This window comes from Drosophila bipectinata, chromosome 2R (assembly GCF_030179905.1).
Source record: "Drosophila bipectinata strain 14024-0381.07 chromosome 2R, DbipHiC1v2, whole genome shotgun sequence".
Taxonomy (NCBI): Eukaryota; Metazoa; Arthropoda; class Insecta; order Diptera; family Drosophilidae; genus Drosophila; species Drosophila bipectinata.
In genome coordinates, this window is record NC_091737.1 from 23719552 (window position 1) to 23964755 (window position 245204).

General features: G+C 44.8%; 63 protein-coding genes, 4 long non-coding RNA genes and 4 other non-coding genes across 101 annotated transcripts; 26 read left to right on the forward strand and 45 right to left on the reverse strand.

The window, feature by feature from the left end:
* Nucleotides 1-1915: 1915 nt before the first annotated feature.
* Nucleotides 1916-3350, reverse strand: galla-1 (cytosolic iron-sulfur assembly component galla-1). Its single transcript, XM_017237882.3, has 4 exons — nt 2800-3350; nt 2625-2737; nt 2223-2373; nt 1916-2160 (listed from the first exon to the last, which is right to left on the reverse strand). Exons 1-4 carry the CDS (start codon nt 3056-3058, stop codon nt 2063-2065), a joined length of 621 nt encoding a protein of 206 aa, XP_017093371.1. The 5' UTR covers nt 3059-3350; the 3' UTR covers nt 1916-2062.
* A 714-nt stretch (nt 3351-4064) lies between these two features.
* Nucleotides 4065-7772, forward strand: exu (maternal protein exuperantia). Of its 2 annotated transcripts, none has more exons than XM_017238251.3 (5): nt 4065-4239; nt 4530-4706; nt 4777-4929; nt 5111-6366; nt 6663-7772. In XM_017238251.3, the coding sequence occupies exons 2-4, from the start codon at nt 4557-4559 to the stop codon at nt 6341-6343; spliced, it is 1536 nt and encodes a 511-aa protein (XP_017093740.2). In that variant the 5' UTR covers nt 4065-4239; nt 4530-4556; the 3' UTR covers nt 6344-6366; nt 6663-7772. The 2 variants fall into 2 exon arrangements, with proteins under 2 accessions (XP_017093740.2, XP_017093738.2); XM_017238249.3 differs by lacking the exon at nt 4065-4239 and adding an exon at nt 4317-4462.
* Nucleotides 7773-8063: 291 nt separating this feature from the next.
* On the forward strand, nt 8064-12800 carry Fem-1 (protein fem-1 homolog B). 2 transcript variants are annotated; one of them, XM_017238248.3, is made up of 7 exons: nt 9363-9606; nt 9664-9763; nt 10314-10596; nt 10653-11395; nt 11455-11870; nt 11925-12151; nt 12204-12800. In XM_017238248.3, the coding sequence occupies exons 1-7, from the start codon at nt 9587-9589 to the stop codon at nt 12365-12367; spliced, it is 1953 nt and encodes a 650-aa protein (XP_017093737.2). In that variant the 5' UTR covers nt 9363-9586; the 3' UTR covers nt 12368-12800. The 2 variants fall into 2 exon arrangements, with proteins under 2 accessions (XP_017093736.2, XP_017093737.2); XM_017238247.2 differs by lacking the exons at nt 9363-9606; nt 9664-9763 and adding an exon at nt 8064-8406.
* A 44-nt stretch (nt 12801-12844) lies between these two features.
* Nucleotides 12845-13846, reverse strand: LOC108123187 (uncharacterized). The gene is made up of 3 exons (XM_017238252.3): nt 13459-13846; nt 13017-13235; nt 12845-12959 (listed from the first exon to the last, which is right to left on the reverse strand). Exons 1-3 carry the CDS (start codon nt 13586-13588, stop codon nt 12865-12867), a joined length of 444 nt encoding a protein of 147 aa, XP_017093741.1. The 5' UTR covers nt 13589-13846; the 3' UTR covers nt 12845-12864.
* An 802-nt stretch (nt 13847-14648) lies between these two features.
* Nucleotides 14649-29972, reverse strand: Lrt (Leucine-rich tendon-specific protein). Of its 2 annotated transcripts, none has more exons than XM_070277919.1 (6): nt 29150-29972; nt 17222-17636; nt 15909-17096; nt 15703-15849; nt 15559-15644; nt 14649-15499 (listed from the first exon to the last, which is right to left on the reverse strand). In XM_070277919.1, exons 1-6 carry the CDS (start codon nt 29269-29271, stop codon nt 14893-14895), a joined length of 2565 nt encoding a protein of 854 aa, XP_070134020.1. In that variant the 5' UTR covers nt 29272-29972; the 3' UTR covers nt 14649-14892. The 2 variants fall into 2 exon arrangements, with proteins under 2 accessions (XP_070134020.1, XP_017093693.2); XM_017238204.3 differs by having other exon boundaries at nt 17222-17639; nt 29150-29961.
* LOC108123162 (lysozyme) lies at nt 18077-19063 on the forward strand. Its single transcript, XM_017238209.3, has 4 exons — nt 18077-18499; nt 18578-18666; nt 18730-18793; nt 18856-19063. Exons 1-4 carry the CDS (start codon nt 18346-18348, stop codon nt 18987-18989), a joined length of 441 nt encoding a protein of 146 aa, XP_017093698.1. The 5' UTR covers nt 18077-18345; the 3' UTR covers nt 18990-19063.
* Nucleotides 19706-23183, forward strand: LOC108123161 (lysozyme). Its single transcript, XM_017238208.3, has 4 exons — nt 19706-19824; nt 20788-20943; nt 20997-21149; nt 22870-23183. Exons 2-4 carry the CDS (start codon nt 20799-20801, stop codon nt 23061-23063), a joined length of 492 nt encoding a protein of 163 aa, XP_017093697.1. The 5' UTR covers nt 19706-19824; nt 20788-20798; the 3' UTR covers nt 23064-23183.
* Nucleotides 29973-30430: 458 nt separating the features above from the next.
* DMAP1 (DNA methyltransferase 1 associated protein 1) lies at nt 30431-32226 on the reverse strand. Its single transcript, XM_017238207.3, has 5 exons — nt 32022-32226; nt 31573-31962; nt 30932-31518; nt 30720-30874; nt 30431-30649 (listed from the first exon to the last, which is right to left on the reverse strand). Exons 1-5 carry the CDS (start codon nt 32120-32122, stop codon nt 30584-30586), a joined length of 1299 nt encoding a protein of 432 aa, XP_017093696.2. The 5' UTR covers nt 32123-32226; the 3' UTR covers nt 30431-30583.
* A 67-nt stretch (nt 32227-32293) lies between these two features.
* On the forward strand, nt 32294-32769 carry Polr3K (RNA polymerase III subunit K). Its single transcript, XM_017238452.3, has 2 exons — nt 32294-32511; nt 32584-32769. The coding sequence occupies exons 1-2, from the start codon at nt 32371-32373 to the stop codon at nt 32767-32769; spliced, it is 327 nt and encodes a 108-aa protein (XP_017093941.1). The 5' UTR covers nt 32294-32370.
* Tcs1 (Threonyl-carbamoyl synthesis 1) lies at nt 32769-33565 on the forward strand. The gene has a single exon (XM_017238448.2). The coding sequence runs from the start codon at nt 32769-32771 to the stop codon at nt 33522-33524; it is 756 nt and encodes a 251-aa protein (XP_017093937.2). The 3' UTR covers nt 33525-33565.
* An 88-nt stretch (nt 33566-33653) lies between these two features.
* LOC108123308 (mitochondrial inner membrane protease subunit 2) lies at nt 33654-34508 on the reverse strand. The gene is made up of 2 exons (XM_017238450.3): nt 34276-34508; nt 33654-34224 (listed from the first exon to the last, which is right to left on the reverse strand). Exons 1-2 carry the CDS (start codon nt 34367-34369, stop codon nt 33803-33805), a joined length of 516 nt encoding a protein of 171 aa, XP_017093939.1. The 5' UTR covers nt 34370-34508; the 3' UTR covers nt 33654-33802.
* A 152-nt stretch (nt 34509-34660) lies between these two features.
* On the reverse strand, nt 34661-35333 carry maf-S (MAF bZIP transcription factor K). The gene is made up of 2 exons (XM_017238451.3): nt 35177-35333; nt 34661-35114 (listed from the first exon to the last, which is right to left on the reverse strand). Exons 1-2 carry the CDS (start codon nt 35207-35209, stop codon nt 34749-34751), a joined length of 399 nt encoding a protein of 132 aa, XP_017093940.1. The 5' UTR covers nt 35210-35333; the 3' UTR covers nt 34661-34748.
* Nucleotides 35334-35587: 254 nt separating this feature from the next.
* Nucleotides 35588-42052, forward strand: rig (rigor mortis). The gene is made up of 9 exons (XM_017238376.2): nt 35588-37101; nt 37162-37474; nt 37530-37692; nt 37757-37910; nt 39936-40822; nt 40882-41047; nt 41102-41252; nt 41312-41569; nt 41626-42052. The coding sequence occupies exons 1-9, from the start codon at nt 35685-35687 to the stop codon at nt 41807-41809; spliced, it is 3693 nt and encodes a 1230-aa protein (XP_017093865.2). The 5' UTR covers nt 35588-35684; the 3' UTR covers nt 41810-42052.
* On the reverse strand, nt 37910-39845 carry LOC108123261 (cilia- and flagella-associated protein 206). The gene is made up of 3 exons (XM_017238378.3): nt 39125-39845; nt 38719-39068; nt 37910-38664 (listed from the first exon to the last, which is right to left on the reverse strand). The coding sequence occupies exons 1-3, from the start codon at nt 39759-39761 to the stop codon at nt 37921-37923; spliced, it is 1731 nt and encodes a 576-aa protein (XP_017093867.2). The 5' UTR covers nt 39762-39845; the 3' UTR covers nt 37910-37920.
* Nucleotides 42053-42509: 457 nt separating the features above from the next.
* Nucleotides 42510-51763, forward strand: Rcd6 (Reduction in Cnn dots 6). 3 transcript variants are annotated; one of them, XM_017238365.3, is made up of 4 exons: nt 42510-42701; nt 48775-49254; nt 49704-49943; nt 50001-51763. In XM_017238365.3, the coding sequence occupies exons 2-4, from the start codon at nt 49090-49092 to the stop codon at nt 51120-51122; spliced, it is 1527 nt and encodes a 508-aa protein (XP_017093854.2). In that variant the 5' UTR covers nt 42510-42701; nt 48775-49089; the 3' UTR covers nt 51123-51763. The 3 variants fall into 3 exon arrangements, with proteins under 3 accessions (XP_017093854.2, XP_017093853.2, XP_017093856.2); XM_017238364.3 differs by lacking the exon at nt 42510-42701 and adding an exon at nt 42815-42928; XM_017238367.3 differs by lacking the exon at nt 42510-42701 and adding an exon at nt 43097-43259.
* Nucleotides 51764-51775: 12 nt separating this feature from the next.
* FAM21 (Family with sequence similarity 21) lies at nt 51776-56747 on the reverse strand. The gene is made up of 4 exons (XM_070278000.1): nt 56481-56747; nt 56226-56417; nt 56026-56165; nt 51776-55973 (listed from the first exon to the last, which is right to left on the reverse strand). Exons 1-4 carry the CDS (start codon nt 56580-56582, stop codon nt 51776-51778), a joined length of 4632 nt encoding a protein of 1543 aa, XP_070134101.1. The 5' UTR covers nt 56583-56747.
* Nucleotides 56748-56764: 17 nt separating this feature from the next.
* On the forward strand, nt 56765-58959 carry LOC108123287 (PIN2/TERF1-interacting telomerase inhibitor 1). Of its 2 annotated transcripts, XM_070278001.1 has the most exons (3): nt 56766-56945; nt 57007-58439; nt 58570-58734. In XM_070278001.1, exons 1-3 carry the CDS (start codon nt 56873-56875, stop codon nt 58591-58593), a joined length of 1530 nt encoding a protein of 509 aa, XP_070134102.1. In that variant the 5' UTR covers nt 56766-56872; the 3' UTR covers nt 58594-58734. The 2 variants fall into 2 exon arrangements, with proteins under 2 accessions (XP_017093913.2, XP_070134102.1); XM_017238424.3 differs by having other exon boundaries at nt 56765-56945; nt 57007-58959.
* LOC108123288 (DDB1- and CUL4-associated factor 11) lies at nt 58813-61077 on the reverse strand. Its single transcript, XM_017238427.3, has 7 exons — nt 60810-61077; nt 60475-60742; nt 60269-60415; nt 59673-60215; nt 59462-59617; nt 59295-59401; nt 58813-59241 (listed from the first exon to the last, which is right to left on the reverse strand). Exons 1-7 carry the CDS (start codon nt 60996-60998, stop codon nt 59119-59121), a joined length of 1533 nt encoding a protein of 510 aa, XP_017093916.1. The 5' UTR covers nt 60999-61077; the 3' UTR covers nt 58813-59118.
* A 593-nt stretch (nt 61078-61670) lies between these two features.
* Hil (peptidase hillarin) lies at nt 61671-72854 on the forward strand. Of its 3 annotated transcripts, none has more exons than XM_017238162.3 (9): nt 61671-61770; nt 64921-65446; nt 66220-66361; nt 66440-66639; nt 70103-71097; nt 71158-71644; nt 71774-71887; nt 71951-72114; nt 72194-72854. In XM_017238162.3, the coding sequence occupies exons 2-9, from the start codon at nt 65258-65260 to the stop codon at nt 72363-72365; spliced, it is 2463 nt and encodes an 820-aa protein (XP_017093651.1). In that variant the 5' UTR covers nt 61671-61770; nt 64921-65257; the 3' UTR covers nt 72366-72854. The 3 variants fall into 3 exon arrangements, with proteins under 3 accessions (XP_017093651.1, XP_017093652.1, XP_017093653.1); XM_017238163.3 differs by having other exon boundaries at nt 61720-61800; XM_017238164.3 differs by having other exon boundaries at nt 61756-61774.
* A 14-nt stretch (nt 72855-72868) lies between these two features.
* Nucleotides 72869-94828, reverse strand: HnRNP-K (Heterogeneous nuclear ribonucleoprotein K). 4 transcript variants are annotated; one of them, XM_017238165.3, is made up of 9 exons: nt 94687-94828; nt 82737-82845; nt 82606-82662; nt 80957-81000; nt 80166-80238; nt 80010-80105; nt 74025-74981; nt 73754-73955; nt 72869-73240 (listed from the first exon to the last, which is right to left on the reverse strand). In XM_017238165.3, exons 1-8 carry the CDS (start codon nt 94794-94796, stop codon nt 73764-73766), a joined length of 1638 nt encoding a protein of 545 aa, XP_017093654.2. In that variant the 5' UTR covers nt 94797-94828; the 3' UTR covers nt 72869-73240; nt 73754-73763. The 4 variants fall into 4 exon arrangements, with proteins under 4 accessions (XP_017093654.2, XP_070134299.1, XP_017093655.1 ...); XM_070278198.1 differs by having other exon boundaries at nt 73786-73955; nt 94687-94827; XM_017238166.3 differs by lacking the exon at nt 94687-94828 and adding an exon at nt 89581-89772 and having other exon boundaries at nt 73786-73955.
* Nucleotides 90091-91054, forward strand: Nnf1a. The gene is made up of 5 exons (XM_017238168.3): nt 90091-90300; nt 90355-90499; nt 90558-90625; nt 90685-90799; nt 90866-91054. The coding sequence occupies exons 1-5, from the start codon at nt 90176-90178 to the stop codon at nt 91037-91039; spliced, it is 627 nt and encodes a 208-aa protein (XP_017093657.3). The 5' UTR covers nt 90091-90175; the 3' UTR covers nt 91040-91054.
* A 3786-nt stretch (nt 94829-98614) lies between the features above and the next one.
* On the forward strand, nt 98615-117718 carry qsm (Zona pelucida superfamily protein qsm). Of its 2 annotated transcripts, none has more exons than XM_017238417.3 (8): nt 98615-98755; nt 99204-99295; nt 115313-115536; nt 115616-115809; nt 116332-116440; nt 116510-116631; nt 116688-116968; nt 117030-117718. In XM_017238417.3, exons 2-8 carry the CDS (start codon nt 99223-99225, stop codon nt 117278-117280), a joined length of 1254 nt encoding a protein of 417 aa, XP_017093906.2. In that variant the 5' UTR covers nt 98615-98755; nt 99204-99222; the 3' UTR covers nt 117281-117718. The 2 variants fall into 2 exon arrangements, with proteins under 2 accessions (XP_017093906.2, XP_017093907.2); XM_017238418.3 differs by having other exon boundaries at nt 98694-98818.
* Nucleotides 116795-117922, reverse strand: LOC138926007 (uncharacterized). Of its 2 annotated transcripts, none has more exons than XR_011442290.1 (3): nt 117785-117922; nt 117193-117271; nt 116795-116934 (listed from the first exon to the last, which is right to left on the reverse strand). It is a non-coding gene; the product is annotated as an uncharacterized lncRNA (long non-coding RNA). The 2 variants fall into 2 exon arrangements; XR_011442291.1 differs by having other exon boundaries at nt 116857-116995.
* On the forward strand, nt 117765-118421 carry LOC108122958 (uncharacterized). The gene is made up of 2 exons (XM_017237816.3): nt 117765-118049; nt 118101-118421. The coding sequence occupies exons 1-2, from the start codon at nt 117767-117769 to the stop codon at nt 118376-118378; spliced, it is 561 nt and encodes a 186-aa protein (XP_017093305.3). The 5' UTR covers nt 117765-117766; the 3' UTR covers nt 118379-118421.
* A 181-nt stretch (nt 118422-118602) lies between these two features.
* Nucleotides 118603-121536, forward strand: Mgat1 (alpha-1,3-mannosyl-glycoprotein 2-beta-N-acetylglucosaminyltransferase). The gene is made up of 7 exons (XM_017238434.3): nt 118603-119512; nt 119570-120000; nt 120061-120165; nt 120233-120323; nt 120382-120464; nt 120518-120605; nt 120668-121536. Exons 1-7 carry the CDS (start codon nt 119054-119056, stop codon nt 120779-120781), a joined length of 1371 nt encoding a protein of 456 aa, XP_017093923.2. The 5' UTR covers nt 118603-119053; the 3' UTR covers nt 120782-121536.
* lms (lateral muscles scarcer) lies at nt 121536-124176 on the reverse strand. The gene is made up of 3 exons (XM_017238435.3): nt 123909-124176; nt 122400-122548; nt 121536-122307 (listed from the first exon to the last, which is right to left on the reverse strand). Exons 1-3 carry the CDS (start codon nt 124159-124161, stop codon nt 121555-121557), a joined length of 1155 nt encoding a protein of 384 aa, XP_017093924.2. The 5' UTR covers nt 124162-124176; the 3' UTR covers nt 121536-121554.
* A 5140-nt stretch (nt 124177-129316) lies between these two features.
* Nucleotides 129317-144604, forward strand: mrj (DnaJ heat shock protein family (Hsp40) member B6 mrj). 4 transcript variants are annotated; one of them, XM_017238349.3, is made up of 7 exons: nt 129317-129465; nt 130037-130090; nt 142121-142298; nt 142359-142468; nt 143025-143231; nt 143290-143608; nt 143670-144604. In XM_017238349.3, the coding sequence occupies exons 3-7, from the start codon at nt 142234-142236 to the stop codon at nt 143773-143775; spliced, it is 807 nt and encodes a 268-aa protein (XP_017093838.2). In that variant the 5' UTR covers nt 129317-129465; nt 130037-130090; nt 142121-142233; the 3' UTR covers nt 143776-144604. The 4 variants fall into 4 exon arrangements, with proteins under 4 accessions (XP_017093838.2, XP_043066600.1, XP_043066602.1 ...); XM_043210665.2 differs by lacking the exons at nt 129317-129465; nt 130037-130090 and adding an exon at nt 139209-139378; XM_043210667.2 differs by lacking the exons at nt 129317-129465; nt 130037-130090 and adding an exon at nt 141862-141971.
* Nucleotides 131318-131389, reverse strand: TRNAE-UUC (transfer RNA glutamic acid (anticodon UUC)). Its single transcript has one exon. It is a non-coding gene; the product is annotated as a tRNA-Glu (tRNA).
* On the reverse strand, nt 131581-131652 carry TRNAE-CUC (transfer RNA glutamic acid (anticodon CUC)). The gene has a single exon. It is a non-coding gene; the product is annotated as a tRNA-Glu (tRNA).
* TRNAE-UUC (transfer RNA glutamic acid (anticodon UUC)) lies at nt 131835-131906 on the forward strand. The gene has a single exon. It is a non-coding gene; the product is annotated as a tRNA-Glu (tRNA).
* Nucleotides 141051-141122, forward strand: TRNAQ-CUG (transfer RNA glutamine (anticodon CUG)). Its single transcript has one exon. It is a non-coding gene; the product is annotated as a tRNA-Gln (tRNA).
* A 959-nt stretch (nt 144605-145563) lies between the features above and the next one.
* LOC108118773 (PR domain zinc finger protein 15-like) lies at nt 145564-147298 on the reverse strand. The gene has a single exon (XM_017231569.3). The coding sequence runs from the start codon at nt 147222-147224 to the stop codon at nt 146070-146072; it is 1155 nt and encodes a 384-aa protein (XP_017087058.2). The 5' UTR covers nt 147225-147298; the 3' UTR covers nt 145564-146069.
* Nucleotides 147299-147340: 42 nt separating this feature from the next.
* Nucleotides 147341-150802, forward strand: Shark (SH2 ankyrin repeat kinase). The gene is made up of 5 exons (XM_017231694.3): nt 147341-147510; nt 147610-148106; nt 148161-148682; nt 148741-149971; nt 150032-150802. Exons 1-5 carry the CDS (start codon nt 147432-147434, stop codon nt 150523-150525), a joined length of 2823 nt encoding a protein of 940 aa, XP_017087183.2. The 5' UTR covers nt 147341-147431; the 3' UTR covers nt 150526-150802.
* On the reverse strand, nt 150774-152464 carry Lipt1 (Lipoyltransferase 1). The gene is made up of 3 exons (XM_017231696.3): nt 151835-152464; nt 151235-151696; nt 150774-151176 (listed from the first exon to the last, which is right to left on the reverse strand). Exons 1-3 carry the CDS (start codon nt 152399-152401, stop codon nt 151006-151008), a joined length of 1200 nt encoding a protein of 399 aa, XP_017087185.2. The 5' UTR covers nt 152402-152464; the 3' UTR covers nt 150774-151005.
* A 142-nt stretch (nt 152465-152606) lies between these two features.
* On the reverse strand, nt 152607-153233 carry LOC108118826 (uncharacterized). Its single transcript, XM_017231699.3, has one exon. It carries the CDS (start codon nt 152877-152879, stop codon nt 152706-152708), a length of 174 nt encoding a protein of 57 aa, XP_017087188.1. The 5' UTR covers nt 152880-153233; the 3' UTR covers nt 152607-152705.
* A 145-nt stretch (nt 153234-153378) lies between these two features.
* Nucleotides 153379-154114, reverse strand: LOC108118825 (uncharacterized). Of its 2 annotated transcripts, XM_017231697.3 has the most exons (3): nt 154067-154114; nt 153725-153890; nt 153379-153651 (listed from the first exon to the last, which is right to left on the reverse strand). In XM_017231697.3, the coding sequence occupies exons 2-3, from the start codon at nt 153851-153853 to the stop codon at nt 153541-153543; spliced, it is 240 nt and encodes a 79-aa protein (XP_017087186.2). In that variant the 5' UTR covers nt 153854-153890; nt 154067-154114; the 3' UTR covers nt 153379-153540. The 2 variants fall into 2 exon arrangements, with proteins under 2 accessions (XP_017087186.2, XP_017087187.1); XM_017231698.3 differs by lacking the exon at nt 154067-154114 and having other exon boundaries at nt 153755-153884.
* Nucleotides 153889-156077, forward strand: caly (ubiquitin carboxyl-terminal hydrolase calypso). Its single transcript, XM_017231695.3, has 3 exons — nt 153889-154095; nt 154260-154547; nt 154605-156077. Exons 2-3 carry the CDS (start codon nt 154361-154363, stop codon nt 155828-155830), a joined length of 1413 nt encoding a protein of 470 aa, XP_017087184.1. The 5' UTR covers nt 153889-154095; nt 154260-154360; the 3' UTR covers nt 155831-156077.
* clu (clustered mitochondria protein homolog) lies at nt 155997-163406 on the reverse strand. Of its 3 annotated transcripts, none has more exons than XM_017231692.3 (7): nt 162745-163404; nt 160460-161561; nt 157812-160074; nt 157625-157750; nt 157351-157566; nt 157077-157288; nt 155997-157020 (listed from the first exon to the last, which is right to left on the reverse strand). In XM_017231692.3, exons 1-7 carry the CDS (start codon nt 162947-162949, stop codon nt 156792-156794), a joined length of 4353 nt encoding a protein of 1450 aa, XP_017087181.2. In that variant the 5' UTR covers nt 162950-163404; the 3' UTR covers nt 155997-156791. The 3 variants fall into 3 exon arrangements, with proteins under 3 accessions (XP_017087181.2, XP_017087182.2, XP_070134492.1); XM_017231693.3 differs by lacking the exon at nt 162745-163404 and adding an exon at nt 160305-160399 and having other exon boundaries at nt 160460-160599; XM_070278391.1 differs by lacking the exons at nt 155997-157020; nt 157077-157288 and having other exon boundaries at nt 157479-157564; nt 162745-163406.
* Nucleotides 163407-163723: 317 nt separating this feature from the next.
* Ttd14 (TRPL translocation defect 14) lies at nt 163724-173897 on the forward strand. 3 transcript variants are annotated; one of them, XM_017231787.3, is made up of 11 exons: nt 163724-164459; nt 165789-165856; nt 166057-166094; nt 166423-166460; nt 167255-167386; nt 171271-171399; nt 171472-171608; nt 172104-172317; nt 172380-172710; nt 172776-172960; nt 173257-173897. In XM_017231787.3, the coding sequence occupies exons 1-11, from the start codon at nt 164228-164230 to the stop codon at nt 173319-173321; spliced, it is 1569 nt and encodes a 522-aa protein (XP_017087276.1). In that variant the 5' UTR covers nt 163724-164227; the 3' UTR covers nt 173322-173897. The 3 variants fall into 3 exon arrangements, with proteins under 3 accessions (XP_017087276.1, XP_017087274.1, XP_017087275.1); XM_017231786.3 differs by lacking the exon at nt 167255-167386 and having other exon boundaries at nt 163727-164459; XM_017231785.3 differs by lacking the exon at nt 167255-167386 and having other exon boundaries at nt 163725-164459; nt 172776-173897.
* Nucleotides 173898-173902: 5 nt separating this feature from the next.
* Nucleotides 173903-177779, reverse strand: PIG-O (phosphatidylinositol glycan anchor biosynthesis class O). Its single transcript, XM_017231784.3, has 6 exons — nt 177366-177779; nt 176659-177302; nt 176410-176593; nt 174731-176339; nt 174212-174669; nt 173903-174157 (listed from the first exon to the last, which is right to left on the reverse strand). The coding sequence occupies exons 1-6, from the start codon at nt 177510-177512 to the stop codon at nt 173957-173959; spliced, it is 3243 nt and encodes a 1080-aa protein (XP_017087273.2). The 5' UTR covers nt 177513-177779; the 3' UTR covers nt 173903-173956.
* Nucleotides 177780-177938: 159 nt separating this feature from the next.
* Nucleotides 177939-182746, reverse strand: LOC108118814 (tumor protein D52). Of its 10 annotated transcripts, none has more exons than XM_017231684.3 (6): nt 182586-182746; nt 179962-180086; nt 179744-179904; nt 179552-179611; nt 179182-179344; nt 177939-178191 (listed from the first exon to the last, which is right to left on the reverse strand). In XM_017231684.3, the coding sequence occupies exons 1-6, from the start codon at nt 182593-182595 to the stop codon at nt 178150-178152; spliced, it is 561 nt and encodes a 186-aa protein (XP_017087173.1). In that variant the 5' UTR covers nt 182596-182746; the 3' UTR covers nt 177939-178149. The 10 variants fall into 10 exon arrangements, with proteins under 10 accessions (XP_017087173.1, XP_017087165.2, XP_017087174.1 ...); XM_017231676.3 differs by lacking the exon at nt 182586-182746 and adding an exon at nt 180479-181074; XM_017231682.3 differs by lacking the exon at nt 177939-178191 and adding an exon at nt 178509-178875.
* Nucleotides 182747-183220: 474 nt separating this feature from the next.
* Nucleotides 183221-191707, reverse strand: Dp1 (satellite-binding protein 1 Dp1). The gene is made up of 7 exons (XM_017231670.3): nt 191683-191707; nt 190656-190732; nt 188733-188817; nt 188419-188669; nt 186508-188361; nt 185066-186442; nt 183221-185001 (listed from the first exon to the last, which is right to left on the reverse strand). Exons 3-7 carry the CDS (start codon nt 188764-188766, stop codon nt 184612-184614), a joined length of 3906 nt encoding a protein of 1301 aa, XP_017087159.2. The 5' UTR covers nt 188767-188817; nt 190656-190732; nt 191683-191707; the 3' UTR covers nt 183221-184611.
* LOC138926003 (uncharacterized) lies at nt 189067-190662 on the forward strand. Its single transcript, XR_011442288.1, has 3 exons — nt 189067-189711; nt 189809-190130; nt 190336-190662. It is a non-coding gene; the product is annotated as an uncharacterized lncRNA (long non-coding RNA).
* Nucleotides 191708-192007: 300 nt separating the features above from the next.
* Nucleotides 192008-193341, forward strand: imd (immune deficiency). The gene is made up of 2 exons (XM_017231686.3): nt 192008-192755; nt 192815-193341. The coding sequence occupies exons 1-2, from the start codon at nt 192108-192110 to the stop codon at nt 192974-192976; spliced, it is 810 nt and encodes a 269-aa protein (XP_017087175.1). The 5' UTR covers nt 192008-192107; the 3' UTR covers nt 192977-193341.
* On the reverse strand, nt 193151-194086 carry GstE9 (Glutathione S transferase E9). The gene has a single exon (XM_017231687.3). The coding sequence runs from the start codon at nt 194044-194046 to the stop codon at nt 193381-193383; it is 666 nt and encodes a 221-aa protein (XP_017087176.1). The 5' UTR covers nt 194047-194086; the 3' UTR covers nt 193151-193380.
* Nucleotides 194087-194399: 313 nt separating this feature from the next.
* On the reverse strand, nt 194400-195115 carry LOC108118818 (glutathione S-transferase 1-like). Its single transcript, XM_017231688.3, has one exon. The coding sequence runs from the start codon at nt 195098-195100 to the stop codon at nt 194435-194437; it is 666 nt and encodes a 221-aa protein (XP_017087177.2). The 5' UTR covers nt 195101-195115; the 3' UTR covers nt 194400-194434.
* A 137-nt stretch (nt 195116-195252) lies between these two features.
* Nucleotides 195253-196104, reverse strand: LOC108118766 (glutathione S-transferase 1-like). Its single transcript, XM_017231562.3, has one exon. It carries the CDS (start codon nt 195959-195961, stop codon nt 195296-195298), a length of 666 nt encoding a protein of 221 aa, XP_017087051.2. The 5' UTR covers nt 195962-196104; the 3' UTR covers nt 195253-195295.
* A 272-nt stretch (nt 196105-196376) lies between these two features.
* On the reverse strand, nt 196377-197282 carry LOC108118726 (glutathione S-transferase 1-like). The gene has a single exon (XM_017231517.3). It carries the CDS (start codon nt 197248-197250, stop codon nt 196582-196584), a length of 669 nt encoding a protein of 222 aa, XP_017087006.2. The 5' UTR covers nt 197251-197282; the 3' UTR covers nt 196377-196581.
* Nucleotides 197283-197375: 93 nt separating this feature from the next.
* LOC108118725 (glutathione S-transferase 1-like) lies at nt 197376-198255 on the reverse strand. The gene has a single exon (XM_017231516.3). The coding sequence runs from the start codon at nt 198182-198184 to the stop codon at nt 197516-197518; it is 669 nt and encodes a 222-aa protein (XP_017087005.2). The 5' UTR covers nt 198185-198255; the 3' UTR covers nt 197376-197515.
* Nucleotides 198256-198546: 291 nt separating this feature from the next.
* LOC108118748 (glutathione S-transferase 1-like) lies at nt 198547-199279 on the reverse strand. Its single transcript, XM_017231541.3, has one exon. The coding sequence runs from the start codon at nt 199259-199261 to the stop codon at nt 198593-198595; it is 669 nt and encodes a 222-aa protein (XP_017087030.2). The 5' UTR covers nt 199262-199279; the 3' UTR covers nt 198547-198592.
* Nucleotides 199280-202663: 3384 nt separating this feature from the next.
* GstE4 (Glutathione S transferase E4) lies at nt 202664-203573 on the reverse strand. The gene has a single exon (XM_017231557.3). The coding sequence runs from the start codon at nt 203334-203336 to the stop codon at nt 202671-202673; it is 666 nt and encodes a 221-aa protein (XP_017087046.1). The 5' UTR covers nt 203337-203573; the 3' UTR covers nt 202664-202670.
* A 139-nt stretch (nt 203574-203712) lies between these two features.
* On the reverse strand, nt 203713-204496 carry LOC108118770 (glutathione S-transferase 1-like). The gene has a single exon (XM_017231565.3). The coding sequence runs from the start codon at nt 204446-204448 to the stop codon at nt 203789-203791; it is 660 nt and encodes a 219-aa protein (XP_017087054.1). The 5' UTR covers nt 204449-204496; the 3' UTR covers nt 203713-203788.
* An 840-nt stretch (nt 204497-205336) lies between these two features.
* On the reverse strand, nt 205337-206060 carry LOC108118767 (glutathione S-transferase 1-1-like). The gene has a single exon (XM_017231563.3). It carries the CDS (start codon nt 206040-206042, stop codon nt 205383-205385), a length of 660 nt encoding a protein of 219 aa, XP_017087052.2. The 5' UTR covers nt 206043-206060; the 3' UTR covers nt 205337-205382.
* Nucleotides 206061-206448: 388 nt separating this feature from the next.
* LOC108118765 (glutathione S-transferase 1-like) lies at nt 206449-207168 on the reverse strand. The gene has a single exon (XM_017231561.3). The coding sequence runs from the start codon at nt 207140-207142 to the stop codon at nt 206480-206482; it is 663 nt and encodes a 220-aa protein (XP_017087050.2). The 5' UTR covers nt 207143-207168; the 3' UTR covers nt 206449-206479.
* Nucleotides 207169-207487: 319 nt separating this feature from the next.
* On the reverse strand, nt 207488-208313 carry LOC108118911 (glutathione S-transferase 1-like). Its single transcript, XM_043210790.2, has one exon. The coding sequence runs from the start codon at nt 208289-208291 to the stop codon at nt 207629-207631; it is 663 nt and encodes a 220-aa protein (XP_043066725.1). The 5' UTR covers nt 208292-208313; the 3' UTR covers nt 207488-207628.
* A 245-nt stretch (nt 208314-208558) lies between these two features.
* Nucleotides 208559-209442, reverse strand: LOC108118910 (glutathione S-transferase 1-like). Its single transcript, XM_017231849.3, has one exon. The coding sequence runs from the start codon at nt 209417-209419 to the stop codon at nt 208757-208759; it is 663 nt and encodes a 220-aa protein (XP_017087338.2). The 5' UTR covers nt 209420-209442; the 3' UTR covers nt 208559-208756.
* Nucleotides 209443-210134: 692 nt separating this feature from the next.
* On the reverse strand, nt 210135-210841 carry LOC122321243 (glutathione S-transferase 1-1-like). The gene has a single exon (XM_043210856.2). The coding sequence runs from the start codon at nt 210822-210824 to the stop codon at nt 210162-210164; it is 663 nt and encodes a 220-aa protein (XP_043066791.1). The 5' UTR covers nt 210825-210841; the 3' UTR covers nt 210135-210161.
* Nucleotides 210842-211695: 854 nt separating this feature from the next.
* LOC108118754 (glutathione S-transferase 1) lies at nt 211696-212463 on the reverse strand. The gene has a single exon (XM_017231547.3). The coding sequence runs from the start codon at nt 212418-212420 to the stop codon at nt 211758-211760; it is 663 nt and encodes a 220-aa protein (XP_017087036.2). The 5' UTR covers nt 212421-212463; the 3' UTR covers nt 211696-211757.
* Nucleotides 212464-213088: 625 nt separating this feature from the next.
* LOC108118731 (Glutathione S transferase E2) lies at nt 213089-213822 on the reverse strand. Its single transcript, XM_017231522.3, has one exon. It carries the CDS (start codon nt 213779-213781, stop codon nt 213128-213130), a length of 654 nt encoding a protein of 217 aa, XP_017087011.2. The 5' UTR covers nt 213782-213822; the 3' UTR covers nt 213089-213127.
* A 153-nt stretch (nt 213823-213975) lies between these two features.
* On the reverse strand, nt 213976-214815 carry GstE1 (Glutathione S transferase E1). The gene has a single exon (XM_017231521.3). The coding sequence runs from the start codon at nt 214782-214784 to the stop codon at nt 214113-214115; it is 672 nt and encodes a 223-aa protein (XP_017087010.2). The 5' UTR covers nt 214785-214815; the 3' UTR covers nt 213976-214112.
* Nucleotides 214816-215706: 891 nt separating this feature from the next.
* On the reverse strand, nt 215707-216465 carry LOC108118758 (Glutathione S transferase E1). The gene has a single exon (XM_017231552.3). It carries the CDS (start codon nt 216419-216421, stop codon nt 215750-215752), a length of 672 nt encoding a protein of 223 aa, XP_017087041.2. The 5' UTR covers nt 216422-216465; the 3' UTR covers nt 215707-215749.
* A 795-nt stretch (nt 216466-217260) lies between these two features.
* Nucleotides 217261-218122, forward strand: GstE10 (Glutathione S transferase E10). Its single transcript, XM_017231566.3, has one exon. The coding sequence runs from the start codon at nt 217264-217266 to the stop codon at nt 218050-218052; it is 789 nt and encodes a 262-aa protein (XP_017087055.3). The 5' UTR covers nt 217261-217263; the 3' UTR covers nt 218053-218122.
* Nucleotides 218123-218699: 577 nt separating this feature from the next.
* Nucleotides 218700-219942, reverse strand: LOC122321249 (uncharacterized). The gene is made up of 5 exons (XR_006246034.2): nt 219514-219942; nt 219336-219446; nt 219110-219281; nt 218967-219049; nt 218700-218857 (listed from the first exon to the last, which is right to left on the reverse strand). It is a non-coding gene; the product is annotated as an uncharacterized lncRNA (long non-coding RNA).
* A 2010-nt stretch (nt 219943-221952) lies between these two features.
* Idgf5 (Imaginal disc growth factor 5) lies at nt 221953-223501 on the reverse strand. The gene is made up of 3 exons (XM_017231839.3): nt 223335-223501; nt 222700-223260; nt 221953-222646 (listed from the first exon to the last, which is right to left on the reverse strand). Exons 1-3 carry the CDS (start codon nt 223459-223461, stop codon nt 222003-222005), a joined length of 1332 nt encoding a protein of 443 aa, XP_017087328.2. The 5' UTR covers nt 223462-223501; the 3' UTR covers nt 221953-222002.
* Nucleotides 223502-227412: 3911 nt separating this feature from the next.
* On the forward strand, nt 227413-227806 carry LOC108118903 (bomanin Short 6). Its single transcript, XM_017231843.3, has 2 exons — nt 227413-227540; nt 227610-227806. Exons 1-2 carry the CDS (start codon nt 227489-227491, stop codon nt 227678-227680), a joined length of 123 nt encoding a protein of 40 aa, XP_017087332.2. The 5' UTR covers nt 227413-227488; the 3' UTR covers nt 227681-227806.
* A 116-nt stretch (nt 227807-227922) lies between these two features.
* LOC138926049 (bomanin Short 5-like) lies at nt 227923-228236 on the reverse strand. Its single transcript, XM_070278420.1, has 2 exons — nt 228162-228236; nt 227923-228086 (listed from the first exon to the last, which is right to left on the reverse strand). The coding sequence occupies exons 1-2, from the start codon at nt 228214-228216 to the stop codon at nt 228016-228018; spliced, it is 126 nt and encodes a 41-aa protein (XP_070134521.1). The 5' UTR covers nt 228217-228236; the 3' UTR covers nt 227923-228015.
* Nucleotides 228237-228708: 472 nt separating this feature from the next.
* Nucleotides 228709-229102, reverse strand: BomT2 (Bomanin Tailed 2). Its single transcript, XM_017231840.3, has 2 exons — nt 228964-229102; nt 228709-228904 (listed from the first exon to the last, which is right to left on the reverse strand). The coding sequence occupies exons 1-2, from the start codon at nt 229025-229027 to the stop codon at nt 228732-228734; spliced, it is 237 nt and encodes a 78-aa protein (XP_017087329.2). The 5' UTR covers nt 229028-229102; the 3' UTR covers nt 228709-228731.
* Nucleotides 229103-229666: 564 nt separating this feature from the next.
* LOC122321206 (uncharacterized) lies at nt 229667-230210 on the reverse strand. Its single transcript, XR_011442353.1, has 2 exons — nt 229942-230210; nt 229667-229879 (listed from the first exon to the last, which is right to left on the reverse strand). It is a non-coding gene; the product is annotated as an uncharacterized lncRNA (long non-coding RNA).
* A 2437-nt stretch (nt 230211-232647) lies between these two features.
* Nucleotides 232648-233106, reverse strand: BomS2 (Bomanin Short 2). The gene is made up of 2 exons (XM_017231527.3): nt 232950-233106; nt 232648-232876 (listed from the first exon to the last, which is right to left on the reverse strand). Exons 1-2 carry the CDS (start codon nt 233005-233007, stop codon nt 232797-232799), a joined length of 138 nt encoding a protein of 45 aa, XP_017087016.1. The 5' UTR covers nt 233008-233106; the 3' UTR covers nt 232648-232796.
* A 660-nt stretch (nt 233107-233766) lies between these two features.
* BomBc2 (Bomanin Bicipital 2) lies at nt 233767-234425 on the forward strand. The gene is made up of 2 exons (XM_017231525.3): nt 233767-233913; nt 233969-234425. Exons 1-2 carry the CDS (start codon nt 233856-233858, stop codon nt 234331-234333), a joined length of 423 nt encoding a protein of 140 aa, XP_017087014.2. The 5' UTR covers nt 233767-233855; the 3' UTR covers nt 234334-234425.
* Nucleotides 234426-234471: 46 nt separating this feature from the next.
* Nucleotides 234472-235104, forward strand: BomBc1 (Bomanin Bicipital 1). The gene is made up of 2 exons (XM_017231526.3): nt 234472-234642; nt 234710-235104. Exons 1-2 carry the CDS (start codon nt 234582-234584, stop codon nt 235024-235026), a joined length of 378 nt encoding a protein of 125 aa, XP_017087015.2. The 5' UTR covers nt 234472-234581; the 3' UTR covers nt 235027-235104.
* The last annotated feature ends 10100 nt before the right edge of the window (nt 235105-245204 follow it).

The following is a 245204-nucleotide window of genomic DNA, read 5'->3' on the forward strand; positions in this document are numbered from 1 at the left end:
AGGATAGCACTGTTCTCATAAAAGCATTACTCATACGCCATGTTGCCTTACCCATAAAAATATTCTTAAAATCTTTGTAATTGGTTATCCCCCCCGAGGCCTTTTAAGAACAAATACCCTTGCTTTTGGCTCACAAATTGAATGGAGGATGAGGAAGGCTCATAATGAAATACATGGCATATGCGAAGACCCGGAGAACAATGTGTGAATGCAACTCCGCAGTTGGTCTTGGCTCCGGCATCCTGTTCATTTCATCCGTGCTTCCCAGCTCCCAGCTCCCCGTCACGACGGCAATCATAATAATGGCACGCAATTTAACAGCATTGCATATCGGAAGGAAATCTCGGTTGCCGCAATCTGTGCCTCTCGTCTTCAGGCGTTACCGACTTGGGCCCCAGACTCGTTGCATTTGCCTACTTATGTACTCGAGTCGGAAGGCCGGAGTCGGCGGAAAGGGCGGGCCATCGGGCCACTGCAGGCCGGTTAAATGGGTCACTTTGACCGCTGCACAAATGACAATTGCCGGTCAGCAAATCCTGGGGAATTGCTGCAGTTGTTGGTCCGGCTTAAATGCATATGCATTAACCAAATAAATTATGCATTTTTCGCACATAAAATTCTGTCGCAGTCCTGTTTCCCACGGGCCTCTCATGGAGCATCCCCACGGAGTAGGAACTGAGTCATGGTGACATGGCTTCAAGATTGAATCGGTCCCCCGTCCTACTTAGGCTGGCTACCTATAACTATATTCTACTTGGAATATGGACTTTCTATAATTCTTCTGTCGCTAAACACTGATATTATGTACATTTTTATGAAAAATTAAGCTTTATAAATGGGAAAAGTATTAAAGACGTCTTAAGTCTTGGGTAAGCATCAAATAAATTAAAGGGAGCCATTATTCGCACAGGTGTATCCGCCGTTTCACGTCGCTACTCAACTCACCTCAACGATTGAAGGAAGGCCGAGACGTAATCCCGAAGCTGGGTCTTAGACAGTCCAGAGTCACGGCTGCTGGGTCCGACAAAGGACCTAGGACCACCCCCTAGGACCCAGAATGAGACCGAGACTGCCAACGTGTCCAGGTCGTGGTCCACTTTGATTGCAGTCGCCAATTAGCGTAATATTCGCAATATGCCTTTGTCTGCATATTCATTTTTATTATTTTGCTCCTTCCCTCTTCGAGACAGCAGTACGCCTAAAACGGCAGTTGCCTGGCCGGCATCCCAGGGATCCCCATTTATTTCCCTTGCATATTGGCCCGCAAGTGTCGTGGCAAAAAGTTTCCAACGGCAGATGGTTTTAATTGCTCCCCGGGATGTTTTTTTCCCAAGTCTTTGAAAATTAGTTTAAGGCATTTGAGCGCGAGGGCAAGCAACTAATTGATATTGCTAAATATTTATGGATGGGCCGGAGGGGGGGCGGGTTGCCCAAAGGGCAGAACAAAGCCATGCATTGCAGTGCAATTTAACAAATGGAATACCCCGGAAATGCAAATTGGAGCAGAAACAACGGCAACCATGGCAACAAAGTGCTCACTGAAACTGGAGAGTTAGTCGGCAAAGAAATTAGTCGAGCTAAATATGTGTCATGCACTCGACTTGGCTACCCGACAGGTTAGTGCCCTGCTCCGCCCCAAACATTCGGGCTGCTCCATAGCTGATAAATCCACGCACACGTCACACCCGTCCAAAATGGCCGGCCTTTGATTGCCACCCCCTTCAATCCGGCCCGATTTGATTTGGTGAGCTTCGGTTTCATTCACCCGCCATGACAGCGCTCTGCACACGGTTTTCTTCGGCCGAGTGTCCAACGTGCGATATCGTTCCGGCTGAATGTAAACAATGGGCGTTGGGCCCTCTGGCTTATCAGTAAACAAACGGGGGGAAATAGATAGGAGGTTAAGCAATCGATATTCAGGTGGAATCACGCCGCCGACCCAGCGATTAACAGATTTGAAGGGCTTTAATGCTATGCACACAGTCCATGGAGTAACTTAATGGTAGACTTAACCCTAGACCTTAAAAATCTTCTATGTACACGAAACGAGAGCGTCTATCGGTTACTCCTCATCCTTTATGCAGTTCTCGACCAGTTCCCGCAGATTGGGATTTTCCATAGCCGCTGCTATGCGCTCCTTGTCATTGATTTGCTTGTTGACTGTAATTGGTAAGATGTGGTTATCAACGCGGTTATTAACAGCTGATGCCAAACAAACTCACTCTCTTCTTCCGTTTGATGGGCACCTTTCTTGATGTAGATGTCCAGCTTAATATTGTGGGGCAGACCACGTTCTACTTTGACTCGTATGCAAAGTCCTATCAGTGTGGCCAGGGAGCAATGGGGCACTGTGGGGTTAAATTCGATGCGCACCTAGCGAAAGGGAAAGAAAATTAGATAATTTATGTATATCTGGTGAGCTCACTAGTAGCGTACAACTGAAATTTCCTATTTGTTTACACAGTTTATGAACTTTTTCTTTATCTCCACAAAGAGCCTAATACCCACATATCACTTTCATTCCGAATGTAGACCTTAGCTCCCCATTCAGTTAAAAATTTTATCTTTGTGGGGTATCGTGAACTGTGAGAGTTCATTTCAATAATGAGACAAGGGAAACATACCACGGAGACATTTGAGCGTGTGGGCTGCATCACAAATATTCCCTCTTCGTAGATCACGTTAAGATCCTCCAGGGTGCAGGGCTTTTCCGGATCCCGTATGCCGCGCAACAAGTCTGTTGGACCAAGAATGCACAGTTACATAACTTTCTAGAAAATAATTATAATGTATGCAAACCATAGATGGTCTCTTGAAGGTCTGTGGCGTTCCTGTAGCCCAGCTCGTGGAGCAGTGCGTCCTCCCCCACGGCAATCGCCTCATCGTCCATCGACATCTGGCTCGTTTTGCGCACTAACTCGTCTGTCGTGCTGCCGGTATTCCCGCTGCCATCGCTGCTGCTGATGCCTCCGCCGCACGACGACGTCACGGTTGCGCCAGAACTGCCGCCGCCGCCACCGTCCGATTCAGAGAGCTTGCGTTTGATGTAAGACAGCATATTTGGCACGAAGAACTCCTTATCTCACGCGGTTTTATCACACACTATCTCTCTCTTTGTCAGGTGTTGGTATGTTTGTTGGCTCTTGTTGCTCTTGCTCCGAAATCAATGCAGCATAATTAGGTGTTAAACCTGGTTCCTTTTCAGTTCTATTGAGCTGGGTTCATAAATTGCACCAGCAAAGCATTACATTTGATGATATGCGGAAAATAAAACAAAACGAAACTATTTGTTTTTGTTTTGAAGTGAACTACAACCTATCGATAATCCAGGGATGGAAAGGACTAGTTCAAGGAACTGAGCTAGTTCAATTACTGAGTCTTGGGATTCACCTTCCTCAATCTTGGAAAACTTTTAAATTTTCATGAATTCATCCAAATACTTAATGTAATTCTACCAATTTATATTTTCTGCTAAATTTATTTCGTCGAACCCTACATACATATTTATATTTGTCAAACCCATAAATGTATTACATGTTATCTTTTATTGCAACTATATATGTATATCTTTGTACAAGGGATATCCACGAAAATATTTAGCAAAGACAAAGTCTTTAGCAATATATGACTTTTTCTTTTTCTCTGCTCTGTTAATGAAAAATAGCTCATTTTTATAAAAAGAACTGGCAATGCTGGAAAACTTTTTCTCGCCAAAAACTGGCATCATTGGGGAGGGCTGGCAGCGCGGTCATTTAAAAATGGGCAACTCTGACTTCTTATCAGTTTTGTCCACTGCGCTTTCGGATTAGCAAAACAACGCTGTTGTTAAATGGTTTTTGTGGAGGAAATATGTAACATATATTTTAATAAAATAATTTAAAACAAATACCCATTTTTTCGTATAAAAATCAGCCTTTTAAAGGTAAATCAATAGTTGAGCTGCACAGTGGAATTTGAATATATTTTGTCGAAATTAACAGCTACAGCGCCCATCGTACTTAATGACATATCCTCAACTAGTAGGCTGTGAAATTCGAGAAAATTTGTCAAATTTTGAGACCCTGAGGTGAAGCAGAAAATATTTCATTTCGTTTTAGTTAGTCGTACGATTTGTTTCTTATTTGTGAAAGCTCGTCGAACGGAAGCAAATCTCGCTTTACCCTTTTGAAAAATAAAGGAAAAAGTTCGTAAAAAGCGAAAGAGCCATCGAAATTAACACGAAAAGGAGTTCAAATAAAGGTAAGTACAAAAGAAAATAATAGAATGATAGTGCAAAAAATCAAGTGTATGGAAAAAAAAGTGAAAGTGTGTTAGTGCATTGGAAAATGGCGCATCTGGAAGAATACAGTTAGCTTCCATCGGTTCCTGGCGTTCAATCCCCTCTAACAATTCTTCGGGTTAGTCACTTCGTCTTCGAAACTCTGCGCAAGCGGTTCGCGTTCGTTCTAACAAACATTTTCTGGTAGAAAAGAAAAATTTTCACAAAGAAATTCCCCGTTCGTCAAGCCTAAATAAAATTTTGTTTTCAGATTGCTTCCCTCAGATCTCATACCAAAATGGTTGCCGATTCCATCGACGCAGGAATTTCTATTGCCGTTGCCGACCAATCTTCATCGGCGGCAGTGGGCAAGGATGAGCTTCCCGCTGGCAACTACATCCTGGTAGGTGTGGACATTGACACCACTGGACGTCGTCTAATCGATGAGGTATGTACAATTTTCTTCGGAAAATTCCGGATTCCCCTTCGACCTAACCCCACTTTGGATGCTGCTGCAGATTGTCCAGCTGGCGGCCTATACCCCCACTGATCACTTCGAGCAGTACATCATGCCCTATATGAATCTGAATCCAGCCGCGCGTCAGCGCCATCAAGTTCGTGTTATTTCGATTGGTTTTTATCGTATGCTGAAGTCGATGCAGACCTACAAGGTAAATCTTAATTCTAACAGTACACACATACATGCATATATTTTTTCTTCCTCTTTAACCTTTCTCCCTTTCTCTTTCTATAATTTTCACTTTTTGACAGTTTTCCTTTCCATAATTTTTGCATAGTCATCGTGATTTTCCAATTTAATTCTAACTTTTAAAAATTAACTTTACGCTTCAGATAATCAAATCAAAGTCGGAGATCGCTGCCCTAAAGGACTTTCTCAACTGGTTGGAGCAACTGAATGCCAAGACTGCCGGTTCGGATGGCATTGTCCTTCTCTACCATGAGGAGCGCAAGTTTATTCCGTACATGATTCTGGAGTCACTCAAGAAGTACGGACTTCTGGAGCGCTTTACCAAGTCGGTGAAGTCATTTGCCAACAGCCTGAACCTGGCAAAGGCCTCGATGGGCGACACCAACATTAAGCACTACAGCCTGCGCAAGCTGTCAAAGATGTTGACCAAGGCCAAGGAGGATGGATCCACCGGATCCGGTTCGGCTAGCGAGAGCAATGTCGCTGACAGCAGCAATAGCAGCAGTAGCAACATTAACGACAAGCGATCTCCCAAGAATGGCATCCAGTTCGAGCGGGACCAGTTCGATGGAAACGCCAGCGTACGTGCCAAGCTGGCCTTCAATGTGGCCCTCCAGCTTAGCAACTCTGACCGCAAGGCCGAGCCAGAGTCATCGGAGGCATTGACCAATCTCTTCAATGCTCTGAAGCCTTTCGCCAAGTTGGTTGGGTCCGACGTCCAGGAGCTGGACACCCAAAACGAGAATCTGGAGCGCCAGAACTCCTTCCGTCCGGTCTTCCTGAACTACTTCAAGACCACTTTGTATCACCGGGTGCGGGCCGTCAAGTTCCGCATTGTGCTGGCGGAGAACGGCTTTGATCTGAACTCCCTCAACGCCATCTGGGCGGATCAACGTACCGAAGGCTTGGACATGGCCCTGCAGTCAATCGGGACGCTTAAGAACGAGGACAAGACTGAGCTTCTGGAGCTGTTGGACAGCTTCTTCGATCCCAGCAAGACCACCATTAAGCCGGTTGTCAAATCGAACAACAACCGTCGCCGCAATCGTCGTGCACCAGGCACGCCGAGCAAGAATGGGGCGGCCAGTTCCCGTTCGGCTAGCGCCGAGTTTGGTGCCGGAGGTGACAAATCGCAAAGCGTGTCCTCCGTACCAGATTCAACCACTAAGTCGCCGTCACCGAATAAGACGGCTGGGTCCGGCGGTCGTCCGCAGCGCAAGCGCAACTCTCGCCACAGCATGAGTGGCGCCAACGGCTTGAAGGTGGCGGAAACCTCATCCTCGAAGGGTGATCTCAACAATACGGCTCCAGCTGCCGTAACCTCAAATGTTGCAGCACCTTCGGCCGCTCCGGTGGCCATTGCGGCCTCCAACTAAAGCATCGTTTCGTGTCTCCGCAAGTAATTGACTTATTTCTTCAGAGATGCATATATTAGTTGCTTTTACTATAACGCTTAGTAGTTTTTAAGGGTTTTCCCTTGCCTTAGATTGTTGATTAATTTTATGAATTGCTTAAGCTTGCTTGTATTATTGAATTTTTATAAAAAACATTGAAAAACCACAACTTGTTTTACACTATTTATGACTGAAACATACAACATATACAGAACTATACAGAACAAGCCTCCAATGGCAATTGCTTGGTAGATATTTGGAGGTATTTTATTATTTCTAAAGATATTTTTAACCCTTTCAGCTAATGAAAATTCGATAAACACATAGGACGAGTAGAACACACAATCACATCGAAGAAAGAAACAAATGAAGAACGGGAGACAATTAACAACATTAAGCGAACTTTTTTCCTTATTTGAAAAACTAACACAGATTAGAAACAATATCAAAATTTAAGCGTTAAAGCAGAAATTCCAAGTACACGCCACAGACGTACACGCAATCTGTAAACTCACACGAGCGAGTTGGTTGAGTTGGATATGTGAGTGAACCCGTAAACTATGACCGGTGACCGGTGAAGAGTGTCACGGCTTCAAATTGCTGTTTAGAAACAAGTGAACTGTTGATCGAGACGTTGATGACCACTGTGGATTCGATGTGCAGTCCCGGCGAGTAGCATAGGAGGATGCTGCGTAAACACACGATACCAAAGAGATCGACACTTTGGAGCAAATGCAAACAACTATATTTTAAGAAAACGTACCGACCGTACGATGATATTGTAGTGGAGAAAAATCAAGTAACCACTCAACAAACTATAACAATTATATAGAGTTAAGTAACCGCAGCGTTTTGGCATAGTTTTCCAAGAGGACCGATGCTCGATATCGTACCAGAATGGATGGGCGATTGGAAAAATATGATCCTGAAAAACGCCTCGATGAAATTTTTGCATTGGACAGGCCTCGTCTCACTTTGGTGCTCGGATTCGAAAATAGGATAAGGAATCCGAGTCTCCAGCCCCCCACAAGCAACATATATAAGAAGAATATATAAACAATGACAATGAATTATGAACCAGGCCTGGACCAATGATCAAAACTTTCACTTTGATGCTTAAGCACACAGAACGATGTTACCTATAAGCCGCACACGCACGCCTACGAGAATACATTCTTTACACTCGCCACGGATAACGCACACACTTCGCACAAATAAATCCTAGAATGCTGATGTATGATGGAGGAGAAACTAAAAGCTGATTCACGGTACATTTCAACATTTAAGTATTTCAAGCTGTATTTCATAAGTGTTTCATGGTAGCATAACGTTTCACGAATTCCAAATGAAACTTCCCAATGTAAATCTCAAGAGCGTGAATAAACGGCTATAATCTAAAAATGTACAATAACTATTTTAAAATCATTTATCTAAGAGTTTTGTTGGGGAACTGGGGCCTATAAACTAAATCCACTAAAATTGGATGCTGTTAAAAGATATAAATTAAAAAGAAAAGGCTGATAAAAGCTAGAAAAAAAATGTAAAAGACATTTTTTTTTTAATAAAAATAAAGTTCCTTTTAAGAATTTCCATTTTTAAAACTTTCAACAATCCAATTTGAAAATGCGTTAAATAGTGTGACCAGATTTTATACAGCAAGGCGGGCTGCTATGGTCGTGCGAGGGAAATTCCACCCCCACTATGTGGGCACATTGATCGTCGATCGCACCCAAAGAAGAGCACCCCCATCTCGGCCAGAACGGAATATGGAGGTCGATCCGGCGGAAGAACCTCGCGACGAGGGCGAGGAGCACACGTCCATTTACGACGACTTTCAACTGGACTTTGAAGGCTTCAGCATGGCCCACGGAATGCTGGTGGAGATCTGCGAGGAGGTGCGCGACAAGTTCCCCCTGGAGGAGCGCCTACGCTTCTCCCAGCTGAACAACCTCTATCTGGCGGCGCGCAGTGGACAGATGATGAGGTTCGTCGAGATTCTGAACGCCGTGAGCAGCAGGGCGATGCAGACGCACCTTGTGAATACAGTGAGTACCCTACGGCGTGGCAGGTGCGGCGCCAGCTTAGATGCTGGAAAATGTGTGTGGATTGGTTTTTTGCGTAATTGCCTTAATTTACTTACTGCGTCATTAATGAAAATGGGCACCGCACGTATACCTATTTGGTTATATGTAAAGCCGCATAGAGCGCATTTTATACGCTCCATTGCTGGTTTTTGGTATTTACTTGGTTTGTCATTGTTTATGAGAGAGAACGAGAAAGAGGGAGAGAGTGGATGGGGCCCATATGCTATTCCCATAGTACAGTGAGCACTCGCTAATCATCTATTCATGGGTTGGGATAAAAATATAAATATATTTTTTGAAGATCGAAGAAGTTTAAGCCAAGATTCAATTCCCATTCCAATAAATCTTACTAGAATTCTTATTCAAATATATGGGTGATTTAATAATATAATCACTGTGGATGTTTTTATTGTAGTCTTGTAACTTTACTGCCTGCCAAAAAACAAGCAAATCGCGGGCAACCGGCAGTAATTGCTGCAAATTTTTCAAAACGATTCCCCATGTGATACACCTCCAAACCCTATTTAAGGTCCACAGAGTCACTGTCACATTCGATTGACTATCAAGTGGATGGCCGCCACTGGTGGGCCATCTTTAACCAATTACTCATGAGTGGCGTGTCTCTCTGGACACGGAATTGGCCTGATGCCAGGCCGAATGCTTAGCTGTTTCCTGAAATATTAAATGTGCGTTTATTAATTTGTTTATAAGCGAATATATTCGACACCTCAGGCGCTGCCTTGTAATCTAATCGAACTCCGTTGCGGAGAATCAAGGTTCCCATAAATAATGCAACCGGAGCTCTTGTTCATGTTAATGGGGGCGGCAGTCGTCGATGAATTTCGGTGGAAGATTAACAGGAATGCGGTTGACTCCCGCTTCAAATTCCACCCTTTGATGTCCTCTCAGTGCAGCGATGGCTTTCAGGAATTCGGGCCAACAGCTGCGGGCGGTAAACAAACCCTCAAGGACCTCTCCGTAAACAGCTGTTCGTGGCTGCGCAGGCTCTGACTCTCCTTGCGTTCCAATTCAACCCCCAAAATGCAAAACTTAGGGTTGGGAATCGAGGTCCTGGCGAAGTTTTATCGAGTTTTTCAGAGCTCGTCCTGCCAGCTGCCAGTTAATATTCAGGATTCAGACTATGCACGCGGAGCTGTATCGGTAATAGATAGATTAGTTTCTCCCAGTACCTGGTTCACATTTTCCCCCAAATTACAGCACTCGCAAACGCTGGTATGAATCCGCCTGGCCAGGAGCTGGATTCTGGCGTGGAGCCAATGATACTCTGCCTGTTACCAGCTACATCACGTATCCGGCGGTGAGTGGGCAGTGAAAAGTTAAAAGAATGATGTGTAATTAGTATTAATAATGAATGGCATCTAATTGGGCGACAGAAACGTGAAACCTTTTTCTTTAAAACTGTATACGCTTTCAGAGGATACAGAAAAATATGTCACCACCCAAAGGACATGCATCTTTGAAGTGCATCCGCTCTACTTAAATGCGTTTATCCTAAAACAATAGAACCATTTTCATAAATCTTGCATTCGTTGCATTTCTTTGCCAATTAGTACTCTTCGCATCCCAGCAGTTTCTTGACCCAGATGTTGTTTCCGAGGCCACAACGCAATTGCCACTTTTATAGACTTTGGCCAGCCTGGATGCTGTTTTCGCCGATATTCCCCTTGTAAATCGAACAAAGAAATCGGTCCGCCTGTGCACGTTTTTCCCCCAAGATTTATACCTTACATTTCATTTAGCGCGACGCACTATTTTCGTCCAACCTTGACTGTGAAACGGCTGCGCACGCACATCATAAGTTTTGATTTCTAATGCTCGATGTTTTTCGTATTTTGTATTTCCCCCAGAATTTCGATCAGCCGGATTCGCAGTCGCTCACCCCACTGACAATGGCGGCAATGAGTGGCAATGTGAAATTCGTCAAGACCCTGCTTTCTCACTACGACGTGGACCTAGAGCGGGAGTGTAATGTCATCTTCGATGGCATGATTGTCTACGGAGCCACCGCTCTCTGGGTTGCTGCTGGAATGGGGCATCTCCAGATCGTCAAGCTGTTGGTCCAGGCTGGGGCTTCAATAAATCATAACACAAAGGCGCAGTCGTCGCCACTAAGAGCAGCCTGCTATGAAGGTAAGATTCTAAGGACATTTTCTGATTTTTTTGTAATGAAATACCACCCTTTTTAGGACGCCTGGACATAGTCGAGTTCCTGATCGAGCACGGTGCTGATGTGAATGCCACGAACCTGTTCAACAACAACACCCTAATGATCGCAGCCTACAAGGGTCACCACTTGGTGGTCAACACCCTGCTGCAGAACGGATCCCGACCCAACGACCAGGCCCTGTGTGGAGCCACTGCCTTGCATTATGCAGCCGAAAGCGGGCACCTAGATGTAGTTGTGTCGCTAATGGACCACGGTGCTACACTTAAAAAGAACGAGTTGGGTATAACCCCCGCCTTGCAAGCTGCCGAGCGGCTGCACGAGGAAGTTCTCGAGGCTTTCATTCAGCGACCTGGCCTGATGAGTCCCGAGGAGCAGATCGCAGCACTGGAATTGCTGGGAGCCACATACGCCAATGACAAAACCAAGTACGACATCAACAAAGCGTACGCCTACCTTCTAAGAGCCATGCAAATGCGGTACAGTGATCCCCGTGGCGTGATCCGTAAGAAAGTGCAACCTCCCGTGCCTGCGTACGACAATTGGTTTGAGACTGAAAACCTTCCTGAACTGAATGCCATTAAGCTTAATCACCACTCCATCCACATGGAGTCTCTGGCCATCAGAGAGCGTATCCTCGGGCGTAACAATCCAGAGCTACCGCAGGCCATCGTCTACCGAGGAGCTGTGATGGCCGACCAAGGCCGTTTTAGCCAGTGCCAAGTGCTGTGGAACTACGCCATCGATCTGCGAATGCGGAACAACGTAAATAGAACCGAAAAATTCAATTTATGCTGAAAACTAATTTTACAACGCGTTTCTAGGTTTCTGTGGATCGGGATCTCCTGCGATTCGCCCAGCTGTTCGCACAAATTCTTCGCGTGGAGAACCACACCCTCACTCTGGATCACGTCCTGCCCGTTCTGGCCAAATGCCAACAAGAGATTCAGAACAACAAATTCAACATCTCTGAAGCCAAGCCGGTCAAGTGCGCTAGCATCTACCAAGATCAAAACAATCAAAACTGCATCACAGCCCTCTATCTGATCAAAATCGTCACGCACCTGGCGCGTCGCAAGACGGACCAGGACATTAACGAGGAGCAGATCCAGGAACTCTTCCTGGTTGTGCGCAAGTTCATACAGAACGACACTAGACTGCAGGACGGTCAGACACTGCTCCACCTGGCAGTCAACGGAGTAATGCCCGTAGACGAGTTCTACACGAACGAAATGTGCAGGTAAGGTGCTTGTTTGGAAACAAAAAAGGACACTTTGTGATGAACTCTTTGTAGATTTCCCTGCTATGCGACTGCTGTGGTTCTAGTGCACTGTGGGGCCTCGGTTGTTGCCGTAGACTCCGCCCGCAATACTCCTCTTCATATATTGGTGACCAAGGTAAACACCATCCAGGATCGCCAGGCAGAGATGGCGCGCATTCTGCAACTATTCGTTCAGGCAGGAGCCCATCTGGATGCCGTGAATGCAGCGGGTCAGACGGCGGCCACGGCCTGCAAGCAACGTAAGTGGATGGAAATTATCTTTCGACCCTAATTGACATATATCGATTTTAGCTGCCCTGGCTAACCTGCTGCATGGATACCAGAATGCACACACCAGCCTTAAGTGTCTGTCGGCCCGCACCATCGCCACCAACCGGCTGGACTTTAAGGGTCTTATTCCCACACAATTGGAGGCCTTCATCCAGATGCACAGCGTTCATAAGGTGCTCCCATAGATAGCCAAAGGCAAGAGCCAAAACTGAAGTCATTAGAACTGTGAATACACTGAGCCACGTTGGAACACATTTATTTAACAATTTGTACAAACAATCGTGTTTGTATGAACGAGTATATCGAATTTAGTGACTTAATTTAGCCAAAAGATAGAGGGAGTTGTTTTACTTTTGTACACATTTTTTTTTAGTATTCATTTTACTTTATTTACAATTACAATCTGTAACAATTGCACACGTGGACTGACTGTTTGTTTGTAATCATTAATCATAACTATTAATCATACTTATGTAAATCATTTTGTACATTTTTTATGTAAACTACCATTATTCGCTGTGCAAGACGGCGATGGCCGCCTAAGTTCAATCAATCGAATTGATTATGTTATGTTAGGTGCAAGTGAAATAAAAAGGAAACCAAAAATGTATCTGTAAATCACAGCTGAACAAGACAAACTATATCTCTATATACAGTTCGATGACCTTTCCAACCTTCGGGGCTAAATATTGGCGTCGCTGGCTTTGTGGTTGTTGTGCCTCACCTGGGGATAGACTTGGGGCTGTCGCATCACCTCTTCGTACGACGGTGGTGGAGCTTTGGAAAGTATACACGATTATATGGCTTTGATTAAATCCATCAAGTCAAACTCACCATTTATTATGTAGTCCTCGTCATGCATGTAGGCTGGATTGATAACCGCATCCGTGGGATAGGTACGCTCGATGGTGCGCTCCTCGAGGGTGGAGCGTTGGGAACGGTGCGAGTAGCGTTGGAGGTTCTCAGTGTTCCGGTGAAAGTTGTCCAAGTAGTGATCTTCCCGCTCCACATCATCATGCTGCAGTTGAATGACATGCACCGAAGGACGACGATCTGTGGAAGGGATGAGGTGTTACTTGAATATGAAAGGTCAAAGATATATATCCCAATATGCTTTCATTAACCTTTTAAATAGATAAATATCACTGAAAATTAAAAAGCAATTTATTATAATTGCATGGAGCAAATAACCCCAACTATCCTAAGTGGATGTGATTAAAATCTCTTTTGAAAATTAAAAAAATGACTCTATTTTGAATTAAAATGCTGGCTGTACCTGCGATGGCATCGGTGTAGTTCTCGCCAAACCGAAACGGAGCTGCCAAGGACTTTTTGCACTTGAGAAACAGGACGATCAGTATCCAGCCCAGGATAAGAACCAGATACACAAAACCCAGCATACTCATGGGAACGGCGTGTGTCCGACCCAGTGGGTCTGTAGTCTGCGGGCAGGAGCTTTTTTCCTCGACAACACCTAGCGCTCCGCTGGGGGTGCCAAAAATCGATAAATGCTGTCACGTTGTCGGCGTCGAGTGGACATTGTAGTCGACCGACGGCCTGGCACAAAACAACTGACCCAGCTAGCCAGCCAGCCTGAGTGTGGCGACCGTTCGGCCGGTCGACGAGTTCCGTCGCCATATCAGCGGATGGCCACAACAGACCCGGAGCTGAAACAAGTGGGAGGCGGCACCCTTGAAGGCGAAGGCGTGGATGCATTGCAAATGGTCATAGAATGGAAATAGGGGGTGGCTAAAGGGCTCCAAGTCTGGTATGGTGTTTGCCAACATTGATTTCTGGATAGGCATTAAAAATTCCCATTAAGTCGATAAGTACCGCAAAGGATTGATAAGCCCCACAACGGGTTACCCTGTATAGGACAGGACTACCCATGCCAGGGCTGGCATGTGTGGAGTTATAATCCCCGAAGAGCTACATGAATGTGAGCTCATTTCCTTGGCAAATTAACTAATTTAGTTGAATGCTATCGTGATGTCCGTGGCGTGACGTCACCGTTGGGGGGTTAATAGCCCACTTAGCATTATGCGGCTGTTTCGTAATTCTCCGACTCTAAAAATAGAGTCGAAAAATTGCCCAATTGACCTTAGGACCGGCCACCTCCTGCCCAAAATGCAACAGACCTCTACTTTTTCACATTTTATTTTTACTTGTGGTTATGTTTCTCTTTTGTAGTGTGTGCTTGGAATTGGTTAATAAATTATTTAAGCCTTACGTACTAACGGTTCATGACTTACAAATTCCGTATCTAATAAAAAGTAGGCGTAGACTTAAGAAAAGTTCTGGATGAGACCCGAAAGGGTCTACCAGATGAGGGAACTCATACGATTGTGGTCAGAATAATACTTCCACGGTCAAAAAAAGGATACTATTTTCAAGAGAAATCGAATAAATAGACTATATACTTCTTGTTTTATTGAAATCTATTTAAAAAATATTTATAATTTAATCATTTAATTCTATTATTCTGACCACAAATTCGTATAGTTCATTTATATTTATGGGAATCTTACGTATCGATTAACTTATGGCACAAATGGGTTAGTGTGGGCCAACTATTTGGATTAGTGCATTGGAGCTTAGAACTAGCTTCTATGGTCTATAACTACGCAAGTCGGTACAGTTGCCACTGTACTATCACATGGTTCATTGAGTGGGCAGGTGCAACATTCCCCCGCTGTTGCATGTTGCTGCTTCACAGGCTCGTGGTGGCCTGCAGCTTGAGGTACCGTGATCCGTTCTCTGCGTCCGCCAGACGGGCTATATGATCCGAGGCAGCGTAGCAGGTGGTGGCCGTTGGAGTGCCCGGTCTGCTGTTGTTGTTGTTGTTGTGCATGCCACTGCTGTTGCTGCCGACACTGTCGTTGCCCCTGCCGCTGCCCCCGCCATTGGCGCTATTGTTCTGGCGGATGCGGGTGGCTCCCCAGATGAGTACCAACACCGAGGTGACCAGCACACCCAGGCCCAGACCCGGCAGGAAACTCTTGTTCAGCGAATCGATCACTGTGTAACTGTGCAACATCGTGGACTGCGGATGCGGATGGGGATGTGGATGCGTCTGCTGCTGTTGACTGCCCACCATGGAGTTGAAGCGCCGCTGATTCAGCTCGTAATCCTCACCTGCGTCATGTCCCAGTTCCGGCCTCAGTTCATTAGAAGTGTAATAGGGAGGTCTTTGATACTGACGCGACACCGGAACAGATCCCGGACTGCTTAGTTGCAACTGGGTGATGTTGGAGCAACCGATGTTCAACTCCGCCTTGGGATTCTGCTCCTGCACCATAACCAGGCAAAACCGATAGCTAAAGTATAATGAGCAGATTAGTAAAAATTTTAACTTGATTCCAAATATCGGACTGACCTTTCTCCAATTTCCAGGGATGAGCTGTCCGGCACAATGACACTGACCGTGTTCTGTCCATCGACTATTTTGCTTTCACAATGAATCTGAAGGATACAAAATTGTTAGACTCCAAATACTTAAAACTTATAAGGGTTCTCTTACCGGAGAGTTGTCTATAAGCAGCTCGTTAATTTTCTGTTCCTTGTAGACGAAGATGGCATCACACATATAGTCCTTTTTGCTGAGGTTCAAGAGCCAAGTCAGGATCAGACCATAGTCCGCCGAATAGTGCAACTCGTGTAGAATAATCTACAAGATATAAATGGGTTAAACTGACGTTTAGATGACTAGAATCCTCATAAACCTACCTCTTCAGATAAATAATTGACAGGCGATGATTGATTCGGCTTGGCCAATGTTTCCAGGTGCTGCATTATGTTGGCATTGTCCTTCTCCACGTTGTCCATGTCGCAGCTTAAGGTTTCAACGGGAACTTGCAGGAGAGGAGCTCCCTCGAGTCGAGGGGGCGTGACGCAGGATGCCGAGAGGGCAGAGTGCAACTGGGACTCCTGGAGCCACTCGGCGAATGGTCGGATGCTGCAGTCGCATGAAAGAGGATTCTCCTGCATCTGAAGGCTCTGCAGCTCCCGGGCTCCGTCCATGGCGTTGCGTGCCACAATGGATATGTCGTTTCCCGCCAATCGTAGTTCTCTCAGTGATGGTAGTGGGGCAATCAGATCCGAAGTCAGAGCCCGAAGGAAATTGTGGGTCAGGTCCAGGACTGTGAGACGCGTCAAATGCTGCAGGGAGGCACTGGAAATGGCCACGATTCCATTGTAGCTGAGGTCCAGGGAGTCCAGGGCACCCAGCCCATAGAAGGCATGGTCCTGCAGGACATCTATCTGGTTGTGACGAAGGGAAAGGTTTATCAGGCGCGAAAAGTTCGCCAAAGCCTTGTTCTGGATGCTTTTTATCAAGTTCCGATTGAGATTCAGGCTCTCCAGGTTTCTCATTCCGGGAAGCGTTTGGTCGCTCAGCGGAGCATTCAGATTATTGGCCGTCAGATCCAACTGCCTTAGGCTCAGGCACTGACTCAGTGACCTCAAGCTCTGAGGATAGTCGCCGAGGCGATTCCCACCCAGCTTCAGTACCTCCAGCTTCCGCAGGTTGACAAACGTTCTCTGGGAAATGCTGGATATCTGGTTGTTGCTCAGTTCAAGGTAAACCAGGTTGCCCAGACCCACAAAGTCGGCTGTGCCCAAGGCCTTGATCTTATTATTGGCTAGATCCAGTCGTTCCAGGGAGCCCAAAGTGGACAGAGCATTCCAAGGCACACTCATCAGGGCGTTTCCGGGAAGACCCAGTGCCTGCAGAGGGCCGTGTATTCCCAGGAAGGCGGACTTGTGAACCCGCTTGATTTCGCCGGAGGAGATAACCAGTCCATGCAGCGAAACGCCATCAAAGATTTTGGCGTCGCTCAGGAAGGAAACATTCCGCAAAGAGCAGTCCAGCAAGGAAATGGAGTACGGGGATGTGCGCAGTCGCTCTGCCAGGATCTGAAAAGTATAAATAAATTACAATTTTTATAAAGAATTCTTAACAACACCTTCCAGAGGTAAGAATACACTCGCTAGCCCTCAAAGATCTTAAGGAAATCAAATATCCATATGAAAAAGCTTACCAGCAATCCATGCAGATCAATGTTACACCTCAGCGTGTGTGGCAGGTCGCATCCGCACTCGATTTCCGCATTCCGGGTGCCGGTGATGTTGGGGCACTTCCACTCGGTGAGCCCATCGTCCACGGGAAGTGGAAGCGACGACACCTGCTCCGCCTTGCGCTTCCTGGGCGAGCTCTTGTTGACGTACTTCCCCGAGGAGCCCTTCAACTTGGCCTTCCCAGTAGCCGAGGGGGCAGGCACAGCAACCGCAGCTGCAGATACTACATAGGCGGCGGGAGATGTGGGTGTGATGGAGGTTGGTGGTGTGGGAGAGCTGCTACTGCTGCTGGTGGTGGGGGATGTGCTGTCCTCTAGCAGATCCTTGAGTTCATTGGCCGCTGTCAGGCCAGACAGCAACAGGAGGATGATCAGCGGGCTGCTGGAAGTGGAAAAATTTTCATGGAAATTAGTTGAATGGGAATTGAAAGCGAAAACACTCGGACACCGAGAGGGATCCACTCCTCGCACCTCGCACATCACCAGATCGTGCGTTTTTAGGTCAAGCCGCAGTTGTCACTGACACTGTGACACACAAAAGCCCACACAGACGCGACTGCATCCACAGTATCCAGTGGATGCGTTTCGGGCTAAAGATTCCCATTGTTATCTCTATCTCTGCAAGACAATTTGCCAATTTAGAGCTTAACGCAATCAAAGCGATTTATTGAATACACTGAGAGACAAAAGGAGAGGGGTTTTCCGTGAATTATTATCAGGAAAAACTTTCAAACACATTACTACTTTACAGTGCCCCCTTGATAACATCTTATGTTTTTGTAATTAATCCATATTCTAAGTTAATACATGTCTGGGAAACCACAACTCGTAGAATGCCCTCTACATATTTTTCATGTCACCAGGTCGATCCCGAGTGTCGCCTCCCACACCCATAGGAAAAAAAACTGCGTACGAGGCTTTAAAAACCCAGAATTCGGGAGCTACGCATCTAGTTTCATTCAAATAATTCCGCAGCAAAGTGCCTAGACGTTGCAGTTGCCGTGGAGGAAGCGCTCTAAGACCTCAAACCCATACAGGATTAGCAGTGGTCCTTTTGCAGTCCATCCCTTCATCGCCAGCATCCCATTATGGCTAGCCATTTGCCCAAGGGAGTAGCCCTCATCCTGGTGCTGAATCTCCTCCTGCTTTCGCAATGGGAGACGGAATCCAAGTTACTGACTCGATGCCAATTGGCAAAGGAGCTGCTGCGCCATGATTTTCCCCGGAGTTACCTTTCCAACTGTGAGTATTTTATCGATTCTACCTGAAGGATTTCTAATCCTTAGGATACATTTTATATTCATGATATTTTTTTGACAGGGGTGTGTCTGGTGGAGTCGGAAAGCGGACGCAGTACCTCCAAATCCATGCAGTTGCCCAACCAGAGCGTCAGCTATGGGCTTTTTCAGGTGGGTTAACCCAAACCTTCCAACTTTTTTTTGAAACCATTAAAATAAACCGCCAACCTACAGATAAACAGCAAAAACTGGTGTCGCAAAGGTCGTCGCGGTGGCATCTGCAACATCAAATGCGAAGGTGAGTCACAACTCCCGATTCGCCCACGAAAATTGCAGATATAAAAATGTTTTTATTTTCAGAGTTCCTGAACGACGAGATCTCGGATGACTCGCGCTGCGCCATGCAGATCTTCAACCGTCATGGATTCCAGGCCTGGCCCGGGTGGATGAGCAAATGTCGTGGGCGTACGCTGCCCGACGTATCGCGCTGCTAGGACTTCTCCCGACTGGCTCTTAGCCTTAATTAACTCTATGCATAGAAACTAAATCCAATAAAATTTAAGTTATTATACCCCACAGTATATTGTTTTTATTTGTTTATAAATAATATAAATATTTTCGGAGAAATCGCTGATATCAATTCTGAAAAAAAGACAAGGCTTTGGTTTGTTTCCCAGGTCTGACATCGGGTGATTCTTTAGAACTTTAAAGAAAACGATTGCTTTGGGATTTATGATATTTTATTAATAAAAAATATATTATTTTTCATTTTAATTCCGAAAGCATATACATATTATATTATGTATATTCTTAATCTTCTTTCATTATGCATGTTTTTACATTACTAAAAGGTTTATTTATTTAAAAAATTTCATATTAAACACCTCGTAATATGAACTTTTAATGAGGTTATTGAACTTGATCAGTTAATGACTAAAGTACTTTTTTATCAGAAGCGTTATGCAATTGCTGGAAGCTAATAATTCTACCCTTACCTGCATGGGAAATACCCCACAAAAAGATCTAGACTGGACCGAAATCATCATATATTTCTATATTAGAGAGTTCAGCCAACAAGTCAACCGTGACAGCGTGCCGATGATGCCTTATCAACTTTATCAGCCGTCGTCGTGCTCACCGTTTTGGAGCGTTTTGGGAGAGAATTTCCTCGATTGAGCCGCGAATAGAGGCGCAATTGTATCTGAGAAATACCTAGGCAGTCAGTACTTAAACTCGGGTCAACTGCGTCGCACCGGCGAGCTAGCGATCGGCTGGGCAAATGATAATTTAAAGCACGCCATCAACGCAGAACGAGACCCACGAAACGCGGTAGGTAAGAAGATACAGATACTCTGTATCTCAGTTCCCGCAATTTGTAGGCCCAGATACTTCTGCTCCTCTCCACAAACCCGTTTCCTGCTGCCAGAGACGCTGTTGTTTCACGATAATCAAGCAAACAAAGTAAACAAACAGTTTGCTCAAGTAAAAGTGTTCTGTCGGAGGAAGTAACTCAATCCCATTATTACATATTATTTTTCATGCAAATCAAACTAAAAGTGAAACGTGTACTCGAATATATTAGTATATTTTAATGATCAATCGCCGATTCTTGGGTTGCTTACTTTTTGGCAACCTTGAAAAGCCTTGATAGTGTGGTGGAAACACATTTGAATATGTTATTGTTTTTGATGTACTGCCAGTAAAAGTTATATTACCAGTTCGGCGGAACCAATTACACATATTAACTAACTGAAATCGCTTAAACACAATTGCCATATCGAATGTATGGTAATTATTTAGCTTGAAAATATTATCATACTAAAACGAGACTATAAAAAGCCTACCACATTATATTGTAGGAACACTGAGAAGTCATAAAGGGAAATTTTATCTAGACATAATATAATTGATAAAGCTGTATGTTTACTAACAAGCAACTGGATACAAAATTTCGCCAAGGCCACAGAATCTTGTGGGAGTAAACAAAGCCATAATTTATGGCTATTTGTTTGTGTGATCATCATTAGCCACTATTGATGGGTTCTTGTTTGGTGCTAAAAAAAAAGAGGTCCATGAATTCCATGGGAATCTGTGAAAATCCATGAAACTGTGAAAGTATACACAGTGGGTATTCAGGTTCTTAACCCATCAAGTAGGAAATTGCATTTAAAAGAACCAACAAATTATTCAAAAGTTTAGCTTTTCGCGGGACGGGTCGAGCCTGTCCATATGTGATGAGGAAATTTGCATAAAAAACACTTCAATCTAAATAAACAAAGTTCTCGCTTTCAGTTGTGCTGAAAATGAATGCTCTATGGCTGTGGTTGTTTCCAGTGTCCATCCTATTTCTGGGATTGGAGCAAGTGGAAACAAAGAAATATCAGCGCTGTGAACTCACTCGGGTGCTGGTGGAGAACTATAACTTTGACAAGACTTTTCTTTCAAACTGTGAGTATATTTTAAAACGAAACAAAGTTTAAAAGTAAAAGACCTCCCTAAAGGGATATGCTTGGTGGAGCATGAAAGTTATCTGGACACCAGCAAGATCAGCACAAAGGAAAACAATAGCAAAAACTACGGTCTGTTCCAAATAAATAGCAGGGATTATTGCTCTGAAGGACGAAAAGGAGGACAATGCAATAAAAAGTGCGAAGGTGGGTTTCTAAAGTTAAATATTTTATTTCCTAATTTATCCATATTTCCTCCTCACGAAGTGCATAGCTCTGCCAATTTATATCCGATTTAAATATGAAGTACCATTTTGTGATCTGCGCCTCCAGAACTGTGTTTTCTCATTTAAAGTATGTCTTTAATATTGTTTTAAAATTTTTCGAATTTTTGCACCCCTATGAAAATGTGGATTTTCTGAAATACCCCATTTTTCCTCCTTCCGATCTGCATAGCTCTGCCAATTTATATCCGATCTCTTTATAAAGTACCATTTTGTGATCTGCGCCTCCAGTACCATGTTTTCCCATTTAAAATATGTCTTTAATATCGTTTTAAAATTTTTCGAATTTTTTCAAGGGGTACCCTATGAAAATGTTGATTTTCTGAAATACCCCATTTTTCCTCCTTCCAATCTGCATAGCTCTGCCAATTTATATCCGATCTGAATAAAAAGTACCATTTTGTGATCTGCGCCTCCAGTACTGTGTTTTCTCATTTAAAATATGTCTTAATAATCGTTTTAAAATTTTTCGAATTTTTTCAAGGGGTACCCCTATGAAAATTTTGATTTTCTGAATTACCCCATTTTTCCTCCTTCCGATCTGCATAGCTCTGCCAATTTATATCCGATCTCTTTATAAAGTACCATTTTGTGATCTGCGCCTCTAGTACTGTGTTTCCTTATTTAAAATATGTCTTAATAATCGTTTTAAAATTTTTCGATTTTTTTCAAGGGGTACCCCTATGAAAATGTTGATTTTCTGAAATACCCCATTTTTCCTCCTTCCGATCTGCATAGCTCTGCCAATTTCTATCCGATCTGAATATAAAGTACCATTTTGTGATCTGCGCCTCCAGTACTGTGTTTTCTCATTTAAAATATGTCTTTAATATCGTTTTAAAATTTTTCGAATTTTTGCAGGGGTACCCGTATGAAAATGTTGATTTTCTGAATTACCCCATTTTTCCTCCTTCCGATCTGCATAGCTCTGCCAATTTATATCCGATCTGAATATAAAGTACCACTTTGTGATCTGCGCCTCCAGTACTGTGTTTTCTCATTTAAAATATGTCTTTAATATCGTTTTAAAATTTTTCGAATTTTTGCAGGGGTACCCGTATGAAAATGTTGATTTTCTGAATTACCCCATTTTTCCTCCTTCCGATCTGCATAGCTCTGCCAATTTATATCCGATCTGAATATAAAGTATCATTTTGTGATCTGCGCCTCCAGTACTGTGTTTCCTCATTTAAAATATGTCTTTAATATCGTTTTAAAATTTTTCGAATTTTTTCAAGGGGTACCCCTATGAAAATGTTGATTTTCTGAATTACCCCATTTTTCTCCTTCCGATCTGCATAGCTCTGCCAATTTATATCCGATCTGAATATAAAGTACCATTTTGTGATCTGCGCCTCCAGTACTGTGTTTCCTCATTTAAAATATGTCTTTAATATCGTTTTAAAATTTTTCGAATTTTTTCAAGGGGTACCCCTATGAAAATGTTGATTTTCTGAATTACCCCATTTTTCCTCCTTCCGATCTGCATAGCTCTGCCAATTTATATCCGATCTGAATATAAAGTATCATTTTGTGATCTGCGCCTCCAGTATTGTGTTTACTCATTTAAAATATGCTTAAAAATATCCTTTCAAATTTTTTCCACTATTTCATTTTTCTTATTTTATTTTATTATTTTCAAGACTTTTCAAATGATGACATTGGAGACGACATCGCCTGTGCCAAGATGATCCAGGAACGAGAGGGCTTCAAATACTGGAAGGGCTGGGACCGCTTCTGTCGCAATCCCCAGAATCTACCCAATCTACGTGTGGCATGCAACCTTCGAAGCCTGTCACCCCTTCGGACGCCTCGCGGTTTCCTCGGACTGGGCTAGATACCCACTCTATACCCATAGTTGTCTAACCTTCGAGATGTATATACATATGTGAATACTTTGCATAATTGCTTGCTGGGCTCCAGACTCAAATGCACAAGCTGAGGGCTTTCAAGTGGGCGATCTGACTTTTTGTTTGGGCGTTGGGGATCTTGATGGCACTTTCCACTGACACGGCGACTGGGACTGGGGGTAATTGATAGCGGCAATGCAACACGTTGCAATCCGACACCCATTCAAAGGCAATGGCAATCATATGTTGGACTGCTGGATGGAAGGTTCTTGCCGCTGAACAATATCATTTTGCATTTCCGCTCAACAAAAGGCGGCGTTTCCGTTTCGGGGCAACAATGGTTATTGCGATCAACGCACCGCAGGGCATCAGGGAAGCGTTACCAGCAAAGCCCGAATGCAAACAATAACACTAACAGGTGGAGGCTCAAAAATCAGAGCGTAACTGCTAACTGAAAACTACAATGGCCGAAACATGGGCAGAGGAAGCATTGGCTTGCCGGTTCCATTAGAATGCGTTTTGCATATGTACGTGGTCAAAATAAATCAGTTTATTCTGCACAGAGAGAAATATAATCCATTTGGAATCTTATACAGCCTTCCCTCTTCCGAAATCCTCTATCTTTTTTGTCTGTGTAGCACTTTACCGACATGAAGTGTTGTGTTGCGTTGACCATTGCCCAGACACCGGCCACATCCTGAACAATAAAAATATATTTTAAAATGCAGCTCAGCCACTGTCGTCCCTCTCAACTCCGCCCCCTGTCACGCTAACTGGTCACCGATTCGAAACGTTTGAGTGCCTTTGATTTCCGCTCCGCACTCCCTCACTGCGTCACTTCTTTTGGCTTTTTCCCATCCTCTGTGTGGCTAATTATGCATTAAATGCCACGCCTCACTCCCCCATCCTGGTCCGGATCCCGACGCTGACCTGTCGCCACCGCGGTGACTCAGCAGGGCGATGAAACACACAAGACATCAATCGGTTTTGGCCAACTAGCTGCCTGCTCAGCGCCTGTTTGGCCACAACTTAGCACGGAATCGCTAATCAAGATACCTGGCCTAAACCAGGTGCAGGAGAGGAGGAACAGAGGGACACGGAAGGCCTCTGAATCGGAAAGAAAACCAAAGGCAGCCGTCGCCATCACCTTTCTGTGTGCAGACTTGAGACGCCAGTTTCGAGTTGATTATTTATCTGGCCAGCTCCCACACAACGCAAGACGCAGGAAACGAATTTAAATTACTCTTTTTTTAATGAGCTATATCGTACTAAAGTTTAAATATTTGATTTAGCAGCAGTTGACTTTTAGGTTCTTGGAACTCATCTTATCTTTTAAAGAATTTTTATCAAGAAAGTTTGGCAATAAAATTTCACGCAAGAAACGGTCTTAGATTAATTTTTCTTGATTTCTATTTAATTCTAAAAATCCAAGTCAAAGTCCAAGTAATCCCTCTTGTTTCGAAATAGTAACCCCCCCTTCTCTAAGATTACAAAACCTGCAATGTGTACTGTGTAGGCGCTCGGTTTATAGCGCCATCGCAGACACACAACCAGGAGATGGAGAAAAGTGGCAAGAGCCAGTCCCAAACCGACTGAAATTAAGGCACGTCAACGGAAATAAACCCTCTGGTATACAGATGTACGTATGAGATGGTTTATGGGAGTAAGCCTGGCCAAATGGCTGAAAATGGCTTGAGTTGGTAACGGCATTGCAACGTTTTCTTCGGAACGGAACGGAACGACTTTGGCTGCCTGATGATGCTGGGATGAAGATCAAAAGATACAAAGATATGATAATGACGCCGCGCAAATGGGTGTGCGTGAGCGTGTGTGTGTTGCAAGTATCTACACTCTTATAGTATGAGTATCTTGTTGCAACAAAACTAAGAAACTGGCTAAAAATTTCAGTTATTTAGAAAAGAAAAAATAAATCGAATTCTTATATGTTTCGCACATAATTTGTAGCTAACTGGCACACAAGAAAACTTAATATATTATTATTTGCTGTAGGTTTTTTTGATTCCTCTCTACTTCGCTAAGCATTATTACGCTCCCAAAATGGCCAAAACATGCGATAAGCCAGCAAACAATTAAAAACGCGTTTTTGTTAGCTCGCCTTCTTTGGCAACAACTGAAAAATAAATGAAAATAAACCAAAAAACAGCAAGTAATCAAGTTGGTAAGACAGCGAATGCCAGTTACTCTTTTAATTCAAATTTTTTTCCACTGTACAGCAATTTAGAGAGTCAGCTGGGCATTACAGTTGGCTAATTATTTACATATAAACTAAATAACTTATTTTTTTAAGCCAATTTAGCCGCAAATGTCGGACAGAAAAACTGCAACTGGCAGCAAATTAGGCAACATGTTGCTAATCATAATGACAGCAACATGTTGCATAGGCCAAAGGCGAAATTTGTAATTTGCTATTTTTTTGGCCATATTGAATATCAACCTGCTGGGGCATTGTTCGAGTGTTGAAAGCGCATCGAAATGAGGCTCCTATGCGGTGAGTGAGTGTGTGTGTGTGTGGCAAATGAAATTTGTGCCTAGCATGAAAATAGTAAAAGTTGCAGCCAAAGCCAAAGCCAGCCAAAGGTCGAAATGTCACGCAAAGTGGCAACCACAGACGTGCGGCACACAACAGGCAAACCGAAGCAGCTGCTTTCGAAACTGAAGTAGCCACACCACCAGCAGCAGCAGCAACAATTGTGGTCTGCCCCAAAGTATTTAGCATGCCGAGGCACACCAACAAAAAAGGGAATTCTCACAAAGGGGACAGGAAACTCCGGGCAAGGAGTGTCGGAAGACGGACGAAAGGATTTAATTGTGATGGCCCTTCGTCCCTTTTGAGTTGGCTAAGACGGAAACGGATGCTGGTATTCTGACATGGATGGGAAATATAATATTTCTGCAGTCCCTAACTATAATTCAAGCAAATAAATGGAAATATCAGAGTACAGTTCACTTGAGGGATGTCAATAGTTTTAAGATAATTAATTTTTTAGCCATGATAATTGTACTCCAATTAACCTCATTTTAAGCCACTTGAGTGGATTTCCTCTTCATCTGCCAAATACATTTTTTTTAGATAAATTGCTGGTAATATTGTCACAGCGAACTGCAAATCACAGGTCTGACAAACATGTTTTTGGTGTAAACTCACATATAGATCCGAGATCCCAGCAACAAATCCGAGAAATAAAATTAGTGAGTATTATTTTTTCGAGAGTGGGCCGACGACAACAAGTCAACGGAAACGTGTGGGTGGTACGCTGCCGTCTTGGCTTGTTTTCGCCTTTGTTTGGCCCGGTGCTTGTGTTGGGCAAATTACTTTTTAATTGAACTCACACGTGGGCAGCTGATCGGCCAAGTACCGACACTCCGACACTCGAACAATTAACCAAATCGCAGCCAAAGTAACCGATAAGTGACAACAATCGCCGAACTGCAAGACCAACCAGAGTCTGTCTCAGGTTGTATCTTTTGTTGGCATTGTAAGCAGCTAAATTATATTCCGGCAATCCGCAAACAATCGGACCCAGAAACACATGTGCGGACCTGGGAGGAACAGTTGGCTGATCCGATCCGATCCAAGCCGATTCGGATTTCCCTTGGGGCAAGGTAAACAAACCATTGACTGGAATGAACATAAGCCGGGTTTTGTGCGCTGCATTTTTGTTTTATTTTATTTACAAAATCTTGCATTTTATGGGCCTTAGCCTGGGTCCGAACATGAACATCAATGAACTTCGTCCAGGCTGTGTTTAATTTAAATTAAATTGGATTTTTCGTTCGGACCCAAGCCGTATTTTGAAACGGAGTGTGTGTGCGCTTTGGATGCCATTTGCATATGAATATGGCCGACGGCAGCCGCTTCGAACAACTAAAAGCAATTTGAGCTCGAAATTTATGGACACTGTTTCGGTTCTGGTCCGTCCGCTCCTGCAGCTCATTTCACTTGCCTTTGGGTCATTCATTTAAAGCGAATATGTATATTCTGAGTGAATAGAATACAAAAGCTAAAATTGGAATATTTTTTTAACATAATGACTAAGCTGCATTTATTAATTTGATTGGTAATCTCATTGTGACGAAATTGCATCAGTCAGTCAGTCAGTCAGTCAGGATGGATGGATGGATAGATACATGGGCTGCCTCACCCGAAAGTCTGACATTCTTCAATGCTCCCCACTCTCCACGAACACCTCCGCGAGAGCAGAGCCAACAATAAACCTAAAAACCAAGTTCACAGCCCACGCAAACCTCCGAGAGCCAGTTGAGACATGAGGAGCCCGCCAACGCATGTGCATAATGCTAAATCGACTGTTAATTGCGACATTTCGAAAGCCAAGACACGCCGAGCCACAGCGCCCAGACACTCCAAATATCTATAAAATGGAAATCAACGTTGGGGAGCCGAAAAATCAATGAAATTTTGAGGGAAATTATTAAACGAGAGAAAAGCTGATTGGAGTGGCGGCGCGGAAATGGTTTTTGAAAATGAACTAAATTAAACATATTATGCGACATCAGTTGGCATATGCCACACACTACCTATAGACACAAACGCGAGCGTGCCAGAAATCTTGGTCTAGCCCACACCGAGAGCTGATCTGCCCACACACAAATGCAAATGCCACAGCCTGAGTCTGAGTCGGAGACGGAGCCGCAGTCGGAGACACTGCCATCCAAAGTTGTATGGCAAGAAATTGCTCGGATGCTGCGGAGGAGTATGCTAAGTGAATGGCTGTATAAGTTATGCATGCACTGCTAGAAACCGCTACGGATACTGGGCCTAGTCAAAATAAAAACCCTCGAAATGGCTCCCTTCGCTAAGACAATGCTTAGTCATTAGAAGCGCGGCATCATCTTCGGGGAGTTAAGCTTCAACTTCATGGTCTCCGATGACGGCGACACACTTTGGTCACAAAAAAGTAAGTGGGCAGCAAGCTGGTGCTGTTGGTTGCTCTTGCTGTTGGTGTTGCGCTCCCATTGCCAAATTTGGCAACTGGTTGTGGAGCAACAGCTAGCGGCAAGTAAGTAGCACAAATGTTTCATACTTTATCTCTTTTCCCGCTTCGCTTCCCGCATCAAACGGACGCCCACGGCTGGCAGTGCAAACAAAAGACTTAGGCAACGAACCTGCCATCTCAAGTCAAGAAGAACAGCCAGCTAGGAAGGAATCCAAGCTGAGCCGACCCGCGCGGCTAATGAGCCGCATGTAAAGCAGTAAAAAAATTATATAAACATTAATTATGAACAATCTTTTTCTCCGCTTTCATTGTCGTTGTGGGCGTTCGAAAATGAAATGAAAATAAAAAGACTTTTTTCCATTCGTGTTTCATTGTCGCAGTAACTTAAGCCCAACGATCCAGAGCTGCCCGCTGTGAAAATGATGATGGGTTATACGAAATTAGAGGAGGAAGGTGGCTGCAGCGGCGGCAGTGGCAAGAAGGTGGAAGACTGCGAGCGAACGAGAAGGCGAATCAACAACAAAGCGCTAATTGCGCGTAAACTGAGCACGGCGACAGTGGAGCCTCCGTGTGTGGGTTTGTTTTCTTGCCTTCGCGCCGTCTCCCTTTTTCTAGAGTGCGTAGGCTCTAGGCCTGCCCCCTCTTCTCATTCAGAAATTGGGAAAACATTAGCCCGTGAAATTAAATGAAATTTGAGACACACACAACGTCCCCGACACACACGACACACACAACGGAAGTGGCATGATCGTGGCGACTGGGCGGCGTTAAATGACTTCCAGCCCATTGAAATCATTAGGGCTTTGAATCTTAATACGAGTTCATTACAAACCAATCTCAACCGTTCACCTGCCCCCCAGGCACCGACCGAATTAAGTCCGCGATCGATTCCCCAGCTATTATTAGATTAAAGGTGCTAATTTCTGTAAGGCACGCTGGGAGAGAGTGAGCCCGAATAGCAAATGTATCTCGAACGCATTAATGCGAAAGCCAACTTGATTTCTATCGCATAAACCATTGTGGGCGTATCTATTATATAGAGCACACATAAATGTTTATTTGCCATCAAATTATCGCAGAACCTCGACTTAACTCACCTGAGCTTTGGCAGCATTTTGTTGGCCGGGCGAAGTCCACGGATGGTGGTAGTGTTCCTCGAGCGGCTGGTTCGGCTCTTTATCAGCGTGCGAAACTTAAACAGTGCGGGCCCAGCGTTCATAGAACAATAAACTGCATTAACCTGGCCGGGGCCGATGTTTGGTTTCCGTCTACCTGACGACCTGACGACGACCGGGTCTTGCCTTCTGGCCGAGAACGTATTTAAAATGCGATAAAGATCTTTACGGTGCACTGACGCCCCCCGTCAGCGGCAACAATGCGATTGCTGGGCCGTCAGTTGACACCGCTGGAGTTCGAACTGGAACTGGAACTGGACATGCGGCTCAAAAACACACACTGAACAGAGAACACAGCACTCAGGACACAGAGACGCGAACGACGCAGAGACGAATTAAGAATTTCATTCATGAAAAAGTAGGGAACAATCGTCAGAAAGAACCGGAAACGGATGCGAGCCCGACTCTGTTGATGTTTGCGTTTGCCTTGCCCCCCGCCAGGATTCCCAGAGATCGAGGGATGATTGCGATGACAAAGACGGTATGTCAGGTAGGAGAGTAAGCGGGTAATACCACTGGGCACTCGTGTTTGGTCAAATTTGCATTTTCACATTTGCCGCTCAGACGAACTCTGTTTGCGTTTGCGTTGCATGCGCTGAGGTGCAACCAGGTGAGGAGGCAGCAGACACACAGAAGTACACTGGCCAAAGCGATGGAGAACGACCGCAAGCAACTAACCGAACTGGACCCGACAACGTCTGAAACTCGACTGAGCGGCCTACGCTCAGGTAAGTCAGGTCGACCCGCCAACAATGATTTCATGTGCGTTTCCCTTCCCGCCTTCCGCTTCTTTGGCCCTCGACTCGTTTTCGGTTTGCATTCGTATGGGTGTTGTGTTTGCCTTAGCATTCGTTCATTCACAAATACTGGTCCGATGAATGAGCCGCCTCCGCCTCTGCATCCGAATACCCAAACTGTGTGGGCTGGCATCGTGGAATTGAACATATCAACGCAGCCAAGTTGGATTTTTTTTTTTTATTTTTTGGTTCGCCAATGATCCGATCCCGGCATCCCCGATCGAGTGGCCTAGCCTAACCCAAATAGGAGCCACTAACCGAGCATTGCTAGCTGGAAAACACACAGAAATAAATCACCGGCCCGACCGAGGAAAAGTTCTCACACTCGACATGGCATCTGCTGCTGGCCACCGTTGGCCTGCACTGTGGGCTCTTTGCTTTTCACATTGAGTGTGCCGCAAAACAATTTTCTTGTTTATCCATTTATTTCCCAAGCGAACTGGGAGTAGCGCAAATGCTCAAATATGGACAGTGGAAAACGGGTTACAATGATTAGCACGCCGCACACACTTCGGCGTCTGGAGAATCTGACTGACTGGAAACGGGTGAGTTAACTTAATTAATTTGTGCTATTGTCCAGGGCTTCGGTCTTGATGGGCACCAGTGAGGGCGGGATATTCAGCGTCTGCGTTGATTAGGGAAACGGAAATTAGCCACAATTATCCACATGCAATTTCAAAGGGAAGACGACTCACCTTGCCCGGACAGGCAGCCTCGTATTGGTGCTTTAGGCTCTCCATCTCGTAGACACAGGTGGATAGGGCTGTGCGCAGCTCGCATAGCAACACCATGTCGGAACGCAGCTCATTGAAGGATGTGCAAATTTCCTCAGTAGGCGGTGGGGCGGGATCTTTGAAGAACAACCCAATTAGCGTAATTAAACACATAGCTCAGCGCTCCAACTTACCAACTTTAAACTCCTGAATAGCCTGCTCAAGGGCCTTAACCTTACGCTGACCAATATTCGCCGGCAACTTCATCTTTTGTGAACGCAACGAAACCCCAGATCCCCTCAGGTCTGCGAATTTTATGCCGCTGCTACCGATTTCAATGGCATTCACCACAGAGTCCACTTTGGAGGGCCGCGGTTGATGGTGCACCTTCTTTTTATGCAACTTCTTTTCGTACTTGCGCGTGCTAGGTGTGTTGGATGCGTGCTCGTTCTGCTGATCTGCTTGTGAAATGAGCTTTTGCAGATCCTGCGTCTTCCGCTCGCGCTCCTTCTTCCTAGCCTCGATTTTTTTCATCTCGTTAATGAGCATCTGCTCTTCCTCCACCTGCTGGGTGGTGCGCTTGAACAGCTTCTCCAGCTGCTCCTTGCGCCTCCGCTCGTGCTCGGCATCGTAAACAAATACTTTCTTTTCGCTAGCTTGATTTTTCGCCTTCGCTAATAAGGCCACCACCTCGTAGTAACGCTCCTTCAATTCCTCCACTGTCTTGGCGCCGTGTTGCCGGTTCCAGCGATCCGCCATCACGATAAACCGAAGGTCAAAGCTATAAACAGAGTTCATTAGATGGATTTCGGAATAATTCGCAGTAATGACTTACCGTCTGGCCAAGTCAAACAGATGATCTGTCTGGACCTTGCTCCAGTTGCTTATATTGTTTCTCAAGTGCGCATTGTACTCCGTCATGGTGTAGGAAGGGATCTCTAGCTGTTTGTTGAATTTTGCAAAGGGGTAGTCTGCGGAATCGTCGCTGACCCGTTTCCAGTGATGGAAGACGGCTGCATCGTTTCGGGCCGGATTGGAGAATGGCGCCCACTCCCACTTGCGCACCTTCTTCATGCCAAGGCGGGCCTTGGTCTGCTTATAGCCGGCTCCAATGCCCAGGGCCGTGTCCGTTGGCAACAAAGGTGGCGCATCCTTCTTGTCTGTGTAGAGCAAGGCAAACACCTCGCGGTGCATGCCCTCGGGACGACGAGAAGCATGTTTTGTCCTGCAAATAACATAAATTGCATGAATATAAAGCTTTTCGTGATAAAAATCACATCTCACCGTTCGAAGTTGCGCTTCTTTGTGGCCAGGAAGGAATCCCTGGTTATTTCGGGGGTGTTGGCCCGCTCCATGTCCAGAATATCACGTACATCCGCCGACATCTTGACTGATTTATGATTTAAGGTTATTTAATTAAGTTTTAGTCAATAGTTTTTTTCTTCAATGTTTATCTTTGCGAACTGCTCCTATTTGGCATCGTACTTAGCAAGTGTTGGAAAGTATTAAAGTTTTTGCACAAATCTATCTGGCAACATCGTCAGTCTTCAGGGCTGGCGCAACAATAGGGGAACCACACTCGGCCACACTGAAAATATTCAACGTGCTCGTGTCGTTGTTTATTATTATTATTATGTTGTTTTTCTGCCCATCGTGCGGAAACATACTTATCATCGAGGAGGACACTAGCTGCCATCGCTTCACCTGCAATACCTGCCCGTACATTTCGAAGATCAAACGAAAAATCTCCGCAAAGACCTTTCCTCGCCTCAAGGTACGTACCCGGGCATTTTCCGATGATGCAATTTTAGTTAAAGATCGCGATATGCTTTATTTCTCCCCACAGGAGGTTGACCACGTCTTGGGCGGCAAGGCGGCGTGGGAGAACGTGGACTCTACAGACGCAGAGTGCCCCCAGTGCAGCCACAAGAGGGCGTACTTCATGCAACTGCAGACCCGATCGGCGGACGAGCCGATGACCACCTTCTACAAGTGCTGCAACCACGAGTGCGGTCACAACTGGCGAGACTAATGCGCCGTTTACAGACTCTGCTTTCCAGAAGCTTTCTGGGGCATCAATCCCACCCAAAGTCTACCGCCATGCAGTCCCAAATGGCGGAAAAGAAAACGACAGTGTGCCCTGTCGGTGATGAGACGGCAATTCCATTAGCCCGTCAATGCCTTCTTAATGGCGAGGTAATAGCCCTGCCCACAGACACAGTTTATGGTCTGGCCTGCGACGCCAACAACGAACAGGCCATCCAACGGCTCTACGAGATTAAGGGCCGTGACGAACACAAGCCTGTTGCTATCTGCGTGCACAATATCGCCGCCCTCCGTCGCTTTGGTCAGGCCGCCCATCTCAGCGACGAGCTGCTAACTCGCTTGCTCCCGGGCCCCCTGACCATCGTGATCGAGCGGACGTCCTATTTGAGCAACAGGTTCCTTAATCCCACCACCTCCAAGATCGGCATTCGCATCCCCGACTTTCAGTTTATGAGCGACTTGTGCGCAGTGTGGAAGGATCAGCCATTGGCCCTAACTAGCGCCAACCGTTCCAGTGCACCCAGCAGTCTTCAGGTCTCCGAGTTTCAGTCGCTGTGGCCCCATTTGGGGGCTGTTTTCGACGCAGGCCGTATCGGTCTAACGGAGGAACGCCGCTTAGCCTCCACAGTGATCGACCTGGCCACTCCGGGATACTACGAGATTGTAAGAGCAGGAGTGGCACTAAAGCCGACTCTGATGCTAATGGAAGAATATGGCATTCAGGCTCGAAAGATTCTATAATCTAAGCCTTACATTCAAATAAATTATAATATTCTTGTTAAGGTTATCTTTTCTTATTCTTCCGATATAATCGTAGACTCCTCTTAATATTTGTCCGCAAGACCCTTTTGGAAAACGAACCAAGGCCGATTTACATTTTAGCATAATTTTTAATTTAGAACATCCTAGCTTTCCGCGTCTACGCGAACACAACAATGGATTATAAAATATATTTTGGTGATCTGTACATATGTACACGTTTGGAACTATCTTAGAAGTAGGGTCTCCATCGGGTCAGTCTAGTTGTAATAGTTGCTAGTGGTCTTGGCCGCCTGGATGGGTCTCCTTCGTCGAGGTAGCTCGTTCTTCAGCACACGCCAGCGCACCGGGGGCCAGACAATGGCAACCGCACGCGCCGACATCAGACCCAGGGCCACAGGTCCGAAGGTGTTACTGTCTAGTGAGTGACCCGTGTGGTCGCCCTCTACCCAACAGTGACCTTCCGGCACACGCACCACCTCGTGTTTGTAGCCCAGAGTAGAGACGACGTCGCCCTGCAAGCCCACAACCCGCTTTATGATCTTCTGGGTGGGATCCTTCGGTGAGATAAGGGAAATTATATCGCCCCGCTCAACGGCGCTGTTGTGCGTGCCCCAACGGAGCAGGAACACGTAGTCCCGCTCATCGGCCACCGGATTCAGTGCAGGCTGCATCGAGATTCCTGTAAAGAACAGGTCAGTGTCGATAGTGGTGCGGCTACCCAATCACTCACCGTCCACCCTGGCCACATAGCCCACGCAATCCAGGAAGGTAATGCCCAACGGCAGACCATAGAGGAGGGATTTACCAAAGAAACGAAATGCCATGTGATAGACGCGGGGTGCGGCGGAGATTTCTGCGAAGGGTGGCCTGTGGTTCGTCTGCGGGACACCTGGTGGCGGCTTCTCTGCTACCCCAGCCTCGAAATACTTCAATAAATACGTCCGCGTAGCGATGCTATCGGGGTAAATGCATAACCATTTCTTCTTCTTGATAGTTGGGACCCGCCACGAAACGCCGACACGTACTTTGTTTATGTTCGCTGCGGGTCAAGGGGGTTTTTTTGGGATTTCGTTTATTGCGACTGTTATTACAGGGGAATTTTCCAGCTATTGTACTTTAGTTACAGGTGTTTTTATTTAGTTTTATTAGAATTTTGACTGGAACAGGAATGTGATCGCCTTCGTCGAATCGAATCAAATTTAATCAGCAACCCTCCAGCTCGCTAGGAATAGGAATATCGTTCTGGACAGCAAATTGCAGCAGTGCCTTGTACTTGTTCTTCCAGTTGGTCACCTCACGCCTAGTTTGCTCGTTGTCCTCATGCATCTGCTCCAGCTCGGTCCATTCGTACGACTTCTTGGTCTCCAGCTCGTCTTTCTGTTCAATCCTCTTGATACGGCAGCTGGCGGCGTATCCGCGATTCTTAAGCGTGCGCCGCCGTTGCTTCATCCGCACGATCTCCTCGCGGTTCAGGCCGCGCATCTTGAGCGTCCGGTTGAGGTCTCGCACCGAAATACTAACCAAATCGTCATCGGTAATATCGGGAATGGGACATGGCGAAAGTGGAGCCTACAAATCAGACTTCTTTAGGAATTTCCATATTTTTTTCGAAGGGTTTTAATCCTACATACCAGAGACGACTTTCTCTCACGTTTTGCGTCCATAGTTTATCGGATTATTAAGCTATACAAGTGTCAAAAAATTTTCTCGACCTTTCTTCACTTTTTACGTTGTTATTGTTCTTCTTCTTTATAGCCATTCACTTGGAATCAATTCAGTATTATAAAATTGCACGAACTGAGTGTTGCCGGATAGTTTTCTTTTAAATAGCGGGAGATTACCAATTTTTAAATTCTTTAGTAAAATAATTGTAATCTGTTAAGTAATTCGTGAAACACCAACTTCACTCTTCTGAAACATATGTGGCAATCCAATTCACAAAGCAAAAATTTTATTTATTTCTTATATTGTGTTAAAAATCGTATACACATTATTATTCTTCACCATAGTGGCATAGCGTCGAATAGTGGCAGCACCACAAAGCTTGACAAGCTTTCTAACACTCATTGGATGAAAAGGAAATATCTTGACGCCGGATGTTAGCGGGAATCCTTCGAGACGAAACTTGATTCCTATGCAATGAATAATTCGGTGATGTTCAACAATGTGCCTACCCCGCCGGGAATGGTTTCCTTGGCGGCGGCCGTTCCTGATGGCAGCCTTCTGTACGCCGGTATTCGGTGCATCAATTTTATATCCGCACCGCCGGCAAATGGCAAGGAAAGGCCCGAGGTGCTAACCATGTCGACGCGCATTAATATATTGGCCCTGGATGTGAGTCCCTTGTGGGGCAAACCAGGTAAGCACTTTGCTATAGTCGGAGATGATCTTAGTGTCCAAGTCTGGGACTGCGACTCCGGAGAGGCGGTCACCGGACATAAGGCGCATCAGCACCAACACGAGGCGCGAGATGTGCGCGGTGCCCACCACACCAGCAGTTCCTTGCTGATGAGCTATTTGGCCAACGGAAATATTCTGTCGGTAGATGCCAGCGACCTGGTCATCTACTGTGTGGCTTCTAACACCTACTGCCGCCGGCCCACATTTTTGGCGCCGCGCAACCATCAGCTCACTATGCTGCGCTGCTCGCCCTACAACGACAATCTGTTCGCCGTAGGAACCGCCGCGGGTAGCGTAATGGTCTGTGACTTGCGAAAAATGAGCATCGTGTACAAGTTCAGTGGCCACAAAGCGGCCATTTGTGGGTTGGCCTGGCGAGAAGTCAACGCTTGCCAAGAGGAAATTGATGAAAAAGCCGAGCCAGAGAAATGGCGCAGCCGCAACGGCACAGAGGATGAAAAGCCCAAGCCAAAGCCTCCTCCGTTAGTCAAGAGCAAGGCGGCAGATTCAGATGATCTGTTCGACATCTATAACTTTGATCATCTCGATGGCGAGTTTGGAGCTCCAGCAGCTGTCCGTCGCAAGTCGTCCGACGTCTGCGGCGAAGAATTTGTGGGCTTGGAGAAGCCATCGGGAGCTGCTGTTTTGGATTATGTAGAAGCATGCGAAAGCATGAAGGCTGAGCTGCTGGCCCATCGCCAGGAGGCCGATGTTCAGCATGTGGAGGTGACGCTGAAGGACTGTGAGCCCACCAAGCCCACAGATCCTCCGAGCGATGACAGCACCATTAGCAACCACCAGGACAATAGCGAGTCCACCGAGGGCAGCCTGGAGGTCATTCAATACAGCTCGTCCAGCGACGATGCCGTGATTGTGGATGGCGAGGCCGCCAAGCCCAAGAGAGAAGTTCTTCATCACATCTATCACCAGGCGGAGGTGCATGCTCCTGAAACGCCCCAGGCCAAGATTGAGCCACCGAATCTGAATCTGAAGTCGATTATGTCAGGGAGCACCGATACCCTGAGTTCTTTGTCGGTGAGCACCCCTCGCCCGGACACTTTACTGGTCTCCATCGATGGGAACGAGGTGATGATGATCTGGAACACTAACACCGGAGGGCACTCTGGAAAGAATTACTCAAAGAGCAAAACTGCAGGTAAACTTTGTTGAAATATGATCATAATTTCCTTTTTTTTAACTTCCTGAATCCTTCCAGGCAAGAACAATGACGTGCATTGGCTGAACGAGCGCACAATTGTGTCTGTGAGCCGCAACCAGTTGTTCTTCTGGACACTCGAGTATGATCGCAAGATGCTGCGCTACAAGATCAACAGGGACAAGACCTGCTGCAGCAACCTGACCGATATAGCTATGATTGCATGCCCACCGAGTCAGCCGGAAATTTGGGTGTGCCGCAACAACCGCCAGATCGGGAGGCTCAACGTAAAGACTGGACAGGTTAGCTCCACATACGGCACTGTGGCGTTTGGAGTGCGGGCAATGACCGAGTGCCCGGATGACATGAACAAGTACGTATAAGATGGACTCATCCTTAAGCCAGTTATTGAGATTTTTTTCGTCTAGAATTGCCTTGGGTTGCTCGGACCGCCGTGTGGCGTTCTTTGACATATCGAAGCTGTCCACCAGCTGCCTGCCGATAGATAGCGTTTATGTGTCAAGCAATGTGTACTCCCTGGCCTGGAGTCCCGACTGTTTGGAGCTGGCCTTTGGCGGCTTTGATGGGACCGTAAGTTTTGTTTGAGAGTTTACTTTATTGGAGACCAATGTAATCTGAAATATTTAACAAATAGGTGGGAATCCTTGATGTGGAACGCATGAAGGTGAAGACCATCCTACGAACTCCCCACAAGAAGGAAATCTATTCCCTGGCGTGGCAGGACGACTTCATCTACTTCGTGGTGAACCGCGTGTTCGGGTTCTTCGACCTTCGAAAATCCAAGGGCGGTAAGTTCCTTCAGTTGTGCTGTCGGGTATTGTAGGTCTGGTTTTGGGCGTTACGCGTACCATAGCTTATTTTGGTCTGCGAATCGTGGGTCTGGTGGTTGCGCATGTTGGCTAGTTTTATGGTTTCCCGGTGGTAATCCCATACATTCCAAGTGACGTTGATCCAATTCGATGGCGAGAGATCGTTGGTGACGACCATTTCGGTTTGGTTGCCGGCATCGATCTGCTTGGGGGGCTCGACAATCAGATCCTGCAGCTCCTGGGCTATGAGCTGGTCATCTATCTTGAACAGAAGAGTCAAGTTGGCGCTGTTGAAGACCACGTTTCTGAAGGCGGCAATGAAAGGCTCGAAGCGGAGCTCGGCAAACCGCGCAAACTGCGGATTCCGAAAGCCGAAGGAAATATCCACGTTGGAGCATAGTTTTCGGACTGCTTTAGCCGGCATCAAGAGGCCGTTGGTCATGGTCATGAACAGGCCGCAGAACTCCTTGATGTCCGCCTGGGCCAGGTTGCAAAAGTTTCCGTCCGTTTTCAGGCCCTTGACTGCGTTCATACGCTCCTCAAAGGTGACGACCTTCGCGGTCTTGATGCGTTTGTGCAACGCCTGCAGCTCCGCAACAGTGGCCTCGGCCAGGGTCACTAGGTCATCAACCACCAGAGCCTCCAACTGCTCCCTGAGCTTGTTTAGCTCGACAATGTGGTGCAGATAGTTGTTCAGATTCCCCCAAACTTGGGCAATGTACACGAAGTGCGGCTGAAAGAAAACTTGGATTAGAAATGATACTTCCATAGGGAATTTGTAACTTACGAAGATCAACTCCGACTCGATGGCGGTGCGCATGGCAAGTGTCTCATTGATCTTGGCCACTACGCAGTTGTATCGCTTGAGCTCCACCTCGATCAAGTAGGCAGTGGTCTGGTAGTTCGAGTTTAAGGTTGTGAGGCATCGGTGCAACATGCAATAGGTCAGGGAGAACTGGTTTAGCCGGTCCATGTGCTCGAGTGGGACTTTGTAGCTGATCATTTCTTCCTTGGAATCGATCGTAACTAATTCCTCCAGAGCCGCCTGGCAGATGTTTCGCACTCCATCAGCCTTTTCCATGCTGGCCGCAAAGGCGGCTTCGGTATTTTTCTGCGCCATTTCCAAATCGTTAATGACTTTAAAGAGATCCCTAAAGGTTAGAATCCTAAAAGAATCTCTTCACTGCACTTACCACTCCTCACATTGTCGCGATCCCCGTCAGGACCGTCGTTGTTGTAGATTACGATGCCACCCACGGTGGCCGCCAGACGCTGCAGATACTCCAGCCGATGGTACTTCTTCTTGAGCACGTAGTTCTGCAGATCACTGCGTCCGATGACGCTATTTAGGGCCTGAGCCGTCAGCTTGAGCAGGACATGGTTCTTGGGGCAGCCCAGGTGGTAGCAGGCCACAATGAAGACCTGCATCTTGGCAAACAGCTGGTCCAACTGCACCTTGCTGCAGGTCTCCGGGTACTGGAGAATGTCCTTTATGAGTATCTCCAGTTCCTGGTGGAACTTCTCTTCGTACTGGTTCTTAACGTACTGCAGGTCAATGGTCAAGCCCTTCTTCATTACCCAGGCCATCTTGGCATTGACCATGGTGCAGTCTGTGGGGCTCACATAGCTGTCCACGACCATGTCCACAAACGAGTTGAGGGCACAGGCCGTGGGCTTGTTGAGGTCGCTCTTCAACAGACCTCGTCGGGAGTCTCGGGCCAGCAAGTGAACCGCATAGATCACAAAGTCCTCCTCCACCTCCAGCTTCAGCAGCTGGAAGCGCTTCATAATGCGCTGGCCAATGTCCACCAAGGTCTTGTGGCGCGGCATGGTAACGAACCGAACTTTAATTTGTTATGTCATTAAATTCTTAGAAAGGAAATGTGTGTAAGCCAACGGATTGGGAATTTTCATCTGTTTGTTATTTTGGGTTGCCCTGGTTACTGAGCTTCTCGTAGAAAGTTTGTTGAAGTTTCTTACAAACTTGGTTGTCTTATTTTGCAGAACCCATTATTGTAACCTCCATTGCTCGACCGAGCTATCTGAGTGTCCGTGGACACTTCCTATTCGTGGGCACTGAGGACGGACTGCTGCAGTTGCACGAGCGCAACTCCGAAACCTACAACACTTGGAGTCCTTTCATACGCCAGTCCGCTTTGCTGGCTCGCTACGTAACCGATATAGCCTGGAGTCCCGTGGACACCAACCAGTTCGCTGTGGTGGGCAACGACAAATTGGTGCTCATCATGGAGTTTAATCCGGAAGATCGTAGTTGGAAGAAGGTGCACACCTTCACGGCCACCGCGGAGAAGGCCTCCGTCACGTCGTTAAAGTGGAGCAACAACCGAAAGAATCAGCTGCTCACCTTCCACATCGAGGGAACGGTGTGCCTGTGGAATACCGATGATCCGGGGAAGCCGCCGCTTGTAGTCACCTATCACTGCCCCATGTGGTGTGGCATTTTCCTGCCCTCCGACGAGAATATCATCATGTGCTCCGGCAAGTCCGTCTCCGTGGAGCTCGTGGACATCAAAAACGCTCTCACCGGCAACCAGAAAACCATCTGCTCCAAGGTGGATGCACTGCTTAATGTGAAGTGGGCCAGCAAGTCCCTTATTCAGCCCTTCGCGCCAGTTCTCACGGCAGCAGAGAAGAAGCGTCAACGGCGCGATAAACGTAAGGCTGCCTCCAAGCCGCAGCCAGAAATTGCCGAAGAAGTAAAGGATGCCGCGATTGAAGCCCCAAAGGAGCAAACGGAGGATAGCGCACCAACAAAGGAAGTCCCTGTGGTGGAGATGGCTGCCCTTAGCCTAGGCTCGAAGCCACAAAAAGATGTCCCTCAGGAGTGTGCCAAATGCAAGTCCAATGAAGCAGCTGAGAGTGCTATTTTCGTAAGTAAAACATGTCTCCCTTTGTAGTTTTATCTTTACTGAATAGCCTTCTCCTACAGCATAGCCGCACTTGTCTTTTCCTTGCCACAAAGGAGCTTAACAAGTCCGCCCTGGAGAAGCTGGCCATTGTCCTAACCGAAGACGCTGTCAAGATAGACAAGTCTGTGCTGTTGTCTAAGCTTTTTGGCACAAAAATGATGGCCAAGGACCTTATTTGTAGAGAGCGTAAGTGAAATCCATAAAAAGGAGAGTAATTCATAGTAAGATCATTTATTTCAGTGACCAATTTAAAGCATTCGGATACTCCGGACATAGCTCCACTGTGCCTGTCCATATCCTCATTCAAGCTGCGTGAAGAACTGCTTCAGCACATGCACAACCATACCCTTACTGAATGGCACCTTTCGTTGGCACCCGCCGTATCTTTCTCGTAAGTTTACCATATTTTCGTGTGATGAGGCTTTTTCTAAGTTTGAAGACCTATTCCAGGTTTTGGAAGGAGTGCTGTCGCTCCTACGCCAGGCAAATGAAAGACAAGGGCTATGTTCTTCATGCCGCTACATATCTTTTCGGCTTGGGAATGCACAAAGAGGCCATAAATATGTTTCTGGAGAACGAGTATTATAAAGAAGCCCTTGCGCACGCACGCGTATCTCTTCCAGCCACTGATCCCTTGATCAAAACGATAATCAACCGTTGGCTGGACCAGTTAGAAACCACTGGCAACTTTGGCGCGGCGGCTCTAATGTGAGTGAGATTTATTGGGAGCTTTAGCCAAATATCTAAATTGGTTTCTTTGACAGATGTGTGTTGGACAACGAGATGCTGCGCGGTTACTTGTTTTTGAGGAAGTACCGTAACCGCACAGCCGAGATAGCCGAGCTTATGGGTCAGATAAGGCGCATCGGACAGCTGGAATCTGTGCTGGATGAACCTGAGGCCGCTGTGCCAGCCCAGAACGGAGAAGCTGCCGATCACGCGGAATAGATTAATGTTGTATTAGGATTAGCCATTAATGAGTCAGGCTGTTTTAGTTTACATTTTCAACGTCACCTTGTTACAATCACTAAGCTATTAGCTAGGCATTTAGAGTATTCTCCAACGAACTTTATAATTTCTTTTATAGATAGTCAGAGACTGAGTGGAATTGAAACTGTTTTTAGTTACCATTTGAATTCCATAACTTAATTTAATTAAACCCGAAGAAAGAGGGAAACTCCAAATGAAAAACATATATCAGCAGCACAATAGCTAGTAAACTACACACAAACACACTCAAATTGAATTTAAAATAAACGAAAAACGAGAAGAGAAGAAACCCCAGCGAGCATTAATTAGAACAAGCTGCCGCCGCAGCGTCCAAGCGGCGACCATTTGTTATCAGGCGTAAAAGCTGGCCCAAACAAAAGTATGACCGTTAGGCCTCATTTTCGTCTGGGCTTTGTTTCTGGACCCCGAAATTATGCTAATGCCACGGCCGGGCTCCAGCCCACCACCAACAGCATCCAATGGCAGTTAGAAATTAAGTTTTAATTGTTGGAACAAGAGTCAAGCGAGTGAACTTGCTGCAGCATTGCCCCAAAACAAACGAAACCAAGAGGAAAAAAAATGTAAATCAACGAAACGACAGCACGGCAGAGCAACAGAGCAGAGCTGGGGTTCGGCTGAAGACTTGGGGCTGGAATGCTTTAACATTTCAGTTGCCAAACAGCCGTCGTAGCGGTAGCGCACGCTTAGATCGCGCGGACAGGCATATCGTTCGGTGGCGAAGTTCGTTTCCTCAGTCTTTTGAATTTCACTTTTAACTGTTGCGAGCGCGCCAAGTTGGAACGTGTACCGTTAGCAGCCCCGGCTCTGTTACGGTTTTTCACGAGTGCGAGTGAGTGACCCGCAGTTTATCTTTTAGCCACACATACTGTGTGTCCGCTGTTCTCACGTCCCGTCGTCGGCCAGTCAGCTAGTCAGCCAGTCAGAGTTGACGACTTGACCTGGTGCCTGTGGCCTAACCGTTGTACAATTAAATAACAATCATACCATAATTGTGGCCGAGCGCATTTCGCTTTTGCGATGATGTTCCAAACGAGTTCTCCGGCTTAATCGGCTTGTGTGAGTAAAAGTGCCAAGAACGCCCCATTAAGGCAAGGCCTGAGCCAGAGCCAGAGTCTCCCACAAAATCGGGCGACGCAATTTGCATGAAAGACAGCTTTTGTACTCGGCATGACTCAACTCTGAACAATTTCGCCGGACGCGTGTGTGAGTGCGTATCTGGGGGAGCGTGTGTGTCGCTGAGAAATCGTTTCTTGCTTCACTGATAATTTCTACGATCCGTGCTTATTTTCCATTTATACGAATACTTTTTGGTATCTTTTCTTCTGCCTGTTGTAACTGCTTGGGATGTCTTGGCTCTGACTCTGGCAATAATAAGGCAAAGTGAAAGGTATTTTTTACATCGCTCCGATACATGCTGTGTTTATATATCATAATAGATGATTGCATTTTGAAACGCACAGCATAACGGTAACGCATTGGGCTTTTCATTTCATTTCATTTCGATTCCATTTCGATTTACATCGGCTTCATAATAACAATTTGCATAACTTAGTTGCTGCATTGTTGTTTATTCATGCATTCACTGGCCTGGAGCTGGAGTTTACTGTGCTGCCATGTCCATTGTTGCACTTATGCTATTGAACTCGTCATGGAGCTGCTGCAAGCCTAGCATTATGGATAACAATAACAAAATTAATTTAATTTGCCGCAGAGCGGACCAAACAATGCAAAATATTTTGAAATGCTGCTCGCATTTTTTCGGTCACACCGGGTTCACAGAAATTATGTTGGATCTGCATAATTTCGTAATCACGAATTCCATGCCCAGTGGCAAGGGGTCGCTCCGCAATGGGTGTGGCACTCAGTCAAGGGCGCTACGAATTCGACTGCCTCCTTTCCATCCCCCTTCCCCTGCCTGCCCGCCAGCCACTCTGCCTTTCAGTGCTAATGGCCGCCGGACCTTCCGCCAAAAACCCGTTTCGATTGCGACGACAGCTCTGCTCCCAAAAAACCGGACAACCCAGCGAGAATGAGTTTGTCCAGCTAATTAGCAATAAAAAGAAGTTGTTAGCTTGCAATTCTTTCCGGCCAGCGAAGAAAGCCAAGCAGGAAAAAGCTCGGCACTTGCTTTGCAACGTTGGCGGAATGTCAATGGGGGGCAAGTAAGCGTCCAACGATTTAAGGTGCGCATATCCGGCGCGTCGCACCATTTTTGGGGTAGCAATCACAGGCGGTGGCACCCAACCCAAGACGAGCTATGCCCACCCATTCCCATCCCAAGTGGAGACGCCTCCGCACACGCACGCGAGGTGGATCGTCGCATCATGTTGCTGGCGCACCTGCGTGCTGACAACATTGCCAGCAAGTTCGTCGCCACTATTTTGATGACGCTTGTCTATTATGGGCAGATTACCGTATCTGACTAAGCCGCTAACTCGGCTCAGAGTGATGTGTTGGCGAGGCGTCTCAATTGCTTACACTCAACAGCATGATTTTGACGGCCATTCCATCAGATAATTGGCTTATAAATGATTTCTTATAAGACTATTCTTTTTTATCAAGTGTGTCTTAATTGTGTTTTTATTATATTTTTTAGATTTTTTGTCCATTTTTCATGATGGGATCCCTTGAAAACGCGGATTTCCCCTCTAGGGTCCACAGTGATGGCTATATCTTCCACAATTCTCATCCGATTCTCAAGCGGAGTACCTTAAACGATTTCTAGATCGATTCGCCACAATTCTGCATCAAAATCCCGATACAAAATATTTTTTAGATTTTTTGTCCATTTTTCATGAGGGGATCCCTTGAAAATGGGGTTTTCCCCTCTAGGGTACACTGGGATGGCTATATCTTTCCCAATTCTCATCCGATTCTCAAGTGGAGTACCTTAAACGATTTCTAGATCGATTCGCCACAATTCTGCATCAAAATCCCGATACAAAATATTTTTTAGATTTTTTGTCCATTTTTCATGAGGGGATCCCTTGAAAATGCGGTTTTCCCCTATAGGGTACACTGGGATGGCTATATCTTTCCCAATTCTCATCCGATTCTCAAGCGGAGTACCTTAAACGATTTATAGATCGATTCGCTACAATTCTGCATCCAAATCCCGAGACAAAATATTTTTTAGATTTTTTGTCCATTTTTCATGATGGGATCCCTTGAAAATGCGGATTTCCCCTCTAGGGTCCACAGTGATGGCTATATCTTCCACAATTCTCATCCGATTCTCAAGCGGAGTACCTTAAACGATTTCTAGATCGATTCGCCACAATTCTGCATCAAAATCCCGAGACAAAATATTTTTTAGATTTTTTGTCCATTTTTCCTGAGGGGATCCCTTGAAAATGCGGTTTTCCCCTATAGGGTACACTGGGATGGCTATATCTTTCCCAATTCTCATCCGATTCTCAAGCGGAGTACCTTAAACGATTTCTAGATCGATTCGCTACAATTCTGTATCCAAATCCCGAGACAAAATATTTTTTAGATTTTTTGTCCATTTTTCATGATGGGATCCCTTGAAAACGCGGATTTCCCCTCTAGGGTCCACAGTGATGGCTATATCTTCCACAATTCTCATCCGATTCTCAAGCGGAGTACCTTAAACGATTTCTAGATCGATTCGCCACAATTCTGCATCAAAATCCCGATACAAAATATTTTTTAGATTTTTTGTCCATTTTTCCTGAGGGGATCCCTTGAAAATGGGGTTTTCCCCTATAGGGTACACTGGGATGGCTATATCTTTCCCAATTCTCATCCGATTCTCAAGCGGAGTACCTTAAACGATTTCTAGATCGATTCGCTACAATTCTGTATCCAAATCCCGAGACAAAATATTTTTTAGATTTTTTGTCCATTTTTCATGATGGGATCCCTTGAAAACGCGGATTTCCCCTCTAGGGTCCACAGTGATGGCTATATCTTCCACAATTCTCATCCGATTCTCAAGCGGAGTACCTCAAACGATTTCTAGATCGATTCGCCACAATTCTGCATCAAAATCCCGATACAAAATATTTTTTAGATTTTTTGTCCATTTTTCCTGAGGGGATCCCTTGAAAATGGGGTTTTCCCCTATAGGGTACACTGGGATGGCTATATCTTTCCCAATTCTCATCCGATTCTCAAGCGGAGTACCTTAAACGATTTCTAGATCGATTTGCTACAATTCTGCATCAAAATCTTGAGACAAAATATTTTTCTAATTTTTTGTCCATTTTTCCTGAGGGGATCCCTTGAAAATGGGGTTTTCCCCTATAGGGTCCACAGGGATGGCTATATCTTTCCCAATTCTCATCCGATTCTCAAGCGGAGTACCTTAAACGATTTCTAGATCGATTCGCTACAATGCTGCATCAAAATCCCGAGACAAAATATTTTTTACATTTTTTGTCCATTTTTCTTGAGGGGATCCCTTGAAAATGGGGTTTTCCCCTCTAGGGTCCACAGTGATGGCTATATCTTCCCCAATTCTCATCCGATTCTCAAGCGGAGTACCTTAAACGATTTCTAGATCGATTCGTTACAATTCTGCATCAAAATCCCGAGACCAAATATTTTTTAGATTTTTTGTCCCTTTTTCCTGAGGGGATCCCTTTAAAACGGGGTTTTCCCCTATAGCCTACACTGGGATGGCTATATCTTTCCCAATTCTCATCCGAATCTCAAGCGGAGTACCTTAAACGATTTCTAGATCGATTCGCTACAATTCTGCAGCAAAATCCCGAGACAAAATATTTTTCCAATTTTTTGTCCATTTTTCGTGATGGGACCCCTTGAAAATGGGGCTTTCCCCTCTAGGGTCCACTGTGATGGCTATATCTTTCCCAATTTCCGTCCGATTCTCAAGCGGAGTACCTTAAACGATTTCTAGATCGATTCGCTACAATGCTGCATCAAAATCCCGAGACAAAATATTTTTTCAATTTTTTGTCCATTTTTCGTGATGGGATCCCTTGAAAATGCGGTTTTTCCCTCTAGGGTCTGTGATGGCTATATCTTCCCCAATTCTCATCCGATTCTCAAGCGGAGTACCTCGAACGATTTCTAGATCGATTCGCCACAATTCTGCATCAAAATCCCGAGACCAAATATTTTTTAGATTTTTTGTCCCTTTTTCCTAAGGGGATCCCTTGAAAATGGGGTTTTCCCCTATAGCGTCTACTGTGATGGCTATATCTTTCCCAATTCTCATCCGAATCTCAAGCGGAGTAGCTTAAACGATTTCTAGATCGATTCGCTACAATTCTGCATCAAAATCCCGAGACAAATTATTTTTTCAATTTTTTGTCCATTTTTCCTGAGGGGATCCCTTGAAAATGGGGTTTTCCCCTATAGGGTACCCTGGGATGGCTATATCTTTCCCAATTCTCATCCGATTCTCAAGCGGAGTAGCTTAAATGATTTCTAGATCGATTCGCCACAATTCTGCATCAAAATCCCGAGACAAAATATTTTTTAGATTTTTTGTCCATTTCTCCTGAGGGGATCCCTTGAAAATGGGGTTTTCCCCTATAGGGTACCCTGGGATGGCTATATCTTTCCCAATTCTCATCCGATTCTCAAGCGGAGTACCTTAAACGATTTCAAGATCGATTTGCTACAATTCTGCATCAAAATCCCGATACAAAATATTTTTCCAATTTTTTGTCCATTTTTCCTGAGGGGATCCCTTGAAAATGGGGTTTTCCCCTCTAGGGTACACTGGGATGGCTATATCTTTCCCAATTCTCATCCGATTCTCAAGCGGAGTACCTTAAACGATTTCTAGATCGATTCGCCACAATTCTGCATCCAAATCCCGAGACAAAATATTTTTCCAATTTTTTGTCCATTTTTCCTGAGGGGATCCCTTGAAAATGGGGTTTTCCCCTATAGGCTACACTGGAATGGCTATATCTATCCCAATTCTCATCCGATTCTCAAGCGGAGTACCTTAAACGATTTCTAGATCGATTCGCTACAATTCTGCATTAAAATCTCGACACGAAATATTTTTTAGATTTTTTGTCCATTTTTCGTGTTGGGATCCCTTGAAAATGCGGTTTTCCCCTCTAGGGTCCACAGTGATGGCTATATCTTCCCCAAATCTCATCCGATTCTCAAGCGGAGTACCTTAAACGATTTCTAGATCGATTCGCCACAATTCTGCATCAAAATCCCGAGACAAAATATTTTTTTAATTTTTTGTCAAATTTTCGTGATGGGGTCCCTTGAAAATGGGGTTTTCCCCTCTAGGGTCCACAGTGATGGCTATATCTTCCCCAATTCTCATCCGATTCTCAAGCGGAGTACCTTAAACGATTTCTAGATCGATTCGCTACAATTCTGCATCAAAATCCCGAGACAAAATATTTTTTAGATATTTTGTCAATTTTTTTCTCGCTAAAAATAGAATCTACAAACAAATTCAGGTATAAAAATGTTCCCTTGTTTTGACTTTGTAGACATGTGTAATTGATTAATTGATTTGGGTTTAGCCAAGCTTGCGAATTCATTTGTCGTGACATAAGGCAACAGGTAACTGGCAGAAACATACATCTGCCAGACACAGCCTGCATTTAAGCAGAAGCTTCTCTTTTCGGTTAGCACACTTTATTATTTGTGTGGGGTTAAATATTTGCCAAAGCAATGCCAAATAGACAACAAAAGACTTGGTCGACGAACTGGCTTTGTAGAAAAGTGAAAATCTTCTAGAGAATATGGCACAGGCCGTTAGTCGACGCTGGACTGTGAGTGCTTGTTTGTGTGCTTGTGCTGGTGTTGGTCTTTTTTTTTTTTGACGGAAATATGTGAAGCATCCAAAACAAGTTCGTTGCCTAAGTCTTTTGTTTGGGTATCGAACTGAACTCATCTGAAGAGCTCGGCACTCATTCGAATTCTCATTTCAGCACCAACCTAGCATGACACGGCTCAATTAGGCCGCTTAACGCTTTCATTCAACCCACAAGCGGTCTGGACTCGAAACCCATTCAAACATAAACCCAGAACTAGAACTCCGCATTACATCGCTTCGCATCGCCTCGCATCGCACCACTGACCTGCTCCCGAAGGGGAGCCAAGGCCACCACCCCCTCCAGCTAGCATCCAGCATAGTTTCTCTGCAAAACCGCAACTCACCTCACACCTGTCTGAACGCATACATATCTCCTCCACCATCTTCGACAACCACAACCGCAATCGCAACCGAAACCGAAACACGAATAATGAATTATCAGAAGGCCAGTGAAAAGCAGTCGCCGTCCTCATTGAAGAAGCGGCCGCCGGGCAACGGCAATAGCATACAAAACTTTTGGAACGAACGCATTATGGAGCGCTTCATAAAGGCGAATCTATTCATTATTTGCTGCGTGGTTGCCGTTCTCTTGCTGGTAAGTGCAAAATCGGGGAGCTATTCCACTTGGGGTGATATATGCCCATCACATCATCATCTTTCCGCCCGCCTCCTCCATGTGTCCGAATGTCTACCTGTCGGTTACCGTTATCAGTGTGAAAAAATGTTTGCTCCATTAAGTGAAAATGAAATGAAATCGTTTTTTGCACATCGTGCCAGATGTAAAAATTTCATCTTTATGCTTTTTGTTGGCATCGAAGTTGACAGTCGAGTCGGAGGCACCAGGAGGAGGAGGAGGAGGAGGCGGTGGGAGCTCATTAATTGATTGATGGATGGTTGCGGAGCAATGTTGTCTCCGGTTTTTGTACACATCCACATCTTCTGTCTGCCATCGCCTGATTTATGTTTTCGCTTTTCTTTGAATACGAATCTCGGCTAATTTCCATTTCTCTACCCGTTTCTGCTTTCCGCGAATTCCCCCCGCAGATCGTCTACCTGGGCGCCTTCTCGTGCGAGGTCTCTTGGATACTGGAGGCCCACGGCGAGCTGCCCTTCGCAGCCTACACTCTCTGTTCGCTCTACTTCGTCATGTTTGTGGCCACCACGATCCTCATCCACGGGCTGGTCAGTGGGCTGTGCTGGCCCCTCTTCGCCTGGTCGGGTATTATCGGTCTGCTCTCCATTCCCGAGTTGGTCTTCGTCATGATCATGACCACCCAGCACTGGGTAAGTGTTACAAACTGAATATTTAACCAGATTACTAATGTCTGTGTGTTTATCTAGGGCCTCCAATCGGTGCACGGGCTGACGGAGCTGACATCCTACCTGATCCGTCTAATCATCAACTGCTTCGCCCTGATCTGCGTTATTCCCACGGGCATTCGGTGGCGCCGGGAGACGCAGGTGCTCAGCCAGCTGCAGGGCTTGGCCACTCGCCTGTCCCTGCAGACGCCAGCGCCCAGTGTCCCGATGAACAAGGCGGACTCCCGCCGCTCCAGCCAGCGTCTGAGTGGCTTTGAGAATGCCGGCTACCAGCTATGCGACGAGACGACGGCCAAGATGCCACTGGGAATGGGAATGAATAACCAGTTGGCCGGTAGCCAGGCTTTTGGATCGCAAAACGAGTTCAACGCCAGCATGTTTGCCCCAGCCTTGGCCCAGCAGTTCAACAATGCCACATTAATGCAGCGGGGTGGCGCTGGAGGAGCACCCGCTGGACATCGGGCCCAATCACTGATGGATCTGCGCTGCACTCTCCCAGGAATGTACAATCCACGTCATGTCTTGGACACTGAGGACAAGAACGCCAAATACTTCAACATCACCATCGACGACTTGAAGAATAATCTCCAGGACTCGCACCGACCCTCACCGCCCTCGTTGATTGGGTCGGCCAGCAATGATCCAATTTACTGTTCCATTGAGCCGAAGCAGGTTACACCTCCGCCTGCCCACCAGCGCGGTAATCGGCCTCGAGGCAGCCACAAACAGCCGCCTCCTGGCAAGCTATCCCGAAACTGCGTCTCCCTGGAGAACCTGGACGGGATCAGTAAGGTGCAGAACGACCTGACTGCCTACGGAAACAATCTCCTCCAAAACTACACCCAGCAGCAGCAGTACTATCTGGCCATGCTGCTCCACCAACAGCAGCAGCAGCAACAGCTCCTCCATCAGCCTGGTGGAATCTACAGAAGGCCCTCCAACTGCAGTTCCACGGGAGGATTTGCAGGAACGGTTCTGGCCCAGCCGCTGCAGCGTCGCGGATCCACTCACAGCCAGCAGCTGCAGTATTACGGGGGATTCGGCTATGCCAACTATGCCAATCCGTACATCACAGCCAACAGTAAACTGTCACTGGGTAATGAGTCCGACGACTACCGGAAGTATCGCGATGTAGCCCTTTGAGGCACTGCCCGTCCAAGTCCCGGATCCACCATAAGTCAGCCCCCTAGGTTACGCTCAGTAGTTTTAAGACCTGCTCAATCTAGAATGAGATTCCTCGGAATAACGACCAAAGAGCCACAAACTAACTCAGTTTCAGTTCGTAGACTAACGTTACACTGGGAGAATCGAATGCTACGTTTAAAAAAAGCAATATTTGCAAAAAAAGTTATCATAAGAGTGTGCTAAAAAAAGCAAATTTTGAAAATAAATTATAGAGAGCATCTAAGTCACAAATTCAAACAGAAGTCTGCTTATCGCACTCTTTCCTAAACAATTTTTAATGTAAATAAAGGAAGCTCTCCTCACTAATTGCGATTAGTTCAAAAGATCAAACAAATATAGTTCCAATATCAGGCATATTTCAAATAATTGATTCTGCAAATAACAAGCTTATAAACGTAGCTATAGAATAACTGGTTAAATCATCGACTAGCTTGTGACCAGATCACAGCGAAACCCCAAGTTACTAGTTTTAAGAATCGACCGCTAATCGAAATGGAAATTCATCGTTTATTTAAGTTACTAGGAATACGGATAACAATACTCCGATCGACAGTCTAACCATCCACAGATCGACAATTGTACATATTTGTAATAAAAGGCAATAATGTTTTTCACTCAAAAAGCAAATCGGCCAGTGGATTATCGCTGGGAGTTTTGGAGCTCGCTCTGGAGGTCTTGCTGGGAGCGGGCTTAGCAGTAGAACGGCTTGCAGGCCTGGTCTGCTTGGAGGTGCTAGCTTTGGAAGTATACCTCCCTCCAAACAGATCATCATCATCGTCATCGTCGCTAAAGAGACTCTTGGTTGTCTTGGCGGGCAGTTTCTTCTTGGGAGGAGCTTTGGCAGGAATCAGTTCGTCATCTTCATCGCTGCTGAAGAAGGAAGCCTTCTGCTTGGCTGACTGTTTGCTTTGCGTAGTTGGCTTGGAGGTGGTCTGTGCGGTGGGCACGGGTGCAGGCAGACTTGCTGTGGCAAACAGGTCATCATCATCATCATCATCGCTGTCGTCGAATAACTTGATTTGCTTTGTAGGAGCTGTTTTCGATTGCATTAAAGGTGGCTCATTTGTCCTTAAGGGGTTCGTGGCAGCCAAGATATTCTTCTCAGGAGCAGTAACCGTTTGGAGCTTTGGAGGAGGCGCCAGGACCGGAAACGGTGATTCATCATCGCTATCCAAAAAGGAACTTCCTGCCTTAGGGGGTACAATATTTTTTGGTAGATCCTTTGAGGTCTCGCTAGCAATAGGTTTGGTCGTAGGAGCACTTATCCTTCCAACCGCTGGCCGAATATTCTCCGTTTTAAACAGAGAATCATCTTCATCCGAGCTGTCCAAAAATGATGCAACCTTTCGGGGATTTGTCACTTTAAGTGGTGCTTGATCCTCCGGGGGCTCGTTTAGAATTGCAGTTGGTGGATTTCCAATTGAAACTGATTTTCCCACGACAGATGACTGTTTCTTTGGAGGATTAGATAGGAAATCATCTTCGTCAGGGCTATCCAAGAAGGATTTAGCTCTCGTGGAAGGAGTAATTTTTTTGGCACCAACAGATGACTGTTTCCTGGGAGGATTTGATAGGAAATCATCTTCATCAGGGCTATCCAAAAAAGATTTAGGAAATGAAGAGGGAGTACTCTTTTTGGTGCCAACAGATGCCTTCTCGGGAGTGGGCTTATCCTCTGGTGGCTCGTCGAAAAGAGCCACTGGAGAAGAAAGTACATTTTCTTGGGGAGCTGTCTTTGACGAAGGGGTTTGAATCGAAATGCTTTCTGAATCATCTTGGCTTTCCAAATTCGATCCTTCCACTTCTTTGTTTATTCTTTCATCATCTAGCAAGCTTTTTTCATAGTTTTCCTGTCTTCCCTTTCGCGTGGATGGACGCCGGCGAGGTGGTCCCCGGACCCGGGTCTTGTTTACGTGCTGCAGTCCACCTTCTGTCGATGGCGGAGTGACAGCTTCCTTTGGACTTGTTACTAAGCTATCAGGATGTGCTGGAACTTGAGAGTCTTCATCCAAATGCGGAGTCTCTGGCTTTTTGAGTACTTTGGGCCGAGCCCCTGAGCCCGGAAGCAGTGCCTGCACGTTGATGTTGATGTTGGGCATTTTAAGTTTCTTTACAGGAGACGCTGGAGCGGGTAATTCAGAGGCTTCCTTAACCTTGCTACGATCAGGCTCGTCAGCTGGAGGAGGCTTCTCCGTGGATACGGAATGTTTTGGAGTGGTGGGCACAGTTCCGGCTCTGGCTGTTTCACTAAAATCATCATAGAAAATCGTGTGGATGCGAGTGGTGGTGGATGAGGTCTCGACTTTTTGGGGTTCGACCTGCTTTTCCGGCACTGGATCTGAACCAAAATCCTCGGGTGGAACATCACTGAACAACCGCATGCCACCATAATCGGATGGGGAAGGTTGTACTTCGCTTGGCGAAACCACGGATGATTTAGTGGCACTTGGAACCTTGGGCAAAGCCGGCTCAAAGAAGTCTTGTTCGTGGTCGAAGATCTTTGAGGCACTTAAACTACTCAGGCCGCTGCTTCCGAGCGTCTGGAAGAACTCGCTGTCATCGGGCGGTTCTTCCGAAAATAAATTTGTGTAGTTCTGCATAATCTGCTGAGCTGCGGCCAGATCCGCTGCACGACGCGGCGTGGGCTCTGTCTTGGGTGACTTGTTGGTTATATCGGCCACCATGCTGATAATGGGATCTTGTTGGTTTTGATGATCATCGGGCGGTGGAGTCTCAGAGATCGGGGAAAACTTGCCTGCTAAACTGTCTTTTTGTTTCTTAACCGGCTCATCATCTATTTTATCCGTCGGAATTTTCTCCGGATCAATCTCTTTTACGAAGTCTTCAGTTGGATCGATGGTTTCCTTTGTAGTAGCAGGGACCTTTGGGATACTCTTCGTCTTGGGTTCATCTTGGACTACTTCTTCATCAAATAACTTATCTGGTTCGCTTTGTGGAATTGGAATGTCTTGCTTTGGAGGCACAAACTTCCTCTCAGCAGGTTTTATCGTTTCTTTTGTTTCTTTAGAGCCCTGAGGCTTTACCTTGGGTTGGGACACTGTCAAAAAGGAATCATCGTCACTAAAATCATCCTTAAACAAATCAGTAGGTTTTGTGGAAACTATTTGAGGCTCATTCTTAGCCTCTTGCTGATGTTCTACAGCCACAGTGGCTTGAGATTTTTGATCATGGATGGGCCTAAAGGTATCATCTGGTACCACTTGTTTAAATTCTTTGTTCTGAATCTCCTCTGTTTTAATCTCTTTGATATCACGGCTCTTTTCTACTTCCCCTTGAGTTTTCTCTGGTGAAATGGGGCTAATCTGCTCTCTACTTGCAAACAAATTCTTAGCCTTTGGTGTTCCAAATAAATCTTCTTCCTCAATGTCATCGAAAAGACTCTTTCTATGTGGAACCAGAGGCTCAACACTCTTTTCAAGCAAAGACTTCGGCGGGGATTCTTCGAGCCTCTTTGTGGTTAGTTTCTTGGAGCCAAATATATCCGTGACATCGTCCTGGTCATCGTCATCAAATAAGCTGGTTTTTCCTGCCACTTTTGTTGACAAATTTGTTGGTTTAGAGGATGATTTGCCAAATATATCATCCACATCCAAATCATCATCATCAAATAGAGATTTGGGCTTTTGTTTTTGTTCCGTTGGCTTCGGCTTTGGGTTGAAGGAACTCAAGAAATCATCGTCCTCCAAATCATCATCAAATAATGATTTTGGCAAGGCTTTTGGTGGATTCTTTGGCGGGAGGTCACTAGTCCGCCTGGTACTTGAGGAAGGAGCATCAAAAGAAAGGGGTTTTGGTGGATTCTGTTGAGGGCCTTTGGGAGGGATCTCACTCGATGTCGAGCTTGTGGCTGGAGTTGGACTCAACGGAGGGCTATCATCAAATAAATTGACCCGCTTCGGTACTGACGGTGTTGGAACAGTTGGATTTATTTTTGTCTGACTTTCCTTTGGAACTTTTTGCTCTACAGGCTGTGTGGTCTTCCGCAAACTCTGGGTAGGACTCACAGTGTCAGATGCTGGAGTTGTATTTAAACTGCTGCCTGCCTTAGCTTGCACCTTCTGCGTGATTTCCGACATAAATGAATTAAATTCATCATCGCTGAAAATATTGACAGGCTTGCGCTTAACTTGGCTTGGTTTGACTTCAGCTGGCTTAGAAGCTTCTGGGAGCTGAGCTTCCCTAGAGGTCTGGGGGGCAATAGCTTCATCAAAAAGTGTTGGAGGCGGTTGATGTGCCGGGCTGTTGCTACTGGAACTAATAGAAGCTGTCGATACTTTTGGCAACCTTCCAGGAACATTTCCAAAGGCTGGTGAAGATGCTGGGGATGAGGAAGTCGACGGCGGATCATCGCTTGGCGGTGATTGCCGGAGCGCCGCAAACATGTCATGCTCATGCGGGTTCCTTTGACTGCTTATAATTGGACGTGGCTGTGAAGACTTTGGAGCAGGCTCCTTGACCGGACCAGCCGGTGGCGTTGGTGTGGGAAATGTAGGAAGAGGATTAGGTGCCTTCGTAGGGGATATAATTTTCGGTTCCTTAGGCAACGAGGCTAAAGAAGAGGAGTCTGACATGTGAGGCTCAACAGGTTTGTTCGCGGCCTTTTTAGATGTTGAAGGCACTGGTTCCCTCTCATCAGATGAGCTTGAGGAGAACTCCTCAGACTTCTCATCTTCACTATTTTCTTTACTGTCATACAACCCGGCGTACTTGTGTTCATTCCACTCTTTAGATCCAATAATATAAGGCAGAGGAATGGCGTCATATGGATTTTTGGCTCGGAACACGGTGCTGTGAAATAAGTTTTAGTATTATATGTGTTACAAAAATAGAAAATACATACGTAGTGGTCACTGGCGCATCCTCATCATCGGAATCTGGCACTTCGATGGTCACCGCTTCGTAGTTTTTGCGGAACATTCGCAAGTTGTTCTCTAAAAATTGTTTAGCCATTTCCTCAGAGCTCATGGGAGGGGTCTCCGGCTGTAATTAGACATAGACCTTTTATACCTAATGACCTAAAATATAACAATAGGTACGCACTTCTTTTTTATCCTGGGGCATGGCCAAATCTTCGTCCTTAATTTCTTCCACCCTATACTCCACAAATTGTTGGCCAAACTGGAGGGAGCGCAGGCTGTTGTTGGCATTGCTGAGGGCTATATCGGCACGTTTAACGCTGACCTCAAACTCTTCAAACCGGCTAGAAGTCTTATCCACCCTCTCATGCAAATTCTTTGGAAAATTCAGATAAGAATTCAGATTTTTTGTTGATAGATAATTTATGTAGCCACTGACCTGGGAAATGCGCTTCATCAACGCCAAGAGAGCGCAGTCACCCTCGATGTTCCAGTTCGGGGCCTTGGCTATGATCTGATCCACATCTGCACTTATATCCATTATCGGGGCAGTGCAGATATCCAATTCGAACAATTAATAAACAATGCAAAAAACACTGGTATTTGATAATAGAGATGGGGTTTTTTCGTGTTGACTCACGGGATTCTTTCAGTGTTGATCAACGAAAAAATTGTGATATCGATTCGATTAGAGATGCCATTTCAAGAGCGCGGAAATATCGGTTGATTTGCCATCTCTATTTATAAGAAAATAACTGCACGTGTTGAAACCCATGCGAATTATATTTATTACTATTTAGTGATTAAACTAGCAACAATTATTTACCCGCAATGGCTATGTTAGCGGAACCACGTCGCCGCAAGCGATACAACTTGTGTCCGCGCGGCAAAGCACTCTATGAAGGTAAAGTTATGGGCTACTTGAGCGTCATGTGTGTGAATCCAACTTTAAACTACATTTTTAGACGACAATCGATTTGGCACCAAGATGCTGGAGAAGATGGGCTGGTCCAAAGGCAAAGGACTAGGCGCCAATGAGGATGGCAATCAAGAGTTTGTTCGCGTAAAGTTTAAGAACGACGCCGACGGATTGGGTTATGAGGCGAGGGACGATCAGTGGACCATTCACGAGGAGGGGTTCAACGGCTTGCTGAAATCCCTGAACGGTGGCTCCAGTGAAAACAATGGAACCAACGGCAAAGAATCCGAGTCTGAGGAGGAGGCGAAACCGATGGGATTTGGCTTCAAAGCGCCAGAGGCAGAGGCGCCAACTACAAAGAAGTTGAAGGAAAACATCAGCGGAATGTCGCTGGAGGAAAGGTCAAAGCAGAGTAGGGCCCGAGTGCATTACAAGAAGTTCACTCGCGGCAAGGACTTGTCGCAGTACAGCGAGAAAGATTTGGCCAATATCTTTGGCAAAAAGGAAACGTCCAATGTAGAGACGCCTGTCCAGGTCGAGGAACCAAAGGAGGAAAAGGCAGTGAATCCCAATTTCGGGGGAGTGCAAACGCTGACCACGGGTGTTTCAGTAACTGATTATTTTAAGCAAAAAATGGAGGCCGTAAAAAAACGACTCAAGAACGGGTCGGCAAATGTTGCAACCGAAGATGCCTCCAATGGTAACCCTGAAGAAACTACCAACGGTGTTGTGCAGGAGGACAACATCGAAGAAAGTGATCAGGTCGAGCCTGTTAAAAAGAAGAAGAAAAAGAAAGACAAGGAACGGAAGGAAGATCTCCCCGAAGAGGAGGAAGTTGTGGAACCGGCTCCCAAACAAAAAAAGAAGAAAAAATCCAAAAGTTCTCCCGAAGAGGAAACAATAGAACAAGAGACTACAATCTTGGAAGATAAACAAGAAAGCCTAGAAGAATCTAATCCACCTAAGCGCAAGAAAAAGAAGAAAAGTGAAAAAACTGAGGAGCCTGAAGAAACCCAGAATGTTGCGGAGGAACCTGTCTCTAAAAAGAAGAAAAAAAGCGAAAAGCACGACGAGGTGGAAGAGTCCCAACCTGTAGAGGAAGAGCCAGTCCCAAAGAAGAAGAAAAAGAGTAAAAGAAAAGAATCAGAAGATTCGGTTAAAGTTGATGATGAACCTAAGCCAAAAAAGTCAGAACCCATAAATGCAATCCCTCAGGATAGCAGCCAATTAGAGTCGAAGGACTCTAGCGAAGAAGTTGGAGAGACCTCAAAGAAGAAGAAATCCAAGAAACGATCGAAAGAAGAGGTCGAGGAAATAGTCGTTACTGAAACAGCCGAAATCACGTCCAAGAAAAAGAAAAAATCCAAAGCATCCTTGGAGTCCGTACCTGAAGATCCCTCGTCCGAAGCTAACCCAATCGTCGGCGAGGAGGCCACAACGAAAAAGCCAAAAGACTCTAAAAGGAAGCGCAAAGACGAAGTAAGTTCTGCCAGTACGAGATCCGATGATAATAGCGAGGAAGAACTCCCAAAAGACCTCTTATCATTGGAGGAAATCCACGAAAGACTAAAATCATTCAATACCTTCACCATCTCTCAATTTTGCGCAGACAAGTTCCAACTATTCGACCTGACTGCCTTTCCGAACTCGTCGCTAGCCGGCCTCGTGGGATATGGATTCAGCGAGAATGTTGACTTGAAGGTGGTGCACAATGATGACGACAAAGAGCGCATCATAAACCTTTGGAAAAACAAATCCGCCCTCACCCGAAAAGAAAAAATAAAGAAATATTCAACAACGGTGAAGCGCGCCACGATTCGATCAGTGAAGAAAAGAATAGCGTTTAAGGGTATATAGTTTTAGCAAACGAAATATAATTCAACGTGATTCTTATAATGATTGTTTTGTACATAAACAACTTAGTGTAGGTAGTTGGTAAGCTTCTTGGTTTACATTTTAATGTGTAACAAATTAATTAAACTGAACAAAAACCTTTAAACTGTTCCATTGTCTTCAGTCTTCTTCATAGAACCAAGATGGAGCCCAACTCGCTCGCCTGCGCAAGTGGTTTCTCAATGAATGTAATGTACTCTGTCCATTCTAACAGGTAATCTTAAGGGGTCTTAGGCGCTAATTACGAAATACGTTAACGTAAACATTAGTCCGGCGATAAATTGCGATTCGCCAAGCGACGTGACCGACGCAGCGGCCTCTTGTCCGGTTTCGCCAGGCGATTCGCGTTGCTGCGACTAAAGTTGTTCAAGTGCACATGTGTGTCCCACTGCAAGAGAAACGTTTAAAACTGGAAGACTATAGATTTGATTCCCTGCTTACCGATCCAGACACGATCTCCGCTCGGTCCGGATGCCAGTCCAGATCTCTTATCACATTCCTATGTCCCTCTATAGCCTCTTTAATCTTACCAGTTAGCACATCGTAAACTAAACAAAATTTTAACCATTAGAATTGGATTAAGTATTTAGTAAGATTTCAAAACTCACTTATAATACGTCCAGTGGCACAGCCTGTGTATATATAGCGTTGACCAGTCTGCTCTAGGGGCGAGAACTTGGCCCGGAGTAACGTTTTGGTAACCCTATGACCGCGATAAGTCATAATACTCGAGTCTCCTTCAAGAGCTTTGTGCGGATTATAAACTGCAACAAAAGATTCCCAATAAACAACATAAGGAGAATATACTGAAGGACCTACATTCTCGTGGAACACGATTCCAGCGATAGTCCCACATGGCGAGGTCTAGCTGCTGCTGCCTGGCACGGCTGCGGTTGCGCAGGTTGCCGGGCTGCCTCATGTCCCAGATCTTAATGCTTTGGTCTTTGGAATTCGATAGCACATGGTAGCCATCGTTACGCGAGTCAATGTAGGTCACGCCATCAAAGTGCCCAATAAAGGATGCGACAGACTTTGAGAGCTCTCGTGACCGAAACGAGGTACGCAAGTCATAAACTTTAATCAGGCCATCGTCGCAGCCTGCGACTATCACATTGGGGTCCTTGTCATGCAGAAAGCTGACACAGTTCACGTCCGTGCCAGGCATACGGTGGGTGCGCAAGATTTGAGTATTTCGTGTGCGAATGTCGGTCACAATGATCATGGCGTTGTTGCTTCCGCCGATGAGCTTGTCACCCGTGGGCGAGTAGCGCAGCGAGAATATGGCCAGGCGATGGTTTGGCAGACCGTTGACGTCGATCCACTGGCAGTCGTCCTCATTTCCATTTACGGGCATTATGAAAACTGAAAGAAATAACGTCTAACCCAGTACCGAAAAGTGCTTTGTTCGACCTTACATGATCGGGACCAGGTGCTATAGGCAAAGTGCTGGCCATTCGGGCTGAAGTCAGCGTCAATGATGCTCCACTCGACATCTCGGGCACGAATGCGATTCAGAAGGTGGTATGTTCCCTTAGCGCCGTCATAGATGCGCACAAAGCCATCTGCAACGGGTTTAAGGTAAGACAAGTGTTTGGAAGCACTATGAAAACCTAAGGCTGACCTTGGCATGCGGTCAGCAGCTTACTGCCAGTGCGATTGAACTTGGTCACAAACACTTTGGAGTCCAGCGACATCAGGCGCTGCGACTTCTTATTTGGTATATACATATTAGAGATGTATCGCTTTTGGTTGTCTGAAAACGAAGAGTTGCGGGGAGCTGCCAGCCCATTCTCTCGCTGCTGAAGGGCACGCACCAGATTCCAGCTTTCGACAGCGTTTGTGCTTACAAGGCCACTAGAGGCCCTTATCTCTTTATATATGTCAGTGTTCTGCGAAATGAAAAGACACTCCGCGTTACTTTCTTTGGTCGCTGGGGGCGGGGTATTTCATAATTACCTGAAATTTCTCCAGATTGGGTTTGTTTCTAATAACTGGCAGGTCGTTTGAGTGATAGCACGGAGATCGCAGCTCCATGTCCATGGCATTCACTGCAAAATTGATCACGTTTAGGCCTAGTTCACTGTCCGAAGTATCAAATGCATCCTCGTCATCGCTGCTAATATAAAACCCAAGTTGATTCCCCATAATATTATTTTGCGTTTTCCTCTTGTTATTGAACACAACTTGTGTTGACAACTTGGCTGTTTTCCCATAAAAGTCAGCTATGTTAGTGTAACCACAATTTTTTAACTTTGGGGTTTTGGGGCTAAATCAGCTGGTCACACTTTCTTTCCCTGACCCGGGAAACTTTTATAAACTCGAATATTTTGAAAACGATAATTATCTTTATAAATGGGAATCAAAACTACTTATATTTTCTTTAAAAATATATTTTTTAAAGAGATGAATTACATTTCAATTAAAAATATGCGCTTTAAAACAATAAAATAAAAAAAATAAAATGTTCTCTGTTTTTATCTAACTGATAATTATTTTTTCATTTTAATTATTATTAATTTTGTTATTTACTAGTTTTTGAGTATCGTGTAAAATATTTATACGTTTTTAATCTTTTGTTTCTTTTTTCAGATGTCCAGGACCTGAGATATGAGAAAATAAAAACCAATACCTTAAAAACTGTTTTTAATTTTAAATAATAACCAACTATAACTACTTAAATAAAGTGAACCCCGTTATTATTAAAAATAATAATCAAGTTTAAATTTTGTAATTTTTTCTTTAAATTTGAAGACCAAACAGGTGGAACTATCGAACTAATATGAACGAACTAGTTCATTTAGAGCTTTTCCAACCAACCAAAGCTAGGCTTAGAGAAAATCAAATTCTCCGAAGAGTCTCAAAACGATCGTAGACTGAGCAACGTCTTGCAGCGGCGGTCCGCGAATTTTGTATCTGTGTGAGTGAGTCGTTAGAGTGTGTGTGTTTGGTAATGAAATTTTGTTACATTCCCAATATTTGAAACCTGCTGCCCAAGACTGATGGAGGCGCTCAAAAATGTTGAAAATGTGAGCAAACAAAGCGCAGAATGGGAATATCAGGCGGAAAGACTTGCAAACTGGGCGCCCTTCCCCGACCGAGACGATGTGTGTGTATATGAGCTTGGATCTCGCTGCGAGTGATTGTGTATGTGGCTGGGTGTGAGTGAGCAGTGTGTGTGAAATTTATCATAAATACTTTTGCACAACGCGCCCCTTCGCGACCAGAAGAAAGTTGCTTAGCATATACGCATAGAAGCATTAGAGGAGCTCGGGGAGCGAGGGGATCCGGAAGACAGCCGGACTGCTACTGCAATAAGTGTGTCAAAAAGGGCCTAGAACTGCAACAACAATACCCCGGGCTGCTATACCGAGAGCTGCTCTCTGCAACATCGCGTGTGTATAATCTAGGCGAAAATAACAAAAAATAATAACGAAGAAAGAGAAATAATTTACAAAAACTGGAACGAGCGCGGCAGACACGAAAAAGTGAAAGATTGCAAGCTGACGTTTGAAGCTGTGGCTGCGACGTCACGGCATAAACACACAACACACCACACCACACCGCACTCACACACATGCCAGCACACCTCTCGGATGATGGCTGGGGTGGCTGGTTAGAAGCCACCACCTGTCATGGGCGGTGGTTGCATGGTTGCCCCTGTCCCAAGCACCCTTTCCGCTCTGCACTCTATTTTTCAATTACTGCCGCCGAATGGCTCATAAATAATTTTCGGTGTTTGTGTTTCTAATTTATTGTGAGGCGAATAGGCGATTTCTAAAAGCAGTTCATTGTTCCTTTCAATTAGAGGCTTTGGCAAATGGCACAGCGTCAAGTACTTGAGAGATCTGCGATTTGCCCAAGTAATTCTCACAGCCCAGTTTCGATTTTTGAGTCGGTAAATAAAAGATTGTTTTTGACAACTCGTTCGAGTGCCGTTTCCCGGATGTTCTCCAAGTTAGAAGAGTTGCTTTAAAGCCAAGTTTTAAATGGTAGTTTCTCACATATCCACATTTTGACATTGTTGCTCTGCACTCACCCAAAGTGACGCAATCATTTGCATTTTATTTTAATTTCTATGATTTTTTTCATCCGATGGGATGGCTGAATAACCAGTTGCCGCGTTGTTTCTGTTCGGCGGTTGTTTCTTTGCATTTATCAAATCTTCGTATCTGGCTTTAATGTGATTAGCTGTGGCAATTATGCCAATTCAAGTTCATTATGATGATGTTGTTGTTGTTGTTGTTGTTGTTACCGTATTTTACTGTTATTATTGGCATTTATTTAATTGTCATTGTTAGCGTTTCGTTAGGCAATAGCAACAAAAAGAGTAAGAGGCGGCTTTGAAACGAAAGACTTAGGCAACAAACTCGTTCGGCCAAATTGAAACTGAAACTGAGGCTCGCCCCATGCAAATGCTTCCGACTGCTTATCAATTTATTTAAATGTTTTGATTGCAACAATTGCCTCTGCCGAGCAACTTTCGATTCTGCCATTGTCATTTGTTTCCATTTATTTCCATTGCATTTCATCCGCATTCGGCTGGAAAGAGCTAACACGAACCAGAAAATATTAGCTGATGGCTTTGGCATGTGTGCGAAATTCTATGCCACTTGAGAATAGCCATCTCGGGTTACCACCACTCTCCATGCTCGTCTTAGTCACACTCAAGTGGCCACGATGGCATGGTGTGTGATGCAAGTTGCCCAGAAGGCGTTTTGTCATCGCCGCCCCCACTAATTTCCCCCTTTCTGGCGAAGAAGGGCCTTCCCAACATATCCATGTCCATTACAATTATCATTACACGCTAATTATGACAGAAGCACGGCATAATTGGACCATTCAATCACACCGATTGTGATCGCATCAAAAGATCAAACTACTATTTTTTGTCGCCATCGTGGGCGTGGGCGTTGCCATTCATGGAATGTGAATTGTTGATTGATTTTCGAACGTGAGCGGGGGCTGAAGACAATGCCGAGCCACTTACTCATCGGCGAGGTGTTGAACGACCCGAGTTAGGGTCGTTTTAGGCAGCCATCTAATCCCCAGTGCCCAGTGCCCCCCCTTTCGGGTTTCACACATCAATTTGTTGCTACACATTCGCTCTGGCCGATCGAGAGCGAGCCACAAAAGCGGAACAAAATTTAATTCACAGCCAATCAAAATAATTTGGTGTTACAAAATCTGTTAGTGGCTGGCCTTCGCCGCATTTGCATTTTCCCGTTTTATTTTCCATTTTTCCATTCGTGTTGCAGCTGCAACGGCCATGCAATGCTCAGATCAGGCCAGCAACCTTCGGCGCTAATCATAAGGCCTTGCCGCCCACCCCCCCAAGCCACCCACCCAACCACCCAACCACCATAGTGGTAACGTTCATTAAACTTGAAAAGAAAGCAAAACGATGACGATGACTTCGGCTTTGGCTTCAGCTTCAGCTTTGGCTTTGTCTGAGAGCCAGCCGCCAGTGAGCCGCATTTATTTTAATTTTGGTCAAAGCAACTGCAATATCCACAACAATGCATTCAATTAAAGTTACATGCACTTGCTCACTAGACTCACAATCTGCTTTTTCCACTTCAATTTAATTGTTGAAACAAAAACAAAAAATAAGTAAAACCGAAAGGAAACCTGCCAGCAACAATCGCGTCAATTAATCAAATAAAAAAATGCAACTATAGCCGGTGCCAGGCGGCAGTTGCTGAGTTGCACGAGCGATGTGCCAGCGGGTTGCAAGTTGCAAGTGGCAGCCGCTCCAAGTTCAATTGTGGCACGTTTGGGCCAAACTCACAGCGAGGTCAATGGCAAGGCAAAGTGGCTTCCAGCTAGGAAACCTTTTTGTCGTCCAACGTTAGTTAATTAAAATTCATTAATAATAGCCCCACAAAAGCGCCAAAATAAACGAAAGTTTTGGCTACGACGACGCCTGCGCAGAAACTAAATTTTGTGTCTTGGTGGGCCCGATTTGGTGGGTCTTGGCCGATGGATCTAATCACGGCCCGAAAAGGAAATCTCTCTCCCACTCAACTCCCAACTAATACATAGTTTTTTGGTCATTTTCATTGTACAGCTTCTGCCAGAATCGGACGGGTGACGGGGATGAGCGGATGATGGCCAATGACGAATGAGCCGTGTCCCCCAGAACCAGCAATCGAAAATCAAAAATCGAAAAATAAAAAATCAAAAAGCGAATCTTTAGCCTCGAAACTCGATAAACTAGCTGCGTGCTGCAGAATACCCGTAAATTCCAGCCAAAGTGAAATTAGAAGTGGAAAAGAAAAGTGACAATCTTAACTGGTTGGTTGCCCCAAAACCAGTCGGAAGCTGCAAACAAAAATACACAAAACAACAACAACAACAGCAACCAGAAAAAAAAGGCACAAAGGTGGAAACTTAGATCCCCAAGCATGTATCGGCCAAATTTCTACGAGTCGACTTGCCTGCGCTGTAGCGAGACTGTCTATCAGGTAGATCGCGTGGGTCCGCTCAAGGATTTCACATTCTTCCATTCCGGTTGCTTCAAATGCGTACACTGTGGCACCAAGCTGACGCTCAAGACATATTTCAATAATCAGCACAAGCAGGATGACAAAGAGGTAAGTGCCGCACCAGACGAAAGACTTAGGCTACGAACTCGACAGACTAAATATTTGCACAGCTGCAAGCTGCAAACTGCAAACTGCGAAATGCAAAATGCAATCCAAACGACGTTTTCGTTTTTTTTAGCCTATGCATAATAATAAATAACTTCGTTACTGCTGTTTGCCGAGGCGACACAAATGTGTGTCAGTGCGGTCTGTCATTCATATGCAATATAGATACACTTACGTATGAGTATATAGGCACAGTGCAGTGCGTTTCGTGGCTATACAGCTGCGGTTAGACAGGCAGTCGTGGGAACTAATAGATGATATAATTAGAGACTTGAATCTATATACCTAATAACACTTTCTTCTCTTTTATTTTTAAATTTTAAAACAAAAAATTATTGAAATATTTCCTAAAACCACAAACCTCACTGTACTGAGGTCCGCGTTTGCAGTTACATGACTCTATTGCCACCTGCTGTGTGTAGGTGAAGCGGTTAAAATGGGCATTTGCAAGCGGGGTCTGACTTTCGGGGTCTGCTCACGCACTCACAGCGAAGCCCAATAAGGCTAATGGGGTATATCCATTTGATCACTGGATATGGACGTGCCGTGATTCAGCAGGAAATATCAAGACATTCCAGGAGAAAAAGGAAAATTTAATTGTAGATGGATATCAATGGCTATTACGAAAGCACAATAGAAAGGCTACATTCCAGAAGTATTTTAAGATTATAATCTTTATAGACGATAAAAGGGTTTTCCACCATCTTCATCCGCAGGTCTATTGCAGTTCACATGTACCAAAGAGCGGACCCGGCCATCTAGACCAGACCTCGGTGGGTATTCGTCAGGCCCTGAATGCGCCGCGTACCAACAAATTCGTGAACGAGCAGATACGGGGAACGCGCAGCGAGATCGATGGTCAGTATCTGTGGTATATGGTGGTGGTGCACTGATTTCCATCAAGGCTAACTGGTATTCTTTGCGGGATTTCTGCAGGTGGCCCTCTGGGGGGCTCTCGCCAGTCCACACCAAATGGCTATGGCGGCCGTGACGTCAGCTCTCCGTCTCAAAACGATTCCGACTACAAATACGGACGGTTCGACGCCAGTGCCCTGCACATCGCCCACGCCCTCAAGCAGACTGAGATCCAGAAGGCCTACAACAAGGCTCGGGAGAAGCCGATCGACTTTTACCTGGTAAGTAATCCTCGATTATGGTCCCGATCCCCGATCCGATTCATCCACCGAGATGCGAAGCTAAGTGGCCGCAAATTAAGAGATTATTCAGTGCAGAACATCTAATGAAATTTTAAGTGGCTAGCGGGGCTAGCTGGTCAAGTGTGTATCTCCCATTCTCTCCAAGCTCCACCGATTGTGCAATGTTCCTGGGCAGCCGGAGAGTCGAGAGCTTAATTAATGCACTGCCCGGTGCCAGAGTAGGTGATTATGTAGGCTAGTGTGCTATTTACACCTGTCTGCGTGCGGTTTCATGGGGAATTGCTCAAGACTCTGGTTCTATGTGCCACCAAAAGTAACATAAAAGAAAATGGTTCTCATTTATGGCGCTGTATAAGCACTCGATAGAAATATATGTGATTGAACTAATTGCATTATCATTGGCAGTTGAGTGCATTTGCCAATTGATCTAGTTAGCGGGGAAATCGGCGAGGCGATTTTCGATTTTCGACCAAGCTGATGGGATGATCTCTAAGCCAGATTATAATTTATTAGCCCGCTTGGCCGCCACAAGCTGCTTACGACTTACGGCTGGTATCAGGTGCTCCCATCTTTATCCATGAGTTGGCACTTGCCACGACTGGAATGGTAATCTTCGCATGATGCTCGGGTGAAAGCATTATAATCGCATTTTACGTAAAAACGAAATTCAAATCGCACACATTTTGCTTTTCTTTGGTTGCTAGTTGCCAGTGCCAGTGCCATTGCAAATGCAAAACAAAAAAAACAAAAACCGAAACAACCAACCGATTTTTCTTTCACTTTCGAGAATGCCACACGCGACTGACCACCGCAATAACAAAAATACAACCACCTCCAGCACCTTCCCAGTCAGAGACAACAGCAAATATTTTTATTGCAACGCTCAATTTAACAAATTTCGAACAGGTGTCTGATGGCACACACCACATAGCCAGCCACAAGACAGCGAACACGAGTGGAAAATATGTGGAAAACTGCATGCATGCGATCATTAAAATTTGTATATGTTTTACAACCGCTACGCAGCACACCTGAAAACCCACCTATGTACTGGTACACCCCCACCCTGGCGCTCACTATTTTGGCAGGTTGCATTGATTTCCATATACAGATATAGTCAAAAGTGTAACACACAAGATGGCAATCTTTAATTGGCTGAAAAGTAGAGTCTTGATTAAAAGGCTCCTTTCCGGCATTTACATTCAAGAGACTAAATATAGTTCGTTTTCAAGAAAATGGCCGTTTTAATAGGTGACAAACTGCATGCCGTTTATAAGGAAGTTCAAACAGTTAAATTTGATTAAATTATTTGAAAATCCTTAAATTAAGTATTGATATAAAATTCAAATTAAACCAGAAACTCAATTAAACGCTTTACAAATTTCTCTGTGCCAAAAAACCGAAATAAAATTAGTCATCCTCTCCATTTTCCAACTGTTTATATGCTAGCGTAGATCATTAATTTAGAAAAAAGCCATTATCCTGATTTTACCGACCCAGTCCTAGCCACTTAACCGCGCCTGTGCGATCGCAAGTGTAGCACAGACCGAGGCAGTGCCACCGGTTGAAGTCGGCGTCACTTGTTTTTCCGGCTGCGCTGCTGCCGTTTGCCAAATCTAATTTATGCGCAGTACAGTGAAAGTAACGCTCCACAGTGCGAGCTTGCTCTCCCCAACTCTCTCTATCTACTCTCTTTCTATGGATGTCTCTCGTTGGGAGCCCTTATGCAATGCACGCGTTTTTAAACGCCATGTAATCGCCGTGTAATTTGGCGTAATAATATAAAAACTCTCACGCAGCCGCAAACGCAGACACTTCCTCATACCTGAAAGCTTTTTGCGCGTTTTCTGATCGACGCCAATTTACAATTTAAGTCACTGTTTTGGTTTTAGTTTTGGTTTCTTTGGCATTTGTTATTATTTTTTTTTTCAATCATTTTTGGCCTGCCTGCCAGCTTGCGCAATAATTAATTTCCACATTTTTGGACTTTCGTTTTCGTTCGACTCTGATTTGATATTTTTTTTTTTGTTAGTATTTCTATTTTGCTCTTTTCGGCCGTGTCACTGTGGGCGTCGCATAACTGTTCGGGTGGCTCTGACTCTGACTTTATGGTCATATTTAAAATCCGCTCAAATCCGCTCACGCAATTCCGGCATCATCGCTCGGATTGCTGCTTCTGACCATTGTCACTGGGCCTTTGAACCGTTTAGAGTTTTCGGTTTTCAGTTTCAGGTGTTTCTGGGCTTTTGTTTTTGTTTTTGCCACTTATTACTTTATTTTTGTTTCTGTTTTATAGTTATTGTTTGAACTTGACATTGGATTTCGGTTTTAATTACACATTGTTGTGCCCCCGCCTCCCCCTCCTCCCTGCCGAATGGCGCTAAATGCTTTTCAAATGATACATATTCCCATGCGGAAGTCGCCATTTCGCAAAAACGAAAAAAAAAACAGTCTGGCAACGTCAAAAATGAAAGGAAGTTAAGTGCAGCTTGCAGATCGGTGATTAAATGTGCTAACATTGAGAATGGGGGAAATATGACTCAAAATAATGACTGGCTTAGGAAAAGAGTTACGCCTACCCTCTATTATTGTGGCTGAAATGTTTAGAGGTAGGCGGCGAGAATAAACGCTTTTGGAATTTTGTATTGCACAAGTACTATTTAATATCATAGGAATTAAAATAAGAAAACACGTAAAAATAGCTTTGTCTTATAGATTATTATATCTTGAAGACCTGTCTGTAGTTTCATCAGGATCAAAGGGCTAAAGAGTTCTCTTGTATCAACATTCTTGAGCTATTGTCGAAACTAAGTGACTTAATCCACTCTAATATTAAAAACATCCTTTTAAAGGCTCATCTATACCTCCGTAATTCATGTCTTTTATGGGTTAAAATACCTGACTACTTCAATATCAGATGCTTTTTAATTTATGGGATGGTTCAGTAATCTTTAAAATACGTATAGTATACTAAGTTAAAGATGTTGTATCTTTTGAAGTAGCTGTTAACATTTCATAAGGTACTTAGCCAAAGCTAATTGATAGATTATGGATATTTGCAAGTGAAAATTGATTCCCAAAGAGTGCATCCTCCAACTCATATTGAGGCTATGTTACTTAATGCTTGAGTAAACTGAAAAAAGATGCAATGTACCTGTAATTATCAATGGACACTGGTCTATTATCAGTGGAGGCACGCAATGCGTAGTGCAGTGAGTGGGCGGATTCAGGGGGAGGGGATGTGCAAGAAGATGCCACTGCATTCGGAATCGGAGGCCTAATGTCAGACATTGAGCCGGGCTTGTGCCAGCTCAAGCATGGCATTATAATTAGCCAAGTTAACAAACCAAGCATTGCAAAAACAACAAACTCTGGAAATGCAATCGAAAAGAAACTGCAGCTTTCTCTGAGACTAAGACTCTTTTCCATTTTCCTATTTCAGGCTCGCGAGGAGCAGGCACGCCTCGAGATGAAACACCGCAAGGAGGAGGATGACCTGTACCGGAAGTTCGCACGCAAGCGTGAGGAGGAGGATCGCAAGATCCAAGACGAGTTCCAGGACGAATGGGAACGCGAGCTGCAGCGGCTCACCCACAAGTTTGAGAAGGAGCTGGCCACCTCACGCCGGAGTCGCGACGAGGCGAATATCCTGACCCTGCGCCATGAGCAGCAGAAGGAGGATCTGGAGAAGAACATGACGCTGCGGCGCAGCAAGAAGAAGGAGAGCATCACCCGGAAGATGCTGGAGCACGAGCGGTACGAGACGGCTGCCCTGGTGGACCGACAGTCCAGCGAAATGCTGGAGCTGATCAGCGCCCGTCGGTCAGAGTACATGCAGAGCGAAAGCATCTTCCTGGACGATGAGTTCAGCGAGGGCGCCGTGCCCATTGAGTATCCTCTGAATGCCCCAGTGCCGGCTCCACCAGCGGTCAGCAAGTTCCAGATCTACACCGATCCCGTTGAGTTCGAGGACGTCGATCGCATCGCCATTTCGGTGGCCCAGGAGGATCAGAAGACCTTTACGGACCTCGTCCGCCAGCTGGTCGGGCGTTGCACCACGGACATCGAGAAGGCCCGCACCATCTTCCGCTGGATTACGGTCAAGAACCTCAACGCCATGCACTTCGACGACGATCTGCGCGGCGACACGCCCATGGGTCTGCTGCGAGGCATCAAGTACGGCACGGAGAGCTACCACGTGCTCTTCAAGCGCCTCTGCAGCTACGCCGGGCTGCACTGTGTGGTCATCAAGGGCTACTCGAAGAGCGCCGGATACCAGCCGGGAGTTAAGTTCCAGGACTCGCGATTCCGCAACTCCTGGAACGCGGTCTACGTTGCTGGCGCCTGGCGCTTCGTCCAGTGCAACTGGGGTGCCCGGCATCTGGTCAACGCCAAGGAGGCGCCCAAACAGGGGCGCGGCAAGAACGATAGTCTACGGTAAGGGAGGTACTTTTAAACTAAAAGGATGTCCTCCATAGTGTCCTCTTTCCTTCACAGCTACGAGTATGATGATCACTACTTCCTCACGGATCCGAGGGAGTTCATATACGAGTTCTATCCCCTGCAGGAGGAGTGGCAACTTCTGAAGCGCCCCATTACGCTGCGGGAATTCGAGAACCTGCCCTTCGTCCGGTCACTCTTCTTCCGTTACGGACTGCACTTTGCGGACGAGGGCTATGGAGCTGTGGTGTTCACCGACGACACTGGAGCGGCCACAGTGCGCATCGCGATGCCCACGGACATGCAGAGCTGCCTGATCTTCCACTACAACCTCAAGTTCTACGACAGTGACGAGGAGCTGTCCTACGACGGAGTATCCCTCAAGAGATTCGTGATGCAGTCGGTGATCGGCAACATTGTGGCCTTCCGAGTCCATGCCCCATGCTCTGGCGCCTTTTTGTTGGACATCTTTGCCAATGCGGTCACTCCGCAAGAGTACCTCACCGGGGAACCCATGAAGTTCAAATCGGTGTGCAAATTCAAGGTAGGCGGTAGACTGTCTCCTTAAGGACAATCCTTTAGGAGCTCCCGACTAAAAGACTTTCTAGAATGGCTATTCCCCAGAACTCGTTACGTTCCTTAGAAGCCCATTAAAACACTCCATTACTTCCAGATTTGCTGCGAGGAGCTGCAGACGGTGATGGTGCCACTGCCGGACTGCGCCAGCGGCGAGTGGGGGCCCACGAAGGCCACCCGCCTATTCGGACTCATCCCCATCACGCATCAGGTAGGTTGATTGGTTATTTGGCTGGGTGATTTGGTTCGAGTGCCGCCGTGTGCTTGCTTGCAGGACCCGCTTATCTTCGCCGGACGCAGCCTGGACCTCCAGTTCCGCATGTCGCGCCCCCTCACAGATTTTATGGCCACGCTCCACAAGAACGGCATCGAGGAGAAGAAGCTGGCCAAGTATGTGACTCACAGCACGCTGGACGACATTGTCACGTTCATCATTAAGTGAGTGCACAGGGAAATGGGAAATTTAATGGCCGCTCATTGCAACCAAACCCCAACCCCTTGTTTCTCCTCCCTCTAGCTTCCCCGAGGAGGGTCAGTACGGCCTGGACATATACACGCGCGAATTGGGCGCCCCCCAGCACCATCATCACCACCACAACAACAATAACAACTCCTCATCCTCCTCCGGCGAGAAGCATTTGTTGACGCACTGTTGTAAATATTTAATCAACTCGTCCAAGCGGAATTGAGAGTCGGTTGAGCGGGATGTCGGGATGCCGGGATGGAAGTTGTCTCCGGGAAGGACAAGCGAGGACGGCGCTGGTCTGGAGGCATTCTAAGCAAACACAAGCACAAACAAATTGCAATATTAATTATAGTCTACGTATATGCGCCCGCCACCACATAACAAAGATCCATTATGCAGGTGCTGAGAGACCACCATTCCGGCCAACCCACCAGGTTGCGCAACAGGCACCCCAACTTGTAAATACTCTAGACTCTAATCATTAGACCTTAAAGACCTTACAGCCCTAAAACCCAGCTCTTAATCTGTACATCTACCGAATACCGAATAATGCTTAATAATTTATTATAGCAACCTTACGCATTCCACTGCATAATATGATAAAGATTATCTTACATGAACATAATTATCGATTAAAAGTTTAATGTTTTTGTTTAAGCGTTCGTACTTGTGAATAAAACCGTACATCTATATACTCTATATAGCCCCCAAAAAGTGAGCTTACAATCCAGTTTATTTATACTTTATTTGTTCATACATCTTATCATACAAAGTTAAGGTTGACTTTCCCCCAAAGTGGCAATCTGTTGCGGGGGATGGAGGATGAGGCGTCGGGCGTCGGGCGTAGTGGGGTTGATGGGGCGGCGATTCTTCTTTAGTTTTCACTTAAAGTTAGTGAAGAAATACATAAATTTCTTTCGTATTTGGAGGATGCTCTTTCTGGGCCGACCAGCTCCTTCTTTTAAATTTAATTTTAAACATGTAGTGCCGCAGTAGCAGTGTTCTTTCGATGGTGTTGCTCCTGTTCCTGTTCCTGCTCCTGCTCCTGTGTTCAAGTTGTTGCCCACTTAAATGTTTCGCCTGCCGTTCTCGTGCACACTGCAATGAAAGGAGTCGGAGGAGGGGATGGGATGGCAGCCAGCCAAAGGAAAACATAATTAATGAACTTTTTAATGAACAGCAGATAGAGTTGAATGGATGTGGAATGAGGATGGGGGAATGGGGCATGGGGGTGTATTGGAATGAGGGCAGGGAACTTGGTATTGACGGTGGAATCCTTTGCGATGGATTCTGATGAATGAGATTGAGCCAGAGTCGGGGGCGAGGATGAACCGTGACACAGTTTAATTGGTTAACCAGCGAATAGAGTGATGAGCCAAGTGCACGCCGTAAGAAGACAAGGGATTTATTGTTATTACCAAACCCAAACAACAAAATCACTAGTCTTCCATACGGAGAGCACTCCCAGGATCGGTTAGTTGGTTACATCCAGATGCAGAGACACCGTTTCCAAAGTTAATACCGCGCCGACACTCCCCAGAGTTACGGATGTTAGTGGGCCAGGGGCGATAGTGTGTTAGGTAATTGAAATGCTAAGGATGGGGTGCGTACTTCGATCTTCTTAGTCTGATTGCGACACCAACCTCTGTTGCAGCAGATACTGGGCCATCTGTATTTGCTTGGGCGTGCCCGAGATGGTGATGATGCGATCGTTCGAGTTGGGCAGCGGCTCATCGATGGTGATGTATGCACTGGATTCGTTTCGGATGCGTCGGATGCGGCCGCCTCCCTTGCCAATAATAGCTCCAGCCAACTGGAAATCACAAAACAAATCCGATTAGTTCATCTATCGGAAACATGACCCCCGAGTGCTTCGACCTACCTCCTTTGGAATGGTGACTTGCGTGCTGTTGTTCGGATCATGGCCCTGCGGTATGTTGGCGGCAGTGTTGGAGCTGCCGTTGGGTCCTCCATTCGTGCCGCCGCCGGCGTTGAAGCTACCAGCGCCGTTAGCACCGCCCAGCGGGGCGACACCCCCGTTGTTAGCACCGCCACCACCGCCCAGGCCGTTGCCTAGTCCACCAGCACCGCCCGGGTTCTGACCGAAGCTGCTCAGGCTCGGCAGGCTGTTGTTGCCGCCCGGGTTCTGGCCGAAGCTGCCCAGGCTCGGCAGGCTGTTGCTGCCCTGGCTCTGGCCAAAGTTTCCAGAATTGGCGCCAAAGTCCCCGGGACCTCCTCCGAAACCGTTGTTGCCGAAGCTGTTGCCTCCTCCGAAGGGACCTCCTGAGCCCCCTCCGAAGCTGTTGCCTGAGAAGCCGCCAGTGCCTCCATTGTTGCCGAAGCCATCAACATCGCCGCCACCGCCGCCTCCGTTGGCCCAGGGATTGATGAACAGGTTATCCCGCTGGCTCATACCAGCACCCGCAGCAGCACCACCGCCAGCTCCGCCGAAGCGATCAGCACCGCCACGTCCTCCGGCGTTCCCGCGGCCACCACCGCCGCCACCACCACCGCCAGCACCGAAACCTCCACCGTTGCCCCCAGTGGCTCCACCGGCAGCGCCTCCAGCGCCTCCGCCGTTGCGGTTATTGCCGCGCTGGCTGGGTCGGGTGCTTCCGCTTCCGGTTCCATAGCCGCCGTACTCATCGGCGTAGACGCGATCAAAGTTCATGGGGTCATAGTTGTGTATGGCGCCCCTGATGGGTGTGTCGCGGGTGAGGGTGATCACCTCGCGCACCGCCTCGATCACCTGGCTCTGCTTGCCCACGGTCTGCACGACGCGATCCGTGCTCTGTGGCGCCACATTGGAGAAGACCTTCAGGAAGCGGCAACCGATGCGCTGAAAGAGAAGATTACAAGGATTAGTATGTCGTGTGATGACCCTTGGACGTTGGTTTTTTAAGAACTACCGATTGCTATCCTTTTCTGGGAACACCATGCTTTGTAATCAGCAGGAGGTCCTAGCCTGGAGTTCCTAGAATCCAGGACAATAGCCAGCTTGCCACACACAGTGAGCATGGCTAATCCTGGTCAAGGTCTGTCTACAATGGAAAGCCGAAACTAAACGCATTAAGCCATGGTGCGGCTCCTGACCCACAAAGATCCCGCTCTCCCTTTGTGTGAGTGTGTGTGAGTCCTGCATCCTGGCGCAGCTCATGCTTATTATCAGCATTGAGCAGCAGATGTCGGACGCAGTTTCTACCTGCGCTGCCTAAACGTTTCGGGGTTTCGGGACAGCAGCTGCCTCAGTGCTGCATGTAAAGTGGCAGGAAGTGCTTGCCCCCCCATCCCCGCTTTCCTCCTTCCGCTCCTCTGGCTTGTCTCTGGCGGAAGTGTAACTGAGTAATTCGATAGCCACTTAAGAGGAGAGGGAAGTACGAAGAGCCCTGTCTCTGGCTCTGGAGGGGATCGAACAGATTTCCGTGTGAGTGTGCTTGAGGTCCCCTTCTTCCCCCCCTCCTCCTGGGTTCTTCCTGCCCCTGCCTGGTCTTGTACATTTTTATTTGTGCCCGCCGCCTAATGATTGCATCATTTCTAAGCCCGTTGCGTGCCGTGTGCGTGTGTGAGTGGGGCGATGGTGTGGCGATGACCAAAGGCTGCGTCATTTTCACCCCCTCTCCCCGGCCCACCCCTCCTCCTCCCTGGCCAACCAGGCGACAACTCGTTGCGTGTGCTCCAGACAACAATGGCGACATCAAAACTCTGAAGTGCCAGGCCACGCCACTGCTCCAACTGGAGCCTTTCAATGGCCGTTGAGTCACTCACACATACATACTCTCTACAAACAAAGGACCCAGTCCCATGTCAGTGGTCGTCGGTCAGAGAATCAAAAATCCGGGCGGTGGAGGCGACCGTGTCTCACAAAAAGTGTAGCATACTTTTGGTCGTCTGTCGAAATGCGAAAAATATGCAAAGCTGGGAAGCGAGGTTTGAATATTTCAATAATGCTCTCCAAGAGGATGAATATTAATGCCCTTCATATTTTTGGCGCCCTGGGGGGTCAACCCAGTTCCAGGTAATGACGCCACAGAGAAGCCTTGTAGACTGGAGTCGAAATTTAAAATTCATCACAATTTTAGTTTTCATCTCGAACTTGGCTTCTATTTTACTAAATATTTAGTTGTGGTTAGTATTTTATTAGTACCATCACTTCGTGGAATACCTTTCAGCACTTTAATTCCGCACATTTTCACTGGAAATACTCGCTCTGGATTTTATTTAATTTTTTCTTTAGTCGGTAGCACGAGTATAGTGGTCGGGATACGGGGATACACGAGGTCCAGGAGCCAGAGAACCGTGCACGACCAGCGCCAATGTCGAACTAATTGGGTTCAACGATTGCTAGTTTCCATGTAAGGAGACGAAGACGCAGGCAGAGAGAAAAATTGGAAGCACACTCACACACTCGCACTCACACTCACTCAGTGAAGCCAGAACTAACACCAACACAACAGGAAGGCAGAAAGGACTATACACAGAAAGGACGAGCCGAGCAGAGGAAGCCGAGGCCGAGCCAGCATAGCAGCAGGCAGGCGGGCAGGCAGGCAGGCAGGGAGGCGGGCAGGCCAAGCATGTGCGTCCGTTTTGCTCCTTTTTCGTCCTGCGGTTACAGTTGTTGTTTTTGTTCTTGTTTTTGTAAGTCGTGGCAGGCCGAAAAGGATACGCAGGCAGGCAGGCTGCTGGGGCAGCTGCTGCTTCCTCTCAGCTCCCGCTGGCAGCAACCAAACGGAACCGGTGTATTTTTCAGCTCGTCTTGTTTCGTCAAAAAAAATAAAAGAAATAAAAAATAAAATAAAATGTTTCCTTTTTTTTGCTCTCCTTGTTTTTTGTTTGAAACGCATGCGCAGGACTACTAACCGGAGATGAGAAAAAAATAAAACGAAAGTAATGTTATGAGCATAATCCAGAGGCACTACATAACCCAGTGGCCATGTATGTGTAGCCCAGTCCCCCAGGATGAGGGGGAAACGAGGCCACCATTGAACAACAAATCGCTCTCGATTGATATTCAAAAAAATAAAATAAAAGGACGAGCCAGGACTATGAAAAATGAGAAAAAACAGGCACCTAATCTATAGATGCAGCATCCAGGCAGGTTCCTGGAAATGCCTCCATTAAAGGATTGCAGCGGAGCTTACTGGTGCTCTCCAAGATCCCCACGCTGGAGGCAATCAAAGTAGTCTTACGACAGCCGGCAATTAAAAAACTTTCACAGAAACAACAAAGGCCATCGCAAACAATCGCCAGGATGTGGATATAATTGGAGCACAGCGCCCAGGAAGAGGAAAACATATCAATTACCCATGAGTCCTCCCCAAAATACTAGTTTCATGACCTCCACTGTAAGGGAGAGAACAGCGAGGATGTGGCAAACAAGGCGGAAGGAAGCATCCGACTAATTTGGTGCTCAGCGCACCAGCGAAAAGTGAACCGGATATTGACGAGACTCCCCTCCGTTTTGGGGGCTCCCCACCCCCCCAACTTATTAATCAAATGATCAAAAGGAGCCAACAGACCCAGCCATGCGACAAGGATGCGAGGGAATTTGTCAGGAAAGCAGATGTCGTGGCAAGGACTCCTCCAGCTGCCGATGGAATGCTTCGAATTCCTATCCATAGGAATGCCTAAGACTAAGATGTCCTTGTAGGTTAGATATCCTTCTATTTTGATAGTTTCTTAGAAAGAACAGTCCTGCGATAAAAAGACAAGCCAGCGGAAACCATCAGCCAGATGCAGGGCAAAGGAGACACCCTCTATGTGGCGAGATGTGTGTGCGTAGCACCTGTTTGGCATTCATTAAGAGGAACAACCAAGCCAGCCAGCAACAATTGTGAGCCGCAGGCAGGCAGGCAGCGGGCAGGAACGACTCCGAATCCCCAAATGCATTTTTGGATTTAAAGACACGAAGCACTCACACACACTTACAAAGGATGACGGCTGCAGGATCAGCGCGATGGAGGCGAGGCCGGAGCAGCTGTCGCTCATTATTACGACCCGGGCAGATGCCTCTTGTGCTGGCTGACTCCTTGGCACAGGACAACATTTTAATGGGCGACAGTTGTCTATGAAGACCAGGGGCTTATAAATAAAGATGTATCTTAAGCAGGGGTTGGAGGGGATGTATTAAAAATAATTCAGATTGGGGGATAGTTTAAAAATATTTTTAGAAAACTATAGATCTCAAGATCTCGAGAAAGGTAGGCTTTGGAGCCTATACCTAACCTAAGAAGTAATCCACCATAAACTTGTTTAAAACTAAATATATATGCCGTTCCCCCCAAAACAGCAGCAATGGGAAGCGGAAAACCGGATCTGCTCTCAGGCCAGAGACGGGGAGTCAGAAGGATGAGACCAGCGGAGAGCTGCCAAATGGCTTGGCCAAGGCAAGGACTGGAAAGGAAACAGCTGCTTGCAGGCCAGTTGTTGGCGCGGCTCATGCTGCTAAGGCTGTTGTTCTTCCAGAGACAAAGACAGGAGGGCAGGGAAGGGCAGGCCGAGGACGACGACTTCCTTTCAGCCAAGAAGACAGACCCGAAGAAGAAGAAAAGGGACCGCAGACCAGAAAAAGGTACAACTGTTAAGACGACAAACACATGCTCTGCGGAGCCAAGGATGCTCCTCCAAGACGGCTTCTGATTCTGATTCTGATTCTCATTTTCGTCTTCATTCTTGTTCTTATGCCCATTCAGAGGCAGAGTCTGATCATCTGCTGTGGCAGCTGCAAGGATGCAGGAGTCGGGTCTAAGAAACTCATAATAACAAAACAGCTACCCAAGCAACGCCAGAAAGGAGGCCACAAGACGCTGGAGGAGCCGGAGGGAGGTAAGCTTTTTGTTTGCCGCCTCGGACTTGTTGACCTCCATAGAAGTAGAACCAGAAGCAGTGGGAAAATATGAATATGCATGAGAGCTATGGAGGGCAGTAACGGGGTGGGAGGGGCTGGCTAATTATGCTCGTCAGTGGGTGGGTGGATGGGTGGCTGGCAGGTGGCGGAGCGGGACATCAGTCCAATTAAAATGCAGTTCCACTCATCGCTAATTAATGAGCCGCGCCGCTGCAGCAGATGGCCTCACCTGGCCAGGACAAGCGCCCCATTTTATTGCTCGAGAAGAGCAAAGGATTCTGCCAATTGATTCACTTGAATGCCCCACCCCACCCCACACATCATCTCTGGTAGGGGGCCACATCCAGTCCACATTCCCGGGCGGGTTGCGCAATTGAAACGCGTTTGGCATGTCCTGGAACCTCCCAGTCCTCCGCCAGCCAGCCAAGTGGATGGCAGAGTGACAAGTGCGTTATGAAAGCATCCGAGCAGACGTCAGCAACAGATTCCCCAACTGCACGAGCGCCCATTCCGAGTCGTGCCTCCATCGATGGAATTGCATTCCACTGTCACCCACTGGCTGGTGAAGGATCTCGGCTGGCTGGCTGGGCTGCCAGCTCGTAACTCGCACAAAGTTTTCGATTTAACCAAGCGCAAAGTTATGTTGACGGGTTTCGGCTTCACGTGACTGCCGCAGCCGTTTGGAATCCTCAAAAACACGTCACAAGTTCCCACTAACCAAGCCGGCTTCCGCACGTCCTGCCGTCCGGCTCCCCTGGCCGAGTAATAAGCCCAATTAAGTTAACCTCCATTCGTCATGGCTGGCTAGCGCTGTCAGTTGACCGCAGGACACTGGCATAATACCGACAGGATGGTCGTGGGAACTCGCATATGGGTTAGGATATGACAGGATATCATTCCAGGTCCCTAGTTTCCAAATGTTGTAATTTTAAGTGTCCTTTGACCCATTCATTATTTAAACATTAATGTTACAATTACCCATTATCGTAGATAGTTCTGGGAAGCTATAGCTAGGGTACTTACGTCTCGAATCTCCTTGATTTTCTGGCCACCTTTGCCGATAACGCACCCGGCCAGGCTCTGATGGATCAGTAGACGTACATCAAAGTCCTCATCGCGCTGTGGGAATAGATACTTAGTTAGATTGGATCCCAAACCCCAAGCCATGTCCCGACTTACCTCCTCAAAGTACTTTAGCATTTCTGTGATTATCTCCAGAGTGGACTCGATATCCGCCGATATTTGGATGGTTCTGTTCCAAGCGATAAACGTGCATATAGATTGGAGATCATTTTATGAAAAAATAGAAGAAAAGAGTAAGGATAGCACATTAGAATCAAACATTAATCCAATCCACATCATGGCTCTTATGTCTACTTCGGGGACTAGAGCACAAACTTGGAAGAAGATTCAGTGAGATAGATAGATAGATAGAGATAGAGTGACAAGTGGGAGAGCAAGTGAGATTCCGTCCCTGATGCCAAGTATCGAACTAAATCACACAAGGAGGAGGCACAAGACGCTTGCTGGGGGGGGATTAGGATTTGGAAAAACGGATAACACTCATGGCTCCCTTTTCGGTTCTTCGGTTAAGCAGCTCAGGCCGTGCAGTTTCGGGATGGGTTAATGCGGATTAGTATGCGATTAGGGATAGGGATTAGCCGGAGAGCGAGTTAGGCCGTGGTTCTGTTCGGTTCTTCCTGGAGGGCAGCACAACTTCTACTTCTGGGCCACCTTCGGATAGGGACACATCACAGTAGTCATGTATATGTATATATAGATGGGTTATGGCTAGCGCATACAGGACATACAGAGAGCTAGAGCTAGAGCTAGAGCTATATTAGGGCTAAGACGAACGACTGCAACTCCGTTCAGTGGCCTGCATCCACGGGATATACGTTGGAGAGATGCTCTTTATAATCTAGTTGGTACGAGTAATTGCTAAAAGGTTAAAGATTGATGTGGTTTACCGTTCGGGGCCTTGGGAATCGTCGACGGACACAGTGGCTTTATACTGTGCCCCAAAACACACACATTATTCGGAGGCACGGCAGGGCGGGCAGGCGGGCGTTCGGTCGATGGGCGGGCGGGCGTTTCAGACAGGCGGGCGGGCGGGCGGTTGGTCGATCGGGCGTTGGGCGGGCGATTGCAATATACATTATATATATATATTTTTTTTTTTCGGTTGATTGATTCGCCGTTTTTTTTTTCATTATATTTTGATTTTTTATGTTTTTTCACACAACATACAGAGATAATGCATGGGGGCGGGGAGAGGTCGATCGGGCACCCACACAGTGTGTCATGGGAATGGGGGCACACGCATATATATATAAATATTAGAATAAATATACATATACATATATATATTGTGATGTGCAGGCAGATATTTTGTAGCATATATAGTGCACGGCAACAGGGGGTGGTGGTGGTGCATCAAGGTTCGAGGTTCGAGGTTCGAAGTTCGAGTTCGAAGCGATTCATCAGGGCCAGTTTTCAGATTCAGATTCAGATTCAGATACGGGATACAGACACAGATCCGAGTTACCCAGTACCCAGGTGGTGGGACATTGATATACATATATGATATAATATAGACCAGAGACCATGGACCAGCGGTGCAGAGTGATGGTGCGGGCGGGCGGGCGTTTGATTGAGGTTTGATATTCGATTTTCAGTTCGGGTTCGATTCGGTTCAGATTCAGATATTTCAGATATTTCAGATTTTCAGATGAGCGGGCGGTTGAAGATTCGATTTGTTGGGCGGGCGGGCGTTCGAACCGTAGACATATGGTTATCATAATTATCGATTAATCGAATGCGACAATCGATTTATTGGTTACATATGGGGTGTACGCAAGAATAGAGAGAGAGAAGAGAGAGAGAGAAAATTGTTCATTTAGTTAAAAGGTTAATTAGCAATGTACATTTATCGTTTTATAGTCATGTTTCTGTTTGGTTATACAAATAACTGCATTTTTGTCAAAGTTTTGTATTAAATTTTATTAAAAGCGCCTGTAGTATATTACACTTAATCCAGACACTAGTCCTTGGATTGCCTAAACTCTTTAGTTCGGGAGTCTCTTTGGTTTTAAGAAAAGAAAACGATAAATAAAGAGAAACAGAGGCTCCAAGACGGTAGCCAAAAGTGGAGACAGTGAGAAAAGAGGGGGGATTAGATGATTAGAAGAGAGTTAGCTGAGTGCAGAAACCCGGTTAGTGAGAAGCATGTTGATATTCGGTTATATTCTTTCTCTCCGATGGAGAGTACGCGGAGCAAGGATGAAAGATAGTCGGGCTTGACAGAGTGAGAGAGACAGAGAGATGGGGAAGGGGCCCAGACCGGCTCACGGGACAGGGTTCTCTTCGAGTTCCGATATCGGGCTATCAGAATTGGACTGCTGCCGAGGCGGGTCAAAGCCAGGAGTTTCGGAGAAAGAGCTGCAAGAGAGGCAGGACCAGAGAGAGAGAGAGTTCGCGACCCGGAGCCTAATCTTCCGGTTCTCTTCGCTTTAATTATAGTTCATGGTGCAACAAATAAAGTATAATTGTAAATAATACTAGACGCTTCAATTGTGAGTTATGCAATATGACTTAGGGCTTAGTCTACTAATAGTACCTGAGTACGCATCTTCTGGATGTGTTGTCCTCCCTTTCCAATAACAGCGCCCGCAATCTGTTGAAAATTCAAATAAAATAAAAGGTCACTTAAAGGAAAACTTTTCTCTTAAAATATCAAATAATACTTACACTGCTGGGGATAAGTATGCGAACAGTCTCCTCGGTGCGGCGGTTGCGCTTCTGGTCCTGTGGTCCCTCCTCTGAATCGATCATTTCGCGCTTCATTCTCAGTGTCTCTCTGCAATCGAATCACAAATAGTAGTGACGTTTAGCAATTGTTTAGCCAACTATGTTGATCTCCACCAGTCGGTTTCGAGCCAACTGACACATTACGCCGAGCACTGCCCCCACTGCCTCCAGTCACAAACTCTCGGCAGCTGCCAAACGATTGTGGGCTGAGTCGCCAGTGATGGCAGTAAGAGTGGATGTTTTTGTTTTAAAAAATATATATATATATTTTTGAAGATAATAATATAACTCTTTTTTAATTTCTATTAACCAAAAATACACAAATTACTACCTGATATGTATCGCTATAGTACATTTCACTTCCTAAAATAGATTCCTATAGCTTCCTCTAAGTAAACCCCTCTAAAACAGCTTGTATCTCTCCTCCATTGGACATCACTGACTCAGACCTGGTCTGAGGTGAGAGGCGGGCTTTGTGATTGTTACCCGCCGCAATTGAATAACAATTTAATTCAGTTTCCATTTCGGATCCAAGCTCTGCCCGATCCGATCTGGTTCGTGCCGCAGCTGCACTTGACGACGATCCATCATCCAAGTGCCCCGCATTAGAGTCGTTTTCGTTTTCTATTTGGGTAGCATCAGTCATCAAGTATACGCCCTGTGCTCCACCACAGCCTCACCAGCCCAGCAGCCCAGCAGCCCGGAAATGCCAGTCAGCCAACGCTTGAACAGAAACCCCTCCATATATGAAAACTTCTGTTCTATGTGGCACGGCACGGCACGATTCAAGCTATGTGGCATAATTGAACGAATCTGCAGCATGTGCAATAATAAAATATAATGAAATATTATAAATTTATAGAAAGAGTGCCAGGGGCGATTGTCATTTTATTTCAGTGATGTGATCTGCCCACAGCAGTAACCTGAAATGGCTCTCAAAGAATGGGGTTTCTCTGATACCCTGAAATCAAGTCTATCAGGTCTTGGGTTGAGTTTGATTTAGGCTTCAAAAGAACACATTTTTCAGAGTAATACTCTATAAGAACATCACTCTATATGACCTACCAGTTCGTATTTTTATGGTAGAGTCTCCACCTAGTCGGTGGCTTAACCCAAGACCTGGTTATTGTTTCATTTTATGAGGTTTCAGATGTCAAAACATCAATTGTCGGAGCTGCTGGGGCTGTTAAGTTGTCAAAAATGTGTCCAGTACAACAATAGCCCAACAGCAGCCCCGTCGGAAGATTAAACAGTGCGGTGGAGGGCTCGAGAGGAGGCTCTGAAAAGAGCAGACTTGAAACAGAAGTGGCAGAGCTCTGGCAGGTGCGTGGGTAGAGCTGAAGGAAAGGGTTTAGAGACCTTCGATTGGGAGCTCTCGAGATATTTTGGGGCTTGAGCTTGAGTTCTTTAATTATATTACCAATTTCAGACATAAACTTTACACCTTGGTCTTTACCTTTTTTTTTGAAGTTTTCAACAATATCACAATCGAGTTTTCGCTAAAAATCTTATAGATTTCGCTTCACAATCACCAACTTTCCTCAGATTTCACTTGAAAGTTACATAATACTTGGTAGGTTGGTAGGCAGGTAGGTATCTGACGATCAGCAGCACAGGGAGCACCTGTCGAAGGTCCTGGACGAAAACTAATGAATACAGTCTGACGAAACTGGGGCTATTTATACCGGAAATCCTGCAGTTATGCGCCCCAATCCTGACCAATCGGAAGCTATAGGATCGGTATATGGACAGCGGAAGTCGCTGGCCAATGGCAGTCGTACAAATCGAGTGACAATACCTGAAACAGGGGAAGTTACCGGATGCTAGGCAACCACGATAATTGTCCCGGACTGACCACAACAGAAGCTATAGAATAGATATGGTAGTTCCTATGTACGGAATGGGGGCACGTATACCCCTCTATACCCAAAAACCCTATATCTAATACCAGCCGGGGAGGAATTGCATTCTTTTGGAACTTTACATGTGTGGAACATATAGATTCCTTATATACTATCATACTATATGATATATGCCTCCCCCACAGACCATTAGATGGATAGTGGGGGTACCTATGTAGGGCTGCGTAATGAATTTGGGATTCGACATTAGACTAATAGCCGGACCTTTTGGTCTTCGAACTGCAGTCTTCCTGCAGCTCTATGAATTTTCGATGGAACTTCACCTGATGTTTTCACATTATGCATATTTCAGAGACCCGCAGCCCACTTAAGGAGTGGCCGGGGAGGAGATCAGGGCCCTAAGACAGCAGGACGTTTAACTATTGATAGAGCAATAGAGAGGAGCCCTCCCAAAAGCTAAATGCCTGTGAAATGCAACAAATTGCGCTGACCTGGACAAATACCATTAAGGGGGAGGGGCTCCCACCAAGTCGGGAGGTTCGATGACGTGGTCTAGGGCTCTGTCATTATCCCAACTATCCCAACAGCAGGTGCAGATCTAACGCACATGCATAATTCAAGCAAATTGCAATAATTTTAAAACTTCTCTCGAGATGAACTTCCCCCGAGGGACATCGACATCGAGTACTCCTTCCACCTCCATTCCCGATGGAACTGTGAGAGTTTGAACAGCCGGAGATCTAATTATAGGGCAATTTGTGGACAGAGCCGGGCCATTGAGAAACTTTCGGTTATCGGGAGCCATTTAGGAGCGGAAGTGGGCACTAGATTGCTTCCCAGTAGCCGGACTAGCCGGGTGAGTGATGGAAGAGCTCTTCCATCAAACACTTGTCCAGCTTCCCGGGCAGGACAACAAGTGCCAGGAGCGGAAACAAAAGGGAGAGAACTGATGGGAGAGAAGGGCGCAGAAGGACAAGGCTGGTCCGCATTCCTGAAAGTGACATAAATGACAGGTAAGCAATTATGTGAAAATCATTTGATTGCTGTCCACATCCTGTTCAAATAGCTTTTGACAGCGCACACGCGTTCCAAACAGCCCACTGTCCAACCACCCAACCACCCGACCACCCTCTACTCTAACCCATAATCCCGCCCAGAAACGACAATAATTTAAGTTGCTCGGGCCAGGCGCTTGAAACTTTTTCCATGCCTGTATTCCGCCCACCCCCAGGCCGGGCTGACCACAAAAACGCAAACACAACAACAACAATAGCCGCTGGAGAGTTTATGTCCAGTGAGACGTGGCCAGCCACATGAAAACGCGGTTCGTGGCTGCCCACAAAGAGCCGAAAGGAACAAAATAAAATACACACATTCGTGTGTCCTTCCTGGTGCTCCTTTTTATTTGCCACCTCTCTGGGCTTCAGGTGAGTGTCGGAGATGAGGGCGTGACTCGGCTAATCATTAGGGGATTTCCATATTCAAAATTAGGAAAAAAAGAGTTAGGGCTGGTGATACTTATAGGTAGTATTATTTCAAGGGAGAACATTATTACTCTAATCTATCTCTAGATATTACTACAAAAATAGCACCCATGTAGTTTATATTATTATACAATTATAATATAGGTCCTTGCCTTTAAAGAAACTGACAAGTTATAGACCAGATAGCTACCCGAAGTAAAGAAATATCCATTTATTATATTACTCGATTAATTTTATTGGAGACTGTTATATTTAAACGATCTAGAACCATTATGAGCTTGAGGTTTGCGGTTTCTGGTTTTGGTTCTTGTGGTTTAGACCCTCAGTGAGATTGTATAACCCTAGCAAGCCAGTAAGATCCAAGCTTTAGAAGCGATTAGAAATACTAGTCACCCTAATGATTCATTTATTTATAAAATATATTATTAAGTACTCTTTAAAATAAATATAATCCCCCTATAATTAAAAATTCGACATATGTCTCGTGTCACGTTTCGTTTCTCACGTGAGCCTGTGCCTGTGGTGGTGTCCTTTGACCGCCTGAGCCACTAACCCCCTCCTGGTCGTGCCTCTCCTGCAGCCTAATTGGGCGTCGGGCATATGCGTTCCAACTCTATAATTTAGCGGAAAAACAGCTAATGGACGTCATGTCTGTCCCGAACATATAAAAATAAAAGGACACCCGCCACTAGAAGAAGGAGCCAGGAGCCGGGCACTGAGCGGAAATGCATACAATTGACAATTCTCATCGCCGGTGCTAGAAAAATAGTTGGTGGCCCGCCCCTGGAACGGTGGGAGCCCTCGCCTTGCGGCCTGTCCACTTCAAAGCTTTTATGGACATGTCAGCGTGCTTAGCAAGCGGGCGAAGCAGGCCCCAATCGCGTGATGGGGGAAGGACACTGGGTGGTGGGCAGTAGTGGGTGGTGGTTGGTGGCTTGCTGGTCCCTGCGCTAATAACTAATGTGCTTATGGCGTGTGGCCGCCTGTAGTTGTAGTTGCTGCTCTGTCCTGAACTATTCTATTCTATTCTGGGTTTTTTTTTCACCAAAGTCCATAGTCTGATACATACAGTTCGACTTGTTCGACTTGTCTTTGGCTGCTACACAGCTAGAAACCAGGCTGGAGAGTCCGAAATGCCTTATTCCCACCTGACTGAAGCTCGACTTGCTTTCTCAGAGTGTAGGAGAGTCCTCCTCCCCAGCCCAGCCACCCCCATAGTTGCTGCATTATTAAAAGGCTTCGATTGAAAAGTACTTTTCTTGTTTCCACCTCGCTACCCCCCAAACCACATCCCCCATTGATTGCCATTGCCTGGCTTTATCTAGTTTTCGTTTGTCAACTGCATCTCCTGACAATCTTGGTCCCAATCGCCGTCCAATCCCAATCGCTGGCTAATTAATTGGAAATATAAGAAGCCCCTCAAATAGCAAATACCCGTCAAGGTTTCAAAATCAATAAAACTTGCTTCGAAACGTGTTTCAAGTGACTTTTTGGCGATTTGCATAAAAATATTTGCTGCTTCTTTGCTTGTCATTCGAGACAATAGCCATTGAAGAGCATCGAGTGGAACATGTTTTCAAAGTCCACCCGTTTAGTACAAATCATCCGTCCAACTGTCAAGCATAATTAACCCGTATAAAAAGGGCTATGAATTTATGAAATGGGCCACAAATGCGGGCAAAGTTAACAGAGATTTCTCTTGTCACTGGATCTCAACCAGAAAATAGAGTCATAAGGGAAATCAGCGACATCAAAGTCCCAACCATCACACATCAGACAAACAAATTACAGTGCAATTGCCATATTAGAGTACTATTTTTTATTTATTTTTCATCATTATGATTCATAAAGAAAGCAAAAAAGAGGTATCAGCTACAAGAACGAATCTTGAAAGCCAAAATATGCAAATTTTATGAAAATAGGCCGCAGATTTTACCTTTTTTTTTAAAGAAAAATAAATATTTATAAAAAAAAAATGTATTTCGAACCTCCTAACAGCCTTATAACGGTTCTTTTTGTTGAAACTTGAATTAGTGATGACACATCCTAAAGCTCTCTGGATGGTCAGTATCGAACTAGTACTTGAGTATCGTATTAAAAATAACAGTAAAACCAAGAAAAGTGTGAATGTACCTTGAGACTGTACCTTGATATTGATAATCATAAACCAAAACAAATATTTTAAAAATAAATCCATCTGATAATGATATAATATTAAGAACATTTCACTGTACATCATAGCGATAACTCCCTGTATCGCATTTGTTCGAGAATTCAGTTCAATGTCAACGAACCGCTCGCAAATAGCTGCAAAATATCTTTGGAATTGCTTCACTCTCGTAGCCAATACTTGGAAACAACAAAATAAAACGGCCAAACAAGGCAAATAAAAGCGAATTTTTGCACAAAAACTTGAAATCTAAACAAAGGCAATGGGAGAATCGCCAGCCAGCTAGTCAGCCAGCTATCCAAAAAGAACAAAAAGCAAAAGTCTGAAATCTCAGTCTGTGGAGGAATGGAGGAACAGTGACAGAAATCCCCCCAAATGCCAAGGGAATAGTGGGCTAGGGGGCTGGTGGGCCGCAAAGAGGCGGTAATGAGCTGCACCCAAGACTGGAGAAGCTCATTGAACGGGTATTTGCCTTGTTCATTAGCTCCTCTGCTCATCTTGGCAGAGCATCAATCGATAGACCCAACAACAAGAACAACACACTGTGGTGGTCTTAACTATGAATAAAATATGGGTTAGGCTCTTGCCTTATTTGTAAGTTGGCGAGCATTGAACCCGACTTGTTGTCACTGCTGCGGAGCGTGGAGCGTGGAGCTGCGGCTGCGGCTGGGGCTGGGGGCGTGGGAGTTGTTTTGGAGCAACGAAACTATTTTGTTTTGATTTTATCTCCGCGGCAAAAAGAAAAGTAAATTATAATGATATTATATGTATGCCGGTTGCCGCTTTTTCCTCAAACCCTCTCCTCAACCGCATGGAGTGGAGAAAGAGGTGGAAGCAAAATACGAAACAAGCGGCAAAGCGGCAAAATGGATGAACCACCAAAAGTAGCAACAACAACAACAACAAGCGACGAGGAGACTCTGTACCTGAAAAGTAAACTTTTCAAGTGAAAGAGAGAAGAGCGGAGAGAGCTGGCGCGGCCAAGAGGCCAAGAATACTTCTATGTGCCCCCGGTGGTTGGAAAATATGTGAAAGGGAAGCGGACGAAGCCAAAGGAACCATTGGAAAGGCGCACTTTGCAGAAAAGTTCATTTCTCCGGAAAGAAACACAAAAATTGGTCAATTGGCAAACAGTTTGAGGAAAAATGTATACGGGAAAACATATTATCGCGCACATACAGTCACAGAGGCACTTGGCTGGATCGTAATTTGCCTTTTTTCGCTGCCCCCCAGCGCAGGAGGGCTGCGCGTCCCCTGCGAAAACTCACCTAGCTTGAATCCTTATTATCCGACTGCTCTTGCACTGCTGCCACAAAACTCGAGTCTCTGGCCGTTGGCACAACCTTCAGTTCTTGTTTTACGCACTTTTTTCCGCCTAAATCTATCTCGTTTAATATTATTTAATATTTTTTAACAGGCACACGAGACGGAGCGGTAGGGGTGGCAACTCTATTGTAAAACAATCGTTTCATCGATGACTCTAAATGTCCCTTTTGTACGGAAAGGTGGCAGCTCTCGGGGGGAGGCGGAAATTAATCGAAAAATGTATAAATTCAAAAGCGATTTATTTCACCGTTGCGTTAGAACACCAAACAATGTTTAGAAAATAAATAATTATATATATTCCATATAAAAAGAGTTAATAATATGCTCTTTACCCTTTCACTTTTTAAAATATCCCTTAAGTATTGGTTCGAGCATTGGCTTAAATCCGTCGTTGTCATACAAATAGCTCAATGCTATGGAACGATGTGACCTTTTTCTGATGGGTATATTTTGGCGCAAGACTCCTAAGACCCCGCAGTCACACTGAATTGTTGTTTTGTTTTTAAAATTGCGTGCAATTTTTATAATTTAATTGAAATGGATGCGAAACCAAGAAAAACCGAAGTAGTTGTCGAGGCTATGTTCGGTCCTCATCAGGAAACAGTTGCCCAAATAAAGCAGTCCTACGAAGACGCCACAAAAACAATGTTCGATAATCTGAGGTAAAAAACACATATTTTGGGAAAACTTTAACTAATAGCTTTGTTTTTAAATAGTGCCGATGACTTGTCAGCTTTTGTTGACATCCAGAAGGAAAACGGCGATGCCTACGCCGACACCGAAGCTCTGGTGCCGAAATTGCGAGAAAAAATGACCGACATCATGATGAAAATGCACTTGAGTTTCTTCGAAGGCAATGATGTAGGATCTCATCTGATCCCTAAAGAAAAACTTTTAATCGTTATTTATTTAATTACAGATTGAAAACAAACTGTTGGCTCTAGAAGTGCTCAAAGAAAAGTTCGCCGGTCAAGAGGGCAAGCAATGGTTAGGCCTCTCAATGAGGGCAACAAGTAGGACCTCACTAAATTGTATCTCATTTGCAGGAATGTCAATGAAATGACCCCCGAGGAGCTAACTCGTCCCCTACGCATACAGCTTATGGACTCCAGCATTCGCTATATGGAGCGAAAGATAGAAACTCAACAAAAGAAGCTCGAGGTGCGAAATAAATCAGTCCCCTGCTCATCTAAAGATTATTAAATATATTTAAATTTTTATTTTCAGATGGCACTGGAAAAGAGCCAAGCGAACCGGGAACGTCTTCAAAATATACAAAACGAACGTGTAAAACTTAACGCCATAATGGAGCAGCAGTTGGCGGAGTTTAAGGAAATAAAACCACAAATATTGGACTTGCAAAAGTCTTTAATTGATTCCATTAGCCAACCAGATTGTTAGTTTTCGTTGAAATATTATTAAAGGAATGTTTCTTATTAAAAAAAACAAAATATTGTTTAAGGAGTAAATTATTTTTTAGATTTTTTGTCAAATTTTCTATGGGTTTCCCTGCAAAAGTTGGAAAATGGATGGGAGGCACAATGTGACCCACGCCGAGGGCCATATATTTGCCAATTCTTATCCGATTCTGAAACGGAGTACCTTTATCGATTTGTGGATCGATTCTCCACCAATCTGCATCAAAATCTAGAGACAAATTATTTTTTAGATTTTTTGTCAAATTTTCTAGGGGACCCCCTGCAAAAGTTGGAAAATGGATGGGAGGCACAATATGGCCCACGCCGAAAAGCATATCTTTGCCAATTCTTGGCCGATCCTTAAACGGAGTACCTTTATCGATTTGTGGATCGATTCTCTACCAATCTGTATCAAAATCTAGAATCAAATTATTTTTTAGATTTTTTGTCAAATTTTTTAGGGGTCCCCCTGCAAAAGTTGGAAAATGGATGGGAGGCACAATATGGCCCACGCCGAAAAGCATATCTTTGCCAATTCTTGGCCGATCCTTAAACGGAGTACCTTTATCGATTTGTGGATCGATTCTCCACCAATCTGCATCAAAATCTAGAATCAAATTATTTTTTAGATTTTTTATCAAATTTTCTAGGGGTCCCCCTGCGAAAGTTTGGAAATGCAAGGGAGGCACAATGAGACCCACGCCGATGGCCATATCTTTGCCAATTCTCATCCGATCCTTAAACGGAGTATCTTTTTCGATTTGTGGATCAATTCTTCATAAATCTACATCAAAATCTAGAAACAAATTATTTTTTAGATTTTTTGTCAAATTTTTTAGGGGTCCCCCTGCAAAAATTGGAAAATGGATGGGAGGCACAATATGGCCCACGCCGAAAAGCATATCTTTGACAATTCTCATCCGATCCTTAAACGGAGTATCTTTTTCGATTTGTGGATCAATTCTTCATAAATCTACATCAAAATCTAGAAACAAATTATTTTTTAGATTTTTTGTCAAATTTTTTAGGGGTCCCCCTGCAAAAATTGGAAAATGGATGGGAGGCACAATATGGCCCACGCCGAAAAGCATATCTTTGACAATTCTCATCCGATCCTTAAACGGAGTATCTTTTTCGATTTGTGGATCAATTCTTCATAAATCTACATCAAAATCTAGAAACAAATTATTTTTTAGATTTTTTGTCAAATTTTCTAGGGGTCCCCCTGCGAAAGTTTGGAAATGCAAGGGAGGCACAATGAGACCCACGCCGATGGCCATATCTTTGCCAATTCTCATCCGATCCTTAAACGGAGTATCTTTTTCGATTTGTGGATCAATTCTTCATAAATCTACATCAAAATCTAGAAACAAATTATTTTTTAGATTTTTTGTCAAATTTTTTAGGGGTCCCCCTGCAAAAATTGGAAAATGGATGGGAGGCACAATATGGCCCACGCCGAAAAGCATATCTTTGACAATTCTCATCCGATCCTTAAACGGAGTATCTTTTTCGATTTGTGGATCAATTCTTCATAAATCTACATCAAAATCTAGAAACAAATTATTTTTTAGATTTTTTGTCAAATTTTCTAGGGGTCCCCCTGCGAAAGTTTGGAAATGCAAGGGAGGCACAATGAGACCCACGCCGATGGCCATATCTTTGCCAATTCTCATCCGATCCTTGAGCGGAGTACCTTTATCGATTTGTGGATCGATTCTCTACCAATCTGCATCAAAATCTAGAAACAAATTATTTTTTAGATTTTTTATCAAATTTTCTAGGGGACCCCCTGCAAAAGTTGGAAAATGGATGGGAGGCACAATATGGCCCACGCCGAAAAGCATATCTTTGACAATTCTCATCCGATCCTTGAGCGGAGTACATTTATCGATTTGTGGATCGATTCTCTACCAATCTGTATCAAAATCTAGAATCAAATTATTTTTTAGATTTTTTATCAAATTTTCTAGGGGACCCCCTGCAAAAGTTGGAAAATGGATGGGAGGCACAATATGGCCCACGCCGAAAAGCATATCTTTGCCAATTCTTGGCCGATCCTTAAACGGAGTACCTTTATCGATTTGTGGATCGATTCTCTACCAATCTGTATCAAAATCTAGAATCAAATTATTTTTTAGATTTTTTATCAAATTTTCTAGGGGACCCCCTGCAAAAGTTGGAAAATGGATGGGAGGCACAATATGGCCCACGCCGAAAAGCATATCTTTGCCAATTCTTGGCCGATCCTTAAACGGAGTACCTTTATCGATTTGTGGATCGATTCTCCACCAATCTGCATCAAAATCTAGAATCAAATTATTTTTCAGATTTTTTGTCAAATTTTTTAGGGGTCCCCCTGCAAAAGTTGGAAAATGGATGGGAGGCACAATATGGCCCACGCCGAAAAGCATATCTTTGCCAATTCTTGGCCGATCCTTAAACGGAGTACCTTTATCGATTTGTGGATCGATTCTCCACCAATCTGCATCAAAATCTAGAATCAAATTATTTTTCAGATTTTTTGTCAAATTTTCTAGGGGTCCCCCTGCAAAAGTTGGAAAATGGATGGGAGGCACAATATGGCCCACGCCGAAAAGCATATCTTTGCCAATTCTTGGCCGATCCTTAAACGGAGTACCTTTATCGATTTGTGGATCGATTCTCTACCAATCTGTATCAAAATCTAGAATCAAATTATTTTTCAGATTTTTTGTCAAATTTTCTAGGGGTCCCCTGCAAAAGTTGGAAAATGGATGGGAGGCACAATATGGCCCACGCCGAAAAGCATATCTTTGGCAATTCTTGGCCGATCCTTAAACGGAGTACCTTTATCGATTTGTGGATCGATTCTCTACCAATCTACATCAAAATCTAAAAACAAATTATTTTTTAGATTTTTTGTCAAATTTTCTAGGGGTCTCCCTGCAAAAATTGGAAAATGGATGAGAGGCACAATTTGACCTACGCCAAGGGCCATATCTTTGCCAATTTTTGTCTGATCCGTGCTTGTACATACATATGTATGTATGTATGTACATATTCATAATACATAAATGGATAAATAAATGTATAAATGGATATATGGATATATACATACATATGTTCTCCTCCCTGATTATATAATGATGAAGTTCCAAGTGTTGCTTAAATATTTTTTTATTCGTCACTTGACCCATGCACCAAAAAATAACTATATTATTGCATTTGCACTTTTAAATATATCATTTTTCCTTTAAAAGTGATTAAAAAGGTTGTAAGATGTACAAGATAATCAAAGATTTAAATCACAAATTTTTTTTATAAAAAGTTTACTAAAGCCGAATAAGTTTGGTTATGTTTGTATACGGACATATGAACGTGTGTGAGTAATTTTTCTCTTTTCGCACAATTTTTGATTGGTATTTGTGGCATGGTTGGCCGGCGATCAAATTTAAAGGCCTTTTGTTTTAAAACTAAAAAACTTTTTAAAACACTGCAGGAGGACGTTTTTCATAGGTTTTGAGATGCAAGTTTAATCAATTAAAGTGGTTTTTGTGGGTTTGATCTTATTAAAGAACACTAGAACCACAAATACATTGTTATTTTTGCAATAGATTTATATGCTCCTACCAGATTATGCGTACTCACATGTATAAATATGAAGTTTCAAGTATTGTTTTAAAAATTAGTTTATTCATCACTGGACATGCACAAAAAAAACATTCATGTGATTGCACTTCCACTTTTGAATATATCATTTTTCCTTTAAAACGGGTTAAAAAAGTTGTAGGATGTACAAGATAATCAAAGATTTAAATCACAAAATTCTTTCTATGACAAGTTTACTAAAGCCAAAGAGGAAAGGTTATGTTGCAATGGTTACCATACGTGATCCATTTTGTTTTTTGCAAAATTTTGCATTGGTATTTGTGCAATGGCGGGCGGGAATAAATATAAAGTGCTTTTTTAACACTAAAAAAAATTGTATAACACTGTACAGGAAGACCCAAAGTTCAGAAAAAATTATCGATTTCCCTGGAATTGTTTTTGAATAACAAAACATGAATGAGAAATAAAAAAATATAGACTAATTAAATTTTTATCATATATTTTAAGGAGCAAATTTGAATAATTTAATATTTTTCGTTGCCTTAAAATCTTTTTTTTTCGTTGCCAATCTCAAAGCAGTTCAAAAGGGCAGTGCCATGGGCCATTGCTAACACTGCCCAACACTGCCAAATTGGAGACAACTTCACTGAAATCAATCCGTTCCGTCTTTTCTGTTTTGGCAGTCGTCGAGGTAAGACCTCTCAAAAATTGAGTTGTGAAAAAATTTCCTGGTATACAAAAACAAAAAAAAAATTCTTAATTTCCTTGAATCAGTATCGCGGCACTTGTATTTTTTTCGCACAGGTACACGTCTCTGCTTTTAAATATTTAGAAAAAGTTCTTGTGAATTAAGTAATTCAATATTTTTTTTTATTAACTTTGAATATCGTGGATTTTTTTTAGGTTCTTTGCGGATTCATGTTTTTAAGATCTTAGCTCTTGATATTCATTTTTATCGAATTAAAGGGCTATGGTCTTAAAAATTTTATTCCGTCAATACATCATAGTAACTTGTGAATTTCATGTTCAATAAAAATGTGAAAGTGTGAAGAAAAGTGAAATAAATAAAGCAAGTGATTCTAAGAATTTACAAAATCCCAATTTTCCAACGTAAAAACAATTTTGTCGCGCGGGAAAAAATTTGGCGCCAAAAAGTATTTCTATAGAAAAGTTCTTTGTTCATAACGCGTGATTAAAAGATAAAAGAGACTTTTTTTCCTAGAAAATGAGATGCACAATATTCCAAGTTTTCACTTGGTTTTCATTTTCCCTCTAAATTTTTCCACGGCGTTGCCGTTTTGTGAAACTTTGCTACAAAACTTCATAGCTACAAATTTGAGTCAGCGACTCCGCTACACAGCGACAAGGCTACACAGCGACCATATCGTGTCGTCTCTTTTCGTACCGAGCTACAAATGTAGTTTTGTTCCTTCTGCGAATGTCGCCAAGAAAAGGAAAGCCCAAATTGTTTTTTTTTTTTTTTGTATAGTGCTTTTGATCTTACTCTGCATTAGAATTTCGGGAGTTGTCGCGAGTGGTCGATGATGGAAAAGTGTTTTTGTGGTCAGCCTTTCCTGGCCTGAGGTTTGGGCACTACAATTTTGATCAGTATTGCACATTCCTCAGCCTGAAAAGGCCTTCGACAATCCTCTTCAATAAAAAAAAAAAATAATAATAATTGCAAGTGTGTGTGTTTGGATTTATGTCTACAATTTTCGGGGTCATCTCCAGTGCAAATCTTGGTTTTTTCAACAAGAATTGCACTCGAGACGGCCAGAATATTGTGGATCTATGCAGCTACTAGCCGAAAGTGTTCAAAAGTTAGCAAGTGATTATAATTTCGATTTTATTTGTAGGTTGTGGAAGGTTGCAAAGCGTATTTTTAATCGTATTGCACTTTCCCCAGCCCATAGATATTATGCGAATAGCAGCGTCCGGTATCTGAGTGAAATATTTGTGGCCAGATACCCTTTAGGTCGGTATTTGTGACAATATGATATTTCAATCATATTGCACTTGTACCGGCCTGATAATATCTGGCATTCGTCATCTGTGAGTCTGTGAAAAGTGCGCGAAATATCAAAACATAAACACTTGCAGGACGGGATGTGTGACAATATTTTGATTATTAAACGAATATTGCACACCTCCTGGCCTTTAAATGTAAATGTTTCTACTGCCGAAGGAAAAACTTCATTTTCGTAGCTCGCATTTTCTTTTCGGAAAATGTGGTGCCGTTAGAATGGCGTCGCGTGCGAGCGAGACGACTGCTGTAACAGTTCGGACAAGCTTTTTGCCAGTTCTTCTTTGCGTCGCGGGGTTGCCAGATCGGTGAGTTGTGCTTTCAGTTGTGAGTGTTAAATGTCGAGGCATCAAAAATACGAATTTAGTAATGCTTAGTTGAATATTCCCTTCTAAATGATGCAACTTAGTAATAACAGGCACTTGGGGCGAAGTAAGCAAATTTAATTAGACCGCTTGGTTGGATGCACTTATTTGCACGTCATTTACCGTTCTCGGAACCCTATGGCCAGCCTTATTTTTCAGCCCGTTTAATGATGGGATGGTCATTGGTTTGGAAAACTAACAAGTACGAACATAATGTATAATGCCCCAGCACGCGCGAATCCAAGAGGTGTGAAATTGGACTCATGGGCGGCCTCCATTTGGACTCTTGGCGGTTCTGCGTCCTACCGGCTGCACCAGATGACCAGCGAGGAACGGTTTAATTTTGCTTTTTTTTTGGCGGAAGTGTATGTAAGTACCGCTAGTGCACCGGTTATCTGCCACATCTGTGTTACATTTAGACGATTTTACACTAATACTTCCCAGCCCAGCAGCAGTGAGAACATGCCGTTCGTGCTGATAGCAAACACAATTACATAAATGTTTGTTTTGACAACAATAGGCAGCGGCAGCAAAAAAAGCAACAAGATTGCATAATTGCTTGTAAAATTTTTGCGCTCCCACAATTTCTCATTTTAGCCAAGAAGAAAGACCAGCCGGCTGATGGTGTCTCCATTAGAAAGAGAGAACGGGAGCGGATGGCGATCCTTTTACTGCAATTTACGGCTGCTTTTGCTCTCACTTCTGTCTCTCATGCGAGCTTTCGCCGGCCAGAGCTGGCACAGTGGAGGCCGCTTAGAAATGCTATGTTTATTTTTCCACAGCTAATCTAAATGTATTCTACAAATATGGCCATAAATTGTAAAATAGCACTTTCGTAATTGTTGGCCTTATTTATGCACTGTGAACAGCCAGGGGCTGGAGAGGCGCTGTCCATAATAAAGACTCTCTTTATGTTAGCTCTTTCCAGTAGTGATGCTCGGTTTGGCTTTAAGCCGAAAAGGCAAAATTTATAAATTTGTTTTAATTAAATATCAGTTTATTTGGATTTTACATAATTTACCTATGCGTTTTAGGTAGTCTAATAAGGCTTTTTTCATATAGTCCAAGTCCTATAACTCACATATGCAACGATTAAATAAATCATAAGATAAATTTTTAAGTTAATCTCTACATATTTACATTTTTTTTTAATTATATTTTTTCTCAGGCTAAACGATTAAATTATGTATTCATAAAAATGCTCTCGATGTTATTTTAGTAAAATATCAATACCTATTTATCGCTCCAACTATATTAGTAAGTTTCAATATTTTGTAAATTATCCTATTAACTAGTAAAGTGTTTTATTATGTTAAATAGTCTTTTATAATCCAGATCTTAAAAGCCTGTAGAACTTATTAAAAATACTTAGTATCTCCCCCATTATAGGCCTACGCAGTGTGATCTATTTACCAGCCCCATCAACTTCCTAGCCCGGATTTAAATGCAATTAAAAGTGTATATTATTTCCAAGGTACATCTATATATTTACTACCTCGAATATTATGAATTTCAAGCTGGGTAAATGAAATGCTTTCTCTCCCGATATAGCCATTTCTGCCACCGATGCAAGGCAACATTACGACCGACCAGGCAGCCGACCGACACCTCGGGCTCTCCCGCTCCGGCAGTGGCTTCGCCGCTGCAGAAGTTCCAGCCGGGAGTCAGTTGCCTGGCGACTAGCGAACCGCTTGGACGTGCTCGTCGGTAGTCTCGATTTGTGAGTTTCCCCTAACATATTGTTAGCCAAGTTAGTCGACAACGACGACGTAGACGACGACAAGTAAGCCCCGCTCCGGGTTGTTCTGTGCGGTGATGTGATGTGTGCTGTTCGCGGCTTGTTTCGTTTTTTATTTGCCCGTTGCCCGTTGTCATTTGGGTTTTGATTTGTTGGGCATTCGCCGTAAGCCAGCTAGCCTGCCACTTGACGGCTCTCCTCAGTCTTGAGTTCTCAGATCTTGGCTCACTGGCAGTCTCTCGGCCTTACTGGCTTCGCTTTGTTTCATAATAATTTGCTGTGTGTGTGCAGTGTGTCTGTGAAAACGACAAAAGGCCAAAAAGAATACAAATGAAATGCTGGCCTGGCCCGCTTGTGGAGCATGTGCCGTTCGGTCAAAATGCTTATAATAATATGCCGTTTGTCTTTCCGTTTTCCCCCGGCCAATTAGATCCGAAATTTTTTGGGAAATGCTGCTTTCAATGCAAATGTGGCGCTCTCTGTGTCTGGCGGCCCTCTTCTGTGGATTAGCCCAGGCCAAAGGTAAGCCCTTACATAGTACTCAAATAATCTTAATAAAACTACAATTTAAGCTTTAAAATGCATGAGTGGAGCTTGGCAAGCTTGGCCCACGAAGCTGCATGATGTCATTCCACGAGCGCAATGAAATACAAAAGTACTCATTCGTTCGTTCAAAATTTTGCTAAACCCGCTAAAGTGACCTCGTTTTCCGTCGTCGTGGAGTACACACACAATTTGTGGCCATTTGGAGTGATGGCCGAATCGTCAGTATAACGATCTTCACTTTGTCGCGGGCGGGGGCGATCGAGCTTTTTATTTTTCACTTTATTTTTTTATTTCGCTTGTTTTGGGCAAAAAAAAATAACGAAAGACTGAGGCAACGAACTCGCGCTCTAATGAAGTTGGGAGCGTCTCAAGTGTGGCCCTGTCATGATTCACTCAGTCGCTCTTCCTGCCTTATATGCATGCCGTTTGCCATATTCTTCCTTCGTAGCTACATATGTTATGGATATATTGTATTCCTCGAAAGCCCTAGCACATTACTCATTAACTTGGCTGCCCCTGCAAGTTGCCATACACAGGCAAGACAACAAACAGCGCGGCGAAAAAACAAAAGACCAAACAAGACACCTACACAAACACAGCAGCACTGCTGGGAAAGGAACATGACACGCCAAAAATAAGACAAAAAAATTAAATAACAACACTACCAAGGCAGCGCGATATTATCGAGGGAAACATATACCAAGCCACCTACCTATCTATATATGAAAATATATATAACCAGAGAGTCATAAAGACCACATCAGAAGAACCCTGGTTAAGTATCGGTCGATCGGTTGGCTGGGTTGGCTTATTAAAAGGCAATCAGAAACAAAATCCCCCTGTTAAATGCCAAGTGCAAAAAAACATTACGCGAGAAAAATGAAGAAATAAAAGCGAAAAATAAAACCTAAACAACGGGCGACATTCGGCTCGTGTAGGCGAACTGGTCTCTCGGTCTCTAGAATTAAGATGCAGCCTAAAAATACACAAAACCGATACGAATACATCTCTCTCTATGGATACACACCAACAAACAAACAAACAAATAAACAAACAAACCAGCAAACCAAGCCACAAATATAAGGAAAAAGCTGCAGACGAGGCTATAATTTACTGCCGAGCCAACCGAGACCGAGAGTCCAAGATCGCTGCTGTGCTGCTGCTCTTCAGCCTGAGTCTCAGCTTTAGCTTCGGTTTTAGCCTGGATCGCTTAGTCAGCAGCTTCTCAGACAAAGCTGAAAGCTAAATTATAACTTGCCCGCCAAATGCCGGGTTGCGGGTGATGGGCAGCTGCTGAGTGGGCGTGGCAGGGATAACTAAAGCGAAACTTGGAGAAAGTAAAAGTCTGTCTGAGACCGAAAGAAATCGTAGAGAATTAGTCACATTGAAAATATTTGATTCACAAAAAGACAGAGATTATGAAATAGATTTCTTTTGTAAACTTGAGGGAAACTGCTATCTGATAGTACGAATTTATTTATAAGGCCTGATCTAGATTTCTTTAAAGAATATGGAATAATAATGTGGGAAATGAAACAGAGTGTCTCTTGAGAAAATATGAATCATATTTTATTTAATTTAAAAAATTCTATTGTTATTTAAAATTAGAGCAGAGTAGACTTTTATTTTCTTGGCTTTGTTTATAAATAGCAAATGAAATCATTTATTCGTATTTTTAATAAAAATTTTAATTTAATTCCATCACCATCATACCAATCTAAAGTTTATGAGGATTTTTTATGACTACCTACTAACTACTAACTACTTTTAATCTAATGATTTCCTCTGTATGGGAATGCCTTACCCTGAATATGATGTCATCCAGTGGTGTAGGGAAAAAACTTCACCCTCGAGTGCCCATAATGATGGGTGGGCTGGCGCTTGACCTTCCCTGGCGATTAGCGAAGCGGCCAGGCTCCAGCTGACAAATCATCGAACTGTGATTAACTCGTTTAATTGCCGACTGGGCGGCACTAAGCAGCAACACGCGACCTTGTGCAGCGTCCTCTCCGGCTAGCAGACGGGCGCATCAACATCAAGATCGTTTAATTTATGGCCAGAACGAACGAATGACTTAAGAAACGAACTGGCCATATAAATATAATAAATCGTCGTTTACCTGGGGAGGCTGTAAATCCTCACTCCCCTGCAACGAGACTGCATTTAAATAACATGCTAGACAAGCCAGCCATCGACCATCTACCATCGAGCATTGTCGCATTAAGACAAAACATTGACATTGCTTTGTGAGAGGGCGAGGAGCACAAAACATGGAACAGCCATGGAACAATAATGATCAGCCAGTCGGCCGGGATCTGTGACAGTCGGCCGAGAGTGGTGGACCGCAACAGGCCTAAAAGGACAACCAAACTGAACGCTCCTCGTAATAATAAAGAAATTGCCAGAGAGTGTCCAGGTTCCAGGTTCTAGGTCCCAGGTCCACATGGATGGCCATGTCCAAGTTGCGCCACATTATGCCAGCGGGTTCAGGCTCAACCTCAGCCTAAGAGCCGGGAATCGGACATGGACTTGGAGTCGGTGCTGGAGTAGGAGACTGACTTAAACTTTGGGATGACCACAATGATGAAGATGATGATGACGATGAAGCTGAGATGCCACACAAGGCAAATAAACCGCTTTGGCTTCGGCCTGGTCTCTTGGCTCAGGCTTTGGCTCTGGCTCTGGCTCTGGCTCTGGCTTTGACTTTGGCCTGGTCTCTTGGCCATCGAATTGACTTCGCTTTACATTTTTGCCTTATGTGTGCGAAAAATGCCAATTTTAGAGCAAGTCCAAGTCCATCGATGCTCCAGTGTGTGTGTGTGAAAAATCGTCTGTCTAGACAGGCGCAACAGGCCGTGCCACCAACAACAGCAACATCAAAAGCAGCAACATCGAGAGGAACAAGAACAATCAAAGCCTTTTGCTAAGCTAATAAAATCAAGCCGCTGCCTCGGTGCAAACTCGTGTCTGCAACATTGATGCTCCTGCTGCTGGATCCCCTCCAGCCACCAGCCTATCTCTTAACCCATTAATGGCACTCGGTGTAGCTCTTGACCCAGAGAAATCTGAGTGCAGATGGAGTGACAGGATACACGGTGCATATAGATGAGATACGAATGGAAAAGTATCTAACGGGTAAAATATTATATTTTATTTTTAAATCCTTTCTACATTAAAACATCTCTTTATTTAAGATTTAAATGGGTTAACCCGGTCGGCTCTAACAATGCGTCCTGGGCCTTGGCCTGGGCCCTGCCCCTCATATTACCAGCCCGCTGTGAGTTAGCTGGAAATAGACCTGGTCGGAACTCTGCCGGGGCAAAAGTGGCAAAGGGAGAGCACCTGGCCAAGACCTTCGCGCGGCAATGGGGAGATTAAAAGCTGGCGATAACAAAACGAGCAAATCGAATAGAGGCGGCTCACTTGAAGGGCCCAGAACGAACTGGCGAGATCGAACTGGGAGCAGCCAGATTGGGGCTGGGCAACCAGTACTTGGGGGCCAGCAGAGAGCGCCCTTTTGGCCGCCCAGGCATTTGTCATCAAGTGTTGGCCATCTCTTTGTTGGCCCGGCCCTGTTTTATTGAATAATCATCCGATTGCCGTTGCAAGGACAACTCCGCTCGAGTGGACTACGGATTTTATGTGGATTTAATTAGTTCGGCTGCCAAAGCCAACTCTCTGGGCCAACTGCTGCGATTGGTGGCGTGTGTACCGTTATGCACTGACCATTTTGGCAACAAGTTGGTAGTCGAAATCGCAGTTGGAGGAGCGCCAGCCGGCGGGGGGTGTGCGGCCGCAAAAGGCTTTCAACTTTTGTTGCGGTGGCTACCACCACCACCACCACCACCACCGTTTTGGCCACAATCAATTCGCGCTCCACTCCCAAGGCAATTTCGATCGGTGGCGACTCCGGACCATACATGTGTGCGATGTGTGGCGTGTGGCGCGAATTGCGTAAATGTGTAGAGAGGGAGAAAGGAGCTGGGGAGCAAAAAAAAAAAAACGATAACTGTATATGTACTCGACCACTAACGGGTTCGCCACTCCTCCGGCTGGCTACCACAGCCGACAGCCGGCCCGCGGCTAGCAGAGCACCAGGCATGCGTATTACACAAGACTAATTGTATTAGGCCAAGCTGCAGCAATAGAAACGGCCCAACAGCAGCTAAATCCCATAACAACAACACCAAGACACCAGCAGAACCACCAGCAGCAACTGCAATGCAAAAAATTTGCATGTTTTGCATGTGAACATGAATGCTAAAAAGGAGAAACTGAATAATTTGATGGGATCTCCAGACAAAGGCCTGTGTCATGTGATTCATATACTGTAATCGGGCCTAATAACAAATGGGATTTGCCTATTGGAAGTATAATTTTATGCTCTGAGTTTAATTATATTTATGGTCTTGTGGCTTAATTGGATAAAAGTTTGATGTCTATTGCAGAAATTCATAAGTGTTGCAGTTTAAATTATTTATGGATGTATAATTGCCTTGGGAACTAATTAAATATATAATTATTATATCCTATGTTTATGGTAGTTGGTTATGGTATGTTAGATGGGCAAACAAAAGTGTGAAGAACTATATAAATCAGGCTTGTTTCTTAAAACTATCCCATCAGAAAGATAGCCCACCTGTTGGCTCTCACATACCAAACATTCTTTAACTTTGGCCATTAATTTCCGCTCTCATTTCTGGCTAAAAAGTGCCACCAGGTTGGTAAAGAAATTGTCAAGCGTAGATGGCCCAAAGGCAGGCCAGGGAATATATATTTATGAGGCCTGATAAGCCGCCAACTGGAGCCGGCAGATCTCTCTGGCAAGCCTGGAAGAGTTGGCCTGGCCCGAACCAACTTGGTTTATGCGTGTGAAAGTAGCCCGAGAGGACAAGATGGAATCTAGAGCAAATATTATGTAAATTTTCAAATGGCCACGGGGAGAAGAGTAGTAGGCGATAGGAGGAAACCTGTAGCTAATCCTGGTGGGCGCTCGAGAGGAGACCGAGCAACCTGCTTACCGTTAGAGCCAAGTTGGAGTCACCAAGCGGCTCGTTGGGTTTTTAATTACCAAATGCGAAATGCAAACTGCGTAGAACATGGAGCCTTTCAAACGCAGCCGACAGCCGACCGGGATAACGGAGCACCTGAAGATCTGAGAAGCGCCAGAACAGGATCAGCTCGCCACATGGAAATTAATAAGGCGTAAAGAAAAAAAAACAACTATCCAAGATCCAAGGAAAGCAAGAAGATACTCACCACAGAGTGCGTAAGCCGGCTCCCCTCGGGCACCTGCGGCAAGAGTTATGGCTTGCCACAATTGCATAATTTATGCGAAATTTATTTAATCTATTAGACGCTCTGACCCGCAACGACGGGGAGCGTTCTTCCTTCTTCTTCTTCATGCCTCTTGCTTGATAAATTGCATGTCTAACTGCATGTGGCAAATTTATCATATTTATTTGTTGTCCAACTCGGAGTTGCCGCTTCTTTCCACCTTACGGATTGATTCGCTGTTGCAGCATTGCGATATTGCAAAACTTAAGATTGATCATCAAAAGTTCTAGTGTTATAATGCCATTATATCTTTTATTTGATTGAAGAAAGCTTTAATATGTTATGCAAGAAATGGCCAACAAAGAAGTCTTATTTCTTTGATGACACGAACTCGAGATGTGTGATGAATAGATATGGCTTTGGTTCTTTCGTGAGGGAGTCACTGACCGAAGGTCTAGATTCAAAAGGCATTTATTTCTGGGTTTTTTTTTTAATGCAAAATAGATTTTAAAAGCCAACTGCTGGCTGTATAAAGTACAGTCCAAGTTCGTTGAGACTGATGATTATTATATAGTAGTTAAATATAACTAAACTCTATGTATCTTAAAGATAGCACATCATTGTTGAAGAAAACCCATCTTAGATAAACGTGTTTTCAAGACCTTAATAGTAGGAATTTCCATGAAGATCCCTGTAGCTGATATCCACTGTACCTATTGCTTATGTTTGGTGTTTGGTGGTCGGTCTGTCATCGCATGAGGCCCCAGCTGAATTCAAAACACAATTTGCACACGCACGCACCAAAGTCAATGACATTGCAAAAACAAAAACAACCAGAAAGGAAAGCTAACTACTAAAGACTAAGGTCGAAGACGAAGTTAATATACCCTTGCAGTTAATATATACTCGGTATAAGATAATATCGGATGGCAAACGAAAAAAAACTGCAAACAAAAAATAAATAATTTTTCCCGATTTTTCGGATCTACTTAACTGCAACCTTTGAGAATCGAGGAGGAGGGCACTATTTTTTAAATAATTATTTATAAAAGTTTTATTGAATAGTTGCCAAATTAAGGCATCTTCTAGAATGTTATCATACGCAAAAGAAAGGTACAATTTTACCCTTCATTACTAAACTACTCTATGGCGCTCTTAAAATTAGGGAATGAATATATGAGTGTTTAAAATTTCAGATTAATAATATTTAAACAAACATGTATACCTTTATAAATTGGAAGAATTAAGTTAATTAATGATATGTAAAGAAGGAATGCATGCTATCAAAATTAAAATACCCTCTGCAAGGGTATAAAAACTAAAACTAAAAAGGAAAACACGAAAACTGGCTTAGAGGGAGAGAGTTTAGTTAGTTAGTGTTGTTGTTGCTGATGTGGTTGCCTTTTAATGACAACAATAACGAAGGCATTAAAACAGAGAAGAGTCTAGAAGTAGGAGGTAACTTAGAGACTTTTTAATGTCATTATGTGGGCTTTTCATTTTCTTATCTCGTCTACCCCTGTCAGTCACTCATTTCGGGGTAACCTGATTAAAAGTTTGCCATTTAATTATCCGCGAGTTTCCGTTTTTAATGGCCATGGTCATCAGCGCATGAAAAACAGCCGCCTGTCTGTCTCACAGTTTGCGATAAAATCGGCAAGTAAGTGTTGATGTTGTCAATTAATTTATTGAATTCCTCTGCCGTCCAAATCGAGCCAAAACACAATTTATGAATGCGTGGATGCAACTGTAAAAATTCCGGCATCGCCAAATGAACTGGATCAGACTCATAAAGTTTTGCTTTGCAACTTCCCAGATTTCTGGCTTCCAAGCGACTAACGAGGAGCCAGTTCGTGTCTTAAGTCTTTTGATATGCGCCTGCCTAGAACCGCCTGCAGCTGCTCGCAAAGAGAAGAAAGATCAACAGCAGCATCAACTGCAACACGTGAATGCGTTTGAAGTCCAAATTACATGGCAAACGGGGAGTTAACCGCAACCACAGGCTGGTGGGTTGGTAATTGAAAAGAAATGCCCAAGATGCATATCCCGAAAAAATGAACAAGTTAAGACGCCACACTTGAATGGGTTACGACTGGAAGATACCTTATGTAGTATATCATAGGGTTAATAGAACTTAGTCTGATATCCTTATAGAGTCATGATTAAAGAAGCTTTTAAGAGTCAAGACTACCTTATAGCTACTTTCTTATGCATATCCAGTATACCCCACACATAATAGTCTAATGGATATTTGAGGTATAGGATCAGGAAGCGGCAGCGGGCGAAGACAGTTAGCCAGCGGTCAAATCAAGCAATTTAAACCAGAAAACCCCAACCCAACCCAGCCCAACTGCCAAATGCTCAGGCATCCAGGAAGCAGGCGATTCTGCATTCCATTCCCGATTCTATGTAGCAATGGTTTCGCTTTTCTTTGAGGGCAAATTGGTTCTGGATTGGAGCTAAGCTGGAGCCAGATGATGACGCATAATGCCCTCTGCGGTTGCATAATGCGTCCAAACAAGATCCAGCGACTCCACAGATTTCCATCTCGAGCCCGAAACACTACTTAGTAGAAGATGTGGTGGCAGTTGCAGCATTCATTCATGCCATTTCCGTAGAATTTCAATTAAAATGTCGCCCAGACCGCTCCTCCCTTTTGGCCCCGGCAATTAAAAAGAGCCGTAGACAAACTGAAACTCAAACAAAATAGCCGAGAAGAGGAGGCAAATAGACAGAGAGATATAAATAAAAGGAGAAGAAAATGCTGTTAATAATGCTGCTTGGCATGTCAAAAACGGTTATTAACGTGGCCAGATGGCCAGGCATGCGATCAACAGAACTCCATACTACACACACTCCATAGTCCGTACTCCATACACCATGGTTCATGGGTACTGAGTGAGTACATGGCCAAGTGCCTTTCAACAAGTTTGTACCTGGCGGAAAAGCGATGACCGTGGCCAGATGCAAGTTAACCCGCAGCCCGGCCATAAACTACGCACTTATCAAGATGCGTAGAATGGAATGCCTACCCAAAAACCCAGTTGGACAATTATAAATCAACTTGGCCCACTCCGGAGGCTGTCTCTTCTGTCTGTCCCTTTTCCAAACTCTTTGGCTCCTTTCGAGTTCCTACACGCAATCATCGCGTAGTCGGCCAAATAATAATGTCAATTGCAGGTGTGGGCCAAAACACGACACCGTCACCGAAGCACCAAAGCACCGATGCACTGGTCTCTTCCAAAAGCTGTTTTGGCGTCTCTATGGTAAATGCCCAATGCCCAAATGTGGCCGAGACAACGCCCACGGGTAACGATTTTGGGCATTAAGGCTCTCCAGCCAAGTCCCGCCAAGTTAGCCAAGTAAAATATTACCGCTTTCAAATAACCCATCCTGCATCGCTCCACCGTACAACCTTCCTATCCCAGCCGGCTTTTCAGATTGCAACTGTAATAAATTTCATAGTTGTTGCTATTTTGGCTGGCGGTCACTTGGTCAGTCGGTTGTCCCATATATGTGCGAAGTATCTGTGAGTGTTCAGGGACACTGGGAGAAAAAGGGTCTAGGATAAGGTCTTGGACTTTCTCATTAACTCAAATACTTTGATTCTTGAATTCCATAGTTCTTGGAAGAGTTCTAACAAAATTAAATTTAAATATTTTTAAGAATACTAAGAATCGTATTATTGATTGAAGATTTTTATAATATTGTACCTTCCTTTTCAACGAATCTCCATTTTTACAAGTGTTTCTCCGAAACATTTCTATTCTTTACTGGCTTGGATAACTTTTGGGTTGATTAGCCTAACCCCCGAGGAGATTTATGTGCTGACCCCATCGATAATTGTGAGAGCTGTTGGCCAAGACGCTTCAAGACCATGGTCCGGCGTTGGAGCCACAATTAGCAATTGGGTTGAGGGATCAATAGGTGTACGATCCATGGATACGGTCTGGCCCATAATCGTTTGATTAATTGCCGATCGGACAGTCGAAAACCAACAAATTTTTGTGTGTCATCGCCCACAGAAATGTGTCAGATGGGTATCGAATAGAATTCATTTGATAAATGAGATTCGCAGTGATGCCGGCCAATGAAAGTCTCGTTTGTGGCAGTGGCAGTGGCAGGGGAAGTAGAAGCGGCATCAGCTTTTATGGCCAATTAAGCGTAAAAAGGCATAAGGCCTTGGCAACAACAGACGTGGCTGCTGTTCGGCCATTACGTAAAAAGAAAATGCAATTATATGCCGCATTGGTCGCAGCCCGATATGCCGCTCTTGGCCATTTCATGCGATTCCTTTGGTAAGATTAGCCGCAAAAATGGCCACAACGCTGCGATGGCAGAACAAAAACAACACTTTCTCGTGCTGGAAATTGAATTAATTCGCATGATTAAAGCCGCTTCTAAGTATTTTCTTATTAATTTGTCTTCGCTATACAGTTAGCCAGAGAGGCCTGCCATTAGGCCATTAGTTGTTAGCTGTTGGGCTCCACCGGAGAATTCTCTCAGTGTGTTTAAACGGATTCTGATGCCACCCTAAGCAAATGACTCAATAGTGTAGGAACAAAGCCATTCGCTTTCGTTCAAAACTTCTTAGCGGTAAATACAACTTGTTCTGTTCTGTACTGGCTATGGTGGCCGATTTGGATCTAAGCTAGTTGTTGGCAAGAGCAATTTGGCTTAAACAACGGCCGGGTCCGAGGACGGGGCCGGGGCCAGGCCGGCCGAGGCGGAAACCAACAATTTAGCAAGTGCTGGAGCGCCGCCGACTGAAAAATGTGTAAATAAGCGAATGAATGAGTGAATGTGCGAATAGTTGGCTACAGTGAAGAATGGCTAAATGTTCTAAGGGATTTATGTGGAAAATTGTTTAGAAAATTACGTAGAGACTGGCTGAGAAACAGGCCAAGTCTTAGACTCTTATTTGGTTAACAAGGCCTGAAAGTAGTGTCTTCACTGTACTTGTTGGCTAAACAATGAACGTGACAAACTGTCAAGGGAGATGGCTGTAAGAAAAAGGGCGCCCACAGGTTTACAGTTACGTCACGCATTTGTCATCAAGTCGGGGACTAACAAGGCCAAATTAATTCAAGCCAAATGCATGAGCCAACATCGCGTAACACCGCGATGCAGATGCACCTGAGTCGAGTTGATTGGTTGACGGCTCACCGCCTCTCACCTGGGCAATTAATAAATTTTGCACAGACTCTGTGTGCCCCAATGCCTGGGACCGTCAGGTGGCCATGGCCGAAACTCAGCTAGAAGGAGGTGGAGGAGGAGGAGTAGTCCGTTTGGGCCCAGTCATGCCGGCCCCGGCCGTGTGTATCCAATACACAATGCCACATGAGGTGGCAGCTTGGAGCAGCTTTTTGCATGCAACATTTACATTTACATCTGTTGACGCCGGCTAAGCATTAAGCCAACTCCTCAGCCAACTACTAAGCCAGCCAGGCACAAAGTCAAAGTCATGGCCAACAGCCGCCTGGCCGGGCTTTGGCCGGGTTTACTGTTCATCCGCTAAGAGCAGAGTCGCTTTTTTGTTTTCGTTGTCTTTGGCTTCGGCACTCATGTCTAAACTGTTGTGTAATTTAATTAGCCAGCTGCGCATAATGTTCACGCCAAGTGAGCCAAGTCAGAGCCGCCTTGGCTGGGATTTACCGTTTGCGCTCAGATCTGTTAGCGGAAAACTGAAAAACAGGAGGGAGGATCGCTTTGACTCTCATGTTTTAAATATGGCCAAATGTGCGGCCAGTTGTCGGCCATGTTCGGTTCGTTTTTGTCCGCCTGGCCAATCGATCAGGCGCTGCGTTTAAGTGGCCTAAACGAGTGGGTCGAGAGGATACGCAGAATACGCAACTCATTGGCTTAGTATTTGGCCTTAATGCGTGCCTATTGATTGACCGCCAGGCGGGGCTCGCAATTTCCGGCTACTGCAGCTACCAACCAACCTCTGGACCAAGGCGAGAACTGGCCAAGATGCTGCCCCATTGACGCAATCAGCTGACGGAATCGAACTTCTATAAATGGCAGTCGGCAATTGCGTCATTTGAAACAATTAACAAACAGAAACTTGTTGGCCGATAATGACGAGGAGAAGACACTCCACTGACGGGTTGTCTTAGAGCTGAAACGAATGGCAATTTGCTGTGGTGGGGCTACTGTACAGTGAGCACACAGTAGCTGGACCGTAAGGCTTCAAAGTAAGGAGGTTCTCTCGAGTTTAGTATTTTGCGTGGGAGCCTCAATATGGACCCCCTAGAAAGCTAAGATCCACTAAGTACTTAGTAATTATCACATTTGTAGTTGGTCGTCCACTGGCCAGGAGTCCATTCTAAATGGCCAACATCTCCCCAGGCACACCCACTTCCCACTGGCCATCGGCCATCGGACTAAACAAGTTTATTGAGTTCCCCATTGCATGCTGATGGATTTACGCGGCAACATTGACACATTGACACTGCTTAGCATATTGGGGGAGCCATTAGGCCCGGCCAACACCCACTTGGGAGGCAGCTGGCGCTGACCCGTCGGAGTCCCCTCCTCTGAAAACCCCACAAACCCCCCCTTTATACAAGACTGCTCCCATCCCATTACCCAGCTGCAGTTGAGGTTTTCTAATTTATTTTGTATGCATGGCCGTTAAGAGTAATTGGTCATTGAGAAGGATGATGAGGCCAACTGGGAAGGGGGATCGGGAATGGCATTGGGAAAATTACCAGTATTTCCTGTGCCCCGGCCAGCCTGCAGATTGATGATAATCGTGCGTCGTGTGTGTCAAGTTAGTGGCCCAGGCCAGGCAATTTCTTCCTCTGATAGTGAATAGTAAATAGTAGGAGGGTGTGTGTCAGTGTATGGGGGGCCAGAATTCTTGGCCATCAGCTATCAGTTGGAGGAGAGCCTTGTCATAAATGTGAAAGTCACAAATGGCACCTCCACCTCCGACAAATCGCTTGTTTAATTCCTCCGTTTGAATGAGTTTTCCCCCCTCCCCGTTTTACCGTTGAGTGGAAAACGACGCCTCCAGGCTTAACACTTCTCCGCTTCTGACGGGCGGGAGGAACCCGAAAACAGTTCTCCCGATCGCCCAGATGCAGCAGATCCGCCACCAGCAGCCACAAACGTGACTCGAATCCCACCAACACACTCCGTCGCGACAGAGACGGGGACAGTGACACAGACAGAGATAGCTGGTGAGATGGGAGATGGAGGAGGTGGGAGTGGGAGTGAGGGGACATTGAGTCAGACAATTGCATAATCTAGCCGTGGCCATGGCCATGGCAATTGCGATTACGATTCCAATTGCAGTTGCACTTGCAATCCCAGACTCGCCTCGCCGATCCTCACTCACACTCCGTGGGCACGGCCATGAAACAATTGTTGCAACATTGCCCATGCCTCCAAGGCTACACTGAGAGAAATTCTATAAAACCAAAAAGAATTTTAAAACAAAGAAAGTATTTTAATTTTTCAAAGTGTTGGGGAGGTAAGTCCCCGGCAAGTGGTAGGAGGAGATGTCGTTCCCACCTTTCACGACTGCTCTTCTGCCGCTTAGAGGAATAGGAGAGATGGGTAGATTGGTGGGAAAGAGAGACAAGCTGGCGATGACTGCGGCCACAAAAAGATGCCATTTGCATGGCAATGATTCGGGTATTTTGGCCTAAGCTGCGGTTTCCTCCCAGTCTTTCAGTCTTTCGGTCTCCCAGTCTTCCAGTCCAGTCCAGTCTTAGCCAGGCTCAGAGTTTAAGTCAGTTTGTAAACGATTTTGCACGTTGCAGTTGTCGTTTCGTTGTTGCTGTGGCAGTGTTGCAGTGTTGCAATGTTGTTGTCTTATTGATTTGTGCATTCATTTGATTGTGCGCGCACATTTGTTGCCAAATTGTTTGAAGGAGAGCCTGGCCGGGCCAAAAACATTGTCGTGGCTGCTGATTGGCGATAGCCAAGTCGGAGGAACCACCACTCGCCTGGTGCTGACTATGCTGTCCTGTCTATCTTTCTCCCAGCCATGTTCGCCTGCTGATGACTCCCCGAATATCACAGCTGAGGATTTGATATTTGATGCACTTGAAGAAACATTCTAGCATGGAACTACACACTTTCGAATACCTTTTAAAAAACGGTTTCCTGAAGTACTGGGCATAACTATATTACCATAAAAGCCTATAAAAATAATGTCTTTCTTGACCATTTCTCTTGGATTTCTTTCTTGGAACTTCCCTACGGGTCATAGTAAAATGTAATGTTATTTCTTTTAAATTTATTGTTAATGGAAATTTATGCCCCCCATTCAATGGCTGCGGCAACAAGCTGCTTACATGATTGGGCGGCGGCGCGCCGGTGGGGCTGGCTCTGAGCTCCTGCTCATGTGGCACGTTTTGCTGATTTGTCATGTTTGCAGGTTAAATGCTAATGCCGACTTCGATCCGGCCTCCCACTCTGCCACTCAATCTGATTCTCAGAACTCTTCCGCCGTTCTGCTTCCAAGGAGATGATGCCTTGTAAATGTGGGTTAAGCTTTGCTCTGTGTCTAAGTTTTTTTCTAGCCTGTTTTTTGTCTGGCAGCGGTTTAGGGTTCTCACGAGTTGGCTTGGCCCATAAAAATGGTGTCAAATAAATTGTAATCAGTGGTCGGCAATAAAAATTCAATAAATGAAGTTGCAGAAAAGGCCGGCAAGGGCCAGACCATTTTCAAATTCAATTATTTCGAGTCACAGTCCGCAGTCTCGCCCACCACCAGTCTTGGCTCAGGGGCAACAACTTTATTGTATTTATTGGCCAAGAAACTGGCTAAGCCTATATTGGGGATTGCTCAATATTACGTAGGTTTCTTATGGCACGATTGTTGGTGTCTTCATATTAATACCAATTTGTTATGGCAATATTAATATCAGTTGCTATTTTATAAAGTGTGTATGAAAGGATAGTTCCATTGATAGTCGCATAAAAATAAATATGTAAGAACTATAGATCTGTAGATCTAAATCTATTTAGATTTATGTACAAAGTCAGTTGCTTTTATTTCTGTAACTATATATCTTCCTTTTTCTAAGAGGAATGCTACACATTTTAATTGCATCCTCCTAGATTACCTTCCACTTTTATGGCCAATTACTCAAGAATTAGGGCCTAACTCACATTCCCAGTTTCATTCCAACCGCTCTGGGGGATTGAGTGGCCTCTGCACCTTGTCAGTTTGTAATTTCGAGTCCATCAAGCCTTTCGACGCCTCATTGTCGGCATCCTTAGTGGTCTTATAGTGCTACAGTTTCGTATTTGTTTTATTAGGGGCTTTCCTTTCTACCGATAATAGGTACTCCTCCTTTAGCAGAGTCCCCAGCTCCCGTTGAATGCTTTTTGGCGGAAGTCGTGCCTCGCGGATGGTGGGCAGGCTGGCTCTTATTTTAATTTCTTGGGGCGCCGCTTGCATTACGCCCACCTTGAGGTGGCTGCTCAGATTACACGGTCACAGACAGATGGAAATGGTTGAGAATTTCCCCCAGAACACGGGGACATGGTGAGGAAAGTATAGCATTGCCATTTTTAATTACCTCAGCCAGCGCTTTTCCGCATTTACTGCCCGATCTCATTGTTCCCAGATAGATTTCACTCTCGCGTTGGCTAATTAAACCAAATTATTGCATGTCTATGACTCTCGGGTTACCAATGAGAGTTGGCTCGGTGTTCGGCGGGTTGGCAATTCGAATTCCGCCCAGAAATTGCGAAATTTTCCGTGGCCATTAGTAGGAGATTAAGTAGTTAGAGTCAATTATTTAAATTAGTTTCTGCGTCTGCGTTTGCATTGGCAATCACTGGCGATCCCAGATGGTTAGTTCTAGCCTGCTGCTTGCTCCAAATCCTGGCCAACTAATGGCCTCGCCGGCAAAAGCATTTAAGCCGATAATTTTGTGGCATCCTACACATGTTCGACGGTAATAAGATTTTGATTGCCCGGCCCGGGCTCCGGCTGGGGCTAAAATTATGCCAAAGCGAGAGCCGAAGCGAACTAAACTAAACCAAAGCACTGTGTGAGTGTGTCTGGGGCTAATGCCAGGTTTTTGCTTTCCACCGGGAACCCAGAAAGTAGCCCTGCGAGTTTATTAAGCCACTTCGATACAAGACAACGCAGATCGCGATGCACGATAAAAAAAATAGTTTTAAGAAATACATAATTTTTATTAATTCTAATACACGAATATAAAACACGATATACTTTAAATGACGTACAAATATTTGACTCATAAGTTAAAACAATAAACAATATACGCCCCTAGTACTCTAGTTAGAAATTTCTATATCTACCAAAGGTCGATGAAGATTAGCCCCAATTTCTGTTCAAATTAAAACAAATTCCAATTCATTTGAACTAATCTGTAACAAATTACCTTAAATGTTGTTTTTATAGAGCAATTAGCTATTTGTTCAAGTGTAAAGTGGCGAGTAAAACAAAAGACTTAAGACACAAACTCGCTTTACAGCACATGGCAATTATGTTTGGCAATTGTTTAGTGTTTGCTGCTCGGGTCCATCTCGTCAACGTTCGCCGTTGATGATGACGATGATGTTGATGGGAGGGCGTGGTCGGTTAGCCAGTCTGCACTCCTCGGTCCAGAATCCAGTCCAACTCCAATCTGTGGTGCGACATGCTAGCCCACTTTTTGCAACGTAAACGAAAAATGTGGAAACGGCAGCCTCAATTCAGTTTCCATTTTCTTCTGCTTTCAGGCTCCCACAAGGTGCACTGCTCCGAGGACCAGATGAGGGTCGACATTGGCCTGCCGGAACCGGAGGGCAAGGACCAGACCGCCCCTCAGATCTATCTGGAGGGACTCAAGGGCTATCCGGATGTGCGTTGCCAGCCTCAAATCGATGGATCTCTGGCAGTGTTCCGGTTGTCACTTAGTGACTTTTACGAGTGCGGGGTCACCAGGATGGTTAACCAGCTAACGGTAAGCGGAACTGGGATCACCCATGTTGGAACCCTTATGGCTCTAATCCCTCTCTCTCGTTCTTCGTATCGTTTTGCAGGGAAAGAAGGTGTACTACCATAAAATTATTATAGAGTCTGCTAACAGCAAGGAGATCGTCAGCGTTAAATGCATCACTACAAGCAGTCCCGCCTATAATGTCATGATGAATGCCACCACCAGCTCCAGCTCCAGCTCCAACGGACGCGGCTTGGTCAAGCGGGATGTGCTGCCGGCGGGTTTCCAGGAACCTGAGTAAGTCTGCCTGCCATGGGCACACGCTCCGGATCGGAGTTCCTGTTTCTGTCTCCCAACTTTTAATTGGCCATAAAAACAGAATGCATCTATGCACATTTTTATGGGCAATCTATGCAAAAGTTTATTGCATATTAAATGCCCAGCACCGGCCATGGCTAAGAGCCAACCAAGGGCCATAAATCAAATCCATCCCATCTGGCCGCCTCCAACTCTCTCTTTCTCTGGGCTGCTCCGTTTCTCTCCGGGCTTTTCCGAGAGTTGCCATTACCAGGAGGTAATTAGCCGCCAAATCGACGCCGGCGGCTTCACATGCGTTAATACCTCCACGGCCAATTTAATTGCGGGGCGTGTCGGGGTCTGTCTCAGAGCCTAGCCCCACTCCCCGCCCCATACCTGATCGAATACAATGTTTGTTTTTCATTGCCCGGCGTTGATTTATAGCCTACGTTGGAGTCCTTTCCCCACCGATCATTAAGTTACAATTGCTGTTCTGAACATGTTGATTCGATTCTCTTGCAGAGACCTGGAGATCACCACCTCGCTGACCAAGCGGGCCCCAGAACCCAGGCTCTCCATTGGAGTTAGCCAGGATGGCCAGAAGTTCACCAGGGATTTGACTGTTAAATCGGTAAGTTAAAACAAAAAACAATATAATATTAATCTGAATATATTAATTATTTTACTTTTATACAAAAAGGGAACCCCCTTGACCATGGAAATCAATCTTGACGAGGACTCGGCTCCGGTTTATGGCTTGGGAGTAAATTATCTTGATGTGACTGATACACACACCTCCTCGGAGACCTTGATCTTCAAGGGGTAAGCAAACAAAGCATTTTAATATTATCCTTAAATTAAATATCTGACTTATCCAGTTGCACTGTGGATCCTTATCTGTTTGAGAACTTCAACACCATTGACGGAGACATTCTGAGCGCCAAGTTCAAGGCCTTCAAGTTCCCAGACTCCTCCTACGTCCAGTTCCGGGCCACGGTCAATGTCTGCTTGGACAAGTGCCTGGGCACCCAGTGCTCCAACAACCAGGTGGGCTTCGGCCGTCGCAAGAGGGAGATCAATGCAAATGCGGCGAATAAGGTCTACGAGATCTCGGTGGCCATGTTCCTGCAGGTGCAGGACATCGAGGGCGTTAACAAGAGTAAGTTTACAGGCTGATTGTTTGTGGCTAGCAATTAAATTTCTAATATATTGATTGACAGATGAGGTACTGCAATTGGAGGAGAAGCTTCAGGAGCTGAAGCTGGCCAACCAGCGCCTGGCCAGAAACAGTCGCGGCAACTTTGCTAGCAGCGCTGTGGATCAGTCCCCGGCCAGCGCACTGCCCGCCTTCGTGGTGGACGAGCGGGAGTTGGGGCAACTCACCTCAGGATCGGGATCTGGATCTGGATCGATGGGCCTTTCACTCCTCCTCTGGACGCTGCTGGGTGCCCTGAGTTGGCGGCTGATGTAAAAGAAGAAGTTGTAAATCAAGTAAAGCTCTCGAGATGTGGACGGAGGAATGCTAATCAGGTCGGAATTGCGTGCAGTGGCAATGAACGAAGGAGGGAATATTAATGTACTACCTAACTACTAATATATACCTATACTTGATGTAACTGCCATTTACAGAACGTAATTAACTTTAAATGTATTCGTAGCATAAGTTTTCTACGACTTATGGCAGGAGGCATTGCGACAAACAAACAAAAAATATACAGAAAACAGTGATTCTTAAAAAAAATACACAACACTTATAAATATATATAAATACATATATTGGAGAACTTGATGAAGAACTCGGTCTAACTCATAAGCACCTACTAGTCTCCTAAGTGTAACTGTTAAGCTAATTTAATTAACGTCTAAACTAATCGAATTAATTGATTAAACTTAACTCTGATCAAAAGTACTTTGCCAGATCTGTTAACTATAAAGCAGAAATGAATTTGTTTAGGGAATGTTCTGGTGGGCCTACATTCTGTCCTATCTGTGCTTCTCCGAGGCAGCTGCTTTGTTGGAGTCCTCAAGGGTGTCCAGGAAATATCAAGACCGGGAAAGTTCCAAACTGATCGATGTGCTGGTGGACAAACGTAGGAAAAGGCTCCTAGGTGGGGAGATGTATGACGACCAGATACAAGTATCAAGAGCTGCTGAGACCAAATTTTTGGATGAATCTAAGGAAATATACCTCAGACATAATAAATATTTGTCAGCACCCTTGCGACTATACGCCGATTGGGGTAAAGTATTCAGATTTTATATACATTCATAGCTTTGATCATATTATACAGGCTATACCATGGATTCCAAAAGTCCTCTCAAGGAGGAATGCCACTCAACGGCCTACTATCCCAACTATTCCTGGTTGGCTGTCAAAAAGAGGAACTCGCTGATTAGGGAACCACGTAGATTTTTAACCAGCGTGCGAACAGAAATGTACGAAAAGGCTGATGCTGAGAAATGCCACACGCCGGAAATGACGAATGTTCTTGACTTTTTGGATTGTCAAATACGCAGGCATATGCGACTGGAGCTGGAAATTCCTAAATACCCCGACGTCCCAAAGTAATTTTCAGATATTTTTATTTAAATATTTACAATAAATGTGTTTTATTAAAAAGTGTTTTAAGTTAGTTAGGGGTCCGTTGGGGTTTTTTGTTATCGTTACGTTGCGCGCTCAATCAGGTTCCACTTTTCTCCACTGATGGCGCTGCGGATCTAGATTTTGAAGGTTATCGATATATCGATGATTCAATCGAAGTGTCGCCGTCTCTAATATGAATACAATTTACAAATTACAAGAAATTTACACATAACGACTAGCATATTAATAGAAGGGAGCGCGGACATTGGCGCCTCAGTCAAAAGCAAGAAAATAGAACCACCGGACTTCCAGCGGAGCAGGCAAGCGAAGATTTTGCACGTCGACTTGGCAAAAATCCCAGATTTGCCAGCTTGTCGCGGTTTGTTGACTTTCATGACTGCGTCTGCAGCTGTGACAACACTACAGTAGATGCGGCCGACTCCAGCTGGGCCCCTGCCCGTGCCCGATGCTGGACACGCTCTTTGGACACGGGAGCTCGACACGGGTGCGCGGCAATCGCCACAGTAGACGAGAGTGCCGAGGGCTTCCGATCCCACCGAATCGCCGGCTTGATGCCAACGCCACAGTAGAGAAGCAGAGCTGCAGACGCCCCCCCACCAGACCCCGTCGGAGTCTTAATAGAAATCGAAGCCGAACAAAATGCGGTCGCGCAAGGTGCTTTTGGTGATCGGTTTTCTGGTTACGTGGACATACGCCACCTACTACCTGCTTCTGCGCAACACGGGTGTCGCTAACACCAGGAACCAGGCGCACCAATCGTACCGGATCAACTCGCAGGCCCGTGAGGCGAACCAGAAGAGCCGTGACTTGGCCAGGAACGTTTTTGAATTTGTCAAAATCAAGTACAAGGACAAGAGCTTGCCGGCCACAACGCCCCAGATTAGTATAGTGGCCGCTGAGATATCTGCCGAGCTGCCGGAACAGCTCATGGCCAAACCTACGCCTGGACGGATACCAACAAAAACATATCTGGCCAATGGCGACCCCGTCTTCCCCGTCATAGTCTTCGCCTGCAACAGGGTATCGGTGAAAAAGTGCCTCGATAACCTTGTTCAGTACCGGCCCAGCGTCGAGCAGTTCCCCATAATTGTCTCACAGGTATGGTTGGTTAGTATTCCTCAGCAATTATAAACTAATACCATTATTTTACCCAAGGATTGCGGTGATGAACCCACAAAGGAAGTGATTCTCTCGTACGGCAACAAGGTCACCCTAATCGAGCAGCCCGATCAGAGCGACATCAAGGTGCTTCCCAAGGAAAAGAAGTTCAAGGGATACTATAAGATAGCCCGTCACTATGGCTGGGCGCTCAACACCACGTTCGGGGTTGGCTTCGAGTTTGCGATCATCGTCGAGGATGATTTGAATGTGGCGCCGGATTTCTTTGAATACTTCCTGGGCACTCATAAGCTACTGAAGCAGGACCCCAGCCTGTGGTGCGTGTCCGCGTGGAATGACAACGGGAAGGCAGCGGTAGTGGATGCGGCGCAACCGGAGCTGCTTTACCGCACCGACTTCTTCCCGGGTCTCGGATGGATGCTCACCAAAGACCTGTGGTCCGAACTCTCGGTGAAATGGCCCAAATCGTGAGTAAAGTAATCATGTCATTTGGCAGCCGTTTGCTAATTGTTCGTAAACTGTTCTAGTTTTTGGGATGATTGGATCCGACACCCAGCTCAGAGGAAAGACCGTGTGTGCATTAGGCCGGAAATATCGCGCACCCGTACGTTTGGAAAAATAGGCGTATCCAAGTAAGAGATAAATACCGAAAGTTACATATGTTCGCTAATGGTTTACGTTTTTCTGTAATTTTATCAGCGGTCTGTTCTTTGATAAGTATCTGAAGCACATTAAACTCAGTGAGGACTTTGTACAGTTCACGAAAATCAATATGAGCTATTTGCTGAAGGTCAGTAGTTGTTACATTGCCTGCACGACATCAATAATTACTTTCCATGTGCTTTTAGGACAATTACGATAATACGTTCCTGCGCCGAGTTTACACGTACCCCATTGTCACGTATGATGAGCTGCGACGCAATCTAATAAGGTGAGTTAATGATGTTGTACCCTGTTTTTTGGATAATTTAAACATTTTTACAGAATTGATGGGCCTGTTCGTATTCAATATACTACGCGAGAGCAATATAAGCGTATAACCAAGATGCTGGGTTTGATGGACGATTTTAAGGTTGGTTTAAACTAACATCTCTAATCTCTTAAGATATAATAACCTTTTCCTTCCATTTTTAGAGTGGCGTTCCTCGAACTGCCTACCACGGTATCGTTTCCTTCTACTACAATAAACGCCGTGTGCACTTGGCTCCGAACGCCAACTGGAAGCAGTACGAGCTATCGTGGAGCTAACGACGCTAAGGCCATAGGGCCACCAACTCTACTTACACCTCCATCACACAGCTAGCCCCGTGTGCTTGCAATACCAAAAATAGTCCTATGTGAATTTTATTTTGTTTGACCAATTAGCTAAGTTGTAACTATGGAATCTCCTTAATCGAGCAGCAGCTGCTGCTTGGACGCAACTAAAATCAAATCAAAAGAGTCTCCATTATGTATAGTAGTTAACAGAACCAGAGTGCGGCCAGGGCCTAGAGCCTTGTTCCAATCAATCAAGCAACGCCATGAATTGTAAATACGTCGGTGTCGTTTTGCTTTTGTTACAGCTCTCTGTTCCCCAGAATCTACCGTGCTAAATCGCAAATAGATGTAGAGACGGTTAAGTTATAGTAATTAGCATTTAAGTTGGATCCACTTGAGTTCTAACTGTGTAACTGGCGTGTAATATTTGTGATTTTGATTATTTAATTTACATTTATTAATTGTTGAGAGCCAGTCAGTAAACAGTAATACCCGACCCACAATGTAACATAGAATAGCAATAACTAGCGCTAGAACTATAAATAGAACTAGAACGAGAACTAGACCAGTGCCGAGCCACGTGGGGTGATCCAATAATCCCAGAATGGTCTGAAAGTGTGCCACTCTCAGCTAGTTGTAATGGAATCAACCCAGACGAGACACAGACTACCCCCTATGACTACCCTTTGTATGAGCAAATTTTTGTGTGACAAGTACGGAATATAAATTCTAATGATAACAAAGAACTGAAGTTTCATTTCCATCTACTCCACAACAGTCGCCTCCTCCTCCTCGTCCAGCTGCTCACAGTCGATGTCGCTGCACTCGGACTCCGACTGTGAGGGTCTGCGGCTTCTCTGGGCCTGAATTAGGCCCTCGTGGCCATAGGATGTTGTGCTGCCCGAAACTGGGGTGCTCCGGTGCTGTAGGAAGTTCGCGTTGGCATCGCCAAAGACCCGCTCCAGCTCCGCCAAGCCGTTCGTGGATCCAGTTTCCGTTTCTGGCGGCAGTGCGGCATACTTGAGCTGCAGGTAGGCCTCGCTTTGGGGATGAGGCGTGGAGAAGTCCACGTAACTGCCGGCATAGGACTTGCAACGCGGTATATAGCTGCCAGATGGAAGTCCTCCGACTGGTGGCTTGGCCACTCCAAAGGGCATCGGAAAATTGAGTGGCTGTCCTCGGGCCAGGATTGCATTTCGAGCACTCTCCATCACACTAGGTCCTGGCAAAGGTGGCATTCCGCCGTTGGCAGTATAGGAACGCATGGATGGACCCGGCCCAGCGCCGGTTGCAGCCGCCAGGGGAGCAGCCGATCCGCTGCCGTTCAGCATTATCGACTGAATGGGCGTGGGTCCCGTGGGCGTCTGGCTAAAGAGCCACAGACGATCACCCACCACCATGGGCCTGGCCAATCCACCGATACCCAGCTGAGCGTAGTAGTGCGAGGCCAGTGTCTCCACATCCGAGGTGTACTTGCGCTTCCACTTGGTGCGTCGGTTTTGGAACCAGATTTTTATCTAAAAGGGGTGAAAAAAATTATTTTTTAAATTAAATTTTTATTAAAAAACATTAGGAATATATATCATAGATTAAAGTCCTGCTTTCATACCTGCGTTTCCGTCAATTGAAGCTGCTTGGCCAAGGCTGTTCTTTTGGCCACCGACAGGTACTTCCCCCTCTCGAATTCCGTTTCCAGAGCCTTTATTTGGGCAGCCGAAAAAGCAGTTCTTGGCCGTTTTTTACGATCATCGCCAAGGGCTGTTTTAAATGGGAAAAATAAAGAGAATTAAATTAGAAATAATTGCAACAGACAGCGTTCGTGCTGTGGATTTAGTGCCAACTATTTTAGGCTAATTGTAATTTGTCTATTCATTGGCAAGGCTGACAACCCAAGTCTTTTGAATCAGACTGCGAACAAGCGTTCACATTTCAATCAGAAAATTGCACTTTAGTTAGCCAAGTCCTCTAATTGGCCATTTCGCTGTGTACATTCTCTTGGCTGACCGAAAACAAATTGTCATATAAATTCCTCCTCCTCGGGTGGAAGAATCTCCTTTGTTGGTTTCTGACACTTGCATCATTAGCCTATCGCGTCGGTGGGCTCCCCAGTGGGGGTAAGACTTCTCTATCACCCATCGGGCTAATTTTTGATCATTTGTTTCTCGATCATGAGGTTGACAGATGAGATCACTCATCCATATCATTCGTTCAGGTGGGAGGACTCTTTTGTCGTTTTAAAATTGAAATCATTGCGACAGTGCCAAGATTTTCATGGATGGTGTGTTATTTTCCATGAAATGGCTTTGTTATTAATTGTTTTAAGTCATCTTTATATACCTTTTCAGAGAGTACTATAATTTTGGTCAAAAGTGCGCAACGCACTGATCGAGAGATATCTGACCCCATAAAGTATATATATTCTTTATCACAATTCCCTCCAAAATCGATAAAAGAATGAACGCCTGTCCGTCTATCTGTTTCTACACAAACTAGTGTCTAGGTTTAAACTTTAAAACCATTAAGTTTTAACCTAGCACACTTCCTTCTTTTCTTTTCACTTAGTGTAGACTAAATCCCATAGCTGCCATATAATCCCATAGCTGATTGATCGGAAAAGATGTTAGTTTTTAGAAATTATAAATCTGGAAATGGAAACTTTCATATTTCCATTTTCTACAACTTTTATTAAGAGTAATGAAGATTCAAATTTTATCGCTTTTTTCCGTATGAAATATTTCAAGAAGATGGTTTAATTTGGTAAAATTTCAATAATACTTGTAAAGATAATTAATTAATAAATAGCAACCCCTCCTTAATTGTTCTAAAGTTGTTCTAAAGTTGTTCTAAAGCAGGCCTACAAAATCGGAAAAATGGTTTGTAATTTTATTTTTTGTAAAATACCTTAACGAGAAAACACAGAAAAAGTCCAAAAGAGTGTATTAAGATATTTTCTATTTTTATATTTTTTCAGATTTTTATTGGGCTTAAAAATTATTTTATTTGCCAATTTTCCCACTAGTTCCATTTAATTCCAATAAATGTTAGCTTTTCCGATAGCGGATATCCGTTAAAATCTAAAATGGCGTCGCTGGCCAGCCAGTACATCAATCATACGCACCGTTGCCGTCGTCAGAAGTCAATTCAATATCACTTTTGCCGTCGTCCAGAGTATCCTCCTGGCAACTCGATGTGGCTGGACTTGAAGCTCTGGAAACATCACAAATACTGCCACGACCACCGTCGTCCTGCCCCTGAGGCGAACCACTTGAAATCAGTTGAAAGGAACTCGCACTGGGAACTTGTGGCTTAGCCAAAATTTGTTCAATGGAAAAACTGTGCGGATACCGACGCATTGCCGAAGAGGAATTCATATTTTCACAAAAAACAACTATATTATATTTTATGAATTCTCAATAAATGTTCTTGATTCCCTTCGAAGGAAGGACGTATCCCGCAGACAACAGCGCGCGTCGAGATCTTCCGAAAAACTAATTTGAATATTCTGAACATCCTGAGCATTGGGCGATTTTTCAAGATGATCGCCCGACGGGGCGTGGCATAAACAGATTATCTGCCTCCTGCTCACTCTTAGGTCCTACAAACAGGGGCAGAATGAAATGGGAATACCATTCCATTCCCACAGAAGACCAGACATATGTGTGTTTATTTTTAAAACATGTGTGAAATGTTGGTGTCGGAGGCGTGGCTTTCGGTTTCTCCGTCTTGAATATTTTCCTATTCGTTTCTGTCGCCTCGCCTGTGATTAAAAGTCATAATTTTTGGCTAATTGTCTACAAGTAGTGCTATTTAATATTTCGATGGCTTGCTAAATATATTTAATACGTTTGCCAACATATTTCATTCATTTGATAAATGAATGGATGACCGATTTTGAGCGACTGGATTTTGTTTGAAAAGAGTGGGTATTGGTGTGGGGACACGTGTAGGACTTGCCTATTATATTTAATATTCTATATTTATATTTAATTTTAATGTAAATCTTAAGAAAGACTTCCACCTGACTGAACAAATGAGAAAATTATTCGAAAACTCACTGGCTGACCAATATAAAACGATCATTAATTCCAAATTACAAACCCATAATTCAGATCATTTTGATTTCCAAATAGCCTCGGAAATACCTCGGAAATTAGCTTGTGGCATGGCCAGAACAGCAGTTCTTCAGTTGGCCAAAAGCCAACTCCACGTCATTTGCAATACAAAGTGTTGGGCCTGGATGCCGTGTGATAACGTCTTAATTATTCATGCGCGATTTGAACAAAATATGTGAAAACACGTTAATTAGTCGCCCAGATGGGAGAGGAAGGATGAGGGTGAGGGAGAGGACGAGGACGAATCGCATCGCATCCATTTAGCCGGCCAAACTGTCAGTTTGATTTAATTTAATGAGAATACCGAGGGACGGGATCTGTTCATGGGGCCGCATGCCCGAGTGTCGCGGGCACTCAAATCAAAATGACAACTTAATTTTCATAATTGCGCTTAATGAATATTGGACTATTGCTTGCCATATTTCAAATTCCACTGCCAGACAAAGTGTAGACTTTGTTGTGATTATGCTAAAGGGATAGTACATATGTAAATCAGATTTTAATCACTTATAGCCAAGAAATTCGTGCTATTTTAATGATATTTAAGATAGTTATTTTAACCCGTTTAGTTATGCAATAAAAATGTTAAATATGATATGATCCTAACCCGAGCATCGCGTTGCTGATCGCATTTAACGTTAAATGGAGCACAGCCGTGTCAGGATTTAATTAATAACCAAGCATGCATCTTCATTATAAATCATCACTTCTCAAGTGTTTGTCAGGCGCACGCAGCATAAATCACGGAGCCACAGTCCCGGGCGGAGTTGCACTGGCAGTCGCGTGGAACAGCTCGCACTCCGGCCGTAGTTTTTTGGTTTCCCCTCTTTTTTGTCATCGCATTCGGCTAATGATGCATTCAGGTCCAGGTCCTGCCTGGTGTCTCTCTAACTTGGGTATCGCCGGCACATCGATCATTGCTCCAGCCATCGCTACGGGGTAACATCTGTATCTGTTTCTGCGACACTCCCACGCCATTGTCTCTCGCATATTGTTGGGGTTTCCGATTACGTCAAAGGTGATGTTGTGATCCTTCAAGGGATTCCTTTCCAGGGCGAGCATTGAACTCTTTTTGGAAACCGTAGCCTGATTAATTTCCTTGGCTGTCTCTGTTTTGGGTTTTCTTGGTTCTAATTTGTGTGAAATACTAATTGGGGATGCCGAGTAAGAGATGAAAGTGGGTTAAGCCCTTTTTCAGGTTCGATACAGATGGATTATAATGGGTATATAAAATGTATCTCTATTTTCCTATCAAATAGGTGGAAAACTTGGTACCGGTTATCAATGATTTCCGAAGGATAGTTAGATCTTAATCCTGATAGATCTCTTTAGAAGCAAGAACCCTATTGTACCTTCCTTATCCCCACTTCCTGGATCATTACCACCAATATCTGCTGCTTATTTCATTCATGAAAACTTCCTCAGAGGAGGCCAGCACTCGAAGAACCAGCAACAGGAAAGCCTACGCCTTAAAAGTTGACAGATATAAATAATAATTAAGAAAAAAAACGAGAGAGAATAAACTGCATATTATTAATTTAATGTGCGCTCGTTTCGAATTCCGAACTCCGAGCTCCCAGCTCCAAGTTCCCGATTCTTGGATCTCTCTTCCGAGAAACATGTTTCGGGAGGAGCCGTGCGAGGAGTAGAAGGCGTCATTCCGTCATTCTGTGGTGTGTTTATGTTTCAGCCGAGCAGACAAGACTCATAAATTACAACCAATTATCAAATTAGATTTTTACAAAACATGCAGCTTAAATCATATAGGAGTGTTTTTCACATTTTACGACACAATCAGCCACAGATCGTTTTATCCAGGGGATGCGTCTCAGGTTTCCGTGCCTCTTTTTATGAAAGAACTTTAATTTTGGGGAATAAAAGTGGAATCAATTTTAAGACCAGGGCCCCGGTGATGGAGACAGTTAAAGGAAAAGTTTGCAATTGGAAAAATTAGCAGACAATGCGAGGCCCGACAACTTCGGGCAATTAATTTGGTGTAATTACTCAGGGCACCGTCACTCGGGGTGACAGATCTCTGGGTGAGATCTGGAGACGGAAAGGAGACGCTGCCGCTGCAATTATATGCATCTCGAGTGTGGTGTTGCCACCTCAACGCATCGATGGCAATGGGCTGGGTGCTGGATCTGATTCCTCCAACAATTGCGCCGGCATTTTAATGAGCCAAATGGGCCTGGCGGCTCCCCTTGAGTGGCGGCAAATTGCCCCCACCTCCCCAGCCCCTTTGGATGAACACCGAAAGGGTGCTACTCTAGTGGTTCTACTAATTGACATCGGCAGTGTCGTCTTCGTCTGTGATATCAAAAAGTTTCACGCACAAATTAAAACTGATGATTCCGCGGGGCAGATTTATTGGCCGGAGGGATAAGCATATGTTTCAATTTATTTCCAAGTTATTCAAGTTTCCAAGTACATAGTTAGTGTCTCCTTTTTTATATTATTCCTAGCATTATCAACATAATTTCCAAGAAATATATACCTGATGTTTTTCGTATAACACCTTTTTTGATATGTTTATTGGTAGTTTCTACCCTTTCTACCATCCATTCCACCGCCGAATAATTTCTATGTTTGTCGTGTTCCTACTTAGTAATTATGACAAATGTCTAACCCGAACATGAGCCCTCCTAATGCCACAAACAACATTCCCCCGTCGATTGTGGGGACACATCTGTGTGACATTTCTGTTGCTATTCTGTTTGGAGAGGCTCGCGACATTCTGGGGAGACGCCACCATCTGAGTGAGATTAATGCGGTGAGGAAAATCATAAATTAATTAGAAAACGGCTCAGTCCAGCTCCGGGGAAGTGAACTTTTTCTGTTTTTCGAAATGCAGATGCTTATTGGTGACATTTAGCGGCAATTTATTGTCATTAGGAGGAGACAGAGGGGTGGTGTTTCCAGTTCCCGAAGCCGAACTACAGGTGTTTTCAGAGAATCGCTTAATTAGCTTTTATTATTAGCTATGATGTGGCAACTAAGTGGCCAAATGTCACAGCCAGAGCGAGTCTCCCTCCGAACATCCGAGTGCCTAACTTCCTGTTTGAATCTTGGCGCCTAATGCCGACATTTAGGGACAATTAGCGCCACGCCTTTTGGCGCCAGTCAGCTAGGAGCATGTGCGTGGGTGCCTGGAATGTGGGTGCCGCAAGGATCGGTGGAATTCCTCTCTGTCGTCAGAGTGTCGCGACCAAAGCATCCTGTGAAAGGAGCTATATGCCTTGTACCATATGGCCTAGACTAAAAAACGTCTTTAAAAGACTCTAAATTTAATAAATATCATACGCTGTAAACATCAATTGTTATCTCTTCCAGAATCTGCGGTTTCCACAAAGCTTCCCGAAGCTCACACCGGATGTAGCCCTTAGTTGAAAATTGAAGACTTAAGCTGGGACCCATCACAACCCGGCTTCATAAGTCACCGAACCGTTGAAGCAGCCACTTCACCTGATAACGCAAGAATTGAAAAATATTTTTCCAAAAAAATATCAAGTGATATAGTTCAAAAATTATTCGGATGATTATATATATTATTGCACAATTATTCTGCTGCTGACGATTAAATAATATTTTTGTTTATACTTATTTTTTAATCGTCAGCAGCAAATGGATTATGCAACTGCAGCTTTATAAACTTGCTTCGAGTGTGTCTAGCCTAACTATAATTAACTGAGTTACTGCAAGTCAGCCAAGGTTGACTTGGTATTCAGCTTATTGGAGGCTGGAGAGCAGAAAAATTCAAGTTAAGCTTCAAAGTGGTCTGACTTGCATCAAACAGCCAGTATAGATGAATATGGGCCAAATATAGAGTTCTGGAAACGACCTTAAATCTTTTGAACTGAAATTCGGGACAGATACGTGCACACACCATGTCAATTGGTTCGAATCGTTTGTGACATGAACTTAGCAATGACATGAACCATGCAATGTAAATATATTTTAGCTTACATCTGAAATAGCAAAAACTTATTGTTAAAACTAACAAGAAACTTAAATTTATCAGAATATATAACACTTATTTATTAATAATGAATAATAAATTATGGAATAATCATGTAAAGTAAATAAATGACAAGGTTTGAAACAGGGAAAAGCAGGAACTTAAGGTAAGATACATTCTGCGATGTAATTCAGAATGGAATTTGAAAATTAGATAGAATGAACTGCCATTTCATTAATAGGCAAATCTAGTAGGCGAAAATTCTCAAAAAATTACACCTGTTGCCTATTTAAAGTTATCTCAGTCTGTGCAAACCATCGATAAAAGCTTTTTGAAAAAAAAACGGAATCATAATATCGATATGTATATATCGATATACTGATATTTTTTGTTATCAACAACCCTATGTTTATCGTCTTGTCGGGGCTTCTTGTTTATTCGTTTATCTTTTCCCCTTTTGCGCATGGTTCGCGGTTTGTTGCTCGCTCTGTTAGTCTTAAGATATTTTTTACGCAAAGTAGCGCGCCTGGCGCTTGGAGTGAACTGCAACGGACCATCATTTGAATAGTACGACCTGAAATCGAGTGCTTAACGGATTTTCGAGGGTAATTTAATTGCCATTTTTTAAAACGCGCGAAAATTGAGAATGCCATAAGCAGCATAGGAATAAAAAAAAAAAGCGAAAACCAAAAAACCGAAAAGAAGTGAAGTTGACATTGAAGTCGCTACGCGTGTGTGTTGGCGTGAGCTTTTGCTGGTGTGTGCGAAATTCTTTTGTGCTCTGGCGGTTCTGTGCAAAAAATAGTGGATGAAATAATTGCAAAATATGCTGAAGAGATGTATTTAAATGCAAATATCAAGTGCAGAGGCTTGTTTTGTAAAAATCAATAAAGCGCTGTAATTGTCGTCAACACTATTCCAGTGTTGTTGTTGTTATTCTGGCTGCCACAGGAGTTTCCGTCAACAAACAGCGGGGGAGGCCGCCCGCCCGCCCTCTCTCGCGCTCTCTCTTTCGTTCACTTCCTCAAGCCGCGCCACCCTCTCGGGACAATAGTGTCGCTTATCTTGTTTATTTTTATTTATTTGTAGCTTTACTATATCGTGTTGGATTCGCATTTGCTGGAGATTTCTAATGAAATAAATTTTTCGTGTTTTTTTTTTCGGTTCGCACCCCAGGAAGGAGAAGGTGTAAAAAGATAAAAAAAAACACAGACAACACAACAAGACAAGGTAAGTTAAAAACGCTAAACAATCGAAATGGCCACATGGCAACTGTTGTTTCGACTTCGCTTGTTGCACAGGCAGTCTCATTAAAATTAGCACACACCACCCCATCACACCCCACCCACACAGAGGCGCTTTGCTTGACAAGTTCAATAATCGAAAGTGCCCCTTCGCGGTCTGTATACTAATGGGCATGGGTGTCCGACCGTTCATTGCTCTGCTCATCTGAGATCTGAGATTTTGACTTATTGGCTGGCGTCTCCTCCTCCTCCTCCCCCTCGGACATGTTACAGCGCCACTTCCTCGTACGATAATGCAGCTGCTGGTGGGGCTCTTGATACCGTTAAACCCGTTTCTGACTCAAAATGTCGATTGTTTGTCTTGTTATTGTATTGCGATTGTTGTATGCTAACGTTAATTTGCCATTTTTGGCTGCCAGCTCGCTATTTGCCTGTCTCCCCCTCCACCTCCACCTCCCCCTCAAATTTGGTTGCAATTAAAAATTGATTTTCCTACTGCCAAGCATCGGCAATCAAATGCTCCGAACGTTGGTTTCTATTTCTGCAACAATGAAAAAGCAATTTTCCGTATCTACCTACTAAATAACAAAAACAAAAACAATAACAAACTCTGTCAAGGCATTATATCTGATTGTGTTGCTTTTGTTGTAGCCATTCGCTTGCCACACGTTTTGCGGCAGGCCATTGTCGTTGTCGTTGTTGCTGTTGTTGTCAGTATGTTGCAATGCTGGGCATGCCTAATTTTCGGGTTAACAAAAGTTAAGTGCTCAGGCTCTTAAAGCTTTGCCTTTTTGTTAACGAAACCGTTTTTCCCTACTACTTGTATGTAGTTTTTGTATTTTTTTTATAAGCGGCAACATCAACAATTGACAACCTGGGCCAACAACAAACTAAAACGGCATTTTCCCCAAAAAAAAATGGACTAAAAATGTTTCGTAGCGTGTCCGATTGGCATCAATTGGAGTGGCGCTAGGCAACTGTGTGAAGTCTTGAAAAAGCAAACAAAAACAAATGAATATACACGTGTATATGCGGGTTATAGAAAAATATATTATTGCAATGTGGTTGCTTGTACGGTGGTGTGGAATCAATTTCCAATTATTTACGCTCAGGTATTTCTCAATATATTGCACTCATTTACAGTCTATACTTTTAATAAAAAAAAAAGTAATTATTAAAATTAAATAAATAAAATAAAATAAAAAAAAGATACTTCCCATACCGGGAATCGAACCCGGGCCTTCTGGGTGAAAGCCAGATATCCTAGCCACTAGACCATATGGGATGTTGGCAACCCAGTAGCAAAGCGGCGTTTTGTTAGCAATTGACTTGGTTCTGCTTCGTGAATACAATTCTCTTGCTTATAAATTATATTTCACATATTATATACCCAAACCCGAATTATATCTGACAATTAAGCAATTAAGATAAGAAAAAGAAAATAAAATAAAGTAAAAGAAATTCGAGCAAAAAAGTTTCCCATACCGGGAATCGAACCCGGGCCTTCCGGGTGAGAGCCGGATATCCTAACCACTAGACAATATGGGACTTGAAGGCCCAGGTGGCTAAACTGTATCCTTATAGTTGGTCTTTGAGACAAACATTCTTACGACTGAATACTTTTGCTTTTTGTTATGGAAAAACAAGTGTATTTTAGAAAGCATTTCTTCTTCAGGTGTTGCACTTAGCGCCGCGGCTAATATTATATAACTGGAGTGGGGTAGAACATATCCCATATGGTCTAGTGGCTAGGATATCTGGCTTTCACCCAGAAGGCCCGGGTTCGATTCCCGGTATGGGAAGTAACTTTTTTTTTTGTCGTGTTTAAATAAATTATTTCGCCTGTTAACCGAAAATCCGACAACTACTTTTATTGACCCCACTTAGAGGCAGGCAGTACAACACCAATCATGGCTCAAGTGGTGTTTTAATGAGTCTCAGGCTGAACATAATCCGGCTCAATGAACTTCCCCGGTCATCTGGCGTCTGATCCCCATCATGTGCAGCTGCAACTCAATTTTCCGAGACCGAGACACTAGTTGGAAAAACGGCTAATTCATCAAAAGTGTGGCAAAGCCGAGAGCTAAAAACAGTGGGCTATTGTTGTTGCTCAACACGCCTACTTTTCGCTGGTGTCCGCCCCATTTGCCCCATGCTGTTTGTTGCTTGCCACTTTCCAAGTCAATTGAAAAACTCGTGTTGCTTTTATATGCCATCACCATCCGGAGTAAGCCCGACCGCCTGCCTGCCTGAGCTCTGAGCTTATACATATTGTATCCAGACATTAGAAGCGCGTGTGAGACGTACGATTGAGAAAGAAGCGTATAAAAAAGGCAAAGCGAACAAATTACCATTTTTTATAGTTTCAAAATGTTTGTTTTTTTTTTTTTCTCCTCTTCTGTTAAAGAAAGCCAAGCCCCGACAATCGATGCCAGAGCTTGGTAGAAATAACAAGAAAGACGGCAACTTTTTCGTTTCTGGTAAACGTTGAAGGAACGCCAACGCTGCCAGAGCTTTGTTTTTATTGTTAAACCAGTTGATCAGTTGAGCGACAGAAAGAGCAACAAAGACGAGAACGACAGCTGCTGCTTCGCTATATCCAAGTATATATATGAGTATTTCTCTCCAGATCTCCCGGCTGTGCTGGCTGATACGCTGACTGCATATTAAGAGCCCCTCGCTGCGCGCCTGCGTCCAACGACCGCATTGTTGGGAGCTGTCTAAGCTCTGTTTGTTTTGTTTTCGACTTGGAGCAGACAGACGGCCGGGTTAGGCAGGTAAGCAGGTAGCCAAGATAGTCAAGATGGGGCTCCAAACGTTCAGATGTGCAACAGGGAGGCATGTGCCTAATTGAATCCTCAATCTAGCAATAAAGTACGACGTCTTGGGTTTATAGAACTCGAAAAGTGCTTTGTCGTCTATGGACACCATAAAGGGCAATTAGCATGCCGCTATCCAACTGTCTATCCATTAAGAAAGACTCACGCACTCCAAATTTCTTTGTCGCCGACTTGACCTGGAGTCCCCGACTATGCCAGTGTCTGCCGTGAGGTGCAGGCCTGTCAGTTGAAACACAAAGGCAATGGCACTCTCGGGGAGTTGGCTAACGATACCCACCGTCCAAAATCACAATCGTAGTTTGTAGTTTGTAGTTTCACTCGCCCATTTAGCATGACAATCAGACAACAGAGGATGGGACACTAATACGCGCGGGTCATGCATGGCCTGCAGTCCGACGAACACACCTCTTTCGCTTTGTTTGCTGCAAAATAAAAAAAGGAGGAAAAAAAAATTAAATACTGAAACCAAAACCGTTTTCACTCTTCATTTTCATGTTTGTGAAAATCCGCAAGCCGTCACGCCCAGGCCGAAAACCCCAGTCTCAGTCCCAGTCCCAGTCCCGAAAGAAGGGCCCCCACAGGCCATTGACACACATTTTGGCCGTGCTTTGCGTGTGCTGGCTCCCCAATCTCAGGCCAATGCCGAGGCCAAGATATTGGGGCTTCTGGCCAAGACACGACTCATGTAGACACTATAATGTCGTGGATCCCCCCGATCGGAATATAAAGAAAGCGTTCGGAAAGTGATACGACGATGCTGCAGACGCATGTCCAATAAATAAATTGAAATATTTACGCTTCTCAACGAAAAAAAAAAAGGAAAAGAACCGGTCTGTGAGAAGTCTGATTCCCAAGTCTGTCTGGCCTGCATCCCTATAATCGCTCCGTTTGTCTCGGGGAGCCGCAGGCTGCACCACCGAGCCGGCGCAGTTGCAGTTGCAGCTGTGACCCACTCCCAGTTGTCCATTTAAAGCGGCCAGACGACGACGATGTGCGGCTTTGGAGAAAAACGTATCTGCGCACATTTATCGCCAAGCAGACAGACAGACAGCCAGCCAGCTCGGCTCTTGTGGCGGTGGTTCGCGGGTCTAATGCCAAAAATCAGAAAAATGAAAATTTCACCTCCGGTCACACGCTTGAGGAGTCATACACTGGGCAGCTGGGCATGCACCACCGTGCTCCGGTGAAATGGATAGCGCCAATGGCCGTTGTAGAGATTGCAGGCCCTGGGTAATTAACCAACTGAGCCTATGGGCTATGAAATTGATTGGAAGACCGAAAATGGAGCAATAATCGATGGCCCAAGGATTTGGCTTTAAAACCCTAGCTCACCTATGGGAAGTTTCTTTTCGTGTGGCTTAGAGTGAAACTTAATTGCGAGGAATCTCTAGCCTCTTTACTAATCGAGGCAGAGCAGTGCCTTACCTTTTTGGGCCTAATTCGATGTGTTACCGTCGATAACTCAGTAAGCTCCACTTCATAGAGAGCGCATTTTGCGCCTAATGATTGTTCGTTATTTACCAAAACAGGTATCTGGTATCCAGCCATTGAGATGGATTTTCTTGAGTTTTTCAAGCTCATTCCGAGCTTAAGATAGGCCCATGAAGATAAATGATTGAATGTCCGGATGCACTTGAAGCGCACATAAAAATAGTGGCTTGTCAGCATCATCAGGGGTGTCTAATGAACACAGAGAGAAATATATCTTTCAAGTCCAAGTACTATCATCTATAAGGAGTGGATCTCACTTCTCTGAGTGCACTTTTCCACGATGATGTGAGGAAAATCAACTTGGGCTGGTGAATCAATCACTGTGTCTGCCTAGCTTCAGTTTCGGCCTCATCTTCTCTCAGATGAGGCTCTGGCCATTTAAATTAACCGGTTCGCCTTGTTTGCGGTTCCCCTAATGAGCAGCACTTGTTGTCCGCTCAAGAGTTTTGGAGAGATTGCAGACACATATCCCCACAATCATATCCCGTGTCCATCTTCATAAATGCTTTCTCTCTGGGGGGATTTGTGGGAAAGCCTAGGCCCTGGGGCTCTACACGTGTTGGCGGCGGTGAAGCTCGTTAGGTCAAGACCAGAGATTAATTGAAAAGATTTATCAGTGGATACATTTTGGTTTAGTTTCATGCACAAAGTCGAGCTCCACCGCAAAAATTAGCCAACACGAAAATGATGTCATTTGAAGACTCTGAGCTTGAGTAGTTCACAAGATAGACACTCTTCCCTTGAAATTCTGACTTGACTGACTTTGGCATTGCAACCCGATGATTATGATGGTCTTGGCTCATTAGCAGCCTCGCTTTCCGATCGGGCTAGTCCAGTAAATGGAGCCTTAGCACGACACTCTGTACTTGGATTAGTCGGATGCCAGGGCGATAATTAAGTGCCGGGGCGTGTTACGCATCGAATAGATGCTTGAATTGGAATACAAACTGAGTTCGATTCAGTTTCCGAGTAAAGATGAAGAGCGAAGGTCTCCAGTGAGGCGCAGCAGCTGGACTGAGATTGAGACTCTGCTCGTTGTATCTGTATCTATTTCCATTAATTAATCTTTTGTCTGAAACGGGCTTTGAAACAGCAGACAAGGAGGTACAACAATATCTTATAAGATTTTGCATTGTCTTCTTGGAAACGGCGGTACATCTTCCTCGTTTATTGAATTTGCCAACTCAAAAGTGGCGACTTATGATGCCTGAGTCATGTTTCCCGGGCCTGGTGGAGAAAAGTCAAGGCACCAATCACCCCACCAATCGATCGAACTGTCATTTAAATTGCTTCCAAGACGCCTTTCAACATTGTGGATTACATAAAATTACCTTTCTGTGTGAAGAGCAATTACCTCTCAATTACAAATTTACTGTCTTGGCGCTCTCGTTACTTTTTACGATTATTGCACTCAATTAAATTAAATTGCTTTGGAAATTGGGCTCGTTTTCTGCCGTCCATCGGCCAGTCACTCCGCGGCCAGGCGCCATCTCCCAGCTTTCATTTCGCTTCATCAAAGTTTAATTCCCAAACTATTTATAATAATTACAAAAGCAAATAAACCCACACAAAGCGGGCCAGTGCCAGTAACTATAAAAAGTAGTCCGCTTTACTGCTCTTTTTTGTCATTTGGAGTCCAAAGCGTGAGCGTCAGAGATCGCTGGCCCAGGGCCTTGCTCCCCAAGACCCGGAGACACAGTTTAAGCTGACTCCATGCCATGAGACTCCAACCAGAGACGGCAGCTGGTGGTGATGGTGACGACGCTGCGTCTGCCTCGACGATGATTTTTGACCCCAAAAGGGGGACTATGTTAAGTGTCTTAAGATTTATTTCAGAGTTCTCTTTGAAGAGCTAATTGAAGACTAGAAATATTACTTAGTTGGATTCTATTTCTTGGATAACTCTGCTGTACTTTCCTCTCTAATCTTTAATTTAGTTTTGTGGTTAGTCCACAAGTCAACGCCTACTTGCTACTTGCTACAAATTGCTTGATTTTCGCTGAAACCTAGACCAGCGATCAATCACTTTGCCCTTTAACTCTAAGAAACTGCGTTGATGGTCCTCCGAGACCAGATTAGAGGTCTCAGTGGCTTTTCCCTACTTTCGCTAATAAAATTGTGCTTAGTATCTGGCGGATTTATGGAGTTGGCTGGCTGACGGACGAGACGTTTATGTCGGCTGGCTGAGTAAGTTTTTTATTTTCCCGAGAGCTGCCGGGATGGCTAACAACATGTTTCCGCCTGGATCGTTGGCCAAAAGAAAAATAGCCTCAGGTGGCTAGATGCGGTCATTGCGGTCGGCAGCAGCATGCAACGTGCAGCGTTTGCAGTTTAATAACTTCATTGTCAATGCAACATGCGGTGGCAGTTGCACACAAAACACAAAGGCATCCACCCGGGCTTGACTTTTTTTTCCACTAAAGGCATCCAGTATCCAGTAGCTTCCAGTATCCAAGAGAAGTAATCTAAAAGCTAGATACATTCAACAAAAAGTACCTGGAATTGAACTTATCTTGCAACTAATTTATTGTTTAATCTTTAAGCTTAATGGTTATTGCTTTAATGAGCCAAGAAATAAAGGTAATTAGAGGCAATAGAGTCATAGACTTGAAGTACAATTTCTTTCGGTGTAACTGCAGCTCGGTAGCCAAAGGATGAAAAGTGGAGATGGCTATCAGGTACGACTTGAATTTATGCCTCACATAAGGAGCTCTTGAGGCAAGAATTTGAATCTCTATCTTTTTTTTCTTATAATGGCTACGATGATTCCACAAATCAAGAGCGTTGTACATTGAGATCATCACCGGCTGGCTGGCTGTCTGACTGGCTGGCTGGCAGGTTTATTTTGTCGATCGGTGGTGGGTAGTCTTTATGTGACTGAGCGCCATCGACGGGTTGTATTAAACCCGACTTGCCATATTTAGTTTAAGGTGTTTTATGACTGCATGACTCGGACACGAGCGTTTGTTACACCCGCACATCGATAGCTTTTGGGACTCAATAATAGGGCCAGAGTGACCGGAAAATCTACGACTACGACCCTCTTTCAACAGACCCTCCATAAATTCAAAAGGCCTCGTAGATGAACTGAAACCGCAGACCCCACCCATGGAACCAAACAGAAATTACACAGATAATTTCGACATTTACATTGAAATGATTTCGATTCGATGCTCCGGGCCGATCTGGAAACCCCCCCTTGGCTAGACACGGAGGGCAAGCCCCCTATGGATCGGACATATCCGATCGGCCTGATGATATTACAACAGTTCCGAGGGAGTCTATGGAAAAACTCAGCCAGCGGGGAACCGCCAGCTGCGGATGAATCAGCAAATGCGGTTTGGGGTCGTACAACTTACAACTGGGTGGGGGTGTGGGTGGGTGTGGGGGCTTGTAAGGCATAGTGTAGTATAGCTATGGTAGTATGTATAAATAGATCGATTCCCACGCCCACGTGTCTATTTCTAGGTCTTGTGTGGCTTTTCTCAGCTCTGTCTCGGTTGCTTCACATGGCATTGCATTGTTGATGGTTTTCCCTCTCTCTGATTGTGCAATTTGGCGAGTTTCCACCTTTTGTTTTCATTTCTTTGGGGCCTCCCCCTCCTCCTTTCTTCAGCCTTTCCCTGCCCGCCCAATCTGTGTTATTTTCCCCCAATAATTACTGACCACTTAGTGGTGTTCCAATTTCTTGCAATTTCTTCCAATTTTCCTGCAATTTTCCTTCAATATTTTTCCTGTTTTTACCGCCTTCTTGCCTTTGGTATTAATATTTTTCTTCCGCAATATACTTATGACCAATTCACTCTTCCCGCCCAACTAAAAATAAATTCCCACACATTCGAAGCTCCCTCAAAGTGTTGGTGCTTCTATATTTGAAAAAAAAAGTACAATTTATAAACATTTCGAACATATTCGCCCATCATTCCACCTCCCCCCCAAAGGCCAGACCCACCTGCTGTGGCAGAGGCACAGTGGGGCAAGAGATACGGCCAATGCTGCTACTACCAGAGTCTGGTCTTCCAACCACTGTCCGGCGGCGTCAACGACTCGTGCGTTCGTTCTAAAATTAAATATTTAAATTTGTTGACTTTACACATTCGGCTGCGCTCCGCCGCCTTTATAATGTTATAAATTTTGGCCATTAAAGCCATCTTTATTTAAATGATTCTCCGATCTACTCCGATCATCGGGAGGATGAGTCGATGCTGATGGAGGAGAAACTAGTTGATGAATCACTGGACGGGGAAAAGGGGACTTAACCGAATCGGCCGTCATCGTTTCGGTTATAGAGTGATAGGGCGGCGATAAGAGCCGACCCTCCCGAAAGATAAATGATAGCGACGATAACACAGCCAGAATCAGCGTAACAACTTCCGGTGGAGTACCCGCGAAAATAACAAAGGGGGAGAGAGTGAGCCGCTCTCTGCTGGGGCACTCTCTCTCTCAGACAGAGGCGAATGGCAATGCCGTCAGCTGGGCAGCTACCACTCTCTCTCTCTAGCTCTCTCTCTCTCTCGCGATCTGGAACAGTGGGTTACAACGAGTTTAAAGTGCTCCCAAGACCTGTACTAATTGTAGTTAATTAATTAGATTATCTTTAATTGTTGTAGACCTAAAAAAATCATAATATAAGAAAGCATAAAGTTTTATTTAATAAATTAACTAGAGAGCTATTTTTAGACCCCCAACCATTTGTATCTTTCACCCATGGTGCAGTGGGAGTATCTCGGTTTGGCGTTCATTCGATTCCGAACGCTTCGCCGCCGCGTACGTGAGCGCGGTTGAAAAAGTTTTCAATTTTTATTTATATTTCGTTCTTGGTGCGCTTTTCCGGATTTATTGCTTCTATAATGTTCAGTACGACGCTCAGTGGCGACTTCGAAGACAAGCTCGACACCAAGTTTAAGACGAGATTGGCGATCGCTGGCTAGGAAGACGACAAAGTAAATCCAAAAGTGCGAGTGCATCTGCGGGATACACTGCGGGGTGCTCTCTTTTACGGTTCGGATTGCGTGACTTTTCATCAATCTCCAATATAAATGCGCAACGTTTTCTTATCGCACGTATCTGTGTATCTGTGAGGTTCGATTGCAGTCAGAAGTAGGTTATGGCAAAAGCCAACTCCGAAACTTGGAGGCTACCAACACGCAACCAACTGTTGCCGCTGCTGCTCTGCTTCCTCTCCAGCCAACAGGTGAGGAGGAGCAGCAGGTGCCACTAGGAGGAGCAGTGTTCTCCAGCTTGTTGTTTGTTTTATCGCCGCCGTGTCACAATTCGGGCTTAATTGAAGCGACAAGCTATTGAAGAGTGTGAATCTCTTCATGCAGCGTCGATATCAACGGTGATGTAATTTGCATAAAAAACCCCACCACCAACATCGCACTCTGCTGGCCGCAGTCTAACCGCATACATAGTTTCTGGTGTAACTTCAGGTTTGGAGCTCCCCCCGTGTGTAGGTTGTAGTTCGATATTATTGCTGAGCACACTTGTTGTTTAGAGTCCCTCGAGTTTGTGATTAAAGCTGCTTGAATTCGATTCGCGTAAATAAATAAATAAATAAATACTGGAAAATGGGTGGCATGCACTGGAAAAATATTTACAATAGAAAGCCTTCAGATACTTCATGAATCAGTTACATCCTTATCAGCAGTCCCCTTCACTGAAATGAGGCCATTCTCCAAAGAATCTGTAATGGAATTCTTTCCAAATCACTGGTGGGTGATTCATATCCATTCCTGATGAAATGACTCTGATCTTTACAAACCAGTTTATGGGAGTCTCTTCCCTAATTTTGTTAAAAATTATACTGAGTTTCTGACATTTGGGTCTTGAAGAGCATCTATGTAAGCATTTAATAGCTAGTTTCTGTTTGATTTCGATTTTGAGAACCGGCGGCAAATGCCTTAAATGCCGCAGACGCCCACAGAATTATGGCTAGGTGCTGGTGCTGAGTGACTGCCTCGAGATTATGGTCTCGAAGATAACTATAGCCACTATAGCTAGCTCGGTTGGCAGTGAAATTCAAGTCACTGGTCTCCCACTGCCCCTGCTCCCCGGCATCCTGGTTAGTTACCTGCCACCTGGCCACCCCCTTTGGCTGTTGTCGCCGCTGACGTGTGTGTGTCATGCGGATGGCTGGCTGGCTGGCTGACTGGCTGGCCAGCAGAGACGTCAGCAGCAGCGTCGTCATTTGCTGCTTTTAGACAATGCTACAAGTTCCTACACCTACGACCTAGAATTTGCCGAATATGTCAACAGGTATATAGCCAGGCAGAGCGAATAAACGACTCACACCAGCGGCCGGCTATATCTCAGCTTAATATACGTATCTATCTATCTATAAGATTCTATATAGTCGTATATAAACAGCAACATGTTGGTATAAAGGGGAGATTCATTAAAATTTATGTTATTTATTTATTTTCTCCCCGAAATTCGTTTTCAATTGTATCTATAATCTTCAGTGGGACTATAAGATACATTAGAATTCGCGCCAACGGTTTGTAGCACCTGTTGCAAGGCCACTCTACAGCCATCCCTGTCGCTCCTGATTGCAGCATGCGCACTGGGCCACTCCCGGCCTGAAAAGGGAAATTGTCTGATGGCCAACACGGTGGTTCCATGGTGTAATGGTTAGCACTCTGGACTCTGAATCCAGCGATCCGAGTTCAAATCTCGGTGGAACCTGGCTTGCAGCTATTATTTTGAAGAAGTTGCATCGAAAAGATATATATTTTTAATCAAGTTATTATTAAAAGATACTATTATTATTAGTTTCATCTTTTCCACGCGTGTCTGGTGCTAATAGACGGATTTATTTGACGTCCACGCACACGCACCGCATCGAAGGCCATAAATTAGATCACAAAAATGCGAAAAAATGTGTAAGACATGAGGCTCTGTATGTGGCTAAGTGATTTGGCTCATTTGGGGGCTCAACTGTGCCCCAAAGAACCTCAAAACACAACCCACATGATACCACTTCCAGCCAAAGTTGGTCAGTCGAACAACAAGTTTTGAAGTTTGGAACTCACTTTGAGATTGGCCGCAAGTGCCAGTGCCAGTGCCAGTGCCGATGCCGATGCCGGTATTTGTATGTAAATTGTCGTGTCACTTGCCGGAGGGCTAATTTGGACAAAGCGCAGGCACTTTCCTCTGCCACATGTGGCAACAACAACAACTCGCGCATGAAATCAAGCCAAATTGTGTCAAGGGGCTGCCTGGCAACAATACAAATTAAATAAAATTAGCGACTATTTTGCACGGTGGGTTGGTGTGGAGGGGGTGGCGCTTCAGCTTCAGCTTCAGCAAACGCTTGAGTAACTTTGCCCCAAAACTTGCGCCCTCCCCCCTTCTCCATCTGCTAGCTGGCCCCGTCTCTGTCTTTCGCCAGGTTGCGTGTGTGGGCGATGGCATAATGAGGTTTTCGAACGACATTGAACTCGAAAAGTGTCGGGCGGGCGAGCAACCCAAGCTGCCTTTGACTTTGCCCTCGCCTTCGCCCCGCTTCCCAACGATCTACGAGTGTGTGCTTGGGTTTGTTTATATTTTCTATTTCGCCTTTGGCTTCTCTGCAAAAAAATATCAAAAAAACCAGACCAGATATTGAGTTCTGCCGACTGCTCGGTAACTGATCACCACAGCCCTTTGCTAACCAAGCCCTCTGTTTATTTGTGTTCCTGCAGACGCCCCAAGGAGCACCATCGCATTGGATTGCAATTTGTGCTGGCCCAGCAACCAACTGAAACAACAAGCCCCCCAATCAGAGATCACAGACTAGCTGCCCCACATCTGGACCATGGTGGACTACTACAAAGTTTTGGATGTGCCGCGCACAGCCACCGACAGTGAAGTGAAGAAAGCGTAAGTGGCTATTATGGGTTATATTATATTATTTATTTATTTGAAAACCCTTTCCTTTAGATATCGCAAACTAGCATTGAAATGGCATCCAGACAAAAACCCCGACAACCTGGACGAGGCCAACAAACGCTTCCGCGAACTATCCGAAGCCTACGAAGTCCTGTCCGACGGTAAGTTCTAGTGGCCATCCTGCCAGTATCCATTATCTCCCATCCCAGAAAAATGAGAAACATTCGGGGGTCATGTTTATATTGTGTACTTAGCCCGTAAGCGCAGGATCTACGACTCCCGGGCCACTCTCCACAAGTCCTCGGCAAGCAGCAGCAGCAACAGCAGCTCCTACTCCCGCTACCGCAGCGGAGGAACCACCGGCTATGGTCGGGACTACGATTACGACTACTACCCGGGCTCTGGATATGGGTCTGGGTCTGGGTCCGGACGACGGTCCGGCAACCGCTACCAAGCCTTCACCTTCCGTAACCTCTTCGAGGGGACACCGTTTCACAAGGTCTTCGGTAAAGCCAAAAGCTGACGCGTTGCATTGTTTGGTTACTTTGTTCTTGCTGACTGACCCCTAAGGCGCACGACGTTCTTGTTCTATTATTTGTGTCTGCAACTAAACGCCCTTCTTAGTGAAAGCTAATCCCGGCAGCTGTTCTATACTAACAGTAGACACAGTACCTAGTACTTCCCAACTAATCAAAGACTATCCTTTCCGATCCACAGAGAAGAAACGTCGTATCTACGATGAGTACGGCAAGGATGGACTGGGAGACCGTGGTCAGAGCCGCTCGCACACCCGCCACCACTACAACACCCACGACTTTGACGACTTCGACATAATGGGTGGCTTTCCGTTCGTCTTCCGACCCCCCGAGGAGGTCTTTCGTGAGTTCTTCGGCGTGAACTCGCCCTTTGCCGATTTCTTCAGGGGTAAGTTGATTGAGAGTTCCCCCCCTTTTGAAAACAACTAACCTGTGTGGAGTTCCAGATGCCAATGGATACTCGAACGGCAGCACGAGTGGATCGAGCAGCAGTCGACGCCATGGCGGCACCAGTGGCGGCATAGGAGCCTCCCGCCACCACCATCACCACCAGCACAAATTGGCCAATCCGTTTGGAGCACCCATGCTCAACTACTCGATGATGGACTTCTTCATGCCCACCAGCGGCTTCACCTCGTTCTCGTCCATGACCAGCAGCAATGGCAGCAGCGGCGTCACCCACATCTCTGGAGGGCCCAGTGCGGGCGTCAAGCGCACCTCCACCTCAACGGTGTTCGTCAATGGCAAGAAACTGATGACCAAAAAGTAGGCTATTCCTTCAACCAATAATAAGAAAAATGTCTCATGTTTGTTATTCTCCATACAGGGTCGTCGAAAATGGCAAGGAAACTGTCTTTTCATACGAAAATGATGTCCTTAAATCAAAGACTGTGAACGGAGTTTCCCAAAAGCTCTCTTCAATAGCTAATTAATCAAGAAAACTTACGCATAATATCGATATGAGCAACAGCAACAGTAACATCAACAAAAACCAACAAAGAAAAGTCATAAATGTAAAGGAAAACATTAACAAACCAATAGCAACTCGGATTTCTTGAAGAATGCTTCGATAAATGATACGTTAAACCCCTTGTTCTACATTAGAATCTAGTTACTTTTAATGGAAAGAGCGGTAGCAGTAGCGGTATCGAGGAGGAGTAGCACTAATGGAGCAGCAGCAGCAGAAGGAACCAGCAAGTAATGGACCAACAAAAGCTTAGAACCACCATCCAGAGCAAGCGCAGCGGCAGCAGGGAACGACATTAATAATGCACACCAAACCACATCAAAATTCCTTGTTATGGCAAATTATTTTAGAGCGATTTTATTCGAAAACAAAACAAGACGCCTAAAAATTATATAAATACTATAAATAGTTGCGGTGGAAATTAATAAAGACAGCGCCGACCACTAAGAAAAGCCACTAGGAAATCCAATCCAGAAAGGCTTGGGGCGGGGGCACGGTCGTGTTGGGAGCCAATCTTGAGAGCTGTTCATAGCCTGTTCGTGAATATCCTTGGGGGAGTAAATATGTATTTTTCATTGTATGTATGTAGTTATCTTTCTACCATTAGTCACTTAAGTTGCCACAATACTTACTAGGAAGCGATAAAGTTTAAATCATTTGTAATCATGCGAGTAGGGAATTGAGAACGGCGTGATTGTCACTTGCTTGAAATGTAAAAACTATCAAATAAAATATACAACATACTATATAATTCAAAACGACATTAAATGTTTATACATATTTGATAACCTAAACTTTTAATATTTTTAATGCCGTATCCTAGCGTTTAGTCGTTTTTTAAATGCTTAAGACTATTCTCACATAACCTGCAGCCGAATCGGAGAAGAAACATAAACAAATTATCTAACATAATCGCCCCTAATTTAATACCTTGTTTTAGTAGCGCCTGCATAATGAAAATAAATGAAAAACAAAACCAACAAAAATAAGAATATAAAATCCAATGCAAAAAAATAATATTCTTGTGTTTTAATCTCAAACAATTATTTTTAACATATGTATTATATCGGGAAATGGAAAATGCAAGGGAGGCACAATATGACCCACGCCGAAGAGCATATCTTTGTCAATTCTTATCCGATCCTTGAGCGGACTACCTTTATCGATTTGTGGATCGATTCTCCACAAATCTGCATCAAAATCTAGAAACAAATTATATTTTACATTTTTTGTCAAATTTTCTGGGGGACCCCCTGCGAAAGTTCGGAAATGCAGGGGACGCACAATATGAGCCACGCCGAAGAGCATATCTTTGTCAATTCTTATCCGATCCTTGAGCGGACTACCTTTATCGGTTTGTGGATCGATTCTCCACCAATCTGCATCAAAATCTAGAAACAAATTATTTTTTAGATTTTTTGTCAAATTTTCTGGGGGACCCCCTGCGAAAGTTCAGAAATGCAAGGGAGGCACAATGAGACCCACGCCGATGGCCATATCTTTGTCAATTGTTATCCGATCCTTGAGCGGAGTACCTTTATCGATTTGTGGATCGATTCTCCACCAATCTGCATCAAAATCTAGAAACAAATTATTTTTTAGATTTTTTGTCAAATTTTCTAGGGGTCTCCCTGCAAAAGTTGGAAAATGGATGGGAGGCACAATGAGACCCACGCCGATGGCCATATTTATGAATAGATTCTCCACCAATCCCCTATTAAAACAATGAACAATGCATAGAAGGGGCAATATGGACCTTGCCAATACTTGTTTTATTTTGACACATTCTTAAAAATTACAACTTTAAAATAAGTTGCAATTTAAAGTGAGTAATATATGTAAGTTATATACGTTGGCCATCCGTACCCGTTTTTCTCCCGGTTGCATCTATTTGATAGCGCTCGCTGACCTCCAGTATAGTTAGTGAAGTTTTTATAATTATAAAGTCTATATTTGTTTGCATATATAGTTAGGAACTATCTCCTTTAGCAAAGTTAGGAAGATTTCCGAGGCATATTCTGTTTGAAAGTTATATGCGTGGTGTTCTAGCAAATGTTTAATATGTTCGTTATCCTAATCCTCCTGCTACTGCTGTTTCCCAGAAACAGATCATGTTCCTCGACGTCTTCCTCTAGTAATTATAGCTCCCCCTGCTGCTCCTCGTTGGCGAACCAGATCTATTTTTTGCTGGACCCGGTCCATAACAACATAGCGTGGCAGTGGTGACTCTGGTGGGGATCGCAGTCGCTATCGCCGCCTCTACTTCATGCCCCGACGATGCTTAATGGTGCCATCGCATTTCGGGATATGGCGCTGGAGGAAGCCCTGGAACACGAACTGGCGGCCGCAGCGCTCGCAACTGAACCCAGGCTTCTTCTCTTCTTGCTCCTTGTTCTGACGCATTTCCTCCTCGTTGGAGAACTTTTCGCGGCAAGAGTCGCAGGCATAGCGGCGTCTAACCTGGCCAACGTCAAAAACGACGCTAAAGTTTTGGGAGCAGAACGAGCACTTGAACTCCTTGACGATCACCTTCTTGCCACCGTGCTTTGCTCGGAATGCGGCGGCCTCGGCCTCGAGCTTATCCTGGTGCTTGTGCGCCTCCATGTGAGCGGCGAATTTGGACTCCTCAACAAACTTGCTATAGCAACGGAAGCAAGTGTGTATCTGCACACCGGTATGCCGAAGCATGTGCTTTTTTAAGTATCCCTCCGTGCAGAAGACCTTGCCGCACACCTTGCACTGGCGGTTCTCTGCGGGGGCCTCATTACACTGACGCAGACAGGCGCGGTAGTGAAGCTTCAGCGAACCGACAGAATTGTACTTGTTGCTGCAGTTGGGGCAATGGAAGGTCTTTTTGCGAGCATCTCCTGCTTGGACCTTCTGCTCGGCGCCATGATCAACGGTTTCCTCGAAGAAAAGAAATTCAACATCGTCGTTTTCGTACTCAACTTCATGCTTCACGGCGACCATTTCGTCCTTCTTCTGATCCAGTTCCTCGCCGTCATCAACTTCCTTGCCCTTGAAGTCATTAACTTCCTTGTCCTCGACGTCCTTTTCGTGCTGATCATCGTGCATGCTGTTCGGAACGATGCGCAGAATCGTGTGCGTGCCGTCGCCCTGCTCTAAAGTTTCTACCTCCTCGACGGTACTGTTCTCCACTAGCTGTTCCAACGTAATGGGATGGCCGTTCTCGTCGATAACCAGCTCGTGGGCGGTGAGAGTTACCATAGCCGTTTCGGTACCATAGTCCTCGTTGGTAATGTAAGTATAGGTGTACTGAGCTTCACCACCATCTCCAGCGCCGCTTTCGCCATGTGCCGCCACCTTCTCGACCACTTCCGGTTCCTCTTGCAAGATGGCAGGCACAATCTCCTCACTGATCGCCGTCGAGTATTTTATACGATTGGGATTCATTACTATGCGACTCCGACAGACTTACGAGCGGTATAATAATTTAAACTTTAAATGTATCGGTTGTCTATCGATAATCACAAAAGTTAATACCGATAGAAAATATCAGTGTTGGTTAATCCACGGCTCACAGTGCTGCAAACTGCTGATCTTCAGATTTGGGAGCTAAAGGGATTTCTTAGTTTTCGGATTGGAACAAATGGCCTAGCAATGAGTCGCGACAACGAGTCCATGAAGTGGTTCCACGGCAACCTGTCGCGGGAGGCAGCAGACGATCTTCTCAAGCAAGGCGAGTTCAAGAGCCGAGGCTGTTTTCCTGCCCCTTGAAGAAACGAGGAATGTGGGCGTGGTGGACGGGCAATAATCAATTGTTCTTTTGGATCAACAGGTTACGAAGATGGAACATTCCTGGTGCGAGAGAGCAGCACAGCAGCCGGAGACTTTGTATTGAGTTTGCTTTGCCAGGAAGAGGTGTGCCATTACCAAGTCCGACGGCACGGGGGCGAGGACGCCTTTTTCTCCATTGACGACAAGGTGCAAACAAAGATCTTACACGGTCTGGACACCCTTGTGGACTACTACCAGCAGGCCGCCAATGGGCTGCCTACCAAGCTAACAGTGCCTCTGATACGCGATCCTCCGCCGCACAACACCCGAAGCCATGGAGTGACCAACCTGCTCCACCGTGCCACCAGCAAAAATGAGAGCAAGGTGGTCTTTGAACTGCTCAAATGCGGCTATCGTAACTTCGATGCTAAGAACCAGGATGGACAGACGGCCCTTCATTTAGCGGCTCTCCACTCTGACGAGGATATACTCAAACTTTTGTTGGACGCAAAGGTCCAGGTCAATAGTTCCGACTCCTTTGGCAACCAGCCTCTACATGTAAGCTGCCAGCACCCGTTGTTAGGATTCAAACTAATCCAATATCTGTTTCAGTACGCTGCTCGCTCTAAGCCGGCCAACTTTATTCGGACCCTTATCGCTGCACAGGCCAATGTCCAGGGAAGGAACAACGAGAACGGCTACGTGCCCCTTCACGAGGCAGCCAAGTATGGGAATCTAGAGGCAGTGCAGGAACTTTTGCTGGCGGAAGCTCCACCCCTGCCGAGGACCACCATGGGAGAGTTTCCCTTCGATCTTGCCAAGGAAGCGGGTCAGACCGCAGTGGAGGAGTTCCTTCTTAACTACAAGCTGCCCCCAGCCAATACCACAAGGGAACAGTGGTATCACGGCACGCAATCCAGGGAAGAGGCCGTGGCAAATCTCAAGAAGTATGCCAAGGAATTGGAGGCAAAGAATCCGCAAGTAGACACCTCAGGTTGTTTTCTGGTTCGCTATTCTGAGTCGGCAGCGGCCACGGGCTTGGTGCTTACCCTCTTCTGTGACCAAGTGGCTAAGAACTTTCGCATCTCGCAAGCTGATCTCTACCAGAACGGTGTAAAACTACAGTCCGGAGGGGTGAGTTTTCAGAGTTTATTTTTGTGGCAAGCTACTATATCGAAAGTTGTTGTTTCAGTCCAAGTTTCTGTACATCGATGACGGGCCCTACTGGCCCAGCCTGGAACACCTAATAGCCCACTTCATGCGCTTCTCGTATGGGCTCCCCGTAAGCCTAAAGTACCCTGTGCCGCCGCAACCCAAACCTGAAGTTCCCTCGTTTGCCACGATCCCCAGGGCTTTGGTTAAGTCGCGAACAACACCGCCAGCCACGCCTCCTACTCCAACTTCGGCGAATCCTCATCCTCACACCGCTCATCCCCATCCCCCAGTACCAACTATCGCCAAGAAAAAACAGAAAGAAAGTGGTGGCTCGGTGTTTAACACGCTGCGGCTAACCAGTCCCAAGAAGGGCCTTTTCGACATGAACAGTCTCCGGAAGAGCAAGGCCAAAAGCAAACGAAGTGAGTCCGAGAGCAGCGTAAGCGGGTCGGCAGCAAGGTCGGAGCAGGAACTTCAAGCAGCAGCGCCAATGCTGAAGAGTCTTTCGTTTTCCACCGAGTTCTCCGTCTTCAGTGCGGAGGGAGGAGGCGGAATCATTCCTGCTCCGGGAGGAGAACTGTACAACGTCCCCAGGAACAATACGCCCATCGACCTGCCTCCCATTGCCCAAAAGACTGAAGCCGAAGTTGAGTATTTCACCAAGAGTGATGTGGCGATTGAGCGGGAGCGTGCTGGTCAGTGGGCCGCCAACGGCTACCAGCCCACCGTTGAGGTCCTCTCATTGCTGGACCATCAGATCAGAAACCCCGCTCCGGGCCGCCTTCATTCAATCGTTTCTACAGCCTCCACGGAGACCGAAATGGCTAGCTACTTGCAGCGCAAGTGCAGCGGATCCGCCACCACTCCCCCGCCCAGCGCCATAGAGGCGGCTAAACTAAGATTCTTCATCGAGCCGGAGAACCTGGTACTGGAGTGCGAGATAGGAAATGGGGAATTCGGGTCTGTGCACAGCGGTTGGCTGGTGAAGAAGGGAAGTGGCCAGGCTGGTGAGTCTCGGCAGGAAGTGGCCATTAAGATGCTCAGCGACGAGCACAGCAATAAGCAGGAGTTTCTACGCGAGGCTTCGGTGATGATGCGGCTGGAACACAAGTGCATTGTGCGCCTGATTGGCATCTCGAAGGGGGACATGCTGATGATGGTTCAGGAGCTGGCTCCGCTGGGCTCCATGTTGCAGTATCTTCTGGACCACAGCGCTGATATTACGGTCAACACAGAGTTGAAAGTGTGGGCGTCCCAGATTGCTTGTGGTAGGCTTGAAATGAGATCCACCTCTAGCATTTTTCTAATTCTATTCCCTTCTTGAACAGGAATGCACTACCTAGAATCTCAGCACTTTGTTCATCGCGACCTGGCCGCCCGGAATATCCTCTTGACCAGCCGCCATCAGGCCAAGATAAGCGACTTTGGGATGTCGCGATCCCTGAGGCCCGGCAGCACGGAATACCAGTTCACCCAAGGCGGTCGCTGGCCCATCCGCTGGTATGCTCCGGAGAGCTTCAATTTGGGCATCTTCTCGCACGCCAGCGATGTGTGGTCGTTCGGGGTGACCATTTGGGAGATGTTCGCCCTGGGAGCACCGCCATACGGTGAAATTTCCAATGTGGATGCCATCAAGTTGGTGGACAGTGGCGAGCGATTGCAGCAACCCAGCCTCTGTCCCGCGTACATCTACGCCGTGATGCAAAGCTGTTGGAAGGAGCGGCCCAAGGACCGGCCCACTTTCGCCTACCTCATGGAGTTTTTTACCCGTGATCCTGACTACCAGAACCTGCCAGAGCTGGTGCAAACAGTCCACATCTGAGCCACTCCCTCGTCTCCATTAGAGTGCAATTTCCATAGTTATTTCTGGACTCGTTGACCGTATTTGTTATCCCTGTATCCTAGTATTTTGCGAGTTATATTTTTTGTAGAAGTAGTCCTTATCCTTAGAGTATTTTATATGTCTTCTTGTACTGAAGAAGTTTGTGTCAAAAAAGCAAATATGTGCCTTAAAACATTCAACGTAACCAATTCTATTTTAATTGTTATACGAATAAAAAATAAACTAAATATTTTTTATACATTTTTATAAAGTTTTATTGCAAATATTTTTATACAAAACAGTAGTAACAAAGGGATAGTGGTTTTTGTCTTAATACTAGGTTAGTGTAGTGGTTTCTTGGAAGGACTATAAACTATGTTATTGTGTTAGTAAAACTACATAAAATGATATCAGTTGATTAATATATATATATATTTTTTTTAATTTTTTTTTTGTTTGCTAACACAACAGCAACAACAATCATACAGAGCCATTCATGGCCTGTTTCACGTTGGAAGCGTTGACGAGCTTGAGAGCGCCAATGATGCCGTTGAGGTTCTCCTCGTTGTAGGGCTTGCCCTGGAGCGGAGTGACGACTGGCACCACCTGCTCGCTCTGAGGCAACTGAATGCCAATCTCCTTCATCAGTCCCTGAAACAAATAGACAGATTAGAAGTTGAATCTCCAAAGAACGAAGAGAAGCACTTACTCCATCCACTTCCACGCTTAGCTTCAGCTTCATGCCCTGCTCGTCGCCCTTGACATCGAGGTCCTTCTCAACGGTGAACTTTGGCGTCTTTCCAACAACCCAATCCCATGAGCTGTATTGGGCGCGCAGCTCCTCGATGCCCGGGAACCACTTCTCGGTGGGATTGATGAGCTGGAAGCCGCGCTGCTTCATCATCTGAGTCTTGCCGCCATCCTCCAGGGCAGTGGCCACCGTGCGCAGGTACTCGTAGCCCACGGCGGAGCGCAACTGGGCCACGTTCACCGTCCGATTGACGTCCACCAGATTGCGAATGGGGGAGGGCACTGATGCTGTGGCCCGGCTAATATAGTTCGCTGGCTCGCGGACCAAAGACTCGCCCAGATGCAGCTTGTTGGCGCTGGCCAAGATAGTGCAGTGGTGATAACAGTTCGGATGTCCCAGCTTGGCGGCTGTTCCAGAAATCTGTAATAGTTGTTGCTATTTAAACTGGCTCGATCATAAAACAGATGCGCAGCCCAGCTGACGTTGTTGCGGGGCTATCGCAAGGTCGCCGCCTGTGACTGATAAGCGCAAGTGACTCTCTCTCCTGATCCCACTTACCTTCTTGTTCCTCACCACGATGTCGTCGCGCTCATTGATGTCCGCCTTGATGGCCCACTCTCGGAACAAGGCCCTGGTCACTATGTTCAGGTTGTACTTGCGATCGTAGCGCTCCCGGGGCGAAAAAAAGGTGCAGTTCAGGTTGCCCAGATCGTGGTAGACAGCTCCGCCGCCGCTGTTCCTCCTGGCCAAGGTAATGCCGCGCTCCACCAGCCGCGATACGTTGGCCTCGGTGAAGGGGTTCTGGTGGCGTCCAATGACCACACACGGGTCGTTGGCCCACAGCAGCAGGACATGGTGGTGGCTGAAGTCAAAGTTCTTGTACAGCCAGTCCTCCAGCGCCAGATTGGTGAACACATCGCTAGACTGCGAGATGAACACAGACTTCTTAATGTCGGTATCGGGAACAACGGGTGGCGTCTTGGGCTTCTTCGGCTGGGTGGGCTTCGGCGCAGCTACGGGGGGCTCGGCGGTGGCTCCATCGCTGGAGGAGAGGCGCGTGACCTGGCCGCCGGAGGAGAGCAGCAGCCGCAGCTGGCTGGAATTGCGACGCAAGAGTACGCTCATGGCGCGACTGTCGGCTGTTCAGCTGTTTTCTTGCCGGAGCTCTCACAAGGAAGTAATGCGAATTCTGTTGCCAGGTGAACTGAGAGTGCGGCGCAATGCACTTGCAGACGAAACAAGGTCAACGCTGTGGGCAAAAGCTTTTGACGGTTTTTGCGCTTGATGTTACTGTTCTGCCAGCAATTTTCTGATCTCTGCGGTTAGGTTATGTTGTTTTAGGTTCGGGTGTCTTTATGTTCTACGGTAGTATTTGTATTTGCTATTGTATTCGTTTTGGTTTAGATGGCTTTGGTCTCTGCGCTGGACTTTAGACTGAGGCGTTTTTGTTTGCAGCTACGGAGCTGGCGGAGATCAGATACTCGTGAAGGGCGGGCGTTTGATGCAGCCACTTCCAGGTTTGGTGCAGGCCACAGACTCGTTTGCGAAGACCCAGGCAGTCCTTGTTGCCACAGCTCACTGGCATACTACGCTGCACACCCATCCAGTCCAGGTGGGGATTGATTAGATCCGATTCGGTGGGGGCCGCGGCGGGTTTTTGCTAGTCCCGGCCCGTATTCCTTGCTTTCACGGCACAGAAGGGGCAGAAGGGTTTTCTGCCGACTCGAAAATTTTCCACTCTTTGTTCGATACGAGCACGCGGTCGCGGGAGGTGCGGGGGACGATCGTTGATGGGAGGCGGCGGTGGAGCACAAACAAATAGGCAGCAGCAGAGACGAGACTCGTTCGCTAGGCAGTTTGCTTTGGAAAGCACGTCCGTGGGGCTTTCGCTTCAGGTGATTGGGGGGACAGTGTTGTGAGGTCTCCAGTGTTGAAAGGTGTAAGGTAGACGGAGCTTTTGTTGTTTCTTGGAGCCATTCACACCGGACGAGAAGCTGTTTTTGTTTATTTAACCTTCACATGGGTACCTTTTAAGGCGGTACTATTTTAAAATTTAGATAAACAATCATACATATGTAAATATTTAGAAATTTGGGAATAAATTAGGCTTTGCCGGAAACTTTTAATGCATAAAACTAGTCTTAGTTTAATTCTCCTTTTAATTTAAACAATTTACTAAACATATGAAGCTTGCTTGGTGACTCATGTGCTGCCAATGAAGCTTAAAATTTTCAAAACACATTTCAATTTTAAACCCTGGAACATTAATTCGGAGGTCCACCGTTGTTGATGTACGCAGCCTCCTCAGGAGAGATGGGCTTGCGAGCAAATCTAGCCGGAAGATCGTAGTCCTCGATAGCGGGGCCTCCCGCCGCCTAAAAATTATACAATTATATTAACTGTTCAAACCATGAAAGGATTTCGTAGTAAATGGGCTGAAAAGTTAACCTTTTTGCCTCCTGCTGGCTTGGAACTTGCCTGCTGGTTTCCTGCAGCTGGTGCAGAACCTGCACCTCCCTTACGGAAGTGGATGAGTGGCACACGCTTGGCCAGGTTTACGACTGCTGGGCGGACCATTTCGTTTGTGTACCAACTGCCTTTGATTGATTTATTTCTGATTCGAGAAAAATAAATGGAAAGTAAAAGTTACGTCAATAACAGCTGACAACAAACCCGGGCAGGGTTGTTTTGAGAAACCTATCGTTATCGAATCGTTGTGAGTGCTCAAAGGAAAGAAGAAGCATAACAAATATTTTCCGAAAACAAACTAAATTTTCTTTTACAATTTACTTATAATGGAAAAACAGAGTCTATTCCTTGTGAGTATAGGTTACCTTCTGTTTAAGGGTCTTTTTTAATATTGTACAAAGATGGTAGAGAATATAAACACAACGCTACGCTCCTTACCTTATAAAAACGCCGACAAATTTTGATTTTTATGGATATTTACTGGCACTAATCGCACAAAATGTATTTATTGTAGATTTTTCATGAACTAAAATAGTTTTTTGGAAGAAACCCCTTCCGCTAAGGATTGCGGAACATTATTGTTTAACTGGTGAGACGTTCAGGATTTTCCAAGTAATGAATTTGACTGGAGGCGGCGCAGGTCCCCAGGCGGGACCCAACAGCAGCTGCAACATCCCCAACAGCTCCCTCCTTGCTACTGCTCCAGCAGCTGCCACAATGCCGATTGCCCAACTGGCAGACGGCTGGCTAGAGCTAGAATCGGATCCTGGTCTCTTCACCCTTCTTCTAGAGGACTTTGGCTGTAAGTTATATGTCCTTGCCATAGTTTGGACATTTCTCAATCTGTTTCCTCTTTCAGGTCACGATGTACAGGTGGAGGAAGTATACGACCTCCAGAAACCCATCGAGAGTCCCTATGGCTTTATTTTCCTTTTTCGCTGGATCGAAGAGAGAAGGGCTCGACGGAAAATAGTAGAGACCACAGCGGAGATATTCGTCAAGGACGAGGAGGCCATTTCAAGCATCTTCTTCGCCCAGCAGGTGGTGCCCAACAGCTGCGCCACCCACGCTCTACTCTCTGTCCTCTTGAACTGCAACGAAAACAACCTTCAGTTAGGGGACACTCTTAGTCGTCTTAAGGCCCACACAAAGGGCATGAGCCCCGAAAACAAAGGGCTGGCTATTGGCAACACCCCGGAACTAGCCTGCGCCCATAACTCGCACGCCATGCCTCAAGCTAGACGCCGCTTAGAGCGAACAGGAGCTGGCGTCTCCAGTTGCCGTTTCACCGGCGAGGCATTTCACTTCGTAAGCTTTGTGCCCATCAACGGACAACTGTTTGAGCTGGATGGCTTGAAACCATATCCCATGAATCACGGCGGCTGGGAGGATCACGAGGACTGGACCGACAAGTTTCGACGAGTAATGACAGAGAGACTGGGCATCGCCACCGGGGAGCAAGATATCCGATTTAACCTGATGGCCGTTGTTCCCGACCGCCGTATCGCCATAACCCACAAGCTGAAGATGTTGCGCACCAACCAGGCTATCGTCTCTGGCACCCTCCAGAAGCTGCTAAAGGCGGATGAGCAGGGAGAAGGAAACGGAGATCCCCAGCGACCCGACACGCCCAGTACACTCCTCGAACCGAGTGCGTTCACGGCCCGCGATCTGCAGTCTCTGCTGAAGAACTTGGACACGGAGATTGCTATTAACGAGCAGCACCTGGCTGATGAGAACGACCGGCGGCACAAGTTCAAGGTGGACGCCAGCCGTCGCACGCATAACTACGATAAGTTCATTTGCACTTTCCTGTCCATGCTGGCGCACCAGGGAGTCCTGGGCGAGTTGGTCAGCCAGCACCTGCTGCCCTCCAAGAAGATCAGTGGCCAGAGCGCAGCCAACCGGTTAAATAAGCAGAGCAACGCCTCCGCCAGTGCAGGGGCCACTGCTGCAGGAGCAGCCGGGGCAGCGCCAAAGACCCAGCAGCAGCAGCAGGCAGCCGCCGCCAAGAATGGAAAGTCTCCCAGCAAAACTCCGGGCCGGAGGCGAAAGGGTCGCAACAAGTGCAAGAAAAGAAAGTAGACGGAAGAGTTATATATATTATATATATGTTTCAATAATAGATTTGCATTTACTATGCATTCCAGTATAGTTTTATTGATAATTCCCACCATTAACCATTTAGTTTGGATAAGTTTAGCTTAAGTGCCATCCCGAGAACACACATTGCCTGTAAAACAACACGAGATGAACCTGGCAGTTTTTATATCTTTATTTGATCGCTTGGTCGACCATTTTAATAATAAAAAACACTGTTCATATGATTAAATGATCTGCGATCCTTGGCGCAACAAGGACCCAAACTGTATGCGTAATATATATGTTCTGATATATATATATATATCTATATGATAGTTGTATAACAAAAACGTAATCTTTCAATATTCCTCAGGATTTCATTTCCAATCGGGCGCCCCGCAACGATGTCTAGGCCTACTCGTTGTGAAGTTGATTCAACAGAAAACAATGCATAAAATTATGTAGTATCGATTATAAACTATAAAAGGCATTTGACGTTTTGTGGCGAATGGCTAACAAAATTATTCGTGTGTATGAGCTAGGCGAACTAGGTGACTTTCCTTTTCAGAACACTTTCTTCTTAACTGATTTGGTGATTAAGTGTAGTTGTTGTAGTATATGTTTGGTAGGTTTTTGATAGTTGGCTTCACTAAGACTAAAAGTATATTATTGGCCCATATCCTGAATGGATAACGAGACCTCCTAGGCGTATTGAATTTATGTCGCGATGCATGTGAGCAGTGAAAAGAGCAGCCTTCGAAAAAGGCACTAACCCTTGTGCCTTCTCCCATCCTAGGTGTTGTGGGTAGGTGTGGTAGATGTTGGTGGTGGTGGTGTTTTTAAAACTTATTTAGTTTCCTCTAGTTTTCTCAGTCCCAAAATACGATTAACGATACAAAAAAGCAACAAACAGGCGGCCGTTTTGTGACTGGGTCTCATATTATTAACTTTGTATCTGGAGTGTTCAACTTGAAGCAACTGCAGTTTCTGCGTCTTTCTCCCCATTCGTAAGCTGCGTGCTGCCAGTGCCCAGATCCTTATTGTCCTTGGTGGCATCCGTCTCCGCGTCGACGTCTCCATTGTTGTTGGCGGCAGCCACAATAGATTTAATAGCATCGTTTACCTCATTTTCGGCGCTGTTGGCCTTGAAATGCTTCTCGATCTCACTGCGCACCTTCACAATGTCCTTTTGGCTACAAAAGACGAAGAGTTCCGTATATATTGGAGTGATTTCTGCATCACTTCTTACCTAATCTGTACAAACAGTATGCCGTTGATGGTGTTAAGCATGTCCAACACCGAGCCCATTGAAGGTGGCGTGATGTGGATGGGCGGCAGGTCGCTGGTGAGCTTGCCATTGGAATAGATGTCGTTCATCTTGCGCTGCAACAGAACCGCCTGTTGGGTCAGGAGGCGGAGGCACTCGGCAGAATCGCGGGTCTTCTCGTGCTTCTCGCCAACCTATAACAACAATAGATAGCTCCAGTAAATAGGCTATCGTTCCATCATCCTTTTCTACTAACCTGTGATTTGTAAATGGAGTACGTCTCCTTTTCGTTATTGAGCGCCGAGCGGAAGTCGCCCATGCAGGACTGGGTGCGGGCCATCAGGTGGTAACTGAACGCCACGTGCATGGCCTTGCTGCCAAAGTACTTGATGTTGAGCTTCAGGGCATGCTCGATGAACCGCAGCGACAACTCGTACTCTCCCAGTGCGTGCAGAATCAAACTAATGTTGCTCTGAAAAGGAGAAACCATCTTTAAAGCTTGCAAGGAGCTGGGCGATGGGCTAGCTTACGTCGATCAGTGCCACCTCCGGGTGGTCCTCGCCGCAGATCAACACTATTAGATAACGCGCCCTATACAACAATTTAAGGGACATTCCAACATGTCCATTGGCAAACGAATAGAGTGACAAGTGTGTCTGAAATGAAACAAGAGTTTAGTTTTCCAGAAGGTGGATATGTTCCCAGGAGTATACATACATATTCCAAAATAGTTGAAGGGTGGTCTATGCCGTTGACCCGTTCGCTCATGATCACCGCCCGCTGCTGGATGGCCAGGGCATCCTGGGCGTCGCCCAGCAGATAGCTCAGCCTGGCTAGCATCCGCAGGCAGGAGCCGTTCTCCTGGTGCATGGCTCCGAACACGTTGTTGAGCAAGTTGAGGGCTTCGCTGATTAGCTCGTAGCCCTCCTTGAACATTCCCTGTTGGATTTTGGCCTGACCCGTGGTGTAGAAGTTGTACGCGTCCGTGGCTCTAGGGCTGATGTGCTTCACAACCGGGAACACGTTCACGATATCCTCGTCCCCGAAGGTTGGCTTGTGCTTGGACTCGAAGTTGTACTCACGCAGCAGCACCTGGATGCCCACCTTGAGGCAGAAGGCGCGCAGCAGGCTGATTCGCAGGATGCCGTACTTGCTCACTGCGGTCTCAATCGAGTCGCAGTCGAGCTCCCAGTCCCAGTAGCTCTTGGCCTCGCGCCGGATCTGCTGCCACAGAGAGCGTGGCGTCACCAGCGTCCAGTCGGAGGAAGAAGACGAGCCGCCAGATGAGGAGCCTGAAGAGCTGCCGTTCTGGTTGCCGGATGCCTGCTGTTTGTTGCCCTTCGACTTGTGTTTGTTGTGCTTGCTGCCATTGCTGCGCTTCTTGTGGGCCTCCTCGCTGCTCACGGCCGGGTTGACAGGCCCAGTGGTCAGCAGGCAGTTCAGGAAGTGGCTGATGGCGGCCGACAAGTGCAGCGGCTCCGTGTTCTGCATGTAGGTGTAGTAGATGTGCTTGGTGGCTCGCACAATCAGCTCGAGCACGGCGATCCTGTGCAGGTAGTCCATGCGAGGCATCTGAGCCAGCAGCTTGATGACCTTGCCCAGGTAGCGAACGTTGATGCCGTGACTGTGCAGGGACTCCGTGAGGCTCTGGCCATCGATCGGGGCTGAGGAGTGGGCTAGGTGCTCCTTGATGAAGGCGGGTATCTGCTTGACCACCAGGAACTCGGCCGCATCCTGTACGAGGACCTTCTGCTTGGCCAACGAGCTGCATGTGCCCTCCTCGCCGTCCACATGCCGGATGCCGCTCGAAAACACATCGGGGTTGAATCGGAAGTCGAACTCCTTCTCCTTCAGAGAGCCGACGGCGGCACATGCCCGTTTAACCACCTCGGCGGCCTGCACCTCGTTTGAGGTGGCCACGTTGGACTGCGCCTCGCGGATGGCGTTCACCATGGCCTCGGCAGTCTTGGTCTCGTTCGAAGTGGGCTGCGGCTTCTCCTCTTCCTTCTTTTCGACAGGTTTCTCCGTTTCGGGTTCCTTGGTCTCGCTAGTTTCCTTCTCGGCTTCTTCCAGAGCAGGGAGCTGCTTCTCCTCTGGCTTCTCCGACTGCTTCTTGGAGTTGAGCTGCTGCAGGTGCACGGCTGCGATGCGGATGAAGCTCACGTAGCGGTCCTCGATGAAGGCCTCGAGCAGCTCTTGTCGCAGGCAGCACAGCTTGTGGCGATGTTCGATGGGGAAACCCATGTCCACCAGCTCCTTGCTGAGCTGAACCTCGGGCAGCTTCAGGAAGTTGACATCTGGCGGGAAGGTGCGCAACAGGTCGAGGATGTAGTGCCGGCCGTCGTTGCCGATGATGCCCTTGCACTCCACGGAGGAGCACAGCTCCACAGGCTCATCCCGCTCGTTGAGCACGGCGTGGGGCAGGATCTTCAGGTGCTTTCCTGCCTGTCGCAGTAGATCCAAGTACTTGGGGTGGCTGAGTACCGTTTTGCCAAAGTCGATCGAGCCGTAAACCACGCTCTGTTCCTGCTCCCGCTCCAAGATTCCGGGGATGATGGACTGGGCTGTGACGCGGTAGCCACGATAGTCGATCACCACAGTGCCCAGCGTGTACAGGCCCTCCACGTCCACGGCGTTGTAGACCCTCACGCCGTGGAGGTCGTAACGGGGCGCCACAAAAGCAGCTGCATCCCCACCCAGCTCCTTGTAGTGATCGCGAACGTCGAAGCCCAGGGAGAAGAAGATGTTGTTCCAGATGAACATCTGCATCTTGGCATCCTCGCCGGGGTTGATGGCCAGGACGTTGCCGTCGATGACAGCCATGGCGCCTCTCGTGGCAGCAGTCACAAAGTCGCCATGGACCTTGAAGATGGCCCGCTCGCGCAGCAAGCGCTCTGGCAGTGTCTTGCGCGGCAGCTCCCGCGTCGTCTGCAGCTCCTCGTTCCAGTCGCGCGTCTGTCCGGGGATGTGCTCCTCGTACCTGAGGGTGAGAATTAAAGGTTAGGGGTTTGTTCTCACAGTGGACCGCCCTTATGTTTCCCCTTAGCTTGAAATTTGGAAAAGGAACTCTGGACGTTAAAGACTCATTACTAAGCATCTGGTATCAGTTGCCAGGAAGTAAACAATCGCCCAGAAGACTCGTTCCTTCAACCAGAAATGAAACCCAGCTACAGACAAGTGTGTAAATAAATAAAATTGGCTTACGCTTACGTCTCGATACGCTTTGAAATAATAAACTGAAACCAATGACACCACTTCATAGGTACTATTCCTTCGGTTCGGGTTACTTAATTGAATCCCACAACCTGGGAATGGCGGTGATAATGTCTGTTGAGAACTCCCGAGATAGCGATTACTATACGTACCCCAGTTTGGAACTGAAGGCGTCCTCGGCTCGAATGGCGTCCACGGTGTGCTCCAGTATGGGCGAAGCCCACTGATAAACCTGGTATGGGGTGGCCACCCGCTCGAAGGCGTGGCGCGTGGTTCGCCGCTTCTGGATGGTTTGGAAGGCACGTCGGAACGAGGGCGATATGTGGGAGAGGAGGTCGATCAGCGAGTGGCTCAGGTGGCTGGGGTTGTCGGGCTTGGGGTTGAAGGTGTCGTCCGTTGACTGGTTGATGTAGAAGCCCTTGGAGCAGGCGGAGATGTGGAACCGCTTGTCCTCCATCGTGACCACATACAGATACATAAGATCGCCGTGCAGCTTGCGGGGACCGGGCGGCGGGTTCCAGGCGGATGTGGTGAGCACCTTGAGAGCCTGCGGTCCCTTGGAGTTCTTGATGTTCGGATGCAGCGGCAGAAGTGGCGGCTCCGACACGCCCGGAGTCACGTACTCCGGCGGCGTGCAGTCCACCGAATCGGGCCTGGTCTTCTTCTTGTCCAGCAAGTCGCCCTGGGTGATCGTGTTTAGGTAAGTCAACGATGTACAGTCAATGCCATTGTACGCGTCTGCCGGGTCCAAGTTCTTCAGAAGATCGCGTACGTGGCGCACATGGATGCGGGCCTCGCGCATCGTGTAGGGCTCCTCCACCACCTTGATGGTGGATCCCTGCTCCAGCTGTTCGATGGTCTTCAGCTCGGCGAAGTTGTCCAGCGTCACGTTATCCAGCTGCAGCGAAAAGCAGGTACGATGGCAGGTCTCCTCGCGGTCCATCAGCAGCTGGTGGATCTCCTGGACCAGCTCCATGCTGGACAGTTGAACGGAGAGGATATCCGCACCAGGACTGCTGATATTCACCGTGATTCCCACCTCGTGCAGGGCATCCAGATCAATGTCCTCCGTTTCCAGCTCGGAGCCGGGTGCTCCCCCATCCTCTGACTTCTCGCCCACGTTGGCGTTGGTGTCGGGAGCGGCGGTGTCACCGCCCTCCTCGGTTGATGTCTTCTCGGCATGTCCATTGCTTAGAGAAGCTTCCACGGGTTCTGCGGCGGGTTCAGTGGGGCTTTTGTTGCGGTTCTTCTTGCCTGTTAGGGATTTAGATCATAATTATTAGAGGTTACTATTTATGAATAGATAATGAAGCCATTCCAGCCCTTCTCACCCTTTGAGATGGGTAGTATCTGTATCTGGAATATTATCTAATTATGCATTTCAAATATTTATTCATTTACAAGTCCCAGAACTAGCATTGTTATGATAAGTATTCGGTTTACATAACCCCAGCAGACCAAGCAGGCCTAGAACCAGACTAGAATGGGGTTTATCTGCCCTAGATCACCATCTCAGAGGCCAGCTTAGCTACTCTTTGCTCTCGCAGCTTTACATAACAATCCAACCGCATGTTCGCTTGGTCGTGAGGGTACATAAAACCATATACATATGTACATGTATGTAGTAGAAAAACAAACAAAAAAAAAGAGGACGAGCAAAGCAGGCTGATAAGGCCAAGGGGCCGAGATTTTGAAAAACAGAGTCCGGCCGGTCGGTCAGTTAACGAACCGAATCTCCTTTGATCCCTCGGTAGGGGAATATTGAGTTTAACACAACAATGCTAATTTCAACAGCAGCCCACGATATTACACCGCAGAGAGCGCCGAGAGAGAGAGTGTGTGAGAGTGCAGGAGAAAGCAAAAGTGATAAGCAAAATGAGCGGTGGAGCAATGAGAGAAATGAGGAAGAAAGCAAGTGCTCTCGCGGCGGCGATGCGATGCGGCTGGCGGATAGAAAACATGATTTACATAATTGTCGAGCAATTTTTGTGTGTTGTGTGTACTGGCTGCTGCACTCAGTTCGGGCCAAGCACGTGTTAATTGTAGGTTAAACGCAACAAGAAATCCTCCCCGGGGGTTAATGAACACCGCATCGGGTGAACAACATGTGCGTTGCCATGCCAAGCAAGTACTCTCACACACGCACGCACATTTACATACAAACCGCTGCAATTGTAACGCACGCGGCGGGTCTGGCCCCAGGGGGATGGTGGGAGGTATGAAGGGGGCTGGGGGCGAGCAGGCAATAGACAGCGGGCGCCGCTTTAAAGCATTATAGGGAGAAAAAACACATTACGTAACGTTAAAATTGTTATGTGATTGGCTTTTGCGGCAATAATATCGGGGCAGTTCCCATGGAAGCGCTTGGGGGTGATGGGCTACGGGCTGTGGGCTGTGGGTGGAAGGGCTGTGGGGGTGGGCGGAGAGTTGAACGCACCTTTCTTCTTGGCAGCGGGGCCGTCGGCTGCATTGCCATTGCCATTGACCAAGTTTTGATTTTGATTCTGCTGCTGCTGCTTTTTGCCGGCCGAGCTGTTGTTCTCCTTGGCCTTGCCGCTGGCCGCCTTTGTTGTTGCCGCCACTGTCGCCGCATCTCCCGGGGCCACTGCATTCGAGTTTTTCGCATCCGTATCTAGCGCCATGCTACCTTTAGCTTTCACCTGCTGCTGCTGCTGCTGCTACTGCTACTGCTGTTGCTGCTACTGCTGCTGCTGCTGCTGCTGCTACTGCTAATGCTACTGCCACTGCACAACCACAACCAGATTAGATCCAAATGCACAACTGAACACAGCGAAGACACAGAGTTCTGTTCACGTTCTTCTGCTTCCTCGGGTCCGACCGTGTTACACAACTCGCCGCCTGACAGCCGAGTTAGAGATTTTGACTTAATTCAAAGTGGGTAGGCTGGTTGATACAGAAACAAGGACGTTGTATGACTGTATGAGACATACGCATCAGTGACAAGTGGGTCTTTGGTAGATATTCAGCACTTTTCTTTTCGTACGTTATGCCGATCCACTAGATGTTCACGTTTTGTTGTTTTTGCGGCACATTTTCCAGTGTTGGGCTTCGTGTTCTTGCTTCTCCTAGTCCAAAAATCCGATAAGTCCGATATCAAGTGAACTGGCTCCGATTGCATATAATCTGCAGTGTTGGATAACGTAGCAACTTTCGATATCGATTATCAGCAAAGCTTATCGAATTTTCGTCAGTCGGTTTCAATTTAAATTCATTTAAAATAAAAAAATTTAAAATAATTATTATGTATAATTATTTTTTTCCCCCGACAAATAAATATTAATAATTAAAGGATTTTTAAAACAAACGATTACCGATTGTCATCCACCCTGATAAGTAAGACCGTTTATCGCACAAAACAGCTGGCAACCTCCCCCTCCTCCACCAATACAGTATAACTAACCAACCTCCCGCCGAATTATTTTCATTTTATTCTCAGCTTGTGTAATATTCGGATGCGGTGTCAACTTGAAGACAGAATGCTGTTCCACCACAAAACCAATAAACTTTGATATCTCCCAATTCGGATGCGGTAAACGGCTTCGAGTAATTTCATCTGATGACCGAGACTTTGGTCAGTCATTAGAGCGGACACCGTCGGACTTGGCCGTAGCAGAAGCCAGAGAGCAGTCTCCCGCGCAATCAGTGGGAATGATTATCGCTCGCCAGGGCACCTTTTGAACTGCAAAACGCGCGTGCTCCGATCCCCCGGTGATAGAACCTCAGGAAACCCCGTCGAGGAGGCGAAACACAAGGAGTAGCGAGTAGACACTCATCGAGGAGTTGCTATTTCGCATCCATAACCTAAAAAGGCACGTGCTGTGCGTAGAAGAGTTTTTGTTGGTTGGTTCCGCACCGAACGAGCACTTGCAACCGAATCCTCTCAGATTCACGTCCCGAAGATGTCAACAGCAGCCGACCAGCTCGTGGCACCTGCCGCCCTCACAAACGGGCAACAGTCACTGGTTGTGGCAACAAGCAATGGCCAAAAGGAGCAGAGGGAGCCACAACAGCAGATTGAGAACAGCAAGTCCACCTCACCCAAGCCAGGAGCCATGCCCAGCCTCAAGCTGAACAAGATGCCATCGGCGTCCTCCAAGGAGAAGCGTGTCTACAAAATAGTCCTAACTGGCGGTAAGTTTTTTCCCTCGAAAAAAGTATCTGATAACCGCGCGTTTTGTGTATCTATTACAAGTGTCCTCGTATCTGTTGGCTGTGGCTCTGTTGGCCCGCCCCCCTCCGCATGGTTCTGATTCCGATTTGTTGACGATTTGTGTCAAGGTCGCGAGCTGAGAGCCGGAGGGGTAGAGACTTTGATTTAGTCCTGCGCGGAGATTCTCGTGGTTTTCCTCCATCTCTCATTTGTATTCATTGGCGATGCCCACCACCGCTACCACCCGCTACCGGCATTTTGATGTCGTCGTCATTCAAATGCGAAAACTTGGCCATAAAACAAGTTTTGCTCTGCCATCATATGAGCAGTGGTTGGACGCGTGGTCTAATCATTTAATTTGGCCCAAGTTATGACTGTGATTAGAAGCCCCACAAATAGCAGGCGTCATATCTCTAGAGAATACTATATACTCGGGTCCCGCGTATTATCGCATTGGGGCGGTGTGGGCCGAAAATCGAAAACAGTTCTGATGATGACGCGCTGCGGGAAGAGGCTGATAAATGACAGGCCCCATTCACACGTGGAGGGAGGGCTCAGCAGAAAATCCCCGCTAAGACCCATTCAAAGAACTGTCCACTTATCTGCTCTTAGCTGGGGCTCGTTTCCCATTCATTGTAGTTCCGAAGTGACGGGTCGGAATCGAAAACGATTTCCCCAGATCGCTGCACAGGCCATTGGCCATGCCAGTAATGGGCGTAATTGCAGTCAGGGTCAGGCCTGAGAACTAATCGAGTGATATGCACATCGAGGAGGAATTTCACTGCACTTGACTTTCTGGAATTCGGGGCCACCGGTTCTAATCGATATTTTCCTGTTTGAATGGCAGGTCTTAATTATTTTGGCATTTGTTTCTAGGTAGCCCCTCACTATCCCAACTTTGGCCAATCAATATAATGAATTATTTCTAGCCAGACAGAACTTTTGGCTTTACAAAGAGGGCTAGAGGGCTTAAATGTTTTATTTCCATAACCAGAACCATTAAAGGTTTAGTTTATTGAATATTCAATTCTGAAACTTTATTACTTCAGATTGTGGCACACGCATCCAACGAATGCAAAGTTTACACACTTTATTTCCATAAATAGAACCTTTATTTGATTTACAATTTAAATTAGCCGACCGGTGGTAATCCCTTCGAGCCATTTGCTAATTGTCAGGGTAAACCAGAAGCCTACCAGTTCCCATTCTGGCATACAACTTTATGATCTTGATGAGTAAACACATTTTCGCAATTTAGAATTAGAAATAAACAACCAAAAAATTAACGTCTCGGTCTCGTCTCATTTCAGGGCCCTGTGGCGGCAAGACGACTGGCCAGTCCCGCCTGTGCACCTTCTTCGAGAACCTTGGATGGAAGGTGAGTGTCGGGGGTGTTGCAAGGGGATGCTAGGATAGACTAAGGCTAAGGCGATTGCTTCGGGATGGGGGGCAGCTCCGTAAGTAGTGCCCCTGATGGGTGACGGCGGAGGAGTGGGAGCAAAAGCGGGTTCACTTTTTCTTACTTCTTATTGCCCCCGAAACTCGAAACAAAGCAATGAGCATGTTAAATATTTTCAGGTATTCCGCGTGCCTGAAACGGCCACTGTTTTACTCAGGTAAATGCTCTCTCCACACAATCTTACACTCAAAACTATAAAGTAATTGTTAAAGTAATAATTGAGCGTGGCATTCGAGGCGAACGGCGCCGTCCAGGGGGCTTCCACCTGAGCTCGGTCCTAGTAGCCTTGCCTGCCGCTCGTCCTCCACCTGAGACGAGAGTGCGATTGCTATTCTGAACAATATTTGATTCGATTCGAGTTTCCAATCTCGATGCTCTTGAACTCCGAAATACTCTATCTAGTGACTGCCCCTGGACTCTATCCACAGATGCTAATTGCCGCTTTTGTTCTTCTCTGTTTCTTCCCCATACACCCGAATATCTAGTGGCGGCGTCAAGTTCTCTGATCTGACCGAGAAAGAGGGTAAGTAGTGATGTTAATTATACCGAACGAGAGATAGTGAGGAGGATGAGGAGGAGTAGCAGATAGTGGAGGAGGAGGAGGAGTCTTACATTGCAAGCATTTTCCGAGATCCCGAGACCACCGCGACTTTCATTGTGTCTTTCATTTCCCGAGACCACTGTCAAGTTCTCGAAACAACGAAAATAAATCAAAATATTTACTTTCCTTGGGACCAACACAAAGATATGCCCTATACTAGATACTATATGCTGAATGTATTTATAAAATCAGGCAAGATGCCGCCACAGCCATACTATAGATAGTACGAGTATATCTAGTCGCTTATATCTAGGTATATAGCCGGACGGCCCCCACAAAAGTCACGTCTTCTTCAATGAAACTTACGTAATTCTGTGGGACACGAATTCCTATTCGAATTCATATTCTTTCGATATCCTGATTGCGTGACTTTGGGCCATTTCACTTGCAGTTCTCCTTCCAGCCTTTGCCAGCAATTTGTCAATTATGGTTATTAATGGATTTGTCGAAAGGGGGAAGTTGCCGGGCAGGGGGGTATCCGATAAGATATAGGCAAGTGCTTGCCGGTCTGATCACATGTTTGTTAATTTGTAGCAATTCCTTTTGTGGCTAGTTGAGCTATTTGAGCCTTTATGAGTAATGCCTTCCATCGGAAGTAGGACGATATCCCCCCCCTTAAGTCGCTATGAGTAATCTATGACTAGGCTAACCTTATACTCACAAAACAACAAAAACAAAAAAACAAAAAACCAACCATATGCCACCCACACGCACAGACCCGCCCACGCCAACCACGTTCGTTTACAAAGATCTGCCCTTCGCCGCTCCGGAGCACAGTCTCATCGATCTAACCGCATCCTGTCCGCGCTGCTTGGCCAAGGCTGCATCCCGGCCCAATGGCAGCGAAGGTGAGTGACAGCCCGGAGCCCGGATCTGAGATACGTTATCGTTGTTTTGCATCTGCTAGCGCTAACCCGACCCACCGACCCACCGACCCAGACGGATCCTGTCCACCTGAGCGTCCACCTATGTTGCTTCAATATCCACCGTGTTCTTATACCTACCATCCAAGGCATCTCGTCAACGTCTTGAACAGACCACCCGGATGCCTGTCTTTGTCCCTGTCACGTATCTTTGCTTTGTGTCCCGTGTCCCCGTCATAGAAATAACCAAACAGACACTGAGTTTGGCCACTGAGAGGGCAAACAGAGCCCTCTTTATAAAGTCCTATATATTTTACGTACTTATTTCATTTGTTTGTTCTGGCTTCGTTTCTATGATTTATGAATGCCTCCATATGTGTGCTCGCTTAACACTTGTGTCCACTAACACCCCCTAATCTCACCACGTACTTGTTTATATATATATATATCTATATATGTATCTAACAGAATGTATATCTGCACATTTCAATAACAATATTTCGTGCCAGGCCTCTGCAAAATACGCCGGTTAGTCGCACAAAATTCACAAAATTTTAAATGGGCCATTTAATTTTAGCCAAAAGCACATGACAGACAGCCATCAGATACTATACATGCTGCTGTATCTCAGAGATACACGTGTACGAGTCTGTGGTCCGAAACCACGCCTCCGGGAATTATGAAAAATGGAAAATTTTTTGGCAAACGTTGCAGAATGTGAGGCTTTTTTTTTTAATATTTATGTAATATTTCCTTTCAAATGTTTACTCAAATTTATTCAAAAGGTAATCAAAATATTACCCTTTCTTATGCAAATGCTTGTATTCAAGTTATTACTCGAGTTATTACTCGAAAAGATAATTTAAATTGAAATTTATTTCTACAGGAGTAAATATTTTTAGGTTTTTATTTAAGAAAAAGTACTTAAACTTAGCAGGTAATTAAGATGTTTTTTCCTCTAAAGGGCTAGTTAGTTTAAAGATTAGAGAGAATCTTAGTTTGATATATTTTTTATTTTTTTAGGAAACAAATTCTAGTTGAGATTATAAATCTGCTCCACCCACACACTATTTAGCCAAAATTCAATTTCGACGATTGTTTTGGCCAGGCAGTCAGGCGTGCCCACATGCCATTTTCCCAGCAGAGAGCCATTTTCATGTACATCGTATATTTATTGTATATTCTAGAACATATATTATAGAGATGGTGATGTGGACCACGTCTCCTGGTCACTCTGATTGGCTAATTAAATACCGACTATGTTAGGGCCGAAGAATGCAAAAATGCTTCATCGAATCACGTGCCTGCTGACGCGAGTTCGACATCCGCTTCCCACCCCCTCCACTGTGATCGCCTGCCTGCCAGTCGGAACCCCCACGACTGTTGTTTACAGTCGCTTCGCAGTTGGGCGCTAAACGAAAGCTCCATTCAATTATTTGTTGTTGTTGTTGTTGTTGTATCAGATTTGGCACAGATGCGGTGGAAATGATAGCTTTTCTAAAAACAATCTCTGATTAACGAAATTTTGTTGCGGGAAATGGGGTAAAGGTCAAAGACAGATCAAGAAAACTTAGGCATGTTTTTAAATAAAAATTTAAAAATATATTATAGAAAAGAAGGCTATATTTTAAGGATTTTGTGCAGACTAGTATGAAAGATTATAACAAGGTTAATATGCGGTTAATATATTAAATAAAGTTCCCTATATATGTAGATTTCTTGAAGCCAATAGAATATTAACCCGAACTGTACTCGATTATTGGCACATATGTGATAGTGGCACATTGAGTTGAATTTTTTAGATAATGTCGGGGAATGAAATGATTCGATGGGGTGGTGGGGTGTGTGCTGCCGCAAGGCTTGCCAAAGAATTCTTGTTAGAACTCGTTATCGTAGCTTGTGATATGTCTGTCGATATGTAGCTTTTTGTTGGTGGTCCTTCTGGCTCGATTGATATACCGAGAAATTGATTGCTAAACGATTTTGTTTTTTTTTTTTAGCGGCGGGCCGCCCTTCATTTCGCTTCTGAATGTTACCTATCCTACCACCCATCCGACTTCTTCATTAAGCAAATCGTTCTCGGCTCATTATGTAAATGAACTTGGCTGGGAGATCTACATATCTACATACATATATCTATCTGGCGGGTCCATTAAAGGTTGGCTGGCCACTCACACACGCACTCCCATGTTGTAGATCAGGACAGGAAGAGAGTTCCATGCCATTGAACCTGTTTTCTTTTTTTTTTTTGTTTTAAAATAGAGCTCTACGCCATACGCCGCCCATTGATGTTATCGGCTTCCGAAAATTTAGATTTCTTCCCTCCGTATGTAGATTTCTATTGTCTGATGCGCAATACATGGCTGGTGAAATTGCAAATAGCCTCCAAAAGCCTACACACATCTTGAGGTTTTTTGTTTTTTTTTTTGTCATTATTCTCTCTTGCATCATCGTTGCTAATTGAATTAGAATTCGTAGGGGAAGAAGACCGTTCAGAAACTAAAATAAAAACAGAAACGAGCAAAAACAAAAGCTGAATTATAGTTAACAGGAAAACAAATCGATCCATTCCACCTGAGTCAAGTTCAATGCAATTGCATCAGTAATGCGTTCGACAAAAAAAAAAAACAAAAATAAAACAAAAACACATCCATATTTGCGCAAATGCACGCGACCGAGCAACAAGTGCCTCTAATTCGTCACACAATGAGCCCCATTAGGCCCCACTTTCTCAATGAATCTGCCAGTGCACACTATATGAAATTAATTAATCAATTTTTGTATATTTTGGGCATTTATGAGAATGAGATTAGGATTGTAGGATTATATTTCCTTAGAAAGTGATTCATGTATTATGAATCTTAAACTGTAGAACTATTCAGACTCAATATTTATGTTTAGACATTATTCTTGCATATTTCTCATTTAATTTAATCAACTAAGCAGGGCAAGATTGTTATAAAGTGGGGATTAAATAATACAACCTTATCGGAGTGCTGGGTACTTGGTGACTCTCAGTCTCTGGGGAAAAAACCCCATCAATCCCCATCAGTCTTAAAAAAACAGCTGTTTTTGTGACGCAACCTGTAGTTTCTAGTTATAATTTGTTTAATCGGTATTACTCTAGCTAGAGGCTCGATTATGAGAATAAAATATATACAATATGTTGCCCAGGAAAGCACTTATAAAGCCACTTCTGAAACCAAAAATTTGGACAATAATTTTTATTTATTTTACTGTTTTTATGGCTTTATATTTAGACTGGCTTACGCTTTACATTTTTAGCTCTAATTAGCTCATAAACCAGAATTAAAACCCCCACTAACTGCTAAAAACTGCTTCATAAATTAGAGTCCCACCAAAAAAAAAAAAGATTAAATTGAAATCTGAAACTTATGCTTAGTGTACTTGGTGTAACATCTGTCGCAGACAGTCAGAGTTCTAAGCCCTCTAACCTCTGGCTGATTAGAAACTGTTTACTTGGAAAAACAAAAAAAAATAGAAATATTAAATCAGACTCGACTACAAGTTGATTGAACTTTCGTGTGAGCTTGGCATTTCATCGACTCGAATTCAGATTAGGTCTCATCGCTTTTCAACCCGACATCGCTGACATCTCAGAAAGCAATACTGGATACCGGCCATCGACCATCGACCATCGACCATCGTCGTCCATCAAGCACTGTCATCCCACTTGAATCAGAGCCCAGTCAATTAATTCTCTCTTACAATTCGATGCCCACAGTGTGTTATATTTCCTTCGATTCGAATTTGCTTGCAATTGTATTTCGATTTCTATTTGTTTCGATTGTAATGAATCGTCGCGAGTCCAAAGACTAAACTCTGGTGTCTTCCATTCTTCCCTGCAGCGTACAAGTTCCAGGAGAACCTGATCCGCACCATGGTGCAAATTGAGAACACCTACTTCGAGCTCGGCAACTCGAGCACCCGCAACTGTCTGATAATCTGCGATCGCGGCGTCATGGACGCCAGTGCATGTGAGTATCAGAGTCAGACTATCAACCCACTTTCGATGAGATAATAACAACCAACTTTTCCCACCAAAACAGATATCTCCAAGGACAAGTGGGAGAAAATGATGGCCGGCAACAAGTGGAATCCCGTGGAGATGCGCGACAATCGTTACAACCAGATTCTGCACTTGGTGTCGGCGGCCAACGGAGCCGAGGATTTCTACTCCACAGAGGTGAGTGGTCTGTCCATGGTCGATGCTTGGATTGTACTTGACCAATTCTTTTGTTTGGGCCAATTAAGAACAGAAAGCGCCACTACCAGGTACCAATGGCTGGTTTCTCCTTCGAACGCGGTTGCTTCTCTTAAGCTTATACATATTTCTAGAATCTAAATTATCTTTTGTTTGAAATGCCCATAAGATAAGATTTAATTTCACAATTATATGCGTACTATGCGTAATTAGATACAGTTCACATCCTCATAGCAACTGCAGTGTCATGATTTATTATAGTTTCAGACATGACTGGTTCCAATTTCGAAGTATCATCTTTCTCCTCGTTCTCATCGAATCTTCCCACATCTCTAGGGTATTGTTTGTTTTCATAAATCAATCTTTGTTTATATATCCCAACCGCGTTCCAAACTATGGCTTGAGGCTTTATAGACGGGGCTATGAGCTTAAAATTCAAAGCAAATATTTACTTATCTCCCCTTGATTGGTTTCCAGGACCATGCCTGCCGCTCGGAGGGCGTCGATCTGGCCAGGGAACTCGACTACAAGTCGGCAGCCGCCTGGGTGGGCCATCCCTACTTCGATGTGATTGACAACTCCACCAACTTCGAGACCAAGATGAACCGAATGATCGAGTCTGTGTGCCAAAAACTGGGCATCGATATTGGCGACCGTTTGCAAGCCACATCCCGCAAACTGAAATACTTGAGTAGGTTTCTATTTTAACCAAAAAAATTATGGATTTTATTAAAAAATGAATTTCCCGTCCAGTTGCCGTCCTGCCCCCAGACAACGCGTTCCCGCCCTTCCAGGACTTTGATGTGGTGCATCACTACCTGCAATCGGCCGGGCCCAAGGTGCAGGCTCGCCTGCGGAAGCGCGGCCAGAAGAACCACTGGAGCTATATCCACACGCAGCGACGTCCCAATGTCCATGGCCAGGCCCGCATCGAGGTGAAGACCCAACTGACGCATCGCGACTACATGAACCTGCTGGCCCAGCGCGACGATGCCCACTTCACCATCTACAAGAAGCGTCGTTGCTTCCTCATCAACAACCAATATTTCCAGCTGGACATCTACAAGGAGCCAGGACATCCTCGGTGAGTTTGGGGACTCCTTTCCATTTCCAACTTCAATGCTGACATTTGTCCTATTTTCGGTAAAGCTGCAAGGGACTGGTGTTGCTGGAGACCTACTCCTCACTCACCGGCGATGCCCTGAAGAACTGCATGCCCAAGTTCCTGAACATCGTGAAGGAGGTGACCGGCGACCCGGACTATTCAATGTTTAATCTCTCGCTGAAAGAGGACTGGAGCACCACCAAAAAGTTCTGCCGCACGGCGACGCATGGTAAGCAGGATCTGAACGAACCGCCGCCACAACCGCCGCAGCAGTACAATCCCTACTACGAGAACAGCGACTAGGCCCCGGGGCCAGGAGCCAGTCATAATGCTTAGCCAAAGATTGTAGAACCAAAAGCTCCAACTTTCGCAGCTGTATATACCATAAGCCTTTGTCTATCGTAGCCTCCACCTACCTACATGCATGTTACTTCATTTCACTCCCTATCCCTTCTTTTTGGAACTCATAGATGATATCTTTATTTTGATTTCGGCCTGACTGTATTTCCGTTTTTGATTTTGTAGTTACGGACGCCACTAATGGAGTCTCGAGCACGCCGTTGGCCTGTCCCTGGCTCAACTGCCCCTGAATCTCTTTTTGCACACGCATATAACACGGCAGATGCAATTAAATAAGCAACATCCATGACCTGGCAACAAAATGTACAAAATCCAAAATCAAGAATTGTTAACACCAACCGGTCTGTCCCTGAACCACTACTTACACCCGAATATTGTTACTTATTTGTGCGTACTTAGCACCCGGAAGGGGAAGATGAAACCCGTAAACGAGAGGCCCATGCGTCGAGTCTTTAGTTAATAGTAAGCCAATACCCGTACTTATCACCCGGAAGCTGAAGATGAAAGTAATGGAACTCGAGTCTATAGTGAATAGTAAACCAACACCCGAACCGGAGGTCAAGAGCCCCACCCGTACTTAATTTTATTGTCATGTTTTGCTCGTGTTAATTTTGTAAGCCATACTAAATCAAGGGACACCAAAAACACGATGTATGTCCATCCGTAGATCCGCGATAAGCATTGTATCGTTTTTGTGTCTTTGTGAGAAATTGTGAACCCCCCTTCTTTTGAACTCTAAAACTGGGGCTAATTTTAACTCTAACTCTAAGCTTAAAGTAAATAAGAATAAACTAAAAGACCACCAACGCAATTGTGTTTAAATTCTTTATTAAGGCCTAAATAAATAGTTGCTTTTGGGCTGAGACTAGAGGACCTTGGTCTTGTTGATGCGCTTTATGAGGGTGTCCACTGCACGGTGGATACGCAGCAGCAGGAGGTAGCCCAGGATCAGGGATGGCAGGCTGACGAACGTGGTCAGGGCCTCGTAGATGAAGCGCGGGGCAAAGATTTTCCAGACCATCAAGTGGCGGCAGTGGATCGTGCAGGCCATCATGGCACAAAATACCTTGAAATATTCAAAAATTATAAATAATTCGGATTATAAGAGATCTGTTCCTACCTTGAGTCCTTGGAGCATAAAGAACTGAGTGGCCAGCTTGAAACCCGTTCCTAGAAAGATGTCCTCGTACTCGTAAAGGGTCAGCTCGCCTCGCGTCATATCGAAGCCAACCGCCTCGTTGGCCAGGTCTGTCATGGATGTGGTGGCGTCTACCTTTCCGCCAGCACTGCTGCTCCTGCAGCTTCGGATCAGGTTGGGGAACAAGGCAAACAGCGAGTACGTTTCCGTACTGAGCAGGGAGTACATGGAGAAGAAGAAAATCGGTCCGCAAAACGTGTTCAGGATCACCAATATGCCGGATATGAAGTTGGACTGTCCAATGCCAGTGGTGCGACCCACAAAGGCGGCCCGCCACTCGATCTGCGACAAGGTGGTCTGGTGCGAGGTGGCGAAGAAGCAGAAGTGGGCGAGCAGGAACCAGCCCACCAGGGCCGTGAATGTGGGCTGCACGCAGGATTCTGAAAGGCAAATAATAGTACTTAGATAATCCTTTAAAGATAAGTTCCTCCAATTACTAACCAAAGCTATTAGCCGTCCTGTATCGCAGAATACCATGAATACTCAGCAGGATGGCTGCCACTGCTATGCACACTACCAATCCAATGGAAGCTCGCGGCTCCAGGAGCACAATCATGACCAGAGCCAGGAACACACCGAAAGTGATTACGATCGAAGAGTATACGGTGGCCAGGCCGTAGACCACGGGTATGGCATCCCTTCGTTCTCCATCGTTGCCCTCGTACATGCGCTTCATCTTCCTGAAAATCTCCGGCACAATGCTCTCGCTTCCGTTGACGATAACGGTATTGGCGTTCCTCGGTGGCAGAACGAAGATCATGAGCGGAGCCCAGGACACCACAATGATTTGGAGCAGGAGCAGAGCATAGATAACAAGTGCCAGGGCATCAATGTGGGATCTCTGAATGTTCTTAATGGAGCTGTTGGCGAGCAGGACATGTCCACCAGCACAAATGGACGCCACCGTGGGTCCGTATCGAGCCAACAGCACGTTTGCAGAGTTTCCAGTAAGATTTCCGCAGGAGCGCAGATACAATCGGGTCAGAGTGGTGTAAACCACAATCACAACCACGGCCAAGATGTAGGTTTTGCCTGAGCCAGGCTTCTTCAGGGAGAATCCTGCTCCACCGCTGTTGGTAAAGTCTGAGCAGTTGCCCTGCTCCTCGCGGCAACGGAAGAGGGTGTAGGCGAAGCGTATTAGGCAAATGGCCAAGAAGCTGGCCAGGATCAGCCTCAAGGCAGTGGAGCGCAGAAACTGGGAGGCTTTGAACTTGGTCCTGAAGTCAAGCCGGGCACTCAAGCGCAGGAGCTCGTGCGAAAGCAGTAGGATAGTTCCAGCCAGGAGATACGACAGGATTTTTGCCTCCTGGATCACAAAGCTGTTTGAGAAAAAGACAGCCATGGCGGCGAAAAGGAGCAGCCTAGTGGGCATGTGGGCGAACCTCCGGACTGCTGCCCAGTTGCTGGCAATGTTGGTCCAGTGGCGCAAAACATGGAAAGACAACACCGCCGCACTTGTCAAAGCCGTGAAGAATATAACGCCATGCTCCTCGGTCTTGAAGGAAAAGTTCTTGTAGTACCGATAGCCGAACACTCCGGCGGCCAGGTTGATCAAGTACGCGTAGAACGTCTCCTTGGCTTTGAAGATCTTCTCATAGTCCACCGGACGCGAGTTGTTCACCAGCAGGAATATGAAGAACAGAGGCAGGAAGCTGAAGAGCAAGCCATGGGACATCAGGGTGGGATCGAACCTCACCCAAATCTCCCGGCACGTCTTTAGAATATCCCGCAGATTAATATTCAAGTCCCTGACAAAGTTCTTAAAAGCAGCCTCATTGTAAATGGTCTGCACTCGGTGGGAGAGGAGTATATACTCTGTTTCCAGGCGATCCATCTCCTCCACGTTGAAGGTGCGCTTGTTTTCGAATGCATACTGGAAGAAGTACCGGTAGATCTGCTGGGCATTCTGCCAGGAGTGCAGCAGCAGAGTCTGGAACTTATTCAAGTACGGAACCGGAATTTCTGGCACGATGTTGAAGTTGATTAGACCCAGGTTGGAGTAGGGTATCGGAACGCCGAGGATGGTCGCCAGTGTGGGCACCAGATCAATCTAGAAAGCAAACAACGCCATGGTTATCATTGTGACGTGATGAGATTGCCACGCTTGTCTTATCTCCTACCTGCTGCAGCATTTCGGTATCAGAACCGGAATCGTTGCCAAAGAACCTGTGCTGTTTGGAGTAGGCAAACAGCAGGGCATTAGTTTCGTCTTCGGTATCACCGCCATGATCTCCTGACGCAGTCATTCCATGGTCACCCATTACCAGCAGAGTGGTATCATTGTCCATGGCCTCCACCACGGACCTGGAGGTGAACGGGGGTGTTGATTCAAATAAGAACGTACGAAATCGGTAAGCGGTTAACCTCACCTGATCACATCATTCATTTCGGTGAGTTTTCGCGCCATTTCCTCATGCATGGGTCCATGCTTGTGGCCGCAGTGATCCACTCCCAGAAAGTGGGCCACCAGCACTTCCCAGTCATTGCTGGACAGCTCTTTCGGTAAATGCTTCAAAATCTGTTTGTCCACGCTGTCCAGATCGAAGATATCAAAACTAGGGTACGAGTAGGCACGTTTAAAGCGACGCGGATACAAATCCGTCCAGGTGCTGTCGCCCAGAAAGACCATCGGCAGCTTGCTACTCGCTATCTGATCAATGACGTTGTCCTCATTGATCTCAGGCGAGGCAAAGTTGGATCCGATGTCTATAAAGGTGGGTAGGCTACCGGTGGTGAGTCCTTTGAGGCGCTGCATAGTGGTGGTGGGAGGATCCGCCTTGAATCTCATTAGCCTGGCATGATCCGGATTCCGCTCCAGCAGCTCATTCAAGAAGCCCAGTTTGTTTTCGTACGGAAGTGGTTCACTAACATTGTCCCGGTACACGCCAAACTCGTACTTGAGGGCATCCACAACCAGGATAATGACCCTCGACTTTTGCGGAAGACACAGATTAGCGGAGGCGTTGACATCCTTGAAGATCTCGTTCACAACCTCGGGTGATAGGACATATTCCTGAAATACCATTAAATATCTTTTGTTATCCATCCCTCATATGGTAATCAAGCTCTGACTCACATCATTAGGATTCGTGGACAAACGGCGGCAGGTGCTCGTTTCTGTCTTGGAGACCCGGGCCAGCAGAAAGCCCCGCGAGAATAGCAGCACTCCGCTGCTAATGAGGAAGGCCAGCCAAATGAGCACGAACAAGTACGTGAAGTTCATCTTCCGGCGTTAATTGATCAACTAGACAGGCACAGAATGTGAATTAATGAGTAATACTGTGTGCGACTCGCACTGGCTGTAATTCTCTGCTCCTGCTGTATAAAACTATATTCTTTAATTGCACTTTGTTGTGTGGTTGTGTATTATGCCTCCTGCATATCGCAGCTTTATCTTTGGACGTTATTTTCATTTAAAATTTTCATTTTTCCGAAATTCGCTGGGAATCAAAGAAAAATTTAGGAAAATGAATGGTGTGGCGTTGCCACACTGCTCTACTATTAACAGCTGTGGTAATCGCGCAGCCCTGGTTTTCGGCCGATTGGTTTCAAGACAAAGCTTTTTGGCGGACTTTTTGAATTTGAATATTTTATCTGTTTATGTTTTTTATATATATTCAACCCAAAAATAAAAACTCTTTTTGGTAAATTGTATTTCATAGGGCAAAAAATTTTGCATTTATTTAAAGATTTTATACACATATAGCAAATCTTAAACCAGCATTAGCAACAAACGGTGTATGTGGGATTTTCTCTTAAACTAACCAATGGATTTTCATTATTTTGCACGCAAGCTCTGGCTCTGATTGCATTTTGAAATCAAATTTGAAAATAATTTTCGGAATTTGCAAAACTTGCACTTATCGGGACCCGTTTCGCCATCTAATCACGTAACTCAAAGCCTAAGAAGAGACAAAAGTGTAAAACAAATTTAAAATGTAAAAACTCAGTACTCAGCTATACTTAATGTTTTTTTTAAATGTATTCTGAAAATTGGAAATAATTCTTTGCTTGGTTTTTTTTTTTTGGGAATGAAAACTAACTTCGTTCTTCGTTGCAGACACCCAAGGTTGTTGTTACAAGTCTTTAGACATAAACTTAGATCGAATGGTATTATAAGTTATTAAAGCAAGCTATGATAGGCCTGCCCTCGCCAGAAGATTAACACAATCATGCAGTTCCATAGTGTGCTCCCCTTTAGCCAGAAATGCAGCACAGGTTTAGTGGATTTCAGTTACATAGGTGTATATATATATATCGTACAGTTACACACGCACATATGATCTTTAGCTAATAATTAAATTCTGATCCTGGTGTTAGTGCGCAGACACGACAGTTCGCATTAGTTAAATAAGTTATTAGAGTGTTTTGTGTGGATTTGGGTGTTGTTGTGTGTTCTTGTGTGTAGCATAAATTGTATCCTCATTATTATTATGATTTTGATTCGCCGAGCGCTGCCTCCGATCTACTCGATATATCTACTTGGTGAGTGAGTCTGTGGGTGAGTTCAGGCCCGAGGATGTGTTGTTCTCGTCGAGGGCGTCTGGGAAACTGGATACCGAACCCGATCGGGACGTCACCTTGGTCTACAATGGAACAGAAAACCGAACAATTGGTATAGTAGAAACGTGCAGCAGCCATCTCAGCCAGAGTCTGTTTTTTTATTGTGTAAGCAAGCAGAAACAATCGAAATACTCCCAATATTCTTAAAAAAATTTGCACAATTATTGAGTTAATGGGTGTCGTTCAAGTGTGGAAAGGTGGATTAGTGTTATGGGGGCTTAGAAACAAATCGCAACAGTATGGTAGATGTGTAGAGACAGAAAGATATATAATAAAATAGTAGTTACCGCATGAGATTGGCACATAAAATTGTTGTGTTCATAGCTTACTTTAACGTTCTCGTAGGCCGAGCCCACAGAAGCCTCAATAGAACGCATCGACTCGGAGTTTTTCATTTGCGACAGTTTCGAGGAAATGCCGCTGGTGATGCTGCCAAAGACCGAGGCGGTCTTCTCGCCCGTGGACTTCAGCACCGACTCGGTTCGTTGGTATCTGCGAAGGGAAATAAAACCAATCAGTACTTGACCTTATTAGGGATAATCTAATCAAACAAACAAGTAATGAGAGTAGGGGGCAGACACCAAGTGCATTTTAGTTACAAAACAGGCTAGAGATGTTATGGTGTTAGGAGGAGGAAGCACAAAACACAGACAGCATTAGTCCGGGATACCCTGAGGATCCGTCACCACAATTACTTACAGGGGTGCTTCGTGCACGGCCTTAGAAAAATTGCCCACGCTCTGCTCCACCGATTGGAAACTAAATAGATACATGTTTTGGCGTTCAACATGAGTTTTAACAAAACAAAAGCATGGTTAGAAATCAAGAGATCGGCTAGTCGGATTAATAGCTTCCCCACTTGAAGAATGCCATCCTGATCAGCAGACTTACACAGTGCTCTCTTTGATGTTCCTCAGGCCCTGGTTGACGTCGTCCGTGACCTCCTTCCAGACGGTGATGCCCAGCTTGCGCTTAAGGTCGGAGGCGTGTCGCGTCTTGGATGCGAGTACAGTGCGCAGCGTATTGATCTCCTCCTCCACGCGGGCCAGTTCCTAAAATGAGTGAATGGATTTATAGAAGCTAGTGGTGTATGGGTTAACCCAACTCACCTGACTCCACTCGGCGCGACGCTGCTCCTTCTCCTCGACGGTGAGGGCAGCAAACTCGGCGGCAATTTCTGCAGATGCCACAGAAGCTGCTGGAGATGCTGGCTCCGACAGGTTGGCTGTATTATCTGGTCACCAACGAGAGGATTCAATTAGTTCATAGCTCAGTAATAAGGGATTTAAGTAAGAGTGTGCTTGGGTGGGGGGACTGTAGCATAATTCGAATGATGTCTGGCGTGGTTTTGGTATGTACCTCCTTTGAAAGCAACTTCCTCAAAGGCTTTGTCATAGGCTGAGTTTGTTTTTTGTGCAATTTGCAAAGACATGAGTTGGTTAGTTTGTTAGTTAAGAGCTACGGTTTATACTCACAAACTGTCGAGTCGAAAGGCAGGCAGAATGAGGAAAAAAGCAGAGAAGTTAGTCGGGTTAGTCATGGTTTTAAAAACGGTTTTCATTTTTTTGTTGTTTGGAAAGAACAATGCCCTGACCCTACTCTTCTTTAGTTGCCCAAATTTGTTACCTCTACCGCTATGACCGATGTTGAGAAATCTCTTGTAGTTGTCGCTGTTCGATATCTTGGCCAGATACGGCTTGGAGAAGTCTATGAACGTGACCTTAACGTCGCGCATCGTTCTCTTGGTTAAGAACTTCAAGCGGAAGCGCTTCGCCAGGGAAGAGGAGGGTGCCTGGTTGGCCAATTTGGCTCCAATGAACTCGGCCTCCACCGCCTGCAGCTCCAGGGTGTTGGCATAGTCCGAGTCCACATCGTAGAAGATCTGATCGAGAGTCAGATTACGCAGATACAGCTCCGCCTCGCTCTCCTGGATACCATCTCCGTACCAATCGAGGGCAGGATCGATGGCCTCCAGATCCAGCGACGGCGTGCTAGTGAGATCATCGATGCCCGGTAGGTATGGGTCCTCTATGAACTCCAGGCTATTGGGTTCCGATTCGCTCATTCTGCTACTTTGGTGGCTTTGGGGCGGCGGTTTGTTTCATCTTACAGCACTTTCTATTTTGAACGTGGCAGCTGGCTGGAGGAGGCGGAGGAGCATGTGGTCTGTATCACGTTTCCAGGGCCATTCCTGGGCACATTTTCTTTTTGGTTCTTTGCTGAGCTTTCAGTTTTTTCGCCTCCCCTGGCCACGCCTCCCTCTTCCCCATGCGATTAACTTGTTGCTTGGCTTTTGACTTTCGGTTTCGGGTTTTTTGGTTGTTTTCTGGTTTCTGTTTCGGTTTTGGCCCTGCTTCCACGCTCCGCCACAGCTCGACGCCAACTAAACCGATCTCCCGAGAGCTTGGCTTAGAAACTGGTGGATGTGGCCAAGAGACCACTAGCTGGCTCCGCTTGCTGATGATTCGTGTCAGCACGAAAGACGAGAAACGGAACGGCACGAAAAGAGCGTAAAAAGTGGCAACAGCAACAACAGTGGAAAGTACAGTGGCACTCATTCAAGTTCAACAATTTACAAACAAGTCTGTTTGATTTTTGTAATAATTTATTATCAATGTATTAATTAATGGCTATGAAGATACCAAAATAATAACAAATAATCAAGGGGGAGCGCTCTAGTGACTTTATCTACATCAACCTGATAACCCATGACGTTCGAATGAATCAGACTTTGAAATCGGTGATAAAGTGCATAAGGAACCAAAGCTTCGAATAGGTAATAGATAAACACTTAACTTTTATTATATATTTTGAGATTAGCAGTTGGAAATGGGAGTTATTTAATATTCTATCTTTTAGACTTGGAGATTCATCTCTTCCAGTATCCACTGTGGATAACAGGGATTTTTACCTCATAACTCTCTTTTCCTACTTGCTAAACCCCAATTATAGCTTGTTACAATTTTTACCAGACTTTCCATGTTTCCCGCACCCATTTTTTACTGTAGTACCTCATACCAACAAAGCTCAAACTGTGCCACATTGAAAGACCTTTCGGTGGATCTGGTTTTCTGGAAGTTGTTGCTCTGTTGGGCTGCTGCAGACTTTATTGCTGTTGCGGCAGGGCCAATCGAAGACTCAACAAGTGGAAGCAATGACCAATTATCGAGAGCTCTGGAGTTCGGCTCAATTAACAAAGGGGGGCTATGTCTATGGGGGCCACGATAAAACCGCACCAGAAGAGGCGTTCTGGGCGCTATCGCAGCCCCCTATTTTCCTCCCCAAAATAGAGAACGCAAAAGAATCAGCGATACTGCAGCAGCCACGTATACAACGAGCTGTCAGAACAAACTGCAATGTTTACAACAGCGCCAATATTCTTCGCTCTTCTTCTTGAACGCGTCATGTCGAGCGACTCCCACGGGTTCCGCTGGACATAAAGAAAGCCTTTCACCCTACACACAAATCAGAAACATGAGTCATCTGCTCGGCCTTCACAATGCCAATATTGGCCCCAACAGGCCAGGCCCAAGTGGGCCCATTCTCAGCCACAAGTGAAGCCGCTGAATCAGCTTCTGGCTAGCAGACACCGAAACCCCAATTAGCGGTGCCCTAAACAAAGGTACATAGGTGTACCTATCCGACCAGAAGCGCTGGTCAAGAACCCACGAAAACATGTGCAGCGGCTTGAAATTTTCAATGATTGCACTTGCTGCGAGTGGCCAACACTTACGATCCTCCATTGTGACGATTTTTCCGGTTGTCTGCTGCAATTTTGTGAATTTGACCGGCGCGAAACGTATGCACTTGTCGCTAAAATTTGTAGAAAAATAATTTTGTTTCTCGAGCTGCTAAGCTATTGATGTTAGCTTCAACCAATCGAACTATCGAAATAAGCTTTGGAGCGGAGCTGTCATCACTAGTCGGAAAACATCGATAGTTTATTGCCCCCATGGAGTTGCCAGACTGATAAACATTTTAAGCTTTGGTTTAGTTCAAAACTTTTTATATTTCAAAAGAAATAATACATTCGGATGTATTTGGTATATCTCGTTTTTAAAATAAAATAAAAGAACAGAATGGATTATAGGTGTGAAATTTCTTGCTCGGCATCCAGAAAACGACGTTTCATACATTTGATTTTGTCCGTTAATATAGGAAAATATATACATTTTATATCATTGTATTTTCTACGTTCTTAGACTTACTAATGCAGTTGTTGTAAATATGTATGTATATTTTTAAAAATTTACAATATCAGGTCTGTTATTCTTGGTGTTATATATCCTTATCAAAACGGAAGCAATCAAAATTCGGAACCAAAATCAAACAAAACTGGAAGAAAAACTAAAGAAATGGAAAAAAAGATACAATTTGTTTACGTTTTTTATTGGTTTTATGTTTTTTGTTGTTTTTGAATAGTAATAGTAAAAAAATGAAAATTTTTTCTCATACTTTGTGTTTCAACTGTCAGATATATTGCGCGGTGCAGAGTCTGGAAAACTGAAGAGCCGACACCCGATACTCGTACAAAGTACAGGACGAGGGGATTTTTTAAATATATTATTTTTTTTTGTTTGAAAGACATTCCACACCGCGTCGCATACGAAGATAGTTAAGTGGAAAACATAAGTCGAAAACAATTTAATATAAATCAAGAGGATTGCACAAAATTAAAATGTTGGTACTCATTTTGAAATGTGTATAGGATTCGTATGTTTTTTGTTTTTTTAGTTCTTGTTGTTGTGTTTTGTTTTTTTGTGTGTATCATGGTGTGGATTTCGGGAGCAGGAGCAGACGTGCGGTAAATAGAGTAAATTAATGTGTAAATTGTATAATTGCTGGTTAAATTGGTCGCCATCTCCACTTCCACTGATGCCCCGGGCAACGCAAGAAACGTTTTTACAATACAATCAACATTTACTTTCGCATAAATCATAATAATCACAACTCTTGGGGCTGCGTTGGGACAATCGGGATGATGAGCAGGAGCAGGAAAGGGAAATGGAAGTGGATCCGAAAAAAAAAAAACCATATAATATGCATATAGAGACGATTAGATTTAGAGTGTGGCGAGGGTAAATGTAAATAATTAACATTTTATGCTTTAGGCTTAGAATTACTTTCGTTCTTGACTTTCGTGCTTCTCTAGTCAGTTTCAATTCAATTAACAAACCATTTCTGAACTTTCTGCTTATGCTTAGGGAGCTTCAACTAATTAGAATATTATGTGTTGCAATGGAGAATGGTTATATAAAAAGAAATTGGCAATTAAGTTTTGTATGTATAAAGTGGCCGGGGTTTGGATTGGGGAACTGGGGAACACTGAACCGGGGGGCTGTAAGTCGGTTGTCTGTTTTGTTTCGTTACTTTTTTTTTTTTCCATTTTTTGTTTTTGTTTTTTGTTGTATAAATGCAATTTCATGTCAGTGAGCGTGTTGTGAGTGTCATTGTGGTGTGTGTGTGTACTTGATTCTCTATCAAATCATACAAAAATAGTTTGTTTAGTTTTAGTTTTCGATTAACCTGCACAAATTGCGTTGTAGAAAAGCTCCTGGGAGAGACAACCTATACCGTTTTGACACTAGTTTTCGACTAAGGAGACGCCCGCACGCTGCCCCGATGCTCACTGCCCGCCAATCCAGCTCCTGGTCATGCTCCAGCTCCAGCTCCAGCTCCAACTCCGATCCCCGGCGCACCCCAACGTCTAGTATTGCTGCTACTGCTACTGCTTCTGTTTACTGCTTGTGGTGGACCACTTAGTTCTTGGGGCCCCACACGGAAGTGATGGGAGCGGTGGCCACCGGAGCCCCGCCAGCAGCAAAGTGCGGGAAGTCCTCCTGCGACTGAGTGTTCGGAGCAGTCAGGTTCTTGGCCTGCTGCTTCTTCTCCCACGGCGCATCCTTGATGACAAAGCCGTTCTCGCTGGCTCCGCCAGCCCCGGATCCCGAACCGGATCCAGTAAGGAAGGCACCCACCGTCTGCGGCTGCGGCGATGGCGGCAAGTTCTCCAAATAGTCACGCTCGTAGTCCTCTGCCATGCTGAGCAGGTACTCCTTGGCGTTCTCCACATCCTCCTCCTTGCCGATGATAGTCACAGCGTTGGGATTGGTTTTAGCTTCATCGTTAGTGGGGAACTTGATATCCACCTGTACATCCAAGAATATTAAATAGTATACACATTTATAAACAGTATTCTCCCAGTTATCTTACACTATACTCCTCAATGATCTTGCGAATGCTGCGTCCACGATGGCCAATGATGTGCGAGTGGATACGGGTGTCGATCTCAATCACCTCCTTGTGGAGGGTCTGGAGGTCCCCGACGATCTCCAAAATGGCATCGCGCGCCGCCTCAGCCTTGGCCTGGTAGCCGGTGATGGAGATGATGCGCTGGTTGGGGTCGTCCCGCTTGGGAAGCGAAATGTTGACATCGTGGGCGGCACGCAGCTCGTTGATCACGGCGCCGTGGCGACCGATGAGCTTTGAGTGGTACTCGGTGTCCACATCCACCTCCAGGACAAAGGAGCGAAGCTCACGGTCGGCCCGATCGGCTTCGTACTCCTCGATCATCTTCTCCAGAGCTTCGCGAGCCTCGGCCACATGGGCGGGAGTTCCGGATACCTTGATGGTGTCGGACTTGAGCTCGCTGGGTGGCAGCTCAACGTGCACATCGTACTTGGACATGAATTGGCGCACGTTGGCACCGCGACGCCCAATGATGTTGCGGTGAAGGTCGAAGGGAACCGTCAGCTCCTCCTCGATGGGGATCAAGTCCAGCAGAGCCTGCTTGGCGGCCTCGCACTTCTCGATACGGCCCGTAATGCGGATGACATCACACTGGCGTACCGGCTCGGCAGCCTCCGACTCCTGACTGCCATCCTGGGAGTCGCCACCGCCGTTGACGTCGCTGCCGCCATTGGTCAGACCCTCGACAGGATCGGTGGCATCGCGATCGGGGAACTTGATCTGCACATCGAACTCCGAGGTGACCTGCTGGACCTTGAAGCCGCGAGCGCCCATGATGGTGCGGTGCTGCCGTTGTGGAATCACCACCTCAATGGTGGTCTGCGCCTCCAAGTCGGCCACGATCTCCTCGATGCGCTGGCGGGCCGCCTCGATGCAGTCCTTGGCGCCCTTGATCGTCACCTTGTCGGAGTTGGTGCCGGCTCGGGGGAACGAAATCATCACTCCGCCGCACTCCTCGGCGATGCGGTGGAGGATGAAGCCGCGCTTGGCCACAAAGTGCTTGTGGTGCTTGGGGTCGACGGCCACCTCGCCCTCCGTCACCTCGTCGCACTCCTTGATGATGGCCTCCAACTGCTCGCGGGCCTTCTTCACGCTCTCTTCCTTGCCAATGATGGTGATGACCTCCTTGTCGGTGTCCTCGTTCGAGGGGAAGATGATGCGGGCGCCGGTGGCATCGCGAATCTTACGGATGGAGGCGCCGTTCTTGCCGATGAGGAACTTGTGGTGCTGCTGCTTAGCGCGCACCTCGGCCGTGAACGAAGCCAGCTGGCGTTCGTTGGCCAGCTCCAGAAGCTGGCCCTTGGCCTTCTCCACATCGTCCTTGGGACCGCGAATGGTGACCTGCAGCGAAGGTTAGGATGTGGTGGTTAGGATGTACTAGGGGGATGGCATTTTATGAAGCTTACCTTGTCGCTCTTGGAATCGCTGTTCGGGAACTTGATGGACACTCCGCCGCACTCCTCCATGATCGAGGAGATGAGCTTGCCGCCAGTGCCGATGATGGAGTTGTAGTACTTGGGCGAGATCTGCACCTCCTCGGTAACGATGTCGGAGAGCTCGTTCTGGATCTTCTGGATGCGCTCCTTGGCCTCCAGGACGTTCTCCTTTTTGCCGGTGATGACGATAACCTCGTTGGTGTCGCCCTCGGCGGGAAGATCGATCTTGGTCTGGGTCTCGTCGCGAATCTTCTTGATGTTGGCGCCGCCCTTGCCGATGACGAACTTGTGGAACTGCTTGAAAATGGGCACCTCAATGATGTGCGATGACTCCTGGATCTCCTTGACCAGCTTCAGCAGATCCTTGTGGCACTTGTCGACATCCTCCTTGGGTCCACGCAGCTTCACAATGTCCGTGTTCTCCTGGGGGGTGGGTATCGTGATGGTCACCTGGCGGTAGCGGTCCTTCACCTCGCGAATCTTCTCGCCCTTGGCTCCGATGATTGAGCGATGGAGCCGCCGGTCGATGATCACATCCTTCGATTTTTCGTTTTCCAGTTTGTCGATTTTTTCTTGTAATTCAAGCAGCGCCTGCCGCACACCCTCCTTCGGTCCCTCGATGCGAATGTTGTTCTGGCCCTCGCGCTCCTCGATGTTGATGTTCACCTTCAGCTCGTCCTTCAGCCGGTTGACGTTGGCGCCAGCCTTGCCGATGATGTGCTTGTAGTACGATGGGTTCACGGTCATCACCTCGAAGGTGAAGTTGTCCTCGTAGTTGCGAATGATGTCGGTCAGATAGAGGACGGCCTTGTCCACATTTTCGGGATCGCCCTCGAGCTTGATCTTGTCCTCCAGGCAGTTGACGTTGACGTTGGGGCACTCCTCCTCCAGCTGCTTCATGTTAGCGCCCTTGCGTCCGATCACGTACTTGTGGATCCAGTGCGGGGCATTGATCTCCATAGACTTGACCGAGTTGGCCTTCTGGTAGACGACCGTGAGGGCGTTTCCGAGGGCCACCTGGGGTCCGCGCAGGGTGATCGTCTCCGAGGTGGAGTCGTTGGGGGGCATCTCAACGGAAACACCGGTCAGCTGCAGGATCTCGGCAATGGTGGAGCCCTTGGGACCGATGACGTAGCGGTGCTGGGCCTTCGCCACCTCCACACTGACGGTGGAGCACTTCTTTTCCATCTCCTTGTAGATGGCCTCCACCTTGGCCTTGGCAGCGGCGACGGCATCCTTCTCGCCAGAAATGATGATTTCGTCCTTCTGCACCTGCTGCGGCGGCACGTTGATCTTGGCACCGGTCTCCTCCTGCAGCTTGTTGAGGTTCTCGCTGTAGGGGCCGACAATGAACGGATGGTAGATCTTGGGCACCGTGGTACGGTCCGAGGACTTCTTGTACTGCTCGGCGGACAGCTGGCGGATCTCCTGCTCGGCCTTCTCGATGCCCTCCTTGGTGCCGGCAATGGTGATGAACTCGCTCTCATCGTTCTGGTTGGGGATGTTGATGCGTGTCGATGTCGAGCGCTCGAGGTCGCGCAGGCGCTGGCCACCCTTGCCGAGGATCACGCGGTAGTGCTCCCGGGGAATGGTCACCTGGCGGCTGGCCTGGGTCGAGAAGCTCATCAGAATCTTGCGGCGGGCATCGAGCAGCTCGCTCTGCTTGCCCTTGATCAGGAACGTCAGCGACTGGTTCTTTCCGCTCACGATCTCGATCTGGGCGCCAGTTTCCTTGGTGATCTGCTGGCAGATCCTCTTCGACTCGCCCTCACCGAACTTTTCCGACTCGGTGGACTTGCGCTCCTCGCAAGGAACATGCAAGACCTACAAAATGGTTATAGTTTAGAAGCCATTACTGATGACAAGCCTTGATTTTCTTACCTGAGTCTTCTGGGAGCTGGTTACCCGGGCGATTGTCAGGCTGGAAGCTCCGGACTGCGACGGCGCCGAGTTGTTGGCCGGCAGGGCCGGGAACAGGTCGTCGTAGCTGAAGGCGGGCGTGGCATTGCCAGTGCCACCGCTGGTGGTGCTAGTGGGCGTGGCCACAGAAGTGGGCGAAGATGGTTGCTGCTCGTTGGACACCTGCTCTTGGCCATTAATGAGGGCGATGGGCTGCTGCTCGATGGTAGTTGCTGTTCCATACAATTCTTTATTAATTATTTTTAATTTTTTTAATTAATTTTGTTTTTATTTACCGTTAGATTCCTCCATCACGGCTGCTGCTTGCATTACTTAAAAAAAGAGAAGAGTCCTTTTTCGTTCCAAGTCGTTTACAGTACACTGGAATGAAGATAAGGAGAGTTACTTGTGGTCTATATGGTTTATAGCTCAGGTCCCTAGTAGGACTCCCTACACAGGCACTCCTTGGCCTGGATCATGCATAATTCATAGCCAGTCCATGGTGAAACCAGAAATTCAACTCTCGGCCATGAAATCTCGGCCTTTTCTGGTCAATTTCTAGACTTTTTCAAGAGCACATCAGAACAATTTCAATTTTACGGACCGCCACTGTTAACAGTGCGTGTCCAAACAGTAGGGAAGTAGTTTCTCCGCCCAACTGTCGGTGGCGCTGATAAACCAAAATAGATTTTGTTCCACCAAAGCCGAAACTAAAGCCACGTAGTGCTTGCCGCTTGGAGCGGCGATGGGCGATGGGCGAGATGAGTGCCAGTGGCCGGCTCCGTTTTCGCTGGCGATAAGTGGACGAAAACGGGCCACGCAGGCAGATTCCGTGGCGGAGTGATAGCTATCGGTTGCGGTTACTCTACTGCCACTGATAAGCAGCCCCCACCCGATCGCCCCCAAGATATCGACCACCACTCGCTCACACACACACATCCACAACCACATCCACTCTGGCAATTAGTGCAGGTCCAGAAATAAGCTCCTATCAGTCGGATTCCGTCTGGGTGAAAGGTTGGGGACAAAAGGGAGAAGCATCAGTGGAGAGAGAGCAAGAGCGGGAGAGATAGAAAGATCGAAAGAAGCAGAGACGGAGACCATGCACTTGCTCGACCAAAGCTGTTTTCTAAATCAATGCCCAACGAGTTTCGTAGCCTACATTTTCCTCCCCTCCCCACGGAAGAACAACAAGATGTGGCAGCCACTATCGCCAGTTATGTGTTGGTGTGTGTGTGTGAGTGAATGCCCGAACGGGAAAGAAAGTTTGTTTTTGTAAGCACAACTGCAAATACCCTTTTATATAAATTTAACTGGAAAAACTAATAATATCTATTATCAAAATCATCTGATTTGAAATTCCATCCAACAGATACAGTATCTATGTATCTATCAGATATGTCAAGAGTAACAGTACACTCTCCCCCCCCCACAAAGTGTAGAAAAATGTGTCAAAAGAAGAGACAAGAGCAGGCGAGAGGGAGACCGACCAAGAGAGAGCTTGACGAAGTAACTTAACGGAGCAGGGGAGCCAGCTCCATATAAAACCGGATGATAGCCGGCAACAACTACAACAACAAAACGATCGCTAGAGTATGTATGTGTGTGAGAGTGTGCCTGCACATTTTTGTGTCGCTCTCGCTGGCATGGTATTGGTGCCTTGGCACCTTTCGAGGCACAGCAAGAAGGCACAGGTAAAAAACGAAAACAACTGACATACCTAAAAAAGCAGAAAATACAAATGTACACAGGGGGGAAAAATAACCAAAATTGGTCATCGATTTGGGGTTTATTTTTTTTATTTTTTTGTAGAAACCAGAACAGATAATTCTACTTTTTAAACAGACCCATCCTACAGATAGAAGACTCCCACTGATTCTAGGATCTTTTTTGTTGCAGTGTATAACCATACGGCCGTATGCGACGCTGACGTCGACAAATGAAGACAAAGCACAATGCGCTGCTAAAGTTCAGCTCCAACAGAAAATTGGTATGCACATATCGGGCTGGATTCGAACCAAAGTTTTCGAGATAGTCGAGGAAAAAAGCTATTAAAAAAATGCTTGACGTAGTCAGTTTTATGCATAAAATCGTTAACTTCTTGGTTTTCGACTAAAAACACCTAGTCCACAGTGTAAAAATGGTAAACTATGCAAATTAACACACAATTCGAAGCGATGATGATGGGGATGGGGAGTGGAGAAGGTTGTTCAACTTACGGTACTGTAAAATCCAAAAAATCCGGCCTAGTTTACTCTCCTTTGACCAAATCCAGTTTGATAACTTGGCGTGTCTGCTGCAAGAGCCAAAACAATTGGAAAATTAATGCAATTAGCGTATGAATTTTCGCGATGCAGATCACCGCCAGGATGCACTCTACACCACTGCGGTTCGTGCGGTCGGCCATGCTGCCGCATTTTCCCCCTAGAAAGTCTGTTGCATCTGGAGCAGAGTGCACTGATATTGGAGCGGAGAGGCGGAGACCGACAGTGGCGACAGCATATGCGGGCGGGCCACTTATTGGACAATTGGAGCAGCGTGGGCGTGTGTGCCAGCGTGTTAGTGGCTGTGCAACAGTGTGTGTGCGTGCATGCGGAAACAGTGGCGTATGCCACCGAAAATCAGGTGAAAGGTTGGCCGGATATGGAATCGGATCTGCCACATAGAGCAAGAGGGCGGGGCTCCTTCTGGTGGAGGGGCACTTTGATCCCCGTGAAAGTTCAGAACGTTCGAAAAGAACCAGCACGCGCGCCTTCCAATCTGACAAATATGCTTATATATGCGCACAGACACACGTACACGTTGGAGGTTTATGGTCTGCGTGGACTGCGGGTCTACGCCTTTGTGTGCGTGAGCGCGAGTGCGCCACCCGTGTATTATCAGCCATTGAAAAACACGTTGTTTTCCGCTTCCACTGAATTTTTCTTGTGGCGGATTTCGCCGAGAGCCCAATTCAAATCCAATTGCAGGTCCAAGGAAAAAGGTGTTGCACTGTCGGCCTGAATTTTCTCTGCCGCTGTCGCTGCCTCGGCCGCAGTCGCCGCCCTGCCGCCTCCTCCACAATCCGGCCCTTCATAACTGTAAATCGGTGCACTCTCTCGCCGTCACTTATGCAATTTAGGGCGCCCAATCGCGCCGGACGGATCACTGGCGGGCTCCGGACCCTCTTCGCACCGGAATCTCTCTAATTCACACCCAGACTTTCTAAGGAAAGGCAGCACGCACGGACGCGGAACTCTTCTTTACCGACTCCAAGTAAAATGTGAATGAACATGAACGTGGCAAATAGAGATGAGCGATAGGCTCGCCGGTGCAGGGATGTCACCGTCTTCGAACCATGGCGAGCTGTCAAACAAGAAATCGGAAGATTTTAAAGCCGACTTTTGGGCGTTTCATTATTAAAAAACATGATTATTAAAATAAAAGTGTTTTATTGTAGGTTTTTAACCTTATGATCAGTAAATAAGTGGATGATAAACTTTTAAATCAATGGATAATTCGCGTTTTTTTTTTAAACTATCGACAAGTGCTTAGGACTATCGATAGTCAGGCCATCTTTGGCTGCCCACCACCAAATCACAAAGAATCACAAAAAGACGGGAAAACTCCCCAATCTGTGGAATTTCCGGAGACGAGAGCTCATTCATCAGCCAGATAAAGTAGCGGTCAGCATGCCCAAGCTCAAGAATCTTTTGCCCACAATCTTTGGCAGTAAGGAGGGCCAGAACGCTGAAGAAGGACGACTGGAAAAGGATGCAGCTCCCGTGGACGACAGCGAGGGAGATAACAATAACAGTGGGGCGCTATCGCTGCCTTCCAGCACCACTCCAACAGCGTCAGCAGATCTCACAGAGTCCGTGATTCGGGAGCTCAGCGACCCCAACTATAACTCCATGGACGTGGTGCAGTCGGCCAATATTCCCGGGCCATTGAGCGCAGCCCAAACGAACAACACGATGAACGTGCACAGTGCCCAGCAACAGGTGGTTATGAACTTTTCGAATGCCAGCAACCTGCACTTTGGCTCTGTTTACAACTTTAACCAGAATCTGAGTGCCTCCAGCTCTCGAAAGAGCAGTGTAAGTGCCACAGAGGAGGGGGCTGCCACACCAGACTGCAAGCGGTCAGCCGCGACCCGAAAAACGGTAACCATCGTTACCATGATGCAGTCGCAGGAGGAGCCGGATGTACGCTTGTTAGACGCGGTGGCCACGCACTTAGGTGAGGGATGGAAGCAGGTCATGCGCGATCTAGGCCAGTCCGAGGGGCAGATCGACCAGGCGATAATCGACCATCAGATGCACGGAAATATCCGCGAGGTAAGTCAACTAATTTGAGCTAACAAAATTTTGTAATCGTAATATTCATGTATTTTCAGGTGATTTACCAGCTCTTGCTTCAGTGGGTGCGCAGCTCTGAGAATGGGGTAGCCACCGTCGGACGACTCACCACGCTGCTGTGGGAGTCCCAGCATCGGGATTGCGTGCAGCGCATGAAGCTGGTTTGGAAGGCACTGGAAAAGCGCAAGACAAACAGCTAGATCATTTGTGGCATTTGTCTAAAATGATTCCAATCGAAAACGAAAATTTGGGAGCAGCCTCCAGATGCCGAAGTATGTCGGAGACTTCTGAAATGGCTGCCACCACCGATGATTGAGATGTGAAGCGGCCTTCGTTTGCCGCCAGTGGATGAAAGAGGAGACATCATCAGGCAATACATGTGCAATATTTGTTTTATTAATCCAAACCTTCGAATAAGTGCCTTGATGTTTGCAATAACTATTCTTAAACCTTTTTTATCTATAAGATGTGATATTTGTGTCGAAAAAGCAGCCAGCACCTGGAGCTGGCATTTCGTAGCATTTTATAAAGAGTATACAAATAGAAGATTTATTATATAACCAGAGGTAATCTTGTTTTCAACCTCTAAGCTACAAGTACAAAGTCACACAATCTTCGTGATCTTAGAAGTCAACATGTCAATCAGCATCTGAGCGCCGTTGCCGTTGAGCGACTGGTAATTGGGCTGCTTTGCCATCCTGTCCAGCCAGCCGCTGAGTTTGGGATACCGCTTGGGATCGACACTGGCCAGGCCAACCAGGCTTGACACGGAGGAGACCATACTGAAGTCCGCGATGGTTACGCCCGATCCACACAGATATGGCTGGTTGCCAATGAAGGTTTCCAGGAAGTCGTAGGCCTCGTAAATGGCATCGATCTTGGAGCGCGGTACCTCAGTCTCATTTTTGTAGAACAACGGGGCGGCGATGTTTCGAATGCAGCCCTGGAACAAGACTCCCGACTCAAAGTGCAGGCGCTGATCAACCAGAGCCCGCTTGAAGTAATCCCTCGGATAAAGGGAATCATCCTTGGCATATCGCCTCACGAGATAGGCACAAATGGCGTGGCTCTCCCAAATCCATTTGCCGTCGTCCTCCAGCATGGGCACCGTGTGCTGTGGGTTCTTAAGGGTGTACTCCTTGGTCTTGTGCTCGCCGGCCAGAAGGTTAACCAGCTTGTACTCATACTGTAGACCCAGAGCATCCAGGGTCAGTTTGCAGGCCCGCACCGGCGGACTCGCCTCTACGCCGTAAAGTACAAGTTTACCCATAGTCCGATCGCGTCGAGTGTTGTTTCGAAACTAAACACAATCGGGCAGCGAGCATTCCAATTGATTCCATATATTATTCAACCTCACTTAGCAAGTCAAAGCTTTTAACAAAACATGCTACGTATTTAATTCTATTAGCTAATAAAAACTTAATTGGTATGTAATGCTTGTAATTGTTTATATTTTTAGAATATAAACACCTGCTGGTGTTTGCTGCTTCCAATAGAAATAGATAAAGTCTTTTGAGTAGTTTTCTTATCACCTCCATAGTATTTAGTTATGAGATTTGGAAAATTCCATAACCCTTGGGATGGTAGTATTACTTTATATTATTTTTGTATTTATTAGCTTATGATTTTTATCAATAATACATTTTAAAAAATTAATATTAAGTGGCAAAGGTATAATTAATCTTTTGAAAGAATGCTGCAAACTTTCGGGCTCCAATGCCATTGGCCTCCTCGTAGTAGGGAAGCGCTTCCAGTCTCTTAATCCAGGCAGTGATCTTGGAGTACTTCACTGGATTCACCTTTACAAAGACCTCCAGAGTGGTGATGGATGAGATGAGACTGAAATCTGCAATTGTCAATTGATTTCCGGCCACGTAGTCCTGCCCGCTGAGAAAGCCCTCCAAGAAATCATAAACCTCGATAATGGCATCATAGCGTTCCCTGGGAATTACAAGGTTTCCAGCCACAACTGGCCTGACCAGGCTCCTAATCCCACTGGCGAACACCACACCCGATTCGAAGTGCAGGCGCTGATCCACGACAGCTCGTTGGAGCAGATCCTTGGGATACAGGCTGTCGTTCTTGCCGTACTTGGACACCAGGTAGGTGATGATGGCGTGCGAGTCCCAAATGTAGTGGCCATCGTCCTCTAGGGTGGGAACCGTGTGCTGGGGGTTCTTCTTCAGGTATTCAGGTGTAAAATGCTCCTTGTTCCTGGTGTTGACCTCTACGAGTTCATAGGGAACTTCGAGGGCGGCTAACGTAAGCTTTACTGCCCTAAAAGGAGGACTATCGTCAAAACCATATAGTACTAATTTCCCCATGTTAGCTCTCCTAGTTTCCCGTTAGAACTGAACGATCGGTTCAAAACCCCAAACCTTTTATGGGAGAAGGTTCAAAGAAATTCGCTAAGAGAGAGGGTGCTCTTATCACCACTAGACCTTATCAAGTTTCTCTTTGAATTTAGGTGAAAACTTTCTTCGGGTTTCAATAAATAGATTTAATAATACATAGTAATATTAAGTTTCAAAGGTAAAGTTAAACTTCCGAATAAAGTCAGAGAATTCCCGGGCACCACTGCCGTTGGTCTCCTCATAGTAGGGTAGTTGCTCCAGTCTCTTGAACCAGGCAGAAACCTTCGGGTACTTGGCCGGATCCACGTCCACAAATATTCTCATGGTGGAGATGGATGAGATCAGGCTGAAGTCGGCAATGGTCAGTTGCTTTCCGGCAATATAGTCGTCATCCTTCAAAAGAGTCTCCAGAAGGTCGTAGGTCTCGATAACAGCATCGTAACGCTCCTTGGGAATTACAGTCTTTCCATTAGTGACTGGTCTCACCATGCTCCTCAACCTCGCCTCAAAGATTACTCCAGATTCTAGGTGCAGCCGTTGATCCACCACAGCTCGCTGGAGAAGATCCTTCGGATACAGGCTGTCGGTCCGGCCGTATTTGGAGACCAGATAGGCGATGATAGCATGGGAGTCCCAAATGTAGTGCCCATCGTCCTCCAAGGTGGGCACCGTATGCTGGGGATTCTTTTTCAGGAACTCAGGGGTACGAAGCTCCTTGGCCATGGTGTTGACCACGACGAACTCGTAGGACAGCCCGAGGGCGGCCAGGGTCAGTCTTACGGCCCGGACTGGTGGGCTGGCCGTCAAACCGTACAAAGTAAGTTTTCCCATGTTTAAGTAAAGAGTTTCTTTCAACAACTGAATAAATCGAACGAAAGAGTCGACCAATTTATACGTTTTCGGAAAGAGAAAAAGTTTAATGGAAGAGCACGATCCGAAAAAGCTCAGAGAAACAAGTTTTTACTCTCTTTGCAATGGTTTCTTTGGCTTAAATTATTTCACCATATTTTTTCTGGAAAATTCTTGTTTAATAAACAATATTACAAAGTGCACAATCATTGGAAGATTTAATTAAATAGTTTTTCAAAGAAGCTTGTTCTTAACTGATCGGATGAAATAAAAAAGACAATTGCATTTAAGGAGCCTGATCCTTGAAAGAGAAAGTTATAATTCTTTTAACCTTAAGAAAATTTATGTTTTGGTTTATTTTAAAGGTGGTATATTAAAGTAATACGGCATTAATTAGCAAATTTTGAATAATCCTTGAATCCAAAAAGGTGCTTCTTAAAGAAACTTTATTCGTTTGTTTCGTGAAACTCTATCATATAAAAATTAAACCTTTTAAATTCATCTTATCATTCATACTATCTTATCAAAATAAATACAAAACTGGCATATGTTTGCCGGCCGGCAACAAATATTGGTTTTTCTTTTGAATTTAACATGACAGATTATTCTTTTTCAAAGGTGAAATTCTTTGCCTGGAACGTCTCAATATATATCTTGACTCCCTTGCCGTTGGCCTCCTCGTAGTAGGGCAGCTTCTCCAACCTCTTGATCCAGGCATCGGTCTTGGGATACTTGGCAGGATCAAAGGCCACGAAAGCCGCCAGGGAGGTCACCGAAGAGACGATACTAAAGTCCGCGATGGTCAGCTGATTGCCAGCAATGTAGTCGTGACCCTCGAGGAAGGTCTCCACGAAGTCATAGGCCTCAATGATCGCGTCGTAACGTTCCTTGGGAAGCGGTTTCTGACTCTGGAAGACTGCCGTGCCGGTGCGACGGAGGACTCCGGCAAAGAGTACTCCGGACTCGAAATACAATCGCTGATCCACCACAGCTCGCTGGAGCAGATCCTTGGGGTAGAGGGCGTCGGTCTTTCCGTACTTGGACACCAGATAGGCGATGATGGCGTGCGAGTCCCAGAGGAAGTGGCCATCGTCATCCAACGTGGGCACCGTGTGCTGGGGATTCTTCTTCAGAAACTCCGGGGAGAGTTGATCCTTGCCAAAGACGTTGACGTTGACAAACTCGTAGGGCAGGTCGAGGGCCGCCAGGGTCAGCTTCACGGCCCGAACGGGGATACTGGGATCGAAGCCGTACAATGTTAGTTTACCCATCTTGTCACGGTGAAAGCACCTGATGAACTAACCATTCCGCCTCCAAAACAGTCTATTTTTAAGGGTTTGTAGGATGGTAAGAGAAATGATAGGAACTGATATTTTAAGAGTACATATTTTCGATTTTATATCGGTCAGGAAGACTTATTATTTATTATATAATGTTGGCTCTACCTAAACTTATTTCCCCACATTTATCTGGAAACTTGTTTTTAAAGTCATTTCCTAAAGTCATCTTATAGTCCCTTCATAAACATCCTTCCTATCATTTCTCGAAGCTAAACTTGGTCTTTTTTATACTAGCCGCGAATATACGAGCACCCTTGCCGTTGGCCTCCTCGTAGTATGGCAGTTTCTCCATTCTCCTGATCCAGGCATCCACCTTGGGATATTTGACAGGATCAAAGTCCACGAAGGCGGGCAGGGAACTTACAGAAGATATGAGGCTGAAGTCAGCAATGGTCACGTGACTTCCAGCCATGAATTCCTCCCCCTGGAGGAAGGTCTCCATGAAATCGTAAATCTCAAAAATGGCCTCGTATCGTTCCTGGGGCACAGTCTTCTGGCCAAGAAAGAGCACTGGCTGGATAATACTCCTGATCCCGTTGGCAAAAACAACTCCGGAATCGAAGTGCAACCGCTGATCCACCAGGGCTCTTTGGCGGAGATCCCTTGGGTAGAGGGAGTCGGTTTTCCCGTACTTGGCCACCAGATATGCATTGATGGCGTGCGAGTCCCACATGTAGTGACCATCCTCCTCCAAAGTCGGCACTGTGTGCTGGGGATTCTTCTTCAAATAATCTCCGGAAAGTTGATCCCTGTCCAAGACACTGATGTTCACGTATTTGTAGGCCAGGTTGAGGGCTGCCAAAGTCAGTTTTACGGCTCGAACTGGCGGACTGGGGTCCAGGCCGTAGAGTGTTAGGCCTGCCATCTTATTGCTGGGGGGTCTCTTTATCAACTGATTGCTTGGAACCCAAAATACACTTGTATTTTAGGGGTCTAGATCTTTGAAAGAGACATTTTAAGAGATATGTGCTCTTAACATTAATGAAATTTTGTATATTTTTTTAAAAATATATACAATATATAACTTGTGAATATTATACTTTTCTATGAATTTGTTAGTGTAATTTAAAATAATCCTTGAAAGAAAAAAGAAACCTTTTTAAGGAACTTTATTTTGTTTGTTTCAGGACAGTCTTCCATATGAAAATAAAACTTGAAACCCACCTTATGAAACATACTATCTTATCAAAATAAATAAATATGGCATATGCTTTTGCCGGCCGGCAACAAATATTATTTTTTCTATTTATTAAGAATTTAACATGACAGATAATCATTTCTCAAATGTGAAACTCTTCGACTTAACCGTCTCTGCAAAGAGCTTGACTCCCTTGCCATTGGCCTCCTCATAGTAGGGCAGCTTCTCCAGCCTCTTGATCCAGGCATCTGTCTTGGGATACTTCGAAGGATCGAAGGCCACGAAAGGCCCCAGGGAGGTCACCGACGAGACGAGACTAAAGTCCGCGATGGTCAACTGATTGCCAGCAATGTAGTCGTGACCCTCGAGGAAGGTCTCCACGAAGTCATAGGCCTCCACGATGGCGTCGTAACGCTCCTTGGGAACCGATTTCTGATCCAGGAAAATGACTGCCTTGGCGATGCTGCGCAGTGCGTTGGCAAACAGTACTCCGGACTCGAAGTGCAATCGCTGATCCACCACAGCCCGCTGGAGCAGATCCTTGGGGTAGAGGGCGTCGGACTTTCCGTACTTGGAGACCAGATAGGCGATGATGGCGTGCGAGTCCCAGAGGAAGTGACCATCGTCATCCAACGTGGGCACCGTGTGCTGGGGGTTCTTCTTCACAAACTCCGGGGAGAGGTGTTCCCTGCCCAGGATGTTGATATTAACATACTCGTAGGGCAGGTCGAGGGCCGCCAGAGTCAGCTTTACGGCGCGAACTGGGGGACTGGGATCCAAGCCGTACAAAGTTAGTTTACCCATCTTGTCACTCTGGAAGCACCTAATGAACTGATCGTTCCTCCTCCAAAGCAGTCTATTTATAGGGGTTTGTGAGATGGTAAGAGAACTGATAGTTAATATTTTAAGAGCAAATACTTTCGATTGCATTTATCTCCGTTTGCATTTCAACGGAATATTTATTTTTCCCTATATTATTTCAGCTATTTTCTTATAAATATCACACTTTATTATCACTCGTTGAATACAAAGTTTTGTATATTCTTACAAGTATATTAAATATTAGTATAAAATTGTTTGTGTTTCTCTTATATGAATAGTTTCATCCAACTCTAAGCTCTTTATTTTTAACCTATCCCAACAGGTGGCTTTTTGTTGTTATTTTAAAAATTAAGAGAGTTTAGTAAATGATTAATTTCTATACTGTTTTTGCTTTTCTTATCGAAAATGACTTGTTTACAAAAATAATATATACAAGCATAAAAGCTTGGAGACCATCGGATGGACAATAATAGCACAAGTCATGATGACTTGAATGATGATAATGAAAATGTTTGATAATCGTATGGGCTTTATTGAAAGGGCCTGACATTGTATTGCTTTCAGGTTTCATAGGTTTCCAGAGAACGCTAATAACTGTAACTTTTCCAGAAATATGTATAGTACTTATGTACTATAACAAGCATAATTTAAAAAACCATAAAGCTCTAGCCGCATATTGGTCAAAGCCAATGAAGTTTGGGGTTCCACCCAAGGGAGTCCCCTAGAAAATTTGACAAAAAATTGAAAAAATAATTTGTTTCTAGATTTTGATGCAGATCGATTTAGAATCGATCCACAAACCGATAAAGGTACTCCGCTTACGGATCGGATAAGAATTGACAGAGATATAGCTATCGGACTGGGCCATATTGACCCTCCCATGCATTTTCCAACATTTGCAGGGGATCCTCTAGAAAAATTGACAAAAAATTGAAAAAATAATTTGTTTCTAGATTTTGATGCAGATCGATGGACAATCGATCCACAAACCGATAAAGGTACTCCGCTTAAGGATCGGATAAGAATTGACAGAGATATGGCCATCGGCCTGGGCCGATTGACCCTCCCATGCATTTTCCAACATTTGCAGGGGATCCTCTAGAAAAATTGACAAAAAATTGAAAAAATAATTTGTTTCTAGATTTTGATGCAGATCGATGGAGAATCGATCCACAAACCGATAAAGGTACTCCGCTTAAGGATCGGATAAGAATTGACAGAGATATGGGCATCGGCCTGGGCCATATTGACCTTCCCATGCATTTTCCAACTTTTGCAGGGGATCCCCTAGAAAAATTGACAAAAAATTCAAAAAATAATTTGTTTCTAGATTTTGATGCAGATCGATGGAGAATCGATCCACAAACCGATAGAGGTACTCCGCTTAAGGATCGGATAAGAATTGACAGAGATATGGCCATCGGCCTGGGCCGATTGACCCTCCCATGCATTTTCCAACATTTGCAGGGGATCCTCTAGAAAAATTGACAAAAAATTGAAAAAATAATTTGTTTCTAGATTTTGATGCAGATCGATGGAGAATCGATCCACAAACCGATAAAGGTACTCCGCTTAAGGATCGGATAAGAATTGACAGAGATATGGGCATCGGCCTGGACCATATTGACCCGCCCATGCATTTTCCAACTTTTGCAGGGGATCCCCTAGAAAAATTGACAAAAAATTCAAAAAATAATTTGTTTCTAGATTTTGATGCAGATCGATGGAGAATCGATCCACAAACCGATAGAGGTACTCCGCTTAAGGATCGGATAAGAATTGACAGAGATATGGCCATCGGCCTGGGCCGGGGCCGATTGACCCTCCCATGCATTTTCCAACATTTGCAGGGGATCCTCTAGAAAAATTGACAAAAAATTGAAAAAATAATTTGTTTCTAGATTTTGATGCAGATCGATGGAGAATCGATCCACAAACCGATAAAGGTACTCCGCTTAAGGATCGGATAAGAATTGACAGAGATATGGGCATCGGCCTGGACCATATTGACCCTCCCATGCATTTTCCAACTTTTGCAGGGGATCCCCTAGAAAAATTGACAAAAAATTCAAAAAATAATTTGTTTCTAGATTTTGATGCAGATCGATGGAGAATCGATCCACAAACCGATAGAGGTACTCCGCTTAAGGATCGGATAAGAATTGACAGAGATATGGCCATCGGCCTGGGCCGGGGCCGATTGACCCTCCCATGCATTTTTCAACTTTTGCAGGGGATCCTCTAGAAAAATTGAAAAAAAAATTCAAAAAATAATTTGTTTCTAGATTTTGATGCAGATCGATGGAGAATCGATCCACAAACCGATAAAGGTACTCCGCTTAAGGATCGGATAAGAATTGACAGAGATATGGCCATCGGCCTGGGCCGATTGACCCTCCCATGCATTTTCCAACTTTTGCAGGGGATCCTCTAGAAAAATTGACAAAAAATTCAAAAAATAATTTGTTTCTAGATTTTGGTGCAGATCGATGGAGAATCGATCCACAAACCGATAAAGGTACTCCGCTTAAGGATCGGATAAGAATTGACAGAGATATGGCCATCGGCCTGGGCCGATTGACCCTCCCATGCATTTTCCAACTTTTGCAGAAAATTTGAAAAAAAATTGAAAAAATAATTTGTTTCTAGATTTTGATGCAGATCGATGGAGAATCGATCCACAAACCGATAAAGGTACTCCGCTTAAGGATCGGATAAGAATTGACAGAGATATGGCCATCGGCCTGGGCCGATTGACCCTCCCATGCATTTTCCAACATTTGCAGGGGATCCTCTAGAAAAATTGACAAAAAATTGAAAAAATAATTTGTTTCTAGATTTTGATGCAGATCGATGGAGAATCGATCCACAAACCGATAAAGGTACTCCGCTTAAGGATCGGATAAGAATTGACAGAGATATGGGCATCGGCCTGGACCATATTGACCCGCCCATGCATTTTCCAACTTTTGCAGGGGATCCCCTAGAAAAATTGACAAAAAATTCAAAAAATAATTTGTTTCTAGATTTTGGTGCAGATCGATGGAGAATCGATCCACAAACCGATAAAGGTACTCCGCTTAAGGATCGGATAAGAATTGACAGAGATATGGGCGGGTGAAGCGGGTAATATTTGACGTAGGTCAAATTGTCTTTAAATGCATTATCCAATTTAGTATAGAAATAACAATTATGTAGTTGTGGGTGCTCAACCAATTTATTTTTAAATAAGGGACAGATAGTAGATAATTGATAGGTCTTAAAACAGAACATTAATAGTTACAGTAGATAAATTTATAACGATGAAATTCACAGTGTCTATAAAGGACAAATTATTTTAAAAGAATGAAAATATATTTTGGGACTAAGTATTTTTTCTTGGGGCTAGAATCTAGGGCACAACCGTAAAGTTCTTGGACCTCAAGAGATCCACAAACTGGGCGGCTCCACTGCCGTTGGCCTCCTCGTAGTAGGGCAACTCCTTCAGCCTCTCCAGCCAGGCTTCAATCTTTGGGTACTTGGCCACGTCCATTTCCAGGAACACCCCAATAGAGGTTATGGTGGACACCAAACTGAAGTCGGCAATGGTCACATGGTCGCCAGCCAGATAGTCGTGCTCCAAGAAGGACTCCACAAAATCGTAAATCTGGGTGACGTGATCCACCTGTTTCTGGGGCAGGGTGGGCTCTCCGTTGAAGAGGACCGGACGGGTGAGCCGGCGGAGGGCACCCTCGAACACCACTCCCGACTCGAAGTGCATCAGCTGGTCCACCTTGGCCCGCTGAAGCAGATCCTTGGGGTAAAGCTCATCGCTGGCGGCGTACTTCTCCACCAGGTAGGCCATGATGGCGTGCGAGTCCCAGATGTAGGCCTCATCGTCCTGCAGGAGGGGAACCGTGTGCTGGGGGTTCTTCTTCGAGTACTCATCGCCGTAGTTCTCCTTCTCGAACAGATTCACGAATATGTACTCGTAGGGCAGGTCCAGGGCCTTCAGGGTGAGCAGACAAGCCCGAGTGGGTGGACTGGCGTCCAGGCCGTAAAGCGAGATCTTACCCATGCTCCTGTCGATTCACTAATGTGCGGAAAGTGTCGATTTTGGAAGGATTTATAGTGAAAAGGGTCCTGGGAACTGACAGCTTGTTTATGGTTTTTTAATTGGGTTCCGCCCACATGCCCGCTCCACTGGAACTACGAGAACCCCCCTGGAAAGGGCATACAGCTGTGGGTTTAATTGTATACACTGTTATAATCGGGGAATATATTATTCAGATTTTTAAATATAAGCAACAAATTATTTTTAAAATGTTCCACAATCAATTTTATTTGATTTTCTCTTTTTTTGTTACAAACAGCTTAGATTCCAAAAAAGTACTTGTCAGAAATGTACTCTAAGCTTCTGTGAATTTTTTCTCTCAGTGCGAGCAATGCTAATCGTCAACAACTTTCTTTAATTAGTTGGACTGAAAAATAAATGTCCCAGGACACTCGGTAATTGTGGGAACGACCTGCTTACAGGAGAGTCAGCTTGTCCTTCAACAAGTCCACGTACTTCCTGGCCCCCGCCCCGTTGGCCTCCTCGTAGAAGGGCAGCTCCTGGAGGCGCTCCAGCCAGGCGGTGATCTTCGGATACTTCTCAGCGTCCAGCTCCACGAAGGCCGGAAGCGAGGACACGGTGGCCGCACAGCAGAAATCCGCCACCGTCAGGGTCTCTCCATTCACAAAGGAATTCTCGCCGAGGAAGGTCTCGAGATGGCCGTAACCATCCCGGATGTTGTTGGCCTTCTCCTTGGATATCTCGGTGACATTCTCGTAGAAATACGGAGCACAGACATTCCGCAGAGCCATGAACAGGGCACTGGCATCGAAGTACAGGCGCTGGTTAACCTGGGCCCGCTTCACCAGATCCTTGGGATACAGCTCATCCGAATTGGCATACTTGTCCACCAAGTAGCAGACAATGGCATGGGAGTCCCAGATCAGGGTTCCATTGTCATCCAGCAGGGGAATGGTGTGCTGGGGATTCTTCTGGAGGAACTCCTCCTTCTTGTGATCGCCAGCCAGCAGATCCACCTCCTTGAACTCGTAGTCCAGCTCCAGGGCCCGCAGGGTCAGCTGGCAGGACCTCACCGGTGGGCTGATGTCCAATCCGTAAAGCACAATTCCCGACATGATGCAAGTTCTATCAGTGGTGTTACCGAAATGATACTGCTCTCTGGATTTTCTGGGCTATTTATACGATTCTTTCCACCTTTGGAGACGTCTCCGAAGGGTCCGAGGGTTCGTATTTTCCCGGCAACTCGGAAAACGATCTTGGGTGGGGCTCCAGACGGAGTACTGCGAATTTCTATTCTCTCGAAGGGCTGCATACTCCATCCATTTCCTTTGAATCACCCACAAGGGGTGGGAGTAACTTCGGAGTAAGTATCAGTATATCCATTCGAAGGCGATATCTCATGTTCATCAAGGTGATTCATTAGAACTGAAAGATATGTCCGGGACCTGTAATATGAAGGTGAAGGTGTAGATATGTAATAAAGGTGTTTTTGGATGTATTGCTTTATGTATTGCTGTGCCCTTATATTTATGCCCTTGTTAAGTATTTATTTGGAAACATACGTATTTCTTTAATCTTATAGCATTTCTGATTGAAATCCAGGATCAAAGTTGCTATGTCTAAAACGACTTTGTAAAGTAAATTATAAAAAACCATTTTAAAATTCTGTTTTAATAAAATGCATTTAATATTTATTTATGAGCTTAGATATACAAAATTGATAGGATGTGTTAGGATCAAAGTCAAATTATTCCAATAATACGGTGTTATCTATAAACCCCATTTAAAGTTTGTTGTTTTTAACTCTCACAACTTTTCTTTATTTAAAACACGAATTAAAAGAGATAATAGTTACTTTTGCCTGCTACTCTTAGCCACAAGTTACTAGATAGTTCCTATAACTAGCTAGTATTAGTTTCCACTTACTAGACAGTTCCTAGCAAACATTTTAGACAGATTCTAGGACAATGGCACAATAGATTCAAATAAAATAGTAAACAAAAGTTATATGTTCACATTCTTTATTAACATATCATGGGTTTTATATTTTTATACAATGTCATACTTCTTATTTTTAATAAACCCCACCACCTGCACTATCCTGGAACCATTGGCCTCCTCGTAGAAGGGCAGCTTAATTACACGATTCACCCAATCGGCCAACTTGGGGTACTTGGTGGCGTTCACATCGCGGAAGGGAATCGTGGTGGACAAAACAGCAATCGTGTGAAAGTCGGCGATGGTCAGGTCACTTCCAGCCACGAAGTCGCCTTGCTCCAGGAACAGGTTCAAGTTCTTGTACACCTCCTCCAGGGCATCGAACTTGGCCTTTGGTATTTCGGTTTTGCCTTCCTTCAAGGGAATGAACAGGCCCTTTCCAGTGGCCACCATTACACTAGAATCGTAGTGCAGGCGCTGGTCCACAATAGCTCTTTTCTGCAGGTCCTTGGGATACATGGAATCGTCCTTCCCATACTTGCCCACTAGGTAGGCATTGATGGCATGGCTGTCGTGGATGAAGAAACCATCGTCCTCCAAAGTGGGCACCGTGTGCAGTGGATTAACCTTGAGGTACTCTGGTTTCAGGTGCTCTCCGGTCATGAGGTTAACAATCTTGTAGTCGTATTTCAGGCCCAGGGCATGGAGGGTCAGGTGTACGGAGCGAACTGGAGGACTTCCATCGATTCCATATAGAGTGAGTTTTCCCATTCTCTAGCTTTGGCTTCAACGCTGTGATTGATGACTGGCACCAGCATTATAAAGCTTTTATAGACTCTAGTTTTTATTTATTTGGTTTGGAATACTTTACATAAATAAACATTTCATTGGAAATATATGCAAGATGACTCACAAAGAAACTTGTAGATTCTTATAATTGAAAATCAATCAAAAGTACTGATTGGTCAAAAAGACAAAAACATTTTAATTATTTGATATGATTCCTATGATTACTAGAAATAGCATATCGATTTTTAATATCCAGGGCCTGAGGAGCTAGGCAACCATATTGTTATGACACTCGCCAGGTTTCCTTAAAGCGATTGGATTTTAAGAATAAAGGGATATAGAAAAGTTCTTTAAAGAGAAATAAAAGATTAGAGAATTCATTGAAACTCATTTATTTGAGGAATAAGTTTAAAAAATTTCTAAACAATTGCAAAGTTCTTGCTTTGAATGAACTCATGGAGCTTCACCACCCGAGACCCGTTGGCCTCCTCATAGTATGGCAACTGCTTGATTCTCTCCACCCAAGCCGCCAGTTTGGGGTATTTGGTGGCATCCACCTCCAGGAACGCCACAATCCCCGACAGGCCAGCAATGACTGAGAAATCGGCAATGGTCAGAGCCTCTCCCGCCAAGTAATCCGAACTTTCCAGCAATATGTTCAGATTCTTGTAGACGCCTTCGAGAGCATCGATTCGAGCCTTGGGTATCTGGGAGTTGTTCTCCCAGAAGAGGGGGAAGGTGATGGCCCGGTTGGTGGTGACCACCACACTGGAGTCGTAGTGCAGGCGCTGGTCCACTATCGCCCGCTTCTGGAGATCCTTGGGGTAGAGGGAGTCCTCCTTGCCGTACTTGCTCACCAGGTAGGCGTTGATGGCGTGGCTGTCGTACAGGTAGAAGCCATCGTCATCCAAAGTGGGCACAGTGTGCAGTGGGTTCATCTTGAGGAACGCCGGCTGCAGGTGCTCCTTCTCCAAGAGGTTAACCACCTTGAACTCGAATTCCAGACCCAGGGCCTTCAAGGTGAGCAGCACGGCGCGAACCGGGGGACTTCGATCCACTCCATATAGCGTCAGTTTTCCCATAATGTTTGCCGGTAACTGTATTTAAATTCTCCAGAACAAGAGCTTATGTATCTGTCGTGATTTGCTTAACCGAAGAGAGTTCTTTCTCTTAACTGTAGCGCTTAAGTAATTGTTTACCTTTGGAGTATTCCAAAATACAGGTAAGAGATCTTCAATGACGTGGCCTGACCAAAACTCTTTAAGAACCAGTTATTCCTTAAGTTGCATTTGAGGTAAGAGAGTTAATAATTTTGGTTTTTTTTTAATGAAATATGTATAAAATTAAAAAATAACATGTCTTTTGAGAGTGTTTTGTCATACATCCTAATTAGCTTTAGTAATAAGACAAAATTAATAAATAATTTAACACGAAATGCTGACATAAGAGAGCTTTTGATGATATCATATAAGCTCTTACGTGTCGCTATTTATTTTCGTTCCTGGTAGAGAATCAATAATATATATAGTCATTGTATTAAAAAAAATCAACAATTGAGAAAACTATATCTAAACAATGGTCAAGTTCTTGCTTTTAACAAACTCCACCACCTGGGCTATCCGGGAACCATTGGCCTCCTCGTAGTAAGGCAATAGCTTCATTCGTTTCAACCAACTGGCCAAGTTGGGGAATTTGTTGGCATCCACCTCGAGGAAGACAACCATCCCAGTTATCCAAGCGATGACATGGAAATCGGCTATGGTCAGATTACTTCCAGCCAAGTACTCGTGGTCTGTCAGAAATAAGTTCAGGTTTTTATAAACCCCCTCCAAGGCATCGATTTTGGCTTTCGGAATTTGGAACTCATTCTTGTAGAGGATGGGAAAGGTAATGGCCTTGCCAGTGGGCGTGTTCACACTGGAGTTGTAGTGCAGACGCTGATCCACGATCGCCCTCTGCTGGAGGTCCTTGGGGTAGAGAGAGTCCTCCTTGCCGTACTTGCTCACCAGGTAGGCGTTGATGGCGTGGCTGTCGTACAGGTAGAAGCCATCGTCATCCAACGTGGGGACCGTGTGCAGGGGATTCATCTTGAGGAACTCCGGCCTCAGCTGCTCCTTGGCGGAGAGATCCACGATCTTGTACTCAAAGTCCAGCTCCAGAGCTCGAAGGGTCAAGAGCACCGATCGAACGGGGGGGCTGCGGTCTATTCCGTAAAGCGTAATCTTTCCCATGGTGTGTCTCTTTCGAAGAGTTTTGAAGAACTGAGAATACATTTCTACAAAGAGAGTGTTATATAGCTTTCACCGAAGAGAGCTTTCGAAAAAGGTATAAGTATCTTAAAGATAAGGACTTGGAAGTGTTTGTTCAACAAAAGCATCGAAAATGTGAAGTTATCAGTAAAATAATGTCCCACGTCATAAAGTTGAAAGCCAATGACCTAGATACGACCTATAATATATTATTTATAATAGAAATTAAACAATAAACATTTATATTTAAATTTTACTTTATTTCTTGTATTACTATCTTTGTACTCTTGTGGGGTCAAGGACCAAACATTCTTGGGGTACGAACCCCATTCAAAACTTGACTGAAACAAAATGTTTCGCAGTACTCCATAATATCTACCAAATACAAGGCAATCCTTTGAAGCTTCTGATGGAAATCAATCCTTCGTTGGAACTTCCAACCATGTCCTAGACAATCTTAAAGTCTTTGGCCTTGATGAGTTGGATAATCTGCTCCAGCCTGGCTCCATTGGCCTCCTCGTAGTAGGGCAGCCGCTTCATCCTCTGCAGCCAGCCAGCCAGCCTGGGGTATTTGGAGGATTCGATCTCCAGGAAGTAGACCAAGCCAGTGAGCACGGCCAGGACATGGAAATCGGCAATGGTGAGGTTATCTCCCGCCACAAAGTCGCTGGTCTTGAGGAACAAGTTCAGGTTCTTGTACACCTCCGCCAAGGTATCGATCTTGGCCTTTGGAATCTCCGGGTTGTCCTGCCAAAAGACCTGGTAGGTGATGGCCACACCAGCGGGCGCCACTGTGCCGGATTCGTAGAACAATCGCTGGTCGACGAGCGCCCTCTTCTGGAGGTCCCGCGGATACAGGGAGTCGTCCTTGCTGAACTTGCTGACGAGGTAGGAGTTGATGGCGTGGCTGTCGCACAGGATGAATCCATCGTCGTCCAGCACGGGAACGGTGTGCAGGGGATTGAGCTTGAGGAACTCCGGCTGCAGGTGCTCTCCGGTCAGCAGGTTGACCACCTTGTACTCGAAATCCAGGCCCAAGGCCCTCAGGGTGAGAATGACCGACCGAACCGGGGGACTTCCATCGATGCCGTATAGCGTTAGCTTTCCCATTGCGATGTTTTTCGTTGCGATTTCTACTACCAACTGGTTGGAACTTGGCCAACACCCTGGCCTTTTATACTTATCAGCCGGGCGTTTAGTTTGATTATCAGACCTTTGCACTGGCCAGTGACTTGGCTATAACATACCCGTCTCCCTCGATTCCATAGCGTAGATGTCACATCGTTGGGCTGTAGTTGTGTGTTCCACCTGTTCCCTGATAAGAATCTCCGGAGTGCCCAGACCCGCTCTTGACTGTAGCACTATCAGCTAGTGATTACCTCTGGATGATAGTGAATCTATTACCAAAACCGGCAAACATTTTGATTAGAGTCGCCCGAGGCTTTGGTCGAATGAGTCACAATAACAATTATGCTATAAAATGTAGAATTTAAATTCTTTTAGGATCACGATGACTTTTAAGATTGTAAGAGGTCTTATCACCATTACTCCAAACCTCTCTAGACATCTTATAAATATTTTCGTTATAATATTTATAACGATAATTATATCTATAATTTATAATATTAATTAAACAATAAACATTTATATTTAAATTTCATTTATTTATTTCTCTGTTTGGATCCTTGTGGTTGCAAGGACCAAACCTTCTCGGGATACGAAACCCATACAAAACTTGACTGAAACGAAATGTTTCTCAGTACTCCATAATATCTACCAAATAGAAGGTAATCCTATGAAGCTTTTGATGAAAATCAATCCTTCTTTGGATGGATATGGTTGGCAGCATATCCTAGACAATCTTAAAGTTTTTGGCTTTAATGAGCTGGAGAATCAGCTCCAGCCTGGCTCCGTTGGCCTCCTCATAGTAGGGCAATCGCTTCATTCTCTGAATCCAGCCAGCCAGCCTGGGATATTTGGAGGGTTCAATCTCCAGGAAGTAGACCCAGCCAGTGAGCACGGCCAGGACATGGAAATCGGCAATGGTTAGGTTATCTCCCGCCAAAAAATCACTGTCCTTGAGGAACAAGTTGAGGTTCTTGTACGCCTCCGCCAAGGCATCGATCTTGGCCTGTGGAACCTCCGGGTTGTCCTGCCTAAGGACCGTGTACATGACTTCCACCCCAGCGGGCGCCACTGTGCCGGATTCGTAGAACAATCGCTGGTCGACGAGTGCCCTCTTCTGGAGGTCCCGCGGATACAGTGAGTCGTCCTTGCTAAACTTGCCCACGAGGTAGGAGTTGATGGCGTGGCTATCGTACAGGATGAATCCATCGTCGTCCAGCACGGGAACGGTGTGCAGGGGATTGAGCTTGAGGAACTCCGGCTTCAGTTGCTCTCCGGCCTGCAGGTTGACCACCTTGTACTCGAAATCCAGGCCCAAGGCCCTCAGGGTGAGGATGACCGACCGAACCGGGGGACTTCCGTCGATGCCGTACAGTGTAAGCTTTCCCATTGCGACGTTTGCGTTTGGATTTGTACTACCAACTGGTTGCAACTTGGCCAACACAGTGCCCTTTTATATCTATCACTCGGGCAATGACTCTGCTATAACATACCTGTCTCCTTCAATTCCGTAGCGTAGATATATGTCTATATTCCATATACAGCCCTGCCCTGCTCCCTGATAAGAATCTCTGTAGTTTCTAGAAACTCCATTCATTGTAGCACTATCAGCTAGTGATTAGCTATGAATGATAGTGCATATATTCCCAAAACCGGCAAACAATTTGGCTTTAGTCGAATGAATCACAAAAATTATAATGCTAAATATAAATTTTAGACTGTCATTTTATTAGGATCACGATGACTTGGGTTAGGGTAGTTTCTTATAACTATTAATTGTGATATGTTTTTGTTTTTGCAAAATTGTTTTCTTTTCTTATCTTAGGTTGTAAGAGGTCTTATGACCATTATTCCAAACAATTCTTATAAATATTACCGTTAAAATATATTATGTACAATTCGAGCTGATTGCTCAACATTGTTGCTAGCCCATAATTTTCATTATCTGTTAGCCCTTTATAAATGAATAAATAAATTATCGTTGTAATAAAATATGGGAATGTGGGATTGGGACAATTGTTAAGAAAGCTGAACCCATATCCATTTAAAATTGGTTTCCTAAATGAATCGCTTTGCTTTCTTCATTACTTATTGTTAAATCTAACATTATTTTTTATTTATATTTAAAAATATTATTGTCAGTCGCCAATTATCAGAGCAACTGCCTTTCTCTCTTCAACAAGAACTTCTTCGAAGAATCGCCTATAATTCTGTTGGAAGAAGTCTAATTCGACGCCCCAAGAAACCAAATTCTTTAAATATTCTATTAACATTTCTTTCAATAATTTATTATCTTTTTATATAAAAAATAATTAACAAAAATTTAAACAATAGTAAACTTCTTGCTGGAAACAATAGCAATCAACTGCTTAGCCGGAATGCCATTGGCCTTCTCGTAGTAGGGCAGAGCCTTGATCCTCTGGATCCAGGCGGCCAGCTTGGGGTACTTGGTGGCATCCACCTCGAGGAACAGCACCATTCCAGTGAGGACGGCCATCACTGAGAAGTCGGCAATGGTCAGTTGGTCGCCGGCCAGGTAGTCGCCACTCTCCAGGAACAGGTTAAGGGTCTTGTACACGGCCTCCAGGGCGTCGATCTTGGCCTTGGGGATCTCCAGTTTGTTCTCCCAAAACAAGGGAGCCGTGATGGCCTTTGCCGCGCCTGTGACCACGCTGGAGTCGTAGTGCAGACGCTGGTCCACGATGGCCTTCTTCTGCAGATCCTTGGGGTAGAGGGAGTCGTCCTTGCCGTACTTGCTGACCAGGTAGGAGTTGATGGCGTGGCTGTCGGCCAGGTAGAAGCCGTTGTCGTCCAGAGCGGGCACCGTGTGCAGGGGATTGATCTTCAGGAAGTCCGGCTTCAGGTGCTCCTTCTCCAGCAGATTCACGATCTTGTACTCAAAGTCCAGGCCCAAGGCATTGAGGGTGAGGAGTACTGATCGGACTGGGGGACTTCCATCGATTCCGTAAAGCGTAATTTTTCCCATTTTGTTGTATGTTTCGTGGTTTGACAAAAACTGATGGGTTTTATGGAAGAATTGAAGGTTTATATAGCCGGGTTGTCTCTTAACTTAAGAGAGCTTTGCCATGTCGTGATGACTAGGCACTTTTTTGAGACCTATCATGTCGCTACATCTTATATATTTAAATACTCTCTGGGGTTAAGAGCGCCGTTCGAAAACGACTCTCTTAGTCATCAATGTCGAAAGTTTAATAATTTTCAGGTTTATGGGAATTATAAAAGAGCTTCCAAAAGCAATTTATTTGTTTGCCTAGTTATTACTTAACTTACTTAACTAGTATTATTTGCTAATGATTCAGCAATAAAAACTGTGCTTCCAAGAGCGAATTTAATTCAAACAAAAAGCTAAAGGTTTTATTTATTTTTCATGTCTAGTATACAAAGCTTATTTGTGTGTTATCTAACCTGGAGCTTCTGTTTTTTTTTCCAATTTCCATAAACAAACGAATATTTGTTGAAATTACTACTATAGTGAAAAAAAAACAAATAGAAACCCCCACAATTGAATAATTTGTGTGGGAAACAGCTCGACTTTTTAATTACAATTTTTAAATTTAAATACTTTCCTAAACAAAGTAGTTTCTTAATGGGAAAACCTGGTCCGTTTTAAAATAAAAATACTAAAAATACTCTCAAATATATATTTCATTTATTGTCTTTTTAAATTCGGATTTAATTCTCCAAGGTCAGCCCGGGCCTGAGCATGCCGATGTACTCATTCAAGCCCTCCTCTCCGTAGTCGGGCAGCTTGGAGAGGCGTTTCAGCCAGGCAGCCACCTTGGGATACTGGGCCACGTCCAGCTCCAGAATGGCGCCCAACGAGGAGGCAGTTGCTCCACAGCACAGATCCGCCACGGTCAGGGTGGACCCAGTGATATAGGGATTGTCGCCCAAAAAGGCCTCCAGGAAGGCGTAACCCGACTTGATGTTGTCCACCTTCTCCTTGGGCACTAGACTCACATTGTGGTAGAAATAGGGGATACTGAAGTTCCGCAAGGACATGAACAGGACACTGGCATCGAAGTAGAGGCGCTGATTCACCAGGGCACGAGCCAGCAGATCCTTGGGGTAGAGCTCATCCGACTTGGCGTACCTGTCCACCAAATAGCAGACTATGGCGTGGGAGTCCCAGATGGGCGAGCCGTTGTCTTCCAGCAGGGGCACCGTGTTCTGGGGATTCTTCCTCTTAAACTCCTCCGTTAAGTGCTCCCCAGCCAGTAGGTTGACGTCCTTGTACTGGTACTCCAAGCCCAGAGCTCGCAGGACCAACTTGCAGGCCCTGACTGGGGGACTTATGTCCATTCCGTAAAGCACCAAGCCCGACATGATCCGACCGCTGTGAAGAGCTCAATTATACTAAAGTGCCAGTGCTGGCGGAGGTGGCATCAAATAAGCTCCTCTCAGGGGAAATCAGAACTAGATTATACAAACAAATGTTCAAATGGTGGCGTTTTAAGAGCCACACCCGTGTAATAGGTAGATGGGAACTGTTCTCGCAGGTTCATTGAAACCCAACACGATAGCAGTTATCACATTTCCAATTATGGAATAATTTTTTCATTAAAAAGGAAGATTACATATCAAACTTTTATTCTCTAACCATACACTTTAAGATATTACAAAAAGATCATTAAAAATATTAACAATCTTTTGTATTTTAATCTCCCAACTTGGTCCACTGGCTGCGCAGGAAGGAGCAGTAGTTCTTGGCCGGTTCCTCATTGATGTCCTTGAAGAAGGGTATCTGGTTGAGACGATCCAGCCAGGCAGTAATATTGGGATAGACTTCCGGTTTGATGTCCACGGCGGCGGGCAGACTGGAGACAGTGGTGCCAGTGGAAATGTCAGCCAGGGTGAGGGAGTCACCCACCAGATAGGCACTGCCAGTCAGGAAGGTCTCCAACAGCTTCAGTCCCCGATGAATGGTGTCCAGCTTTTCTTGGGGCACCACAGTCACTCCACTGACCCAGAACGGGCCACTGACATTGCCCAGGGAGGGGAATATGACACTGGCATCGAAGAAGAGGCGTTGGTTGATGGCCGCCCTCTTGGCCAGGTCCTTGGGGTATAGTTCGTCCGACTTGCCGTACTTGTCCACCAAATATGTGACAATGGCATGCGAGTCCCAGATCACAGTTCCATTGTCGTCCAGCACTGGCACCGTGTGCTGTGGGTTCTTCTTCAGATAGGCCTCGCTAAGGTGCTCCCCCGCCTGCAGGTTCACCTCCTTGTATTCATAGTCCAGGTCCAAGGCCTTGAGGGTAATTTTCGCAGTCCTCGCACAAGGACTCAGGTCCACTCCGTACAGTACTATTCCCGACTTGGACATATTTCTGATTTCACTGCAGCACTTCCAACGATTTGATTCCTACTGATCTTCTCATTGGCTTTTTATAATGTTTGTCTCGAAAGCTTTCGGCTATAAGTGTATATTTGCCGGCATTTGTAGATAAAAGCTCTTTAATGTTTGTTTTCCAGCTGACATGCCCCCTTGAATCTATATATATATATATATAGAATCTATACCCACACATATGTATCTTTCTGTGGCTTCCTTCCATTTCATCATTTATTAACTTTTTACCGAATCGGTACGATTCTGGAACTATTGAGTCTTACTTTAGCTGATAAGAAAATACGGTATGTCAGCATGAAGATGGTTTTATTTACTAATTTCATAAGAAAGCATAACTATACCCGATACTTGTCAAATTTAAGCAAATGTGAGAATTCTGGCCAGAACCATTGTGAGAACCAGAATAGACTCTTAAGGTAGAGTTTTAAGGTCTTGGGTTTCAGGATATCCTCATGTAGAATTTCCTGATGTAGATCAGTATTTTCAGTATGTATTTCAGAAGAAAAACCTGGCTTATAGAGAACTGATTTATACAGTCTTTTTATTAGAGTTTATAGAACGTCTTAACTATTTTATATTATTTTTCTTTATTATTTTTCTATTCATAGGTTTGGAAATAGGACTTGACTTTCCGAAAGTAGAAAGCCTAAAAAATATATTTTGAATAAATTGAAAGTCCCATTATTTGTTTATTAATTTATTATTGTTTATTAGGCATTTTCCATGAAGAGTTCTTTATAGAAAATATCCTAACTATAATATACATACATATATCATCTAACATAAAATACATGAAAAAATCTATAAGATCTTAAAAAACTTTTTGATTTTAAAGACTTTTCTCTAAGAATGAAGAAATTTAAGACCAAAAATATATATAATTTGTAAATGTTTATTTTAAAATTTAAATCATTAATAAAAATACATAATAATTTAATTTAGTCTCCCAGTTTGGTCCATTTGCTGCGCATGAAGGCGCAGTAGTTTCGGGCTGGTGCTTCATTGATCTCCTTGAAATAGGGAATCTGGTTGAGGCGCTCCAGCCAGGCGGTAGTCTTGGGATACACTGAGGCATCGATGTCCACGGCCACGGGCAGGCAGGACACTGTGGGTCCAGTGCAGAGGTCGGCCAGGGTCAGGGAGTCGCCCGCCAGATACTTGCTGCTGGCCAGGAAGGTCTCCAGCAGCTTCAGTCCCCGATGAATGGTGTCCAGCTTCTCCTGGGCCACCACAGTCTCGCCTCTTAACCAGAACGGAGCCGACACACTCGCAATGGAGGCGTAGATGACACTGGCATCGAAGTAGAGGCGTTGGTTGATGGCCGCCCTCTTGGCCAGGTCCTTGGGGTACAGTTCGTCCGACTTGCCGTACTTGTCCACCAGATAGGTGACAATGGCGTGCGAGTCCCAGATGTAGGTGCCATTGTCATCCAGAACCGGGACCGTGTGCTGGGGATTCATTTTGAGGTATTCCTCGGTGAGGTGCTCGCCCTTCTGCATGTTGACCTCCTTGAACTCGAAGTCCAGATCCAGGGCCTTGAAGGTCAGTTTCACAGCCCTGACACAGGGGCTTAGATCCGCTCCGTAGAGTACTATTCCTGACTTGGACATTGTGGGTGTTTATGGTTCAACTAATTGTTTAAGACTGATCTGATTTCTGAACTTTAATAGGTTTTTCAAGAAGCTTTTGCCCAAAAGAGAGAGCTTAAGGGAGAGTAAAAGAACAAGCCGGCATGATGGGGAAAAAGCTTTTCTTTTGTTTGTTTGCAAGTCAACATAGCCAAGCCAAAAAATGACAAGACTAGGCACGACGGTGTGTTTATTTCACTCAACACTTGAGCGAACCTGAAACTTGCAAGCTTTCTAAAGCTCAAACAAAGCTTTATTAGCTTTTATAAACATTTAAGTTTATTTTTTTACCGTTTTGTTTATTTGAGCCTCTATTAAACTTTCAGTGGCTTATCAGCTTCTATTTAATAACAATATTAGTTTCTTTATTTTAAATATTCTCTAAAAAACCATATTTTATAATATTTTCAAGTTTAACAATACGGTTGTATTAAATATTCCCTTAAATTCCAGCCTTAATTAAGATTGATTTCAGTACAAGCTGGCCAAGGTGTTCCCCCAACTAAACCCTCAATTATTCACAAGTCAAATAATCCTCTAAGTGGCCTTAAGCCCTTTCCACCCACAATGAATACCCAAATTATGAAAGCCAGTTTCAAAGCAAATATTGACGCAGCCACAGATAGGGATATGGGTGGGGAGGAGGACGACTTATCTCCGGAATTAATAAACAATCAGGCAACTTAAACTTGCAGCATTATGACGTCTTTGTGATAACTATCTAGATTTTACATTCTAGATTCTAAAAAAAATAAGTTTAGTATCTAATCTTATCGGAGTGGTGTTTAAAATCCGTTTCGCCACCACCGATGGTGGTGCCAGAGATGTGCCTTCAGTCGTCCAGTGTCTGTGCTTCAAATCTCAACCCGAAACCCTGCCAGCTCCAGATGGTGAACCTCATTCTGTATGGTACCGAGAGTAGTCCTCCCGTGAGGGCTGTACTCCTTACCCTCCGGTCCCTGAAGCTGGAGCACCAGTTCCGGCAACTGGACATGCAAGCCGGCGAGCACTTGGAGCCGGAAATGTTGCGCAAGAATCCCCAGCACACGGTGCCCATGTTAGAGGATGAGGGCGAAGTGTATATCTGGGATTCCCATGCCATTATTGGCTATCTGGTGAACAAGTACGCCCAGTCGGATGAACTGTATCCCCGGGATCCCTTCCAGCGGGCCGTGGTCGATCAGAGGCTGCACTTCGAGACGGGAGTCCTGTTCCACGGCATCTTCAAGCAACTTCAGAAGGCACTCTTCAAGGAGAATGCCACCGAGGTGCCAAAGGATCGTCTAGCTGAGCTGCAGGATGCCTATGGCCTGCTGGAGCAGTTTCTGGACCAGAATCCCTATGTGGCTGGATCGCAGCTGACCATTGCGGACTTTAGCATCGTGTCCACGATGAGCACTCTGCACTTGAGCTATTGTCCTGTGGACGGTGCCAAGTACCCGAAACTTTCCGCCTGGCTGGCTCGCCTGTCCACCCTGCCCTTCTACGAGGAGGACAACCTGCGCGGCGCCCGCATCCTGGCCGAGCGCATCCGTGCCAAGCTGCCCAAGCAGTTCGACAAGCTCTGGCAGAAGGCCTTCGAGGATATCCGCAGCGGAGCGATTATCAACTGAACTGGAAGGTCCTTTTTTTTTGCTCCTTTTATTGAAAGCCATCAGTAATAAACACATAAATGATTCTTTATTTATTGTACACTCAAAAAAAAATTAACCCTAAGATTTAGAAATTCGCCCTATTTTTGTCTTCAACGGCACCGCACCATAAAATTTAGGGTAAATTTTTCTAAAATTAATGGCATTTCCTTTCTAAAATATAAGGAAAATTGCCCTAAAAATAAGAAAAAAATTTCTAAAAAATAGAAAAAAATTTCTTAAATTTAGGGTAAATTTTTCTAAAATTAATGGCGTTTCCTTTCTAAAATCTAAGGCCAATTTCCCTAAAAATAAGAAAAAAATTTCTAAAAAATAGAAAAAAAATTTCTTAAATTTAGGGTTTGTTTTTCTAGGTTTTAGAAAGTACTTTTCTAAAACTAAGGAAAAAATGTCTTGATTTTATGGCGATTTTTTCTAAGCCCCAGGGCAAGGCGCCCTAAAATTAAGATAACCCTTTCTACAATATATACAAATATTTCTTAAATTAAAGGTGACCTTTTCTAAATTCTAGAAATTTTATTTCTACATTTTACATTACATATTACATCATACATTTACATGTTTTTACATTATTTTTACATTTACATTTGTTTTCTTTGATAGCTCTCTTCAGTTCTTACTTTCACAGAACATTTTATTTATGGTATATAATAAATTTGACCCTCGAATCTTGAATTGTATACTTGACTTTTAAAATTCCAGTAGCACCATGTTTTCCCCTTTTGGTGGGGACTAGAATAGCGTGAATCATGTGCGTCCTTTTTATCTGTGGAAAATAGCGTCAATTAATATTGCGATATAAATATATTAATATACTATTTAATTGTGAATGTTTTAAAACATCTTTTAAGGTAGTGTAATTATTGCCTTTTTACCTTCGCTTTGTTGAGGGAATGTTTTTAGTACGATAAAACTCTGGACTTCCTTTTAACGAAATGAGAGAAAAAATTGCCACAATCTAAGAATTTATTCAATAAATGCATTAAATAAAACAAAATTAATGTATAAAAAATATTACCAATTTGTCTTCACAACTCTGCTTAAGAATGGGCAATTCCTCCTAAGCTAAGTGTAGCTACACTTGTATCGTCCTAGAAAAAGAAACTTTTGCGCCACTCAAAAGTAAGATCAAATTTTGCGTTTGCAAGGCTAAGCTTCACCTCTTCACTATTGAACATCAGCCATATTACCTAAAAATGTATTTGGGAAATTATTTTTAACCTTCGAAGTGGGGCGTAATTTACCAGTTGATAACTTTTTCTCCTTAGCCTTCAAATGATAAATTTTGCCATATGCAGCAGACCTTCTGGCTTTTTTCCGATGTTAAGATCTATCATGTCTTTCCACAATTAGCTCTATATTAATTTAATTAGTAATTAAATTAAATTACTTATGAAATTAGTAACGTTTTTAGTAACTTACCAGCGAAAAAAAAGAAAAGGCTTCTCAGTTTATCTTTTTCAGCAAGGAATCAATTAGCACTTTTTAAATAAACTTTTTAATAAACTTGTAATGTCAACATCTTAGAGATAGTTTAAATATCGTTACATTATTTCTTAACATGATTTTTTGTATTTAACATGTTAAAACTTTATACATAAAATATAATATAGATCAGTCTGCATTTATCTGCCCGTGCTCTGCCACACACACAGTATAAGTGTGTGAAACGTCATGACGCGTCATGCTTAGAGCCTACTTTCTGCTTTCTGCTATACTAATACTAATGCGTTAAAATCATATCAATGTATTGGGTGCCGACCACGGACAGAGATAAAATATAAAAAAAATTCTATATTAAACAAAATATTTCTATTTTCTAGGGTTACTTAAATTAAAGGGTAACACCGTGCATTTTTAGAAAGGGATTTCTATATTGTAGAAACAGTTTTCTATTTTTTAGGGTTAGTATCTTTTTAAGAAAAGAATTTCTATATTGTAGAAACAGTTTTTTATTTTTTAGGGTTAGTAACTTTTTTAGAAAGAAATTTCTATATTGTAGAAACAGTTTTCTATTTGTTAGGGTTAGTATCTTTTTAAGAAAAGGATTTCTATATTGTAGAAACAGTTTTCTATTTTTTAGGGTTAGTAAATTTTATGGTGAGCCTTTCTATTATTAAGAAAATATTTCCTGAAAATAAGTCATAATTTGCCTTAATTATAGAAAAGTTTTCTTGATTTTAGGGCGATTTTAGTTTATGGCGACTATTTCTATATTTGAGAAAAACTTCTTTGATTTAAGAAATTTTTCTTGTTTTCAGAAAATTTTTTCTAGAAACTAGAAATTTTTTCTTGTATTTAGAAACAATTAAGTTTTATGGCGAATTTCTAAATTTAAGGGTAAATTTTATTTTGAGTGTATCTTTGTTCCCAATTTAAGAATAGCCCCAACAGATTGCTCTCCAGTCTTGAGGTCCTTTGACTGGGACACTTTCTGTGCTCTATTTACCCCAGAATTGGCCTATCTGGCTGTTTGTGTTTGTGCCTATCTGCGAAAAGTGAGTGAAGTGGCGCCCCTTGGCGTGGAATGAATGAATGCGCCTCACCAATGGCAACCGCCCCCCCCAAAAAGTTTACAACTTTTCTGCGCTCATTAAAATTATAAAATTTTTCCTCTCCACAAAGCGACACAAAATAGAACAAGTTTGTGGGTGGGTTGGGTCCTGCGTCCTGAGTCCTGCTGGGAGCTCCTGCGTTTGGAGGGCAAAATGAAAAGCGCAAAGTTTTTCCTGTGCCGTGTCGTGCATGCTAAAGTTGTTAAATCATAATTAATTTATGACGGCGCCATCCGCCGAAGCAGCCATTCCCTTCACGATTTTCCTCTTATCTACACTCCGGCCTCGAGCTTCTAGAGCTCCTCAAGCTCCGTTTCCCCTCCGTCCCTTACCCAAAAAAATAAAGAAAACACCGACGTCGTTTAAAATACTCTTAAAAAGGAGCCCGGACCTGGTCTAAATACCTGCCGGGAGTAGTCCGTTCACAAGGCGCACCAATTTTCGTGCTAGAGATGGTAGCGTGAGTAGAAGTTTGAGGACTTTGGAGACAGGTGGGATAAGGTAAATAATAGTTTACATTTTTATAAGCTATGGATTAATATAAACAGAAACAGATTTTATTCATATATATTGCAATATATGTAGGTTTCTAAATTTAAATAAAAACAGATAAAGATAAGATATAGTAGTTTGGGTTTATATATAAATTTATATAGATATCTATGGAAACAACCCCTTTTTTATATAATCCTTCGTGACTCCTTCGTCCATCTCTAGCTTACCTGATGACTTGGGTCCTGCGCTGCTAGTTTTTTTTTTTTATGCGCCTCATTGCAGCGACGACGACGACGACGACGACGGCGTCGAGCACGGTGGCAGCCAAACTAATTGGTTTAATTTCAACTTTTACTTTGGGCCACCCCTGCCTTGCCACGCCCTGTCGCAGCCCTAGTCCTGGCCACCACCACCCCCACGCCCCCCGCCCCGCCCCGTGTCAGTGGCATTTGAGAAGTTTGCTTTGCTTTACGCTTCGCCTGCCACTTCACTTGCCTTGGTGGCGTCGGACGGCGGGACGTTTTTACTTTTTCCTCTTCCGCTTTTACTGCCATCCACTTTGCTGGTTTATTTCCTGTCTCCCAGCATCCTTGCCTGGCCATCCACGAGAATCCTTCCAGCAGGAGGCATATCAATTTATCGTAGCATTCTTTTAGGGGCAGCAAAGGATGTTCCGTTGGACTAGAAGAATTAAGCTATCGAAGTAGTGCTGCCAAAAATCGGCTTAACTCGGAATCTTAGTGAGTCTTGTGGTTTTCGGATCAGAGTCACCATTAAAAGGACTGGATTCCCCTTTCTGGGACTTAAAAGGTTTCTATCTTTTGAAAAGCTTTATTGAAAAATAGGGACATGTATTAGTTCCTACAACCTGAACTTAATGCTTCGCAGAATGGGATATTTTTCGCCAGCGCACTGACCACGAAAATCATCCAAGGATATGTCATGGAAAGCCACTCCCCCCAATCCCTGGGACTGTACGTATCCGGCCTTGATGGCCGCCGTCGTGGGATCCTCGTAGCCAATCCACAAGCCATTCTCGCCCTTGTCGTCGGCTGCCCGATAGGCGTAGATTCCGAATCGCTTGGTAGGATCTCCCACCTTCCTTAGACGCGGCGTGTCCTTACTCTGGGGCTGATGTTGGAGGAGGTCACAAGTCTCGGGCCAGCTGAGAATCCCAGGAATACCCGTCTGCCTGCCCGCGGGAGCGGCCCCATCCGTTTCGGGAATCGGCGGGTATCCGGTGATGCCAGAGTTGCGGGACATGGTCCAGGCACGTCCATAGCTGGTCACTCCAATGTTCAGCTTCTGGGAATAGCTCGGAGATGTCTGATTCAGCCAGTACTCTACCTGGTACTGGACGTTGTGGCTGGGCTCCCGATCGTACATGGCATACAGGGGAGCGGGTAGGTCTCCCACCTTGGGGTCACGTTCCGGGGTCTGGAAATCGTAGGTGCCCAGGTTCACGAAACTCACATCGGCCAGCACAGAGGGCAATTGGATGAAGACTGGGAATAGGAAGTTGAATACCAGAAACCTCTAAGAATCGGGGGCTGCTCACCTTCAGCTGGAACATGGGGCAGCATGGTGAGGGACAGAAGCTTGCCACCTCGTACCAGATCCACTGCAAGATCGTGAACCAAGCTGGCAAACTGCTCCTTGTGCTCCTCGGCCTTCTCGTCAATGGATTTGCTGCCAAAGAGCCCACGGAACGAGCTCCAGGTCCTCTTAAGGAATCCCTGCTGCTTCTTTGGCCTGGTCTTGGGAAACTGCCAGGCCAGATCGATGCCATCGAACCCGTACTTGTTCAGTTCATCCAAAACACTAGCCTTGAAGTTCCGACGATGCTCGGGCTGTTCCAGTAAACTCAAATACTTGCCAGTATCTGCCACGCCCTCGCCGTCCAAGTCCCGATCACCGCCCACCGACAGCAAAAATCGAACATGCGGATACTTCTGCCTTAAAGCGGTTATCTGGCGATAGTGCTGGCGGTCATAGGTCACAGTAGGATCTAGACTTTTGATCTTGAAGGACTCGGGATCGATGCCAGCATAGCCGTAAATCAAAAAGTTGCAGAAACTTAAAGCAGGTTCCAATTCCGCCAACGACAATTGCCCGGGGCCTTTGCAAAAAGTATAAAATATAGAATAGAGATAACCCCTGATCCGATTTCCGATTTCAATAATCCACTCTCACCTTCGCGTACAAAACTCTTGGCATCGTAGAAGCACACCAGCTTGCCCACTTCTCCGGATATATTCGATATTAGGGAAACCAAACTAATAAATAGGAAGGCCCCAACGGGGTTTACGAAAGATGACATTATTTTCAATACAACTGCTTAGCTTTAGGTTTGATTAAGAACTGATTGGGGACAGCAGATTGTTTTTAATAAAAAAATCAAAAGCAAAAAAGCTTTTCTTAAAACAAAGTCACTGATAAGATTGAAAATACTTTGGATTCATTAAAATAAAAGTAATTATTTTAGGTCATATATTTAAAAGATTATTTAGAGATTTTGGAGGAATATTAAGCTAGACTATGCTATAATGAACTCCTATAAATGCTTCTTATAGTATGATATTATTTAGATCTCCAAATGCGGCTAGAAACCTTTTACTATTTTAAGTTTCTAGAACAAAAATGTTTAAAAAACATAAATAACTTCCTTAAACTAACCTCCCAAAAAGTTTATAAAAATATAAAGCGTTCTACTTGATACTTTCAATTCCAAACCCAAACTTTGGCAAGAAATCTCTTAGGAAATCGACAGAAACGTCCTTTGAGAGATTTCTATTTCACGCACATATCCTGCCCACACACACACATCCCCCCCCCCACACATCACACCCTCTCGAGCATAACCTCAACGCAAAGCCATTAGTGACCATCAAAATGAGAGGATGGGGGTGGAGTATTCGGAGGAGGATTCGGAAATTGTAAAAGGGGGAATAAAAGTGTCACTTCCACAACTTGAATGGAAAACTCAAACCCTACTCTCAGCCTCAATTTAGCAATTCCCCCGAGACAATAATAATGTTTGTTCAAGCTCGTAACGCTTAAATACATTAAAGCCCAACCCGACGTACGGAATGATGAGTTGTCACTCCTACCCGGGAATGACTAGGGGTCGCCACTCAAACACGAAGGACGACCATGTCCTTCAGCGCCCTTCATCCCCCATTTGATTAGCAATTTTGCTCACGTGGCTGGGAAAGTGTTGTTGACTGCTTTTGCTCTTTGATTGAAACGGTAGAGTCCCGGGGTAGGGGGGGTCAATTTTTACAAGGGGTTGGGGTGGTGTGTCAGTGGTGTGTCGATGGTCAACTGGTCACAAAACTTTCACCAGATAATACCAAAAACATTTGCCGAGTTACTCACTGAACATGGTTTGGGTATTTATCAGAAATTAGTTCCGTGTAGTTGAACATAAGGAATGTTTTCCCAGTGGATTAAAGGTGAGAATAAAATAAATTCATATTAAATGAAATAATATAAGCATTTTAAACTAATTTTTTATTAAAATCATTTTCTTTCAATTTTTAAACCTCCATTTTCAAGTCTCCCTTTTCAATTAAATTTCCTCCCAAATGTAGGCAACAAAAAACAGAAGCTTGTGCTGCCATACAAAAATAAAAGATGGCGGTGGAAATCCATCCGGCTGCCACCTTAACTTTATGGATAAGGCCATTTAACAAGTGCGTCATAAAACCAAATGGCGAGAGCCATAAAACTAGCCACAACACCCAGAACACAAAAGCAACATAAAATAGGGTCACACCAAGGATGTGGCGAAGGGAAAGGACAACAGAAATCAACAGAATGTAACCACAAACACGGACGCTTAGGCAATCAACTAACAGAATGCACACATGTTCGGGAAGACCGCCTTCTGCTAACTAACCATCCTCCAGCCCCCTCTGCCGACGCCCCAACGCCCCCCCCCCCCCCCCCCACTCGCTCCACAGGTTGACAGTTAACTAATAGAGGCGCAGCCGCTGAGGAAGCCATTATTCTGCAAAGGAGAGCAAAAAAATTACCCAAGTCATAAACTTGCAAATACCCAGAAGAAATATTTAAAGTTCAGAGAATGCATACTGGGTTGAAGTCCAGAGGAGAGCTGCCATGTTGGCTTTTTTGGGCAGGGATCTGGCTCTTTTTGAGGCTTATAATAGGAAAATTAAATTATTTTTTATTTTAATAAATTTAAATCGTAAAATTGGTACTGAAGTTTAGTAGCAACGTCCACAAATGACAGATGGTGAGTAAAACCGTTAATTAAACATTCGTATGTAAGAAAAATGTTTGCTTTACAACACTGGATGATAAAACAATAACAGTCCTAAGAAAAATGTTTGCTTTACAACACTGGAAGACAAAACATAAACAATCCTAGGAAATGTCAACGACCTCGTTCTTTTCTTAAAATATTTTTCGTAAATATTAAGTATACGCATGTAAATATTATTTTAGCTATAAATATTACGTATACGCATATACCAATATTCTCTCTATAACCTCTTTTCTCTTTTCCTTCCAATTTATAGAGCATAACCATAATAAAGACTCGACCTTTGACCTGATACTCCTCCACTCTTGAGCTCCACCCCCACCTGTGTCAATTGAAACAGTTACTGGCCGAGTGTTTAGGCTTTAATCGTGCCACAAAGGCCTCCTTGGCGGCCTGTTGTATACTCCTGAATCCCTCAATGCCCTCTTGACTGGATGATTAACTTTTTGAAGAGACATGTGGCAGCTGTCGCGGCAAATACCGAACCGCACCGCTGCGTAATTAAATTGTTAACGCACACGTGTCGACTGCCCGTCTATTCGTGCTCGAATTTATCCGTTAGTACGTCCGTACAAGCACTCATCTGTGTAGAGTTCATTTAACCGTAATGCTTCTCTACGTTGACAAATGTGTGGAAAAAAAACAACAACAACAAGCAATGGGGAAGGAGGTGTACCAACAACAACAGCATTTAGCACTCACACACCAGCACAAGCACACGCACACCAGCTTGCTAATCCAGCGAGAGTGGAAGCTGGATGACTGAGTTAAACCCTTTCTCTTCTCAGCCCATCCTGCCCGCCTCCTCCCTCCGCCAAAAAAGCGCCGACAATCGCCTGAAGCTCTCTCTCTCTCATCGCAGGCCCCCCTGAGCACCCAAAATCCCATTTTGCATGGGAGCTCGGATGGTGTTTTTAATGCTTCATTGGCTTAATTGCCCAACATGTGCGCCATTTCGTACACTGCAAAAAGTTTAGACATCTTTATAGGGAAATGTGATTTTATAAAATTAAGGAATTAATAGGCTCGTCTACAGGATACCAGGGACTTGTTGGATGCTACTTGAATACTTATGATTTTTTGTGATTTTTTATTATTATCCCTTCCATCTTATGAAGTCTTGGATCTACAAGGCAGATTTAAGAAAGAAGGGACTGGTTTAAAGTTAATTTAATTTTAAAAAACTTTCTCTTTCTCGCAGTGCCTAGCGAAATACCCTTACTTATAAACAAAAACAAACAGACATCCAGACATCCAGACAGCAACTTTTGCGTGGCAAAGTTAATTCGACCACAAACACGTTCATTTACCTTTTGCGGCCACATAGACACACCTGCCGAAAAAACACTCACACACGCGCACTCACACAGCCGAACTTAAATTCCGGCTTTAGAAAATGTTCCATCAATGTTGTAAAAGTTTCCCTCTAAACAAAACTTGTACAAATAATACTTAAATAAATATTTAAGTTGTACGAAGTTACTATTCATTTGTTTTTTTAAATAATTAATAATAAAAAACATTCCTTTCACTTATTAAAATTTTTAATTATTGGATGCATTTGGAACCGAAGGGTTTCCAGTTTTAACTTTAAAGAGTCCTTTCTTAGATAACCCTAGCATATGATCATAACCTTATCCTTACGATGGTAATATTAAAATATTTGTGGCTACGAGATAGAATCTGCAGATAGCTTCTAATAATCTTTAAATGGATGTTTTATTCTTTCAAGACTCGAAAAACTCCTTTAAAAACTGAAAAGTTCTATATGTTTATGAATCTATTCCAATATAAGCCTTCAAAAACCCAATTATTAAGGTTTTAAAACTCTGTCTGCTGGCCATTAAATGATTCTTTTGTTCCTGATTTGCATTAGAAATAACATCTCTGGAAGTGATCTAAAAAACCAGCAAAAAGCCAAGATCAAGTTATGACGCATTCCTTTATATTCGAAATCGAAATGGCATTAACTAATCGAATCGGTGCGCAATTCGCCGGCTATATAAACGACCTGTTCGCACTGGCTGTCATATTAGTCGCTAACTAAACTCAAATCAATATGAAGCTGCTCTCGATCACCTTCCTGCTGGGTCTCTTGGCTCTGGCCAGTGGTAAATATTAAAAAATTAAATAAATTCCAAGGATTGTGCATCAAAGTCAACTATTTTTCTTGTGTCTAGCAACTCCTCTGAATCCCGGCAATGTGATCATCAACGGCGATTGCAGGGTTTGCAATGTTCGAGGCGATTAATTATACAAATACCTTCAATAAACATCAGCAGAAGCCGAAAAACAAACTAAATAATAAACTAATTAAATGTGTAAATCCCGAAAATGTGAAATAAAAAACTGTTTTGAATTTTGTTACCTAATTAAATGGAGTGTGATTTTTTTTAGCTTTGGGTTTAGGGTGTGGTGTTTTTTCGGACGCTTTTCAAGTGTTTTTGAGGGAACTTCCCTTTTGAATAATATTACAGTACATTATGGAAAAAATAGTTAAACAAAAATATTTATTTGCTCAAAATTTATTATAGGTTTAGCAACATTTCTTGTAAATAAATGTTTCAGAAGGAGAAGTAACGCATTTTATCCTCCATGGACATTGCAATTGCGGCAGTCTCCATTTATTACAACATTTCCAGGAGCTAAGGGAGAAGCTAGTTTTTTTTAAATAAAAAGTGTAATATGAGGATCAGTTTTTAAAGGATTTAATCTATATAATTTATACTCACCACTGGCAACAGCCATAAGGGAGCCCAGAATGCAAATAATTGAAAACCACTTCATTTCGACACTTCAAGTCACAGAGCACTCGTTGAAAAAATATGGCCAGCACTTTCTTATATAGCCCTGATAAAAGTGCAAGGAAACCGCAGGAATTTTCCCGGAAAAAGTGCAACTAATAATCTTGAGATAATAAAGAAATTTCCCTAATCATGAACTTAACAATCATTTAAATACAAATGTAGTTCAAGGTCAATTTCAACCTGGAATTGCCCCTTAATCCAACAGGGGCAGGGGAATATAAATTCCCCAGAGATAAGACAATTTACGTATGGCTCTATAGGGTCTATATTATAAACAAATCATAGAGATAGGCACATCAATTAATCGCTATTTATAATAAACTAATTGTCTCTATTTAGGAGCACAATCAAAAGATCCGCTTTCTAATACATATTTAGTTTTCTTGTACCGAATTTTTGTTTATTTCTATAGTTTCTATTCTGAAATAATAATTAAATAAAAAAAGAGAAAGTAGAAAGTTTTGATTCGAAAAATTCATTTATTTAATATTATTTTTAATTATAAACTGAGCTTAAAATATAGTAAAATATTCCAAAGACCATGGCACCAGAAGTCAAAGTGTAGGAAGCAGAGCCACCATGTTCCATGGGGATAACAATATTTTCGTCGTTGTCCGGTTTATTACAATCGATGCATTTTCCATTAATATACACCTTGCCAGGAGTGGCTATAAGAAGATGTAAACAAATATTAATTCATATTTTCTTGAAGTGTATTAATAATTACCGTGAGCCACTGCCAAAAGGCAAAACAAAACCAACAGAGCTGGAACAAACTGAAGAGGTTTCATTGCTGAGTCTTGATTTCAAATGATTCTGAACTGAAAATGATGTGGCACTGGGCTTTTATATGGTATCAGTACATATATATTTCAAAAATATAATATATATTTTTATATAGATTATATGTATGTATGTATGTATACTATACATTGTATAGTAGGGTCTCGTTTTGGAGAACAAAGGTTTGAAAATGTTTTTGGGAAAGAAACCAAAGAAAATTTGAGAAGAAACGAACTCAACGCAAAAAAGCATAAATAAATAAAAATTAAAATGAAAATCTAGTTAGAAATTAAATAAAGAATATAAATATATAAAAACAAATAGTAGAGGATATATATTGTATTACAAAAACCCCAAAAGGTTTCCTAATAACACGATCCAACGTACATCTTTCTTAAACGTCAGAGATCAACTTTTTTATTGCATTTTCGTTGAAAATACTATAAATAATTAATAAAAACAAAACTAACTAGCTAAAAAACCTATAAAAAAGTATATATAGTCAGTGGAAGACAAACAAAAGTCTATATATGCTGTTTTCTCAGTGAAATCATATACTAGCAAATATTATATATAGCCTCAATAATTGATTTCCTGTAAATTTGTAAAATAATATCACCCTCTACCACCTTAAAAAATAATAAATATTTTTTAAATTTAAAATTTTTTTATTAAATTTGTCTTTTTTATTTATGACTTATTTGTAACATAATTTATATGGCGGTGTAAATCGAAAACTTTGGCCAATATTTCAGCGTATTCTTCCATCTTCCATCGGCAGCCTTAGGCCCTCACGTTGCAAACACGGCAGTCTCCGTTGATGATGACATTGCCAGGATTCAGGGGAGTGGCGGAGGACACTAAGCAAAGTAAATAATATTAAGTTATGTGTTAAATAAGAAAACAAGCTTCGTTTACTTACCACCAGCCAGGGCCAGCAGACCGAAGACAAAGGCGAGCGACAGGAATTTCATTGTGAGTTTTGGTTTTGTTTTTCGAGGTATGGTACTCGGGGAGTTAGCTCTGACAACTGATGCTGGAAATGTAGAAATCCGAGGCTTATATAGCTCAGGTCTAGGGTGATGCTGCTGGTGTTGTTATCAAGATGTTGCTGCCGGGAAAAGTCGCACCGCCAAGACAGATACTGCACTGGGTGGGAATCGCCCGGTTCAGTGGGCTGCCGCCAGGTACTCCCCCCACTCGACTGGCACCTCCTCCTTCCAAAAAACCAGAAATTCCCCGGCTGCAGTGCTACGTCGTTCTCAATGAAATTGAGCGTAAACAAGTGCAAGCTGATAGCCCGGGGCGAGTGGGGAAAATCACTCGGTCCGTCCAGAGACAGATTCTATTCACGTGCGATTTTAAGTCTCGAAACCTGATTTCATTTGGCCTGGCGCCCCACCGTTTAATTTCCAAGTATTAATACCCGTTCCTCCGGCTCTAGACTTCTCTAATACCAGACCCACTGCACACTCGATTCTGAGGAATCCATTACGCAAAATAAACATGTAAATTAAGAACGAATTAATTAGCAAGACTGGTGCGAAATAAAGGTAAACTTGCACTTTAGAAAACTCAAGTCAACAAACCAACGATTGTTGAAAAAATAATCCTCTGCGAAAGCCATATATCTGGCAATTCTTATCCGATCCTTGAGCGAAGTACCTTTATCGATTCGTGGATCGATTCTCCATCGATCTGCATCAAAATCTAGAAACAAATTATTTTTTTAATTTTTTGTCAAATTTTCTAGGGGTCCCCCTGCAAAAGTTGGAAAATGCATGGGACGCACAATATGGCCCAGCCCGAAGGCTATATCTCTTCCAATTCTTATCCGATCCTTGAGGGGAGTACCTTTATCGATTCGTGGATCGATTCCCCATCGATCTGCATCAAAATCTAGAAACAAATTATTTTTTCAATTTTTTGTCAAATTTTCTAGGGGTCCCCCTGCAAAAGTTGGAAAATGGATGGGAGGCACAATGAGAGCCACGCCGATGGCCATATCTCTGGCAATTCTTATCCGATCCTTGAGCGGAGTACCTTTATCGATTTGTGGATCGATTTTCCATCGATCTGCATCAAAATCTAGAAACAAATTATTTTTTCAATTTTTTGTCAAATTTTCTAGGGGTCCCCCTGCAAAAGTTGGAAAATGCATGAGAGGCACAATGAGAGCCACGCCGATGGCCATATCTCTGGCAATTCTTATCCGATCCTTGAGAGGAGTACCTTTATCGATTTGTGGATCGATTTTCCATCGATCTGCATCAAAATCTAGAAACAAATTATTTTTTCAATTTTTTGTCAAATTTTCTAGGGGTCCCCCTGCAAAAGTTGGAAAATGGATGGGAGGCACAATGAGAGCCAGGAGTACCTTTATCGATTTGTGCATCGATTCCCCATCAATCTGCATCAAAATCTAGAAACAAATTATTTTTTCAATTTTTTGTCAAATTTTTTTTGCAGGTCCCCCTGCAAAAGTTGGAAAATGGATGGGAGGCACAATGAGAGCCACGCCGATGGCCATATCTCTGGCAATTCTTATCCGATCCTTGAGCGGAGTACCTTTATCGATTTGTGGATCGATTTTCCATCGATCTGCATCAAAATCTAGAAACAAATTATTTTTTCAATTTTTTGTCAAATTTTCTAGGGGTCCCCCTGCAAAAGTTGGAAAATGCATGGGAGGCACAATGAGAGCCACGCCGATGGCCATATCTCTGGCAATTCTTATCCGATCCTTGAGGGGAGTACCTTTATCGATTTGTGGATCGATTCTCCATCAATCTGCATCAAAATCTAGAAACAAATTATTTTTTCAATTTTTTGTCAAATTTTCTAGGGGTCCCCCTGCAAAAGTTGGAAAATGGATGGGAGGCACAATGAGAGCCACGCCGATGGCGATATCTCTGGCAATTCTTATCCGATCCTTAAGCGGAGTACCTTTATCGATTTGTGCATCGATTCCCCATCAATCTGCATTAAAATCTAGAAACAAATTATTTTTTCAATTTTTTGTAAAATTTTCTAGGGGTCCCCCTGCAAAAGTTGGAAAATGCATGGGAGGCACAATGAGAGCCACGCCGATGGCCATATCTCTGGCAATTCTTATCCGATCCTTGAGGGGAGTACCTTTATCGATTTGTGGATCGATTCTCCATCAATCTGCATCAAAATCTAGAAACAAATTATTTTTTCAATTTTTTGTCAAATTTTCTAGGGGTCCCCCTGCAAAAGTTGGAAAATGGATGGGAGGCACAATGAGAGCCACGCCGATGGCCATATCTCTGGCAATTCTTATCCGATCCTTGAGGGGAGTACCTTTATCGATTTGTGGATCGATTCTCCATCGATCTGCATCAAAATCTAGAAACAAATTATTTTTTCAATTTTTTGTCAAATTTTCTAGGGGTCCCCCTGCAAAAGTTGGAAAATGCATGGGTGGCACAATATGACCCAGGCCGAATGCCATATCTCTGCCAACTTTTATCCGATCCTTAATCGGAATACCTTTATCGATTTGTGGATCGATTCTCCGCCAATCTGCATCAAAAATGTTTTTTTAAAAATCCTGTTCCCTGTAAATGTGTAGAAATAAAAGGTAAAAATGCAAAGTATTTAAGTGTTTTTGTTATATTTTATTTTTGTATTGTTGGCATTTTGTTGTGTTTTGTCTAAGTTCTACGATTTTAATTTTTTTACAATGTTTTAAGCTTAAATATTGTTACTTCGGGTTGAGGTAAGCTATGGCCATCATGGACAGTCCCGATCCGTCTACTTTCCACCGTGGACATTGCAGTATTTGCAGTCGCCGTTGATGATGACATTGCCGGGATCAGGGGACAGGGGAACAGCTATTTAGAAAATATTAGAAAAATTTATTTAATAAAATATGTATTAAAAAAAAATATAGTTGTTTAAACTCACCATTGGCCAGAGCCAAGAGGCCGAGCACGAAGACGGTGACAACTGAGAAGAATTTCATGGTGATTGGATTGGGATTGATTCCGGTTTGAGTTTGCAAAAGTGCTAAATGCTCTTGGCAATTGATTGGCTTCAACTGATGCTCTCTGGTAGCGGAACCCGATCTTATATAGCCCAGACTGGGATCGTATAATGCTCAGGTGCAGTGGCTGCGAGCTACGAGCTACTGATTCTGATAACCCCCGACAAATAAGACGCGTTTGGGAAAACACAGAATGTTAAGCGCTCTTCGCTATAAACAATTTAATAGTATATTTTGCGTATTGCAATCTGGAAATTCCAGTCTAGGGTTTACTGCTCTGTTCTGTCAGTAATGTAAGACTTGTATTAAATAAAAGATAAAAGTTATTAAAAGAGCATAGATATGATGCAAATTCGATTTGAAGACTGACTGTTTACTCTCAGTAAAAATTTAAAAAGAAACCCAACACGTGTTTAATAAAAAACATCAATAACCTACAATATATAAAAGCATTAGAAATAAGTTAGTCGTATTACGAAATACAAGATTTTTTAGAGATTCTATATTTTCCAAGGAAATACTATAGTCTATCAGGAATATACTTTTTATTTATTTTTAAATACCATTTTTTTTAAATAAAAACTATTTATTTCTTATCTCTGTAAGTATGAAGGTCAAAACATTACCTTTGTCTGAAAATAATGTAAAAATTATATAGATTACAAAGCCAAAAGTAAGTCCAGCTTAATCCAAGATTACCTATATTAGGTGCATATATTTAAATATATATTTATTTAGATTACTGATTGGTAATCGTCGGAACGGGTATATAAACAAACAGCCACTGGGGAACCAGCTAGTGATCAAGTCAGGCGTAGAACCGCATTATGAAGAGCCTGACGCTATTGGCTTTCTTGTTTTTGGCCTTTGTGGCCTTTGTGCAAGGTCAGTGAAGTACTTATTCCCCAAAAAACACATCTAACTCTGATCTATTCAACAGCTGGCAAGGTGAACATCAATGGAAAATGCATCGATTGCACCCATGATCGTCCCACCACCACCACCCGCAAGACACCCACAGCTAGCAGGGGTCGCAGCCCCCAAACTACAAAGAAACCCAAGGCCTCCGGTCGGAAAGCGCCATCCTCCTCCGAGGAAGATGGTGTCTGGGATCTGGCTCAGACCTCTGGAGGAGCCCAGACCATTGCAAGGCGGCACAGGCGCCAGGGGGGCCAGTACATTGATTTGGGCCGTGGAGGCGGTGGCTGGTCAGGCAATGGACAGGTGACCACCTACGATTCCCGCGGCTATCCTGGAACCCTGGTGAGGAACAGCGACTGCGTGGTATGCAATATTCGAGGATAAATACTATAATTATAATTATAATGTAATCATCGCACATCAAAACTTTGTAACACAATCCGAATAAACTTGTGTCAAGCTTGTGGGGAAAATAATTTCTATAGAATTATCTTCCAATTGAACTGGTTTCTGGGGCAAATCCCCATCCCACTCCAGCAATCTGGTTTCCATAAACAACGCAATCGAAAACGCTTATAAGCTTTGGGCTATGGTCTTCCCGCGAGTAGACTCTCTTCGCATCCAGATCGAGAATGAAGTGTTTCATATTTGCCACTGCCGTTGTCCTGGCCTGCCTGGCCTCCCTGGTGACAGGTAACCACAGAAAAGCCATAATCCTTCTTTGGAGCACGTTTCACTCATTATTTCGTTACTCTTTCAGCCGGAAATGTGATTATTGGCGGCGCCTGCCGCGATTGCAGCCCTCCGGTGGCGGAAAATGTCGTGATCGGGGGCAAGGCCTACAGGACTGGCAGGCCCGGGCAGGGTAATGTCTTCATTGGCTCCCCGGAGGCGTATCCCGGTGCCCTGGGTCCTCAGGTGTCTCGCGAGGGACCTCGGGTCATCGCCGGAGGACCTTCTATTGGTGGCCCCTCTGGAACCCGGTACCCCGATGGCTACAGCGGCCGTGTTCCAGGTGGCACTTACCTCCACAACCAGGACTGCGTCGGTTGCAGCATTAGCGGGGGCGGAGACTAAGACTGGGGTTGCTAAGAGTGACTGGGAGAGAATGTAAATAAATTTTTAAAAATAATAAAATTCATCTTTAAATATTAATATTTTTTAAATATATTTTTTAAATATAAATTTTGTATTAATGAAGTTATTAATTGGTTAAGCATTATGAAGGGTTTTCTTTGCTTCACCAAATTTTGAAAAGTCTTTCAGATGAAGTTTTTTTTAATACCCCTATGAGGCTTTTCTTAATTAAAAAGTAGTATTTCCTTTAATGACAAAATTTTAGTATTTCAAAAAATAGATATATTTTTTCTAAATGTTCCTATATTTTCGCAAATCTTCTAAAGTCTAAACTCATATCAATCTTTCTTTGAATAACAACTTGGAGTTCACTGCACTTTAAAATAGTGACTAATAATCCACAATCATCTAGAAATACTGCTTAAAAACCGTTACAGTCCCCCTTAGATAGACTTATTTGTTATTTTTAATCAAAAACATGCAGATTTCTGATTCTGGTTTAAATGCTAATCAACTTGGCACGCGAAACAAATAAATAAGAAAATAAATAAACAAAGTGCATGGAACCTGTTCTTAAATGTTTGTTTATAAACGAATTATTGAAACAAAGCATTAAAATATTCTTTAAAAAAATATATATTTAAAAAAGACTATTATTTTAAAGACAGATTTAATATAAGTTCCATTTACGTAATTTTTATTAATATTGAAAAATATAAAATTACAAAACAAATCAGGCAATCATAAGCTTTAAAGCTGCGGTTTTCTAGGTACGTTATCAAATGAGGGGATTTTGAATTGATTCGTTGGGCGAATGGGAAAATCCTATCTTATTTGCAATATTGTAGGGTATTTTCTGATCTTCTGGCATTACTCACCTCGCTCCGGGGCCATATAAAGTGCAGTAATGGACCAGACCCGGTTAGTGTCTCGTCTCAAGTGTAGCCGTCATGAAGTGCTTTTCATTATTTTGTGCCTTGCTGGCGCTCCTCTCGCTCCTCGGTCTCGGAAGTACTTGTAAGTAAATTGAGTTCATCTTGCTAAAATTTTGATTTATTTGATAAACGTGGTCCCGCTTCCAGACTCCATACCCAAAATAACTATTCGAAATGGAGATATTACAGTCCATGGCGACTGTCACGGCTGCAATGTGAAAGCCACCAAAAATTCGGCACATTTGTCATGGAAACACACCTACACATGGAAATCCAGAGGATAATTTTATTAAAATGTGATTTTTTACCAACATGATGCACTGCTTGCCATATAAACAAATAAGTTATTAAATTATTAAATATTTAAAATAAGCGAGAAGGGCTTTTGATTAGCAGGGAAGGTCTAGGTATAGATATTCTTATAACCCCTTAGTTTCCATCATATACCTGTCTTCACTGTACTGAATTAATAACAGCCAAATTGCAATGTTCTCGTAAATTTGTCATAAACTTCAAGACCTGGTCGTAAATCATTCCAGAGGCCAGAAAGAGGTTCCGTTTCGGCTTCTGTTTTATGACTCATTGGTGGAAATATTTTCAACAAAAAGCATAAAAATTGCCATCATATTTGACTTTACCCGAGGACCGAGGATCCGGGCTTGGTTTGGCCCCGGTTCTTACACGTGTTTTCATCCACTTTCCTTGCGGCAGACTTTTCCGCTTTTTTCCGCTCGGGCCGAGCCCGTGGCCCGTGTCCTTTGTAAGGATGTTTTATTGCCAAAGAAAACCAAACGAAGGCAACCGCTGTGCGCCTGTAAATGACTCCCCAGGCACCTTTATATTGACTCGTAAAATTGCGACATTTAGTTGTGTGTGAGAGCGGAAACACCCACACAGAAACCATCCTCCTGGTAGTCCTGGTAGTATACCTGCCACCCCTTGGTCTGTGGGCCCCTTTTTACTTCCGGCAGTTGTCTTTGGCCCGATTTTTATTTGTTTTTTTTTTTTTATTTTGGAGAAAGGTTTCTTAAAGCTTTAAATTTGATTTTTATTTGTACAAGCATTGTAATCGACAAACGATTTTTTTGTAAAACCCTCTTTCCATTCTTTAAAAGGAAATGAGATTTTAGGAAAAGCACTTCCTTTAGCTTCCGCCTTTTTTAATAAAATACTTTTCTTGGCTAACCATTTTTGATTAATTTCTTTGGAGAGAATACCAAGTAATTAATTAAATTTTTCAAGCACTTCAACCGAAAGCAGTGCCATTTTTCATAATTTAATTCATTTTCATTTTCATTTTGGTTTCCACTGGCCCATGGAAATTGCGCATACGCACAGTTGCCCCCAGAGAAGATGGAATGAAAAGGATTCTTTCATTATTTTTCTGCATCTCTTTTATTTTTACTTTATTTTATTGTATGTTTTGCTTTTTAAACCCCATTTTTTAAATCACGAATCAAGTGTGTATTCTGCAATTCAACATCAAAAATTACAAAAATATTGTGTATTTTTCGAAAAATAAACATTTTTCTACCCCACCACATTGAAAAAATCCTTCGGATGCAACTGTCACTGCAACCTAATTACGCTGCCCCCAACATTTCACCCTCGGGACAGTTGACATCGAACCGAATATGCAATCAAATTTTGCCAAACACTGTATTTTCCTGCTGCCATGCGGCCCTGCCACATGAGGCCCGGACATATGACCAACAAAAAAAAGGAGGGTGGTCAGGAAACAATTGCCAGACCACGCCCTTGGGCCGGCCCACCGCAAGCCAACATAACCAACAACAGCAGAAGCCACCCAACCACCACCCCCGTACAACCCAACAGACGCACCACCACCACCACCACCCCCAGGCCCAGCACTTGGTCATTCAATTTTGCAATCCCTCCGCCCTCGGGCGCTTGCATTATGCAGCTTACCTCGAATTGATTTCATTTTCGTAATTACCTCACCGATTGCCTCGGCCGGCCACCGCCCCAAAATATCCATCTGTGCATTCTGCCGTTGCCCAGTTGCACTGCGAAAAATTTTAGGGGAGTATGGTGGACATTTTTCATCAAAAATTGTTTTGGTTTCTTAGTTAAGTTAGAAGAAGAAACTGGAAGTAAAACCGTCATGAAACCACTATTAAGGATAACAGGAGTACTTTTACAACATTTTAGTGACGAAACTGATGAAAGAACCCTCTTAATAAGATATCCAAGTCAAATCGATTATAAAATCTTATTTAAGTACTTATAAATTAAGTGATTAAATATTAAATTGAAAAGACAAAAATATACCCTTTTAAAATGCATTTTTCAAAGTAATATCAGTTTGATGACGAAAATAGTTACATCTAGAAACACATCATTTAATACATTTACTTTAAATTTATGTTCCTATCATTTTTTTTAATAATTACTAAAAATGATTAAATTTAAGGTTTTATTAGATTAAACAAAATAATGAATGAACAAGATTTTAAGGCACTTTTCAAAATAATAATAATAATAACTTTCGTGACGATAATGCTTCTACTACTATCCAAGCCCAGTTCCTTCTTATTTAAATTATAATGCTTTTCTCATTCATAATCGTAAATTTAGTATTTAATTTAATATTTAATATTAGCCCATTTCCCACCGTGTCTTGCCATCCTTTCGGCCATCGACAGTCTGTGGCGAGCGAATGGGGGTTCGGGGGTTCGGGGGTCGAGCTGGCTTAACGAGTTGATTAAATGCTGTAATTGATGGAATTGCGAATTGGGGATGCAAAGGTGTAAATGATCGGCTTGGAATGCCGCCTGGATAAACATGTCATTGTCGTTAGACGGTGCCGGCCTCCAAAGTGAGTGGGGATAGCCCGGGGCAGCACCTCTCCTGGGTCGGAAATCATCAGTGGGCATCAATCAAAGGAGCGCCGAGAATGTGAGCGTATTCATTTCATAAATATTTGCGGCAAGGGTCGAGTCCATAGACCCTTTTTTACAAAAAAAAAAGGGCAAACAAAAAGGTTGAAATAAAAAATGATTTAAAAATTGAAAGGATTATGGGCGAGCAGCAACGGAGCGCGTTAATGTTGATGGTTGGATGGCTGACTGAGATGGGATGGGATGGGATTCTTCTCTCATGGGTCGAATATTGGGGATGCCAGGGGGCAGGGCACTCCGACTGGATGGTTGGTTGGCTGGCTGGTATTTTGCTGGTGTCGCTGTCAGTCAAACAAAACCGGGCCGAAATCAACGACGACACAAACAAAACGAAGGCTGGGTCAGCAGACTCCCAGACTCGTCCACGTTCTTGCCGGTCAACAATATAATTTGAACAGGAATGAAAAATAAACGAGACACACGAGCTGGCCAGTCACTGATTTCGAAAGGGTGCCCCAGGAAGGTCCGAGGGAGGGGGGATACATACACAGAAAAAATAACAAAGCGTGCAAATTTTTTTGTACATTTTTTTTTTTTAGAAATCAAATCAAATATGTGAATCAAGTTGTTTGTTTTTAGGAAACCGGAATAGAGAAGCTAAATGCTAACACAGTGATAAGAAACATACTAAATTCTAAACAAAAATATTTAATTAAAGAGGTGGATATAAAAATATTAATTATTTCTAAACATTTCTTAATAAATATTATATTTTTTTGTCACTGTTCGGGGTCTAGTTTCATTAAATTGGAAACAATTTCAATTTGTTCACTTCAATCCTTTCCCTCAGTCAACCAGGGTGTAGTCCAATATAGTCCTTTAGATACACTAAGAAAAATATTTTTTAATCAAAATATATATTAAAGATATGGAGGTTCTTAAAGATACCAAATTAAAGCTTAAAGTATCTCAAAAATTAATCATTTTTCATGCAAAGTCTTCTTGGTTTAAAATCCTTATTTTTTTATAGTGTCCTGCATCCCTATGCCTTCCTAAAATATTAATTCTTTTCTTGTTTAATTATTTATAATATTTTTATTTTCCCTTTCATACATAACACCTTTATTTCATTATTTAATAGACTTTTTATTATTCCAGCTATAAAAGTCCCTGCTATTTTTTGCTGTTTCTGCAGACACATGAAAGGACTTTTTTATGTCCTCCCCCTGCCTCTGCCTGGAGAAATCCTTCTGCTAATACTACACACACACACTCACACACACTCACTGGTGGCTGCTGGTGGCAGTTTGCAGGACGATAAATGTTATAACTGTGCTGGGGATTTGGAGCTACTGTTTGGGAGTAGAACAGCTGCCGCTTTCAGCTTCGGCTTCAGCTTCGACTTGGTCTTGGACTTGGACTCGAAAAACTCAATTTATTGTTGGAAGCCGCAAGCAAAAGTCCTGCCTGATCCTCTCAGGTCCTCCCAGCTACCGAAAACATTATCCATCTATCATATTTTCCGTAGCTTTCTCTCTCATCTGGCCTGCGGTTATGTTTGTTCGGATACCAGTCCCCTGCCAGTCCCCAACTGCCTCGTCCCCAGGAGCAGGACTTTATGATGTCCATTCTCGCTTCCCGGCGCTGACTGTTGAAAATTGAAAATCATAATCGCATCAACTTTCTGCTCGGAAAACTTTTCCCACTGTCTGGCTCGCCTTCGTCCTTATCCTCTACCTCCTGCCACCGCCCCAAAAAGTAGGCAACTCTGAATGCTAGAAAGATAATTTGTTGAGATTAGTTCTCCGAACACAATGCGTGGTCGGATGTGTGTGTTTATGAAAGTGTGTCTGTGTTTTCTCCCTTTCCCTCCCCTCCCCCTGCTATGCCTTGGTTAACCTATGCTCATTGTGGCTGCCTTTTATCAGACAAACAGGACGAGGGCGGGCCAGGACATGACTTTCCAGCCAACTTTCGTGCATATAAATTATGTGCAAGTTGATTATAAAACAATGCAAAACTGGCAGAAACTTTTCAGCTCAAGTTGACGTTAACTTTGATAGTTTTGGCCCGAAATCCTCCCTCTCCTGCTTGCCACCCCCCCCTAGCCAAGTTAACTGGGCGCCAAATAAATGCGGGGTGGCCCGACAGCTGCTAACTTCAAAGATAGTTTGTTGTCGAAAATACAATATTTTTTCAAGAAATAAACCTAATTTTGGAGAAAATCTGCACTCTAGAAAGGGTTGTTTAACATAAAAATACAAATAACACTTTTTGGCTTAAAGTTCTTGGCCAAAACTGCAAAAAAAAACAGAATCTTTGGTCAAAAACAGAGGCTGAAAAACGTCTCACGCTCTCGGGCAGCTCGGTCTCCGGGGTCTGTGTGGTCAAATCGGTAGCTGTCTCAGCTTCGTGTCCATTAAGTGGTGCCATCATCTACTCCCGCCCTGCCCCTTTCCTCTCCTCAGGCCGCCCCACCAAAAATTAGCGTCGCTCTGTTGGCCATAAGCCTGTCATGATGTGGCAAGTTGGTTCTTCCCGCCTGCCTCCCTGCCTGCCATGCCACGCCACAGAGCTTGTGGTCCGGTTCGCTTTTGTGGCATGTAATTGCTGATTTTATGCGTACCCCGGGCCATTAACGTGCTACCAGCCAGCCAGCCAGCCGGCCAAGGCGGTTGGCCATGGAAAGCGAATCGGCAATTAGGCCCGGCTACAACTAGCATGGCCAGTGCAAACAGTCCGGGGGGTTTGAGGTGAGAAAATTATTGTTTCGGATGTGTAAATATGCCCAAAACAATTTCCACAAATTCTCAGGATCAAGGCTCTAACTCATTGCAGTAATTTAGTGGAAACAAGTCAAGCTTTGGTATTTGTGTTTCCATATTAACCGGTATACTGCTAGTAATACATACTAGACTAGATTACAAGACTAAAGTACATATGGACTAAGATTGTAGAGATATTCATGTGAAACTTTGTGAGAGACGCTGTCGAATAATGTACAGCTTCAACTTGTTTCAACATGATTACTTAAGGGATGTTACAAACTAAAGAAGCAAAGAAACAGAATTATTATAACCTTAAAGAGGGTATTATAAAGAAGTTATTATATTGCAATTTTCAATTACAACCACTTATATCTTAGTTTTTATACTATATCTAACCTACAGCTTGACATATAGTCAGAAACTTTTTTAAACATGATTACTTAAGGAATGTTACAAACTAAAGAAGCAAACAAATATAATTATCATAATCTTGAAGAGGGTATTATACTATAACCAACTATATCTTATATATTATACCATATCTAATAAATAGCTTGCCATTAAGACAGAAACATGTTTAAACATGACTACTCTAGGGAAGTTACAAACTAAAAAAAGCAAATAAAAAGCCTTTTCAACAATTAGTTAGTTTTATAGAAAAACTTTTAATAAAAATTGAAAAAAAAAACTTTAAACTATCCACATTGCTTGTTGGATTTCCTCATAAAAAAATCTGTTTTTTTATTACACCTCGAATACAGTGTAAGGCATATCTGTAAGTACGAGCATCTGAACACCAGACCGCAGACAGATTCTCCTTGGTTCGCTTCAGTTTTCTGAAGCATCATCTACATCATTGTCGTAAAATTAACATTAAAGTGGCAAAGGGATCATAAAAATAAAAATGAAATCAACGTATTAACTACACAACACAGCGACACACACACACGAGCTCTTAACACACACACCCTCACAGCGACAAGGACTCGCATAAAGATGAAGGGACAAACACAAGGATAAGCTGCGGCTCACGCCACATGGAAAAGGCAACGAAATAAAATCAATTCAAATAAAAAGCATAAATACGACCACAGGAAATGAAAATGACGACGATGACTGCGGCAGAGCAGCAGCAGCAGCAGGGATGGCAGGGGCGGCCAGGGGATGGGAAAACATGCCAGCAGGGGGAGGGAGGCAGGAAGATGGGCGGGCGGGCAACATGTAAGCGCACATTTTACGGCACAAGCATTTTCGCTTAATAAAATGTTAAGTGGGGGAGAAAAAGCGACAGACAAAAAGCAGCGACAGTTGATGAAGGGCAAAGGCAAAGGCAAGGGGGGGATAGCTTGGGTGGCGGTTCAGTTGGAAAATCCACCCAAAGGACACAGACAAACTGACGAAATGACTGACAGCAGGGGCGAGCGAGTGTGCAAGGGAGTCCCGGTCCCGGTCCCGAGTCTGACAGAGGCAGAGTCGTAAAATTATATTTACAACACAAACAAAGCTGTCGACAAGGCGTGGCACCGGGGGCGGCATAAGGACGACGACACAGGCGAGAAGGGGGAGCGGTGGCACGGGCAGGAAGAGGATTCAGTGGGGGAGACCTGACCAAAAGGACGATGAAGCTCAACACAATGATAAGCATGAAGCGGATGAGGAAACAAACACTCAAAAAAAAAATTATTAATTTTAATATAATTAAATAATAAAAATAAATCAATAATTTTAATTTAGTTTTAAAATTTCATTTAAAACCCACTAAAGTAGGCCACAAAATCCACAAAAGTCTCCAATTTTTCTCTTACTGCATGCACAAGAGAAACAGAGATAGAGAGCCAAAGAGGGGAAGGAAGAGAAAGTAGCGCCAGCAAAAAGGACGACGCTTGGGTTCGGTCCCTCGCTTCGTTTGCTTTCGCCCGAGGGATAGCGGGTGTTGGGGCAACGAGGAAAGCGTCAGAGAGTCAGAAAGAGAGGAGAGCGAGAGAGGGCAAGAGTTGGGACGAACAATTTCCCGCACTCAAAAAATAACAATGGCGCGTTGAAAATATCCGCTTCCGTTCCGAAAGCTACCAAAAGGAAAATACCCGAGCCGAAAGAGACAGGGGCGAGCTGCTGAACAGAGATGGAGCGATGCAGATAGAGTCATGGCAGCTGCGACCCAAGAGGTAGCTGACGGGTGGGGGGAGGAGTGGTAGGGGGGTGTTATGCCGTCGAGGGTCGTGGCAAGCAACGTCACACTCCAAGAATTTAATTCAATTTGAACACAATGAAATCATATTTTGCAACAAAATGTGGCAAAAGGCAACAGCAGCGAGGAGGGGGCAATTGTCAAAATCACAGAGCGAAACGTTTCGCTTTTAATTTCGTTTTAAGTTTTCCATTTTCCTTTTTTCCCATTTTCAATTTTCGATAAGTCCGCATGTCCAGCTCAAGGATGAGCTTTTCCGGACGAGTCTCCTCCAGCCGACAATATGTTGGCATTAATATTTATTTATCCGCCGGCTGAAGTTTCGCCTTTTTGCCAACGTTTATTATTCATGCCACACCGGCTTGCGGCATGGGGCATGGGGCATGGGCCATGGAGCATGGGGCAGGGGGCAGGGTACTTGTTTAAACAGCGCATAAAATAATAATGGCTTCATTAGCATTCCCATTCACATTTGTATTCTATTTGTTTCTCTTTTTTTTCTCTCTTTTTTTGCTGAAATGCACATAATTACATAATTTGCTCATTGCGGGTGGATGCCACAATCGATGTGCAACATTTTTGGCCAGAAACGGAAGCCTCTGGGGGGATTATTTTCATTTTGGACAGAAAAACACACATAAACAAGTTCAAACATGTCAAGTGGTAATAAATTAAGGACATACTGATATAATTTTGAGGTTATAATTTCCATGTAAAAACTATACTGTTATTAGGACTATGTATGTAATAAAGTCAGGCCTTATAAGGTCCTTTGAGGTACTTTGGTACTTTTGGTCCTTTGGCCGGGCACTGAGCCGTAAACGGACTGAGCCATTCCGGAGTGAAATATTGCCAGCATTGACAAATGTTGTTTGCCTGAGCACCCTTGGGCCCAGGACATGCGTGTCTCATTCTACTTCACCCCCTCCATCCGCGCCAGGACGATGGATGTTCGAGTGTGTGTGTGTGTGTCAGCAATAAAATGAAAAATATTTGAACTTTAGCAAAAAGCGCACAAGGATATCAATTCCCCAAATGCCTTACACACACGCCCCTGCCCCTCGTCCTGCCCTCGTCCTGGCTGCGTCCATGTGTGCGTGTAGTCAAATCCAACTAGAAATCAGAATCACAGCAATAAAATTGAGAGAGCGTGCCCGAATGCCAATGGAAAAACAACAAGCAAACACTTTGTAAGGATGTGTAAGGATGTGGCAGGAGCGGAGTGAGTGTATTTGCTTGCACAGCGCACAAACAAGTTTTCCGGCTTGGGAGGGGGCGGGGGTACAACCGAAAGGATGAAAATATTATAAAAACAGGACTGGATTCAGAGGTGAAAGTTGGCCAAACTTGAGGATATTCCACAAATTAGTTCTCCCAAGCGAAGAGAAAGTTTATTTTTACATGAATTTTACATGGCATGTAGAAC

Coding starts and splice junctions, on each gene's coding strand:
- Dp1 (XM_017231670.3), bottom strand. CDS start 188,766: ATGCAAGCAGCAGCCGTGATGGAGGAATCTAACG. Junction 188,670..188,732: donor CGTGATGGAGGAATCTAACG/GTAAATAAAAAC, acceptor TGTATGGAACAG/CAACTACCATCGAGCAGCAG. Junction 188,362..188,418: donor CCAGCTCCCAGAAGACTCAG/GTAAGAAAATCA, acceptor ACCATTTTGTAG/GTCTTGCATGTTCCTTGCGA.
- LOC108123161 (XM_017238208.3), top strand. CDS start 20,799: ATGAATGCTCTATGGCTGTGGTTGTTTCCAGTGTCCATCCTATTTCTG. Junction 20,944..20,996: donor CAAGACTTTTCTTTCAAACT/GTGAGTATATTT, acceptor ACCTCCCTAAAG/GGATATGCTTGGTGGAGCAT. Junction 21,150..22,869: donor ATGCAATAAAAAGTGCGAAG/GTGGGTTTCTAA, acceptor ATTATTTTCAAG/ACTTTTCAAATGATGACATT.
- LOC108118825 (XM_017231697.3), bottom strand. CDS start 153,853: ATGGTCCGCCCAGCAGTCGTAAACCTGGCCAAGCGTGTGCCACTCATC. Junction 153,652..153,724: donor AGCCAGCAGGAGGCAAAAAG/GTTAACTTTTCA, acceptor TATAATTTTTAG/GCGGCGGGAGGCCCCGCTAT.
- LOC108123162 (XM_017238209.3), top strand. CDS start 18,346: ATGGCTAGCCATTTGCCCAAGGGAGTAGCCCTCATCCTGGTGCTGAAT. Junction 18,500..18,577: donor CCGGAGTTACCTTTCCAACT/GTGAGTATTTTA, acceptor TTTTTTTGACAG/GGGTGTGTCTGGTGGAGTCG. Junction 18,794..18,855: donor CTGCAACATCAAATGCGAAG/GTGAGTCACAAC, acceptor TTTTATTTTCAG/AGTTCCTGAACGACGAGATC.
- Idgf5 (XM_017231839.3), bottom strand. CDS start 223,461: ATGTCATCTTTCGTAAACCCCGTTGGGGCCTTCCTATTTATTAGTTTG. Junction 223,261..223,334: donor CAAGAGTTTTGTACGCGAAG/GTGAGAGTGGAT, acceptor CTTTTTGCAAAG/GCCCCGGGCAATTGTCGTTG. Junction 222,647..222,699: donor GCCCCATGTTCCAGCTGAAG/GTGAGCAGCCCC, acceptor TCCTATTCCCAG/TCTTCATCCAATTGCCCTCT.
- Ttd14 (XM_017231787.3), top strand. CDS start 164,228: ATGTCAACAGCAGCCGACCAGCTCGTGGCACCTGCCGCCCTCACAAAC. Junction 164,460..165,788: donor CAAAATAGTCCTAACTGGCG/GTAAGTTTTTTC, acceptor GTCTCATTTCAG/GGCCCTGTGGCGGCAAGACG. Junction 172,318..172,379: donor CCGCAAACTGAAATACTTGA/GTAGGTTTCTAT, acceptor TTTCCCGTCCAG/TTGCCGTCCTGCCCCCAGAC.
- LOC108118770 (XM_017231565.3), bottom strand. CDS start 204,448: ATGTCGGGAATTGTGCTTTACGGATTGGACATCAGCCCACCGGTGAGG.
- Hil (XM_017238162.3), top strand. CDS start 65,258: ATGTATCGGCCAAATTTCTACGAGTCGACTTGCCTGCGCTGTAGCGAG. Junction 71,645..71,773: donor AATCGGTGTGCAAATTCAAG/GTAGGCGGTAGA, acceptor CATTACTTCCAG/ATTTGCTGCGAGGAGCTGCA. Junction 71,888..71,950: donor TCATCCCCATCACGCATCAG/GTAGGTTGATTG, acceptor GCTTGCTTGCAG/GACCCGCTTATCTTCGCCGG.
- LOC108118826 (XM_017231699.3), bottom strand. CDS start 152,879: ATGGGTGTGCAGCGTAGTATGCCAGTGAGCTGTGGCAACAAGGACTGC.
- clu (XM_017231692.3), bottom strand. CDS start 162,949: ATGGCGCTAGATACGGATGCGAAAAACTCGAATGCAGTGGCCCCGGGA. Junction 160,075..160,459: donor GCCTTCAGTTCCAAACTGGG/GTACGTATAGTA, acceptor TCTCACCCTCAG/GTACGAGGAGCACATCCCCG. Junction 157,289..157,350: donor ACTCCATTTACAAATCACAG/GTTAGTAGAAAA, acceptor TTGTTGTTATAG/GTTGGCGAGAAGCACGAGAA.
- LOC108123187 (XM_017238252.3), bottom strand. CDS start 13,588: ATGAGTATGCTGGGTTTTGTGTATCTGGTTCTTATCCTGGGCTGGATA. Junction 13,236..13,458: donor CTACACCGATGCCATCGCAG/GTACAGCCAGCA, acceptor TCCCTTCCACAG/ATCGTCGTCCTTCGGTGCAT. Junction 12,960..13,016: donor CGAGGACTACATAATAAATG/GTGAGTTTGACT, acceptor TACTTTCCAAAG/CTCCACCACCGTCGTACGAA.
- Rcd6 (XM_017238365.3), top strand. CDS start 49,090: ATGAATTATCAGAAGGCCAGTGAAAAGCAGTCGCCGTCCTCATTGAAG. Junction 49,255..49,703: donor TGGTTGCCGTTCTCTTGCTG/GTAAGTGCAAAA, acceptor TTCCCCCCGCAG/ATCGTCTACCTGGGCGCCTT. Junction 49,944..50,000: donor TCATGACCACCCAGCACTGG/GTAAGTGTTACA, acceptor GTGTTTATCTAG/GGCCTCCAATCGGTGCACGG.
- LOC108118814 (XM_017231671.3), bottom strand. CDS start 180,917: ATGAGCGAATCGGAACCCAATAGCCTGGAGTTCATAGAGGACCCATAC. Junction 179,905..179,961: donor GTCGCGCCGAGTGGAGTCAG/GTGAGTTGGGTT, acceptor CACTCATTTTAG/GAACTGGCCCGCGTGGAGGA. Junction 179,612..179,743: donor AACATCAAAGAGAGCACTGT/GTAAGTCTGCTG, acceptor GTATCTATTTAG/TTTCCAATCGGTGGAGCAGA.
- LOC108118766 (XM_017231562.3), bottom strand. CDS start 195,961: ATGGGAAAACTTACTTTGTACGGTTTGACGGCCAGCCCACCAGTCCGG.
- LOC108118765 (XM_017231561.3), bottom strand. CDS start 207,142: ATGGGAAAACTGACGCTATATGGAGTGGATCGAAGTCCCCCGGTTCGC.
- GstE10 (XM_017231566.3), top strand. CDS start 217,264: ATGTGCCTTCAGTCGTCCAGTGTCTGTGCTTCAAATCTCAACCCGAAA.
- BomS2 (XM_017231527.3), bottom strand. CDS start 233,007: ATGAAATTCTTCTCAGTTGTCACCGTCTTCGTGCTCGGCCTCTTGGCT. Junction 232,877..232,949: donor CCTCTTGGCTCTGGCCAATG/GTGAGTTTAAAC, acceptor TTTTCTAAATAG/CTGTTCCCCTGTCCCCTGAT.
- DMAP1 (XM_017238207.3), bottom strand. CDS start 32,122: ATGTCGGCGGATGTACGTGATATTCTGGACATGGAGCGGGCCAACACC. Junction 31,963..32,021: donor AAGAAGCGCAACTTCGAACG/GTGAGATGTGAT, acceptor TGTTATTTGCAG/GACAAAACATGCTTCTCGTC. Junction 30,650..30,719: donor AGGCTGCCTGTCCGGGCAAG/GTGAGTCGTCTT, acceptor TAATCAACGCAG/ACGCTGAATATCCCGCCCTC.
- galla-1 (XM_017237882.3), bottom strand. CDS start 3,058: ATGCTGTCTTACATCAAACGCAAGCTCTCTGAATCGGACGGTGGCGGC. Junction 2,738..2,799: donor CCTTCAAGAGACCATCTATG/GTTTGCATACAT, acceptor TTGGTCCAACAG/ACTTGTTGCGCGGCATACGG. Junction 2,374..2,624: donor CACGCTCAAATGTCTCCGTG/GTATGTTTCCCT, acceptor CCCTTTCGCTAG/GTGCGCATCGAATTTAACCC.
- LOC108118725 (XM_017231516.3), bottom strand. CDS start 198,184: ATGGCAGGCCTAACACTCTACGGCCTGGACCCCAGTCCGCCAGTTCGA.
- FAM21 (XM_070278000.1), bottom strand. CDS start 56,582: ATGGATATAAGTGCAGATGTGGATCAGATCATAGCCAAGGCCCCGAAC. Junction 56,418..56,480: donor TGATGAAGCGCATTTCCCAG/GTCAGTGGCTAC, acceptor AATTTTCCAAAG/AATTTGCATGAGAGGGTGGA. Junction 55,974..56,025: donor GATGCGCCAGTGACCACTAC/GTATGTATTTTC, acceptor CTTATTTCACAG/CACCGTGTTCCGAGCCAAAA.
- Nnf1a (XM_017238168.3), top strand. CDS start 90,176: ATGGATGCGAAACCAAGAAAAACCGAAGTAGTTGTCGAGGCTATGTTC. Junction 90,301..90,354: donor ACAATGTTCGATAATCTGAG/GTAAAAAACACA, acceptor GTTTTTAAATAG/TGCCGATGACTTGTCAGCTT. Junction 90,800..90,865: donor CTCAACAAAAGAAGCTCGAG/GTGCGAAATAAA, acceptor TTTTATTTTCAG/ATGGCACTGGAAAAGAGCCA.
- Polr3K (XM_017238452.3), top strand. CDS start 32,371: ATGTTGTTTTTCTGCCCATCGTGCGGAAACATACTTATCATCGAGGAG. Junction 32,512..32,583: donor AGACCTTTCCTCGCCTCAAG/GTACGTACCCGG, acceptor TTCTCCCCACAG/GAGGTTGACCACGTCTTGGG.
- imd (XM_017231686.3), top strand. CDS start 192,108: ATGCCCAAGCTCAAGAATCTTTTGCCCACAATCTTTGGCAGTAAGGAG. Junction 192,756..192,814: donor TGCACGGAAATATCCGCGAG/GTAAGTCAACTA, acceptor ATGTATTTTCAG/GTGATTTACCAGCTCTTGCT.
- GstE1 (XM_017231521.3), bottom strand. CDS start 214,784: ATGTCCAAGTCGGGAATAGTACTGTACGGAGTGGACCTGAGTCCTTGT.
- Fem-1 (XM_017238247.2), top strand. CDS start 8,128: ATGGAGGTCGATCCGGCGGAAGAACCTCGCGACGAGGGCGAGGAGCAC. Junction 11,396..11,454: donor ATCTGCGAATGCGGAACAAC/GTAAATAGAACC, acceptor ACGCGTTTCTAG/GTTTCTGTGGATCGGGATCT. Junction 12,152..12,203: donor GGCCACGGCCTGCAAGCAAC/GTAAGTGGATGG, acceptor TATCGATTTTAG/CTGCCCTGGCTAACCTGCTG.
- LOC108118903 (XM_017231843.3), top strand. CDS start 227,489: ATGAAGCTGCTCTCGATCACCTTCCTGCTGGGTCTCTTGGCTCTGGCC. Junction 227,541..227,609: donor TCTCTTGGCTCTGGCCAGTG/GTAAATATTAAA, acceptor TCTTGTGTCTAG/CAACTCCTCTGAATCCCGGC.
- Lipt1 (XM_017231696.3), bottom strand. CDS start 152,401: ATGAGCGTACTCTTGCGTCGCAATTCCAGCCAGCTGCGGCTGCTGCTC. Junction 151,697..151,834: donor TCGTGGTGAGGAACAAGAAG/GTAAGTGGGATC, acceptor CAACTATTACAG/ATTTCTGGAACAGCCGCCAA. Junction 151,177..151,234: donor TAAGCGTGGAAGTGGATGGA/GTAAGTGCTTCT, acceptor TATTTGTTTCAG/GGACTGATGAAGGAGATTGG.
- mrj (XM_017238349.3), top strand. CDS start 142,234: ATGGTGGACTACTACAAAGTTTTGGATGTGCCGCGCACAGCCACCGAC. Junction 142,299..142,358: donor GACAGTGAAGTGAAGAAAGC/GTAAGTGGCTAT, acceptor CCTTTCCTTTAG/ATATCGCAAACTAGCATTGA. Junction 142,469..143,024: donor CTACGAAGTCCTGTCCGACG/GTAAGTTCTAGT, acceptor TCCGATCCACAG/AGAAGAAACGTCGTATCTAC.
- HnRNP-K (XM_070278198.1), bottom strand. CDS start 94,796: ATGATATATTCAAAAGTGGAAGTGCAATCACATGAATGTTTTTTTTGT. Junction 82,663..82,736: donor GCATACTTATCCCCAGCAGT/GTAAGTATTATT, acceptor AATTTTCAACAG/ATTGCGGGCGCTGTTATTGG. Junction 80,239..80,956: donor GATTCCCAAGGCCCCGAACG/GTAAACCACATC, acceptor CGCTTGGAACAG/AACCATCCAAATATCGGCGG.
- LOC108123261 (XM_017238378.3), bottom strand. CDS start 39,761: ATGCCGCGCCACAAGACCTTGGTGGACATTGGCCAGCGCATTATGAAG. Junction 39,069..39,124: donor TCGCGACAATGTGAGGAGTG/GTAAGTGCAGTG, acceptor ATCTCTTTAAAG/TCATTAACGATTTGGAAATG. Junction 38,665..38,718: donor TCGAGTCGGAGTTGATCTTC/GTAAGTTACAAA, acceptor GTTTTCTTTCAG/CCGCACTTCGTGTACATTGC.
- LOC108118818 (XM_017231688.3), bottom strand. CDS start 195,100: ATGGGGAAATTAGTACTATATGGTTTTGACGATAGTCCTCCTTTTAGG.
- LOC108118731 (XM_017231522.3), bottom strand. CDS start 213,781: ATGTCGGGCTTGGTGCTTTACGGAATGGACATAAGTCCCCCAGTCAGG.
- qsm (XM_017238417.3), top strand. CDS start 99,223: ATGCTGCTTTCAATGCAAATGTGGCGCTCTCTGTGTCTGGCGGCCCTC. Junction 116,441..116,509: donor GGGATTTGACTGTTAAATCG/GTAAGTTAAAAC, acceptor TTATACAAAAAG/GGAACCCCCTTGACCATGGA. Junction 116,632..116,687: donor GAGACCTTGATCTTCAAGGG/GTAAGCAAACAA, acceptor TGACTTATCCAG/TTGCACTGTGGATCCTTATC.
- LOC108123287 (XM_017238424.3), top strand. CDS start 56,873: ATGGCTATGTTAGCGGAACCACGTCGCCGCAAGCGATACAACTTGTGT. Junction 56,946..57,006: donor CGGCAAAGCACTCTATGAAG/GTAAAGTTATGG, acceptor CTACATTTTTAG/ACGACAATCGATTTGGCACC.
- BomBc2 (XM_017231525.3), top strand. CDS start 233,856: ATGAAGAGCCTGACGCTATTGGCTTTCTTGTTTTTGGCCTTTGTGGCC. Junction 233,914..233,968: donor CTTTGTGGCCTTTGTGCAAG/GTCAGTGAAGTA, acceptor TCTATTCAACAG/CTGGCAAGGTGAACATCAAT.
- LOC108118748 (XM_017231541.3), bottom strand. CDS start 199,261: ATGGGTAAACTAACTTTGTACGGCTTGGATCCCAGTCCCCCAGTTCGC.
- caly (XM_017231695.3), top strand. CDS start 154,361: ATGAATTTGACTGGAGGCGGCGCAGGTCCCCAGGCGGGACCCAACAGC. Junction 154,548..154,604: donor TCTTCTAGAGGACTTTGGCT/GTAAGTTATATG, acceptor TTCCTCTTTCAG/GTCACGATGTACAGGTGGAG.
- LOC108118773 (XM_017231569.3), bottom strand. CDS start 147,224: ATGAATCCCAATCGTATAAAATACTCGACGGCGATCAGTGAGGAGATT.
- LOC108118767 (XM_017231563.3), bottom strand. CDS start 206,042: ATGGGAAAACTCACTCTATATGGAATCGATGGAAGTCCTCCAGTTCGC.
- LOC108118754 (XM_017231547.3), bottom strand. CDS start 212,420: ATGGGAAAAATTACGCTTTACGGAATCGATGGAAGTCCCCCAGTCCGA.
- Mgat1 (XM_017238434.3), top strand. CDS start 119,054: ATGCGGTCGCGCAAGGTGCTTTTGGTGATCGGTTTTCTGGTTACGTGG. Junction 120,166..120,232: donor GGAAAAATAGGCGTATCCAA/GTAAGAGATAAA, acceptor TAATTTTATCAG/CGGTCTGTTCTTTGATAAGT. Junction 120,465..120,517: donor CTGCGACGCAATCTAATAAG/GTGAGTTAATGA, acceptor ACATTTTTACAG/AATTGATGGGCCTGTTCGTA.
- GstE9 (XM_017231687.3), bottom strand. CDS start 194,046: ATGGGTAAACTTGTACTTTACGGCGTAGAGGCGAGTCCGCCGGTGCGG.
- LOC138926049 (XM_070278420.1), bottom strand. CDS start 228,216: ATGAAGTGGTTTTCAATTATTTGCATTCTGGGCTCCCTTATGGCTGTT. Junction 228,087..228,161: donor CCTTATGGCTGTTGCCAGTG/GTGAGTATAAAT, acceptor AAAAAAAACTAG/CTTCTCCCTTAGCTCCTGGA.
- LOC108122958 (XM_017237816.3), top strand. CDS start 117,767: ATGTTCTGGTGGGCCTACATTCTGTCCTATCTGTGCTTCTCCGAGGCA. Junction 118,050..118,100: donor GCGACTATACGCCGATTGGG/GTAAAGTATTCA, acceptor CATATTATACAG/GCTATACCATGGATTCCAAA.
- LOC108123308 (XM_017238450.3), bottom strand. CDS start 34,369: ATGGCATTTCGTTTCTTTGGTAAATCCCTCCTCTATGGTCTGCCGTTG. Junction 34,225..34,275: donor CTATGTGGCCAGGGTGGACG/GTGAGTGATTGG, acceptor TGTTCTTTACAG/GAATCTCGATGCAGCCTGCA.
- Lrt (XM_017238204.3), bottom strand. CDS start 29,271: ATGAACGCTGGGCCCGCACTGTTTAAGTTTCGCACGCTGATAAAGAGC. Junction 17,097..17,221: donor TTGATCTGCATGGATTGCTG/GTAAGCTTTTTC, acceptor TATACTTTTCAG/ATCCTGGCAGAGCGACTGCG. Junction 15,500..15,558: donor TCCCTGGAAATTGGAGAAAG/GTCAGTCCGATA, acceptor ATTATACTTTAG/CTATCGGTTTTGCCTGGTTA.
- BomBc1 (XM_017231526.3), top strand. CDS start 234,582: ATGAAGTGTTTCATATTTGCCACTGCCGTTGTCCTGGCCTGCCTGGCC. Junction 234,643..234,709: donor CCTGGCCTCCCTGGTGACAG/GTAACCACAGAA, acceptor TTACTCTTTCAG/CCGGAAATGTGATTATTGGC.
- Shark (XM_017231694.3), top strand. CDS start 147,432: ATGAGTCGCGACAACGAGTCCATGAAGTGGTTCCACGGCAACCTGTCG. Junction 147,511..147,609: donor AGACGATCTTCTCAAGCAAG/GCGAGTTCAAGA, acceptor TTGGATCAACAG/GTTACGAAGATGGAACATTC. Junction 148,107..148,160: donor TTGGCAACCAGCCTCTACAT/GTAAGCTGCCAG, acceptor TATCTGTTTCAG/TACGCTGCTCGCTCTAAGCC.
- GstE4 (XM_017231557.3), bottom strand. CDS start 203,336: ATGGGTAAGATCTCGCTTTACGGCCTGGACGCCAGTCCACCCACTCGG.
- lms (XM_017238435.3), bottom strand. CDS start 124,161: ATGAATTCCTCTTCGGCAATGCGTCGGTATCCGCACAGTTTTTCCATT. Junction 122,549..123,908: donor GACTTCTGACGACGGCAACG/GTGCGTATGATT, acceptor CATTTAAAACAG/CCCTTGGCGATGATCGTAAA. Junction 122,308..122,399: donor TTCAATTGACGGAAACGCAG/GTATGAAAGCAG, acceptor CACCCCTTTTAG/ATAAAAATCTGGTTCCAAAA.
- LOC108123288 (XM_017238427.3), bottom strand. CDS start 60,998: ATGGGGAATCAACTTGGGTTTTATATTAGCAGCGATGACGAGGATGCA. Junction 60,743..60,809: donor CCAATCTGGAGAAATTTCAG/GTAATTATGAAA, acceptor TTCATTTCGCAG/AACACTGACATATATAAAGA. Junction 59,242..59,294: donor CGGAGATCGTGTCTGGATCG/GTAAGCAGGGAA, acceptor TTTCTCTTGCAG/TGGGACACACATGTGCACTT.
- rig (XM_017238376.2), top strand. CDS start 35,685: ATGAATAATTCGGTGATGTTCAACAATGTGCCTACCCCGCCGGGAATG. Junction 41,048..41,101: donor GGACCTTATTTGTAGAGAGC/GTAAGTGAAATC, acceptor CATTTATTTCAG/TGACCAATTTAAAGCATTCG. Junction 41,570..41,625: donor TTTGGCGCGGCGGCTCTAAT/GTGAGTGAGATT, acceptor TTTCTTTGACAG/ATGTGTGTTGGACAACGAGA.
- LOC108118726 (XM_017231517.3), bottom strand. CDS start 197,250: ATGGGTAAACTAACATTGTACGGCTTCGATCCCAGTATCCCCGTTCGG.
- LOC122321243 (XM_043210856.2), bottom strand. CDS start 210,824: ATGGGAAAGCTTACACTGTACGGCATCGACGGAAGTCCCCCGGTTCGG.
- BomT2 (XM_017231840.3), bottom strand. CDS start 229,027: ATGAAACCTCTTCAGTTTGTTCCAGCTCTGTTGGTTTTGTTTTGCCTT. Junction 228,905..228,963: donor CCTTTTGGCAGTGGCTCACG/GTAATTATTAAT, acceptor ATCTTCTTATAG/CCACTCCTGGCAAGGTGTAT.
- Tcs1 (XM_017238448.2), top strand. CDS start 32,769: ATGCGCCGTTTACAGACTCTGCTTTCCAGAAGCTTTCTGGGGCATCAA.
- PIG-O (XM_017231784.3), bottom strand. CDS start 177,512: ATGAACTTCACGTACTTGTTCGTGCTCATTTGGCTGGCCTTCCTCATT. Junction 176,594..176,658: donor GAAATGAATGATGTGATCAG/GTGAGGTTAACC, acceptor GTTCACCTCCAG/GTCCGTGGTGGAGGCCATGG. Junction 174,158..174,211: donor TTATGCTCCAAGGACTCAAG/GTAGGAACAGAT, acceptor GAATATTTCAAG/GTATTTTGTGCCATGATGGC.
- maf-S (XM_017238451.3), bottom strand. CDS start 35,209: ATGGACGCAAAACGTGAGAGAAAGTCGTCTCTG. Junction 35,115..35,176: donor GTGAGAGAAAGTCGTCTCTG/GTATGTAGGATT, acceptor TCTGATTTGTAG/GCTCCACTTTCGCCATGTCC.
- exu (XM_017238251.3), top strand. CDS start 4,557: ATGGTTGCCGATTCCATCGACGCAGGAATTTCTATTGCCGTTGCCGAC. Junction 4,707..4,776: donor GACGTCGTCTAATCGATGAG/GTATGTACAATT, acceptor ATGCTGCTGCAG/ATTGTCCAGCTGGCGGCCTA. Junction 4,930..5,110: donor AGTCGATGCAGACCTACAAG/GTAAATCTTAAT, acceptor TTTACGCTTCAG/ATAATCAAATCAAAGTCGGA.
- LOC108118911 (XM_043210790.2), bottom strand. CDS start 208,291: ATGGGAAAGATTACGCTTTACGGAATAGACCGCAGCCCCCCCGTTCGA.
- LOC108118910 (XM_017231849.3), bottom strand. CDS start 209,419: ATGGGAAAGCTAACGCTATACGGCATCGATGGAAGTCCCCCGGTTCGG.
- LOC108118758 (XM_017231552.3), bottom strand. CDS start 216,421: ATGTCCAAGTCAGGAATAGTACTCTACGGAGCGGATCTAAGCCCCTGT.